The sequence below is a fragment of the Scyliorhinus torazame genome, chromosome 4 (genome assembly GCF_047496885.1).
Source record: "Scyliorhinus torazame isolate Kashiwa2021f chromosome 4, sScyTor2.1, whole genome shotgun sequence".
NCBI classification, from domain to species: domain Eukaryota; kingdom Metazoa; phylum Chordata; class Chondrichthyes; order Carcharhiniformes; family Scyliorhinidae; genus Scyliorhinus; species Scyliorhinus torazame.
The window spans coordinates 165,411,759-165,700,116 of record NC_092710.1 but is presented as its reverse complement, the minus strand read 5'-3'; the positions used below and the strand labels follow the sequence as shown (position 1 = coordinate 165,700,116).

The following is a 288,358-nucleotide window of genomic DNA, read 5'->3' as shown; positions in this document are numbered from 1 at the left end:
TGGAGTTTAGTGTATTAAATTGATACACCATCAATAACACACAACGAGTGATGAACGTAACTGAGGCTTTAATACACTAAACAGCAAGCCTCCTGCCTCTGGACCCGAACTGGGTCGGAGGCGGAGACTTGCCAGCTTTATACATAAGCCCGAGGGGAGGAGCCACAGGCAGAGCCAGCCTGGACAAACCCAGGCATGCGCAATACAACACAATGCCATACAATGCAATACCGTGGTTTACCACAGCTACCAAGGGTGGTGAGGCCTTGCCTGGAGAATTTGCCCTTCTTTTGAGGGGTTGTTTCTCTTGGGCCACTCGTGAGCCCCTGCTCCCGTTGTATTATATATTTCCCCTGTGTTTTGGATGCTGTCTCCTTCCGGCCCCGTGCTCTCTCTCTTCCCCCCCCCCCCCTCTGGTTTCCCGTTCCCGGCAGCCCCCTCCCCCCACTCCCGCTGAGTTGCTGGTCACAAACAGGTTCTCGAAGAGGCTGGTCACTTGCCTCCATGTGTAATGGGCCCCTGATGACAAATTTTATTTTCTCCAGTTTCAGGAATTCCGCTAGGTCAGACAGCCAGTCTGCGGCCTTCAGTGGCGCTGCCACTCTCCATCCGTGATGTGGAGATGCCGCCGTTGGACTGGGGTGAGCACAGTAAGAATTCTTACAACACCAGGTTAAAGTCCAACAGGTTTGTATCAAACACTAGCTTTCGGAGCACTGCTCCTTCCTCAGGTGAATGAAGAGGTAGGTTCCAGAAACAAATATATAGACAACGTAAAAGATGCAAGACAATGCTTAGAATGTGAGAATTTGCAGGTAATTAAGTCTTTACAGATCCAGAGATAGGGGTAACCCCAAGGCAGGACAGTTGGTAGGATTTCGCAAGCCCAGGCCAGATGCTGGGGGATGAATGTAATGCGACATGAATCCAATTAATTAAGCAGCGCCAGTGTGGACCACAGAGAGGAAAATCTGCCGTTGGGTGAAGAGGGAGTGGGTAGCTGCCTACAGTCATCAAAATCCCAGGGAAATCTTCGAGAACCTGTTTGTAACCAGCAACTCAGCGGCAGTGGGGGGAGGGGGCTGCCAGGAACGGGAAACCAGAGGGTGGGGGGGAAAGAAAGGATGCGGCCTTGGGTTCCCCTTTGTTTATGGCTCATCCAAGATGGCCACCATTGCCTACCCCTCTACAACCGTCTCCACGTTTGACTTGTTGCAACCGGGATTCAACCTCCCCCTCCCCTATTTATGCCCCTCCCCCACCCCCGAGTTCATCTGCCCGTGCATTTCCCCCCCTTCCCTTTCGGCGTTCCCTGTTGCGCTCCCCGCCCCCCTCCCTGTGCAACAGCGTGCTCACTAGTGTGGTGGCTCCGCCCTGGAAATGGATATTTTTGTACCCGACCTGTCTGGTTCTACCTCTGCCTCCCCCCACCCCCCACCCCCATGTTCCCAAGTATAGCTGCACCCTCCCCCACTAAGATCATGTAATTCCACATAGTTCTTAATTATCCCTCACTGTTTCTCCCCAAGTCCATTATTTTGTATGAATTTGTTCGCCCCCTCCGCCATATTGAAATAAAAGTCTTAATCTTTGTATGTAACCCATGGCTGCCGGGTTAACATGGCAATTGGATCTTGCTTTTAAACAGTGCGGTTTGGCCTGATTAAACTCGGGCCAGTGCATAGCCATGTTCGCTCCAATGTCCCGGTATATGCAGACGATGTGGCCTTCCCACTTACACGGCGGCATGTTCCATCCGGTTCTCTGCATCCTATGATTCAAAGGTTCTGTCAACGGGTTGGTTTTCCCGGTCATCCACCTTCCTCTTTTGTACCTTCAGGGCCATCACCAACCTTGCAGGCGAGGTGATGCAGTCGTCCTGATCGGTGGCCGATTTCTCCAGGTCCTGCACCATCACCTCTTGTGCCTCCAGTCTCCGATCCACTCTGTCCATTGCTCCCTTTATGGGGGCCAACACGGCCTTTATTGCTGACTTCATAGCCGACATGAGGGCGACAGTACAAGACACAGTGACTGAGGGGGGCTCAGTGAATAGGCCCAGTAATACTAAAAGGAATAAACGAGACGTAAAAACATAAATGGAAAGCGATGTGACAGGTTGTTACATGAAGATATGGGTTCAACGACAAGGAAAATTAGGAGAAAAGTTAAGAAAAATAACTTAGGAGAGGTTACTGATCAAGGTGTTTGTCAAAATATACATCTATGTATACAATGGAGTGCAGACAGGCAGTGATTGACACCAATCCACCAATGGCTCATGCCAAACTCTTTACGAAGCTGGACGCCTCCAAGCGGTTCTGGCAAATACAGCTGGATGCATCCAGTCGCAAGCTGTGCACATTCAACACCCAGTTCGGTCGCTCCTGCTCCAACCGGATGCCTTTTGGCATCATCTCTGCCTCAGAGGTATTTCACCGCATCATGGAACAGATGATGGAGGGTATCGAGGGGGTGCGCGTGTATGTTGACGATGTCATAATCTGGTCCACAACTCCTCAAGAACACATCGATCGCCTCAAGCAGGTATTCCACAGAATCCATGAGCATGGCCTCCGACTCAATAGAGCCAAGTGCTCGTTCGGTCAATCAGAAATCAAATTCCTTGGTGACCACATCTCGCAGCAAGGCGTGCGGCCAGATGCTGACAAGTTCTCGGCGATCAACGCCATGAAGGCCCCAGAGGACAAGAAGGCGGCCCTCCGCTTTCTAGGAATGGTGAAGTTCCTCGGGAAGTTCATTCCCAACATGGCAGCACACACCACCATCTCGTCAAAAAGTCCACAGAATTCCAGTGACTGCCCGCCCATGAGAACGAATGGCGTGAGCTCAGGGCAAAACTCACCACAGCCCCAGTTCTGGCGTTCTTTGACCCTACCAAAGAGACTAATATATCCACTGACGCGAGCCAGGACGGTATTGGGGCAGTGCTCCTCCAGAGCCATGACGCCCACTGAGCAACGGTACACTCAGATCGAGAAGGAATGCCTGGGCCTCCTAACGGGAATCGACAAATTTCACGACTATGTGTATGGCCTCCCAAAATTCACGGTTGACACGGACCACATTCCACTAGTCCACATAATCCAGAAGGATTTGAATGACATGACGCCTCGGTTACAACGAATCCTTCTCAAGCTACGCCGCTATGACGTTGACGCTTGATTACACGCCAGGCGAAGAACTCATTGTGGCAGATGCCCGTTCCAGATCTATCACCACACCGTGTGAACAAACTGACTTTGTCTGCCAAATCGATGCGCTGGTGCAATTGTGTGCCTCCAACCTTCTGGCCACTGATGAGGGGGTCATCCAAATTCGTGAGGAAACGGCCAAGGATTCTCTGCTACAGCGTGTGATGCAGCACCTCGTGAATGGCTGGCAGAAGGGACAGTGTCCCCAGTTTTACAACGTCAAGGACGACCCGACGGTGGTGGACGGCATCCTCATGAAGCTGGATAGGATTGTGATTCCACAGAGCATGCGAGCTATGGTGCTCGGCCAACTCCATGAGGGTCACCTGGGGGTCGAGAAATGCCGACGCAAAGCTCGAGAGCCAGTCTATTGGCCGGGCATCAGCCAGGATGTTGCCAACACGGTCCTCAACTGCCCTACATGTCAGAAATCTCAGCCAGCTCAACCCAAAGAAACTCTGCAGCAACATGAGATAGTGACCTCGCCATGGTCCAAAGTCAGTGTCGACCTTTTCTACGCCAAGGGGCATGACTATGTCCTCCTGGTCGACTACTTCTCCAATTACCCTGACGTGGTGAAACTGTCTGACCTCACGTCGAAGGCGGTGATTAAAGCATGCAAAGAAACGTTTGCCAGGCATGGGATACTGCTCACGGTGATGAGTGACAACGGTCCCTGTTTTTACAGCCAGGAATGGTCTGATTTTGCCCGCCTATACAACTTTCGTCATGTAACCTCCAGCTCCCACTACCCGCAGTCAAATGGGAAGGCCGAAAAAGAGGTCCATATCGTCAAGAGATTACTATGCAAAGCTGCAGACTCAGACTTCAACCTGGCGCTGCTGTCATACAGAGCATTCCCGCTGTCCACTGGGTTGTCACCTGCGCAGATGCTCATGAATCGCAATCTGCGAACCACGGTTCCAGCCATCCACATTCCAGACCTTGACCACCTCACGGTCACACAAAAGATGCAGCAGTCTCGGGTCCAACAGAAATCAGCATACGATGCTCATGCCACGGATCTCCCCAAGCTGGTCCCAACTGATCGTGTTCGTGTGCAGTTGCCTGATGGTGGCTGGTCCGCCACAGCTGTGGTGGTCAAGCAAGTGGCCCCGAGATCGTTCCTCGTCCGCATGGCTGATGGCTCCTTCCTACGACGCAACAGACGGGCGCTGCGCAGAGTTCCACGCCCGCCACCTAACCATGATGTCCCGCCTCACACAATGCTTCCTCCGGATGTGCCCTACTACGAGGCCACCGATCTTCCAGCAATCCTGCCGACCTCTGCGACCACCGCATTGGCGGCAATCCCGCCTATCCAAGTGCAGGCGGCCCCTGATCCACCCTTGAGGCGGTCAACCAGAATTTGTCGCCCGCCGCAGAGACTAAACCTATAGACTGAACTTTTGCACAACTGTGTTACCTTATCGTTTTGACCTCTGTAAATATCGCTGTTACTGTTTCATCTGCCCTATATCTGCACTAGCGACACCTTCCTGTGTACATAAGGTCATTTTAGCACATTCTGTATATAGTCACGCACATATACACATCCACACGCACATGCACCTTAATATTTATGATCTCAACACACACAATATAGAAAAAAAAAGGGGGGGAGATGTCATAATATACATCTATGTATACAATGGAGTGCAGACAGGCAGTGATTGACTCACAGGATGACCAGTAAGCACACAGAGCAGAGCAGCCAATCACCAGACAGGACACGACCAATATAAAGCCAGAGGGCACCAGTTTTCCCTCTCTCTCGGGACCCAGCCTCTGAGACAGTCAGAGCTCGTGAACTAGCCAGTGCCTACACCATGTGGTAGCTAAGTTAGTCTGGTCAGGCTAGTGTCAGGTCTCCAGTCAAGTCAGCATAGTGTTGACCCACAGTTGAACATGTATAATAGTTTGGATGTTGAATAAAATCGTGTTGCATTTTATCAAGTGTTGGAGGTCTGTCTCTCGCTACACTGCATCAAGTGCAGTTCACCTCGACCCAGCCTACCCAACACATCAGTGTTAAGATTCGAAACAGAGGTATAAAAGCCAAGTGTACTTTACCTGAATGCTCGTAGTATTCGGAATAAGGTAAATGAGTTGATGGCTCAAATCATCATGAATGACTATTACTGAAACATGGTTAAAGGATGGTCACGACTGGGAGTTAAATATCCAAGGGTATCAAACTATTTGGAAGGACAGGGTGGATGGTAAGGGAGGTGGTGTAGCTCTGTTATTTAAGGATGACATCCGGGCAATAGTAAGGGATGACATCAGTGCTATGGAGGATAACGTTGAATCCATTTGGGTGGAAATCAGGAATAGTAAGGCGAAAAAGTCACTGTTAGGAATAGTCTATAGGCCGCCAAATAGTAACATTATGGTGGGATAGGCAATAAACAAATAAATAACTGATGCATGTAGAAATGGTACTGCAGTTATCATGGGAGATTTTAATCTACATGTCGATTGGTTTAACCAGGTTGGTCAAGGCAGCCTTGAGGAGTTTATAGAATCTATCCACGATAGTTTCCGAGAACAGTATGTAATGGAACCTACGAGGGAACAAGTGGTCCTAGATCTGATCCTGTGTAATGAGACAGGATTGATTAATGATCTCATAGTTAGGGATCCTCTCGGAAGGAGCGATCACAAAATGGTGGAATTTAAAATACAGATCGAGAGTGAGAAGTAAAATCAAACACTAGTGTTTTGTGCTTACACAGAGGAGATTATAATGCGATGAGAGAAGAGCAGGTAGACTAGGAGCAAAGACTTTATGGTGAAACAGTTGAGGACCAGTGGAGAACCTTCCAAGCGATTTTTCACAGTGCTCAGCAAAGGTTTATACCAATAAAAAGGAAGGACGGTAGAAAGAGGGAAAATCGACTGTGGATATCTAAGGAAATAAGGGAGAGTATCAAATTGAAGGAAAAAGCATACAAAGTGGCAAAGATTAGTGGGAGACTAGAGGACAAGGGAAATCTTTAGGGGGCAACAGAAAGCTACTAAAAAAGCTATAAAGAAGAGTAAGATAGATTATGAGAGTAAACATGCTCAGAATATAAAAACAGACAGTAAAAGTTTCTACAAATATATAAAACAAAAAAGAGTGGCTAAGGTAAATATTGTTCCTTTAGAGGACGAGAAGGTTATCCATTTTGGTAGGAATAACAGCAAAAGGGATTATTATTTAAATGATAAAATATTAAAACATGCTGCTGTGCAGAGAGACCTGGGTGTGCTCGTGCATGAGTCGCAAAAAGTTGGTATACAGGTGCAACAGGTGATTAAGAAGGCCAATGGAGGTTTGTCCTTCATTGCTAGAGGGATGGAGTTTAAAACTAGGGAGGTTATGCTGCAATTGTATAAGGTGTTAGTGAGGCCACACCTGGAGTATTGTGTTCAGTTTTGGTCTCCTTACCTGAGAAAGGACGTACTGGCGCTGGAGGGTATGCAGAGGAGATTCACTAATCCCAGAGCTGAAGGAGTTGGATTACGAAGGGAGGTTGGGACTGTACTTGTTGGAATTTAGAAGGATGCAAGGGGATCTTATAGAAACATATAAAATTCTGAAGGGAATAGATAGGATAGATGCGGGCAGGTTCTTTCCACTGGCAGGTGAAAGCAGAACAAGGGGCATAGCCTCAAAATAAAGGGAAGAAGATTTAGGACTGAGTTTAGGATGAACTTCTTCACCCAAAGGGTTGTGAATCTATGGAATTCCTTACCCAGTGAAGCAGTAGAGGCTCCTTCATTAAATGTTTTTAAGATAAAGATAGATAGTTTTTTGAAGAATAAAGGGATTAAGGGTTATGGTGTTCGGGCCGGAAAGTGGAGCTGAGTCCACAAAAGATCAGCCATGATCTCATTGAATGGCAGAGCAGGCTCGAGGGGCCAGATGGCCTACTCCTGCTCCTAGTTCTTATGAGTCCTCTTTTATCGTCTCTCTGTGTTACTGGAGTTCTGCGGAGATAAATCCCATCAGTTTCTCCATTAACCGGTTGGCTGGCGCTGGCGACCGTGTTGGGGTCTCCATGCTCAAGTCTGGGTCACCACGTGTGTTCCCTTGTTCTGGGGTTGGGGGTCTTCCTTTCTTTGCTCTTGCTGAACTTACGGCTTGGCTTCTGGCTCGTCGGCATCTCAGTCAGTTCGGTAGTAAGTGGGAGTTAAGTTGAGGAACTTTGTCATACATTTGGTGCCCGTTTGGTGGGTTAAAAAGGTCTAGTGAGAAGTTCCTAGGAGAGAGCCACTTTTCGTGCATGGGAGGCCTGGTCAGCATGTGGGTGGTCATCAGGAAGAGTAGGAAGAAGCAGGAAGTGAAGGACTTTTTTGATTGACAAGGGAGTCAAAGGGTATGGGTGTAGGAAGGAAAGTGGAGTTGAGACCACAATCAGATCAGCCATGATCTTATTGAATGACGGAGCAGACTCGAGGTGCCGAATGGCTTACTCCTGCACCCAATTCACATGTTCGTAGAAAAAGATTATTGGGTCTTCGGGGTGTGTGTCACTCTCAGACAGGTAGAGGCTGCTGGGAGTGATGATACCCTGAAGGAATGCATCCCACACCATGGCAAATGAGCAAAGGACTGTACAGGAGGGAAATGCAAAGAATAGTAATGCAGTTATTATTGGAGTTTCTGTAGTTAGGAGGACAGACAGGCATTTCTGTAGCTGTCATCATGTTGCTTCCTTGGTGCCAGAATAAGGGACATCATGGAGAGGGTGCAGAATATTCTGAAGGGGGGATTGAGCCAAAAGTCGTGGTATACATTGAAACAAAGCACATAGAGAGGACAGGAATTGAGGTCCTAAGGTCAGATACTCAGGAGCTAGGGACGATCCTCATGTGCCAGAGGACCTTGAGGGTAGCTAACAATCTCTGGATTCCCCCCCCCCCCCCCACCGCTCCCCGGCTAGCCTGATGGGAGGATCAAAGTGTGCTTTGAAGCAGGACGCAAGAAGAAGTACTTCAGATTTTGGGGACAATTGGACCACTTTTGGAACAGAAGGCACTATTCAAAAAGGTTTGGTGCCTTTTAATACTATTGGGACCCAGGTTCTTGCGAGGTGGAGGGGGGTGGGGGTGGGAGCTCACTAATATGATTGGGGAGGGTTTAAACTAAATTGGCAAGAGGATAGAAAAAAGGAATAAGGCAGATAAACTGATAGTATTGGACAATACGAGAGAAGGAAGTAGTACCAAATTAGATAGGAATGGACTAAGAAGGACTACGAGGAATACAAAGACAGGATTCTAATACAAGTCTGTAAATGCACAAAATGCAGTGAATAATATGAAAGCTTCAAGCACAGTAACAGAATGGGAATATGTAATGGAAATGGAGGAACTGTAACTTAAAAATGATGAGGACTACATAGTTAATATATATAAAGATATATAGTGTTCAGAAAAGATAGGTAAGGAAAAAAGGGAGGTGGGCTGGCAGTACTGATTCGAGCGGGGAAGGATGGAGTTCCATTTGGTTAGTGTTAAGAAACAAAACTCTAAGATCAGGCTACTTGGGGTATTCTGTAGGCCTCCAAATAGTGAGGGAGAGAGATAGAAAAATAAATCTGCTGGGAAATTACAGCGAAATGCAAGAACTATAGAATGGTGTTAATAGGGGACTTTAATTATCCAAGCATCAATTGGGATGTTAGAGTAAAGGGTAAGGATGGAGAGAAATTTCTGAAATAAGTCCAGGAGAACCTCCTTGATCAGTATGCTCCCAGCGCAACGAGAAAGGTGATGTTGCTGGATCTGGTGCTTCCAAAAGATGTGAGCCAAGTGGACAGAGTGTCTGGGTTACATCTGGGTAAGAGTGTTCATTGTATCATAGATATGCAATGGAGAAGACTAAGGAACAATCCAAAGTAGAATTTCTAAATTGTAAGAAGGCTAATTTTAGTATGATGAGCCAGGATAAAATGGCACCAGAGAATGACAAGGAAAACTATTACAGAACAATGGGTGATATTGAAGAAAGATCCTTCAGATACAGGATAGATACATTCTCCAACGGTGAAAGATAAGGGACACAAAAACAAGGTTCCTTCAATGAGGAGGGAGACAGAGATTATGGTGAAACAAAAAGGAGGGTGGATGATGATGATGTATGTCAGGTGAATTCTTCAGGTGAGAACAAGGTCAAATAAGATGGACTGAGAAGGGAGGTGAAGAGGAAATAAGACCAGCAACAAGGCAGCATGAATATGATAGAGTATCAACATCCTGAATATAAGGTTTGCCTATTTCAGTCTTCCTGAGATATGGGGAAGGACCCTGAAGATTGCAGAGTGACAAATTCAAGAAAGGGTACAAGAACAGTCCTAGCAACTACAGGCCAGTTGGTTTAACATCCGTGGTGGATAAGGTTTTAGAATCCATTATCAGGGAAAAATCAACAGGGGATTGGAGAGATTGGAGTTAAGGATAGCCAGACTAGATTTGTAAAAAGGTATCATGCATGACTAATCTGATTGAATTTATTTGTGAAGTAACAGTGAAGGTTGATGAAGGTATTGCGATGGAGATTATCTTTTATATTATGCATATTTTTCTGGACCAAGTCCGCTCAATTGGCACTCCATTTTACACCCATACATTCTCTCCCTTCAACACTGACACACAGTGATAGCACTGTATTTCATCCTCAAGCAGCAATGCAGCAACTCACCAAGGCTTCTTTGACAGCACGTTCCAAATTCACAACCTCTACCACTTATAAGGACAAGGGCAGCAGATGGATGGGAACACCGTCATCTGAGAAGTCCCCTCCAAATCAAACACCATTCTGACTTGGAACTATATCGCCCTTTCCTTCACTATCACCGAATCAAAATCCCGGAGTTCCCTATAACAGCACTGTGGGTACATCTATACCACATGGATGGCAATGGTTCAAGATGTCACCTCGCTACCACCTTCTCAAGGGGATTTAGAAATGGTTGATAAATGCTGACTTGTCCATTGACACCTAATTCCTAAGGTTGACCTCTATCAGTCTGCCCCTATGCTAGGGGCAGCACGGTAGCATCGTGGATAGCACAAATGCTTCACAGCTCCAGGGTCCCAGGTTCAATTCCGGCTTGGGTCACTGTCTGTGCGGAGTCTGCACATCCTCCCTGTGCGTGCGTGGGTTTCCTCCGGGTGCTCCGGTTTCCTCCCACAGTCCAATGATGTGCGGGTTAGGTGGATTGGCCATGCTAAATTGCCCAGTGTCCAAAATTGCCCTTAGTGTTGGGTGGGGTTGCTGGGTTGTGGGGATAGGGTGGAGGTGTGGACCTTGGGTGGGGTGCTCTTTCCAAGAGCCGGTGCGGACTCGATGGGCCGAGTGGCCTCCTTCTGCACTGTAAATTCTATGAAAAAAAGTAGTGGAGCAGTGGATATTTCACTGAGCACCTTACTTGACTATGATGGACATGTATGGCTTCATTCTTCACAACTGTCAGGTGACTGACAATGGTATGATGAATGCAATCTTCAGTGACATTGACAAGCATTTGCTTGTTTACATGCTTATTTTATTCACCACTGAGCAAGTGTAGACCAATTCATCCATATTTTAAATTAAACAGTGTATTTTACAATGAGAAAGTTATATATTTTTTTAAAATTTAGAGTACCCAATTCATTTTTTCCAATTAAGGGGCAATTTAGCGTGGCCAATCCACCTACCTTGCACATCTTTGTGTTGTGTATCCCAGTTTTCCTGCCCAAGTCCTTTTTACAAAGGGTCAAGCGGCTTTTTCTGGCTTTATTTGGGTTGGTAAGGCCCTGAGGATTCGGAGGGGTGCCCTTCAAAGGAGGGCAGGCAGAGGGTCTAGTGTTGCCAAACTTGCAATTTTATTACTGAGCAGCCAATGCAGAGATGGTGTTGGCATGGTGCAGGGATCTGGGGGCTCTTCGAGTTCAGATGGAGTCATGTAGAGGGACAAGCTTGAGGGCATTGGTAACAGTGCCAACAAGTACTTGGAGAACCTAGTGGTAGTGTCCACATTAAAATTATGGTGCAGCTCCGCCAGTATTTTAAGTTGGGAGCAGCCTGAAGTTCCCATTTGTGCCAACCACCTGTTTGAGCTGGCAAGGCTGGATGCCACATTTGGTGCATGGAAATAGAAAGGGCTGGAGAGAGGGACGGTTTGCCAGCCTGGAAGAATTGAAGGAGAAATTTGGGCTGCCAGACTTGCACATGTTAAGGTACCTCCAGGTACGGAGCTTTGTTAGGAGGACATTCTCGGTGTTCGTGGTGATGCTGCCATCATCTGTGTTGGAGAGGATTCTCTCCTGTTCAGGATCGGAGGAGGACAGTACATCTGGCATTCGTGAAAGGATCGTAGAGGAAGAGTTGAGTTCGGTGGAAGGGGTAAAGTTTAATTGAGTGGAGGAATTGGGGCCAATACTGGAGGAGGAGGTATTGAGTGAGGCACTGTGGAGGGTGAACGCCATGTCGTTGTGTGCAAGACTGAGCCCGAGCGCTGTTTGAGAGGGCCTGCACACCACACACACATGTTCTGGTTCTGTTCTAAGCTGGTGGGGTTTTCGAGGTACTTTTTTAACACCATGTCGGTGATCCTAAATATTGAGCTAGAGCCCTGTCCTTTGGTGGATGTCTTTGGGGTTTCAGATGTGCCGCAGCTGCAGATGGGGGCAGGGCTGATGCCATTGTTGGTGGTGCAGAGGCAGATCCTGTTGGGCTGGAGGCTGCCAACACCGCCGAATTCTTAGGCATGGCTAGGGGATTTAATTAGGTTTTTGCACCTCGAGAAGGTCAAATACACCGTGGGGGGGTCAATTGAAGGATTCTACTGGAGGTGGCGGCCATTTATATTCGGCAGGATTCTATGTTTCTGAGACTAAATATTGACGCCAACTTGAAATTTGTGGACTTTCACGACAGCAAACCCGCTGCCGCATCTGGACCGATTCTGCTACTGTTAAGGGGCTAGCACCGGCGCCGCGTGGAACACAATTGATTCCAGTGAAAAATGCTGCGGGATTCCCTGGGTCCATGATTGACACTCGGGAGGCTGTGAAGCTGCAGCCGCATTTACACATTACACTCCCCACACACACTCATCCCAGCCAACAAGATGGCACTGGTTGTGCTGGGGCGTGTCCATAGAGTTTATGGGTCGGCTGGAGCCAGAGGGCACCCAGGGGCTGCCCTGTGGGGACAACGATATGATCCGTGGCACTAAGTTCACATTGGCAGTCAGCGGCAATGGTGTTCCACGTCCGTCCACCCTGGCCCCACAGCCCATCTCCTGGCCATCCCCACTACTCCCCCTGGCAGAACTGTCAACAAACTATGGCAATATTGGACACATTCCGTAGTCCCCCTCTCCCTGAGCAGCCACCATGCGGTTTCAAGCTTTTTAAAAGCACACGTGAACTGCGCCATCGAGAACTTGGCCCATTGGAGGAGGAGAATCGTGGAGGCTCCGGAGAATCAGGTGAGGCGCGCTAATGATCTGCAAACAGTGTTTACTGTACATGTGTTCCGGAACGCAGTGGCGCCGCTGTCGAGGTGGCGGAGAATCGCGATTTGGCATCAAATCGACGCCTGCCTCGATTCCAGCGTCAGAACCAATTCTCCACCCAATCGCATTTCGCAATTTCGGCGTTGGCCAATGGAGAATCCCGCCCATTATATTTCAGAGAGTTGGTCACTGTTAGAGGGAGATGGGGGGCAGTGAGTGAGTAATGGGGGGCTTTTGTTTTTTGAATTAAAGGGTCTTTTTAGGGTTAGCATTTGGTTAGGGGTTTTTGTTTGTATTTTTTGTCATTTTGTATAAAATGCTCAAACTTTCATAAAAACATTAAAAAAAGAATGTGAGATTTCACACCACATGTGAACCCATCAGTGATCAAAATGTCATGGCGCCTTTTGAACTCAAACACTCCGATTTGGTGTTCCTAATGTTGCCTTGGAGGTGGAGGCAGCCTACTTACTTCTCCATCTGTAAGGCATTATGGCCTACCTTTTCATTAAAATACACAAGACCTGAAATCTGCAGCAGCAGCCATGGTCAGTGGAACACATACCACAGATGAGGGTTCTGGAGGAGGGTTGGGGAAGCTGTCAGGAACAGCTCACAGCAGACTCATTCTTCTCTGCAAGCTCCTCAGCCCTGGGTTGGCTTTCTGGAGGGTTGAATGCCGTGGGTTGCTGCGGAGCTGCAATATCCATTCCAAAATCTGTCGTGCCACAAGTGAGAATGTCCTGGTAAGGTTACGCAGCTACGAATTCCAGTGCTCAAATTCTGTATGAACTGTTTCTTTAAGGCTACCGAGTGAGCCTTGTTTCTTTTGCAGGAACTTTGTCAGATGTCCATACAAAGCTCTAAAGATAAACCTGATATTAAGAGTTTCTGCAGGTGACTTCCGGGTGCGGCTATGCAGAGCTAGGTCGCATATTCGGTAGCTCCCGCTTGGAACGGACTTTTGGGCTCTTTTACAGGGCCCCCACGGCATTTGTTTGACATTTCCCAGTGTGGCAAGAAGACTGCAACATTCCCCTGACAGTATCCCCCAGGAATGTTATGTCTTTTGGCTACCAGACCAGGCAGAAACAGTAAAAGATTTGGCTGCAACAGGATAAACAGGGCCTCTTCCCGCATACAGGCGGGGGAAGGGCAAGCTTAAAGCTGCAAACTGACCTGAGGGCCTTTATCAAAAGTGAATTAACAGCAGAGGGAACAACTGTGAAAAGATCTCACCAAGGCCACTGAAGAAGCGGGGGCGAGGCTTCTGGTGGCGGCCATGGAGTAGGTCGCGCATTCGGCAGCTCCCATCTGGAACGGACTCTTAGACCTTTTTCAGGAGTTTCCACAGACATTTTGGGGCAGATTGGTGAAGCGAACACTGCCAAAAGGATTCCCTCTCGAGACTTCCGGTTGCGGCTATGCGGAGTTAAGTCGCACATTCGGCTGCTACCGCAAAAACGGACTTTTGGGCTCTTTTCAGGGCCCCCAAGGGCACTTTTCGACGTTTCCATGTGTGGGAAGGAGTTAATAATAGCCCCCCGTCAGGACATGGCTTTAACTAGGAGCGGGGTGACAAAAAAGGTGGTGGTGGACCAGAAGAAGGGAGGGAAGGACAAAATGGCGGCAGGCGGAGACCAGGCAGCGTGGAGGCAGTGGGCGGAGGAGCAACAGGAGGGTATCCAGCGCTGCCTCAGAGAGATTAAAACGGACCTGCTAGAGCCGATGAAGGCTTCTATTGATAAGCTGCTGGAGACACAGACGGCCCAGGGGGTGGCGATCCGAGAGGCTCAACAAAAGATCTCTGACAATGAGGACGAGATCTTAGTCCTGGCGGTAAAGGTGGAGGCGCACGAGGCGCTCCACAAGAAATGGCAGGAGCGGTTCGAGGAGATGGAAAATCGGTCGAGGCGGAAGAATCTGCGGATTCTGGGCCTCCCGGAGGGGCCGAACGTTGGGGCCTATGTGGTCACCATGTTAAACTCGCTGATGGGAGCGGGGTCCTTCCAGGGGCCCCTGGAGCTGGAAGGGGCCCATAGAGTGTTGGCGAGGAGGCCCAAGGCTAACGGGCCTCCGTGGGTGGTGCTGGTGCGGTTCCATCGGTTCGTCGATCGGGACTGTGTGCTCAGGTGGGCCAAGAAGGAGAGGAGCAGCAGGTGGGAGAACGCGGAGGTTCGGATATATCAGGACTGGAGTGCGGAGGTGGCGAAGAGGAGGGCCGGGTACAATCGAGCGAAGGCGGTGCTGCACAGGGAGGGGGTGAAGTTTGGCATGTTGCAGCCGGCGCGTCTGTGGGTTACCTACAAGGACCGGCACCATTATTTTGAGTCTCCGGAGGAGGCGTGGGCCTTTGTTCAGGCCGAGAAGCTGGACACAGAGTGAGGGTCGGGATGGGCGATTGGGGACTGCGGTGGATATGTTATGCCTATTTTTGGTTCGGGGGTGGGGGCCTTTGCATTGTTTTCGGTTTCTTTTTCTCTGTGTTTTTCTCTTTTGGGTTGGGGAGGGTGGATGGGGCGGGTTGGGCACTGTCTTGGTTGGTGGCGGGGCCTGGTAGGTGGAGAGCACGGGATATTTTCCCGCGCCGAAGACTGGGGGGGGGCGGGACCGGGGCGGGGAAGCGAGGATTGTTTCCCACTCTTAGAACAGAGGGGGAGAGCCTGTGAATAAAGAACAAAGAAATGTACAGCACAGGAACAGGCCCTTCGGCCCTCCAAGCCCGTGCCGACCATGCTGCCCGACTAAACTTCAATCTTCTACACTTCCTGGGTCCGTATCCCTCCATTCCCATCCTATTCATGTATTTGTCAAGATGCCCCTTAAATGTCACTATCGTCCCTGCTTCCACCACCTCCTCCTGTAGCGAATTCCAGGCACCCACTACACTCTGTGTAAAAAACTTGCCTCGTACATCTACTCTAAACCTTGCCCCTCTCACCTTAAACCTTTGCCCCCTAGTAATTGACCCCTCTACCCTGGGGAAAAGCCTCTGACTATCCACTCTGTCTATGCCCCTCATAATTTTGTAGACCTCTATCAGGTCTCCCCTCAACCTCCTTTGTTCCAGTGAGAACAAACCGAGTTTATTCAACCGCTCCTCATAGCTAATGCCCTCCATACCAGGCAACATTCTGGTAAATCTCTTCTGCATCCTCTCTAAAGCCTCCACATCATTCTGGTAGTGTGGCGACCAGAATTGAACACTATACTCCAAGTGTGGCCTAACTAATGTTCTATACAGCTGCAACATGACTTGCCAATTCTTATACTCAATGCCCCGGCCAATGAAGGCAAGTATGCCGTATGCCTTCTTGACTACCTTCTCCACCTGTGTTGCCCCTTTCAATGACCTGTGGACCTGTACTCCTAGATCTCTTTGACTATCAATACTCTTGAGGGTTGTACCATTCACTGTATATTCCCTACGTGCAGTAGACCTTCCCAAATGCATTACCCCACATTTGTCCGGATTAAACTCCATCTGCCATCTCTCCGCCCAAGTCTCCAAACAATCTAAATCCTGCTGTATCCTCTGACAGTCCTCATCACTATCCGCAATTCCACCAACCTTTGTGTCGTCTGCAAACTTACTAATCAGACCAGTTATATTTTCCTCCAAATCATTTATATACACTATAAACAGCAAAGGTCCCAGCACTGATCCCTGTGGAACACCACTGGTCACAGCCCTCCAATTAGAAAAGCATCCTTCCATTGCTACTCTCTGCCTTCTATGACCTAGCCAGTTCTGTATCCACCTTGCCAGCTCACCCCTGATCCCGTGTGACTTCACCTTTTGTACTAGTCTACCATGAGGGACCTTGTCAAAGGCCTTACTGAAGTCCATATAGACAACATCCACTGTCCTACCTGCATCAATCATCTTAGTGACCTCCTCGAAAAACTCTATCAAGTTAGTGAGACACGACCTCCCCTTCACAAAACCATGCTGCCTCTCACTAATACGTCCATTTGCTTCCAAATGGGAGTAGATCTGTCTCGAAGAATTCTCTCCAGTAATTTCCCTACCACTGAAGTAAGGCTCACCGGCCTGTAGTTCCCTGGATTATCCTTGCTACCCTTCTTAAACAGAGGAACAACATTGGCTATTCTCCAGTCCTCCGGGACATCCCCTGAAGACAGTGAGGATCCAAAGATTTCTGTCAAGGCCTCAGCAATTTCCTCTCCAGCCTCCTTCAGTATTCTGGGGTAGATCCCATCAGGCCCTGGGGACTTATCTACCTTAATATTTCTTAAGACACCCAACACCTCATCTTTTTGGATCTCAATGTGACCCAGGCTATCTACACACCCTTCTCCAGACTCAACACCTACCAATTTCTTCTCTTTGGTGAATACTGATGCAAAGTATTCATTTAGTACCTCGCCCATTTCCTCTGGCTCCACACATAGATTCCCTTGCCTATCCTTCAGTGGGCCAACCCTTTCCCTGGCTACCCTCTTGCTTTTTATGTACGTGTAAAAAGCCTTGGGATTTTCCTTGACCCTATTTGCCAATGACTTTTCGTGACCCCTTCTAGCCCTCCTGACTCCTTGCTTAAGTTCCTTCCTACTTTCCTTATATTCCACGCAGACTTCGTCTGTTCCCAATCTTTTAGCCCTGACAAATGCCTCCTTTTCCTTTTTGACGAGGCCTACAATATCTCTTGTTATCCAAGGTTCCCGAAAATTGCCGTATTTATCCTTCTTCCTCACAGGAACATGCCGGTCCTGAATTCCTTTCAACTGACACTTGAAAGCCTCCCACATGTCAGATGTTGATTTGCCCTCAAACATCCGCCCCCAATCTATGTTCTTCAGTTCCCGCCTAATATTGTTATAATTAGCCTTCCCCCAATTTAGCACATTCATCCTAGGACCACTCTTATCCTTGTCCACCAGTACTTTAAAACTTACTGAATTGTGGTCACTGTTACCGAAATGCTCCCCTACTGAAACATCTACCACCAGGCCGGGCTCATTCCCCAATACCAGGTCCAGTACCGCCCCTTCCCTAGTTGGACTGTCTACATATTGTTTTAAGAAGCCCTCCTGGATGCCCCTTACAAACTCCACCCCGTCTAAGCCCCTGGCACTAAGTGAGTCCCAGTCAATATTGGGGAAGTTGAAGTCTCCCATCACCACAACCCTGTTGTTTTTACTCTTTTCCAAAATCTGTCTACCTATCTGCTCCTCTATCTCCCGCTGGCTGTTGGGAGGCCTGTAGTAAACCCCCAACATTGTGACTGCACCCTTCTTATTCCTGATCTCTACCCATATAGCCTCACTGCCCTCTGAGGTGTCCTCCCGCAGTACAGCTGTGATATTCTCCCGAACCAGTAGCGCAACTCCGCCTCCCCTTTTACATCCCCCTCTATCCCGCCTGAAACATCTAAATCCTGGAACGTTTAGCTGCCAATTCTGCCCTTCCCTCAACCAGGTCTCTGTAATGGCAACAACATCATAGTTCCAAGTACTAATCCAAGCTCTAAGTTCATCTGCCTTACCTGTAATACTTCTTGCATTAAAACATATGCACTTCAGGCCACCAGACCCGCTGTGTTCAGCAACTTCTCCCTGTCTGCTCTGCCTCAGAGCCCCACTGTCCCTATTCCCTAGTTCTCCCTCAATGCTCTCACCTTCTGACCTATTGTTCCCGTGCCCACCCCCCTGCCATACTAGTTTAAACCCTCCCGTGTGACACTAGCAAACCTCGCGGCCAGGATATTTATGCCTCTCCGGTTTAGATGCAACCCGTCCTTCTTATATTAGGTTACACCTGCCCCGGAAGAGCTCCCAGTGGTCCAGATAACGGAAACCCTCCCTCCAACACCAGCTGTTTAGCCACGTGTTTAGCTGCTCTATCTTCCTATTTCTAGCCTCACTGGCACGTAGCACAGGGAGTAATCCCGAGATTACAACCCTAGAGGTCCTGTCTTTTAACTTTCTGCCTAGCTCCCTGAACTCCTGCTGCAGGACCTCATGCCCCTTCCTGCCTATGTCGTTAGTACCAATATGTACAACGACCTCTGCCTGTTTGCCCTCCCCCTTCAGGATGCCCTCTACCCGTTCGGAGACATCCTGGACCCTGGCACCAGGGAGGCAACATACCATCCTGGAGTCTCTTTCATGTCCACAGAAGCGCCTATCTGTGCCCCTGACTATAGAGTCCCCTATTACTATTGCTCTTCTGCGCTTTGACCCTCCCTTCTGAACATCAGAGCCAGCCGTGGTGCCACTGCTCTGGCTGCTGCTGTTTTCCCCTGATCGGCTATCCCCCCCGACAGTATCTAAAGGGGTATATCTGTTCGAGAGGGGGACATCCACAGGGGGTTCCTGCACTGACTGCCTGCCCTTTCTGGTGGTCACCCATTTCTCTGCCTGCACCTTGGGTGTGACCACATTTACATAACTGCGATCTATGACACTTTCCGCCACCTGCATGCTCCTAAGTGCATCCAATTGCTGCTCCAACCGAACCATGCGGTCTGTGAGGAGCTCCAGTTGGGTGCACTTTCTGCAAGTGAAGCCATCAGGGACGCTGGAAGCCTCCCGGACCTGCCACACCTCACAGTCAGAGCACTGCACCCCTCTAACTGACATTGCGTCAATTAATTAAAATTAAAATTAAAAAATTTTTAAAAAATATATATATTTTTTTAAATTTCAAAGTTACTGTTAACTATCTGTTTCCTAGCACTAGATTTCTAATAGAAATGCGAAAGCTAAATATAGTACTCTCCGATCTCAGGCTTAGATACCCCTCTAAATTATAATTAATTAATTATGTTTAATTAGTTACCAATGCTTAATTTTTAAAATTTAGTGTAGATTCCCAACCAGCCACTCAGGCCACAGCTTTTCTGTGATGTCACTTCAGTTTCCCCCCGACACACACAATTTGAAAAAGGTATAAAAGTAAAAATGAGTAAAAATCACTTACTTACCTTCTGAGTGTCTTAGATGTTCTCAGGTTCTCTCCCTGACAGAGACTGCTCCTCCACCTCCGAACCTTGACCTGCACAATGCTAATGATATAATATAATAATAATATAATATGGCACTTACCTCACACCAATGGGTCTTATTATTAGGTTAGAGGAGGAGGGCGGGTGGGAGACACTACACGTGTAGTGTCTCGGGTTTCCTCTCCACCAGAATTTATTGGTTGGGGGTGGGGGGGGGGGGGGGGGAGGGGGGTCTTCCCAGAAGTCCGCGGGTCGAAAAAAATAAAACAGAAAAGAAGTGTTTTTTTAAAAGGATAAACTTACCTCCCAGAAATCACTTGCGCACCGCTCCCGCTGAAATCGACTGGCCTGTTCCTGTGAAGGTAAGTGTTTTTAAAGGATAAGCTTACCTCCCAGAAATCACTTGCGCACCGCTCCCGCTGAAATCGACTGGCCTGTTCCTGTGAAGGTAAGTGTTTTTAAAGGATAAGCTTACCTCCCAGAAATCACTTGCGCACCGCTCCCGCTGAAATCGACTGGCCTGTTCCTGTGAAGGTAAGTGTTTTTAAAGGATAAACTTACCTCCCAGAAATCACTTGCGCACCGCTCCCGCTGAAATCGACTGGCCTGTTCCTATGAAGGTAAGTGTTTTAAAAGGATAAACTTACCTCCCAGAAATCACTTGCGCACCGCTCCCGCTGAAATCGACTGGCCTGTTCCTGTGAAGGTAAGTGTTTTTAAAGGATAAACTTACCTCCCAGAAATCACTTGCGCACCGCTCCCGCTGAAATCGACTGGCCTGTTCCTATGAAGGTAAGTGTTTTAAAAGGATAAACTTACCTCCCAGAAATCACTTGCGCACCGCTCCCGCTGAAATCGACTGGCCTGTTCCTATGAAGGTAAGTGTTTTAAAAGGATAAACTTACCTCCCAGAAATCACTTGTGCACCGCTCCCGCTGAAATCGACTGGCCTGTACCTGTGAAGGTAAGTGTTTTAAAAGGATAAACTTACCTCCCAGAAATCACTTGCGCACCGCTCCCGCTGAAATCGAATGGGGAGCAGGAGGGGAGGGTGTGCCACATAATGGGAGGAGTCGAAGGGGAGGCGGGAGTGGCCGGGGTCAGCTGACTTGCGGAAGTGCAATGGGGGGAGTAAACCAGCTAGGATGGGTCCTAGCTGGGGGATGGGGGTGGGGGGGGGGGGGAATCGAGTTGCTGCTGCTAAGATCAAGGAGGAGCTGGAGTGAGTGGGGTGGGTCGAGACGGGGGTATGCCGCTGTGGGGAATGGGCCGGGTGTGGGGTGCGGGCGCGTGGCTGACCGAGGAGGGGTCATGGCTAGTCGGCGGGGGAGGGTGGCGGGTAGCCCCCTGATCCGGCTGATAACCTGGAATGTAAAGGGACTGAATGGGCCGGTTAAGCGGGCCCGCGTGTTCGCGCACCTGAAGGGGCTCAAGGCGGATGTGGTTATGCTCCAGGAGACACACCTGAAGGTGGCAGACCAGGTAAGACTGAGGAAAGGGTGGGTAGGCCAGGTGTTTCACTCGGGGCTAGATGCCAAAAATCGAGGGGTGGCGATCTTGGTGGGAAAGAAGGTGTTATTCAAGGTGTCGAGCATTGTGGCAGATAATGGCGGGAGGTACATAATGGTAAGTGGTAAGTTGCAGGGAGAGAGGGTGGTATTGGTCAATGTGTATGCTCCGAACTGGGACGATGCGGCTTTTATGCAGCGTATGTTGGGTCGGATCCCAGACTTGGAAGTGGGGGGCCTGATAATGGGGGGAGACTTTAACACGGTGTTGGATCCTGCACTGGATCGCTCCAGGTCTAGGATGGGTAGGAAGCCGGCGGCGGCTAGAGTGTTGAGGGGATTTATGGACCAAATGGGAGGGGTGGACCCTTGGAGATTTGCAAGGCCGGGGGCTAGGGAATTTTCATTCTTCTCACATGTCCATAAGGCTTATTCTCGAATCGACTTTTTCATTTTGAGTAGGGCGCTGATAGCGAGAGTAGAGGATACCGAGTATTCGGCAATAGCCGTTTCGGACCACGCCCCGCATTGGGTGGACTTGGAGATGGGGGAGGAGAGGGACCAGCGCCCGCTGTGGCAATTGGAGGTGGGGCTGTTGGCGGACGAGGAGGTGAACGAGCGGGTCCGAGGAAGTATAGAGAGGTACTTGGAGACCAACGACAACGGGGAGGTCCGAGTGGGGATGGTATGGGAGGCACTGAAGGCGGTGGTGAGGGGAGAGCTGATCTCCATTAGGGCCCTCAAGGAGCGGAGGGAGCGGGGGGAGAGGGAGAGGCTGGTGGGGGAGATGGTGAGGGTAGACAGGAGGTATGTGGAAGAACCTGAGGAAGGATTGTTGAGGAAGAGGCGCAGCCTCCAGGCCGAATTCGACCTGGTGACCACCAGGAAGGCGGAGGTGCAGTGGAGGAAGGCCCAGGGGACGGTCTACGAGTATGGGGAAAAGGCAAGCCGGATGCTGGCGCATCAGCTTCGGAAGTGGGACGCAGCTAGGGAGATCGGGGGAGTTAAGGACAGGGGAGGGAGCGTGGTGCGGAGTTGGGTTGGCATCAATGGGGTCTTCGGGGACTTCTACGAGGAATTGTACCGATCCGAGCCCCCACGGGAGGAGGGAGGGATGGGCCGTTTCCTGGACCAATTGAGGTTTCCAAAGGTGGAAGAGGGACTGGTGGCGGGACTGGGGGCCCCGATTGGGCTGGAGGAGCTGATCAAAGGGATAGGAAGCATGCAGGCGGGGAAGGCACCGGGGCCAGACGGATTCCCGGTCGAGTTCTATAAAAAATATATGGACCTGTTGGGCCCGCTGTTAGTTAGGACCTTCAATGAGGCAAGGGAGTGGGGGGCTTTACCCCCGACGATGTCCCGGGCACTGATCTCCTGGATCCTGAAGCGGGACAAGGATCCCCTGCAATGTGGGTCTTACAGACCGATTTCCTTGCTAAATGTAGATGCCAAGGTGCTGGCGAAGGTCTTAGCCACGAGGATTGAGGATTGTGTGCCGCAGATCATCCATGAAGACCAGACGGGGTTTGTGAAGGGGAGACAGTTGAACGCGAATGTGCGGAGGCTTTTGAACGTTATCATGATGCCGGTGAGGGAGGGGGAGGCGGAGATAGTGGTGGCGATGGACGCTGAGAAAGCCTTCGATAGGGTAGAGTGGGGGTACCTGTGGGAGGTGCTGAAGAGGTTCGGGTTTGGGGAGGGGTTTGTCAGGTGGGTTAGGCTGTTGTATGAGGTGCCGATGGCGAGTGTGGCCACAAATAGGAGGAGGTCCGAGTACTTTCGGTTGCACCGAGGGACGAGACAGGGGTGTCCCCTGTCCCCCCTGCTCTTCGCACTGGCGATTGAACCCCTGGCTATGGCACTGAGAGAGTCGAGGAACTGGAGGGGGTTGGTGCGGGGTGGGGAGGAGCATAGGGTGTCGCTTTATGCGGACGACCTGCTGCTGTATGTGGCAGTCCCGGTGGGAGGAATGCCAGAGGTAATGAGGATCCTTAGGGAATTTGGGGTACAAGCTCAATATGGGGAAGAGCGAGCTGTTCGTAGTTCAGCTAGGGGACCAGGAGAGGGGGATTGGCAAGCTCCCACTAAAAAGGGCGGAGATGAGTTTCAGATATTTGGGGGTCCAGGTGGCCAGGAGCTGGGGGGCCCTGCATCGGCTTAACTTTACAAGGCTGGTGGAGCAAATGGAGGAGGAGTTCAAGAGGTGGGACGCGTTGCCGCTGTCCCTGGCTGGTAGGGTGCAGTCAATCAAAATGACGGCGCTCCCAAGGTTTTTGTTTCTGTTCCAGTGCCTCCCAGTGTTTATCCCGAAGGCTTTTTTCAGGCGGGTTAACAGGAGTATAATGGGGTTTGTGTGGGCGCGAGGGACTCCGAGGGTGAGAAGGGTGTTCTTGGAGAGGAGTAGAGATAGGGGGGGGCTGGCGCTGCCCAACCTCTGTGGGTACTACTGGGCCGCCAATGCGACAATGGTGCGCAAGTGGGTGATGGAGGGGGAGGGGGCTGCATGGAAGAGGCTGGAGACAGCCGGTTCGCCCCAGGAAGAACAGGTGGAGGGTTTTCGGGGTGGCACAGGGCAGGCATACGAAAGTTGGGGGACCTGTTTGTGGACGGGAAGTTTGCGAGCTTGGGTGAGCTGGAGGAGAAGTACGGGCTCCCCCTGGGGAACACCTTCAGGTACTTACAGGTAAGGGCGTTTGCCAGACGGCAGGTGGTGGAATTCCCACGGCTACTGCCGCACACAGTACAGGACAGGGTGCTCTCGGGGGGGGGGGGAGTGGGGAAGATCTCGGAAACTTACCAGGTGATGCAGGAGGAGGAGGAGACCTCGGTGGTGGAGTTGAAAGGTAAGTGGGAGGAGGAGTTGGGAGGGGAGATCGAAGAGGGGACGTGGGCAGATGCCCTAGGGAGGGTGAACTCTTCCTCTTCATGCGCGAGGCTCAGTCTCATACAGTTTCAGGTGCTGCACAGGGCACACATCACTGGGACAATGATGAGCAGGTTCTTTGGGGGTGAGGACAGGTGTGTTAGGTGCTCAGGGAGCCCAGCAAATCACACCCATATGTTCTGGGCATGCCCAGCGCTGGAGGAATTTTGGAAGGGCGTAGCAAGGACGGAGTCGAGGATGGTAGGATCAGGGTCAAACCGGGCTGGGGGCTCGCAATATTTGGGGTGGCAGAGGAGCCGGGAGTGCAGGAGGCGAAAGAGGCCGGAATTCTGGCCTTTGCATCCCTGGTAGCCCGGCGAAGGATTCTCCTTCATTGGAAATATACGAGGCCCCCCAAGCGTGGAATCCTGGATCAGCGATATGGCAGGGTTCATTAAATTGGAGAGGGTGAAATTCGCCTTGAGAGGGTCGGTACAAGGGTTCTTTAGGCGGTGGCAACCGTTCTTAGACTTTCTGGCAGAACGATAGACATTGGTCAATGGCAGCAGCAGCTCGGGGGGTGGGGGGGGTTACTTTATTTTTGTTTATGTTATTTACACTGGAAGGGTCTGAGGGGGTGTATACACCTGTTGTCTTAAGTCGGGGTGTTAATGTTAATTTATTATTTAGGTACAGGGGGGGGGGGGGGGAGGGGTTTGGGGGGTTGCTTTTTTAGATTGTTGTACTTAACCCTGTTGGGTTCTTTTTTCTTTCTCATTTTGTTATTGATATTTTATGAAAACCTTTAATAAAAATTATTTTTTAAAAAAAGAGTTTCTGCAGGTATTTAAAAAGGAAAATAGTAAATAAAGTAATAATTGGTCCTCTTGAGAGTGAAAATGGGGAATTAATAATTGAGAAAAAGGAAACGGCAGGTGAATTGAACTGATATTTTGCATCAGTCTTCACTGTAGAGGATACAAATAATATCCCAGAAATAATTGTGAATCAGGAGGTGATAGGGAGGAAGTCAAATCAATTACAGTTGCCAGGGGAAGGGTATTGAGAAAATGATTAAAGATAAAAGCTGATAGCTCCCCATGTCCTGATGGATTTCATCCTAGGGCCTTTAAAGATGTGGACCGGAATTCTCCTGCCGTTGGGATTCTCTTTTCCCACTGACAGTACGCACTGCTCATGGGTTTCCCGGCGGATTGGGGCTGCTTCAATGAAAAATCCCATTGATAAGAGGCGGGAAGAGGGAATCCCACCGCCAGCGAACGGTGTGCTGCCGAGAAACGCGCGGCTGGGGGAACCGGAGAATCCCACCTGTGGCTGCGGAGATAACAAATGCATTGGTCTTAATTTTCCAAAATTCCCCAGATTCTGGTAAGCTCCGATCAGATTGGAAAATACCAAATGTAACTCCTCTATTCAAGAAAGGAAGGAGACAAAAAGCAGGAAACTGCAGGCTTGTTAGCTTAACATCAGCCGTAGAAACAAATGCTGGAATCTAATATTAAGAAAGAGTGGGGCACCTGGAAAATCTCAATGCAATCAAGCAGAGGCAACATGGTTTTGTGAAAGGAAATCATGTTTGGCGAATTTATTGGAATTCTTTGAAGAATATGCAACATAGATAAAGGAGAACAGTGGATTGGTTGTGATTAGATTTTCAGAAGGCATTTGGCAAGGTGCCATATCAAATGTTATTGCACAGAATAAGAGTTCATGGTGTAGGGGTAACATATTAGCAAGGATTGAGGATTGGTAAGCAAACAGGAGAGTAGGATATATGGGTCTTTTTTGGGTTTCAAGATGTGACGAGAGTGCCACAAGGGTAGTGCTGGGACTTAAACAATTTACTCTTTATATTAATGACTTGGATGAAGGGGTCAAATATATGTTTGCGAAATTTGCTGATGTCACAAGGATAGGTAGCAAAGTAAGTTGTGGGATGACATTAATAGTCTGCAAAAGGATAGATTAAGTGAATGGGCAAAAATTTGGCAGGTGGAGTATGATGTGGGAAAATGTGAATTTCAGCAGGGCAGCACGGTAGCCTTGTGGGCAGCACGGTAGCCTTGTGGATAGCACAATTGCTTCACAGCTCCAGGGTCCCAGGTTCGATTCTGGCTTGGGTCACTGTCTGTGCGGAGTCTGCACATCCTCCCCGTGTGTGCGTGGGTTTCCTCCGGGTGCTCCGGTTTCCTCCCACAGTCCAAAGATGTGCGGGTTAGGTGGATTGGCCATGATAAATTGCCCTTACTGTCCGAAATTGCCCTTAGTGTTGGGTGGGGTTACTGGTTATGGGGATAGGGTGGCGGTGTTGACCTTGGGTAGGGTGCTCTTTCCAAGAGCCGGTGCAGACTCGATGGGCCGAATGGCCTCCTTCTGCTCTGTAAATTCTATGAAAGTCTATGAAAGAATAGGAAAGCAGCATATTGCTTAATGGATAGAGAATGCATCACCTCCTGATTCACAATAATAATAATCTTTATTGTCACAAGTAGGCTTACATTAACACTGCAATGAAGTTACCGTGAAAATCCCCTAGTCACCACACTCCGCTGCCTGTTCAGGTACACAGAGGGAGAATTCAGAATGTCCAAATTAACTAACAGCATGTCTTTCGAGACCTGTGGGAGGAAACTGGAGCACCTGGAGGAATATGGGGAGAACATGCAGACTCCACACAAACAGTGACCCAAGTACAGAGGGACCTAGGTGTCCTGGTACACGATTCAGGAAAAGTTAGAATGCAGGTAAAGCAAACAATTAGGAAGGTAAAATGGCATGTTTTCTTTCAAGGGGATTGGAGTACAAGGATAAGGAACCTTTGCTACAATTGTGCAAGACGTTGGTGAAACTACACCTGGAACACTGTGCACAGTTGTGGTCTCCACATCTAAGGAAGGGTATGCTTGCATTAGAGGTGGTACAACAAAGGTTTGACTGGTACCTGCGATGACAGAGCTGTCTAATAATGAGAGGCTGAGTAAATTGGGCTTAGGGCTCTCTAGAGTTAAGAATGAGAGGTGACCTAATCAGAACATACAGGCTTCTCAAGGAGTTTGGCAGAGATTGTTTCCTCTGGCTGGGGAATCTAGAACATGGGGCAGAGCCTCATTTACTGAGATGAGGAGAAACCTCTTCACACAGAAGTTCATGAATGTTTGACATTCGCTACCTCAGATGGTTGTGGATGCTCCATCATTAGTATTTTCCGGGCTGAGATAGACAGGTTATTGGCCTCTTGAGGAATAAAGAGATATGCGCCGGGTTCTCTGTCCCACCAGCCCCGCTTTCCGGCATGGTGTGCTCCCACTGGCAACAGGATTCTCCATTCCTGCAGCCGGCCAATGGGGTTTCCAATTCTGGCCACCCTCACGCCGTCAGGAAACCGGCGGGTGTGGGTGCCCTGCTGGCGAAGTGGAAGATCCCGCTGATGGAGAATCCCGCAGATGGAACAGAGACTGGAAAGTGGAGTTAAGACAGAAGATCCGCCATCGCCTTGTTGAATAGTGGAACAGTGTTGAGGGGCATTATGGCCTCCTCCTGCTCCAATCTCTTGAGTCATTTTGTGACAATTTCCAAGCTATCCGGTAATCTATGTAATAATCAGATCCTTTTACATATTCATTAAATGCTAATTACTCTGATAATAACATGCTTGATGAAAATTAAATGCTATGTAATTACAAAGGTAGCTGTAACAGTTGTATTGGTAATAACCATACTAAATTATTAATGTTCATCACAGCGTTATTAATGAAACAAAAACAAAATGTCACTGCTAATATGCATAGACGTTTTATTGTCTGAAACAGGGAGAAGATGGGGAATGGACTAGGCCATTGTTCATTTGGAAGAACCATCACTGACACGATGGGTTAAATGGCCTTCTTCAATGCTGTAACAATTCTGTGATTCTGTGTTAATTTATCAAATAGCACTGGGTTTAATTGCATTTACTTCACTACTTTGGTTCCATGCAGCACAGCAATTCTCACACAGGAAATATCACCAAGTTTGCTTGGTGATAAATGCGCTAACCCTTACAGAGGGTGGGGGAACTTTTACAGGCAAAGAGGCAGATCCAGTTGCATGCTGGGCGTTATATCCCTGAAGGTGATATCTGCTGGGGATCCCGGAATCATCCACCCATTTCTATATTTCACCAGGCTAGGTTTGCAGCCAACAAGCTGTTGGATAAGTAATTAAAATATTAAAATAATTCACAAACAGGTGTTTTAACCAATCATTTTGGCTTTAAGAGAAAGCAACCCTATTTTGCAAGGTAGCAACAATTCTGGGTCGACCAGGCAAGTGCACAGCAGGGGCCCTTCTTCAGCAAAATTGGCGTGCTGGGAATAATCAAAAGGAAAATTTGCATAGCCACGAGGCATCTCAAACTGCTTTACATCCAATAAAGTACTTTTGAAATGTAGTCACCATTGGAATGTAGGAATCATGACAGCCAACTTGCACTAACAGGAATGTGCTAATAATCAGATAATTTGTTTTTGTGATGTTGATTGAGGAATGGATATTGGTCAAATGGCTACATATAACTCTCCTGCTCTTCTTTGAAATAGTTAGAATTTATATCCACCAAGGAGGCAAATGGGGCGTCATTTTGACAATTCATCCAAAACACAGCACGTCTTAACAGTGCAGCACTCTTTCAGTGAGCCTTGAGTTTTGCTCAAGCCCTGGAGTAGGACTTGAACCCAGAACCTTATGACTAAGAGGTGAGAGAGGTAACAATGGAGCCATAGGTGATGCACTGGAAGTGAAACTGAAGGCCTCCAGTAATGACAAGATGAGAGGCTGCTGCTCACATCACTTCTCCTGAGAGTCTGCTTTTACTGCTTGTAGCTGATTACCCACTTCTTGTAAGATAGATCATTCACTTTAAGCTGCACTCCCCCGTTACCAGCCTATACCATGTTTAGAGACCAGTTAATGAATCTCTACCTTGAGTAGCAGAAACCCCACAAGAAAAGCACCACAAGCAGGAGAAACATCAGCACGAGCTCCAGCTCCTCCTCATTACATACCACAAGACACCAAGAGCCAGCTGGAAGGAGGTGAGACTCCCAATACAAGGTCTACTGGTACAGGATCTCCTGACATGCCTGGGCACCATGCAGTGTCTCAGGAACGTCAGACTTGAATGGCAGGTCGCTGCTGATACCTGCACACTTGCTCTTTCCCAGTGGGTCAAATGGATACATGTTGCAGGTGACTGACAAAGTGGCTGCCATTGGAAGACCATGCACACCCTGCCCCCAATTTCCACATCTTTCTGGAGCTATGTGCTCTCTAACTCCTCCGAACAAAAAACGCATAACGGTGTGAGTTTTAGAAATGCTTGTGTAGACAGGAGGGAAAGACAATGGTCGCGATTTAATGAAAAAGGTTCAGAATGTAATTTTGGCGCAGTTTCCTGGGTGTTTCCCGACGGCCAGGCTGAAGAAATCGTCGCCTGTATCTAACGACACTTAGTGCCGAAAATGAGCCCCCACGAGCTTCACGCAGATACTGGCTGTACCACCAGCTGATTCGTTAGACTCGCGCCCGGCAGCTCCCCGATAACAAAAGGGAGGTGCTTTCAAACACTCCCTCACAACTAACTTCCAGTCAGCACACATGCATGGCACCATGCAAACCTGCTCCATGCTTCAGGGATGCCTACCTGGCCAGGCTTCTGGACGCTATGGAGGTGAGATGGGTATCCTGTTTCCCCAAGGGTGTCGGAGAATCAGCAGCAGGGCCACCAATGCCGCCTGGGGCAGTGGCAGCGGCCGTCAGTTATAGAAGCGTGACCAGGAGGACTGCCGCAAAGTGCAGGAAGGTCAGCAGGCAGAACAGGGTGGCACGGCGATGACAGTGGCACCATTATGTTGGCCGGCTCCAAGACGTCCTTAAAGGGCATCAAAGGCCACAGGGTGCAAAAAGCAGCAGGTTGTCTCCTCCTGATGCGCATCCTGGGCACATATCTTGATGTTGCGGTAGAGCACAGGTCCTTCAACGACACCCGTTCGCTTTGGGCCACCGCCAGTGTCCCCCTGGGCCTGATGGGCGACGGGGTCTGCAGAGTGTGCGGCGGCCCCCTGCACATTGGCGTACCGCCTCCAGCCTGCGTCGACGTTGCTGCCTTCTATGGCATCTGGCCGCCTGGGCTGCCACCAGCACTACGAGGACTGCAGCTGTGGAGTCAACAACATCATTCATTTTATTATCTGTGAGGAATTGGAGGAGAGAGACCGACAATCAGTTAAGGCTTCCACCCCGGGACTCTCAAATCTCCCAAGCCTCCCCCACACTCTCTCAGAAAGCCACCCATCAAACCAGATGTGCTAGCAAACCTCGCTCTGCACACTCACCTTCAGCCACAGCAGGAGCCCCTTGATCCAGACTACAGACCTCTGCCGGGAACATTAGGGAGACCATGCTCAGGTGTCCTCCCCTGGCCCACATTTATCACGGGGATATCCTCTGTGCTGAAGCTCAGCTCCTGGGAGTCTGACTGTTGGCCGCTGCCTCTGTGGTGCTGATGCCTCCAGAGTACAGGTAAGTGTCTAGGTCTCACAATTTGATTGGAATGCTAGGCAATAACACTGGGTTGAGACATGGCATGCATACCCATGAGAATGTACTTGGGAATATTTTGTTTATTACAAAAGGATAAAAACAAACAACTTAACAGTCCATGAGTCACATTAACCATGAACTGACAAGGAAAAGGCACCGTGCCACACACATGGGCACCTGTTCACTCTAAAATATCAGTATAAATTCAAACAACAACAGTAGACCTATACAAAGAAAACCTGATACATATGAAATAGGGAACAGTCAACAGTGTAATGAAGTGACCAACATCCGAATCAGTGTGATTTTCTGGTGTATTGTTGCACTACCCACAAGCATTCTCCCCCTCCTAGCAGCAGGCTCACGCCAGTGGAACAATACACCAGTATATCACACTGATGCAGAACATGGCGGGAGAGCGAGAGTGCATCCCTTTCCGGATTCCAGACCGCAGACAAAAGGCGCTGCAGCAGGTGAACACACAGCCTCCAGACAGTAAATAACAAACAGCCAACAAAGTTACCAGCATTCAAATCAGTCCGCCGCTCCCCCCCACCCCAACATCTCCCAGCAGCAGACTCACATCAGTGGAAAGTCACTTGGGGTAATGCAACAATTCACCGAAAAGTCACATTGACACAGAGCATGGCAGAAGAGCGGGGAAGCACCCCAGCCCGGGATCCAGGCCTCAGAACAAAGGTATACAGCAAGCCTCAGAACAAAGGGGCTGCAGCAGACAAACACACGGTCTCCAGACATGAAACAGTAAACAGGCAACAGTAAAAACTCCCGCAGTTCCAGCAGTAGTCCCACATCATAATATAATCTTTATTGTCACAAGTAGGCTTTCATTAACACTGCAATGAAGTTACTGTGAAAATTCCCCAGTCACCACACTCCGGTGCCTGTTCGGGTACAATGAGGGAGAATTCAGAATGTCCAATTCACCTAACAAGCACATCTTTCGGGCCTTGTGGAAGGAAACTGGAGCACCCAGAGGAAACCCACACAGACAGTGACCCAAACCTGGGACCCTGGCACTGTGAAGCAACAGTGCTAACCACTGCGCTACCGTGCCGGCCATGGAAAAATTGTCTCAAGAGTGAGAATATCAATACACACAGAGCATGGCGGCAGATTGAGATAGCACCTTCCCTCATGTCAGCACTGGCAGTAGATTCCGGACTACAAGCCACGGAAGTAAATGGGGCTACAGCAGACAAATACACGGCATCCAAGCAGTAAACAGTAAGCATCAACAGTACCATAGCAAACACGCAACTTCTGGACATGAAACATAAAGAGACAACAGTACAAAAAGGAACGAGCAATTTGCATGGTCTCCAAACCTGAAAGAGTTAACAGTCATCAGGACAATAAAGCCACCAACAATCTTCCAAGACATTTCTTCATGACCTTCAAGTTGCTCAGTTGAAGCAAGCCGCCACCTTCCCCTCCTTTAGTACCGGAATCTGGTCACCTGTCTCCGCCCTGTCCTTGGTCCAGTTCACAAAAATAAAGAGACACTAGCAAGCAACCACATGGCTTCCAGGCATTGAACGTCAAACAGTGAGCTGTACAATAACAGCACCAGTAAGCTGCAAGAGCCGTGCACAATACCTTCAGTAGGTTGCTCAGTTGAATCGGGCCGCCACCATCAGCACTCGCAGTAGTTGCACCTCACCCCCTTCCTTTCCTCACTCTGGCGACAGAAGCTAAAGTGATGGCAGCAAGCAGACACACAGCTTCCAAGAAGCAGTAACAACATTTGGGCCACACCACCTCTCACTCCCCCTCTGGCAGCTCAAGCAGCAGATTCTCAAGGCACGGAACAATCATTATCTGAAGCCTATCTGAAGCCACACCAACACAGAGCATAGCAGACTCATCAGTCCGGTAGCAGACCAGCCAAATCCTCCTCTTACCTCACTCCAGGTCAAAGAAGCAGAAGGGGCAGCAGCAAACTAGACCTGCAGACAGTTTTGCAGCAAAAAGCAGGAGCACGCAGAAACCACCACCTTGCAGGCAATTTGGAGCTGTAAAGTGCTCACATAACTAACAAAGTCAATTCGGCTGCTCACAGTTAAAGGGAGTTAAAGTGACATTCAGCATATAGCCAAGAACAGGGCTTTATCCTGGAAGTGATTGGAAGGGCATATGGGCAGCAGCTTTAGTTGCCCGTTATGGATATACAAAATATTGGAGGATGGCTTGTGGGCCCCGCAGATGCCAAGTTCCTCACCCCCCAGCCCAGGGGTGACCCATGACCGATGATGCTGAGACCCCCAATCAGGCCCATCTTCCACTGGGGGAGAATTCCCTGGAGCACTGGGTCAGCAGCTTCAGAGTCCCTAGGCTGCAGGGAACGGAAATGGCTACTCACCTCCTTGGTCCCCCTCAGCAGCCATCGCGACAACATCCCGTTTTTAAAAAGGAGTATTAAACAAAGTCCGCGTGATCTCTCGCTGGAGAGCCGGTTAGTTCTGGGAGGCTGTTAGATTGGGCTTACATCTCACTAATGGGATGGAGATTGGTCTTAATTGGTGTCAATTATCTTCTTGCTGTATTTGGGCAGGATCTGGAACCCGCCACCGGAGCAGGGTGGTTAGATAGCGAACCGATTTGCACCTGACACAGATCCCGATATTGGACTCTCCCGCTATTTAATCAGCATGCCCAGATCTGTACTGTACACAACGCGTTAAATCACATCAACATCTGTGAAAGGTGTTTGTCAGACATGGGTGTGAAAGATCATAGAATGAGAGTGTGTGTGAGTGCTCAGTTGGGGATGTGAGGTACCTGCAGAAAAAGAAATGAGTGTTTACTGAGGGATTGCTGTGCAGGAGAATGTTGGGACTTGGCACCTGAAAGCGTTACACTTTGTGTAACTAACACTTTCAATCAGAATAAACCATGCCAGCATTCAAGATAAGGACATTGGACCCAGATGTGACTCTCTCAACATCGTTCTCAACACATGAAGCTCCCACAGTGCTGACTGGAACAAAGATAGCTCCTTAGTGTGCAGTGGGTTAGGATGCTGCCCTTAAAGTTTTTAATTCAAAGCAGAAATGCCATCCTTGTATCAACATCAACCATATTGCCTACCCAGAAAAAAAACACAGCTCATCAACTCAGTTGTACAGGGGTTCTCCAGCATTCCCACACACAGTGCAGGAGTAAAGTGGATAACACTGTATGATACCATTTACAATACTGCACTCTCAACATATGGGAAGCAAGAGCCTGAAAACACTGACTTATCTGAGGCTCATATCACTGGGATGAAGCTACTTATTGAAGTCAAGCGATCTGCTCTCATTAATTACAAGGGAGATCTAAGTGACTCTAAAGGCACTAAAAGAAGTAAAATCCAACACATTGCTAGGTGGTGCACCAATGACTGCTAGTTACAACTTTGCCAGAATATTCAAATGTCTTTCGACACAGGGAATGCTAGGGGCATGTTTGATGGGATCATCCTGCACCACATGCCAACACCCACATCGCCCGCAATGGCCGGTTGCCCTGTACACGCAGGCCACCAGCTGCCCACGCCCTGTGCTGCCCACGTCCGACTGCCTCACACTTTGCATTTTCTATCCCCCTCCCAGGAGCAGCCGGCGCACAACCACAGGGAGAGAGAGAAGGCTGAGAGGCGGGGGGGGGGGGGGGTGGCCTGCCAGACCTGCGGCCTCCTCACCATCGAGGAGCAGCGGGCATCGGACTGGTCGGTGGGTCCAGAGAACGGGCAGTCGCCTATGCGGAGGTCGGCATTGAAGAACCAAGTGAACCCCCATTGAGTTGTTGTGTCCCTGTGGCACGCATGGCACCACTCCCCACATGACCCAGCACCCTCCCACCCCAGCACCCTACCACCCTCTAACCCCAGCCCCCTACCACCTCCAACCCACCCCACCCCTCCACAACCCCAACCCGCAATCCAACCATGTTTCATGTCTTGTGTCTTGCAGGATCACCAGGCGATGATTGGCAGGGGAGGTGATCACTCACTGCAATAAACAGTTGCAGAGACGGGTGTAACACTACCTTAAGTTGTACTCTAGGGAAAACACTGTCATCAAAGAAGCATGATGGCACAGTGGTTAGCACTGGTGCCTCATGGTGCCAAGGACCCGGGTTCAATTCCAACCTTGGATGACTGTCTGCGTGGAGTTTGCATGTTCTCCCCGTGCCGGCGTGGGTTTCCTGCAGGTGCTCCGGTTTCCTCCCAAAGGCCAAAGTTGAGGAGGTTAGGTGGATTGGTCATTCGGAATTACCCCTTAGTGCCCAAAGATATGCAGGTCAGGTGGAGTCATAGGGGCGGAGTAGGACGGGAGTGGGCATAGGTGGGATGCTGTTTCGGAGAGTCGAATGCCCTCCTTCTGTACTGTAGGAATTCTATGGATTTCTCCCTGGAGAAATGTGGGGAATGTATTTGGCTGTGTTGCCCTTGTCAGAATGTAGATCCAGGCTGAATGAATCTACCCAAAATACCATTGTGAAGATCCACAATTGACAATATCTTCACAGGCGAACAGCTGCAGGAGAAATATCATGAACATTGTGCTCATCAAGGCACTCGGCCGTGTGAGCACAGCTAGTCTATTTAAGCTGCAGGAGAAAATTGGCTGTCCTCAGAAACTGCTCAATGTTGTCTTTCCATGACTACATGAGTAAGGTCAGCTGTGATGGTATAACATTGGAATCATTTGAGAGCACAGTGGGGTTTTGATATTGACACCCTTTGGCATATTTTCTCTTTTTCGCTGTCATATGCTTTCAGATCATCTATAGAGGGTGTTTCCTTACATGCCAGAACTGAGGGCAAGCTACTCAGTCTTGCCCGCTTGAGATGCAAGACAAAATGCACCAAGTTCTAATCAGAGAATTGCTTTACACTAACAATGTCACATTACCATTCTATACGAAGGAACACCTTCAGCGTCAAATGGACATAATTTCTCGCCGCTGTGGAGTGTTTGGTTAAACCATCGGCATCAGGAAGACCAATGTCCAGGATGTTGCCATGCCGCCATCTATCAGCATTAAGAATGCAACATTGGAGGTTGTTGATAGTTTCACAAATCTAGGCTCCACAATCACTAGCAATGTGTCCCTTGATGCTGAAATCAATGCATAACAAAATCTGCAGTTGTTATGTCCAAGTTGAGTAAGAGTGTGTGGAACTGCAACCTGACTGAGAACGTCAAACTGTGAGTCTACCAAATCTCAGTGGACTCCTTTGCAGTGGTGACATCTGAACATTATATATTAGGCAGAAGTTTCCAACTTCACTGTATCCACATCTTCCACATCTCTTGGCAGGACAAGGTCACCAACCCGGAGGTGCTGTAGATTGATAATTGCATCAGCATGCACCCATTAGTAAACCACGCACCTCTCTGATGGCTTGGCCATGTCCATTGAATGGTTGACAGCCATATACCCAAGGTATATGTATGGTGAACTTGCCATTGGGTCACGAACTGCTGGGCATTGATACCTCTGGTACAAGGACACCTGGAAGTGAGATATGTAAATGGTTGTGACAACTGGGAGTCTGTCATCGACAGCCATGACCTCTGGAGATTGACTACTTGCAAGGAGATTAGAAGAGGCGACCAGAAACTAAAAGAGCTCAGCTGTCCAAGAAAAAGGCCTAGAAAAATCAGAGGCCAATGCATCTTCCCAACCCATTGTCTTCCTCTGAAGCAAAGGCAGCAGAATGGGGCTCCTAAGTCACACCAGGCAACACTTAACACAGAACTGACCACCATGGCAAAAGGTTCAGTTAGGGCGCTCGAGAGTTACAAGTTAGTTGGAAGGACCTAAAGAGAGAGCTAAGAAGAGCCAGGAGGGGACATGAGAAGTCTTTGGCAGGTAGGATCAAGGATAACCCTAAAGCTTTCTATAGATATGTCAGGAATAAACGAATGATGAGGGTAAGAGTAGGGTCAGTCAAGGACAGTAGCGGGAAGTTGCGCTTGGAGTCCGACGAGATAGGAGAGGTGCTAAATGAATATTTTTCATCAGTATTCACCCAGGAAAAAGACAATGTTGTCGAGGAGAATACTGAGATTCAGGCTACTAGACTAGAAGGGCTTGAGGTTCATAAGGAGGAGGTGTTAGCAATTCTGGAAAGTGTGAAAATAGATAAGTCCCCAGGGCTGGATGGGATTTATCCTAGGATTCTCTGGGAAGCTAAGGAGGAGATTGCTGAGCCTTTGGTTTTGATCTTTAAGTCATCTTTGTCTACAGGAATAGTGCCAGAAGACTGGACGATAGCAAATGTTGTCCCCTTGTTCAAGAAGGGGAGTAGAGACAACCCCGGTAAATATAGACCAGTGAGCCTTACTTCTGTTGTGGGCAAAATCTTGGAAAGGTTTATAAGAGATAGGATGTATAATCATCTGGAAAGGAATAATTTGCTTAGAGATAGTCAACACGGTTTTGTGAAGGGTAGGTCGTGCCTCACAAACCTTATTGAGTTCTTTAAGAAGGTGACCAAACAGGTGGATGAGGGTAAAGCAGTTGATGTGGTGTATATGGATTTCAGTAAAGCGTTTGATAAGGTTCCCCACGGTAGGCTACTGCAGAAAATACGGAGGCATGGGATTCAGGGTGATTTAGCAGTTTGGATCAGAAATTGGCTAGCTGGAAGAAGACAAAGGGTGGTGATTGATGGGAAATGTTCAGACTGGAGTCCAGTTACTAGTGATGTACCACAAGCATCTGTTTTGGGGCCACTGCTGTTTGTCATTTTTATAAACGACCTGGAGGAGGGCGTAGAAGGATGGGTGAGTAAATTTGGAGATGACACTAAAGTCGGTGGAGTTGTGGACAGTGCGGAAGGATGTTAGTTACAGAGGGACATAGATAAGCTGCAGCGCTGGGCTGAGAGGTGGCAAATGGAGTTTAATGCAGAGAAGTGTGAGGTGATTCATTTTGGAAGGAATAACAGGAAGACAGAGTACTGGGCTAATGGTAAGATTCTTGGCAGTGTGGATGAGCAGAGAGATCTCGGTGTCCATGTACATAGATCCCTGAAAGTTGCCACCCAGGTTGAAAGGGTTGTTAAGAAGGCGTACGGTGTGTTAGCTTTTATTGGTAGAGGGATTGAGTTTCGGAGCCATGAGGTCATGTTGCAGCTGTACAAAACTCTGGTGTGGCCGCAATTGGAGTATTGCGTGCAATTCTGGTTGCCGAATTATAGGAAGGGTGTGGAAGCATTGGAAAGGGTGCAGAGGAGATTTACCAGAATGTTGCCTGGTGTGGAGGGAAGATCTTATGAGGAAAGGCTGAGGGACTTGAGGCTGTTTTCGTTAGAGAGAAGAAGGTTAAGAGGCGACTTAATTGAGGCATACAAGATGATCAGAGGATTGGATACGATGGACAGTGAGAGCCTTTTTCCTCGGATGGTGATGTCTAGTACGAGGGGACATAGCTTTAAATTGAGGGGAGATAGATACAAGACAGATGTCAGAGGTAGGTTCTTTACTCAGAGAGTAGTAAGGGTGTGGAATGCCCTGCCTGCAACAGTAGTGGACTCGCCAACACTAAGGGCATTCAAATGGTCATTGGATAGACATATGGACGATAAGGGAATAGTGTAGATGGGCTTGAGAGTTGATTCACAGGTCGGCGCAACATCGAGGACCGAAGGGCCTGTACTGCGCTGTAATGTTCTATTGCCTCATGAGACAGGAGGCTGCTAAGAAGAAATCACACGTCATACTTTCCTGAGGTCCTTGATTCTGTTGGTGCAGTCTCCATTTTCTAAGGACCACACTCCTGACATCTTTCCCTCATCCAATCACTCTGGATTGTTTGGAGAGGCTGTCCTCTCCCTCCTATCCTTGTGAAATATGAACTCAGTTCAGTCCCTCAGGTCCCACAGTAGGAACTCCAAGTAAGAGTGGGGAGGACATGTGTGGAGAATGGGATCGCACAGCCTTTCCATTTCTGTGATTGCTATAGGCTCAGGAATCCTAACTTATTTGGGTGCTTGTAACCCATGCTGGGGTTCCTTTACATAGAAATCCTTCCATTGACACAATCGTGTGACATCCTGCTCTCTCATTGACTGGAGGTGGAGGGAAAACTGGAGGTGGAAAATTAATGCCATTACTCAGTTAAAGAACCATGGCAAAGCCCAATGCAGTTGTTAATCGGTTCCCAACTCATTTCCGCTCCTGTGTTTTGACTAGAGCATTGTGAAAAGTCTGCCCTTGTACTCCCTCTTATGAGCATGATTTTGTGTTAGCGGGGTTCGGTTGGTAGCACTCCAGCCCAGTGATGGGCAACCTAGGCTAGTTACTGGGCCGCATGAGTGGCTCTCCTTCACCTCAATGGGCCGCAAGATTGAATTCAGGTTTGTTCACCAACCATGACCCTTGAATAAGATTAAAAACATTTAATACAAATATTTCATAAGTTATAGAAAATGCTGAATCATTCATATATTAATAGAACTGTCATCAATTTCAAGTGATAAAAACAAAATAAATACTTACATTGATTGGACACTTCAGTCATATCAGTATGAAAAATGCTATGTGGATGGAAACCAATTAAATGCGGTAACTCTGTGCGTGAGCAATAGTCAACAAAATGTCTCATGGTTTTCACTCAGAACCCTGATGGGCCTCATGTGGCTCCAGGGTTGCAGGTTACCCACCACCGCTCTAGCCTCTGAGTCAGAGGATATGGGTTCAAGTCACATTCCAGTTCTTGAACACAAAAATCAAAAGTGATGCTCCAGTGCACTGTTGAAGGTGCTTCTTTGGGAGATGTTATATGGTGGACCTGTCTGCTCCCTAAGGTGGACATAAAAGATCCCTGACACCACTTCAAAGACAAGCTGGGAAGTGATCTCTTGGCCAATATTTATTCTTTAATCAACACCACACAAGAAAAACATCACATTGCTATTTGTGGGAGCAAATTTTCCTTCAGTAAAACGGTGACTACACTATAAAAACTGTTATTTGACTCTAAAGCTCTTTGGGACATCATGAGGTTGTGAGAGGTGCTGTATAACATATTAATTTTCCTTTTTAAATCATTGAAATCTTCACAATGATGCTGAGCTGATTTACAATTTATTGGAGTGAAAGTAATTTGCAGGCAATCTTCTTTTATTTCGATCTAGACCAGCATGGATTCAGGTGACTACAAGTGTGAGCTCAGAAAATGCTGGATGTGTACAGAACATTGATCAGCACAAGTAACAATGGGTAACTGTTTATCAGAAGACAAAAAGAGTGGCCACTTAAAACTGAAAGTGATGGCAACTTTACAATTGCTGGTTTGGGGAATCAGTATCTCCTTTCATCTGTACTTATAAACTGTGCTTTTGGGGGTGTTACAGACTCAGTCAGTGGCAGATGTGGATTGGAAAATTAAATGTGCAACATTATCCATGTGACTGATGGGATGCTGCTTGATGCTTGCCCATAAAAAACTGACCATAGACAATTTCCAGGATTTGATTTGTTAAAGCAGGCTTTTTAAAGAAAGGGTGAAAGCTTATGATAAAGTTTTGTGTTGATTTTTCTTGCCTATCATGAACCCTTTGCTGCATTTTTCTCCATACGTTTTCATTTGTTGGGAAACTCAGCACTTGTTTTTTGCTAGTAAATAATTTTCTTCATTAATCTTGGTTACTGTTTGCCTTCCACAATATGGGCAGGATTCTCCGGCCGCACCCGCCCAGCGATCAGAGAATCCTGCCCGAGGTCAATAGACTCTATTGTCCGTCTCTCGCCCATGGCGATTTTGCGGCGGGCGGGGCGGAAGAATCCAGCCCATGGTTTCACACATCATATGGTCTTTGCTTCCAGCACTCTTTGTGGGGCTGTTTTAGCTCAGTTGGCTCAATTTCTGAACTAGCTGAGGTTATTCATGAAGATCTCGTCCTTCTCAACCTTGTCCCTTGCCTGAGGTGTGGTGATCCTCAGGTTAAATCACCACCAGTCAGCTCTCCCCCTCAAAGGGGAAAGCAGCTTATGATCATCTGGGACTATGGCGACTTTACCTTACCCTGTATATTATTATTCATTTCAGATTTTCTATTCTTGGTTTGTATTCCATGTCATATGAATTCTACTTGGTGACATGCCTTGGTGATCACAAGAGAGATTATATATTAAATATATTTGCTTAACTTTGGACAAGGACATCACGAATGATGTTTCCTTTTAAATCAGGCCACTTGGTTTAAAAAGCTTTTCTGATTCTGCAGTGAAGGAAAACCAGTGCTTGATGTGAGGCAAATTATTTGCTGCTGTGTGAGGCAGTGCATGCACTTAGTAGAGCCTTTCAAATCTCCTGTGCTTTTTATATCAGAATATAAGAAAGCCTGGTATGATATAGAGACTGATTGGAGAAACTCGCCTGCCTTTCCCACCAGTAACAATTACAAGAGAGAGCAGGGCTCTTGTGAAGCCTCAGTGGTAGCCTTCAGCCTGGATGAGAGATGATGATGATGAACTGAGATATTAGCCATTAATTAACCCTATTTTTCGAAATCATGAGGTTAGAAAATGTGCTCGTAATGATCACCATGTGTATTTTAATAAAAATTATTCCCACACTTACTTTGGAATTCATTCTAATTTCTTTAAGTTAAACGGTAAGCATTTGGCATGCCTTATACTAAGAATGTGTCAATTTTATAATTTATATTTGACGGAAGGGCTCGAGGAGTAGCGGTAATTGTCAGCAAGAGTACGTTTCTAGATGGAGAATGTGGTTGCAGATCAGGGGGGTAGATATGTGATTGTGACAGGGGTGCTGGAGGGGAGGTTAGCGGTGCTGGTAAGTGTATACGGTCCCAATTGGGACGATGTGGGATTCGTGAAGAAGGTGTTTGGGGCCATCTCCGACTTGGACACACACAAACTGAGAGTGGGGGGCGGACTGGAACTTGGTGCAGGAGCCAAGGATGGACAGGTCACGGCGCACTCGCTGGTCCCTTCAGGGGGGGTAAAGGCGTTGGCTGGGCTAATGGTGGAAATGAGAGGGGTGGACCCTTGGAGGTTTCTGCACCCGAGGGAGCGGGAGTACTTGTTTTTCTCGGCAGTCCATATGGTATACTCGCGGATCGACCTTTTCGTGATGGGGAAGGCTTTGCTGGCTGGGGTTAAGGGGTCGGCATACTCGGCAATTGTAGTATCAGATCATGCTCCGCATTGGGTGGATATGGTACTGGAGAAGGGGGTAGCGCAGAGGCCGGGATGGAAATTAGATGTGGGACTGTTGGGGGGACCAGGGGTTCTGTGACAAAATTGAAAAGGTAATTGAGAAATATGTAGGTTTCAACTGTACGGGTGAGGTGTCGAAGGCAGTTGTCTGGGAAGCTCTAAAGGCGATGGTGAGGGGTGAGGTGATCTCGTTTAAGGCCAGGATGAACAAAGAGGAGAGGTTGGAGCAGCATAGGGTAATAGATGAGATGTTGGAGGTAGATAGGAGTTATGCAGAAGATCGGGACACAGCGAAGTTGGAAAAGAGGAAGGAACTACTGGCGAGCTTTGACCAACCATCTATCAGGAAGGCGGAGCGCCAACTGAGACAAGCAAGAGGTGCAGTTTACGAACATGGAGATAAGAATATGTTAGCAGGTCACCTTCGGAGGGAGGCAGCCGTAAGAGAAACTGTTCAGGTGAGGGACAGGGCAGAGAAGTTGATGGTGGCTCCGGATCTGATTAACAAGGTCTTTGAGGAATTCTATGAGAGGTTGTACAGGTCAGAGCCACCTGGGGGAGACCGGGAGATGCAGGAATTTCTAGATGGGTTGGAGTACACGAGGTTAGGGGAGGGGGACAGGGCTACATTAGAAGGAGCGATAGTGGAGCAGGAGATAAAAGATGCGATTGGGAGTGCAGTCGGGGAAGGTGGCAGGGCCGGATGGGTTTCCGGTGGAATATTATAAAAATTCAAGATAAGCTGGCACCCCTGATGGTGGGGATGTTTGAAGAGGCGATAGGGAAGGGGGTGTTGCCACAAATGTTGGGGCAGTCATCAATTTCCCTGTTGCTTAAAAAAGATAAGGACCCGACGGAGTGTGGGTCGTATAGGCCCATATTACTTTTAAATGTGGACGCAAAAGTATTGGCGAAGGTACTGGCGGGTAGGCTGGAGGAGTGCCTCCCGAAGGTGATAGGTGAAGATCAGATGGGGTTCGTGAGAGGGAGGCAGCTCTTTTCAAACTTTAGAAGAGTATTGAACGTGGTTATGGCACCGTGGAGGGGAAGGAAACAGAGGTGGTTGTGGCATTGGATGCTGAGATGGTGTTTGACTGGGTAGAATGGGAGTACTTGATGGCAGTTCTGGAGCAGTTTGGGATTGGACCAAGATTTGTGGACTGGGTGACGAATGTGATATAAAATAGTTACTTTAGAGTTACTAGTTAATGTAATGTAGAAATAAGCCACTTTGATTCTTGCAGTTAGGGACAAAGGAATTTGAGACCGCATGGAAAAAGCAGGAAGAGGTGGGTCTATGAGAGTGATGCTGCATTGATAGGGGCCAGAGAAAGGGATTGGAAGTGAGCCAATCAGAATAGATCGAACAGGTCAGGAGGGACATAGGCTGACCTATGTCCGTCGAGTATGTGAAACTTGATACCATTTGAATTGATTTTGCAGAGATCCCTTTGTCTTTTAGTTCAGTCGTTTTCTGGGATGTAAGAAGCTGGATGTCTCTTACATTTCTGTAAGATGATTCAAGCTTGCAAGCTAAATAAATAACTTCTGTTTACGTGCGAATCCGTCTCAACTTTTATTGAGGCCAGACTGACAGAGAAAGAAATTTGGAGATCTACATTTGGTGCCGAAACCCGGGATTTCTCTGGGCGATCCTGATCCAACTGCGAAATCAGAATTAGACTGATTATGAACAGGAAGATGGGGAACAAAGGGCCCTCAATGTAGAACTGGAAAACGACCGCGCATTGATTGTTCCCCTCTTCTTATAGTCTGATTAGTCTGGTCACTCGCGGTTGGCACAGAAAGACCGCCTCGACGAAATCACAGGTCAGTCTGGGGATTAGCACTTTAATTGATGGGATTTCATATTGTTGTTTCGGCTTGGGTTAGGGTTTTGGGCTGATGGGACTTTAATAATGAAGGTTCAGTCTATTATCAGGGTTCAGAGGCTGATGGGACTTAAATAATGAAGGTTCAGTCTATTATCAGGGTTCAGAGGCTGATGGGACTTAAATAATGAAGGTTCAGTCTATTATCAGGGTTCAGAGGCTGATGGGACTTAATTAATGAAGGTTCAGTCCAGTATAACTGTTTTTAAATCTGAAGATGGTTCAACTCTATGTGTGAGTGTTTTAAATATATAGTTGATTAAGCTAAAATTGTCTCCTTGGACTGTAAAGTTCCGAGGTCTAGTTGAGATTGTGAGGAATGCTGCATATTGGTTGAAGCAGAAGTCTCTCAAAGGGTTAACAGCAGCAGGCGGAGTTGAAAACAGACAGTGCTTCTCACTCAGGCTTTGAGAGAACAGCAGCAGCCATAGTGTAATCGGATACCTTTCCTTTGAGTCAGTGAACACCAGCAAAGTTACGTTTTGAATTAATTAAAGGAAACCAGTGGGTTTCTCCACCTCTTTGATAAAAGTTATTATTTTCGAAAGCAATTGATTGAAATTGCCAGAATCTTAAATTTTACTTACTTGAAATAAGGTTTATCTCATTTTATCTGGAGATTAATAGAAACTTAAAGAAGATCATGGGCACCATTTTAAAAAGTGTCAATCTGGAGATGATAATTGATTTTGCTAATACTTATGATAGTTGATTTTGCTAATACTTATGTGTATGTAACAGAAAAAAAACTTGTTAAAAGAAAAATTGTTAAGATAAAGAAATAATTAAGTTGTAAATGTTATACAAGTTTGTGTTAAGCAAATTGTAAATTTAGTTCTGAGTTGAGATCAGAGCTAAGCTTGCAAGTTGCAGTAATTCAATTTGAATTTTCAAACATTTTTAAGTTTAAAAAAAAAGAGAGCAAATAGAGAAAAGAAGGACACAGATCTTGAATGCGTTGAATAGCACATTTCAAAGGCCCATAAATCTTTCTGTTATCTTAGACCTAAAACCTAGGAAGATTGACGAGCCATAGGAATTTCTGGGGCGTTTTAATGAAATCTACCGGGGGCAGTCAGGCGATTTGCTGTATCAAAATGGTCAGAATTCCCCTCAATACTGTGCTATGTTAATGCATTGCCTACCACCTTCTGTGGTTACTGCTGTGAGATGTAATAACATGAATTGGACAGAGAACGACCCTTCCCAGATGGCAAGGGCAGTCAGATTTTACTGGAAGGAGGGTGTAGGCCAAGAAGGAGGCTCAGTTACAAAGGTTAAGACTGAGTATGTAATGAAAAAGGATGATCTGCGATCCCAACAAGCGGCAGAAATGGTAGTTTACCAGCAGGAGCTCCAATATAGTGACTTTGGGTGGGTGGATCAGCGAAGAGGAGGATGAGACAACAGTGCTATATTTCTATCACCCCCCAGTGGTGGACGTTAGACATTGAACAGTCACTGCATCACGTTACCCTGGCCTATGACAGAACTGGACGAAACAGGGAGTTGGAGGACAAATACCGGCCATTACTTGAGACCGAATGGCCAGTCAAGGTTACAGCCACAGTCACGGGAAAAGAAGGTACAGCCGATTTTGTGACAATATCACCACATTTATGGCCACAGTCAGCTTCGGTAAGCCCTCATATTACACGTCAGGTCCATGACCAGTACCATGCCAGGGATATGGGGCGAATGGTCAGCATCTTACCGCAGCTCGTCAGAATAGGTATGAGATATACCTTTTGAACAATCCACGTCTGACATTTAAATACTGTACCACTATCAATCCAGCCTGTTTTCTTAGTGGTCCCCCTGTCCATGAAGACGCACCTGGCCACGACTGTTTAGCCTTGATTCAGGAAACTACCACAATAAGGGGCGATTTGAGTGACATTTCGTCAGAACAACCTGACATGATTATGTGTGGTCAAATATCCCACCGGGGTTTAGTTAATGACCTACTGCAGGCCCTCCTTCTGCCAGCGCAGATTTCCGTTATTAAATGCGCTGCCCACACGAATGGTACAACCCCAGTTGACGTTGGTAATGAACGAGCAGATTGTGCAGCGTGCACAGCCGCACAAATTCAGCAAGTGATGGTGCCTAAAATGTTAAGTCAGACTAAACGATCTACTATGAATGTGTCTGCTTCTGACAAGCCAATGCCAGACGTCATAAGGTTACAGGAGGACGCTCCTGAGAGTGATAAACAAATGTGGAAACGGTTAGGTTGTACATATGATTCTGTTTCCTCTTTATGGACCACGCCTGCACATCAGACTTGTATGTCTGATGTACTGGCTTTATGGGTCATCGAATGTGTACACTTTGCAACTCATTGTGGGGCTCGAGGGACTAGTGATTTGTTGCTGGACACTTGGTGGCACCCTAAAATGCAGGGGTTGGCCCAAAGTATCAGTTATCGGTGTTTGATTTGTCAGCAATATAACACCGGAAAAGGTATCCCTTGTGGGAAGGGGCAAACCCCGTTGCCCAGTGGTCCCTTTGAGACGCTCCAAATGGATTACATTGAGTTGGAAAGGTGTCAATGTTACAAATATGTTTTGGTCATTGTGGATGTGTTCAGCAGATGGGTCGAGGCGTATCCGACTATCTATAGTAAAGCTGCTACTGTGGTTAAAGTCTTGATGAGGGAAATCATTCCCCGGTACGGTATACCAGCTCAGTTAAGTTCTGATAATGGGCCTCATTTTATTGGACAAATTAACAAGGAGTTTTGCTCCCAGTTGGGCATACGCCAGCAGTTACACTGTGCTTACAGACCGCAGGCAGCCGGGGTGGTTGAGAGACGCAATCAGACCCTCAAAACTAAATTGGCTAAATTAAGAGCAGACACGGGACTGACATGGCTTAAGTTGCTCCCCGTTGCCCTCTTCCAGCTGCGGGTTACACCTGCGGGACCAGCCCGGCTCTCTCCCGCCGAGATTCTTTATGGCAGGCCTCTTAGAACTCCTTGGAGCCTGCAGGTTCCCAGACGGGTTCAGTTTCATCAGATGACTGAAGAAATGACCACCTATGTTCTAGCCCTTACGCAAGTGCTCAAGGAACTCCATGGCCCAGTCCGTGCGGCTCACCAGCCATTGCCCCAGTACCTAGCTCACTTTCAGTCCAGCCCGGTAGTTATGTCATGGTCAAAAATTGGACTAGGAAGGGGTCGGAGCCGCGATGGGACGGGCCCTTCCAAGTTCTCCTTACCACCCCCACAGCAGTTAAAGTGGAGGGGCGAAGTGCTTGGGTCCACCTACATCACTGTAAATTGAGTCCATCTCCACTACTGTAAAAGGTCGGATACTAACCTGCCTCCCTTCTCCAGTGCTATTTTACAGGTGTGGAGCATGATGGAGTGGCTACGCATCGTCTGTCTGATATTTGGCCTCACTTCGCTTGGCGTGTTATTGGCGATGGACATGGAAAAGGGGAATATTATGTATCTGTGTAGCCCCAACCAATCTACAAGGATACATCACCTATGCAAAGGTGATGTTCTTCACTGCCCCCATATACGAGGACATGGTATCGACTCATGGAAGGTCATCAAAGTTAAGGAGAATGCGGGAGTCATGAAGCAGCTGCACCGGTCCCGGCGATGGGAAGGGAACATTATATGGACATTGCCTTGTTTTTGGAATACATGTAAATTTGATTTTGGATGTGTTAAAAGTGGTACAATAAAGGTAACATCAGGCTGTCAGAAGAGTGTAGGAAGAGACCATGAGAAAGAGAAAGGGACTAGAGAGAGGACGGGGCGTGTGAGAAGGGAAGTACAGCTAGAACGTAGGTTACCGGGAGATGCACTTAAGTTAATTAAAGGCCAAACTGAGGAAAACCCGGGTAGTATGAATCTCTTCTACCAGATTTACCACCGTCTGTATGGCCAGGGACGGGTTGTCTGCTACCCAAACCCCGCAGCGGTGTCTAGGTTATTTTCTGTTTCACCGCTTTGGGGCACTCCCCAAACGGTGGTTCATTGTCAGCGTTCCGAGCCATTGCCCGAGCACGTCACTCTTCCTTACGATCCAGATTCAGCACCACCGGCTATTTGCCTTCCCCTTCCTCGGGATAATTCCCATTCACAGTACGATAGGCTGCGACGGTGGAGGGCGTACATACCTAGCCACTTCACTCCCAATAGGGATTCCCGGTCGTACGAGAATTGCTTCAGCAGTGAAGGATATGGCTGTTTGCTGGTAGAGGTGGACACAAATATAACATGTCTGTTTCCCACCTGTACGGACAGGAGGTGCCATATCACCCAGGCGTCTGGCCAATGCGTTTGTTATAACACCACTTGCGTTCCATTGAACGCTGGCCTCCAGCTCCTTTGTGGCTGGGCGAATGTCTCTCATATCACTGTTGGGAATAGGGCTTTCCGCATTGCTGGGCGGCCCGAATGGGCATTTCAAAATTGGATAAACTGGGCTACTGGGAGGTCCTTACGCAACCGACATGCTGATTGTGATGCTAGTCTCCACACGGGACAAGGATACTACTTTTTATTTAATGGTACGGCGACCAACGTTTTGTCACCCCATTTCCCCGCCGAATTGCTATAGGGACTCTAGTCCCTACCACAGTCCCCTGCCCTTCGGCGTGGAACCTGCATAATCAGTTAGCACGCCGGGCAGTCTCTGCTGAATTTTGCGAGAACTGGAAAAAACCTCAGGTTCTTGCACCCAACCGGGGCCACTCAGCCGGGTGGGGCATTCTGAGCGTATTGACACTGGGAGGTGTGGGGGGTTCCTTGGCTGTTAGTGATCGGAATTATTTTATTTGCGGCCTTACCATCTTGGGAAATGAAACCTTGGGAGCCCTCGGGGCAATAACTAAGGAGTTGTCTCAGCTACGGTTGTTTGCAATGCAGAACCGGTATGCTCTTGACTATCTTCTGGCCCGTGAGGGTGGGGTATGCGCCATAGTACAGGGCAAGTGTATCATGGGTGTTCAGGACTTGACCGCTAACATTACTACATTTATGGATCGCATACGGGATCACTTGGACGGGATGCAGGATCCTGACTCTTGGGGTAACTGGGGATCTGGAGGATGGAAGGACTGGTTGATAAATATGGCCATGTATCTAGTGGTAGCTATCGGCTGCATCTTTGTGGGCCTGGCCATCCTTAAATGTGTGATGGGTAGAATGCGGGGTGCACTAGATCAGATCACCGCCCCAATCACCGAGAAAAAAAATTTAACTGTTAAAATCCATGAGGGTGAGGCAGATGAAGGGGGGCTAAGACAGGAATTGGAAATGCAGCGACGGATCTTTTTAGATGAGGGACCGTAGCTATAGATTGGATAGTTCGGTTATCATGGAATGATAAAAGGAGGGAATGACGAATGTGATATAAAATAGTTACTTTAGAGTTACTAGTTAATGTAATGTAGAAATAAGCCACTTTGATTCTTGCAGTTAGGGACAAAGGAATTTGAGACCGCATGGAAAAAGCAGGAAGAGGTGGGTCTATGAGAGTGATGCTGCATTGATAGGGGCCAGAGAAAGGGATTGGAAGTGAGCCAATCAGAATAGATCGAACAGGTCAGGAGGGACATAGGCTGACCTATGTCCGTCGAGTATGTGAAACTTGATACCATTTGAATTGATTTGCAGAGATCCCTTTGTCTTTTAGTTCAGTCGTTTTCTGGGATGTAAGAAGCTGGATGTCTCTTACATTTCTGTAAGATGATTCAAGCTTGCAAGCTAAATAAATAACTTCTGTTTACGTGCGAATCCGACTCAACTTTTATTGAGGCCAGACTGACAGAGAAAGAAATTTGGAGATCTACATGGGTAAAGCTACTATATCAGGAGCCGGGGGCGAGTGTCCGCACAAATATCATCAGCTCGAGATACTTTTCTCTCCACTTTGGGACTAGGCAGGGATGTCCTATGTCCTCCCTGCTGTTTGCACTTGCGATTGAGCAATTGGCCATCGCATTACGAAATTTGGCGGTATGGAAAGGAATAGTGCGGGGAACAGAGCATGGGGTGTCCTTATATGACGATGACTTGCTGTTATACGTGTCGGAACCGAGTGTGTCAATAGGGGGAATATTGGAGCTGCTTCGGGTGTGTCGGTCTTTCTCGGGATACAAACTAAATCTAGACAAGGTTGAGTATTTTGTGGTGTCTCGGCTGGGGGTGGGGGCAGGGGTGGGGGGGGCTGCCATTCTGTAGGGCAGTGACTCACTTTAGATATCTGGGGATGCAGATTGCCCAGGGGTGGGGTGGGAGGGGGAGGGGGGCTCCGCAGGTACAACATTTCTAGTTTGGTGGGGAGAGTGAAAGCTGATCTGGCAAAGTGGGATGGTCTCCCTCTGTCACTGGCGGGTTGGGTACAGGCGGTTAAAATGAATGTGTTGCCGCGATTTCTGTTTATTTTCCAATGCCTGCCGATTTTCCTGCCAACGGCATTCTTCAGAGAGATTGAAGGAATGATTACCTCGCTCATATGGAGAGGGAAGGTGGCCAGAGTTAGAAAGGAGCTGGGTCAGAGGGATTAATTCCCAGTGGGTCAGAATGGAGGAGAGTTTGTGCAGGGGGTCGGGATTGAAGACACTAGCAAAAGCGCCGCTCCTGATGGCCCCGGGGAAATACTCAGGGAGTCCGGTAATAATAGCTTCATTGACAATTTGTAGGCAGTTTCGCCAACACTTCACGCGCAAATCACGTTCATATGTTTTGGTCCTGTCCAAAGCTGGAAGATTACTGGAAGGAGGTTTTTGGGGTCATCTCTAAAGTGTTGCACGTGAAACTGGGCCCGGACCCTCGGGAGGCCATATTCGGGGTATCGGACCAGCCGGGATTGGAAACTGGTGCGGAGGCAGATGTTGTAGCCTTCGCCTCGTTGATCGCCCGAAGGCAGATCCTGATGGGTTGGAGAGCAACCTCTCCACCCTGTGCCCTGGCATGCCGGGGGGAACCAGTTGCAATTCTTGACTCTTGAGAAGGTTACGTTTGGACTTCCGGTTGCGGCGATGCCTTGCTAGCCGCACGTTTCGGCGGCTCCAGCTCCGACGGACCTTCGGGCTCTTTTAAGAGCCCCAACGGGAAATTTTTGGGCGACGCAACCCGGTGTGGGGTGAATGAGTAGGGAGTCCCCCCCCCAACGAAGGAGGAAAACATCGGCGGCGGCGGCTGCAGCGTGAGGAATCGTCGACGAAAGGGACAGAAAGGGAGAAGACACAAGATGGCGGAGGAGAAAGCTCAGGCGACATGGGGGCCCGAGCAAGACAAATTTTTGAGACGGTGTGTGGAGCTACTAAAGAGGGAGGTGCTGACCTCAATGCTACAAGCAATTGAGGGGCTCAAGGAGGCACAAAGGACCCAGGAGACAGAGCTCCGCGTGGTGGAGCAGAAGGTGACGGATAATGAGGACGAGATCCTGGGCCTGGCGGTCAAAACACAGACGCACGAGGCACTCCATAAAAAGTGTATTGAAAGGATCGAGGCCCTAGAAAACAGAGCGCGAAGGAAGAACCTTCGGATACTGGGTCTCCCCGAGGGAGTGGAAGGAGCGGACTGTGGAGCTTATGTAAGTACGATGCTAAGCTCATTGATGGGTGCTGAGGCCCCTGCGGGCCCCTTGGAGGTGGAGTGGGCACATCGGATCCCGGCGAGAAGACCAAAAGCGGGAGAACCACCCAGGGCGACAATCGTGCGATTTCACCGCCTTAAAGATAGAGAGGAGGTCCTGAGATGGGCTAAAAAGGTGCGGAGTAGCAGATGGGAGAATGCAGTGGTACGGGTGTACCAGGATTGGAGTGCGGAGGTGGCGAGAAGGAGGGCGAGCTTTAACCGAGCCAAGGAGGTGTTACACAAAAAGGTGAAGTTCGGAATGCGGCAGCCGGCACGACTATGGGTCACGTACCAGGAGAGACACCATTATTTCGATACGGCGGAAGAAGCATGGACCTTTATTAAAGATGAGAAATTGGATCGGAACTGAGGGACTGATACTGTAGGGAATGTTATTGTTATGGTTGATGTAAATAGAGAAGTAAATTGGGATGGGGGAGACACTAGGAAATGTGGGCGCCGGTGAGGGGGGAAAGAAGGGACACAGGCGGAGAATGAGGAATGGGAGGGGGAGAGGAAAGGGAGCTGCGCCACAAGAGGCGGGTCAGATAAAGGGATGTTCCCGCGCCAGAAAGATTATGGCGGGAAGACAGGCGCAAGGGAGTTCCCCACACGGGGGGTCACGGAGTGAGCAGGAGTAGCCGGGGTCAGTTGATGTCAGCTGACTTGCGGAAGTAATATGGGGGGAGCAATCACGCTAGAAAGGGATCTAGCCGGGGGGGGTGGGGGTGGGGGGGGGGGGGGGTGGGGACGACAACTGGGTTGCTGCTGCGGAAATCAAAAAGGAAATGGCTAAAGAGTGGGTGGACGGGGATGGAATGCGACGCCTGGGGAGCGAGTGGGAGCGCGGAGGCGGGATATGGGACTGGCCTAGAGAAGGTGATGGCTAGTCGACACGGGAGGGGGGCAGGTAGCCCCCTAGTGAGGCTGATCACGTGGAACGTGAGAGGCCTGAACGGACCGAGTAAAAGGGCCCGAGTACTCGCGCATTTGAAAGGACTAAGGGCAAGGTGCTCAAGGGGTTTATGGACCAAATGGGGGGAGTGGATCCATGGCGATTTCTTAGACCGAGGGCCAGGGAGTTCTCCTTCTTCTCCCATGTCCATAAAGTGTACTCCCGGATAGATTTTTTTTGTTTTGGGAAGGTCGTTGATCTCAAGGGTGGAAGAAGCTGAGTATTCAGCCATAGCGGTTTCGGACCATGCCCCACACTGGGTGGACCTGGAACCTGGAGAGGAAAGGGAGCAGAGAGCACTCTGGCGATTAGATGTGGGATTGATGGCGGACGAGGGAGTGTGTGGAAGAGTGCGGGGGTGTATTGAGATACCTGGAGGTCAATGACGACGGGGAGGTCTGTGTGGGAGTGGTATGGGAAGCACTAAAAGCGGTGGTCAGAGGAGAGCTGATCTCCATTGGGGCCCACAAAGGGAAAACAGAGGCCAAGGAAAGGGAAAGATTACTGGGGGAGATTTTAAGGGTGGATAGGGAATTTACAGAGACCCCGGAGGAGGAACTGTACAGGGAGAGGAGACGACTCCAGACGGAGTTTGACCTCCTGACCACCAGAAAGGCGGAGGTGCTGTGAAGGAAGGCACAGGGGAGGAGGTATGAATATGGGGAAAAGGCTAGTCGCCTGCTGGCTCATCAGTTGCGAAAGAGGACAGCGGCGAGGGAGATAGGGGGAATTAGAGACGAAAAGGGAGCCACGGTGTGAAGAGCAGGGAAGATAAATGAGGTGTTCAAGACCTTTTATGAGGGACTGTATAGGTCCCAACCCCCAGAGGGAGAGGAGGGAATGCGGCAGTTCCTGGATCAATTGAGGTTCCCGAGGGTGGAGGAGCAGGAGGTGGAAGGCCTGGGGGCACCGATTGGGGTGGACGAGGTTATTAAGGGGCTGGGGAACATGCAAGCAGGGAAGGCTCCGGGACCAGACGGGTTCCCGGTGGAATTTTATAGAAAATATGTGGACTTGTTTGCCCCGTTGTTGGTGAGGACGTTCAATGAGGCCAGGGAAGGAGGGACTTTACCCCCGACAATGTCGGAGGCGACGATATCGCTAATTTTGAAGAGGGATAAAGATCCGTTGCAGTGCGGGTCCTATAGACCTATTTCATTATTGAATGTGGACGCCAAATTGCTGGCAAAGGTACTGGCATCGAGGATAGAGGACTGTGTCCCGGGGGTGGTGCACGAAGACCAGACAGGGTTCGTAAAAGGGAGACAACTGAATGTTAACGTGAGACGACTATTAGGGGTGATAATGATGCCCCCAGTGGAGGGGGAGGCAGAGATAGTGGCGGCAATGGATGCAGGGAAGGCATTTGATAGGGTGGAGTGGGAGTATTTATGGGAGGTGTTAAGGAGGTTTGGGTTCGGGAACGGGTTTATTAGCTGGGTCAAACTTCTTTATGGGGCCCCAACGGCAAGTGTAGTCACGGGTCGGCAAAGATCGGAGTATTTCCGATTATATAGGGGAACAAGACAGGGATGCCCGCTGTCTCCACTGTTGTTCGCGTTGGCAATTGAACCTCTGGCCATGGCGTTGAGAGACTCCAGGAAATGGAGAGGGGTGATTAGAGGGGGAGAAGAACACCGAGTCTCGCTATACGCGGATGACCTACTGTTGTATGTGTCGGACCCAGCGGGGGGGATGATAGAGGTTATGCGGATGTTGAGGGAGTTCGGAGATTTCTCGGGATATAGGCTCAACATGGGGAAGAGTGAACTATTTGTGATACACCCAGGGGACCAGAGTAGAGAGATAGAAGGCCTGCCTCTAAGGAAAGTGGAAAGAAACTTCCGATACCTGGGATTCAGATCGCTAGGAGCTGGGGAACCTTGCACAGACTTAATCTGACACGATTGGTAGAACAAATGGAGGAGGACTTCAAGAGGTGGGACATGCAGCCTCTGTCGTTGGCGGGCAGAGTGCAGGCAATTAAGATGATGGTCCTCCTGAGGTTCTTATTCGTATTTCAATGTCTCCCTATACTAATCACTAAGACCTTTTTCAAAAAAATAGACAGGAGCATCACGAGCTTCGTGTGGGCAGGGAAAGGCCCGAGGGTAAGGAGGGGGTTCCTACAACGTAGCAGGGACAGAGGAGGATTGGCGCTACCGAATTTGGGCGACTACTATTGGGCCGCCAATGTGGCGATGATTCGTAAATGGATGATGGAGGGAGAGGGAGTGGCGTGGAAAAGACTGGAGAGAAAGTCCTGTAAAGGGACGAACTTAGAGGCGCTGGTGACGGCGCCGCTACCGTTCTCACCAAAAAAGTTTACCACGAACCCGGTGGTGGCGGCAACATTAAATATCTGGGGACAATGGAGGCGACAGAGAGGTGTGCGGGGAGCCCTGGTGGGGTCCCCAAACAGGAACAACCATAGGTTTGCCCCAGGAAGAATGGATGGAGGATTTCAGAGCTGGCACCAGTTGGGAATTAGGAGGGTGGGAGATTTATTTATAGATGGGACGTTTGCGAGCTTGGGAGCATTGGAGGAAAAGTATAAGTTGCCCCGGGGAAACTTCCTTAGATATATGCAGGTGAGGGCGTTCACTAGACAACAGGTGAGGGAATTTCCGCTGCTCCCGACACAGGGGATTCAGGACAGAGTGCTTTCGGGGGTGTGGGTCGGAGAGGGCAAGGTGTCAGAGATATACCGAGAAATGAGGGAAGAGGGGGAGGAGTTGGTGGGCGAACTAAAAGGAAAGTGGGAAGAAGAGCTAGGGGAGGAGATAGAGGAGGGTATGTGGGCTGATGCCCTAAGCAGGGTAAATTCCTCTTCCTCATGTGCCAGGCTTAGCCTGATTCAATTCAAGGTGCTACATAGAGCACACATAACGGGAGCAAGACTGAGCAGGTTCTTTGGAGTTCTTTGGAGGACAAGTGTGGGAGGTGCGGCGGAAGCCCGGCAAACCACGCACATATGTTTTGGTCGTGCCCGGCACTGGAGGGGTATTGGAAGGGAGTGACGGGAGTGATTTCTAAGGTGGTGAAGGCCCGGGTCAAACCAGGCTGGGGGCTAGCTCTATTTGGAATTGCGGATGAGCCGGGAGTGCAGGAGGCGAAAGAGGCCGACGTTGTGGCCTTTGCGTCCCTCGTAGCCCGGCGTAGGATTCTACTCATGTGGAAGGAGGCGAAACCCCCCGGACTGGAGGCCTGGGTAAACAAAATGGCGGGGTTCATAAAACTGGAGCGGATAAAGTTTGCCCTGAGAGGATCGGCTCAAGGGTTCACCAGGCGGTGGCAGCCATTCCTCGACTACCTAGAGGAACGTTAGAGGGAAGACAGATGACCAGCAGCAGCAACCAAGGGGGGAGGGGGGGGGTGGGGGGGTGGAAGTTTTAGTTTATGTTAAATGATTAGATTACCATGTTGATTAGCCATTTGTTTATTGTTAAACTTTCTTTACTGTTATGTTTGTTCTGTAAGGGGAAAAAATTTTGATCGAAAAAATTTCAATAAAACATATTTTTAAAAAAAGAGAAGGTTAAGTTTGAACTGAGAGGAATGACAGAGGGGTTCTACAATTCATGGGCATTATTCATTCTGCACTTTCAAGAACTGGATAACATCGAACATTAGTTGGGGAGGTTGGTTGGGAGTGTTGGGGGGAGGGGGACTGTGTGTGTTAATGGCGACTATGGGTGATTCCTGATTCCTTTTTGTCATTTGTTTATGTGAACATGCATATGTTTGGGGTTTGGTGGGAGGATGGGATCATTGTTATTGATATGGGGATTGACATATTTGTTACTGATTATTGTTTATTGTTGGTGGGTGTAAATTTGGGAGAAAATTTGTTAAAAGGAGAACAAAAATATTTTACATTTTCTTTTTAAATTATAATTTATAAATTATTACCGCTCTAGATTTAAAAAATAATGTTTGTTAAGTTTAGGTATTCATTGTTTAACTCTCCACAGACCTAAAGCACAGACCTTTATCAAATAAGATCATTAAACGTTGGAGCAAAAGTAGGCCATTCGCCCCATCACATCTGCGCATCGCCAAACACCACAAACCCCAGTCTATTTCACCCCAACCCCATCTCCTACTTGATCCTCACCACTTGTGCCAAACCCTCCCCGCCCCCGCAACCACCCATATATATCCCCAATCCTACCCTCTCCCAACTCGTCCAGGAGTAGCAATTGCTCCAATAGGGTACACCCTGGCAAACCAGGAAGCTCTCTCCAGTCCTTTCTACCGAAGTCCCGCACTTGCTTGTATCTAAATTCACTCCCCATTGGCAATTCAAACCTGTCCCGCAACTTGTCCAATCCCTCAAACTGTCCTTCTGAGTACAAGTCCCTCACCCTCTCCACCCGCCTCCCTCCACTTCCCATAAATCCCATCCATCTCCCCCGGCTTAAACCTACGGTTCCCACACAGTGGCGTCAACACCGACATCCCCTCCAACTTAGAATCATAGAATCATAGAAGTTTACAGCATGGAAACAGGCCCTTCGGCCCAACCAGTCCATGCTGCCCAGTTTTTACCATTAAGCTAGTCCCAGTTGCCCGCACTTGGCCCATAACCCTCTATTCCCATCTTACCCATGTAACTATCTAAATGTTTTTTAAAAGACACAATTGTACCCGCCTCTACTACTACCTCTGGCAGCACATTCCAGAGACTCTGAGTGAAGAAATTGCCCCTCTGGGCCCTTCTGAATCTCTCCCCTCTCACCTTAAACCTTTGCCCTCTAGTTTTAGACTCCCCTACCTTTGGGAAAAGATGTTGACTATCTACCTTATCTATGCCCCTCATTATTTTGTAGACCTCTATAAGATCACCCCTAAGCCTCCTACGCTCCAGGGAAAAAAGTCCCAGTCTATCCAGCCTCTCCTTATAACTCGAACCATCAAGTCCCGGTAACATCCTAGATCTCTTTGTTCTATAACTCTCCCCAACGCCATACCATTAACTGAGTAGGTCCTGGCCTGATTCGATCTGCCAAAATGCATCACCTCACATTTATCTAAATTAAACTCCATCTGCCATTCGTCGGCCCACTGGCCTAATTGATCAAGATCCCTTAAAGTGCCTCCTCAGCTGGTTCTACACCTTGACAGTCAAATGTACCACCGGGCTCCCCGTATACTTCCCCGGAGTTAACGGCAGCAGAGCCGTCACATGGCCTTCGAACTGGATCCCCGACAGGGCTCATGCCCCATCCTAACCCACTCTGCCCCCTCCCTCTCACACCATTGCCTCACCTTCTCCACGTTCAATGCCCAATAAAAGGTAGCAGGTTCCAGGAGTGCCTTTCTGTCTCTGCATCTGTCGCAGGGCCCGCTTTACCCTTGGCCCCTTCCCCGTCCATACAAACTCTGAGATCACCATCTCCAATTTCCGAAAGAAGGCCTTCAGGAGAAAGATCGGGTCTGTAAAACAAAGAGGAACCTTGGCAGCACATTCATTTTCATGACCTGCACCCTCCCTTGCCAGGGTCAGGTGTAGTGTGTCCCATCCCTTAAATTCCCACCCAATCACCTCCGCCAACGTTGTCAAATTCCACTTTGGCATCGTAGTCCATTCCCTCGTCACCTGAAGCTTCAAATACTTGAAACTTTCCCCAGCTACCTTAAATGGCAACATCCCCAAATTGGCCTTCTGCCCCGCCACATTCATCGGAAACACCTCGCTCTTCCCTACGTAACTTATACCCAGAGAAGGCCCCAAACCTCGCCAACGTTCCCATGATCCTACCCATACTGTCCAGCGGGCCCAACACAAACAACAAATCGTCCACATGCAGCAACCCCTGGTGCTCCCTACTCCCCTTCACAATCCCCTGACCCCCTAAGGGCTCAATCGCTAGCGCAAACAACGGACACCCCTGTCTCATACCTCTGTGCAGTCCAAAACTCTGTGAACCCATCCCATTCGTAACTACACGTCATCGGAGCTACATATAAGCGAACCCACATCACGAACTTCAGGCCAAACCTAAACCTACCCAAGATTTCAAAAAGATACCTCCATTCCACCTGGTCAAAAGCCTTCTCTGCATCCATAGAGACAATAACCTCTGGCACCTGCCCCACCGACAGGGTAATTACTACATTTAACAGTCTCCAGAGATTACTTGCCCTTTACAAAACCCATTTAGTACTCCGCCACCACCCCTGGCACACATCCCTCCATCCTTACCTGCCACCAACTTAGCCAGCACCTTCAGTCTTCAGCAACGGAATGGGCCTGTATTACCCACACTCCAATGGATCCTTCCCTTCCTTGGGATTAGTGTGATCGATGCCTGCGTCAGTGTTTCTGGCAGCTGCCCCTTCTTCAATGCCTCACTAAATATCCTCAACAAATGCGGTGCCAATTCCATTGCAAACGCTTACAGAACTCCGCCAGAAAGCCATCCAGCCTGGAACCTTCCTCTACTTCAGCCTCCTAATGCTATTAATCACCTCCCTCAGCTCTTCCAATGCCTGCCTCCTCTCTTCCTCCAACCTTGGAAACTCCAAAACAGGAACCGTCCCATGTCCCCTTCCTCTCCACCTGGTTCTACCTTATATAGCTTCCCATAGTGCCCCCAGATACCTCATTTATCTCCCCCGGCATTGACACTAACTCCCCCCTCTCCGGTCTTAGCTTTAAAATTTCCGTGGATGCAGCCTGCCTCCTCAGCATATGGGCCAACATATGGCTTGCCTTCTCTCCATATTCATACTGAACCCCCCTCCCCCTCCTTAACTGTCCCATTGCCTTCCCCATTGTCAACCAATCAAACTGCCCCTGCAACCTCTTCCTCTCCGCCAACAACTCTTTGGTGGGAGCTGCCGCGTATCTCCTGTCCACCTCAACTATCTTGGTCATTCTCCTTCCTCCTCCTCCTGTGCCTGTGTGCCTTGAATGAGATAAGCTCCACCCGGCCCACTGCGTTCAACGCCTCCCAGAATGTGGTTGCCAACACCTCCCCTTTCTGATTAATTTCCACATACTACCCAATCAGTGACCTCACATTTTCCCAGAACCCTCAGCAAACCCGAATCCAGCCTCCATCCCGGCTTCTGCAGCTGCCCTTCATTGAGCCTCACCTCCAGCAAATGTGGCACATGATTAGATAGCACAATTTCTGCATTCTCTTCCCCACCCCCCCCACAACAACACCGCTGGCTCACCACAAAGAAATCAATTCTCCAGTACACCTTTTACACGTGTGAAACGGAGCTCTCTCCACCACCACCCCCCCGGATTCTTAAATCTCCATGGGTCAACCATTCCCACCTGCTCCATAAACCCTCCCAGCTCCATCACCGTCCTTATCTCCCCATTGACTTGGGGCTCGACCTTCGGTTCCATCATGCAATTAAAATCTCCCGCCATAATCAATTGGTGCATATCCAGATCCAGGATTGCTCCCAGCAACACCATCACAAATCCTAAATCCTAATTCAGCACATTAACTGGCACCACCGGGTTCCCCCTCAGCACCCCACTTACTATCACATACCTTCCCACGGGTCCCGTACTTCCTTGGTCCCCACAAACCCCGTTCTTTTGTTCAACAAAATGGCCACTCCCTGCGACTTTGAGTCAAACCTCAAGTGGAATACCTGTCCCACCTATCCCTTCCTCAACCTAACCTGATCCTTCACTCGGAGGAGTGTCTCCCGTAAGATCATCTCCCCCTTCAAATTCCTCCGGTGCACAACAACCTGGGACCTCTTAGCTGGCCTTAGATGTTCCATGTTACAATTCTTACTGGGAGCTTAGACTCCACTACCCTCAATCTACGCCATCATCCCCCTCCGGCTCTGCCTCCTCTAATACCACCCTAAATCAGCCCATCCAAATGGCCACCCTCTTCGTCCATGACCACGCTCAATCTCCAACTCTGCCACATCGCAATCCCCCCCCATCTCCCCCTCCCCCCACCTGGCCACCTTTCTCAGCCTCCTCCCCCACCTCGCCTCCATTCACCAGCATTACCTGCCAGCGTGGCAGCCCCCACTTGAAGACCCCCCTGCACCCTCCCCCCGCCCATGGCAGACAAGAAACAACCAGTCACAATCCACTCCCTCCCAAAAAAACATTACAGATGGCTGGGGCGGGGGCTACCCCCGTACAAACATACACATGTCTCCGTACAAACATACACATTCTGGCAGCCCCACAATCCATAGGTTCTGCTTCCTGAACTTGTTTTCTTGCTCCTCCACCTTCACCCTTAGTGACTTGCATAAGTCCCACAGAATCCCTCATCTCTGCCTCGAGGGACACCATCCGGACGGTCTGGTCAGACACCACTGTTCCAATCTCTAGTATCTTCACCCCTTATGCCTCAAGGCACTTCTCCACTCGGCCCATTGACTCTTGCAGAGGTGCTACTGCTCCCACGGTGGCCTTCGACCGGTCCCCATGCATCTCGTTCCTCTGCTGTCGAAATTCATCTTTGATGAAGGCCTTCAACTGCTCCATCTGGGCCTTTCAAACTGGTGCCGACCCTTCCCCATCCGCCATTTTCACAATTGTTGCTGCACCACAGGTCCCCTCCAATTCCTTAGTCAGGTCTTTGACTTTTTTTGCCAGGTCTGGCAGCCAGTAGACATACCAATCTTGGGGAGATAGATGATTTTAATTTAATCTTATTACTCATTTGTGGAACTACAGGATCATAAAAATATCAGGATTCCCCTGGCTAATTACGTAGAAATCACATACACGTATAGAATTGTGCTTTCCTTTTCCTGCATTTTTGATGGCGCTATGGGTGCACTGCCTACGGAGGGAAATCTTTCTGCCAGTCAGTAAAAATTCCACTTGCGAAAGTAATAAAGGAACCATTCACCTGATTTACATGGTGACGTTTAAATGACAGGGGATCCCCGTGAGACAAGTAAACAGTTCAGGGTTTAGCAGCATATTGTCATTGGATGTGAGATTTATTCAATACTGCTCCAATGTTATCTTCATAGGAGTGTCAATTTGCACCAATGTGCGGCAGTCAAACCTGTTTAAGAGTAAAAAAATAAAAGGCGTAAAAATGGCTGCTTAACGCAAAAATAAAACCGCGGTATTCTTTTATTGCAACATCATGATACGTCATAAAACACTCCAACGTCACAGAGATCTCGCGACAGGGTTTATACTCCGCCGCGCATGTGCGGAACCAGAACACGTGATGTTCTCAGGATCCCAGCGCAGCCCAACTGCAGGGAGGAGAGGGGGTAGTTCCGGTAATCAACGCATCCTCCAGCTGGTCTTCACAAAAGACTGACCAACCCACAGTTAATTAGTAATAATTTTCCTTGAAATTAGAATATGTAACAGCAGCGAAAATTAAATCTTAGTTTTAAATAAAATCGGTTAAACTCCCCCTCCATCTCCACGCAACCTACTCCATGTGAGCTGAGCCATCCGGCGCATGCGCATCGAGGGCCTCATAAAGCGAGGGGCGGGGCTAACGGAAACGTGTTCTGTCGCCACTTTTGAAAGAGCCGCTGGATTGTGGCCGCCATGATGGGGGATTCCAATCGAATTCAAACACTAACGGCCCCCGGCTCGTGAATGGAGCTGCCTGTTTGTGAAGAAAAACACTGGAAGGAGACGGCTGAAGGAGCCGTGCATCGCGGTCGCATCCCCATGTGCTCCACCGCCGGGCTGCCGCCCACGGGCGTCTGCCTCGCTTTCCGGGTGACCCGGGTGGACCCTCCCCGGCCCGGCTCCGTGCTGGTCAGACTGTGGGGCCGCTTCCAACAGCGGGAAAGGCAACCCGAGTACCAGAGGCTGCACAGCGACATACAGAGCTGGGCCAAGGCGGCCCGGCTGGTCGGCGGAGGAGCTGGGTGCAGCGTGCCGGCCCCTCCCCTGGAGACCAACGAGCGATGTCTGGTGGACATGGCCGGCGAGTGGCACCGGGCCCGGGTGCTGAGCCGTGTCGGCGACGATTACACCGTCTTCACCCTGGACGAAGGGCGGGCGCTGCCGGTCCGAGCCCGCAGCCTGGACCGAGGTAAGAAGGACTTTTTCCAGCTGCCGCCCGAGGTGGTCTGCTGCATCTTGGCCAACCTGGTGCCGGCGCCCGGAGCCGCCTGCGGCAACAGCAACGCCGCCGAGGAGGAGGAGGAGGAGCGGGAGGACGTGGAGCAAGAGAAGGTGCCGGAGGACGGCGAGGAAGGCGGCAAGCCGCGGGGCGGCGCGGCTTCCTGGGCGCCGGCGGCCATCTCTTTCTTCCGCGCCCTGCAGGGGCGCACCCTGGAGACGCTGGTGGAGGCCGTGCTGCCCAACCGCCTGGTGCTGGTGGAGGTAGCTCGGGTGTCGCGGCAGCTGTGCGAGCTGGGCCTGGCCAGGGCCATCGACCGGGGCGCCTTCCGGCTCATGGTGGAGATGGCCACCTCCCGGCCCTGCGGCGCCGCCGCCGCCGCCTGCGGCGCCTCCTTCAGGAAGGAGCGCGCCCCGCCGCCGCTGGTCGGGGGCGAAGCGGCCTCGAGCCTGGGATTGCCGCCACCGCCGCCCAGCGAGGCGGGCTACAGCCTCAACTACTTCTACCCTCTGCTGCAGGTGGACGAGACGGTGACGGTGCGGGTCACCCACGTGCGCTACCCGGATCGCTTCTTCTGCCAACTGCGGTGCCACTGCCCGGAGCTCGAGCGGCTGCACGACAGCATGCACCGTTACTATGACAACAGCCGCGCGGCCGAGGCTCCGCGCAGGCTGGGCTCGCCTTGCGCCGCCAAGAGCGCCGACGGCCGCTGGTACCGCGCGCTCATCCAGCAGACCCTGGCCGACGGCGTGCTCGAGGTCTTCTACGTCGACTACGGCGACCGCGAGGTGGTGCCGGCCCGCGTCGTCCGCAAGCTCAGCCCCGGCTACTTCAAGATGCCCGTCGTCACCTACCCCTTCGCACTGCGCGACGCCTCCGACTACGGCCGCGGCTGGTCGGCGCGCCACGTCGAGCTGCTCAAGTCGCTGATCCTGCGCCGGGTGCTGCAGGCCAAGGTGGAGTTCTACAACTCGGTGGAGAACGTCTACTACGTGACCCTGTACCAGGAGGACGGCTCTACCGTCAACTCGGCTTTCAGCGCCCAGACCGAGAGCCTGATGTCGGGTTACAGCGAGGAGATCCGACTGAGGGCGGACGGACAGAAGCTCAACGCACTTCAGTGCGGCGGCGACTACCTGATCGGGGACAGGCGGACCGAAGGGCTCGCCGTGAAACCCAAAGATCGCATCTCGCTGCTGAAGAACGCAAATCTGAAATTGAATGCATTTTATGATGTCCTCGTTGAATTTGTGAAAGATCCTTCAGAGTTTTGGATCCGAACTATGGAGACGGCTAGCGAGTTTGAAAAACTCATGAACAGCATTGCCAAAAAATATGGAAGCTTGAGTCGAAACGAAGGATTAGTAAAGAAACCCGAACCCGGATTGTTATGCTGTGCTAAATTCAAGGCTGATAACTTATTTTATAGAGCTGTTATTACTGAGATTCTTGATGGCCACTTCAGGGTATTTTTCATTGATTATGGAAACATGGAAGTAGTGGACTGGCATGATGTTAAGGCATTACTTCCAGAGTATAGAAAATTACCTGCCTTAGCAGTGAAATGCTGCCTTGCTGACCTTGCCCCCAAAGAAGGGACTTGGAATAGAGAAGCTGTTACCTATTTTGAAAAGGCAGTGTTTGAAAAACATCTTGTTGTTCACGTTTTAGAGAAGGAGATGGACAAATACTTGATCGAACTGCTAGATGTGGAAGATGAAGGAGAACCCAGTGTGAATAAGTTGATCTTGCTGGCAGGTTTTGCTGATCGCAAAGAATTTAAAGTCTCAAATTTCAATTCAAAGAATTTAGATTTATTGGGCAATTTACATATTTCACATTCATCTGAAGAAATTGTTCACTCGTATGGCAGAAGCAAAAAAGACAATCTGGAGCAAAGGCCAATGACTCCTGAAAAAAATCAACCATTTACAGAGTACTGTGGCACACCAACAGTGGGCTTAAGTGATTCTCTGACCACATTATTTTCTAGTCAAGGGGAATTTGAAGGTAATGATAAAGCAGAAATGCTGGAATCTGTAATTATGGAGTCTCCTTATAAGCAAGAGTATCTTAAAGTGGGAAGCACAGTGGATGTACAAGTTTCTTACATTGATGAACCTGGTGATTTTTGGTGTCAAATGACTAAAAATACACATGAATTGAAGATACTAATGAGTAAAATACAGGAATATTATAATATACATGAAGATAATTTTCAGCCTGGTCAATCTGCTTGCATTGTAAGGTACTCTGAAGATGGAAAGTGGTACAGAGCATTGATCCTTGGAAAAGTGAATGTGACGGAAGTGGATGTATTGTACATCGATTATGGAAATAGAGAGAGAGTGCCCATGAGTGAGTTACGTCTAATAAAACCAGAGTTTCTTCTTTTCAAAGGTCAGGCATTTAGGTGCAGTCTTTATAACATAATTCAGCCCATGGGTCCTGACCCATTTATGTGGAATGAAGATTCAATTGCTGCATTCCAGGAATTTATTGACAATGCCTTAAGTTTGTATATGGAACTAAAATGCACAGTATACGCATTAACTGTTGTAGAAGGCAAAGGTCTGTGTAATGTTGTGGATTTGAACACCCCCTTTCAGAGTGCTTGCCAGTTACTTATTGAGCGAGGATTAGCCAAATTTGTAGGATCACCTAGTATTCTTGCTCCATCAGTAAGCCTTTATACCTATTACTATTCGACTCATGATGTAAAAATTGGTAGTGAAGAAGAGATGTATGTGAGCCATGTTGCAAGCCCAACAAAATTCTACTGTCTGCTTGGTAGAAACTTGGGTATTCTAGATAAACTTGCAGACAAGGTTAATAAACTGTCTTCCAAGATGCAGGGCTATACTTTTTCACAGGGTGTAGATCCCATCTGTCTTGCAAAATATACTGATAACCGATGGTACCGTGCTTTGGCGTGGCCCATACAAGACCGAATTCGGGTCTCTTTTGTAGACTATGGCAATAAATTAGATATTGATAAAGATGACTTGCTTCCAATACCCAACAGTGCAAAAGATGTTAAATTTCTACCAATGCAAGCAATTAAATGTGGATTGTCTGATATACCAGTTGACTTATCCCTGGACATTATTATCTGGTTTAAAAAAGCTGTTATGGATAAGCCTTTAAAAGCTGTAGTCGTAGCAAAAGAGACCGATGGAAAGCTGATTGTTGAACTATATGATGGGAACATGCAAATAAATGCAAAGATTAAAGAACAGCTATGCTTACAGAATACCAGTGAAACAAAAACAAATGGAAGTGCGGGAAGGCAAAAAAACAAAAATGAGAAATCATGCACCCCTTATATGGCAAAGAGTGAACATGAGCCATTGCCTCTCAAAAGGCGTGTAGCTGAGGACCAAGGTGATATTCGTGAAGCTGAGAAGATAACGATATCTGCTTGCAAACAGGACAGGTGGAAGAATAGAACCGAGCTTATTTCACAGACTGAAGAGGCTGGGCTGAAGAAATTTGTTCACAGCAAAATATGTACAAAGAATACAAAAGAATCTTCAGATTTAAAATCCAGTATGGTAATTGTAGATCATAAATTGGATGACAATTGGGTTGAAAGCCCTAATGGAAAAAAAGTGAACTTCGCTACACCGTGGCCTAAGCTAACAGACCTCCCTCTGATGACATTGAATGGTGGATTTAAAAGTGGGGTATCTGTTTCACATGTTATAAATCCATCACACTTTTTTGTTCAGCTTCTTCAAAATGAAGATAACATAACTGTGATGGAAGAAAAATTGAATGCATGTAATACAAATGACAGAAAAGTTGGAAGCTTTGAGATAGGTGATGTTGTCTGTGCAGAATTTCCTGAAGATGGTTCTCGGTACAGAGCTGTTGTAACTCAAATTTGTGACAATTTGGTTTCTGTGGAATATATAGATTATGGTAATACTGCAACAGTGGATGCATCAAAAGTTTTTGCTCTTTCTAAAGATTTCTTAAAAGTCCACCGCCTTAGCATACCATGCTTTCTTGCAGGATTTCAGGATTCCAGTTTCAGAGAAAGCAGCGAGGAAGCTCTTTCTGAATTCATAAAGAGAACAAATAAAACCAGAATAACGTGTGAATTTATGCAACCGTGTGGACAACTGTGGGAGGTTCATCTTTATGATGACCATGGATCAATTGCCGATTTATTTAATAACTTTGAATTTAGAAGTGGCACTCCATATTCTCACCAATCAACTGAATATCCTGTAATTGATATAAGACCTTCTAAGTATAATGCATATGTCTTTGCAGTAAAGTCTCCTCAGCAGTTTTGGTGTCAGTTTAAAACTACAAGTGATGGCATTTTTATTGAATCACTTGATTTACAGTCCAAAGAAGATTTGAATCCCAAAGCTGGCAATCTGTGTATGGTGAAAAGAAAAGCCCATAATAACTGGGCTACATGTGAAATTGTGCAAAAAGTTTGTGATGGAGTTGTTGTGGTACATTTTTTGAGGGAAGACATTAAGGAAGAAGTAAACAGCATAGATATAAAAGATGTGACTCCTGCATTTGCATTAACTTATGAATGCAAGTTGCATGGCTTGTTTCCAATTGATGGAAATAGCTGGTCTAATGAAGCTATTGAGCTCTTTAAAACGTTGGTTTTGTACAAAACCGTAACTGTAAAAGTAATTAGTATTTCTGAGGATAATGTACTGGAAATAGCTCTATATGATTATTTGGATAACGTGAGAAACAGACTAATTGCTTCAGGATTCATCATTGAAAAACTGAACGTGTGTGTATCTGATGCACCCAGTTATGGACGATACATCAAGAAACTTCCTTTAGTGGGACAGACCATTGAAGGGTACATCACTGCAGCAGAAAGTCCTTGTTATTTCTGGTGTCAGTATTCGTCCCCAGAAGTTCAAATGCTTTCTAAAAGAATGCAAGAAGTTGGAGTACTTGGCGTTACCAACAGGGAATTATTATCTGACATTTCAGTTGGTGACAGTTGTTTTTGTAAATATTGTGAAGATGGGCAATGGTACAGAGCTGAAGTGAAAAAAGTAAATGGAGGCATACTTTCTCTTCAATATGTTGACTATGGGAATGAAGATGATGTTGGAATACAACAAGTTAAAAAGATGCCCAACGAGTTACTGAAGATTCCCACACAGTCTTTTCTATGTTGCCTTTCAGGATATGATTTGGCTAATGGTTCTTGGAAAGATGGTGCTGTGGATGCTCTCCTTAATCTTTCAGATCAGTTATTAAAAGTTACTGTAGTAGAAGATGAATGTAAAAACCGCAGTTTACCATCTTTATTGCATGTCCAAATTGAGTATGTTGATGGTATAATCAATGATATAGTGAGAAACTTTTGGAATCCGCATTCTGAAAAATATGATGAAAGCAGTGAGATATCTGATAAAAATTCAATAAGTACTGATCAATTAACTCCTGTAATGTCTAGCCCTGATGGCTTAAATCTAGAAGATAAACTATTGATGCAGGCTATAACGTCAAACATAACTTGTTCTGAAATACCGAATACCGAAAACTATGTCACTTCGTGTAAATTGCATGATGAGGAATGGATGCATCTTAAAAGTCCAGCTATAATTAGACCAGAAGAAAATACAGAAAGCACAATTAACCTTCCAAGTATTCAACAGTCTCCAGTAATGGATGTTATAGATAATGAAGTACATACACTAATTACTTCGAAGACCCTTGAATCTGCTGCATTGTCTTCAATTTCCACTGAAGACACGGTTGGAGTGGACAGTTTTGAAGGTGCTGTATCTTCAGGCTCAGATGAAGGAATGTCTACAACGCAAGCTTGTATGGATCAATACTCTTTAAGTGACCAGATCGAAGATGCAGGTCACAAAGAAGCTCAAGGGACACTGAAAACAAGTGAATTTTTACAGAGCTCTGTGCAAACTATTGATTTGTATGAAGAGATTTTTAAATGCCAACAGGATCAGCCTTTTACAGAGGAGATTGGTGATGGTGATGATTCCATGACCCGTATTCTTATCTCCCATGACGAGGATGATGACTACTATGAAGAGCAAAACTTCTCAGAAGCCCAGGTGAACAGCAGTGAAACAGAGGAACAGTTTGTGACAGGTGGGTAAGAACCTTGTGTTAAAATTATACCCATGCCAAGCTTACATAGATTTTAGAATCTTGACTTTTGAAATTAAGTAAGACTTGATTGCAAAGTAATATGACTTACCAACTGGATGTTGGTTTTCAAGTTCTACATTCTGTTGCTTTTACTATATGTAAACTGCAATAGCAAAAAATGTATTTTGTTGGTAAATATAAGGAAATTGGACTATTTAATTTTGACTGTGTTGAAATGTTTTGACTTCAAAGTTGAAATTCGCCCCCACCAATTTGTAACTGGTAACTTTTAAAATATTAAAGGGGACCAGCAACATACAACTCTTGATGACCTCAAAGGGTTAAAAGCTTCTTGGTATAATTTATGATTTGACTGTCGCTTGATCTGTGCAGCACATTAGTTGCATTGCTCTTGAAGACTGATTCCTGAATGTTCTCATGAGTTTGCGATTAATATGGGGGGGGAAAATGTTTGCACAGCCTGTTTGCTGCTGTATTTACCATGTACCAGGTTACAGACTGGTCTAAGCTTGAGATTATACAGCTGTTGAATAGTTCTAACTGGAGCACACCAAGTTTCAGCGGAAAAACATGATCAGTGAAATAGTTCATCTAATTTTTTTAATCTCGTGCATTGACTGCTCTAATCTGCTTTTGCCATGTGTGTTGTCTAATCCCTATACATTACTAATTGTAGCCTGTAATTTAATATCTCATGGTCCTTCAAAAATACTCAAAACAAGATTTCAATAATCTTGCCGATATCTAGTTAGACTCTACTTCAGCCATTATTGTTACGTTTTCATAACTCCATTTTGTCCCTTTATGCTTCTTTCTTCAGTGCTCTTCCCCTCCACCCCTTCTAATCTGCTAAAAGATCTTCAGCTATCTGTTGTACATTTGAATTACAGTTGGTAAATTCATTTGAATCCATACTGACCTTTGAAATTGCTTTCAGTTTGTTGATTGAAGCCCTTTTACTTTACTCGATTTGTCTGCCTTTTTTCTTTATCTTCCTCTCTCCCTCCATTCTTTATTTCCAATTCCTTCTTTCCTGATTCTTATCCATCTTTTTCCTTTTATTTAGCCATCATGCAAGTTGCGCAGTGCAAATTTTGGTCAATCATTTTACTAGTGGCAGATGACATTTGCGAATGTCATCTGTTAAGAAAACCCTGGAATAATACGACCACTATATAAATGAACTTTACATCCAGTTTGAAAGGGCGAAGAGTGGGTCTGAGACAAGTATTTTAAACTTCAATAAGGGAAACTGTGGGCATGAAAGCTGAGCTAGCTGAAGTGAACTGGAATACCAGCCAGAGGACAGACAAATTCATATGGAGGCAGTGGCAGGTTTTAAGGAGATATATCATAGAATTTATAGTGCAAAAGGAGGCCATTCAGCACATCGAGTCTGCACCCGGCCTTGGAAATAGCACCCCCCCCCTTAAGCCCACACCTGTAACCCAGCCTAATCTTTTTAGACTCTAAGGGCGATTTAGCATGGCCAATCCACCTAACCTGCACATCTTTGGGCTGTGGGAGGAACCGGAGCACCCGGTGGAAACCCAAGCGCCACGGGGAGAGCGTGCAGACTTCGCACAGACAAGTGACCCAAGCCAGGGGAAGCGAACCTCGGAGCTGTGAAGCAACTGTGCTACCATGCTGTATACAAATTCCTAGTAATTTAGGAGTTCGCATTAGGAACAGGTATTTATTAATCTGAAGGTAAACCATTCTTTTTTGGAAATTAATTGATAAAGATGGGAGTGAAGAATTCAACATTAGCAAATATGGTAAATATATCTGATGGATAGCGACTTAATCTAAAGGCTGAAAAATTGGGACCATAGGCAGATTGTCCATTGAAAAGAAATCTGTGCCCTTCTATGTGCCAGGAGTGAGAGAGGAGTAACAATCATCTTTTATTAATTGAATATCTCACCAGAAACCACAAAGAATGCTCTCTGTCACTCTGAAAAGTGGTGCATTTCACACTGTTGGAGCACTACATTTAGGCTAAAACTAATATTCGGATCTTTTTATTGCAAGAGATCTACAGAAGCAATAAGATACATAAGTTACTGATGGCGCAAATGTTTAGGAAACAAAGATAAAATTAACCCATAAAGCATCACTATATCCTTACTAGAATGTATTTCCTATACAGTTTTATAGGCGAAACAATTAAGATCTTCATTACTTGGTGATTATAAAAACTCCCACCATCAACAAGAGCAGTCCATTCGCTCAAATTAGCACTAGAAATAAGATAAATCTTCAGCACTTTTTCCAGTCCGGGAGCACCCGGAGGAAACCCGTGCAGACCATGACGAAAGCTGGGACTCTGAAGCTGGATATTTCTGAATACTTAGAATAAATACATTCATAATAAAAAGAAAATTCTTAAGCAGCGGATCCATCATCTGTGGTTGTCCAAAGAAGTTTGAAGTACCCAATTAATTTTTTGTTCCAATTTAAGGGGCAATTTAGCGTGGCCAATCCACCTACGCTGCACATCTTTGCGTTGTGGGGGCTAGACACACACAGTCACGGGGTTAATGTGCAAACTCCACATGGACAGTGACCTGGGGCCGGGATCGAACCCGAGTCCACGGTGTTGTGAGGCAGAATACTCACCACTGTGCCGCTGTTAACCAAATAAGTTAAGGAAAGTATCAAATTTGAGGAAAAAGCATATAACTGCACCAAGATGAATGGTAGGTCAGATGGTCAGAATATAACGTGAATGACTAAAAAAGTTAGTCCGGAGGAAGAAGTTGGAGTATGCGAGGAAGCTACCTAGAAATGTAGAAAACAATACTAAGTTTCTATGGTATTTAAAAAGGGAGAGTAAGTAAAGTTGGTGTTGGCCCTCGAGAGTGACAAAGGAGAGTTAGTAGTAGATAATAAGGAAATTATAGACATAAGTTTGCTTCTGTCTTCACTGGAAGATACAAAAAACATTTGAGTAATAATTGTAAATGAGGAGGCGGAAGGGACCGAGGAGCTCAGTGAAATTACAAGCATGAGGAAAGAGTAATGAGCAAATTATAGAGTTGTGAGCTGATCAGGTCCTGAAAGATTTCAGTAAAGTGTGCTTGTAGGTGGGTTGGTGTTAATTTTCCAAAATTTGCTAGATTGTGGAAAGATTGCATCAGACTGGAAAGTAGCAAACATGCCCCCTCTATTCAAGAAGTGATGATGTGGAGATACTGCTGCTGGACTGGGGTGGGCACAGTAAGAAGTCTCAGCACCAGGTTCAAGCCCAACAGGTTTGTTTGAAATCAAGCTTTTGGAGCGCTGCTCCTTCATCTGACTTCACCCGATGAAAGAGCAGCGCTTCAAAAGCTTGAGATTTCAATAAACCTGTTTCAAATAAACAAGAATTTATTTTGCATTTATTTGTGACATCGCCAGAAAAAAAGGGGAAGAAGGTATGAATACATAAGGAACATTAACAGATATGAGGTATATGAACATTGGGCTCTCAAAAGTCGGTTACCACAACTGTACTGTTTAACTATCACATGTTGCCCCATGGTATTAAAACATACTAGGGGCATGTTTAGGCCACCCAGGTGTACCCTGTTGTTGGCAGTGGCCGTGTCCCAGCGTTTTTCTTTCCCTAGGTCCCCTTGAGTTCCTCTGCCTTACTTCCCTTGCACTCTAGGTGGTTCCCCCACATCCCCCTTTTGTCTGTTTCAGTCCCCCCCTTTCTCCGGTGAATTTAATCTTTTCCAATTTTTGAGATTCTGCTAGGTCAGACAGCCAGTCTGTGGCCTTGGGTGGTGCTGCTGATCTCCAGCCGAGCAGAAGTCTCCAGCGGGTGATCAGGGAGTCTAGGTACCTGCTCCTCTCCCGTAAAGAGTTCTGGCTGTTGTGATAGCCTGAAGCCTGCCACTAGTGGGCATGGCTCCACCCTCACACCCACAACCTTGGACATGGCCTTGAAAAAGGTGGTCCAGTACTCAACAAGTCTGGAACAGAGTATGTGGGTGCATTTCACATTTGTCTTCCACTTCCTGCTCGTGCATGTTCTGGTCAAGTGCGTCCTGTACACTACCATTAATTTCGTTAGACTCAGCCCTGCAAGCGAGGAGGTGGAGTTCATCCTATGCAGTGCTTTGATCCAGACCCCTCCCTCATCTCCGTGCCCAGCTCCTTCTCCCACCTTTCCAGTGGGGCACTTATCGCCTCTAGCAGTCGTCTGTACATGTCCGTGCAGTTTTCGTCCAATGTTAGAAGTCTGTCCAGTAGGGTATGTCCAGGTAGCTGCGGAAACGTGGTCTCCTTGCAGAGGACGTTCCTTAGTTGCATGTGCCGGAGTTTGTTTTCTTTTGGGAGCTGGAGCGTGTTCGTTAGTTCCCCTGGGTTTGCTACTCTGCTGTTAAGTTTAGGTTCAACGTCAGTACCCCTTTGTCTCCCTTTTTAAGCATCCATTGTTGCAGTGGTACATTTATGGATTTGAAGGTGGGAGCCATAGCCAAAATTTCACCCAGATTGAAGTGGTGCCTGAGTTGGTTCCATGTCCACCGAGTGGCCACCACCACCGGCCTTCTTGAGTAGTTGGGGAAACGAGAGTGGGCCGTGGTAAATGCTTGGAGGGACGTCCCTGTGCAGGAGTTCTTCTCCGGCTCTTTGATCCACCCCTATCAACTGTTCCATCAATGGGTGGACTGGCATTTGCCTTGGTGAACTTGCTCGGTCTGCCTAGCCCTGCATGTACCACCCATTCTAAGGTTTGGGGGGGGGGGGGTCCTCGTCCAACTTTTACTAGTCTTCTGGCCCTGTGGATGGTTCAACGGCATTTTTTTGGTTGTCCAGTTTGGGGTGAGAGGGGAGGGTGGGGTTGTTGCCTTTTGAATCTGATTGACGGGTTAAAGGGCCCAAGTTGAAGTTTCCAAGAGAGGGCCAGCTTTCGTGCGACTGCTCAGCTCATAGCCGCCTACAAGATGCTAGAATTGATCATTTAAGGAGGTTATTTTGCCAAGGAGTCAAATTGTATTGTTTTTCAATTTGGTGAAATCATTGCTGTATTTAATACAACTTATTAGTTGAAAATTGTTCTTGTGTTAAAAATGGGAAGGTTCATTGGATTTAAATTAAAAAGTGTTGTCAAGTGAATTAAAACAATACCTCAGTCAATTGTACAGATGGAGAAAGATAATAACCCTCCACTGACTTCTGTACAATTTAATTCCAATTGGCATGCCCCTACAGAGGCTGGGACTCCAGGAAGGAGCACTTATAATTATTTTAGGAAATCCCATCCTTAAAGTTATAATGCTGATGTTCAGAGTGGACAGGGCAGACTCTTAATCCATCTCATTGCTTGCTGTAAAAAAACAATTCAAATTGAATCCAAATCAGTGCTATGAAACTTGAATCCTTTAATAGAACAAGTTTGGTAGTTAACCTGTTTTCTCTGAGGATAGATGCTGAAAATATAACAGGCAAGTTTCCATGAAATATATTGTCTATCCCTTGATTTCACATTGAGCCTATTTGATATAGACTCAAGATAAAATTCAGTTCCCAAGATCAGGATGACATTGTATTTCTATTCCGAGGCCTGTTATTACACACAGATTTTTTCAAGAAGTTTAATTCATTAGTGAAAGAATAACTCATGCTCCTGTATTGTTGCAATAAAAATATTGGGTGGGATTTACCACGCAACCTGCTGTGTTTCTGATATGCCATTGTCAATGGGGTTTCCTATTGAATGCACCCATCGCCCCTGGAGGACCTGTGCTGAGGGTGCGCCGCTGGCAGGACTAGAAAATCCCTCCAGCGGAAAGTTCCGGCCACCAAGTTGACTGCAAATGTTTTATGGGTCTCCCAAGTATAAAGTTATTGCTTGAAACTGTTTTCTTTTATCGATTTCTTCCTCCCCACGAAGATTAAATCATTTTAACTAAGGTCCACTAGCTTCACATAACCAGCCAGGCAGTTCTTGTGCGTTGTGGTCGTTTCTGACATTTGCTTCCTGCTGTACTTTAAACAGCAATTCTTCAACCTGGTTTAAAAGTTAGCCATGGTTGCTTCCAGTTTGCTTTTTCATCTAGCAGCTGTCCATGTTTTTTGAAAAAGAAAATTCTGGACAATGAATTATTAACTTGAAAGAATCCCTAGTTCAATTTAATTCTAACCAATATAGGTTGGTAGCATTCTGGTATTTTAGCACTTTGCGCTGTAGATTAATTATTCTGTACTCCATTTTAATTTTTAATCTGCATAAAACTTCAGTCACACTATTGTAATTTTTTTCACTTGCTTTATCCATAGTTACAAGTCCTACATTGAATATCTGCCCGGAAGAAGATGAAAATAAAATTCTTCCATGTGCTACAACTCTTAGTGGTGTTATGAATAAAGGTATATTGTTAATGTTATTCTTTGCATCCTCAACAAAATTATGGAAATAAACTTAATCTACTGATTTACATTCTGAAGTTACTTTACTTTGGGGCCTTTTAAGAGTAGGATCATTTTTTATTTCCTATTTGGTGTCTAAATTGATTTTGTTCTTCATGATCTTCAGTCCATGCATGATGTGTTAGGAGCCCTCAGCACTGTTTTGTTGCATAATATTATGTTGGCTTTTTAAAATCATGCAACTTTAATATTTTTTATTATCTAGCTTTGAATGACTCCATCTTGTTCCAACTGCAACAACCAGATTATGTTCAGACACACTGACATCTTGTGCTATAGACTGAAATCAGTTGATTGCAATGTTATAAAAGCAGAATACTGAAAATTTGAAAGAAAAAACGAAAATGCTGGAGATATTCAATGGTCAGGCAGCATTTGTGGAGAGAGAAGCACTGTTAATATTTCAGTTAACTTTTTTTGTCGTAACTGAAAAAAGTTAGAAATCTAATAGATTCAGAGCAAGTGGGGTGGGTGGCCAGTAGAATAAAAGGGAAAGATAGAGGGCAGGAGAGATTAAATGACAAATGGTTTCATGGTGTGAGGTCAAAGGGAATGGTAATGGGACAAGTAAAGAAACAAAATATTTGTCTAGAGGAGACTGGAATTGCAGGACAGCTGCCATCTAAATGCAAAGTAATTAAAGAAAAAAAGGGGGGGAAACAAATAATCAATAATAAAACAACCTCTGTCCCAATTTTACTCATTGTTCAACTCATTTGAGTCCAGAAGACTATAATAAAGATTTTAGTTGAAAGATTAAGTGCTGTTTCTTAAACTTGGATTGGGCTTCGTTGGAACACTAGCAAGCCAAGGAGTAAGTGGAGAGTTAAAATGGCTGGGAATTTAGTAATAGTTGCAGGCGGAACAAAGAGCAGCGAATATCATATACTGTAAGTTGAAAGAAATTGAAGTGATTTGCTTCTTCACTTGGAAGAGCTGTTTGTGACCTTGGGCAGGGAGGACATAAAAGGGTAGTGCATCTCTTGCGCTTGCATGGAAAGGTGGTAAAGTACTTGGGATGACAGGGGGGTAAACCAGTGTGTTGCAGAGGGAAACGGTCCCATTTGTAATTCTGAAAAGTGGGTGGGATGTGGCTGGTAGCATCAGACCAAAGATGGCAGAAAGTAGGCATGTTATCTTGCACTGCTTAAGGTTATTCCTCTTTTCCCTCTTCTCCCCCACCCCCAACCTCAAACACACTTTCCAAAACCTGACCATTTGTGTTGTCTGATTCTACTGGAAAAATCTTCTACAGACATTGAATATCTGCTGTTATTCTGGCAAAATGTGAAACTCCTATGTCCAGCTCTTCATGAAGTTGTATTTTTCTCTTGTGCACTTTGTAGTCCTTAATACAAATTGCTCTTGGTCCCAGCATAGACAATTGCTAAATTAGCATGGGTTCACCGTCCCAGCATAGACAATTGCTAAATTAGCATGGGTTCACATTTGATGTCAATCATTTCACACTCTAGAAGGGAAGTAATAATTTCTACCGCCATTGCTGTAGAACTCGATTAGAATTAAAATGAACAGAGGATTTACTGGCAACCCAAACCTTTTTTTAATCATAAGATAGCTGCTTTGTGGCTGAATTCTATACTTTTCATCACGGATTCTGCACCTGTAGCAAAATTACATTTGTTCCAAATGGCTGTGAGCAGGACCGCTTTGAGTTTACAGTTTAACTTTGGAAATAACGTTTGTGTAACAACAACACGAGGCTCATCAACTGCTCAGCCTCTGCCGTTCTCATTACTTTCTCAAATACAGCAGCAGCCCCTTTGCATTAACTGGGGACTTTGGAAAATACATCCATGTTTTGTCCAGACTCTCATGCGCAGTAGCTTCCTTCAATGCGTCGGCCCGGCGCAACATGGCGCAGGGCTACGGGCCGGCGTGGAAGAAAGGAGGCCGGGCCCGCCGATTGGTAGGCCACAACGGAGGCCCCCCCCTCCCGGCCGCTCCGGGCCCTTTCACGGCAAGGTCACTGGCTGAGAGCAGGTGTAGATGATGCCGGTGGGACTCGAGTTTTCTGCTACGGCAGCTCGGCCCATCTGGGCCAAGAGTTTGGGGGGGGGGGGGGTAAAGGTGTGGTCTCTCTGATATATAGGATCATGAGCAGCGAATGCAATATGCTGGAAATTAAAATAAGTAATTGCTGCTTCACGTGGAAGGACTGTTTGCATCCTTAGACGGGGAGGAGTTAAAAGGGCAGGTGTTGCATCTCCTATGCTTCCATCGAAACCTTCCATCATAATCATCTTGACTGTCACAAGTAGGCTTACATTAACACTGCAATGAAGTTACTGTGAAAAGCCCCTAATCGCCACATTCCAGTGCCTGTTCGGGTACACGGAGGGAGAATTCAGAATGTCCAATTCAGCTAACAAGCATGTCTTTCGGGATTTGTGGGAGGAAACCGGAGCACTCTTAGGAAACCCACACGGACCAAGTGACCAAGCTGGGAGTCGAACCTAGGACCCTGGCACTGTGAAGCAACAGTGCTAACCACTGCTGCATAGGAGAGGGAGAGGGCATTGGGGTGACTGAGGAATGAAATAGCTTGTTCGGAATTGTGTGTGTGTGTATATATATATCACACATGGCTAATAGTAAGCTTTCCACATAAGACATTTGACGTGAAAGTAATATTACAAATCAATCTGAAACTGGTTCCGTAGTTTAGCTATAATAGTATTTAAATATGACCAAGTGGTTATCATTCTTTACAGGCACAAGTCTACTTGTAAATGGATGAGTTAATGCGTGAAGAAAGCTAATCTAGTTTCATTTGTCCTTTTTCTCTTCTCTCCTCACACACACACAAATGGAGCACATTCTACAGTGTGATTATCAATAATTCAAAAGTAAATGATTAAAATTAAACAAGTTTTCAGTCCCGAAACATACACTCTGACGCAACTATATTTTTAGACAATTTTACCCAAATGGTTGAGAAATGGAAGTTCCACAACATGGTAGAGGTGTGGCCTCCCTGATAGGATCATGAGCAGCGAATGCAATATGCTGTAACTTGTTGCTTCACATGGAAGCACTGTTTGGAACCTTGGAGCTCAATATTTTGCAATGAGGTGCATTTTCAAGTCCCCCAACTTCTACAGAAAATTCATCGTTGGATCTTGAACCTCTTCAAGTTACTACAGCCTGAACATTTAAGAGAGTATCTGACCAGACTAAAAGGGCTACCTTTATTCTTAAGATCACTTGCTTGTAAGTTAGAAAAATTGTTACACCTTAAATGCAAATATTAACCCAAACATTTACTGTGAACTTGAATGATATTCAGGGTCTAATTCATTTGACCAATGGAAGACCGTATTAGTGAAAATAATTTTATTAATGTATTTCTGAAATTTTGTTACATTGAGACATCATCCGTTTGTTGGTCTTTTTTTTTAAATATCGAATTAATGGAGCAAATCAGGAGTTGTGTAAAGGACAGAGTCAGCTTCACCCCTCCACTGCCCAGATATAACATTTTCTAAACATTACCTCCTACTCTTGCACATTGCATCTGTGATCTTTGGGTACTCGATAGCTTAGATGTAATGAGTGGATGGTACTTTTAAATATTTTTTCCCTCAGAATTACAGATAGCTATAACTGAGAGAGATACTGAGCAAGAGGAAAACATTCCTTTGAAAGATACATTTGCTGGCATGGAAAAAGGTATGTAAAGTTTTCAAAATGTTCCTGCTGCTTTATACCAAACTGTATGTACAATTTTACAAAGCATCCTTGTTTTGTTAACAAATAGTATGATGTGTAATATTTTCTTGAACCTATGTAGCCTCAACATTAAAATACATTTTATTCATTGTGATTCTATTCTCCCTAGTCATAAACCTCTTCTACCGTTCAAATGTTATGATCCTTCAAAGGGGAAAGATTTTTAAATGTAGGATTCTGGTATTGTAAATCTTCAGAGCCTCTACATCCTTTGTATAATATGGTGACCTAGAACTGTAGTTGAGCATAACTTCCTAGTTCTCAATTCTATCCCTCTAGAAATAAACCCGAGTGCTTTGTTTGCATATTTTCTGGCCATGTTAACGTGTTATGCAACCTTTACTGATTGATTGATTATATTTGCACTCTTAAGGTCTCTTTGTTTCTCTACCCCACCTAAACTTGCACTTTACAAGTAATAAGTAACATTTTTGTATTTGTTCATGCAATGCAGGTCTCACTGGGCCAACATTTATTTCCCATCCCTAATTGCCCTTGAGAAAGTGGTGGTGAGTTGCCTTTTTGAACCATTGCAGTCCATGTGTTGTAGGAATAAGCACAGTTATAAGGACAGGAATGCCAGGATTTTGACCCAGCGAAAGTGAAGGAAAGGCAATATAATTCCAAATAAGAATGGTGTGTGACTTGGAGAGAATTTGGTGGTGGTGTTTGCATCTACCTGCAGCCTTTGTCCTCGTTGATAGAGGTCATGAGTTTGGAAAGGTGCCATCGAAGGAGCCTTGGTCAGTTGCTGCAGTGTTTCTGGTATGTGATGCACACTGCTTCCACAATGCGTCAGTGATGGAGGGTGTAATTTTTTGAAGGTGATGGATGGGGAGCCAGTCAAAGTGACCTGTTTTGTCCTGGATGGTGTCAAGCTTATTGAGTGTTACAGCTGCACTCAATCCAGGCAAGTGGAGAGTATTCTATCACCGCCTGATTCGTGCCTTGTAGATGATGGGCAAGCTTTGGGGAGTTGGGATGTGAGTTAGTCGCCACAAAATTCCCAGCCACTGACTTGCTCATGCAGCCACAAAGCTTTTTTTGATAGCCCCCCCACAAAAGAAGTTAGTGTGCAAAATTAAAACAAGTGGGTTGGGGGTTAATATATAGGCATAGCTTGAGAATTGGTTAGCAGACAGGAAACAGTAGAAATAGATGGGTCATTTTCAAAATAGGCAATGACGAGTGGGACCCGCAGGGATCAATGCTTGGGATCCAGCTATTCCCAATATACATCAGTGATTTGGATGAGAGAACTAAAAGTAATCTTTCAAAGTTTGCGAGCGACACAAAACTTGGTGGAAATGAGTTATAGGGATGTTAAGAGGCTTCAAGATGATTTAAACAAGTTGAGTGAATGGGCAAATACGTGACAGATGCAGCACAATGTGGATAAATGTGAAGTTATTCACTTCGGACCGAGAAACCGAATAGCAGAGTATTATTTAAATAGTGTAATTGGGAAATGTCGATGTATACAAGGGACCTGAACACAAGCATGCATGTACAGCAAGCAGTTAGAAAGGCTAATAGTATGTTGGCTTTCATTTCAAGAGCACTTGAGTACAGGAGCAAGGATGTCTTAATGCAGCTGGAAGGGGAGTATTGTGTGCAGTTTTGGTCTCCGTGGGCGGGATTCTGCCGGGCCGGGGAATCTCTGCAACTGGGCTACGCCGGCACGCGATTGTCCGCGGGTCAGGGCCATTCTCGTGGCGCTGGCCGCGGGCTGCTATACGCGCTGATTCTCGGCCTGGGTTGGGCCGAGCGGCCACTCTAATAAGGCAGAGTCCAGCCGGTGCCGTCCACGCCTGGTCGCAGCCGGCGGGAACTCTGCGCGCAGGGTCGGTGCCGTCCACACCGGGTCGGCGCCACTGCGCGGATCCTGCGGCGCGCAGGAATGGGAGCCTGGAGCGCCTGTAGGGGCCAGAATCGGTACTCCCAGCGGCCCGTTCACGCCGTCTCATTTCCGACGGCGTGGACACTCTGCTGCCGAATGGGAGAATCCCGCCCCTTATCTTAAGACTCCTGATGAAAGCTAGTGATTCAAAACAAACCTGTTGAACTTTAACCTGGTGCTGTAAGACTTCTTACTGTGCCCACCCCAGTCCAACACTGGCATCTCCACCTCGTATCTAAGAAAAGATATACTTGCCATTGAGGAAGTCCAGCAAAGGCTCATCAGGTTGATTTCTGGAATGACGGGATGAGGGAAAGCTTAGTCAACTGGGCCTGTATTCACTGGAATTTAGAAGCATGAGAGGGGATCTAATTGAAATGTATGAAATTCTGTCAGCTGGACAGACTGGATGCAGGGATGTTGTTTTCTATGGGTGGGGGGGGAGGTTTAGAACAAGGGTCACATGTTACGGGGTAGGTCATTTAGGACTGGGCTGAGGAGAAACCGCTTAGCTGAGGGTGATAAATCTGGAATTCTCTGACACAAGGCTGTGGAGACCAAGTCTAAATATATTTAAGAAGGAACAGGATAGATTTCTAGACTTAAAATTGTCGAGGGGTATGGAGAAAGTGTGGAGTATGGTGTTGGGGTAAAGGATCAGCCATGATCATTGAATGGTAGAGCAGGTCGAAGGGCTGAATGACGTGCTTCTCATATCTTCTATATTTCTACTTGGCTGGTATAGTTCAGTTTCTGTTCGGTAGTAACCATCAGATGTCAATAGTAGGGACAGGTGGGTATCTTCTATTGGAAGTGGTCATTACTCGGCACTTGTGTGGCACAAATTTTATTTGTCACTTATCAGCCCAAGATTGTGCAGGGCTTGCTGTATATGAGAATGAACTGCTTCAGTATCTGATTTAGTCATAAATGGTGTAGAATATTGTGCAATCATCTGCGGACATCTCTGATCTTGTGGATGGAAAGTCATTGATGAAGCAGCTGAAGATGGTTGAAGCCATGCCCTGGGCATGAGATGATTGACCTCCAACAACACAATCTTCTTTCATTGTGCTAGGTAGGACTCCAGCCAGTGGAAAATTTTCCTTTTAATTTTTATTGACATCAGTTTTTCTAGGCTTTAATGGCACACTCGTTCGAATATGTCCTTGATATTGAAAGCAGTCACCCTAACACCCCTCGAGTTCAACCCCTTGATCGATGTTTAGACCAAGGCTGTAATGTGGTCAAGAGCCTAGTGGCCTTACTGGAACTCAAATTTGAGTGTTCGTGAACAGGTTATTGTTGTATAAGTGCCGCTTGGTAGCACTGTTGATCACCGCTTCTTCACTTTGCTGCTGATGGAGAGTAAGGGGCAGTAATTTGCCAGGATGGATTTGTTGTGTTTTTGTGGCCAGGGCATGTTTAATTTGTCTTCCAGTATAAGCACGAGAGAGAAAACAAACCTGGATGAAATGGAAACCAGAACTATTGGTGGAGCAATGAATTCTACACATTGTGATTTTTCTGACCTGTCAGCATCTTTTAACTTCAGGAAATCTGGTTTACTTAGAAATTGCACCTAGGTTTAACGTTAAGACTGTCCTGTTTTTGAAGTGGCTTTGACATGAATTGCTGTTGGTGCTTGTAATCTACAATTGCGACTTTTGTCGCAGTAGATATGGTGAAAGCCCTTGAATGTTTATCCCTTCCATGGCAGTTTAAACAATGTTTCAGGAGAGTTTTGCCACCTTGGAAAAGGTTTGGAATTCTTGACCATTGAATCTCCGCTCAAATCTCTACCGTGGATATTTGAATTAGGTGCCTGCATACAACTCTATTTCTTGTCCACTGACTATTCTGGGAATACTGAAATCTCGAAGACTGGATAACAGCAGAGTATCGTCATCCTGTTGCTGTTGGGGACCTTGTGGCTTCTGTTTGAATCTGTAATATCATACAGCAGGTCTATATCCCAGTTCTGCAAATCAAATCTATGTTGAAATTTTTCAACAGCACCGTTGAAACCCACAATCTCTTGTCAAGGGCAGCATATGCATGGGAACATTGTAAGTTCCCCTCCAAGCCACACACCATCCTGACTTGGAACTATATCACAGTTCCTTCACTGTTGCTGAAAAGAAAGCAAGTCACCACCTCAAGGTCAATTACGAGTGGGCAACAAAAATATCGGTCTAGCCAGTGATGCCTACATGCTGTGAAATAATTTTTTTAAAAACCTAAAATGTAGTTTGAGAAGCAGTACAATTGAGAATTTCCTTCTCTCCAACTCCTTCACCTATGCTGATGTAACTTGCCCTTACTGCCAGATGGGATGCTTTTATCGAGCATGACTGATCTATTGTATGCTAGCAGAATCCATGTGGTATGTCAACAGACCTGAATTTCGTCTGAGCGTATCAATTGCCACTAACATGCAGAAGTCAGCAAGTTTTGTTGGGCATCAGTATGTTTAAAAACAGATTAATAAAACTAGTTGTCTCTCAAGTTAACTTTTGGCTGAGCATAATTAATTTGGGGAAATTACTAACAGGCAATGGGTTATTTTAGTATCTAAGTAAATGCTACAGCAACATTACCACTTATTGCCACCTGCATGAAGCAGGAACACTGGAGTCTCACAGGTAGATGTAGAATTGTGTGAAACTAAGAATTCTGGGTGGAAACTAAGAATCCGTTGGCCAACGCTGAAATCGGGAAAGGCGATTCGGCTCCAGCATCTCGACAGCGGAGTCAATGCGTTCTGGAACACATTTACAGTGGACACAGTTTGTGTATTATTAGCGGGCCCGACCCAGTATTCTTCGGGGCTCCGCGATTCTCTGCCTCCAATGGGCCGAGTTCCCGATGGCATGGTTCACTTTTGCATTTAAAAATTGTGAAACTGGCGTGGCGGCTGCTGAGGGAGGGGGTACGGAAAGTGTCCAACATCGCCAGAGTGTGCTGATAAAATGGCTGAGGGGAGTAGCAGGAGGTGGGCTGTGGGGTCAAGGTGGACGGGCACGGAACGCCATTGCTGCAACTGGCGCAGGTGCGCACACCGCTAACAGCCCACCGTTAAACTTAGTGCCACGGATCGTATAGGTTTCCCCACAGGGCACCCCACTTGGTGCCCTCTGGCCCCAGCCGACCCAACAGCTGTTTGGGCGCGCTCCAGCACAACCAGTGTCGTCATGTTGGCTGGGATGAGTGTGTGTGGGGGGATTGTAATGTGTATGTCAGCCTCCTGAGTGTCAATCAAGAACCTGGCAAATCCCGCACCGTTTTTCAGGAATCAATTGTGTTCCGCACGCCGGTGCTAGCCCTTTAATAGTAGCGGAATCGGTCTAGGTATGGTGTCAGTTTTTCTGTCTAAGTCCACGAATTGTGTTGGCTTCAACACGTCTCAGAAACCGAGAATCCCACCCTTTATATTTGGATTTGACTGAATTGACAAAACATTGAGTAGAGCTAAGGTAGCTCCTGTAAAATCGATCGTTTCGGTAATGTTTCTTCAATGTTGGGCTCAGATTAACTCTCATAAAGAAAGCCTTTAGTTAACTTCGTTCATCCATTCCTAACCCAGCCAACAAGATGACACTGGTCTAGTAAAGAATTTAACCTGTTATTTAATTTATTCTAGTGAATTTATGTTGCACCATCTCCAAAGTAATAATCTTTCATGAAATGGTTTCATGAAAACCCTGTATAATTGTAGTCCGAGGTCTTCACCCTTCTTTCAATAAAGGCTAAAAACCAACTCGCACAGCATGAGTTATCAGGAGGGTGCAAAGATGCTTCAAGGGAATTTGTAGAGGGAATTTAGCAAGTGGGAACAGATTTGGCAGATGTGGAAAAATGTGGTGGGAAGCATTGAATTCAAAGAGACCTAGGTGCCCTTGTTCATGAGTCACTGAAAGCTAGCATACAGGTACAGCAAGCAATTGAGAAGGGAAATGGTACATTGGCCTTTATTACAAGAGGATTGAGTATAAGAGTAAAGGTGTCTTACTGCAATTAAATAAAGCTTTGGTGAGACCACACCTGAAGTATTGTGATAAGTTTTGGTCCCCTTTCCTAAGGAAATATATACGTGCCATACAGAGTGGAACAAAGCTTCACTAAATCAATTCTGGGATTATCCCATGAGGAAATATGAAATAATAATTAATAATATTTATTGTCACAAGTAGGTTGATGTTTGGTGCTGAAGTCAAAAATCAGCCTGATCCCAGAGTGAGCTTGAAGGGCTAAATGGGCAACTCCTGCTCCTATTTTGTATGCTCTTACTGGCCTACATAATTGCTTGCTGTATACTTGTGATTTGTTTATAAGGACACCCAAATCCTTTGGAATACCAACATATACTAGTTTCAGTTTAAAAAAAAAAAAAAACACATTCTATAGGTGGGATATGCACCCGCTGTCATTGGTGGGGGTGGTACAGATTGTGAAGATGACAGTCCTCCCGAGATTGCGGTTTGTGTTTCAGTCTCTTCCAATCTTCATCCCGGCGCACTTTTTAGGAAGATGTACGCGGCGATCTCGGGTTTTCTATGGGCTGGGAAAGCCCATAGGTGAAGGAAGGTCCTTCTTGAGCGTGAATACACTGGGAGAGAGGAAATATACTGGGGAGGGGAGAATCTCTGAAATCTATAAGGAATGGATGGAGTGGGAAGGGGTCCCAATCGGGGAGGTGAAGAGGAAGTGGGAGGACAAGTTGGGAGGGGAGTTGGAAGTTGGGCTATGGGAGAAGGCCCCGAGGAGAGTCAACACATCCTAGTCATGTGCCAGGCTTAGCCTGGTCCAGTTCAAGGTGGTCCACAGGGCTCATATGACTGGCCCGGATGAGTAGAGTTTTTGAGGCGGTGGAGGGCAGATGTGGGAGGAATCCGGCAAATCATGTACATTTGTTTTGGACGTGTCTGAAGCTGAGGGGATTTTGGCAGGGATTCTCAGATGTCATGTCAGAGGTCCTGGAATGGAGGGAGTCCATTGTTGGCAATATTTGGAATGTCTCAAGGTCCGGGGGGGGGGAGAGAGGCTGACGTTTTGGCTTTGCCTCCCTGGTGGCCCGGAGACGGATTTTGCTGGGATGGAGAGACTCGGAGCCTCCAAGGTCGGGGGTGTGGGTCAGTGACATGGTAGGGTTTCTCAGTTCGCCTTAAGGGATTCAATACAGGAGTTCACTCGGAGGTGGCAGCCGTTCATAGACTTCTTTAAGGAAAACTGCCTGTCAGCAGTGGGGGGGGGGAGCGGCAGTAAAGGGAGGCAAGGAAGTGAAGAATAAGGGCAGGGAATCTAATATATGGATAGCTAGGAGTTAGGGCGGGGGAAAGTTGGATATGTTATTGTGGGTTTTTTTTGCATGTGTCAGACCACCCTGTTTAGAATGTTAAAATTATAAATGCCTCAATAAAATGTTTTCTAAAAAAAATATTCGACCAAGCTTTTACTGATCCTTTTTAATTGTCTTTTGCTCAGCACCTGTTTTCTCCTGGTTACATCTCTGTTAAGTACATTGGAAATATTTTGAATGAGGCTCTATAAATGCACATTATTTTAAACCGATCCGTATCTTTTAAAATTATTTGATACTTTGTTTTGCAATAGAAAATCCTTGGTCATAACAATGAAAGACCTTTTTAATTATCTGAACTGGATACCATGATCTGTATACCACCATGCATTCCCCTTTAAAAAGAGCACTAATCAGATGAGTCTGGTGCAGTGAGGCCAAATATAAACCCAGATTTATGTATACAGTCCATGAACAAATAATGATTTTAATGAATTAATTATAGCTTTATTTCTCCCAACAGAGAATAACATAGCATGCTACATTGCCTCCTCACAAATATAACTTGCTGACAAGTGATTTCTCTGAACTTGATCGACTTTTTCACAAGGAGAGTAATAATTCTTGCATCTCTTGCCAGATGTTCTTCAATGAGCAAAACCGTTTGTAATTAATTGGGTAGGAGCCAAGAGTGTAACCTCTGATACTTTCCTAATTCCTTCCTAAGGAAAAGTTAAATAAACTGCCCTCCCTTTCCTTTCTAAAATGAATAATCTATCCTAAGATAGGTACAGAAGTTCACAGGAGTCTCTGTCTCAGTTTGAGGTTTAGGAGAAGCACCATTTCATTAAATCATTTAGATGTAGTTCTCACTCTGCAACACAACTGCTTTTGAAAATTCTAATGTGAACAAAATTTCATTTTACATTTTAATACTGCACCAAAATCTTTCTGCAGTTGAGGATCCTGTAATACAAACTTGAGGTTTCTGGATACCGGAACCATTTTCTGCAAAAATGTGATTTTTTCAAAACTGCCTTGTTGAAGGATACTTTAGTTCATGTTCGATTGTGAATCATAACACATTTAGTTAGGTGACCTGGTGAGAGATTATTGAGTACATTCGTACCTATGGATTCAAATTTCTTATCCTTTTGAGCATTATATGGGACTCATTATTAAGACCTATGTCATCCAGGTAGATTTCAGCCCATGATCCTGAAAAGAAAAGACCATAAAAAATTCTGTCCAGGTTCAAGAGTGTTTTGGAGACTGAAAGGGTGGTCAGTATTTTAATAAAACGGGCAGTGTTGGGCAGCACGGTGGTGCAGTGATTAGCACTGCTGCCTCACGGCTCCGAGGTCCCAGGTTCGATCCCGGCTCTGGACCACTGTCCGTGGGGTGTTTGCACATTCTTCCCTTGTTTGCGTGGGTTTCACCCCCACAACCCAAAGATATGCAGGGTAGGTGAATTGGCCATGCTAAATTGCCCCTTTATTGGAAAAATGAATTGGGTACTCTAAATTTATTAAAAGAAATTAAAAAAGAAAAAAAAACGGGCTGAGAGATAGAAGGTGAAAATGTTGGAAGATTTGCCGAAACAAACTGGTCTTAAGTCAAGTAGGACCAGTACAGGCAGGAGAAAACGTGTGGTCCATCTAGTCCACCTATTCTTGCTACGTTTTATAGTAACTCTGAATCCTAGTTAAGAACATAACAACATAGCAGCAACATAAGTAGATGTAAACCATATGACTCTGAGCTTGCGCCATCATTGAGTATGATGATCGGGGCTGATCTTCCTCGAATCATTTTTTTTCCACCTGCTCTCCATATCCCTTAATTTCCTGAGATCTCCAAAATCAAATTATGGCATCGGCTCTCTGGGTAAATGGCCTACTCCTGCTCCTATTTCTTATGTCAATATGTTTGTTTCCCCGCCAGGGGAAACGCCCTCTGTATTTAGCCTGACAAACCTTTTACAGTCCTGTATGTTTCAAGGAGGTCACCCAAGGGAGCACAGTGGTTAGCACTGTTGCCTCACAGCCCTGGGGACATGGATTCAATTCTGGTCTTGGGTGACTGTGGAATTTACACGTTCTCCCTATGTCTGCGTGGGTTTCCTCCGGGTGCTCCGACTTCCTCCACAGTCCAAAGTAGAATCGTTGAAAATTTACAGCGCAGAAGGAGGCCATTCAACCCAAGGGCACCCAGGTGCCCTTTCTAATCCCACCTTCCTGCACCAATTCCATAGCCTGTAGCTTAGCGTTCTTAAGGTGCAGATCCAGGTACCTTTTAAAAAGTGTTTAGGACCACCACCACCATCTTGGGCAGCGAATTCAAGACTTCCACTACCTTCTGCACAAAAGTGTTTCCTCATGTCCCCTCTACACCTTCTTCCACATATCTTGAATGCCATGTCCCCTGGTTCTAGAATTCTCCACCAGGGGAACAATTTTATCCTGTCCACACTATCTCTTCCCCTCCGAATGGTGTACACCTCAGGTAAGTCACCCCTCTGCTTTCTTTGTTCCAAGGAAAATAATCCCAATCTCTCCAAGCCACACTTCTCTAGCTCTGGCAACATTCTTCTAAACTTCCTCTGCACTTTCTCCAGAGCAATAACGTCCTTCCTGTACAGTAACAAGTCTTACAACACCAGGTTAAAGTCCCAACAGGTTTGTTTCAATATCACTAGCTTTCGGAGCGCTGCTCCTTCCTCAGGTGAATGAAGAGGTATGTTCCAGAAACATATATATATAGACAGATTCAAAGATGCCAGACAATGCTTGGAATGCTAGCATTAGCAGGTGATTAAATCTTTACAGATCCAGAGATGGGGTAACCCCAGGTTAAAGAGGTGTGAATTGTGTCATAGATTATCATAGAATTTACAGTGCAGAAGGAGGCCATTCGGCCCATCAAGTCTGCACCGGCCCTTGGAAAGAGCACCCTACCCAAGGTAGACACCTCCACCCTATCCCCATAACCCAGTAACCCCACCCAACACTAAGGGCAATTTTGGACACCAAGGGCAATTTATCATGGCCAATCCACCTAACCTGCACATCTTTGGACTGTGGGAGGAAACCGGAGCACCCGGAGGAAACCCACGCACACACTGGGAGGATGTGCAGACTCTGCACAGACGGTGACCCAAGCCGGAATCGAACCTGGGACCCTGGAGCGGTGAAGCAATTGTGCTAGCCACAATGCTACCGTGCTGCCCGTCAAGCCAGGACAGTTGGTAGGATTTCGCAGGCCAGATGGTGGGGGATGAATGTAATGTGACATGAATCCCAGGTCCCGGTTGAGGCCGCACTCGTGTGCGGAACTTGGCTTTAAGTTTATGCTCGGCGATTCTGCGTTGTCGCACGTCCTGAAGGCTGCCTTGGAGAACGCTTACCCGGAGATCAGATGCTGAATGCCCTTGACTGCTGAAGTGTTCCCTGACTGGAAGGGAACATTCCTGCCTGGTGATTGTCGCACGATGTCCGTTCATTCGTTGTCGCAGCATCTGCATGGTCTCCCCAATGTACCACGCTTCGGGACATCCTTTCCTGCAGCGTATGAGGTAGGCAATGTTGGCCGAGTCGCACGAGTATGTACCGCATACCTGATGGGTAGTGTTCTCGCGTGTAATGCTGGTATCCATGTCGATCTGGCACGTCTTGCAGAGATTGCCATGGCAGGGTTGTGTGGTGTCGTGGTCACTGTTCTGAAGGCTGGGTAGTTTGCTGAAAACAATGGTTTGTTTGAGGTTGCGCGGTTGTTTGAAGGCGAGAAGTGGGGATGACCGTGGCAAGATGTTCATCTTCATCGATGACGTGTTGAAGGCTGTGAAGAAGATGTCGTAGTTTCTCCGCTCCGGGAAAGTACTGGACGACTAAGGGTATTCTGTCGGTTATGTCCCATGTTTTCCTTCTGAGGAGGTCGGTGCGGTTTTTTGCTGTGGCGCGTTGGAACTGTCGATCGATGAGTCGAGCGCCATATCCCGTTCGTACGAGGGCATCTTTCAACGTCTGTAGATGTCTGTTACGCGCCTCCTTGTCTGAGCAGATTGTGTATACGGAGCGCTTGTCCATAGGGGATGGCTTCTTTAATGTGTTTAGGGTGGAAGCTGGAGAAGTGGAACATCGTGAGGTTATCCGTGGGCTTGCGGTAAAGCGAAGTGCTGAGGTGACCGTCCTTGATGGAGATGTGTGTCCAAGAATGCAACTGATTTTGGAGAGTAGTCCATGGTGAGTCTGATGGTTGGATGGAACTTATTGATGTCCTCGTGTAGTCGTTTCAGTAATTCTTCGCTGTGGGTCCAAAGGAAAAAAATGTCATCGATGTATCTGGTGTATACCGTCGGTTGAAGGTCCTGTGCGGTGAGTAAGTCTTGTTCAAACTTGTGCATGAAAATGTTGGCGTATTGGGGTGCGAATTTGGTCCCCATGGCTGTTCCGTGCGTCTGAATGAAGAACTTGTTGTCGAAGGTGAAGACGTTGTGATCCAGAATGAAGCGGATGAGTTGCAGAACTGCGTCTGGAGATTGGCAGTTGTCGGTGTTGAGTACTGAGGCTGTTGCAGCAATGCCGGCGTCATGGGGGAACTCAACACCCACGGACCAGTTGAACCAGGAACATTCCTTGTCACAATGGACGTCTCGGCACTACACCAGCATCCCCCATGCCAAGGTCATCCCCACACCCCCACTACTTGCCTTCAAACAACCGCGCAACCTCAAACAAGCCACTGTTTGCAGCAAACTACTCAGCCTTCAGAACAGTGACCACGACACCACACAACCCTGCCATGGCAATCTCTGCAAGACGTGCCAGATCATCGACATGGATACCACCATTACACGGGAGAACACCACCCACCAGGTACGCGGTACATACTTGTGCGACTCGGCCAACGTTGCCTACCTCATACGCTGCAGGAAAGGATGTCCCGAAGCGTGGTACATTGGGGAGACCATGCAGATGCTGCGACAACGAATGAATGGACATCGAGCGACAATCACCAGGCAGGAAATGTTCCCTTCCAGTCGGTGAACACTTCAGCAGTCAAGGGCATTCAGCCTCTGATCTCTGGGTAAGCGTTCTCCAAGGCAGCCTTCAGGACGCGCAACAACGCAGAATCGCCGAGCAGAAACATGTAGCCAAGTTCCGCACACGAGTGCGGCCTCAACCGGGACCTGGGATTCATGTCTCATTACATTCATCCCCCACCATCTGGCCTGCAAAATCCTACCAACTGTCCTGGCTTGACACAATTCACACCTCTTTAACCTGGGGTTACCCCAACTCTGGATTTGTAAAGATTTAATCACCTGCTAATGCTCGCATTCCAAGCATTGTCTGGCATCTTTGAATTGTCTATATATACCTCTTCATTCACCTGAGGAAGGAGCAGCGCTCCGAAAGCTAGTGATATCGAAAGAAACCTGTTGGACTTTAACCTGGTGTTGTAAGACTTCTTACTGTGCTCACCCCAGTCCAACGCCGGCATCTCCACATCAGTCCTTCCTGTAATGTGGCGACCAGAACTGCACACAGTATTCCAGTTGTGGTCTCACCGGTGTTTTATACAATTCTAACATATCCTTACTATCCCTCTGCCAATGAAGTAGAGCATTCCATATGCTTTCTTAACAACTGCTGCCTTTAGGGACCTGTGTACCTGTACGCCAAGGTCTCTCACTTCATCTACCCTTCTTAGTATATTCCCATTTATTTTGTACTCCCTAAAATTGTTTGACCCCTCTAAATGCATGACCTCACACTTTGTTAAATTCCATCTGCCACTTTATCGCCCAAATATTGTTTTGAAGATTATGACTGTCTTCTACACTGTCCACCACTCGGCCAATAATTTTTTCATCTGCAAATTTTCCAATCGTTCTCCACGTTCATGTCCAAATCATTAATATATAACACAAACAGCAAGGGTCCCAATACCCAGCCCTGTGGAAAACCACTTGAAACAACTTTCCAATTGCAAGGGCAGCCATCGACCATTATCCTTTGTTTCTTGTACTAAGCCAACTTTTTATCCAGTTTGCCACGTTGCTCTGTATCCCATGGGCTTTCACTTTCTTGACCAATCTGCTATGTTGGACTTTGTCAAACGCTTGCTAAAATCCATGTACACCATCACCATATCCCTTGCACTACCTTCATCAACCCTTGTCACTTCCTCAGTTCAGTCAAATTTTCTATCTCCATTTCACAATTTGGGGGTCTATAATATACTCCCAGTGGTGTGACTGTTCAACCGTATATGTAAGTTCAACCCATAACTCTTCACTTCTGACCCCTTTAGTATATCATCCCTTCTCACAACTGGAATGGATTCCTTAACCATTAGTGCTACTCCACCTTTTTTTTTTTATCTCTCCCTCTGTCCTGCCTGAAAACTCTATATCCAAGGATATTGAGCTGCCAATTTGCCTCCTTTAGCCAGGTTTCCATCATAGCAATGACATCCTGCTGTCCTGTGTCTATATGTGCTCTTAACCTGTCTACCTTGTTTGTAATACTCCTTGCATTGAAGTACAAACAGTTTAACCCCACCATTTTCCCTTGCTGGACACTAAAATGTTGCTTCTCCTGTAATTCCAAGTCTATCGTTGCATCTTCTACAGTACCAGCTAAAGTTCTACCTCCATTTTACTGATCTGAGTTTGGCCTATCTGATCCTACTCCTGGGATCCCACCCCCTTGCCACACTAGTTTAAATACTCCCCATCAGAACTAGCAAAAGCCCCCGTGAGGATATTGGTCCCAGCTCTGCCTGGGTGAAGCCCGTCCCTTTGTACAGGTTCCACCTCCCCAGAATCGGTCCGAATATGCCTCAACAATCTGAATCCGTCCTGGCTACACCATCTCTCCAGCCACACGTTCATCCAATATATCCTCCTATTCCTGCTCTTCCTAGTGCGTGGAACTGGGGGTAATCCTGAGATTACTGCATTTGAGATCCTCCATTTTTGTTTACCTTCTAACTTCCTGTACTTGGCTTGCAGGTCATCATCCTTTAGTTTACCTATGTTGTTGGTACCAATGTGTACCACGACCACTGGCTATTCACCTTCCCTCCCCAGAATGCCCTGCAGCTGCTCAGTGATATCCCAGACCTGGCACCAGGGAGGCAACATGCCATCCTTGATTCATGTTTGCGGCTACAGAAACGTCTGTCTATGCCCCTAACTATTAAATCCACTATCGCTATAGCCCTGTCACTTGGTTTTCTCCCACCATCTGAGCAGCAGAGCCACCTATCGTGCTGTGGATTTGGCTGCTGCTGTTCCCCTGAGGCCATCTTCCTCCTCTCCCCCCCCCCCCCCCAACAGTATCCAAAGGGGTATATTGGTTTGAGAGGGGGGTGACCACGGGACTGCTGCACTGCCTTCTTGAGCCTTTTACTGTTCTTGGACCCATTCCCTTTCTGCCTGTGTAATTCTAACCTGCAGTGTGACCACCTCTTTAAACGTGCTATCTACGACTTCCTCAACATTCTGGATGCCTCACAGTGAGTTCACCCACAGCTCTGAAATCCGGTTAACTAGAAGCTGCATTTGGACGCACGCACGTGTGGTCACCAGGGAAGCTGGGAGTAATAATAGTGTCCCTAATTTCCCACATTGTGCTTGAGTTTATCACGGGATGGTTAGGTGGATTGGCCATGTTAAATTGCCCCCAAGTGTCAAAGGATGTGCAGATTAGGTGGGAATAGGGCAATGGGCCTGGGAAGGGTGCTCTTGGAGGTTGGCTCAGACTCAATGGGACGAATAGCCTTCTGCACTGTAGAGATTCATGGTGTAGAAGGAGGCCATTCGGTCTATTGAGCCTGCCCTGAGCTTCCAAAAGAGCATTCTACCAAAGTCCACCTGCCCTATCCCTGCAAACCGACCCAACCATTGGACACTAAGGGGCAATTTAGAATGGCTAATCAAACTGACCTGCACATTGACCTGCACATCTTTGGACTGTGGGAGGAAACCGGAGCACCCGGAGAAAATCCATGTAGACACAGGGAGAGTGCAAACTTCACACAGTCGCCCAAGGCCGGAATTGAACCCGAGTGCCTGGTGCTGTGAGGTAGTAGTGCTGACCACTGCCACCGTGCCGCTCCGACATTCAGTGATAAAATATATTTACTTCTTGAAATTCGTCGGATTTTTTTTCACGGTGAAAATAATCCTTTCATGTACTTGCTGCTCTTTGGTATCTTAATTTCCTTTTTACTTCACGCCCTGATGATCTTGTGTTGTAATCCTATACGTGACATGGGAAATTGTGCTCGTTGGATCCACTTTGTCCATTTCTGCAAGTTGTACCAATCCATAGTTACAAAGTTGTAACTATGGTCTGTATGTTCATATTACTGTGGAGTAAAGCAACTTACTCTCCTTGTTTTAACTGTCCACCGATTGAAAAGTTGGGCGGCACGATAGCACAGTGGTTAGCATTATTGCGTCACAGTGCCAGGGTCCCAGTTTTGATTCCGGCTTGGGTCACTGTCTGTGCGGAGTCTGCACGTTCTCCCTGTGTCTGCGTGGGTTTCCTCTGGGTGCTCCGGTTTGCTCCCACATGTCCCGAAAGATGTGCTGTTGGATAATTTGGACATTCTGAATTCTACCTCGGTGAACCCAAACAGGCGCGGAATGTGGCCACTTGGAATTTTTCACAGTAACTTCATTGCAATGTTAATGTAAGCCTACTTGTGACAATAAAGATTATTATTATATTATAAATGCACATGCAAAAACAAACAGCTGGTTCAGGTGTCGAGCAAGTGTTGTATTTCCACAATCAAAAGGTAATGTGGACCAGCTGTATGAAGGCTAATGTCATTTAGCAGTTATAGCCATAAATTATTGGCGTTTTTAGTGGACTAGTTCTGTACAAAATTAAAGTCCTAACTGGTAAACCTCACTGTATTCTACTATAGTTTCAAATTGCTTTTTTAAACTGGCAGTTTACCAGAAAATTAGTCATGTTATTTTTCTTTAATTCTGTTTTTTTAAAATACATTTTTACGGGATATGGGTACCGATGATTAGGCCAGCATTTATCGCCCATCTCTAGTTGCCCTTCAGAAGTGAGTAGTCGTCTTGAACCACTGCAGTCCCTGAGGTGTAGGTACACTCACAATAAAGACCACAAACTCTGAAATGGATAACAATACAGCTCAGGACACCGGTCACAGTGCTGTTAGGGAGGTAGTTTCAGGAAAAAGGAACTGGAAATTAAATTGTATCTGATAGTTGTACTGAGATTTACTTCCTGGATAGAACTAGGGGTTATTTTACAGGTTTTTTTTTTAAGCTAACCCGGGCCAAGGGTTTTACAGTTCTTGAATGACCCCCACTCTCGAGTTATATAGATTCCAATCAGGCAGCACCCTTGGGAAGGAAGTGACATTTTGTTTGTAGCTTCCATTTGTTCTTTTTTACATAATGCGTCACTAAGAAAATGTTGATGGTTGTAGGGTGATGGCGACATAGATTAAGCACTCTTCGGGAAAGAAGCTGCAATTCGGTTGTGACTTGGAAAGATATAAATGAGCTGAATTGATGCCCTGGAATTTTATTGTTGGAAGTTTTCCCTTTGAAATTACTCCAACTTTCAACTATCCACTTACACAATTGCTTGCAGAGGAAATGTAAAGGTGCATTCGAAAAAATGGTCCCGATGGACGAATTGTTTGCTTTTCAGTGTTTACTCTTATGCAATAAAGCCAGATGCACTGTTTTGTGATTTGGACCAGATATTTGTGTCTTTTGCACATGTATTTCTTCAATTTCTCCAAAGGCACACTTGAACAAACACTTGGTGAGTCGAGATTTGAAAGGAAATAAACCAGTATAATGAATATATGAGGTGGGTATACGGGAAAGTTATAAAAGTCATTTATTTCCTATCAAAACTTGTATAATTTAATAATGTATAATAAAGATTAATGGCTATTCCACTTAAGTGGGAATTTAGCTTTACTTTAAACTAATATCCTAACTCCTCTGTCTGGTACCCTACCTGTATGCGTAGTGTCAAGATAAAGGCTGCATTGCGTTTTAAGAGAAAGATTGGTAGCACTGGAATGGAGACTTGCTTTTTCTAACTATTTGCACTGGACAGTTCAACACAAATGAGGAGGCAGTTACTGATAACTGAGGTTATCCTAACAAATGGCTTATTTGCAGTATGAAGAAACATCAAAATTAGTTTAAAATTGATATGACTTGAACACAGTTTTAGAAGAGATCACACAAATAGAACCATGCCAATCATAATTGCAGCAGTAGTCTCTTGTTCACATTTTCAGGGCCTGAAATGTACCTCACTGTGGATATGCAATCCATAGCCCAGCCAAGCCCACTCAGCCTGGATCTGCCTGAGCAAAGAAGGGAAGAGTGGAGGAGCTATATGCATAGAAAATTACTTTTGTTCCTATTGGATGGCTACCTTTTTTGTCTGTATGAAATAACAAATGCGCCACGTGAATTAATCCCAATTTAAACACCTTAAGTGCTCCTTTGCCCTACTTTGGTCTCTACTTTATTGGATTGAGATTGGCTGTCTCAGTCTCGAGCAGCAGCTTTATTTTTTCCTGCCTCCCTGCAGGCTTTCATTTTATTTTGAATGCAGAGCAGAAGCAGTAATCGGGAATCATCTTCATGGTTCCCAAAACGCTTTCTGCATTCTGGCCTGTTAGGTAAGATTAAGTAAAGCCTTATTTTGAGATTTGATTAAATATGTTAGAAACTTCTATTGCAAGCTTAACTACAGGTTCTTCTGTGCTGTTAACTTTGCCTTTTCTCAGTAAACACACAACCTGTTCTCTCAACTGACCCTTCCAAGTTGTCACCACTGTTCAGGTAACTGCAGGGTGTAAGTAATCTCCCAGACTTTGATGTGGTGTAGTATCATAAGCCACCATATTAAAATACCATAATATATATCATTGCTATATTACTACATTGTAACTTCCTTCAGGCCATAAGTCACTACAGAGTGCAAAGCTACATTGAAGATTTAAGTTGACCTAATTGTGGGAATTGGGTCTGCTAGTAATCTAAATATACATTTCACTACAAACTTGGAACTGTAACTAGGTTTTAGAGCATTATTTATCATTGTATTTTGAATATGGTTGGTTGCTAAATTTATTACTCTATATATTTGACTTGTCCAGCATGCTTTTAGCTTGCCTGGTTGTACTTGAGTAATTTGGGGGCAGAGGGTTGAACAATTCAAACTGGGATTTCACCAAGAAAGCTGTATTGTTATCCATTTCAGAGTTTGGTCTTTATTGGTGTCATAACTTTTTCACAGCTCTGTGGCTGTGCATGCATCCTGGGTCTTGTATAGAAAAGCAAAGCTCTCTTTCCAATACCATGTGCTGTTTATATTTTTTCTTTTACTAGGATCACCTTTATTGAAACTTCAGGCTAATTATGATATAAATTGTGTGGAAGTTCGAAACGAAAATGAACACCAGAGCAGTGGGTCAAACTATCCAAATCTCAGTACTGATGTCTCCCTGAAAGAAATCGTTGGTTCTGAAGTTCACTGTGAGAACGAAGATGGGCAGATGCTGCATTCACACGTGGCAAAAAAGGCTGTTGATAGTGTTGCATTAGATAAAGAACAATTGATCCATGGTGCTAGTATCAAGGTTTCTGATGGTTTGCTACCTTCTACCAAATCAGAAGTTGCATTTCTTAACCATTTAATGGTTCAAAATCCAAAACACCACCAACTGATGTCTTTTGCTGCACTTTCGGCATCAGAAAAATTAAACAAATTTGAAAATTTGTCAAACATAAATGTAGAAACCAATAGCTGCATCACTGTAGAAGGCACATCTACTGCAGAATCAGTGGATTCCCTCCAGTAGTGTCATCAGAGGTTAAGGAGGATTTATAAAGACATACTGATTATTCCTGCTCCTGAAGATTTTTGTTAAAATACTATGACTACAAATACTGGAAAGTGAACATTTCATTTATCCCCTTGCATTGTCCAACTGATTTTAAAAAGAATGCTTTGTCTCTGGAATCAATCCCCAAGCTCTAAAATACAGAAACTACTCTAGTATGTTTATGATTGGTCAGGTGCCTAGAAGAGAGAGATACAATCATTTTTTTTTTTAATTTTGGGATGTTGTGGTATTTCAGTCTAAGGGTGGTTTTAAGTTTAGAATTCAAACTTGCATTCAATTGACTTAGCAAACCCCAGTCTTTTCTTAGTCCATGAAAATGCCTAAATATCATTGTGGGATGGGTGGGGTGGGGGATGCAGTAGAAAGAATTATTAACAGGTATGTGGCCTGTTAGATAGAATTTGAATCTAAAGATTACTGCTGGTACCAGTCAGTTAGAAAATTACCATGTTTCATCTATAATGGTGAACTGAACAGATACTTTGAATTTGTAAAAATTTGATAAACCTATTAAGCAAACATTGTAGTGAATCTTGCTGAAAACTGATCAGTATGCAAGAATGCCAATGCCTTAGAATTGTTTCTGTATGTATGTTACAGCCAAAAATGTAATCACCCATGGTTCCTGGAAAAAGTCCTCTCTCAAACTGAATTATGGATTGTAATGTAAGTCAACTATAACTGTCCTAGAACCAAACAGGATGTTTCCAAAAGTAGTAGTCATCAAAATACTTCTATGTACACTGCAACCTGTTTAAAAATGTGTTCAATTGAAATGACAAATAAAAACTTGTTTATGCAGACATTTTTGTGAGGGCTCATTAAATTTTAAAAGTTGACCATATGGTCTGCCTCTGCTTCCATTTCTTGTGTGTTTTTTATGTTAAGTTGCCTTATCTTGTATCTTAATCTGATGTGCAATAATTAATGTAATGGAGACCAAATTACTGGTCACTTGTATTCTCCATTTTCACGATGACCTATTTGATATCGAAGACCAGGCTATGAAGTAATTTGTTTTTCTAGTTATGTACAAGTTTTTCTGTCACCACCATACAAACCTTTTTCTACTTAGTTGTCAATGATGTCAAAAGTTCTTAATGATTTCTAAACATGTTTTCCTTTTGTGATTAAAATTTTTATTTAGTACATTATGTAGTGCTGATTTTGAGCATTGGGTCAAATTCATTTTTTTCAGTTTGAATTTCTTTGGCAGTGACTACTGATGAGAAGCATGAACAGTTAAAAAATCAATCTCTGCAGAAGGCTGTGTGTTTTTTTTAGCTAGGACGTCTTGAGTTTAGTGCTCTGCTGTTAACAACTATCAAGAATGAAGGGAGATTAACAACACTAAAAGCAACAGGATGATTGCTTGTGACTTGCAAGTAATAGCTACTGAATGTTTTTTTCCCTCCCATCTCTTTTCCTTCAGCCCTGCCATTATAGGTGGTGAGGCCTTCATGGTGATAACATGAGTAAAGTTCTAGTAAGCTGAAATATATTTCACCTGAAGTGTAAGTGTAGGTACACAGTAAGATACCATGGTTATGAGGCTACATGATAAATCAAGTGTATTTAGTAATTCTCAACAGCGTGTAAGTCAGGTTTGCTTATGAATTCCATCCTTTGTTTAAAAAAAAAAAGTACCCAATTCATTTTTTCCAATTGGGCAATTTAGCATGACCAATCCGCCTACCCTGCACATCTTTGGGTTGTGGGGGTGAAACCCACGCAAAAACAGGGAGAATGTGCAAACTCCATACGGACAGTGACCCAGGGCCGGGATCGAACCTTGGTGCTGTGAGGCAGCGGTGCTAACCACTACGCTACCTGCATGAAATCCGTCCTTGTGTTGTATGTATAAATACCACCGGTTATGTATAGGAAAAAGGTGAAACTGCCTCAAGCAAACGGCAATGCATGGGTCAAGTGTGTTCGACAGCCCTTTGAATTTTCTTTCCTTGGCATAAGGGATTCAAGGCAGAGATGACAATATTCACTGGCCTAGTAATGCAGAGACCCTTGTTAACTTGGGAGAGGAAATGGGTTCAAACCCCACCATGGAATCCCAAGTCGAGCAATAGATTTTAAAAGTCTGGAAATGAAAGTTTCATGCAGATTACTGAGATTAGCTATGATTGTAAAAACCCATATGGTTCTCGAGGGGGGGGGGGGAATATTTGCTGTCATATCTTTGAGCACAGTAAGAAGTCTTACAACACCAGGTTAAAGTCCAACAGGTTTGTTTCAAACACTAGCTTTCGGAGCACTGCTTCCTCAGGTGAATGTGCTCCAAAAGCTAGTGTTTGAAACAAACCTGTTGGACCTTAACCTGGTGTTGTAAGACTTCTTACTGTGCTCAGCCCAGTCCAACGCCGGCATCTCCACATCATAAATATCTTTGAGTAACAAATGCTGGCCGGCATGTCCATCGAAATGTGACAATTTGCCACTATAGACTAGAATGAATTGCAGCAATTTGTGTTCATGACGTTCAAAACATATTATGCAGTCTAATTCTGCCTTCCAGATCTTTAACTGTAGACCTGTGGGTGACCTGCAGTGCATATCCAACTGTTTGAGGATTTCTGCCTCATCCTTTCGGCCTAAGTTCCAAACACTTAGTGAAATAATGTTCTCACCTCTCCACTATTCCTACCACTAACTTTAAATCTCTCCTAATCCTTCTCTTCCACATGCAACCTATCCCACCTTTCCACTTTTGGCAACATACTCAAATCTCATTGTGCTGCAATGTGATAGCTGGTGTGGGTAGCAAAGCTTTTGAATTGGGAATGACATGGGGAGAATGTGCAAACTTCATATGCTCACCAAAGGCCGGAATTGCACCTGGGTCCCTGGCATTGAAGCATGGTAGTATAGTGGTTAGCACTATGGCTTCACAGCACCAGGGTCCCAGTTTCGATTCCCAGCTTGAGTCGCTATCTGGGTGGAGTCTGCACGTTCTCCCCATGTCTGCGTGGGTTGCCGCTGGGTGCTCCAATTTCCCCCACAAATTCCAAAAGACTGGGTAATTTGGACATTTTGAATTCTCCCTCCGTGTACCTGAACAGGTGCTGGAATGTGGCGACTAGGGGTGTTTTACAATGTTAACGTAAGCCTACTTGTGACAAAGATTGTCACCCCAGTGTACCTGTCTCACTTGCAGTCTCTGCATTCTCACACTCCCAACACAAATCAGACCGTGCCCACCTGAGTGAGCATCAAGAGAGTGAGCCAGATTAACAAGACTGCACAGGCTAAAAATTGTCTATTGGGTTTGGTGTCAACTTTTAGATTAGACATAAGACTGTTGATAGTGAATAGTCTCAACATGGTTACCTTGCATCATATATACTAACAAGTTGGCACAATGGTTCGCATTGTTGCTTCACAGCACCAAGGACCTGGGTTCAATTTCGACCTTGGGTGACTGGAGTATGTACACTCGCTGGGTGGATTTCCCCTACAGTCCAAAGATGTGCAGATTATTTGATTTGTATAACGGAGCCAGTGATTTTGTTTGCCAGGTGGATTAGTTGAAGTTGCCAGTGGTAATAAATTTTCAATATTGTTGCTCACTCATGGGGCTTGATGGTTACTGATCAAATCTTGATGCAATAAATAGATAGTCCAACTACGGAAGAGGCAGTACTGGACCTGGGCAGGTGATTGAGGTTTCAGTACGGTGAACATTTTTGGAATAGTGACCATAATTCTGTAAGTTAGGGTACTTTGGATAGGGATGAGGTTAGCCCTCGTGTTAAAGTGCTAAACTGGGGAAAGGCAAATTACAATAACATTAGACAGGAATTTAAGAATTTGGATTGGATGCGGCTGTTGGATAGTAAATCAACATCAAAACATATGGGAGTCTTTCAAGCGAAAGTCACGTTCCTGAGAGAAAAGTATGGTAAGTTTAAGGAGCCTTGGGTAACGAGGGATACTCGTCAAAATCAAAAGGGAGGCTTTTGTATGGTCCAGAAGGGTAGGGACAGTTGAAGCCGTTGAGAAGTATAAAGAAAGTAGGAGGGGTCATTTCTAAGCCCTTGAGAAATAGGATTAAGGCGAATCCCAAAGCTTTTTATTTATATGTAAAAAGCAAGAGGGTGGCCAGGGAAAGGATTGGACTACTTAAGGACTGTGGTGGGATCTATGTGTTGAGCCAGAGGAAATGGGCAAGGTACTAAATGAGTACTTTGCATCAGTGTTCGCCAAAGAAAGGGAGTTTGTGGAAGATGATTCTTTCTTGGGTAGGGTGTGTGGACAATCTGGGTCACGTTGAGATCGAAAAGGGAGTGGTATTGTGTGTATTAAAAGACATTAAGGTAGATAAGTCTGTGCTGAATGGGATTTACACTAGAATACTGAGGGAAGTAAGGGAGATAATTCCCAGGGGCTTAACTGGCATCTTTGTATCCTCATTGGACAGTAGCTAATGTGGTACCACTGTTTAAGAAAGGTAGCAGGGATAATCCAGGAAACTAGGCCGGTGAGCCTCACGTCAGTAGGTAAATTATTGGAGAGAATTTTCAGGACAGGATTTATACCCATTTGGGAACAAATGGACTCATTAGTGATACACAGGATGGTTTTGTGAAGGGGAGATTGTGCCTCACTAACTTGATCGTGTTTTTTGAGGAGGTGACGAAGATGATTGATATGGGGAGGGCAGTGGATGGTGTTTTCATAGACTTCAGTAAAGCCTTTGAAAAGGTGCCACTGATACAAAAGGTGAAGTCACACGGGATCAGAGGTGAGGTAGCAAAATAGATACAGAACTGGCTCGTAGGTCACATAAGGCAAAGGGTAGCAGTAGAAGGGTATTTTTTTGAATGGAAGGTTGTGACTAGTGTTCAACAGGGATCGGTACTGGGGCCTCTAGTATACATAAATGGTTTGGAGGAAAATGTAGCTGGTCTGATTATTAAGTTTGCAGATGACACCAAGGTTGGTGGAGTGGCAGATCGTGCTGAGGATTGTCAGGATACAGCAGGACATAGGTTGGAAACTTAGAAAGAGAAATGGAGTTTAATCCAGACAAATGTGAGGTAATGCATTTTGGTAGATCTAACATCCAGGGGAAATATACCGCAAATGGCAAAATTCTTAGGAATGTAGAAAGTCAGAGAGATCTGGGCATGCAGGCCCACAGATCTTTGAAAGTGGCAACACAAGGTAATCGAAGCATACGGAATTCTTACCTTCATTGGATGGCGCATCGAGTATAAAAACTGGCAAGTCATGCTACAGTTGTATAAAACATTGGCAAGGCCGCACATTGGAATATTGCACACAATTCGGGTCGCCACACTACCAGAAGGATGTGGAGGCTTTGGAGAGGGTGCAGAGGAGGTTTACCAGGATGTTGCCTAGTCTGGAAGGTGTTAGCAATGCGGAGACGCTAAATAGACTCAAGACTGTCTTAGAACAACAGGTTGAGGGGTGACCTGATAGAGGTCTACAAGTTTATATGGGGCATGGATAGAGTGAATGGGCAGGCACTCTTTCCCAGGGTGGAGGGGTCAGTCACCAGGGGGCATAAGGTCTGTGGGGCAAAGTTTAGAGGAGATGTGTGAGGCAATTTAAAAAAATATATATACACAGAGGGCGGGGAGTGCGTTGCCAGGGGAGGTTGTGGAAGCTGATACATTAACAGTGTTCAAAAGGCATCTCGACAAATAAATGGATAGGATGGGTATAGTAGGTGGTATGACTGGTACAGGCTTGGAGCATTGAAGAGCCTGTTCCTGTGGTTTATTCTTTTTTGTTCTTTGTTGATGGTTACATAGCCCCACTCTCATGTTTCCCTGTTGGCCCTCTGCCTGGCTGCTACCTATCCTTGCATTTATGTTTACTCCCAGACCTGTAAAAAGATATAATTGCATAGCATCTCTGGTATTGCTGGTGCCTGAAGGGTGGCAGTAGTGACCAGTCCTTACTGGGTTCCATAATAAAGTCCCAGGAAGGTATTTACCCTCTAACTCTCTACCCCACAGTTCCACTGCCTACATATACAAAATAGAGGAGAGACAGTGGCATTGTGGTAATGTCATTGGATTAGTAATACAGAGGTCCAGATGCAAATCCTGCCACGGCAGCTGGTGGAATTTAAGTTTGATTAATTATGAATCTGGAATTGAAAGATTGCCTCAGTACTGGTGACTGTGAAACCAGCATCAATTGTCTTTAAATATGGTTCGCATAATGTCCTTTAGGGAAGAAACATGTAATCCTTACTTGGTGTAGGCTATATGTGACTTCAGATCCACAGCAATATGATTGATTCTTAACTTGCCTGGGCAAACCACTCAGTTCAAGGGCAATTAGGGAGGGCAATAAAGGCTGACATTGCCGATGATGCTCATATCCCATGAAAGAGTTAAAAAAATAGCTAAATGGTACTGGTTCATCAACCACGGCTGTTCTCTCCGGCAATAACTAACCTCAACAACATGCATACTGGAATTGGCTTCTACTCCATGTAAGACCCCACCAGCACATAACTCCTACTGCCTTTTTGATATCAATTCTGCATCTGTGATCAACATTATCCCCATCATTGATGATCGAGCTCTCAGCTCCATTATCATCATTGGCCTCTGGCCCTGTTCTATGGTTTGTAATTATGGGAACCTTTTTTACATTCTTGTTCAATCTGTCATTGTGAGCTAGATGAAGCCCAATAGAGTTTGCCCAACATCTTCATCAAGGTGAGGCCTTTTAACTGGTTGAGTCAAATAATAAAATCTCACACATTGTCTCGGCATCACACTGAGCATTACAGTAAGATTAGACATCACAAGAAGTTTGAAAACTGGATAAATTTGAGGATGCACAGCCAGTTTCAGATGCAGAAATTGAGGGTTAGAACTAGTGCCTATGGAGGTAAAAACTGGAAAATGCTTGCGAGAATTCAATTGTCCAAGTCCAGAAGTGATTAAATCTTATGCCTTTAATATAAAGCTGGCACCAGTTACATTACAAAGAACCAAACAGGTGAAACAGTTTTGCACATAGTCTGCATTGTGTTTATGGGTTAAATAGTTTTACAAAAGAGGGGAGGGATAAAATACCTGCAGAACTTGTAATCCAGTACAAGAGGAGCAGCTGCAGCATCACGAGCAAAATCAACAGCTCTTATAATAATCCAGTAATCTGTCCTCCAGCAGTTTGCAGAAGTGTCACCCTGGAGGAGTGGCTCCATGGTGCAAGAATCTGCTATATTCCCACTGCTGCCACTTTGCTAGTGGCTCTGTTAATACCTCTCAGCTCACCAGCCCAGACTGCTGCTGTGCTGAGTGATGCAATAAAAGCTAGGTCCTCAAGGCTCAGAGCTTTTTATAGCTATGCTGCAAGATGGCATGTGTGCATCCTATTTTGGAGAATTATGGAAACCTTCAGTTTTGACTGCTTTTTGTGGGTGTATTTATTGCAATCTCCTGCCTGCTCGTTGGGACAATAGGGAATTTTGTCTTTTGTAGATCATTGTTCAATCATTCTCTATAAAATGTATCAGAGGATGACATTTTCAGGTAAGTTATTCCATCTTTGTAAAGAAGGTCCATGATGTGGTATTTAAAAAAAAATATATAGTCCCTAGTGTTTGCTATTCTTCAATGGCATGGATGACCAGGAAGGTTTCTCCACAGTTGACACTATTGTTGAGTCAGACATTGGGTGTCCTGATGCGGTGCATGTGTTCCCTTCTCTCGGACCTTTCCTGAACCATCAGCCCATAAGAAGGTCAGCAAAGGGAAAACTAATGTTTCTACCCACGTGATGCCTAGTTGTTGCTCTTCCCGCACCTAGCGCACAGAGCAAAATTTAATCTGTTCCCACAGCGAGGCTTTTCCTGGAACAGGTTGCTCGCCTGTTGCCAGAGACTTGTAGCTGGAGGGGTTCCACTCCAAATCAAGCATAGCTGACCAGGAGTCTCTGCTGCTCTTAAAGCCAGCCATTGGCACGTAGGAAGGATTTGCCAGTTGATACTCAATCCGCTTGGCTGTGTTAACACACCTTCCTTGGCCATCAGGTCCAGGGGTGAGAGTCGAACCCGGAGCTTCTGGTTCAGAGACAGAGACCCTACCTACTGTGCCACAAGATCTCCTTGAAATCTAATAATTCCACCTATTTGAAGTAGCACAGAAACATTTGCATTTGATTGTGAAAAGTGCTATAATTTTCTGACCCCCTCATGCTGCAGTAACTTTGTGCTATAATGTGTAGTGTTATTTGTCACCAAAAGGTTTCAGACCTTTTGACTTTGGCGACCAACTTTCAGACCTTTTCGTCTTTGGCCATTCATTCCTGTTAATTATACATTGTCATGAATTGGAAGTTTCAATAACTTAAAGAAACATGGCAACTTGAAAGATAGGAGTTTAATTAAACAAGGTAGGAAAATGATTACATTTCAAATCCTAAGTATTAGTATTTAAAGAAATTGCATTTCATAACATTATGTGGCCTCAGTTTGCCCCAGAGCACATTTAACTGTCAAATCTATGACCTAGATTTGTTAAACATGATATTGATGAACCTATTTTAAATGAAAGAGTTATCAGCACTATAATTAAAGAACCAAGATTTGCACATTGAAACTGTTAAAATTAGTGTCAAAACAATAACTTTTCATCAGTTGAAGAAAACATTCTCCAGCCAAAAGGCAATTACTGCTTGTACTTGTGTAACACTTGTAACATAGTCAAAAAAGCGCTTCACAGAAGAGTTCTTTAAAAAAAAAAACTCGCATAAGGAAATATTAGCACAGGTAAGCAAAGGTTTGGTCAAAGAAGGGAAGAGAGGTAGAGTGGTTTAGGGAGGGAGGGAATTCCAGAGATTAAGGCTGAAGGAAAAGCCACTAATGGAGTAGTAGTTAAAGTTGGGATGGTCATCGGATCACAAATGTTGGAGCACAGGTTTGCGTTGGAGGGCTACAGATTAGAAATAGGGGTGGGGCCATGGAAAGAGTAAAAAGATGAGAATTTTAAAATCATAACATTGCTTAACTGGAAGTCAGCAAGCAGAGGATTCTGGGTTAAAGAGTGCATGTTGGGACACAGAATTTCATAGAATCCTTACACCGCAGAAGGCCATTCGGCCCTTCGAAAGTGCACTGTAACCTCACCTAATATTTTGGACACTAAAGGAAAATTTAGCATGGTCAATTAACCTAACCATCTTAGGGTTAGATGGTGCAGTGGTTAGCACTGCTGCCTATGATGCCAAGGACCCGGATCAATCCCAGCCCCGGATCACTGTGTGGAGTTTGCACATTCTCTCAATGTCTGCGTGGGTCTTACACCCACAACCCAAAGATGTGCAGATTAGGTTGATTGGCCACGATAAATTGTCCCTAAGTAAAAGCAATAATTGGGTACTCTAAATTTATTTTTTAAAAACGAACCATCTTTGGACTTTAGGAGGAAACCGGAGCACCCAGAAGAAACCTATACAGACACGGGAGAATGTGCAAACTCCACACAGTCACCCAAGGTCGGAATCAAACCTGGGTCCCTGGCGCAATCATTGTGTCACCCTACATGGGCAGCAGGATTTTGGATAACAAATTTTCAGAGGGTAGAATATGGGAGGCTGGTCAGGTGCAATGGAATATTCAAGCCCAGAGATGGAACAAAGGCATGGTTTCAGCAGCAGATCAACCAAGGAACAGAGTTTGGCCAGAATTTTATGTCCCCTCCTATCTGTCAGGATATTATGGTGTGGCCGAACTGAACAGAGATTTCAATGGCTCGCCACATCTGCTGGGGAGAGAGAGAGAGAGAGAGAGACACGTCATGGCAGAGGAGTAAAATCTTGGCCATAGTCAAATAATGTCACAGAGGCAGAAATATGTAGTTCTGAGTGAAGGTGCAGATATATGGTTGGAAGCTCACCGCGAGCTCAAATATGACTCCAAGGTTGAGAACAGTTTAGTTCAGCTGCTGTGTTGCCTGGGGCAGGGACTAGGTAACAGTTTGAGGTGGCGATCTAACAAGAAAATTCCCACTATTTGGTGGGTGGTGGAAAAATTTGCTCATTGATTACTAGATGTCAGAAAATCAGTCTGGCAGTTTGGAGACAGTGCAGGGAACGAGATAGATGGTGGTGAGGTCAAGCTAGTGTCATCGGTGTACAGGTGGTAACTTGCTGGTGTTTGGGTGACGTATTTGGTTATTTGGCAACAATTGGATAAATAATAAAAGCAGCTGAGTGCGTCCTACCTAGTTGGACAATGGCAACAAAGTGAATGATCATGTGGCTAACTGTGTCAAAGGCTACAAACAAGACAAAGGGATCATTTATCTTTCCTAGTCGTTGTTTCAATAATGTGGCAGGGCAGAAACCACCTGTTTAGAGGGATTTAAACATGAAGGTCCGGGAAATTGGGAGTGGATTTGGGAGAAAACAACACACCCAAGGACATGAGAAAGAAAATGGGAGGTTGGAGTTGGGGTGGTAGTTTTTAAGGGTTAAGGGCGAGTTAGAGGAAAAGCATAACAAAAGCTTTGAAGGAGAGGGTACCTGAGAGAGAACCGTTAAGATATCAGGTACCCTGGGAGCCAAGGGAGGATGGGTGGTCAGCAGTTTAATGGGAAGAGAGAGCAAGAGGTGGGTTCCACAGACAAAATGAGCCCAGAAAGGGCATGACGGGAGATAAAGAAACTAAAGAAAGATGCAAGTCCAGGTATAGGGAAGGGTAACCTTAGGATTTGGTAGACTAGGTAAAAGGATGGAAGCTGCCAAAGCAGCTGATCAACCTTGGTGACAATAGTCCATGAGATCTTTGCATTTGTTGGAGGTAAGGGGAGACTGCAGTAGAAAAGGCCAGGCTTGCCAAAACTAAAATGCAAAGATAAACAAGAGCAAGACTTGATGATGCTTCCAATTATATCTGCCCAATAACAGTTAAACCCGTTTTCTGCCACCTCATTTCATTTACATCTCTTGGGGACCAAAGGGGTTTGACATAAAGGTTGTATGGGAAAATGGCCATGAGAAACTTAAGGGTTTAATAAGGACTAGAACAAAAGTTGAGATGAGGGTGAGGTTGAGCAAATCAGTAGCTGCAGAAATTTCAATGGAGAGCCAAAGGCAAGAGAGTTGGGATTTTAAAACTGAAGTACACGAATGAGATTATTTGCTGGGGAAGACATATCAAGGGAAATGGGTGTAGAGCGACACAAAAGGTGACTGGAGATGGTCTTTTCTGGCACAATGGAAAGAGCAAGGCCATAGGAGATGGTAATAGCATGGGGGTGACTGTGAATATGGGTTGGAGAGTTTACATGGAGGGAGAAATTAAGGGAAAAATAGGTGGTCAGTGAACTCAGGAGAGAACGTAATGAATAGAGATGGAGTTTGAAATTATAAAGGATGAGAAGTGCTGAGAGGAATCAATGAAGATATATTACTGAGAACATTTGTACAGTATTTCAATAGGCAATAGAGAATGAGGATTTTAAATGAGGCAAGAGAGGTGGAAAAAGGTGAGATGCTTAACAAAAAGAAGTAAGTGCCAAAGGACCAGGGAGAAGACACCAAGATGTAAACTGGAGATGAGAGGTGTACCGCGTGGTGGTCCTCAGATTAAATCACTACCAGTCAGCAGCCTATGGTCATCAGGGACTATGGCAACTTTACTTTTTACTGCTCCTTGTCGGTCTACACAGGGCCAGATGGGCATGTTTCATTTACAGGACAGGTGTCATTACCACTCAGCCAGGTTTCAGTTCAGGTCATAATAATTCATCCATAATAAGCTCATGGATGGCAAGGGTCTTGTTCATAAGTGTGCCTACATTCTGGAGTATGGCGTCAGGCAATGATCTGTTGGCAGAATCCACAAGGACAACACTGGAAAGGGCAAGTTGGTCACAAGATGAGATTGGTAAAATTAGCAACCAGCAAAGCAGCAGAGAAGAAAGGTTGGCTCGTGAAATGGACGGAGCAATTGTAGTATTGTTGTAAAGAGGCATGCCATTATATTTCATAACTTGTGGCGTTTGATGGAAGAAATGCAACCTCCCACTTCACCACCACTCCACCATCACAAAAAAGCATTAGCATCCTTTACAGTATTTTCGCAGGGTTTCTTTGGCTGAAGTTGTGGTCTGATGACCGGGAAGAACAGGATGGAAATTCTACAGTCGGTATTTTCGGTCTCGTTTATGGCAGACAGGAATGGCGGTGGGAGCAGATAATCGAGGGGGAGACCCAAAGCAGCTTTTATGCTGATGGGGTTTACCTGCTTCATTGTCCCCAATCCCTGCCAGTGACATAATGTGGTTCCAATCATGCAATAATGGGAACCCTATTTCAATTAATTTAAATATAATTAGCGGGCCTCCCTACCGGTAAATCTCTCCATGTACGAATATCCCACCGGAGTCCCAGACAGGCTTTTACATACAGGGTTGTGGTGAGGTTCCCATGTCCATGGAGGGAGGGTTGGGGAGATCTCTTTACATCAGGGTGCCCAGGAGCAGGGGGAGAACGCCCCGCCAACATGATATCATGTACCGCCTCCAGAATATTTCCCCCCCGCCCAGAGTGTTTAAAAATGTGGCTGGAATTGCCAGCAGCGCAGCCAACGGGCTACACACTACTTTCCCCATCCGAGTTGACACTGAAAAGAAATTGAGGAACCTCTGCCTCACAACTCCATAATGAACTCACTACAGTTTCATGCTGCTTGGATCATCAATCTGGGGGAATGGATTGAGTGACTGTTATAGTACGTATCAAATTTTCATTCTGTTCAAATCAGTGGAATGAGATTGAAGGGCGATTGGCCTATTAGATGGTGAAGGCGAAATCTACCTTTGTATTACGAGACAAGGTGAGGTTTTTAGTCTATTTTAGAATAGAAATCCCTGTTTTTCTTGCTTTCATACACTTGAACAAGAACAAAAAGTGTACTTTCACATTATTTTTGGTCCAGTACACCATCTGTAGCTGATGCATTATCTTTACTCAGTGAGTGAAAGACAGGCACTAGGACACACATATTGCTCTAATGTTTTTGACAGACATAAAATGTTGATGGATCTGCCCTTCACTTAAATATTTACTTTAGTATTGCTCGCTCTCACAGACCTGGAAGAGGAGAGTATTAATGAGTTTAGAGAAATTAGATTGAAATTCAAAAAATATTGATTTTTTTTTAGGTTATCCTTTTTGTCTCTATATTAAACTATCGTGGCATAGCAAGTACATTTACAGCTTGTACGGCACTTCAGGAGCAGGATTTCAACCTGTTTAGGCTGTTAGGGACACGTTTTGCAGTAGTAAGGTAGAAAGGGTGCTGGGTTATTCACCTCTCAATATCAACTGCAAAGAGCTACTAGTGTGCTTGGAAGGAACTGGTTCTTGACCAAAAATGTAATTGGCAGCAGATAATAGGATACAACTGTGTAAATGCAATGGCCATCTCCAGCAAGAGAGAATATAACCATCCAATGACCTGAAACTGAACTGGATCAGCCATATAAATGCCGTGGTTACAGCAGCAGGTCAAAGGCCAGGAATCCTGCTGCGAGTAACTCACTTCCAGACTCTCAAAGCCTATCCACCACCTACAAAACACAAGTGAGGAGTGTGATTGGAATAGGTTCCTTTGACGAGTGCAGTTCCGATAAAAATCAAACAGCTTGACAGCATCCAGGACAAAGCAGCCGCCTGATTTTCACCACATCCGCCACTTTCAACATTAACTTCCTCCACCACCAATCCACAGCAACAGCAGTGTGTACCATCTACAAAATGACCTACAGCAGCTCATCAAGGCTCCTTCAACAACACCGTCCAAACCCGCAACATCTCCCAACTATAAGAGCAGTGGTTACATGGGAACACGATCACGTGAAAGTTCCCCTCCAAGACAGACCATCCTGACTTAGAAATATATCGCCACTCTTTCATCGTGGCTGGGTCAAAATACAAGAATTCCCTTCCTAACAGCACGTTGGGTGTGCCTACACTACTCAGATGGCAACAGTTCAAGAAGGCTGTTCATGATCACCTTCTCAAGGGCAATTAGGGATGGGTAATGCTGGTCTAGCCAGTGACACCCACATCCCATGAACAAATTAAAAATAAAAATAAAAAAAAAATCACTGAATTTTATAAAAGCAATTCAGGAAAAAGCTGTGCAAAAATAATCACTGATGTTTTAAGTTATACATTTCTGGTTTTAAGAATCTTTTCTTAATAAAGAAATTCCAACAATGGGTGAACTTTTGGCTTCACTAGAACAGTGGGACTAGTAAAAGAAACATGCAAGACTGATCAATGCTGCATTATAGCTTTAAACAGTTGAATATAATGTCCAAATGCTGAATGTAACATTTTAAAATTGGTTGTATCATTTTAAAATTGAACTGTTCATACCCTTAAAAGCTCAGAATAATACAGTTCAATTTTAAAATGATACAACCATTCAGGTTACCCCACTGTTTTATAGCATTGGAAGAATATTAGACCCGTAACTTGAACATTGTAGTATATATCCAAAAGATTCATGGATCTACATACAAGCAACAGAAATAGTTATGGAGGTAAATTGTATTATATGGCTGATGGCATTTAAAAAATTCAACTTGTAATAGGCTCAGAAGGCAAATGTTCTGCACAATGGCGAGTGTTCACTGCAGATAAATCTGTTCATACTAATTTCACATTTATTTTTATTTTACTGTAATACATCCGATAAAGGCAAATGAATGTTTGTGCCTGGTATAATGTGTTCTCCTTTCCCATCAACAAGAGGGTCCCACTGATCAAAGTCTTTCTCAAGACCTGGAAAGTAAAATTTGATATCCAAATTAATCCTAAAACAATTGAAACAACTTCAAGTAATAGTTAAGCTGTCTTCCTATTAGAGTTGGTAATGTCTGTTCCACACTACAGCTACAGGCTCACTTCTAAAATGTTGTTTTAACACTTAAGAGAGTGGGAAGCCTTCTTTTCAGAGGTGCTCCTCCTAATTTCTGAGGTACATACTCATTACAGACACTATAAAATGTAATTGGATTTATGGTACAGAATTAAAAGAGGTCTTATCATTACACATTCTGCATCTTTAAGAAAACTTTCTGATAGAAACGCCAATGTATTTCAAACTTTTAAAAAGCTTGGAAGTGCAATTTCATGCAAGAACAATCTACTACAACTACATAACCGAAACTCAACCCATATTGTCCAGTGTTCTAGCATTGCATTAAGCTGACCATCAATGTTGTATTGTTCCCCACTACATAAAATGATTTGCCAGTATTTAGAAATTAGAAAATGTTTTATTATTGAAACATGTAACTGATAATTAATATATTTTACTTACCCAAGTGTCTTTGCAGGAATGCTAAAGAAGCTTTGTTGCTAATATCAATAGCTATATGGGGATCTATTATTCCTTTTAATTGAAATAGCCTTCCAAGGAAAGTGCCAGTCAAAAATGTGAAATCAGGGAAGCTCTGATGAACTGTTCCCCTATAAAGAAATATAAAGGAAAATAATCTCAAGGCAGGGAGTTATGTTCAAAATTCAATTCTTCTCTGATCCTCCTCTCATATAAATTAAGGTACCTTTAAGAAAATAGCTAAGTTTGCAAATCACTTGATTATGATTACCAAATTTGAGTTCAAAATGTACAAATACAAACATTTTATTACATCCGGGCACACCATTCTCAAACATTTTATTTAAAAATCAAATATGGTCATGCAAGTGACTTGAGATGGTGAGATTTGAACATGAATACAGCCATTTACGAACATCAGCTGACCCAATGATGATACTTGCCCCTTTCTATCGTGAAGGCCTTAATACTCTACAATAGGGCTTTTCAAAGTGCAGGTCGTGACCCTGGTGGGTGTCGGGAGAGATGCGCGTTCCCATGGTGGTCCCAATCGTGGGAGAAGCACCCAACGACTGCTGGCGGCATGGCGGCTGCTGCTGCCTTTTAAATGAGAAGAAATAAGGCCGTGTGCAGACTTCTGGCCAGAAGTGGCAGCAGTGAGCAGGTCATGTGCCATGTACTTACACTTGACGTCAAGCGTCCTCTATGTACCTGCTTTTGGCACCAAATCACAGAGGACAGCTTCTTCCATTTTCTAGCTGCTAGCAAGCAAGGCAAGAGGACTGTGAAGATGAATTGTTTTCTTACAAGAGATAGGCAGAGACACAAATAGGCAGTGTACATACTAGACAGGCTCTCACAACAGAATTCGCTGGAGAGAGCTGCTCTCTCCAAGGCAGGGCAGAGCAATTGCTAGTGTTAAGCTCTGTACAGAGCTCCAGGGCCTCTGGTTAACGGCCTACAAACAAGAAACTTTACTCAGGAACAAAGCAGTATAAAGATGATTTCTTGAGGGATGGTTTTGTCACAAAAACAGAAAATACTGGATAATCTCAGCAGGTCTGACAGCACCTAGAGAGAGAGAGAGAAGGGAGCGAACATTTAGAGTCTGGATGACTTTTTTGTCAAAGCTGGGGTGAACTGGAAATAGGGTCGGATTTATACTGTTTTGAGGGGGCATGGAGCAGTTGGGCTGGATCAGGTGCCAGTGATAGGTGGGGATAGACAAAGATGTCATGGACAGAATGACAAAGGGAATGTAAATGGGGGTGATTAAGGCCAAGAAGAGTGTTGACAGTGGCACATAAAGAGATTAGAATGTGTGAATGGCAGAACAAAGGGGAGCAGTGTGTCAAAGGGCAACTAGGAACAGATGACGCAAATGGGATGAAGGTGGAGGAGAGAGTTCACTGTCTGAAGTTGTTGAACTCAAATGTTAAGTTCAGAAGGCCGTAACATGCCTAATTAGAAGATCGAAGAATTTACACTGCAGGAGACCATTTGGCCCATCAAGTCTGTACCGGCTCTTTTAAACGAGCACCCTACCTAAGCCCACGCCTCTACCCTATCCCCATAACCCCACCTAACCTTTTGGCAACTAAGGGGCAATTTAGCATGACCAATCCACCTACACATCTTTGGATTGTGGGAGGAAACCAGAGCACCCGGAGGAAACCCACACAGACACGGGGAGAATGTGCAGACTCCGCACAGACAGTGACCCAAGCTGGGAATCGAACCTGGGACCCTGGCGCTGTGAAGCAACTGTGCTAACCACAATGCTACCGTGCTGCCCTTGGCAACTTGTGACAAGAAAGATTATTATTATAAGAGCAACGGGGAGAGTGGGCATCCCTGCCTCGTCCCACGATGCAGCCTGAAATACCCCAAACTCACCTGGTTTGTCCTTACATTCACTGCCGGCCCCGATACATCAACTGGACCCAATCCACAAATCCCTGCCCGAATCACCCTAGTACCATCCACAAATATTCCCATTCTACCTGATCAAAGGCTTTCTCGGTGTCCATAGCGACCGCCACCGCCACATTCTGTCCCTCTGACGGCATCATTATAACGTTCAACAAACACCTAAATTTAGCCGATAGATGCTTCCCCTTTACAAACCCCGTCTGGTCTTTCCCCGTCACCCACAGTACAGAGTCCTCAATCCGCGAGGCCAAGATCTTTACCAGCAACTTGTTGTCTATTTTCAGCAGTGAAATTGGACGGTAGGATCCACACTGCTCCGGGTCCTTATCCTTCTTCAAAATTAAGGAAATTCAGGCCTGCGATAATGTTGGGGGGGGGGGGGGGGGGGGTGCTCCCCTTTTCCTTCACCTCATTAAATGTTCTTACCAGCAGAGACCCCAGGTCTCCCCAAAAAAAAATTATAAAACTTTACCGGGAAGCCTTCCCTGCTTGCATTGGCCCCATACCCTCATCATCTCCATCAGTCAAATGGGTGCTCCCAACCCCTCTACCAGGTCCTCCTTCATCTTGGGGAACTCCAACCCATTTTTAAAAATGCCTCATATTAATTGTCATTAAAAGCCATCTGGTTCACTAATGTCCTTTAGAGTAGGAAATCTGCTGTCCATACCTGATCTGGCTTACATGAGATTCCAGACCCGCAGCAATATAGTTAACTCTTTGAAATGGCCTAGCAACCATATAGTTGTACTAAGCTGGTACAAAAAGTGTAACTGGATGAACCACCCAATATCAGCTGAGGCACAGAAAATGACAGGGACACACCCAGCCCTGTTAACACTGCAAAGTTCTCCTTACTTACATCTGGCTCATCCCAAAATCGGGAAAACAAAATTAATTCCACAGACTCATCAAGCGACAGCCGGACAGTCATACTCACAAATCGATTCAGAATTTAGTGCCCCAGACATCAATGTAACCGTCCCTTGGCATGTCCGGTCTCAAAATATTAGGTCAAACATGGGCAAGCAAACCTCCTGCCGATTAATTTGGGGGGCAGGGGGGGTATAGTAAATAACCAAATTGAAGCTAATGGAGTAGGAGGGTCAATGTCAGCTCAGGATTTTAAGAAAATGATTTAAGGAGAGAAAACAGGACTTCCGGTGGCAGCCATGGAGTGAGTGGCCACACATAAGGTGGCTCCTGCCTGAGGACTGGTTCTTTGGCCTTGTCTGCCCGTTTTACAGGGATGGTGCAGGTGGAAAAGTGGTTATGTTGGAGAATTCGGATTTCTCCTCCGGTATGTGATGTCGAAGAGCTACCAGATGAGGAGTGTGGCAAGCAAGGGGCATCCTTTGGACCTGGAGGATACGCATGGCACAGGAGGAGAAAAGATGGCAGAGGGACCTGTGGTGTTGTTGCCCATACAGTGGTCGACAGAGCAGTTGGTGGAGTTCCGTTCGGCCAAATTTAAGAAGCAAAGGCTGGCAGCAATGACTGAGGATTTGGTGCGAGTGGCAGAGGCAATTTGGGCTGCCCTGGAGACGGTGGAACAGAGGCTGGAGACACAATGCATCGATTCAGAAAGTGGAGGAGCCCTTTGCCGTCCACAAGGATCAGATTGCTTCTTTTGGAAGCAGAAATGTTGATGATGTCGAAGGGGCAAAATAAGCTGAAGGCCGTTCAAGGAGGCAGAACTTGAGGATTGTGGGGCTGCCCAAAGGCATTAAGGGGATGAGAACTACAAAGCACGTGGCCAAGATGTTCAAGCAGTTGGTGGGGCGAGGGTCTTATGACCGCCCTCCTGAAGTGGACCGGGCCCCTGAACTGTTTTTACAGATGCCAGGCATGATTCTTGTTAACACGCCCTCCCCCTTGCCAGTATGAAAACCCAACTGATAAGATACCATCTCCTGAGTTGGGTATTAATCCCATTAATGAATAAATAAAAAAATTTTTAATATGGAAACCAGTTCACGCAAAGAATGGAGTTCAATGACGAGTTAGGCAGGTTCACTAATTTTGGATTTGTTGGCTAGGTTGGCCTGGCAAAACCAGGTTTTAGCACGTGGGACTGCACTTATCTTGGCCAATTTTTATTCATCTAATTATAGTCAGAGTATCACTTGCAATGGCCTCACTTGCCTCTCCATTTCCACTGGTCCCCTGCTTTTTCGCCTCATCTCATTACATCATCTACATGCCTTGAGCCTCCTGGTGACATCATCTGAAAACACAGCTTTATTTTTCACATATATGCTAATGACACCCAGCTCTACTTTTACCACAATCTCTTGTAACTCTTACACTGTTACTAAATTATCAGAAGCCTTGGTTACTACTGCAAACTCTGCTCCTCAGCTACTGATGCTATCCCTCGCCCCGCCAGCTGTCAGAGGCTGAACCAGGCCATTCACAACCTTGGGTGACCGATTTGCCCTCAAAATGAATTTCTGATCACATTTCCACACCATCACTAAGACTGCCTATTTTGATCTCTGTAACTGTCCCTGCTTTAACTCATCTACTTCCAAAGCCCTCCTCCATGCCTTTGTTTCCTCTTGCTTCCAACCTTGGCTGGCATTATACCCTCCATAAACTGGAGGTTATTCAATTCTCTGCTGCCTGTATCCTAACTTGTACCAAGTCATTTCACCCACGACCTATGCTCACTGACCAATGCGGACTTCGAATCATGGAACGCCTCAATTTTAAGATTCTTATCCATGTTTTCATGTCCCTCCATGGTTTTGCCCCCTCCCTATCTTTGTAATCTCATCCAGCTCCAAACCCTCTAAGATATCGGTCATCCTCTAATTTTGGCTTCTTGGCTCCTGAATTTGTAATAGCCATGCCTTCAGCTATCTAGGACTTTAAGCTTGGAAGTTCTCTCCCTAAACCTCTCTATTTCTCTTTTCCCCTTTACATCATTTGTAAAGTAATTGAAAAACACAGAACATAGGAGGGCCTTTGCCCCCCCCCCTTCTTCTCTTTTTCCTTTTTTATAGAACAAAACACGGTGGAAGGGGCACCGGGGTGGTGCACCATGATATTATTTGCATTTCTTGGTCGGTTCTGCATCTCTGTACAGTTGCATCAGCAAAGTCCATTGGTCCTTCCTTCTGCCCGCCCTTTCTTTCTCTCTTTTGCCTTACTGTGCTTGTTGTGGTCGTTATCCTTCCCTGCGCTCTCCCGCCAGTTTGTGTTCCCTCCCGTTCTCCCTTCTAGCTTCTCTCTACTGTTCGCCCACCCTTCTATCTGCCCCGTGCCCACCCCTTCCCTCCCAACCTCCCCTTAGTCTCTGCTACCCCCTTTTTTCCTCCCGCTGGGTTTGGCAACTCCTTCTTGCTCCCCCCCACACACTCCAAGTCCTCCCCCACTCCCCTCTCCTCTAACAGGTCTTGGCTGCTTTTCCCTGGCTCCTCATTTATTTATTTTTGTGTTTGTTTGTTTGTTGGCCGCAAACAGGTCTCGAAACAGTTGCCTCCAATGTTTTGTTGAAGCATCTTCCGACTTCCAGATGGCGAATTTGATTTTCTCTATTTGGAGAAATTCCGATAGGTCAGACAGCCAGTCTGCAGCTTTAGGTGCAGGACTCTACTGCGTACGATCAGGGAGGCAAAGGCAAGGGCGTCCGCCCTTCTCCCCATGAAGAGATCTGATACCCCGATGACCGCCAATGTCGGGCATGGCTCTACCGTCATCCCCACCACTTTGGACATTGACTTGATGAAGGCAAGCTATCCAGTACTCAGCAAGTCTGGGGGTCAGCAGTGAACAACAGGATGTGCAGCCAGAGAGTGAGCACAGGAGCTGATTGGACACTTTCTGGTGTTATGCCTTGAACAAACTGTGATCAAACACAGACTCCTTTGTGTCATGCTCCCGAGAGAATTATGACCCCCCGAGTAAGTCACGACTCTTGAGCATTTGTGACTAGAAGGGGCAGTGATTAATTAGTGCTATCCTGTGAGTATGTCACTGGAAGCATGAGCAAGATCTGTATACAAAAAGAGACTACTGAAACGATAACCTGCAGGAATAGCCATCGTAAGAAGCCGTGAGATGCTATCCGGATCCACAGAGAGCCTGATCACCTCATTGCTTAATGAGTGGTATTTAGGACCAAGTCATGCATTTTGATACCTTTGCAGAAGAGATTTGATACGGTGTGTAACAGAGCTTCTGATACTCTTTATAGTGGTATTTCAATACTTTGGGGGTAATGTGGTACAGTACAATAAAGTAGATTGCTAATTTTAGAGTTTGTGTATTTGTCCATAACACTAGTTGACTCAAGTCTGACATGTAACACATTCCTTAAAATGTATCTGACCAAGTTTTTCACCATCAGCCCCAACATGGTTTCATGTGGTTCGATACCAAATTGTTTTTTATTCATTTAAGAAATTTAGACTTCACTGTCTAGGCCAGTATTTATTGCCCATTCCTAATTGCCCTCTGAGGTGGTGGTGAGCTGCCTTATTGAACCACTGCAGTCCATGTGATGCAAGTACACTCACAGTGCAGTTAGTAGGGAGGGAGTTCCAGGATTTTGATCCAATGACAAATAAGGAGTGGCAATATATTTTTAAGTCAGGCTGGTAAGTGGCTTGGAGGGGAACTTTGAGGTGTTGCTGTTCCCATGTCCTTCTTGATGGTAGTGGCCATGGATTTGGAGCCTTGGTTAGTTCCCGCAGTGTATCTTGTAGATGGTACACACTGCTGCTACTGTGTTGGTGGTGGAGGGAGTAAACGTTTGTAAATGGAGTGCAAGTCAAGCGGGCTGCTTTGTCCTGGATGGTGTCGAGCTTCTTCAGTATTACTGAAGCTGCACTCATCCAGTCAAGGGAAGAATATTCCATCACACTCCGGACTTGTGCCTTGTAGATTATAGATTGTGGACAGGCTTTTGGGAGTCAGGGGTTGGGTTACTTACCGCATGATTCCTAGCTCTGACCTGCTCTTGTAGCCACAGTATTTATATAATAAAAATAATTATAATCTTTATTGTCACATGTAGGCTTTCATGAACACTGCAATGAAGTTACTGTGAAAATCCCCTAGCCGCCACACTCCGGCACCTGTTCGGGTACATTGAGGAAGAATTCAGAATATCCAAATTACTTAACAGCACAGGACTATGGCTAGTCCAGTTCAGTTTCTGGTCAATGGTAACCCTCAGGGTGTTAATGGGATTGAGCGATGGTAGTGCCAGTGAATGTCAAGGGATGGTGATTAGATTCTCTCTTGTTAGAGATAGACATTGCCTGGGACTTGTGTATCGCAAATGTTATTTGCCACTTGTCAGCCCAAGCCTAGATATTGTCCAGATCTTGCTGCATTTGGAAATGGACTGCTTCAGTATCTGAAGAGTTGTGAATGGTGCTGAATATGGTGCTGAATATTGTGCAATCATCCCCTCTTCTCATCGAAGGAAGGTCATTGATGAAGCAGCTGAAGATGCTTGTGCCTACGATACTCCTCTGAGGAACTTCTGCAGTGATGTCCTGAAGCTGAGATGATTGACCTCCCAACAACCATAATCATTTTCCTTTATCCCAGGAATGACTCCAATTTTGTTTTTGAAGACTTCAATGAAGTGTATTGGAATGGTTTATCCTTGGGATGTTTTACATTAAATACACATTATAGATCAACCTGTTTTATCAGTAATAGGTTTCAACATTTCCTTGAAAAGTACAGCACCCGTTGGCAATGCAGCACTGCTTTGGTTCTGTACGGAGGGGTCATCTCCAATTGTGGCATGACATTGGCAGTATAAGGGTAAGGCTATCAGCATTTAACATTTTTATTGAGTAAATCAGACAGCAGCTTCTGGCATTCATACATGTGCAGTTGAAAACAGAAATCAGGTAGTTTCTGTTCAAGTTGCCTCAATCCTCCGCAAGCCTTGGTTTACTGATACCTTGCTGACACTCAACATTCAAACACATAAAAAGCATGAATATGCGTAACATGCCCACGAGAGAGACAGTAAAAATGTCACAAAAAGTGTGGACTTGTCTATCAAAGTGTAAGTGAACTTTTAAAGTGTTAAGCCTTAATGACTGAATCTCACTGGCACTGTAAATTGACTTTTACAAGTATAGAATCTCAGTTACATCAAATTTTAATTTCTAGATTTATTTTGCATCTTTCTGTCTCTTTACTCTCCGTCAATGTCAACTCCATTCTTCTTTCTCTATTTTGCTTTCTGTATGCAATTTTATGAATTAAATATTCTAATTTACACTTCCTGGACTCTGCATTTCTCAGTGAGGATTATTCAGTTTGCTGGGTTGAGGAGTCACACTGTTACTAGTTTGATTGCCTGTAGAGGACACCATGGGTGCGATTCTCCACTCCCACGCCGGTTGGGAGAATCGCCTGGGCCGCCAAAATTTCCGGGGATGCCGGTCCGACGCCCTCCCGCGATTCTCTCAAGCGGCGGGAACGGGCCGGTCGAGTTTCGCGGGCCGCAGGCCGGAGAATCGCCTGAGATACCTAAAATGGCGATTCGGAGGCCTGGATGGGCCGAGCGGCCAGGCCAAAACGCGGGTTCCCCCCGGTGCCGTCCACACCTGGTCGCTGCAGTCGTGGGCGGTGCGTGAATGCTGGGGGGGCAGTCTGTGGGGGGACGAGGGGGGGATCCTGCACCGGGCTTCACCTTGAATGTGGGGTGGCCGCGATCGGTGCCCACCGATCATCGGGCCGTCCTCTCTGAAGGAGGACCTCCTTCTTTCCGCGGCCCCGCAAGATCCTTCCCCCATCTTCTTGCAGGGCGGATTTGGACAGGACGGCAACCACGCAAGCGCGGGTTGGCGCCGGCCAACCCATGCATGCGCGGATGACGTCCGTTATGCGGCACCGGCCGCGTCATCTATGCGGCGTCGCTTTTACACGGGCGACAAGGCCTGGCACGGGTAGATGACGCGGCCCCGATACTGGCCCATTGTCAGGGCCTGAATCGGTCGGGACCGGGGCCGTTCCGCGCCGTCGTGAACCTCGACGGCGTTCACGACGGCGCGGCCACTTCGGCGTGGGGGTGGAGAATCCCGCCCCATGTGTTTCAACTGCCAATGACCATAAGTTGCTGCTCAAAAGCCCAGAAAAGGTACATGGGCGGGTGGAAGCCTAATGAATGGTGAATATCATTTATTTCCCACTGACCGTAAAGGAGACTGTGCATTCATGTTCTTGGAGTGGGACTTTAACTCACGATCTTTTGACTCAGAAATGGACTACTAAAAGCCAGTATAAACATTCTACTCTTGCACCCAGAATCCATGATTTGTGGTGTGGCGACAAGGGGGCGAAATAAACATGCATGTGGATACCAGGGAACTGGGAATTCTCTTTATTGGTTTGAGATTAACTTTAATTCCATTTGATCAATATATTATCTGGATTATTTGCACAGCATAGATGCATAGCAGATGCCATAAAAGGCCAGAATACTGCTCAAGGTCTTTAAAATCACAATAATGAAAGTTAGATTTGAATATTGCAAAATTGCTAAAATTAGACGATGGTGTTCTGCGCCACAGTACAATCAGATTCATTCTCACAATATTTTGCCAACAGCGTCACAGATTTCTACCAGTTAGCAAAATTTGCTTCTGAAAGCCAGAAAGAATATTTAGTCTTAAAAGGTTAGGGAATTTGGGGATTTTGTTTCCCCATCCAAAACCTTCCAATTACAATTACAAACGTTGTTTTTTGTTTTAGCAGATGCTATTAAACTAGCTAATTTGATTCAGTGTTTTTATTTTAAGTTAACCATTACTTACACGTTTACTCACATGATTGTAATCATCTTTCGCTGTATTGTGTCAAGCCTTTTCATTTTCAGGACATTTGCAACCCATTGGAATTTTTCTGAGTTGATAAAGAGTATTGGCTTCTGTACCTTTGCATATACCTCATCCTCCAGTGGGAACATCCATGCATCTAATGCCACTCCACAGCTATAGGAACAAATGTAGTGCAGAATAGTTAATAATCCTTGCAAATAGTGTCATTAAAATATTCAGTAGGTGCTTGCCCAGCCACAGGTGATGGATTGGATTGATAGGTTAGCATTAGCATCAAGTATTGGTTAAAAACATTTCAATATTAAAAATCTGGGATGGGTGAGTAAAAGCCATTTACCCAATAAAGCGCATCCTCTAATAAAACATCTAATTGTATTTTGAATGTTTTTTTTACACTTCTTTTTTAAAAAAAAAAAAAATTATGAAAATTTTTCAAACAAAATTTTTTCCGTTTTTACAACTCAACAAGGGATTATACATTAACTGGTAAATAACATTATTTAAATAATATAGTGAACTAACAACAACAACTAAAAAAAATAAAAAATAGCAAAAACACAAAATAGTGCTCCCCCCCTCCCCTCCCCCCTGGGTTGCTGCTGCGGTCATTTCTATCTTTTCATTATCGTTCCGCGAGATAGTCAAGGAACGGTTGCCACCGCCTGGAGAACCCCTGAGTCGATCCTCAATGCAAATTTTATTCGTTCCAATCTTATGAACCCTGCCATGTCGTTTATCCAGGCCTTCACGCCTGGGGGTTTCGCTTCCTTCCACACGGGTAGAATCCTACGCCGGGCTACTAGGGACGCAAAGGCCAAAATATCGGCCTCTTTCGCCTCCTGCACTCCCGGCTCTTCCACAACCCCAAATATAGCTAACCCCCAGCCTGGCTTGACCCGGACCTTCACCATTCACCACCTTTGAAATTACCCTTGCCATGCCCCCCCCAGAACTCATGCAGTGCCGGACACGATCAGAACATGTGTGTGTGGTTCGCCAAGCTTCCCGAGCACCTCCCACACCGGTCCTCCACCCAGAAAAACCTGCTGAGTCTTGCTCCCGTCATATGTGCTCTATGTAGAACCTTAAATTGAATCAGGCTAAGCCTGGCACACGAGGACGAGGAATTTACCCTACTTAGGGCATCAGCCCATAGCCCCTCCTCAATCTCTTCCCCCAGCTCTTCTTCCCATTTTCCCTTCAGCTCCTCTATCATCGCCTCCCCCTCGTCCCTCATCTCCCGGTATATTTCGGACACTTTGCCCTCTCCGACCCATACCCCAGAAATCACTATCTTGGATCCCCTGAGTCGGGAGCTGCGGAAATTCCCTCACCTGTTGCCTCGCAAATGCCCTCACTTGCATATACCGGAAGGCATTCCCCGGGGGAACTTATATTTTTCTTCTAGCGCTCCCAGACTTGCAAACGTCCCGTCTATAAACAGGTCCCTCAGCTTCCTAATTCCTGCTCGTTGCCAACACTGGAACCCCCCATCCATCCTCCCTGGGACAAATCTGTGGTTATTCCTTATCGGGGACCACACCGAGGCACCCGTCACTCCCCTGTGTCGCCTCCACTGCCCCCAGATCCTCAAGGTTGCCCCCACCACTGAGTTTGTGGTGTACCTTTTTGGGGAGAGCGGCAGCAGCGCCGTCACCAGTGCTTTTAGGCTCATTCCCTTACAGGACGCCATCTCCAGCTTCTTCTACGCTGCTCTCTCTTCCTCCCTTATCCACTTACAGACCATCGACACATTGGCGGCCCAGTAGTAGTCGCTCAAACTCAGCAGCGCCAGTCCCCCTCTGTCCCTACTACGCTGCAGGAACCCCCTCTTTACTCTTGGGGTCTTTGCTGCCCACACAAAGCTCGTAATGCTCCTGTCTATTTTTTTTTTAAAAAGGCCTTTGTGATCAGAATGGGGAGGCACTGAAACACGAAAAGAAACCTCGGGAGGACCACTATTTTAACTGCCTGCACTCTGCCCGCCAGCGATAGCGGCACCATATCTCACCTCTTAAAGTCCTCCTCCATCTGCTCCACCAGTCGCGTCAGGTTAAGTCTATGCAGGGTTCCCCAGTTCCTGGCCACCTGGATCCCCAGGTATCAGAAGTTCCTTTCCACTCTCCTCAGCGGCAGAGCATCTATTCCCCTTCCCTGTTCCCCGGGGTGCATTACAAAAAGCTCGCTCTTCCCCATATTTAGTTTGTATCCCGAGAACTCTCCAAACTCCCTAAGTATCTGCATTACTTCTGGCATCCCCTCTACCGGGTCCGCAACGTATAGCAGTAGATCATCTGCGTAGAGCGACACTCGGTGCTCCTCTCCCCCTCTAAGCACCCCCCTCCACTTCTTAGAATCCCTCAGCGCTATGGCCAGTGGTTCAATTGCCAACGCGAACAGTAACGTGGACAGGGGACACCCTTGTCTTGTACCCCTATGTAGCCGAAAATACCCCGATCTTTGCCGGTTTGTGACTACGCTTGCCACCGGGGTCCCATATAAGAGTCTGACCCATCTAATAAACCCCTCACCGAACCCAAACCTCTTCAGCACCTCCCACAGATAGTCCCACTCCACCCTATCGAATGCCTTCTCTGCATCCATCGCTGCCACCATCTCTGCCTCCCCCTCCAGTGGGGGCGTCATCATCACCCCAACAACCTTCGTACATTAACATTCAGTTGTCTCCCCTTTACAAACCCTGTCTGGTCGTCATGCACCACCCCTGGGACGCAATCCTCTATCCTTGTCACCATCACTTTTGCCAGCAGTTTGGCATCATTTAGGAGTGAGATAGGCCTGTATGACCCGCATTGCAGCGGGTCTTTATCTCGTTTCAGGATTAGTGATATCGTCGCCTCCGACATTGTCGGGGGTAGCATCCCCCTTTCCTTAGCCTCATTAAAGGTTCTCGCCAAGAGCGGGGCCAACAGATCCATATACTTCCTGTAGAATTCCACCGGAAACCCGTCTGGTCCCGGGGCCTTCCCTGCCTGCATGTTCCCCAGTCCTTTAATCACCTCATCCACCTCGATTGGCGCCCCCAGACCTGCCACCTCCTGCCCCTTCACCTTCGGGAACCTTAGCTGGTCCAAAAAGTGTGACATTCCTTCTTTTCCCCCCGGGGGTTGGGACTTATATAGCCTCTCATAAAAGGTCTTGAACACCTCGTTCACTTTGCCTGCTCCATCTTTCCCGTTTCGTCCCTAACTCCCCCGATTTCTCTTGCCGCCATCCTCTTCCAAAGTTGGTGGGCCAACTGCCGGCTCGCCTTTTCCCCATACTCATATTGCATCCCCTGTGCCTTCCTCCACTGTGCCTCTGCCTTTCCCGTGGTCAGCAGGTCAAACCCCGTCTGTAGTCTTCGTCTTGCTCTGTATAGCCCTTCGTCTAGGGCCTCAGTATATTTTTTATCCACCCTCAAAATTTCCCCCACGAATCTCTCTTTCTTTGCCCTTGTTTCCCCTTGTGGGCTCTGATGGAGATCAGCTCTCCTCTAACCACCACCTTCAGCGCTTCCCATACTACTCCCACCTGAACCTTCCCATCGTCGCTGACCTCCAGGTATCGCTCAATACACCCCCTCACCCTTCCGCAGACCCCCTCGTCCGCCAGTAGTCCCATATCTAGTCACCAGAGTGGGCGCTGCTCCCTTTCCTCTCCTAGTTCCAAATCCACCCAATGCGGGGAGTGGTCTGAAACGGCTATGGCCGAGTGCTCCGTTCCTGCCACTTTCGGGATCAGTGCCCTTCCCAAAACGAAAAAGTCTATCCGGGAGTATACCTTATGGACGTGGGAGAAGAAAGAGAACTCTTTAGCCATCGGCCTGGCGAATCTCCACGGATCCACTCCCCCAATTTGTTCCATAAATCCCTTAAGCACCTTGGCCGCTGCCGGCCTTCTCCCGGTCCTGGATCTGGACCGATCTAGCCCTGGATCCAGCACGGTGTTAAAATCCCCCCCCATTACCAAGCTTACCACCTCCAGGTCTGGGATACGTCCCAGCATTCGCTTCATGAATCCCACATCATCCCAGTTCGGGGCATATACATTCACCAGCACAACCGCCTCTCCCTGCAATCTGCCACTCACCATCACATATCTGCCCCCACTGTCCACCACTATATTCTTAGCCTCGAATGATACACGATTCCCCACCAATATTGCCACCCCTCTGTTTTTCGCGTCCAACCCTGAGTGGAATACCTGTCCCACCCATCCTTTTCTTAATCTAACCTGATCCGCCACCTTCAGGTGCGTCTCCTGGAGCATGACTACGTCCGCCTTCAGTCTCTTTAAGTGCGCAAACAGCCGTGCCCTCTTAATCGGCTCATTTAAGCCTCTCACATTCCACATGATCAGCCATATTGGGGGGCCATTCACCCCCCCCCCGTCGACTAACCATCCCCTTTTTTAGGCCATCTCCCCATCCAGGTCCCGCGCACCCGTCCGTCCCCCAGGCAGCGCCTTCCCGCCCCGGTCACCTCATCTCTTACCAGTTCCACCTTGCCCTCAGCAGCAGCAACCCAGTTAATCCACCCCCCCCCCGCTAGATCCCCCTCTAGCTTGGTTACTCCCCCCATATTGCTTCCGGAAGTCAGCTAACTCTGGCTGACCTCGGCTTCCCCAGTTCACTCTTCGACCTCCCTGCGTGTGGGGCTCCCTTCCTTCCTGCACCCGTTTTCCCACTATAATTTCCATAGCGCGGGAAAATACCCGCGCTTTCCTCTCGGCCCCGCCCCCTATGGCGCAGTTCCCTCATTCCCCTTCCCCGTCCCTTTTTCCACCAGCGCCCACATTTCTTCGTGCCCCCCCCCCCATCGGGGGGAGAGAAATTCCCCGTCCAACATTGCTGTACAATAGCCCTCCCCTTTCCCCACTTTACATTCCTGTATCACCACCTCGCTGCTTCTCTCCCAACATCAAACTCTCAAATCTAGTCCAGTTTCTCTTCTTGGATGAATGTCCATGCCTCATCCGCCATCTCAAAGTAGTGGTGCTTGCCCTGATGCGTGACCCACAATCGCGCCGGCTGCAGCATCCCCAATTTTATTTTCTTCCTATGGAGCACCGCCTTGGCCCGGTTAAAGCTCGCCCTCCTTCTCGCCACCTCCGCACTCCAGTCCTGATACACCCGTATTACCGCATTCTCCCACCCGTATTACCGCATTCTCCCATTTGCTACTCCGTGCCTTCTTGGCCCAGCTCAGGACCATCTCTCTGTCCATGTAGCGATGGAACTTCACCACTATTGCTCTTGGTGTTTCACCTGCCTTTGGTCTTCTCACGAGGACCCGGTACGCTCCCTCGACTTCCAGGGGGCCCGTTGGGATCCTTCGCAATCTGGCCACTACCGCCGCTCCTTTCCATACACACCCGGGGGGACTCCTTCCTTCGTCACCCCACACTGGGTTTGGTCGAAAAAAAATTCCGTTGGGGCTCCCGATAAGAGCCCAAAAGTCCGTTAGAACGGGAGCTGCCGAAACGTGCGGCTTAGCAGTGCATCACCGCAACCGGAAGTCTTTTTTACACTTCTTACCTTGGTAGATTATTACAGTAATTTATCGCCCTTTATATAGGTTTCTCCTAATAGGTTTTAATTATTTTTCATTGATATTTATAGTGCAAGATTCAATGAAAATATTTCGAAGCGTGGTAGCGAGGGAACTGCGCGAGCTTCCTGGCACTCGGCCCAGCAAAACCCTCACTGCAATCCAAACTTAATTACTTCTCTCTCCGACTCTCTCCCCCTCTCTCCGACTCTCTCCCTCCCCTCTCCGACTCTCTCCCTCCCCTCTCTGACTCTCTCCCCCCCCTCTCTGACTCTCTCTCCCCCCCCTCTCTGACTCTCTCCCTCCCCTCTCCGACACTCTTCCCCCCCCCTCTCCGACTCTCTCACCCGCCCCTCTCCGACTCTCTTCCCTCCCCCCCTCCCCCCCCCCGACTTGGCATAATATCCATTCATGTATATAATGAGATGCAGACAGGCAGTGATTGACATACAGGATGACCAGTAAGCACACAACACAGTGCAGCCAATCACCAGGCAGGACACTCCCACTATAAAGCCAGAGGGTACTAGGTTTCCCGCTCTCTCAGGACCCAGCCATTGAGACAGTCAGAGTCCACAAGCTAGCAAGTGCAAACACCATGCGGTAGCTAGTAAGTCTGTTCAGGCTACTACAAGGTCTCCAGTCATTTCAGTATTGTGTCGACCCACAGCTGAATATGTATTTCAGTTCTATCGTTGAATAAAACAGTGTTGGATCTTCTCCAGTGTTAGACATCTGTTTCTAGCTTCCCTGCATCGAGTGCAGTCCACATCGAACCTACCTCCCTAACACATCATGACTCTCTCCGACCCTCTCCGATTATCCTGCACCCGTAGCCTCTAGGACTCTTCCAATCGGCTATGGACTTGCTGGATTGTCGCTGACACCCCCCCCCCTCTTATTTTGGTTGCACCCTACCGTCAGCATCAGCTTCGGGTAAACCTGGTCCAGAGGCTCAGTTACGGATTCCAGCTGGGCCATGGGATCCAGCAGACCTGTGACTGCTGTTTCGCCTGGGCGTACATCAGCAACTGTCTGGTCATTAGCCAGGTCCCCAAAAGCCAACCGGCCATCCTGGATTGGTCTTCGAAGAGGCCAGGGATGTCTTCCTGTCCCAGGATATAACTGTCGTGCACACTTCCTGGGACAAATGCACACACACATGCATGATCTTCAGGTGGTGGTCACATATGAGCTGGATCTTCAGGAAGTGGAACCCTTCCAGTTGACTTCGGGCACTCCCGATGGCCCTGTGTGCGCAAGGCAACATGCGTGCAATCTATTTTAGCCCCTGAACCTGGAGCATCCTGATGGCGGAGAATCCTGCTGCCTGGGCATCCTGTAGGGCTTGGTCCATGTCAAACTTTATATAGCTGGCTGCGCGAGCAAACGGGTCATCTGTGAACTCTTAGATGCACCGGTGGGCTATTGCTTACGAAATGCCATACAAGTCCCCGCTCGAGTCCTGGAATGATCCCGAGGTGTAGAAGTTCAGCGCTGTCGTGACGTTGACGGCTACCGGGCACGGATGCCCTCCTCCACCATGTGGTGCCAAGTCCATGAGGACATGGCACAGGTGCCACGCCATCTGCTTGTGGAGGCAGAGCCTCCTGTGGCATGTCTGTCCATCATCTGCCCGAAAGACCAGTGATGCCTGTACACACTGGGCCATCGCGGGCCTCCCTCTCTGGGTCTCATCATGGCCTGTTGAGCGGCCTGGTCCCCAGGGTGTAGGGCGGGGTCCTACACATGGGCAGCCACCTCGAGCCTCTGTCGATGTTGCTGCTTCTGGCGCCTTCTGCCTGCCAGCAGCATCACCAGGGCAAGTTCCGTGGGGTCCTGAATATTGTCCATACCGTACGATATCTGTATGGAATTAGGAGGGTGCGAGACTGACAAACAGCTATGCCTTCCACCCCGGGGCCCCCCTGTCGCCCCATTGCTCTCCTCCAATGCCCCCTCTCCCCCCGCAACCCAGCAGGCCCTTCCCATTCACACCTGGCTGCAGCTCACACTGCTCACCAGAATCCAGACCCTGCACCCCAGACACCCGCACATAACGGTACCCGGAGTAGGCGCAAGTCCCCTTCCCATTGCACTCACCGACTCTCCAGCTGTGGACATGTCCCCGGTGCTGGGGTCCATCCCATGAATGTTGGCTGCTGTATCCAGGCATCACGGTCTTATTGGGATGCTAGGCAATAACCCCCAAATGCTATATGGCACGCCCACCCACGGGAATCCACTTGGGATATTTAAAGTGCTCACATAACTACGATCGCCAATTCCCTATTAGCCTTCAGCCACAATCGCCAGAGGCCTCTGCAGTCAGTGGGAGTTATGGGTGGTCGGTGGGGTGGACAGGCAGGGGCTCGGGTTGCCTCCGGAAGGGGTGCACACGATCCAGGGGTTAGCATGGCGGATCCATGCATGGTTGTCCCCCCCCCCCCCCCCCCCGGCTCCGATAACTCCCAACCCCCATGGCAGCCCCTCCCAACTGAGACTTGATCCCCCCCGGGTTTCCTCCCCTCCGAGCACAGGGGCAGAAAACCTGGTGCCTCTAGGCACTTTGCCTGTGAGCGAAGATGGCTACTCACCTCCTTGGGTCCCTGCAGCAGCCTCTCCGTCAATTTCAAGTTTTTAAGAAGGTGTACTAATCGGCGCCCTCGTGACCACTTGCTGGGGTCGTGTTTAGATTATGGGAGACCGTGGGATAGGGTTGGCTCCCATTAATTGTATGGAAATTGGGCTTAAGTGGTGATTACTGGTTTCTCGCTGGGATCCTGATTCGCCCACGGGAGGGGGCCGGTTGGATCACAAACAGATTGTCGCCTGGCATGGTTTTCGTTTTTGGATTCGCGCTCAAGCGCAACGCAGCCACTAAATTCCACTCATACACTTTTCAAACTTCTACTAAACTCTTTTAATCCTCCTCTCTTTCTGTACAGTAATTAAATGGGTTTCAGTTGATCATAGTGAAGTCACATAGCCATTTTGCTTTCTGAAGTTTTTTCTGATTTTTCCACATAGTTTACTTGCTTTTCTGTGGATCAGTCTCTCTAACCTTTCAGTACGCTTTTATAGTACAAAGTTTTACGTTGGTGACAATTTTTCAACTGCAGACAATGTTTGAGCTGTTGTACATTCTCTATGAATGTTAGTCAGCTCAATTTGTGCATTAGGAGTCTCCCGGTTTCTATCAGCCATATTGCGCCGCGGCACGCTGCTTTTCGGTGCAGTGCAGCCATTCGATCGTGCCCTTTCTAAGCAGAAAAGGATGGTTAAACATCTGCTTGCTCCTCACACCTTAAAATTAAAAATTGCAACCTGGGACCGGGAGCAGAAATCCTGCAATTGGGTCCTCTATGCCATTTTAAAGGTTGGTCCAACTCTGTGAAAATCCAGGTTAATATCTCAGATGAGTGACCTATAATCAGTTCCGATTTGGATCAATAATGATTGTCTGATATTTTCTTTTTCTTTCCATTTTATCTTCTGTTTTGCACAACGTAGGGGGTTGTAAACACAGTAATAAGTTGTGTGCCTCCCTGAAATAGGACTTGCAGCTCTGGGCCTTTAAAGCAAATTCCAATTCCATTGTGATAGCGCTGTCCCAGTGTTATTTCAAACAGTTAATTTCTCGTTAATTGAGAACTCACAACTGGTTAAAATGACAAGTGTTTTAAGGGCAGCATGTGTCACAGTGGTTAGCACTGGGACTACGGCGCTGAGGACCCGGGTTCGAATCCCGGGTCACTGTCTGTGTGGAGTTTGCACATTCTCCCTCTGTCAGCGCAGGTTTCACCCCCACAACCCAAAGATGTGCAGGTTAGGTGGATTGGCCTCGCTAAATTGCCCCTTATTGGGAAAAAAAAAATTGGGTATTCTAAATTTCTAATTGTGGTCCAATTAATGCATTGCACTATTTTACCATAACTTCCCTACACTATTGTATTTTACTGTCTTGACTTTAGAATATGTCAGTTCAGCCCACGAACTAGACATTGAAAGTGGCATGTCTTAATACTAAAGTGCCTTCCCAAGCTCCCTACTGATTTATCCAATTTAATTCATTGTATTTATGCCAGACATTAGACTTTCAACAAGTGTTTCATTTATGCAATTAAGCAGCGCATAACTGATTTAATCTTCTTGCGGATCTGCTGCTGCAAACTATTTCTACTACTCTTATTATTTTGTGGTCAGGAATGTGACCAAATTACAATCAACTTTGCTGTCCAGGTATTTTATCTGGATGACATACACGAGACGAAGCACCTACCTGATGTGTTGGGTGTTCTGGATCACATACAGGTCACCAACACTTGAAGTAGTGCAACACTATTTTATTAAAAGGTTAACTATTTAAAATTCTTGAACTGTGGGTAAATACGATACCAGCTTTAACTAAAGACCTTTGCCTTGTCCTAACCAGTTGATGCACTCAGCACATGGTGAATGTCGGTGTTGCAGGCTGTGAGCTCTGTGCTCCTAGCTAGCTGCTACTCGAATGAGCAGGAACTCGGATGCCCCCTGTCTTTATAGTGCATGTGCTCTCACTGGTGATTGGCTGTGGTGTTGTGTATGTTGATTGGTCCCACGGTGTGTCCATCAGTGTGTGTCTGCACCATGATATACTGGTGTATATTATGACCCCCCCCCCCTATTATATTAAAAAATGTGCCTGCGTGACAATAAATAGTGTGTGGTGAGTGTTCCTGACTACGTGTGTGCGAAATATTTACAGGACTATGTACATAAAACTAAGCTATTTACATGGCTAGGTGCCTGGTGCAGAAAAAAGTGTGACACACAAATAACGAGATGAACACTATATACAAACCACTTGAACGATTAAACGGAAAAACAGAACAGACCAGAGAGTCCATTAGTGCACATTGTTCACAAATTAAGTCTCTGAGGTGGGCGACGAATTCTGGTTGACCGCCTCAAGGGTGGGTCAGGAGCCACCGGCTGAGGAGCGGGCTGGACTGCGTCAGAGTGAGGAGGATGCAGAGTAACCGCAATCTCTGCATAGTCCAAGTCAGGGACAACAGGAGGGTGTGGCACTGGCGGAGGATCACGTAGCAAGCGCGGAACAGGAAGAAGGGCACGTCGATTACGGCGCAAAATGGAACCATCCGGTAGACGAACCAGGAACGAGGGGGGAGCCACCTGCCAAAGAACCACCGCAGTTGCAGACCAGCCACCATCTGGAAGATGGATGCGGAAGTTGTCATCTGGAGCCAGAGCAGGGAGATCAGCTGCACGGGAGTCATGAGCCGCCTTGTGCTGTGCACGAGACAGTTGCATTCGTTGAAGGACCGAAACGTGGTCGAGGTCTGGGACGTGAATGGACGGCACCGTCGTCCTCAGGGTGCGACCCATGAGCAGCTGGGCTGGCGACAGGCCAGTGGACAGTGGGGCCGAGCGATAGGCCAGCAGGACGAGGTAGAAGGCGGATCCTGCATCGGCATCCTTTCAGAGGAGCCGTTTGACTATGTGGACGCCCTTCTCCGCTTTGCCATTGGATTGGGGGTACAGGGGACTGGATGTCACATGCACAAAGTTGTACCCCTGGCAAAGTTGGACCATTCCTGGCTTGCGAAGCAGGGGCCATTGTCCGACATCACAGTGAGTGGGATGCCATGTCCAGCAAAGGTATCCTTACAGGCATGGATGACTGCAGGCAATGTGATGTTGTGCAAACGTACCACCTACGGGTAGTTTGAAAAATAGTCTACAATCAGAACATAGTCCCTGCACAGCACGTGGAACAGGTCGATGCTGACCTTGGACAAGGGGACGTGACCAACTCATGGGGCTGTAGGGTCTCACGTGGTTGTGCCGGCTGGAATCACTGACGGGTGGCGCAGTTGAGCACGGTGTTGGCGATGTCGTCATTGATGCTGGGCCAGTACACTGCCTCTCGGGCCCGTCGGCGGCACTTCTCCACGCCAAGATGGCCCTTGTGTAGCTGTTCCAAGACAAGCTGGCGCATGCTGTGCGGGATAACAATGCGGTCCCGCTTCAGGAGGACACCATCGACTACCGCCAGATCATCTCGGATATTGTAGAACTGCGGGCATTGGCCCTTGAGCCACCCATCTGTTAGGTGCCACATGACATGCTGTAGCAGGGGGTCAGCCGCAGTCTCGCGGCGAATTTGGACGAGGCGTTCATCCGTGGCCGGTAGATTGGAGGCCACGAAGGCCACATGGGCGTAAACCTGGCAGACGAATCCCGCTGGGTCACATGGGGTGTTGACTGCCCTGGACAGAGCGTCGGTTATGATCAGGTCTTTGCCCGGGGTGTATACGAGCTGGAAGTCATATCGCCGGAGTTTGAGCAGAATGCGCTAGAGGCGAGGCGTCATGTCGTTCAAGTCTTTTTGTATTATATTGACCAGCGGGCGATGGTTGGTCTAGATGGTGAATTGGGGAAAGCTGTACACATAATCATGAAACTTGACGACACCAGTCAAAAGCCCCAGGCACTCCTTTTCTATCTACGCGTAGCGCTGTTCCGTGGGGGTCATGGCGCGTGACGCATATGCAACGGGGGCCCATGATGAGGCCTCATCGCGTTGCAGGAGCACTGCCCCAATGCCAGATTGGCTGGCGTCAGTCGAAATTTTGTCTCTTTCGCTGGATCAAAAAAGGCCAATACCGGGGCCGTGGTAAGTTTGGTTTGAAGTTCTCTCCATTCGCGCTCGTGGGCAAGAAGCCATTGGAAGTCTGTCGTCTTCCTGACCAGGTTCCCGAGAGCTGTGGTATGAGAGGCGAGGTTAGGGATGAACTTCCCTAGGAAGGTGACCATGCCCAGAAATCGGAGGACCGCCTTCTTGTCCTCTGGCTTTTTCATGGCTGTGATGGCAGCCACCTTGTCCGCATCCGGCCGCACACCCAACTGGGAGATGTGGTCCCCTAGGAACTTAGTTCCGTCTGGCCGAAAGAGCTTTTGGCTCTGTTGAGGCATAGGCCCTGCTCCCGTATGCGTTTGAACACGCGCTGGAGGCGACTGATATGCTCCTGCGAGGTGGTGGACCAAATGATCATATCGTTGACATAGAGGCGAACACCTTTAATGCCTTCCATCATTTGTTCCATGATCCTGTGGAACACTTCTGACGCCGATAGGATCCCAAACGGCATCATGTTGTAACAATATTTGCCAAAAGGGGTGTTAAAGGTACACAGTTTCCTGCTGGATCTGTCTAGTTGAATTTGCCAGAATCCTTTAGAGGCGTCAAGTTTGGTGAAGAGCTTGGCGCGAGCCATCTCGCATGTGATCTCTTGGTGCTTAAGGATTGGGTAATGCTCCCTCATTATGTTGCGATTCAGATCCTTTGGATCAATGCAGATACTGAGCTCGCCGGAAGGCTTTTTTACGCATACCATGGAACTGACCCAGTCGGTTGGTTCCGTAACTCTGGAGATCACTCCTTGGTCTTGGAGGCCCTGCAGCTGCTGCTTGAGGCGGTCCTTGAGGGGTGCTGGGACTCTGCGAGGTGCATGCACCACAGGCGTGGCGTTCTGTTTGAGTAAGATCTTGTAAGTATATGGGAGTGTGCCCATGCCTTCGAAGACGTCGCGATGCTGGTCGATGATGGCGTTGAGTTGCGCCCTGAGGTCAGCATCCTGGAAGGCAGACGTGTCATCAGGAGAGAGAGAGCAAACTCTTTGAACGAGGTTTAGCAGCTTGCACGCCTGTGCGCCAAGCAGAGTGTCCTTCGAGGAGCCCACGATCTCGAACGGAAGGATGGCTTTTCGTGACTTGTGCGTCACTTCGAGTTGGCATGAGCCGGTAGCAGGAATGATGTTGCCATTGTAGTCTAATAGCTGGCAGGCCGATGGAAGAATGGTTGGTTTGACACAAAAGCTTTGGAAAGCAGACACGCCATGAGATAGGCGGAGGCACCAGTGTGCAGGCGGAATCGTATTTGGGACCGGTTGACCGTCATGATGGCAGACCACTCATCGTCTGGATCGATGCTGCATACCAACAGCGGCTGGTGTCTTTGCTTCGGGGACAGCCTGTTTTTCGTTATGACACCGACTCGAAAAAGGCGCCTTCGAGTCTTCGGTGTCACTGCTGTGTGGGAGGTCGGAATCGGACTCGGTGACCATGAGTTGAATTGCCCGAACATTCCAGCGAGGCTGGCTGATGCGATATGAATTGGAAGGCTGAGCTGCTCGACAGCAGGCAGCATAGTGGCCAAGTCTTCCACATCGTAGGCAGTGTCGAGAATTTGCGGGGCATTACCACTTTAAATGGACGGAGCCACAGTTGCCGCATGTCGTGACATCAGCGCGTTCGCTGCGCCACCGCGCATGCGCGGTGCGGTCATGCATGGTGCGCACCACGTTCCTCCACGTCGCCGTCCCCTCATTTGGTGCGTACAAGTGCGGGAGTCCGTGAAAAGCACGCAAAATGGCCGCCCTCATCCAGGCTGAGGCCCTGGATGTGCTCAATCACTTGGACCCGTTCCACCTCGTGGGGACCTTCCCGCGCCGTTTCAGCCGCTTGTATATGGGAGTACCGGCTGGTGGCATTTTCATGTAGGACACAGGTCTCGATGGCGGTCGCTAGGGTGAGTTGCTTTACTTTGAGCAGCTGCTGACTTAGGGGATCCGACTGAACACTGAAAACGATCTGGTTGCGTATCATGGAGTCGGAGGTGGGGCCGTAGCTGCAAGATTGCGCAAGGATGCGGAGGTGCGTTAAAAAGGATTGGAAAGGTTCGTCCTTACCCTGCAAACGCTGCTGGAACACGTAGCGTTCAAAACTTTCATTCACCTCTACACTCAGTGAGTGTCAAATTTGAGGAGAACCGTCTTGAACTTAGTCTTGTCTTCATCATCTGCAAAGGTGAGAGAGTTGAAAATGTGGATGGCATGGTCCCCGGCCGTGGGGAGGAGAAGAGCAATCTTTCTGGTGTCCGAGGCGCCCTCCCTGTCCGTGGCTTCGAGGAAGAGCTGGAAGCGCTGTTTGAAAATCATCCAGTTGGCCCCAAGGCTGCCGGCGTTTCGGATCGGCGGCGGCGGGCTGATATTGTCAATGTTGCAGGATGACGGAACGCTGGCGGAAGGCAGATCACTTGCAGGTAGGTCTAAGAAGTGCTAGTATGCAACCACTCCTGGTATCATGATGTGTTGGGTGTTCTGGATCACATACAGGTCACCAACACTTGATGTAGTGCAACACAATTTTATTAAAAGGTTAACTATTTAAACATACTTGAACTGTGGGTAAATACGATACTAGCTTTAACTAAAGACCTTTGCCTTGTCCTAACCAGTTGATGCACTCAGCACATGGTGAATATCTGTGTTGCAGGCTGTGAGCTCTGTGCTCCTAGCTCGCTGCTACTCGAATGAGCGGGAACTCTGATGCCTCCTGTCTTTATAGTGAGTGTGCTCTCACTGGTGATTGGCTGCGGTGTTGTGTATGTTGATTGGTCCCACTGTGTGTCCATCAGTGTGTGTGTCTGCACCATCATGTACTGGTGCATATTATGACACCACCCTTCTGAGGATTCACTGAACATTCTAACATTGCTCTCCTCCCTCAAGTGCTCCCTGTCCTATAGCGATACTGCACAATTGTACAACTAGGTGAGGGTAATAGCATGAAATACCTACAGAGGAAAAAAGGAGGTAGAGGCTCAGAAACAAGAGACGTTTGTTCAAAGTGGTTAAAATTGATAGAAATGCAGAGACCCTGAACAGATGAGCAGTATTGAGGATTTTAAGCATTTCACTAAAAAGTTCTGATATCTATTCAGTATTAACAATGTTGACTAGATAGCACAATTTGAACTGACCCCCATGCATTTTTGAAGGACCAGTATTTCAATATTATACCAGTTACACCTTGAGGTGGTGTTTTAAATGGCTTTTTTTGATTATAAATTTGTCATGATCTTAGCTTTAAAAGCCAAGTAATTTTACTGAATGATCCTGAATTTTTGACATTTGCCACTAGATGTCTCATTAACAGCAGCACAACCTTGCCTGTGCCTACACACGCAAAGTAAGCCCAGTTGAACTTTGCCTTCTCTCCCCATTTATGCCAACCTGATTCTTTTGGATCAATTCCAAATTCCCTCTCTTGAAATTCTTCTCTTGTTTAAAATCATTATTTTTTTTAGTATCCGAGGTATTTCTGTGACAGCAGTTTAAAACATTGAGGGCGCAATTTAACAAAAAAAAAGTCCATCTGAATGGGATTCGAGGATCCGTTAGCGCTGTGAAAAATGCCGCTATCTAACGGCACTCCTTTTTTTGCCCCACTGAGGTCGCACTTAGCCGAATATCCTGCACTGAGGAGCTCCGACGAGCGTTAGATCTCGCGAGGCAATAACTGTCAGGAATCCCGGGAGAGGCCTCTCCCAGGATCTACCAGATGTGTCCCATCCGGATTCCTGCGGGGCATGGCTGGTAAATCGCGCCCTGTGTTCCCGAAGGTGGTCCCATTTTGTTTACAGGATCCTTCATGCTTTACCCGCTCTACTCTTTCATTATTCCATGATCTGTGACCAATATTCATATGCTCACATAATCCTGCTTGACTTAAATACATGTATTATGGGAGAATAGCTAAGATATTAAAAACAAGAATGCAGTTAGAATCCCAAAAGAACTTCCGGGTGCGGCGATGACCAGCTGAGTCGCACGTTTCGGCAGCTCCCTGTGAAACGGACTTTTGGGCTCTTGATAGGAGCCCCAACGGCAATTTTAACGGCTGAAAACACCGTGCGGTAAACCAGAAGGGTGTTCCCCCTGGACACGGATGGAAAAAGGAGGGGAAAGTGGCCGGATTGCAGCGGATCCTTTGGAACAACGGCAAGGAAGGCAAGCAGAAACCAAGATGGCGTCGGAAGGTGGCAGTTTCATATGGGGCCCTGAACAACAAGAGTTTTTGAAACGCTGCGTGGAGGAGATTAAAAAGGAAATGAAGAAAGAGTTGTTGGCCCCGATATTACAGGCGATTGAAGGGCTGAAAGAGGAACAAAAGACCCAGGAGCAGGAGCTTCGGGTCGTGAAGGCGAAAGCAGCAGAGAATGAAAACGACATACAGGGCCTGGTGGTGAAGTCGGAGATACAGGAGGCACACCAGAAACGATCTGTGGAGAGGTTGGAGGCACTGGAAAATAACGCAAGGAGGAACAACTTGAGGATTCTTGGCCTTCCTGAAGGTGTGGAGGGGGCGGACGTCGGGGCATATGTGAGCACGATGCTGCACTCGTTAATGGGAGTGGAGGCCCCGACGGGTCCGTTGGAGGTGGAGGGAGCATACCGAGTTATGGTGCGAGGACCGAGAGCAGGAGAAGCTCCCAGAGCTATAGTGGTGAGATTTCTCCGCTTTAAGGATAGAGAAATGGTCCTTAGATGGGCGAAGAAAACTCGGTGTAGTAAATGGGAGAACGCGATGATCCACGTCTATCAAGATTGGAGTGCGGAGGTGGCGAGAAGGAGGGCGAGCTTTAATCGGGCCAAAGCGGTACTTCACAAAAAAAAGATAAAGTTTGGAATGCTGCAACCGGCAAGACTGTGGGTCACATATCAAGGGAGGCACCACTACTTTGAGACGGCGGATGAAGCGTGGACTTTTATTGTAGAAGAAAAATTGGAATGATTGGACTACGAAAATGAACGTTTGGACAAAGTGGTGGGACGAGTGGGGGGGGGGGGGCGAAGAGGGATTGTATGATTAATCCTGCGGTATGGTAACTTTTCTTTCTCCCACAGGTGGTGATGGGGGGAGGTGGGGAGGGAGAGGGGATGGGGCGTTGGCCATGGGAGGCGGGGCCGAGGGAGAGGCGCGGGCTTGGTTCCCGCGCTATGATAATTATGGCGGGAATAGAGAAGCAGGAAGGAGGGGGCGCCGCACGGGGCGAGCCGTGATCACGGGGGGAAGCCGAGGTCAGCCAGAGTTTGCTGACTTCTGGGAGCAACATGGGGGGAGTAATTACGCTAGCGGGGGGTCTAGCGGGGGGGGGGGGGGGGGGGGGGGAGGGGGGAATTACTGGGTTGCTGCTGCTGGGGAAAGGGGGGAGTGGGTGCGGGAAAGGATGGGCGGGGGGGCACCGTCTGGGAGAAATACAGCCGCGTGGGAACTGGGCGAGAAGCTGGAAAAAGATGATGGCTAACCGGCAAGGGGGGGGGGGGGTGGGAAGCCCCCCAACTCGGCTGATCACGTGGAACGTGAGGGGGCTTAACGGGCCGATAAAGAGGGCACGAGTACTCGCACACCTTAAGAAACTTAAAGCAGATGTGGTCATGGTACAGGAAACGCACCTGAAACTGATAGATCAGGTTAGGTTGCGCAAAGGATGGGTAGGGCAGGTGTTCCATTCGGGGCTGGATGCGAAAAACAGGGGGGTGGCTATATTAGTGGGGAAGCGGGTAATGTTCGAGGCAAAGACTATAGTGGCGGATAACGGGGGCAGATACGTGATGGTGAGTGGCAAATTACAGGGAGAGATGGTGGTGTTGGTAAACGTGTATGCCCCGAATTGGGACGATGCCAATTTTATGAGGCGAATGCTAGGACGCATCCCAGACCTAGAGACCGGAAAGCTGATAATGGGGGGAGACTTTAACACGGTGTTGGAACCAAGGCTGGATAGGTCGAAGTCCAGGACTGGTAGGAGGCCGGCAGCAGCCAAGGTGCTTAAGGATTTTATGGAGCAGATGGGAGGGGTGGACCCGTGGAGATTCAGTAGACCTAGGAGTAAGGAGTTCTCGTTTTTCTCCTATGTCCATAAAGTCTATTCACGCATAGACTTTTTTGTGTTGGGTAGGGCATTGATCCCGAGGGTGAGGGGAATGGAATATACGGCTATAGCCATTTCGGATCATGCCCCACACTGGGTAGACTTGGAGATAGGGGAGGAAACAAGAGGGCGTCCACCCTGGAGAATGGATATGGGACTAATGGCGGATGAGGGGGTGTGCTTAAGGGTGAGGGGATGCATTGAAAAGTACTTGGAACTCAATGACAATGGGGAGGTTCAGGTGGGAGTGGTCTGGGAGGCGTTGAAGGCGGTGGTTAGGGGGGAGCTGATATCAATAAGGACACATAAAGGGAAGCAGGAGAGTAAGGAACGGGAGCGGTTGTTGCAAGAACTTTTGAGGGTGGACAGACAGTATGCGGAAGCACCAGAGGAGGGACTGTATAGGGAAAGGCAAAGGCTGCATGTGGAATTTGACTTGCTGACCACAGGCACTGCAGAGGCACAATGGAGGAAGTCGCAGGGTGTACAGTATGAATATGGAGAGAAGGCGAGCAGATTGCTGGCACACCAATTGAGGAAAAGGGGAGCAGCGAGGGAAATAGGGGGGGTGAGAGACGAAGATGGAGAGACGGAGCGGGGAGCGGAGAGAGTGAATGAAGTGTTTAAGACATTTTATAAAAAATTGTATGAAGCTCAACCCCCGGATGGGAGGGAGAGAATGATGGAGTTTTTGGATCGGCTGGAAATTCCCAAGGTGGAAGAGCAGGAAAGGATGGGATTGGGAGCACAGATCACGGTAGAAGAAGTGGTGAAAGGAATTAGGAACATGCAGACGGGAAAGGCCCCGGGACCGGACGGATTCCCAGTTGAATTTTACAGAAAATATTTGGACTTGCTCGCCCCGCTACTGACGAGGACCTTCAACGAGGCAAAGGAAAGGGGACAACTGCCCCCGACTATGTCAGAAGCAACGATATCGCTTCTTTTAAAGAAGGAAAAGGATCCGCTACAATGCGGGTCCTACAGACCAATCTCCCTCCTCAATGTAGATGCCAAGGTCTTGGCCAAGGTAATGGCAATGAGAATAGAGGAATGTGTCCCGGGGGTGGTTCATGAGGACCAAACTGGGTTTGTGAAGGGGAGACAGCTGAACACGAACATACGGAGGTTGTTAGGGGTAATGATGATGGCCCCACCAGAGGGTGAAACGGAGATAGTAGTGGCGATGGATGCCGAGAAAGCATTTGATAGAGTGGAGTGGGATTATCTGTGGGAGGTGTTGAGGAGATTTGGGTTCGGAGAGGGGTATGTTAGATGGGTGCAGCTGTTGTATAGGGCCCCAGTGGCGAGTGTGGTCACGAATGGACGGGGATCGGCATATTTTCGGCTCCATAGAGGGACAAGGCAGGGATGTCCTCTGTCCCCATTACTGTTTGCACTGGCGATTGAGCCCCTGGCGATAGCGCTGAGAGGTTCCAAGGGATGGAGGGGAATACTTAGGGGAGGAGAAGAACACCGGGTATCTTTATATGCGGATGATCTGCTACTATATGTGGCGGATCCAGCGGAGGGGATGGCAGAAATAATGCGGATACTTGGGGAGTTTGGGGATTTTTCAGGGTATAAATTGAACATGGGAAAGAGTGAGCTGTTTGTGGTGCATCCAGGGGAGCAGAGTAGAGAAATAGAAGACCTACCGTTGAGGAAGGTAACAAGAGACTTTCGTTACCTGGGGATCCAGATAGCTAAGAATTGGGGCACATTGCACAGGCTAAATTTGACGCGGTTGGTGGAACAGATGGAGGAAGATTTCAAGAGATGGGACATGGTAGCATTGTCAATGGCAGGGAGGGTGCAGGCAGTTAAGATGGTGGTCCTCCCGAGATTCCTTTTTGTGTTTCAGTGTCTCCCGGTGGTGATCACGAAGGCTTTTTTCAAAAGGATAGAAAAGAGTATTATGGGTTTTGTTTGGGCCGGGAAGACTCCGAGAGTGAGGAAGGGATTCTTACAGCGTAGTAGGGATAGGGGGGGGCTGGCACTACCGAGCCTAAGTGAGTATTATTGGGCCGCTAATATTTCAATGGTGAGTAAGTGGATGGGAGAGGAGGAAGGAGCGGCGTGGAAGAGATTAAAGAGGGCGTCCTGTAGGGGGACCAGCCTGCAGGCTATGGTGACAGCCCCATTGCCGTTCTCACCAAGGAACTATACCACAAGTCCGGTGGTGGTAGCTACACTGAAGATTTGGGGACAGTGGAGACGACATAGGGGAAAGACCGGAGCACTGGGGGGGTCCCCGATAAGAAACAACCATAGGTTTGCCCCGGGGGGAATGGATGGGGGATATGGAATGTGGCAAAGAGCAGGTATAACGCAATTGAAAGATCTATTTGTGGATGGGAAGTTTGCGAGTCTGGGAGCGCTGACCGAGAAATATGGGTTGCCCCAAGGGAATGCATTCAGGTATATGCAATTGAGGGCTTTTGCGAGGCAGCAGGTGAGGGAATTCCCGCAGCTCCCGACACAAGAGGTGCAGGACAGAGTCATCTCAAAGAAATGGGTGGGGGACGGTAAGGTGTCGGATATATATAGGGAAATGAGAGACGAAGGGGAGACTATGATGGACGAACTAAAAGGGAAATGGGAAGAAGAGCTAGGGGAGGAGATTGAGGAGGGGATGTGGGCAGAGGCCCTAAACAGGGTAAACTCGTCGTCCTCGTGCGCCAGGCTAAGCCTGATTCAGTTTAAGGTATTACACAGGGCACATATGACTGGAACACGGCTCAGTAAATTTTTTGGGGTGGAGGATAGGTGTGTGAGGTGCTCGAGAAGCCCAGCGAATCATACCCATATGTTTTGGTCATGCCCGGCACTACAGGGGTTTTGGATGGGGGTGACAAAGGTGCTTTCGAAAGTAGTAGGAGTCCGGGTCGAACCAAGCTGGGGGTTGGCTATATTTGGGGTTGCACAAGAGCCGGGAGTGCAGGAGGCGAAAGAGGCCGATGTTTTGGCCTTTGCGTCCCTAGTAGCCCGGCGCAGAATATTGCTAATGTGGAAAGAAGCCAAGCCCCCGGGGGTGGAGACCTGGATAAATGATATGGCGGGGTTCATAAAGTTAGAGCGGATTAAGTTCGTCCTAAGGGGGTCGGCTCAAGGGTTTACTAGGCGGTGGCAACCGTTCGTCGAATATCTTGCGGAAAGATAGATAGGGGAGAACAAAGAAGGCAGCAGCAGCAGCCCAGGGCTTGGGGGGTGGGGGGTGGGGGGGGGTGGCCTGAGACAAGGCAATTGCCAATTAGGGCTAGTTTTTATTTTATTTTTTTGTTATTTAATATTTATTTATTTGTTGTTGTTTTCTTTTGTTCTTGTTTAAATAAAAAAGGTCATTATTATCTGTATTGTTATAATGTTGTGTAAAGGATGCACAATGTACTGTGTTGGTTGACCAAAAATTTTCAATAAAATATTATTTAAAAAAAAAGAATCCCAAAAGAAATGGACTTGGAATAAAACTGTTAAAAAATTAAATGAACATATTTTTCTGGAAGTATTTACTAACTTACAGCATTTCTGTATTGACATAAATCCTTTGAGCTTAGATGACATATTGGATAGAAGATTGATGTAATTCTATCCAGAAACGTATGATTTTTTAAAAAGTTAAATTTCAGGGTAAACAAGGCCAATAGCACTTGGGAAGGGGACTCAAAGATCCCCCCCCCCCCCCCCCCCACCATTTCATGGAAAATATTTCCAAATTCAATTTAGAACGAGGGAGAGCCTCTGCAGAAGAAACAAGCTTAACCAAATTACAGCCTTCTAGTTTCAAATACATTAACGCATGATGTAAGACCTATTGTTGACATCAATTTATAGATCACTAAAAATAATCCCTTTTTAAGGTAACTGGTGGCCACTGTTCTCATTTAACTTCACTGAAGTCATCTCCTCTCAGATGGTTTCAGGAAAGGAAGTTTATACCCCAAAGTGATCATCCTGTATTGCACACTGTGGAACAATTTCCATATAGCACATTTCAGAAGTTTCTGATGAACACCTTTGGCCCGAAACAGTACCCTACCTTCTCATCACAAATGTGACCTAAGCTTTTGCAGCGTTTTTGTTTTTATTTAAGATATAAAGCATTTGCAATCTTTTGATTTTTACAAGTGTTAGTGTTATCGTGCACCTTCTTACTTAAATCCTTTACTGATGTCATCAGTAAGTGCTGTGACATCATTAGTTGTTGTTGTTACCCGTGTATATCCGTATTTAACTGTCGTTTGTTCTAATTCTGTTGTTACTGTTATTTCAATGTTTCGCTTGTTGCCCCCATTTTGGAGTCCATACTGTATTTTAAACTTTGTTATTTTTATATATTAAAGATTAAATTTCACCACATCTTTTGACTACCTTTTTGTGGTCAAGTTACCACAGTATGTTTCTCAGTTATACAGATCCACACATTGCGTGAAAAGACTGCATGGGTTGGTAGAGGGGTTCAGTCGTAAACCGACCAAAGACAAAACGGTCCACCCCACAGCAATAATAGATTGTGGGTGACAACAACTAGGCAAGTGTGGGACTTGTGCTTCTCCCTACAAGGAAGCACAACCCTCCAGAACTGCCAGCCAATGTAATTGGCCAGCAGCTCTTGCAGTCCCAGAGTTCAGTAGTGGCCGTTGTCGGGACTGCAAACAGGCTGCCAAACAGACAGCCAAACTTCCCTGTATTCCATGCCCCCTGACTTTCTGAATGAGCCTACTATGGGGAACCTTATCAAATGCCTTGCTGAAATCCATATACACCACATCCACTGCCCGACCTTCATCAATGTGTCTCGTCACATCCTCAAAGAATTCAATGAGGCTTGTGAGGCATGACCTGCCCCTCACAAAGCCATGCTGACTATTTTAATCAAACTATGTTTTTCTAAATAATCATAAATCCTATCTCTCAGAATCCTTTCCAGTATTTTGCTCACCACAGACACAAGACTGACTGGTCTGTAATTCCCAGGGATTTCCCTATTCCCTTTCTTGAACAGGGGAACAACATTCGCCTCCCTCCAATCATCCGGTATTACTGTCTTCAGGTGATGTCCCGGAGGACTGGAGAATAGCCAATGTTGTTCCTCTGTTTAAGAAGGGTAGCAAGGATAATCCGGGGAACTACAGGCCAGTGAGCCTTACTTCAGTGGTAGGGAAATTACTGGAGAGAATTCTTCGAGACAGGATCTACTCCCATTTGGAAGCAAATGGACGTATTAGTGAGAGGCAGCATGGTCTTGTGAAGGGGAGGTCGTGTCTCACTAACTTGATAGAGATTTTCGAGGAGGTCACTAAGATGATTGATGCAGGTAGGGCAGTGGATGTTGTCTATATGGACTTCAGTAAGGCCTTTGACAAGGTCCCTCATGGTAGACGAGTACAAAAGGTGAAGTCACACGGGATCAGGGGTGAGCTGGCAAGGTGGATACAGAACTGGCTAGGTCATAGAAGGCAGAGAGTAGCAATGGAAGGATGCTTTTCCAATTGGAGGTCTGTGACCAGTGGTGTTCCGCAGGGATCAGTGCTGGGACCTTTGCTGTTTGTAGTATATGTAAATGATTTGGAGGAAAATGTAACTGGTCTGATTAGTAAGTTTGCAGATGACACAAAGGTTGGTGGAATTGCAGATAGCGATGAGGACTGTCAGAGGATACAGCAGGATTTAGATTGTTTGGAGACTTGGGCGGAGAGATGGCAGATGGAGCTTAATCCGGAAAAATGTGAGGTAATGCATTTTGGAAGGTCTAATGCAGGTAGGGAATATACAGTGAATGGTAGAACCCTCAAGAGTATTGAAAGTCAGAGAGATCTAGGAGTACAGGTCGACAGGTCACTGAAAGGGGTAACACAGGTGGTGAAGGTAGTCAAGAAGGCATACGGCATGCTTGCCTTCATTGGCCGGGGCATTGAGTATAAGAATTGGCAAGTCATGTTGCAGCTGTATAGAATCTTAGTTAGGCCACACTTGGAGTATAGTGTTCAATTCTGGTCGCCACACTACCAGAAGGATGTGGAGGCTTTAGAGAGGGTGCAGAAGAGATTTACCAGAATGTTGCCTGGTATGGAGGGCATTAGCTATGAGGAGCGGTTGAATAAACTCGGTTTGTTCTCACTGGAACGACGGAGGTTGAGGGGCGACCTGATAGAGGTCTACAAAGTTATGAGGGGCATAGACAGAGTGGATAGTCAGAGGCTTTTCCCCTGGGTAGAGGGGTCAATTACTAGGGGGCATAAGTTTAAGGTGAGAGGGGCAAGGTTTAGAGTAGATGTACGAGGCAAGTTTTTTTTACACAGAGGGTAGTGGGTGCCTGGAACTCGCTACCGGAGGTGGTGGTGGAAGCAGGGACGATAGTGACATTTAAGGGGCATCTTGACAAATACATGAATATGATGGGAATAGAGGGATACGGACCCAGGAAGTGAAGAAGATTGTAGTTTAGTCGGGCAGCATGGTCGGCACGGGCTTGGAGGGCCGAAGGGCCTGTTCCTGTGCTGTCCATTTCTTTGTTCTTTGTACTCCAGTGGAGAGCGAGGACACAAAGATCATCGCAAATGGCGCAGTAATCTCCTTCCTCGCTTCCCGCAGTAACCTTGGGTATATCCAGTCTGGCTCAGGGGACTTATCTATACTGATGGTTTTCTAAATTTCCAGCACATCCTCCTTCTTAATATTCAAGCCTACTAACCTGGTTCATGCTGTTCTCACGAGCAACAAGGTCCCTCTCTCTAGTGAATACTGAAGCAAAATATTAATTTCAGGCCTCCCCAATGTCCTCAGACTGTAGGCACAAGTTCCCTCCACTATCCCTGATCGGCCCTACTTTCACTCTGATCATCCTCTTATTTCTCACACAAGTATAGAATGCCTTGGGGTTTTCCCTAATCCTTCCCGCCAGGGCTTTTTCATGCCTCCTTCTAGCTTGCCTAAGTCCATTGAGTTCCTTCCTGGCTATCTTGTAACCCTCTAGAGCCATGCAAGATCCTCATCTCCTCAACCTTCCGTAAGCTTCCTTCTTCCTCTTGACTAAAAGCTCCACTTCTCTGGTCATCCAAGGCTCCTCCACCTTACCATTCCTTCCTCGTCTCAGTGGGACAAAACTATCCAGCACTTGCAGCAAGTGTTTCTTAAACAACCCCCACATTACTGCTGTGCATTTCCCGGAGAACATCTGTTCCCAAATTATGCTCCTCAGCTCCGGTCTAATAGCAGTATAATTTCCCCTCCCTCAATTAAATACTTTCCCATACTGTCTGTTCCTATCCCTCTCCATGACTATGATAAAGGTCAAGGAGTTGTGGTCACTATCATCGAAATGCTCTCCCACCGAGCATCTGACACCTGGCCTGATTCATTGCCCAGCACCAAATCCAATATGGTTTCCCCCCTAGTCGGCCTATCTACATATTGAGTCAGGAAACCTTCCTGGACACACCTGACAAAATCTGCTCCATCTAAACGATTTGCACTAAGGAGGTTCCAGTCAATACGAGAGAAGCTGAAGTCACCCATGACAACAACTCTGTTACTTCTGCACCTTTCAAGATCTGGGGAGTCATTCTCCGACCCCCTGCCGGGGGGGCTGCCGTGAATCCCACCCCCGCCGGTTGCCGAAGTCTCCGGCACCGGATATTCGGCGGGGGCGGGAATCGGGCCGCGCCGGTTGGCGGGCCCCCCCGCGCAATTCTCCGGCCCGGATGGGCCAAAGTCCTGACGATAAATTGCCTGTCCCGCTGGCGTGGATTAAACCACCTTTTGAACGGCGGGACAAGACGGCGTGGGCGGGCTCCGGGGTCCTGGGGGGGGCGCGGGGCAATCTTGCCCCGGGGGGGTGCCCCCACGGTGGCCTGGCCCGCGATCGGGGCCCACCGATCCGCGGGCGGGCCTGTGTCGTGGGGGCACTCTTTCCCTTCCGCCTCTGCCACGGTCTCCACCATGGCGGAGGCGGAAGAGACTCCCTCCACTGCGCATGCGTGGGAAACTGTCAGCTGTCGCTGACGCTCCCGCGCATGCGCCGCCCCGAGATGTCATTTCCGCGCCAGCTGGCGGGGCAACAAAGGCCGTTTACCGCCAGCTGGCGGGGCGGAAATTCCTCCGACGTCGGCCTAGCCCCTCAATGTTGGGGCTCAGCCCCCAAAGATGCGGAGCATTCCGGACCTTTGGGGCGGCGCGATGCCCATCTGATTGGCGCAGTCTTGGGCACCAGTCGGCGGACATCGCGCCGTTTCGGGAGAATTTCGCCCCTGATGTCCAATCTGTTCCTCCATCTCTCTGCTGCTACCATCTATCTGTTTAAATCTATCTTGTAAATAATATGATTGAATAATCATAGAATGGGAAAGTTTGTCATTTTTAAGCATTCATGCAGTTTGGAAAGATTATGTCCGACACACACAAGCTCATTAAATTATTTAAAATAAAAACAGAAAATGCTGAAAAGTTTTGATGAAGAGGCATTGACCTGAAACATTAACTCTGTTACTCGCTCTACAGATGCTGCCCGACTTTGAATATTTCCAGCTTTTCTTTTTCTGTTTTCAGTTCAGATTTCCAGCATGTGCAGTACTTTCTTTTGTCTCATGAGTCAAGGTCAGTTTTGTTGAGAGGTATTTATAACACACAACTGATATTCTCTATTTACACCATTTACAAACTTCAACCAATTTTTCAAGCTAAACTTTAATGAAGTTATACACACACTTGACATTTGGCAATATTATTGAGATAATGGCATAATGAAATACAGCTTAAAACACATTTATTGAAGTCTAAATGATCTATTAGCAGGCAGAATGTTATAGGATATCCATGTCAGCTTGGAATACTCGAGACCTTTTCTACCAATAAATGTCACTGTATATTCTACCAGATTTAATATAACTTACCCAAACTGATGCTCTTTGCTGAGTGAATCAATAACTGTAGCTCCACCAAATGAGTGGCCCATAATAGCTACCTTATGCAGATCAAGACAATCCTACAAAAAAAGTGGCTTTTTAAAGTTTGAACAATACTATTTTATAATTTTCAAATGTGCAGTAGCATTGCCTTTGAATTATCTTATTTTGAATCTGCTGTGTATAATCTATGGTTAGTACATTTTGTTAAGGGGTTTCACTGTTTTATAGGTGAAAAACATTGGATCTACCCAAGTTATACAACATCCAACTAAAAACTGGGTTTCTAGCCAGCTCAAGGTCATGGCCTTCTTATGTTCTTATGTTTTCAATGAACAGTGGAACCACTTTCCCTCCGTGTCATCACGAGAGCGATCTAGCCGAGCAGAGTTTCTGGGACCTGACGAATCTTGTACAGCCCACAAAATTCAATCAAGGTACTTTGAACAAAAAGTACCTTCCTTATGTTACTTCCCATTCATAGTTACTAATCAGCCAATCTCTGAACATGTAACTAGTGTTATTGTACTCGACTACATTCACTGTAAATACAGCCATTTAAAAAGCATGCGCAATTTTTGATATTGGTTTATTGCCAACATTACTCAGTGCTTGATTGTTTTGTAAACTTACAGGAGTACTGCTTGCCAGAATAGATGGTTTGCATGACTCAATTTATTTAGAATTAATGTGGAGATGCCGGCGTTGGACTGGGGTGAGCACAGTACGAAGTCTTACAACACCAGGTTAAAGTCCAACAGGTTTGTTTCGATGTCACTAGCTTTCGGAGCGCTGCTCCTTCCTCAGGTGAATGAAGAGGTCTCTTCATTCACCTGAGGAAGGAGCTGCGCTCCGAAAGCTAGTGACATCGAAACAAACCTGTTGGACTTTAACCTGGTGTTGTAAGACTTCGTACTGTATTTAGAATTAAACTGTGAAACTTTGGCTGCAAAGTAAACCACTGCTAGGCCTAATGAATATGAAAACACGTTATTCAGTTGTCTACTGATAACCACTGTATGTTTTCTATGAAAAACTTTCAATACTTTCCCCGTTTAATGCTGGTCCTTGAATGTCCTTGTTTATAAACGTAATTTGAGAATGTAAGTGTGCCAGGCCAGATGTGGAAAAGGGGCTCTTAGAGTCAGAGGTTTACAGCATGAAAACAATCCCTTCGGCCAAACTTGTCCATGCCGCCCAGTTTTTAAACCACAAAGCTAGTCCCAATTGCCCTGCATTTGGCCCATATCCCTCTATACCCATCTTTTCCATATAACTGTCTAAATGCTTTTTAAAAGACAAAATTGTACCTGCCTCTGACCACTCGTTCCAGACACTCACCACCCTCTGTGAAAAGATTGCCCCGCTGGATCCTTTTGTATCCCCCCACCCCAACCTCCTCACGTTAAACCTATGCCCTTTAATTTTAGACTCCCCTACTTTTGGGGAAAGATGTTGACTATCTGCCTTATCTATGCCCCTCATTATTTCATAGACCTCTATAAGATCACCCCTAAGCCTCCTACGCTCCAGAGAAAAAAGTCCCAGTCTATCCAGCCTCTCCTTATAACTCAAACCATCAAGTCCCAGTAGCATCCTAGTAAATCTTTTCTGCACTCTTTCTAGTTTAATAATATCCTTTCTATAATAGGGTGACCAGAACGATACACAGTATTCCAAGTATGGCTTTATAATGTCTTGTACAACTTCAGCAAGACATCCCAAGTCCTGTATTCAATGTTCTGACCAATGAAGTCAAGCATGCCGGATGCCTTCTTCACCACCCTGTCCAACTGAGACTCTACCTTCAAGGAGTTATGAACCTGAACTCCTAGATCTCTTTGATCTGTAACTCTCCCCAACTCCCTACCATTAACGGAGTTGGTCCTGCCCCAATTCAATTTACCAAAATGCATCACCTCACATTTATCTAAATTAAACTCCATCTGCCATCCATCAGCCCACTGACCCAATTGATCAAGATCCCATTGCAAACCTAGATAACCTTCTACATTGTCCACTATACAACCAATCTTGGTGTCAGCTGCAAACTTATTTACTATGCCTCCTAAATTCTCTTCCAAATCATTAATATCTATAACAAATATCAGTGGATCCAGCACTGATCCCGGAGGACACCGCTGGTCACAGGCCTCCAGTTTGAAAGTCTTCTGTCGCCAAGCCACTTTTGTATCCAATTGGCTACCTCACCCTGGATCCCATGAGATTTAACCTTATGCAACAACCTACCACGCGATACCTTGTCAAAGGCCTTGCTAAAGTCCATGCAGACCACATCGACTGCACTGCCCTCATCTACCTTCTTGGTTACCCCTTCAAAAACTCAATCAAATTCTTGAGACATAATTTTCCGCTCACAAAGCCATGTTGACTGTTCCTAACCAGTCCTTGCCTCTCTAAATGCTTGTAGAACCTGTCTCTCAGTATACCTTCTAACAATTTACACATCACAGACGTTAGGCTCACCGATCAGTAGTTCCTAGGCTTTTCCCTGCGGCCCTTCTTAAACAAAGGCACAACATTTGCTACCCTCCAATCTTCGGGCACTTCACCTGCGGCTGTTGACGATTCAAATATCTCTGCTGGGGGACCCGCAATTTCCTCCCTAGCCTGCCACAATGTCTTGGGATACATTTCATCTACGTTGATGCGTTTATCTACCTTGATGTGCTTTTAAGACTTCCAGCACCTACTTTTCTGAAATATGTATACTTCTCAAAACATGACTATTTCTTTCCCCAAGTTCCCTACCATCCATGCCTTTCTCAACAGTAAATACCGATGAGAAATAATAATTTAGAATCTCACCATATCTTGTGGATCCACTCCTGATGACCTTGTAGATCCTCAAGAGGCCCACTCTCTCCCTCGTTATTCTTTTGCCCTTTATGTATTTGTAGAAGCTCTTTGGATTCTCTTTGCCTTATCTGCCAAAGCAATCTCATGACCCCTTTTGGCCCACCTGATTTCTCTCTTAACTCTACTCTGACAACTCTATACTTTTCAAGGGATCCATTTGATCTCAGCTGCCTATGCATGTCTCATGCCTCCTCCTTTTTGACCAGGGCCTCAATATACCGAGTCATCCAGGGTTCCCTACTTCTACCAGCCTTGCCCTTCACTCTTAAAGGAATGTGCTTACACTGAATGCTGGTTAACACACTTTTGAAAGCGTCCTACATACCAGCCATCCCTTTGCCTGCCAACAGACTCCCCAATCAACTTTTGAAAGTTCCTGTCTAATACCATCAAAATTGTCCTTGCCCCAATTTAGAATTTTAACTTTTGGCCAGACCTATCATTCTCCGTAGCCATCTTAAAACTAATGGAATTATGGTCACTGGTCCCAAAGTGATCCCTCACTAACACTTCTGTCACTTGCCCTTCCTTATTTCCCAAGAGGAGGTCAAGTTTTGCCCCCTTTCTAGTCGGGCCATCCACATACTGAATGAGAAATTCCTCCTGAATACAATCAACAAATTTCTCTCCATCCAAACCCCTAATGCTATGGCTGTCCCAGTCAATGTTAGGAAAGTTGAAGTCCCCAACTATTACCGCCCTTGCAGATTTCTGTAATCCCCTTAACACATTTGCTCCTCAATTTCCCGCCGACTATTTGGGAGCCTGGAGTACAATCGTATCAAAGTGATCTCTCCCATCTTATTTTTCAGTTCTACCCATGTAGACTCAGTGGGCGAACCCTCGGATCTATCCCTGCCCAATACTGCCGTGATAGTCTCCCTAATCAAAAACGCAAGTCCCCCTCCTCTCTTAACTCCTGTTCGATCTTTCCTATAGCATCTGCACCCTGGAACATTGAGCTGCCAGTCCTGCCTCTCCCTTAGTCATGTTTCAGTAATAGCTATAATATCCCAGTCCCATGTACCTATCCATGCCCTGAGTTCATCTGCCTTGCATTTAAATAAATGCAGTTTAATTCTAGACTTCCCATGCTCTTTGCCCTGCATTCTCAGACTATCTGTTCGGTCATGTTTTGTACACACTCCCGGTGTTTAATTTCTTAGCCTTACTGGACCCATTCACGGAGTTCTCCACAGTCTCTGTTCTCTGTATTGTGACTCTTTTTGACTTTGGTTTCTCTGCCTTTCACTGTTCCCCATACTGCCTTATGTTTCTGTCCTCACTTTAATGCCCTCTGTCATCCTGCATCGGTTCCCACCCCCCTACCACATTAGTTTAAACCCTCCCCAACAGCACTAGCACTCCCCATAGGACATTAGTTCCAGTCCTTTCCAGGTGCAGACCGTCCAGTTTATACTGTCCCCACCTCCCCCAGAACCGGTTCCAATGTGCCAGGAATTTGAATCCCTCCTCATTGCACTCTCAAGCCATGAATTAATCTTTATCATCCTGACATTCCTACTCTGACTAGCACGTGGCACTGGTAGCAATCCTGAGATTATTAGCTTTGAGGGCCTACTTTTTAGTTTAACTCCTAACTCCCTAAATTTAGCTTGTAGGACCATATCACATTTGTTTTTGACCTATATGCACCATGATAGCTGGCTGCTTACCCTCCCCCTCCAGAGTGTTCTGTAGCCGCTCTGAGACATCCTTGACTCTTGCACCAGCGAGGCAACATACCATCCTGGAGTATCTTTTGCATCCGCAGAAACACCTGTCTATTCCCCTTACCATTGAGTCCCCTATCACCATCGCTCTGCCACTCTTTTTCCTGCCCTTCTGTGCAGCAGAGCCAGCGACGGTGCCATGAACCTAACTTCTGCCACTTTCCCCTGGTGAGCCATCTCCCCCAACAGTATCCAAAAGGGTCTAACTGTTTTGGAGGGAGATGACCGCAGGGAACCCCTGCACTGCCTTCCTACTCTTCATCTGGTGGTCACCCATTTCCTATCTCCCTCAGTAATTTTTAACTGCAATATGACAAACTCACTGAACGTTCTATCCACAACTTCCTCAGCATCATGGATGTTCCAAAGTGATTCCATCTGCAAGCTCCAGAGCCATCAAGTGATTACCAGGAGCTGCAGTTGGACACACTTCTCACACGTGAAGGTGCCAGGGACACCAACAGAGAGGCGTCTGCCCCCTCCTGCCTAAGCCATGTATGTAACCTGCTGGATGTCCCCTTGAGTCTGACCTCTTCCCACCAACATCATTAATTGAGGCCAGGCGGGAAACTGCCCCTAAGTAGCATTGGGGAGTGGAGCTCTGGCCATCCAAGGAATCTTATGAGTATACACTGGTAGGGGACGGTAAAATCTTGTCACAACATGTGAGATACGTGTTAAAAAGAACTCACAGAGCATGCACATGAAAGAGCATGAGAGAATGTGTGCAAAAAAAGAAAGCCCGTGAAAACAATAGAATGAGAAATGAAAAACATCAGGGAGGAGGAGATCGAAGATAGAGAAAGCTTTTTGTGGCTTTTGAGGGGAGGGGAGGTTGTAGTATTTGAAGAGGCTTGGATAAAATAAAGATTAAAGAATTGGATGAAAAGGATAAGGTTCAGCTGCTCTGAAGGGATATTGATATACAAATTAGCTTAGCAGCAAGGTAAACAGAAATTTACTTAAGTGAAGTGGAGAACAATAGAGTACAGAATCAGGTGTTAAAACTATAGAAGGTGGGAGTTCAGAGTGGAGACATAAGAATGCATGTCGCTCTTGCATACTAAAAGCATGACATCCAAGAGGAGTTGTTTGGATAGGATAAGATGAAAAGGGATAAACGAAATATCAGTGGCAGGATTAGTTCCGTACTGCAGAGAGATGCAAAACTGATGAGCAAGTAAGATTGTAGCCATGCCCAGGTGGAAACAGATGTGTTCCCTAAAGCAGGCTTCTCGGCTGAGAAAACTGCTGTTTTGAAATCTATGCTGAACCAGAAGGTGGCTTCTTAAAATGATACAAATTTTGTGTGGTAACTATTTGCTGGATTTAGCTCGTAAAATAAATATTGATGGGATGTTGTTTTAGGTAAAGGATATTCTTGGAGCTGTGGACAGTAGATAGATGTGGAAAGGGGTTAATTTAAGTATATTGTGTATGGAGGCGTTACTGTAGTTAATTGTATTTTGTACAATTCTTTATACAAACACTTTTACTGTGTTTTACAGCTTAATAAACATTCTTCTCTTTGAATGATTACAAGACAAGGTCTAACGACCACGATGCACCGGAAAAGCAGCTTGCTGCGGTGTAGCATGTCCATTGAAAGCCGGGAGCCCCCGCTCCCGGGATTTACCCAGCTTGCAATGCTTCACGAGATTCAACGCAATCTCACGAGATGTTGCGGTCAATCCCGCCCATAATGGCTGCAATCGCTTTTTAGTAAATCTGCATATTAAAGCAATGATGTGCAGAATCCCGAGGTTCCTGAGGATTTGGAATTCATCTCCTTCATCTCGGAGACCTCCACCGAGCGACGTTCAGCACTGGTTCCCACAAACTGGGATCAGACAGAATGGCACTCGTGGGGGCTTCCTAGTAAGGTTTTTCTGTGAATTCCTGATTGGATTTATTGGTTGCAAAACAACTCCTGGTTTTGATCTCCCACACAAGTAAACATCTTCTGCACATCTACCTTTTCAAACACCTTCGCAATTATAAGTACCTTATTAGATCATCACTCAGTCTGCTTTCTGGAGGAAAGAGGTGCAAGCTTGTTCAGCCTTTCCGGATAGCCGTTTTATTTTTGTAATGTCTTAGGGCAACCCGTCTGCATGACCTTTGGGCAAGGTGATGACCTGACACTGCTGGTGCTACCTGGGTACCTTTGCAGTGCCACCTAGGTGTTAGCCTGGCACTGTAAAGGTGTCAGGCTGGCATTTTATGTACATGATCGGGTCAGGGGTGCCTCTTCGTAGGTAATAGGGGGGGGGGGGGGGGGGTTGCGGTGCCGGGGACCTTCCTATACTGCATTAGGGCTGCTGGGGAGGTCGGGATTATTTCTGGGGCCTCGGAGATCGGGAAGCCATTTAAAAATGGCTTCCCGATCTCTCTCCCCACTGTACAAAACGGGTCTATGTGCAGCCTCGGCCGTGCGTTCCTGATCATGTCTATTATTAATAGCCGTGTGTTTCTCAGCACTGCGAGTGCCAGGAAACACGCCACTAAACTTGCTCACGAGGGGACTTTGTTCCTTTTGGGATAATGCATCCTAGATTTTCCCTCACTGGTTTGCATCTATACCAAATTGCAAAATAACCAATGAAGAACTGGCATTCGCGGCTACCCTTCTGGGTTTTGTGGTGCCCTCACATCCAACGTCAGCGGGGTTCTGAACAAGTGCAGTTGTTTGGCAAGACCATTTACTGGATGTTATTGGCACGTTTAACAGAAAAACACAGAAAATATTGAGCAGAATAGTTCTAAATCTGCCTGTGCCAAAAATATTCAAAAATTCCAACAACGGAACACATACGATGTTCTGGCCAAGAGGAAATGTATCTGTTTGCTCCCTCATGAATATAATATATTTGACTAAAAGCAGAACCTATAAAAATCATCTGATGTGGGTATTGCTGCAGAGATTGGATATGATTTGTCATTCCTGGTTTCCCCAAGACATTACAAAAATAAAACCGCTATCGGGAAAGGCTGAACAGGCTTGCACCTCTTTCCTCCAGAAAGCAGACTGAGTGTTGATGTAATAAGGTTCTTAAAATTGTGAAGGTGTTTGAAAAGGTAGATGTGCAGAAGATGTTTACATTTGTGTGGGAGATCAAAACTAGGAGTTGTCTTGCCACCAAGAAATCCAATCAGGAATTCACGGAAAAACCTTACTCGGAGTGGTGAGATAGGTCTGGACACCTTTAGGCCTGACCAGCTGTGAGGGCTGGTTTAGCTCAGTTGGTTGGACAGCTGGTTCGTGATACAGGGAGAGGCCAACAGTACGGGTTCAATTCCCATATTGGCTAAAGTTATTCATGAAGGCCCTGCTCTCTTAACCTTGACCCAGGTGTGGTGATTCTCAGGTTAAACCACCACCAGTCAGCTCTCCCCCTCAAAGGAGAAAGCAGTCTATGGTCATCTTGGACTATGGCGATTTTACTGGCCGAGGAGAGCGAGTTTTCTTCCCCAAGAGGACATTAGTGAATCAGATAGGCCTGTAGCAAGATTTGTCCCTTTCGTTAGCGGTCTGAAAAAAAATAATTCAATATTCAAACTACCATGACACATTTGACCAAGTGCTCTCATTGTCAAGTCTGAGAACACGCACAAACAGACTCAAAAACAGCTTCTTTCCCGCTGTTACCTGACTCCTAAACGACCCTCTTATGGACTGACCTCATTAACACTACACCCCTGAATGCTTCACCCGATGCCAGTGTTATGTAGTTCCATTGTGTACCTTGTGTTGCGCTATTATGTATTTTCTTTTATTTCCTTTTCCTGTACTTAGAAAAAATACTTTTCACTGTACCTTGGTACATGTGACACTAAACAAAATCCAATCCAATCATTGTTATTAACCCATGCTAAAAGATGTCCATACCTTCATTTTGGTGAAATCAAATGTTAGTGGAAATACGTTGTGGACTGGTTTGCCCAAGTTTATATCCGTGAGCAGTTTCAAGGCCCTGATGCACTCTTCTGCTCTCTGATGGACCTGCAAAATTAAATTACAGCAACAAACTAATTAGAGAACATTAGCTACTTTTAAATGGTTTCAGAAAACTAAATATAATCAAGTAATATTTTTTCCACTTATAGAAAACCATGCCTAGATTTGGTGCAGTGATTGTTAAAAGGAATTGGTTAAATCTATTAATGAGAGGCAGTCACAGCTTTAATTTGAATGATTGCACCAGATGTGTTGTGTACACACATCTGCAACTACAGAGAGAAATGTAAATACCTTGCTTTTGCGGAAGATTTGAGAGATGCAAAATCTGATGATATAACTACTGCTGGTTGTTTTCCAGAATAACTCCAATTTCAGTAATAATATTGCATTAAAAAAGGAATGCTGGGGTGATGAATAGCCAGCATAGCCTAATTAGTTAGTTGCATTTTGGCAGGCATACCCAGATCTCCAAGCATGGGGCAGCACAGTTGCCAGCACTGTTGCTTCACAGCGCCAGGGACCAGAGTTCAATTCCCGGCTTGGGTCACTGTCTGTGTGGAGTCTGCACGTTCTCCCAGTGTCTCCGGATGCTCTGGTTTCCTCCCACAAGTCCCGAAAGACATGCTGTTATGTGAATTGGACATTCTGAATTCTCCCTCCATGTACCCGAACAGGCGCCGGAGTGTGGCGATTAGGGGATTTTCACAGTAACTTTATTGCAGTGTGATGTAAGCATACTTGTGATGCTAATAAAGATTATATTATGATTATTATTACTTCTTAGCCTACTTCTCTGCAATATGCACGAGTTTGGAATTTTTATAGGTGCAAGGATTTTTGTCATTGGTCCCACTTCACTCCCTTCCCCTAAATCTGGCAATTCCCTTGAACCGCCCGCATACTTTTAAATTTCACCGACACCAATGTTTTTAATCTCACCAGTATTGTGCATCCTGCATACAGCCAAACAGTCGACATTTTAACAATCAACTGACTGTGGAAAATTGTGTTTAGGTGTGCTTTGTAACACTTAACTATTCAGCAAAAATTGCATTGGTATTGGAAAATTTACCCTCATATCCATATTACATGATTGGGATTTTGTTTGCCTGGTAAATCTGATACAATATGATGTCAGACAAACATAGGGTTTTATTGTTGTCACATGATTACATGATGTTTACCTACAGAAACCAGTGTTAAGGCTTTGAGGCTACAAAACTTCATCCCTGTATTTTGAGGATGCTGAGATTATTAATATTTGTCCAGATCAAGCATTTTTTTCCCTTTTCAAAAAAATTAAAAAACAATATCATGGTGTGATCGAACCCCAAAAAATATCTCGAGTCTGTTCTGGGCGGCATTACGGCCATCTCCAACAGCACTCGGTTGCTATTTCAGTCCCCGGTAGGGAATGCTCCTCCCCCGAACCGCAGAGTCATTTCCTGCACTGAGGAACAGCGATCTTCTGTGCAGAAGGTGGTCGAGAAGCCATTATAAAATGGTGCCCCAATCTCTCTACCCGTCGATCCAACCCCCAGAACTCTCCAACTCCACTAAAAGGGGGTCCACAGGCTCCCGCACCTCACCTCACCTGGGTAGGGAACCCCCGGGCCCAATCTCCAGCATGGACAAAATGTCAGCCTGGCATCTTGGCACTGCCAGCCTGGTAGTGCCCCTGCCAGTGCTACCTTGGCACCCTGGCAGTGCCAGGCTGGTATCCTGGTAGCACTGTCAGGGTAACTGTGCCAAGGTGGCACCAGAAGTGCCAGGATGCTATCCTGCCCAGAGGCCAACAATCGGGGACCTCAGATCATCTGGAGACCTCTCCCTACCCCCTCAAGTGCTCTTCTGCTAAATGGCGCCTGTGGGGGGGGGGGGGGTCTCTTCAGCAAGGCAGGCAGATGCAGGGTGGCATCTGAACTCACTTAACCGTGCAAGATCTGGTTACATATTGCGACCTCGCAAGGCATAACGGCTGTTGGGAATCTCGGGGAGGCCTCTCCCGGATCTACCGGCCGCGTCCTACACCGATTCTGGTGGGCCGCAGCTGGTCAATTGCGCCCCAGATCTATGGTTCTTTAGCCATTTCTATTGGTTGTTCAGACTAAAGAGATGCATGGATACTCAGCTTTCATACTGCAGATGAAAGTCCAAACCTGAAGCATTTGGCAAAATACTATTTCACTCCCAGAGTCAGCACTAAGTCAGTGAGATATTTTGCAATGTATGTTTTTTAAAAATACTTGTTCATCCTTCTGGATATTATTTATATGTAAATGAATCAAATTAGTTATTTGAGTTTGTCCTATTCTGGTTTGGCATGTATTAGTTTCCACCATCTGGTAGATTTAAGGCCAGATAGAATGGTTCATAAATTCCAGTATACAGATTACCAGAATTAAGGTTAATTGTAATCCCTAGACTTCCGGTTGCGGCTATGCGGAGCTAAGTCGCACGTTCGGCAGCTCCCGACAGAAACAGACTTTTGGGCTCTTTTTAGGGCCCCCAGCGGCATTTGTTCGACGGTTCCCAGTGTGGGAAGGTGATAGTAACATTTCCCCGGCACTGTATAGATTGGACCAGGAGTGGAGCGGTGAAAAAAGTAGTTTTGGAGCAGCGAAAAGTGCGAGGGAGGAAAACCAAGATGGCGGCGGGTGGAGACCAGGCAGCGTGGGCGCAGGAACAGCAGGAGTTTCTCCAGCGCTGCTTCAGGGAATTGAAGTCAGAGCTGTTGGAGCCGATGAAGGCTTCGATAGACAAGCTGCTCGAGACCCAGTAGGCCCAAGGGGCGGCGATCCGGGAGGTGCGGCAAAAGGCCTCGGAGAACGAGGAAGAGATCTTGGGTCTGGCGGTGAAGGTAGAGGCGCACGAGGCAATGCACAAGAAATGGCAGGAGAAGTTCAAGGACATGGCAAACCGGTCGAGGATTCTGGGTCTCCTGGAGGAAGTGGAAGGGTCGGATGTTGGAGCATACGTGGTCACGATGCTGAACACGTTGATGGGCGCGGGGGCCTTCCCAGGGCCCCTGGAGCTGGAGGGGGCCCACCGAGTCCTGGCGAGGAGGCCCAAGCCCAATGAGCCGCCGCGGGCGGTGCTGGTGCGGTACCACCGCTTCGTGGATAGGGAGTGTGTCCTAAGGTGGGCAAAGAAGGAGCGGAGCAGCAGGTGGGAGAATGCAGAGATCCGGATATACCAGGACTGGAGCGCAGAGGTGGCCAAGAAGAGGGCCGGGTACAATCGGGCTAAGGCAGCTCTGCATCGGAAGGGGGTGAAATTTGGAATGTTGCAGCTGGTGCGACTGTGGGTCACTTTCAAGGACTGGCACCATTACTTTGAGATGCCGGAGGAGGCGTGGACCTTTATCCAGGCCGAAAGGTTGGACTTGGATTGACGGTCTGTTGCGAGGGGATGTTGAAAGGGGATTGATGTGATTGTTGTGTTTTGGCCGGCGGGGGGGGGGGGGGGGGGGGGGGGTGTTCTGTTCTTTTGGGGGGGGGTTTGGGTGCTGGGTGGGGTTGGGTGAATTGGTTCGTAGTGGGGGTTTGGTGAGAGTGTGGGCATCGGTGGTTGGAAGAGGGGGCCCCATTGGGGGCGGGAGGGGGGGGGGGGGGGGGAAAGAGGGGTGGGGGAGCTGGGGTCAGGCCGCGAAAGGGAGCTGCGCCTGAGGGGGTGGGGCCGGCTGGTGGAAAGCACATTTTTTCCCCCCCGCGCTAGGAAAGGAAGGGGGCGGGGTCAGAGGGGAAGGGTGGTGCTGGAGAGGAGCGCCCGCTGATGGACAGGAGGGGGGGGGGTCGATGGAGTGGCGGGAGCGGCCGGGGTCAGCTGACTTACGGGAGTGCTATGGGGGGAGCAATGCAGCTTGGGGGGGGGGGGGGGGGGGGGGGGAACAGGGTTGCTGCGGCATTATCAAAGGGGAGCTGGAGCCTGAAGAGAGAGTCGGGGCGGGGGTCTGCCGCTGGGGGGAACGGAGAGTGCGGGAGGCGTGGGCACGCGGCTGGCCTAGAAAGGGAGATGGCTAATCGGCAGGAGGGGGTGCGGTCGGGTAGCCCCCTGATCCGGCTGATAACTTGCAATGTGAGAGGCCTGAACGGGCCGGTCAAGATGGCCCGTTTGTTTGCACACCTGAAGGGACTGAAGGCAGATGTGGTCATGCTCCAGGAGACGCATTTGAGGGTAGCAGACCAGGTTAGGCTGAGAAATGGGTGGGTAGGGCAGGTTTTCCACTCGGGGTTTGATGCAAAGAATCGAGGGGTGGTGATTTTGGTGGGGAAGCGGGTGTAGTTTGAGGCGCTGAACATCGTGGCAGACAATGGAGGTAGGTATGTGATGGTGAGCGGTAAGCTGCAGGGGGGTGCGGGTGGTCTTGGTGATGTGTATGCCCCGAATTGGGACGATGCCGGATTTATGCGGCGCATGTTGGGCCGGATTCCGGACCTGGAGGCAGGGAGCTTGATAATAAGCGGGGGGGGGGGGGGGGGAAAGAGAACACTTCAATACGGTATTGGATCCAGCATTGAACCACTCTAGATCCAGGACGGGTAAGAGGCCGCTGGCGGCCAAGTGTTGAGGGGGTTTATGGACCAGATGGGAGGAGTGGACCCATGGAGGTTTGTTAGGCTGGGAGACAGGGAATTCTCTATCTTCTCCCACGTCCATAAAGCCTACTGCCGGATTTACTTTTTCGTTTTGAGCAGGGCGCTGATCCCGAGGATGGAGGACACGGAGTATTCGGCCATAGCCATCTCAAACCAAGCCCTACATTGGGTGGAGCTCGAGCTAGGGGAGGAGAGGGACCAGCGCCAGCTGTGGCGCCTGGAGGTGGGTTTGCTGGCGGATGAGGAGGTGAGCGGGCGGATCCGGGGGTGCATTGAAAGATACCTAGAGGTGAACGATAATGGGGAGGTGCAGGTAGGGGTGGTCTGGGAGGCGCTGAAGGCGGTGATTAGGGGAGAGCTAATCTCCACGAGGGCCCACAAGGAGGGGAAGGAGCGGAGAGAGAGGGAGAGGTTGGTGGAGGAGATTTTAAGGGTAGATAGAAGGTATGCAGAGGTCCCCAAGGAGGGACTACTCAAGGAGCGACGAAGCCTCCAGGCCGAGTTTGACCTGTTGACTACCAAGGCAGCGGAGGTGCAGTGGAGGAAGGCGCAAGGGGCGGTGTATGAATACGGGGAGAAGGCTAGCCGGATGCTGGCACACCAGCTGCGGAAGCGGCAGGCGGTGAAGGAGATTGGGGGAGTTAGGGATAAAGGGGGGAACACGGTGCGGAGTGCGATGGGAATAAATGGGGTATTTAGAGACTTCTATGAGGAGCTGTATAGGTCTGAGCCCCCGACGGAGGAGGGGGAGATGCGTCGTTTTCTGGACCGGCTGAGGTTCCAGAGGGTAGAGGAGGGGCAGGTGGCGGGGCTTGGGGCACTGGTAGGGCTGGAGGAGCTGACTAAGGGGCTGGGGAGTATGCAGGCGGGGAAGGCACCGGGGCCAGATGGGTCCCGGTGGAATTTTACAGGAAGTATATGGACCTGTTGGGCCCACTACTAGTGAGGACTTTCAATGAGGCGAGGGGGGGGGGGGCCTTCCCCCGACGATGTCCAGGGCGCTTTACAGTGTGGGTCGTATAGGCCAATCTCTCTCCTCAACGTGGACGCGAAACTGTTAGCGAAGGTGTTGGCTACCAGAATAGAGGACTGTGTTCCGGGGGTGATCCACGAGGGCCAGACGGGTTTCATGAAGGGAAGGCAGCTAAACACCAATCTGCGGAGGCTCCTAAATGTAATCATGATGCCTGCAGTGGAGGGGGAAGTGGAGATAGTGGCGGCTATGGATGCGGAGAAGGCCTTCGATAGTGGAGTGGGGGTACCTGTGGGAAGTGTTGCAGAGGTTCGGGTTCGGGGTTCGTTAGTTGGGTTAGGTTACTGTACGAAGCCCCGGTGGAGTGTGTGGCCACAAATCGGAGGAGGTCGGAATACTTTCGGCTGTACCGGGGGACGAGGCAGGGGTGTCCCCTATCCCCCCTGCTATTTGCGTTGGCAATTGAACCTTTGGCGATGGCTTTGAGGGAGTCCAGGAACTGGCGGGGGCTGGTGCGGGGGGGGGGGGGGGGGGAGAAAGAGGAGGAACACCGGGTATCACTGTATGCAGACGACCTGTTACTGTATGTGGCGGACCCGGTGGGGGGGGGGGGGGGGGGGGGGGATGCCGGAGGTGATGCGAATCCTCAGGGAGTTTGGAGACTTTTCCAGGTACAAGCTCAACTCGGGGAAGAGTGAGCTATTTGTGGTACACCCAGGGGACCAGGGAAGGGGGACAGACGAGCTTCCACTGAAGAGGGCGGAAAGGAGTTTTCGGTACCTAGGGATCCAGGTGGCCAGGAGCTGGGGGGCCCTACACGAGCCCAACTTGACAAGGCTGGTGGAGTAGATGGAGGAGGAGTTTAAAAGGTGGGATATGCTGCCCCTCTCCCTGGCGGGTAGGGTACAGTTGGTGAAGATGACAGTGCTTCCGAGGTTCCTTTTTATATTCCAGTGCCTCCCCATCCTGATCCCCAAGACCTTTTTTAAGCGGGTCAGCAGGAGCATCAGAGGGTTTGTATGGGCGAAAAAGACCCCGAGGGTGAGAAGGGTGTTTCTGGAACAGAGCAGGGACAGAGGAGGGTTAGCGTTGCCTAATCTGTATGGGTACTACTGGGTTGCCAATGTGGCGATGATACGCAAGTGGGTAATGGAGGGGGAGGGCCGGCATGGAAGAGGCTGGAGATGGCGTCCTGTGTGGGCACGGGCCTGAGCACCGGTGACGGCACCGCTGCCGCTCCCGCCTACAAGGTACACCACAAGTCCAGTGGTGGCGGCGACCCTCAAGATTTGGGGGCAGTGGAGACGCCACATGGGGGAGGCAGAGGCTTCGGTGTGGTCCCCGATCCGAGAGAACCATCGGTTTGTCCCGGGGAGAATGGATGGGGGGTTCCTGAGTTGGCACAGGGCAGGTATTAGAAGGATGGGGGACCTGTTTATAGATGGGACGTTTGAGGAAAAATTTGGGCTCCCCCCTGGAAATGCCTTCAGGTACATGCAGGTAAGGGCGTTTGTAAGACGGCAGGTGAGGGAATTTCCGCTGCTGCCAGCACGTAGGATCCAGGATAGGGTGCTCTCGGGGGTGTGGGTTGGAGAAGGCAAGGTCTCGGCGATCTACCAGGAGATGCAGGAGGAGGAGGAGGCCTCGGTGGAGGAGCTGAAAGGTAAATGGGAGGGGGAGCTGGGGGAGGAGATAGACGAGGGTACGTGCGCAGACGTCCTGGGTAGGGCAAATTCTTCCTCCTCTTGCGCCAGGCTTAGCCTGATACAATTTAAGGTTCTGCACAGGGCGCACATGACGGGGGCAAGGCTGAGTCGGTTTTTTGGAGTGGAGAACAGGTGTGTGAGGTGTTCGGGCAGCCCAGCAAACCATGCCCACATGTTCTGGGCATGCCTAGCGCTGGATGGGTTCTGGAGGGGTGTTGCGAGGACGGTGTCTAAGGTGGTAAACACCCGGGTTAAGCCGAGTTGCGGGCTCGCACTATTTGGGGTATCGGACGAGCCAAGAGTGCAGGAGGCAAAAGAGGCCGGTATTCTGGCCTTTGTGTCCCTGGTAGCCCGGCGGAGGATTCTGCTACAGTGGAAGGATGCGAGGCCCCCAAGCGTGGAAGCCTGGATCAGCGACATGGCAGGGTTCATTAAATTGGAGAGGGTAATATTTGCCTTAAGAGGATCTGTGCAAGAGTTCTTCAGGCGGTGGCAACCGTTCCTAGACTTTCTAACGGAGCATTAGGAGGTGGTCAGCAGCAGCAGCAACCCAGGGAGTATGGGGGGGGGGTACTTTGTGTTTACTACTGTGTTTATCATAGTTTAATGGGGTGCTTGTATATTGGGGGAATATGTGACATAGCTATTAGATGTTTATTTAGGTGTTCTTTGTTTTTTCTTATTTCTGTAAGGGGGGGGGTTTGTTCAAAATATGTAAAAAATTTTAATGAATATATTTTTTTTTTAGAAATTGTAATCCCTAGTCTAAATTCTCTCTCAAAGGGCACAAAGCAAACAGAATATATTTTAAGGGATGGTTAGAGGTCTGAATTAAAATGTTTCAAAATTATTGAGTTTAAACACCCATGAAGTGGAAACCTTTATTTAAAAATAATAAGTTGTAGTGCTTTGGGTCTCCATGTTATTGTGTATTATTAGGTGGATTTTATGGAGCCCACAAGAGTGGGAAATGTGAGGCGTGACTTAATTAAGCGGGATGCAAAATTTCAATTTTCTGATGACAGGTTGACATGCAAAGATGCAGCGCATCGAGCATTACCCGGCCTGTGGTGGGTTCATATTTGTAGTACATTTTCAGGCCATGCATGCTCATTAGTTACAACTTAAAAAATGATACCCTATGTTCAAAGTGGACAAGAATCATGAGACATTCAGTTCACGGTTATTTGAAAGTGAAGTGCACAAGTCAGCTTTGTTCAATTGAGGGTAAGGTCAGCGGTTTTCCAGTTTTAGCTCTGTGGCATAAGGGAGGAGAGTTGAAAATGGACCCTTGCATTGAGGCTCGGGACCAGCAAAGGGGAGTCAGTGGTGAGGATATGGTTTCTGGAATGGGGTGGGAAGAAGTGAGAAAGCCCTCGCATTCTGGTAATGGCAGAAACAGTCTGTCAAGGTAATAAAATGAGGGGCTTAAAGGGTGGCATCAGGACTGTCCAAATGTGTGTCCATTTCAGGGTGTTGGTTGGCCAAGTCCTTACATGGCATTGAGTTGACCTACAACATTTCAAGTAACCACACTAACAGTGCACTCAAGTCTCATGTTAATATCAATGTTGGGCAGTAAAATTGTTGCTATGGTGGCAGAGCTGTCCGGCCTTTCATCGGCTGTCTTTAGTTGTACTATTGTCAGCTGATGGCGATTTCACCAATGGAAAGCTCTCCCACCGCTAAATCGAACATATTTTGCATGCATGTCTCCGCCACTTGGAATTTTAATTATAATTGGGTGGGAAAAGAGGGTAAACAGAAGTGGTGCATAGTTACGGTTACGATGCTAGGAATAAAATCCCAGCCGCTGTCCCCACAACAGAAGTAATTTACTCCAGTAAGCAGGAACAAATTCATATTGCCTTACCTGCACATTCCGGAATGGGAATTCTTGTTCTCCCTCTTTATGTGGTTTATAGTAAAGCCATTTCTGCTGCAACTGATCGAAAGGGAGTGCTGGGCTGGTGCATTTTCCTACTTCATTGACGGTTTTAGTTTTTTCTTCAAAGTAGTAGGTTGCTGAAGCTGATCCATCCCTGAAAATGAACAAAAGATAATGGTTTAAGAAATTTGATTCTTAATTTGATTTCATATATTCAAATTGAATTTTTGATTCAGTCGATGAAAAGTTCAGCCTTGATCTTATTTGAACCGCGGAATAGGCTTGAAAGCCTACATGGCCTAATTCTTTCGCTCTTACGATATCCCAATTTGGCCTTGAGTTTCTAAAACTTAATGACTCAGCTTCCCATAGTAACTTTCACAGACTATTAGACTCCCAAGTCCCAGTTTTATAACCAGCTATATAAACAGTGGGTACAAGGTCCATCGATTCACATTGCCATGGAGATAGGCTTTGATCCAGGCGTTTAAATAATAATTTAGAGAATGAGCATCACTGGTTAAGCCAGCATTTCTTGCCCATCCCTAGTTTCAGAAGGTGCTGGTGAGTTGCCTTCTTAAACCGCTGCATTCCTTGAGGTGTAGGTACACCCAGATGGCTGTTAGGGAGGGAGTTCCAGGATTAAGTTCCGGGATTGTGACGCAGCGACAGTGAAGCAATGCCGATATATTGCGAAGTTGGGATGGTGAGCAACTTGAGGGGGCACCTCCAGGTGGTGGTGTTCCCAGGTAACTACTGCTCTTGTCCTTTTAGATGGTAGTAGTCGTGGATTTGGAAGGTGCTGTCTAAGGAACCTTGGTGAGTTCCTGCAGTGCATCTTGTAGATGGTACACACGGCTGCCACTGTTTGTCAGAGGTGGAGGGATTGAATGTTTGTGGAAGGGGGAGCAATCAAACGGGCTTTGTCCTGGACGGTGTTGAGCTTTGAGTGTTGTTGGAGCTGCACTCATCCAGGTAAGTGGAGAGTATTCCATTCCACTCCTGACTTGTGCCTTGTACAAGAGTCAATAGGAAGGAAGCCTTTGCAGGATTGGCTTGCACACTTTCCTAAAATGTCACTGAACCTCACAGATGTGGTCACTTTGTGAGAATGAGAGAGACACGGAAAAGAGGCAGATAAGAAAATGCAGGCCATGTCAATTGCCACATGAAAAGCAGATGGAATCTTGCACATTGAAGAGACTGACCTCAAGTAAACTGGAAAAAAAAATCACCTAGTTACGTTAGAGGGAAGAATCTTTAATTTGTCCCACACTGTGAAAGTCAGTTCTGGGATTAGGAGCTGGAAAAGGAAAAGAAAGGAAGCAAGCCAGTGAAAGTTAGTCACTTTGGACTTATTTCTGGAAAATGAAGTGTCCACTCAAAGACCATGGGGCGGGATTCTCCGACCCTCCGCGCCAAAATCGCACTCAGCCTGGGGGTGGAGAATTACCTAAAATAGGCTCCAACGCCGGCACTTGATTCTCGGGCGACCGGAGAATTACCGCAACGCCGGTTGGGGGCCGTTGAAAGCGATTCTCCGCACTCGACAGGCCGAGTGTTCTGGCTGCGGTGGGGAGTCCTGGTGGGGAGGCGGGGGGGTTCCAACTCCGGGGAGGGCCTCCACGGTGGCCAGGCCCACGATCGGTGGCTACTGATCGGTGGGCGCGTTCATTCCGGGGGGGGGGGGCTATGTTCCTCCGCACCAGGCCCCTGTAGGGCTCTGCCATGTTGCGCGGGGTGTGACACAAAGACGGCTGCCACGCGCGCGCGGACCCGCGGCCGGCTGCCATACGCATGCATGGCTGCAACTGCAGGGCCCCGCCGGCAGCGGAGCTGAAGACGGAGAATCACCCCGGACTTTCTAGGAAAAAGTCAGGAGTGATTCCAGCCCGTTTTCCGGCGGGTGTCAGGACTTAGTCCCCAGAAGGGAGAATCCCAGCCCAAGACAGTGTAAAGTATAAATGTTGTTATAACCTGCCTGCTTACCACTGGCTGGGGACTAATGGCAATCCCACAATCCTTTGGGAGTATGAGCTTCCCCAATGAGGGGGGCGGAGAAATCATAAGCAGATTCCCTGCATAAATAAAGCTGGCCAGTTTGGAACCGGCTAGAGGAGAATGAGCAGCAAGGAGTTGCTGCTGCTATGTTATTGTAAATAAATGTTATTTCGTTCCATCCTTCAACTCGGCTGGATTCTTTGTGGCCCTCACAAAACTGGCGACGAGGGTTAAAGTGAATAGCTGTCTACACTGCTGAAGCCACCTCCCTGGATTTTTGTTGGATACAGGTTGGAAGTTGTTTTCTATTACACCATGCCTCTGTATGAATGTTTGGATCTTTTTGACGCTGCGCTGGAAAGCTGGAACCAGTACGCACAACAGTTACTATTTCCGGGCAAACAACATCACCAAAAAAGTGTATGGCTGCCACTTCACTATCATGACTGATCATAAGCCTCTGCTGGAACTTTTCCGAGAGGATAAACCAATACCGCCCATTGCTTCCGCACGGATACAGCGCTGGGCTTTGTTGCTCGCTGCCTGCGAATAGTCTCTGGAGCACAAACCAGAAACCCAGATAGCAAATGCCGACGCACTGAGCCGGTTGCCTTTATCGACTGGCCCCATGTCGACCCCCATGACCGGTGAGGTGGTTGCAACCCTAAATTTTATGGACACCTTGCCTGTCATGGCATCACAGATCCGTGAGTGGACCCAGACGGAGCCAGTCCTGTCAAAGGTTCGGCACATAGTCCTGTATGGTGGGCAGCATAGACAGCTCCCAGGCGAGTTGCGGGCATTTTCCTCCAAGCTGTCAGAATTTAGCGTGGAAGATGGCATCCTCTTGTGGGGGATGCGTGTGATTGTCCCGGAAAAAGGACAGGAGCTGATACTAAGAGACTTGCACAACGGGATCTAGGTGTGATCAAAATGAAAATGTTGGCCCGGAGTTACGTCTGGTGGCCAGGCCTCGACACCGACATTGAGAAGGTGGCCCAAAACTGCTCCATTTGCCAGGGGCATCAGAAGCTTCCACTGGCTGCGCCCCTACATCACTGGAAATGGCCAGGGCGGCCTTGGGTGCACTTGCATGCAGATTTGCCGGCCCTTTTCAAGGATCCATGTTCCTTCTATTAATCGATGCCCAGTCTAAATGTTTAGAGGTGCATAAGATGGTAGGCACAACGTCCTGTGCAACAATCGAGAAGATGCGTTTGTCTTTCAGTACGCATGGCCTCCCCGAGGTGCTGGTCACGGACAACTGCACTCCGTTCACAAGTGAGGAGTTTGCGAGGTTCATGAAGATGAACGGCATACGCCATATCCGCACTGCCCCATACCACCGGGCTTCAAATGGGTTGGCGGAGCGCGCAGTGCAGACATTCAAACGATGGACATGAGACTGGCTCGTTTTTTGTTTTGATATAGGACCACCCCACATGCAGTGACTGGGGTAGCTCCCGCGGAACTCCTAATGGGCCGGAGACTTCGCATCCGCCTTAGCATGGTTTTCACGGACATTGGCACAAACGTGCGCCGCATACAAGAACGGCATGGTCTTTCTCGGCATTGGTCGATTCGGCAGTTTGCGCCCAGTGACCCAGTGTTCGTTCGGAATTTTGCTGGTGATGCCCAGTGCGTCCCTGGCATAATCTTTCACAAAATCTCTTACCAGGTGCAAGCCCAGGGTCATCTCCAGCGCAAGCATGTAGACCACGTTCGGTCCAGAAGACCATCCCTTCCAAAGATTCCCCGCCCCCGGAGCTCATTTCTACAGCCACAGAGACCAGACACAGTGGAAAGTATTCCTCACAATCTTCCTCTGGTGCCTCACGCGAAGCCTGCGCAGGTCGTTGCAGAACCGCGTGGAAATAGAGACGCCGAGATGATATGGCAGCGGACTCCAACTGCGAGATGGAGACACAGGAGCCTCAGAGGGGTAATCCTCGGGCCCACGGGCCGTGGATGTACAACCGTTACACTGTTCATCACGGAAGCGCCGTTCTCCGTCTCGTTACGTGCCGCCAATCCAGCGCCTCGTGCAAATGGTGTCCGGCCTGCGGCAAAATGAGTCCGACGCCCTCCTTCGCCAGGGTCTTCGGTGGATTCCTTGGATTTTGGGGGATTGGGGGGGGGGGGGGGGGAGGGGGGAGGATGAGGATGTTATAACCTGCCTGTTTACCACTGGCTGGGGACTAATGGCAATCCCACAATCCTTTGGGAGTATGAGCTTCCCCAATGAGGGGGGGCGGAGAAATCATTAGCAGATTCCCTGCAAAAATAAAGCTGGCCAGTTTGGAACCGGCTAGAGGAGAGTGAGCAGCAAGGAGTTGCTGCTGCTGTTGTATATTTATGTTATTGTAAATAAATGTTATTTCTTTCTATCCTTCAACTCGTGCTGGATTCTTCGTGGCCCTCACAACAAATGTGGAGGCAGATTTGTTTTTGTAAATTCAAGAAATAAATGGGGGATATTTTCTGTCGTTTCGAGTATAGGTTGTCTACTGAATTGTGTTCAAGCTGACTACTGAATGGTATTTAGATAATGTTACTTTCAGTTGTTTAATGACAGTAAAAGTCTTAGACTCAAAATGGGAGAATTCTGCCTAAGGGCATGATCTACCAGCCATTACTCTACACAAGTCACGCAAGGCTTCAGGATCAGGAACCAGCTCCCAATAGGTGGGATCAAGCCTACTTACCTGGTATTCAACTGCCTCAGGAGTCCGCGAGGACCACAGCTGGGCCTTGTTCAGTACTGTTCCACAGAAACATGGACAAGTAGAATGGCACTGGGGGGAGGGGGGGGGCGGTGCAGGGTGGCCCCATGATGCTCTACCTGGAACATGGTCACCTTGGCACTGCCTGGCTGGCACCTTGGCAGTACAAGGGTGCCTGGGTTGTCAGGATGGCACTGCCATGGGTCAGGGCCCGAGGGGGTCATGTCCATGAAAGAGGGTGGAGTTTGGGGGGGGGGGGGGTTGATTGTAAAAGGTGGGGGGGGGGGGGGGGATGCAGGGCAGGTACGGAGTGGCTTCCAGGAGGTTGAGACAGGGGTGATGGGTGGGCCTCCCCCCAGGAACTTCATAACAGGGTGACCTCACTTGGGGAGGTGTGGGGGACTTCCCTTTGAGATTGGGGCACCGTTTCAAAATGGTGGCCCGATCTCAGAGTTCAGCACCTGTGTGATGAAAAGTGACTAGTGTTGTTTCATAGCGGCAGAACCGTGGGAAACTCCCAACAAAACCTGCCACAAATGACACTTGGAAACGGTTCCACAAAACCGTGCCCAAAATGTGGTGGCAGGTTGCTCCAGCAGTGCCTGATCTCCCAATTCTGTGAATGGAACCTTATTCATTTATGCAGAGGAGAGTTCCCCTCTGACTCTTCTGGTGAACCAGCAGCTGATTCGTCCACCTACCCTCCGCTGATGGGGTCAAAGGTCCCGGTGTCAGATTTAAATACCATTCCAGGACATTATCACTCTCTCCAGCCCACCTGTCTTCACCAGACCACGCAGGGTGTCAGCAATCCAGAGGCAAAAGGCTAGCAGCCTCAAGAATAAATCAGTTCCTTTAATCAACCACCCTCCCCCTGGAGCCCAAGCCCCACTTGGACTTCACCGCATCAGGAGTCTTCATCCATCTCCTTTGTTTGTGAGCTTTACATGCCATCTAGTCAGGGTCCAACTTCCCTCCCCCAAGTCGTCCTTCTGCCTTCCATTGTTTGTCTTCTTTATCCACCTACTTGCCCCTCTGCCTGAGCCCTCACACTTGCGTCATCCCCCCTCCACATTGTTGCACACCCGCTCTTCTTTCTCCCCTCCCCCCCCACCTACCCACACACACACACAATGTCTTAGTTAGGTTACAACCACAGCCTCACCTCTTGACTCCAACCCCCAGTTGAACTTCACACACATTTGTTGCGGTTGCCGCATGTGTCCCACAGAATAGTCCTGTCCAGATAAACATAGCTGTGAGCCACTAGGGAGCAAAGAAAACCCTACACTCCCCAACCACAGGCGCAGTACTGGTTGGAGACAGTGACACAGGAGGATCCAAGGGCCCAACAGCACGGTGCTGGCCATGAAGACCAGCTCGGCATGGGGATGGGGCAGGAGGTCTGCCCCGGCAGTGTGTTGCACAGTGCATCAGGAGCAATGCAGCACTTTGGCAGGAAGTTGTCGCACCCAACCCAAAGTCTTTGGCGAATGGATTACGATCTTGTGCATGCCACTCATTAGCAATCGGGTTTGATGCCAACGTATGTGCCTGCTGGCGCGATGCAAAACTGAAATGCCCAACAGGATGCTGGCACGCAGCTGTTTTAATGAGCAATCATGAGATGTAAATGGGGTTTGCGCCACCTGCCAGCGGGAGAATTGCAATGTGATTTTATGTCAGTGGGTTTCTGACATTTTGGCGTCCGCTGTGGGTAGGTTAGCAGGATTGCACCTGTAAAATCTTGTTATGTCACCCTTCCAGTCAGCCACCGAGAATTTGAATTTCTTACTAAAGTTATTGGTCTTTATGAGGATTATAAATAAAGGCAACAAACAAATCACTAAGTACAAATACACATCGCTTCATAAAATACCTTGATGAATTGAGAATAAGAAAAATTAAGCTAAAATTAAGCTCGAGTTAACATCAGTTGGTTAGTTAATATTATCAGATTCATCATAGTGACAGTATTCGGAAAAGTTGGTAGAAAGTTACCTGTGCCTTGCTGAGCATTTGCTTATGGTAATAAAAAAACCCTACATGCATCTAGTGATGGAATATTGCAGCTCTTTTTTGGAAGGGGGTAAGAAAAGTATTTTTTGCTCCTGGTCTCATGACAAACAAGTAGAATTGATCAGAGCAAAACTATGAAGGTATTAAATAAGCAGCAAGGTTCTGATCAAAGGTATAGGCCAATTTATAATGCTTTAAATCAAACGTTTAAATTCATTCAAGGAACATGAGCTGGGATTTTCCAGCCGCCTGTGGTATGACTTCCAGAGGTGGAGGCAGCTTGCAAATGCCGGCAGGATCGTCTGGTCCTGCTGAAGTCTATGGCGATTTGTATGGCTCGCCCGCCCTGCCGCTGTTGGAACCCGCCGCAGCGGCTGCGTTCAGTGGGACCAGAAGATCCTGCCAGCGGGAAGGACTAGAAAATCCCACGCAACGGGTTGCTGCTCTAATTTAAAATGAATGAAACATCTGAGGAAGTTTTACACAAGGCTTCTACTGCCTTCGGATTCCTCCCCTTGACTGTTGTTATCTGGAGCTATGCAGAAATCCAAATGCACTCACTAAAGCGGATATGCTGAAATATGCATTAACTTATCAGCAATTGTTTATTATTTTTCGGTTATTGATCACGGACTTCAACAATTTCAGTTAATAACCTCCGATTTTTGGGAAAAAGTACAGTATATACATTTTTTTAAAACAAAGAAAAATCTGTATGCAGGAAATCTGAAATAACATCAGAAAATGTTGGAAATACTCAATAAGTCTGTTAGCATCTGTGGAGAGGAAAACAATTAATGTTTCAGGTCGATAACATTTAATCAGTATGAATAAAAGGTGGAGACCTGCCCCTTTCTCATTGATACTGAAAGAGCATGTTTTTAACAGCCATTTTTTTTTTTCAGATGCTCCCTTTCCTACTACTGCAACTGTCTTTCATTTAGTTTCCAACAACCTACCTGAATGTCCCACTTTTTTCAATGGAAACACTTAGGCCTCCACCCTTAGCACCTTCCTTTTTGATCAGAGATGAAATTTCCTTACCATTCCCAACTGTTTCATCTCTTGCTTGACTATTTATATCATCTCTTGCTTGACTATTTATTTTCCTTTCTCCTTCCTGCTTTCCATCCTTCTCATGTTTAAAAGGACGATGGAAAAAAAGTTTGGTTCTATGGACCAGTTTGTAATCATCAGCTAACACTGTTGCCTGCCTAGCAGTTTTAACCGTTTGTTTCTCACCCTGTGTCCTCTGAACCAAAGGAAGTGAATCTTTAAATTCTTCTAAAGCAGTCACTTCTCGAAGCGCTTCATATGTTCGATCTTTAACACCCATATCCAATGATCAAAACTATTTTGTTTCACTCTCAAATTCAATACAAGTTTGTCCCGGCTGTTTTCTGGTGTTTCAAATATCTGTTTGTACGCCTCAGGAACTAACTTATACACATTAAGGATTGCTTTCTTTAATATATCATAATCTACAGGTACCTCTTCAGATGATGATGCATACACACCACTAGTTCTACTTACCAGTCCACATTGTAAAAGTAATTTCTTTTGGCTATTTCATTTGTTTACCGACCTTTTTAAAAGAAAGAATGCCTCCACATCCTTCTCAAATTTTGGAAGGGATTGTATAAATTTAAACATCTCCCCACTAGGTTCTTTTCTAGAACTACTTCCTTCCTCAACCTATCTAGTGTCTCGGATTTAACATCCAGCATTTTAAGTTGAAATCTTCTCTCTCTCCATTTTCTTTTGATCCCTTGCCAATCTTTCAATTTTCACAACATTTTCTCATTTCAATTTCTTTTTGAAAAGCTCTCTTTTTCCTCTCTTTCCCAGCATCTCTAGTTCAAGTTTATTTAAATTTCTATTTCTTTTTCATTTTCTAATGGTTTCATTAGTAATTCAATTTTAGCTAATTCAATTGCCTCACTGATCGAAAAACTTGGTCCCCCAGAGAAGCTTCCCTAAGCAGCGTGCAGACCAAAATCCAGACCTGGTCTTCCAAAGCTTTAAACAAAGCTTCTGCCCCACGTTTTACAGTGAATCTAGTCCAGAACTGTACAGCAACCCCATTAGGATTTCTTTATTTTCCGAGTTCCAGCCATCAATTTCCATTGTTATTTCAACTCATATTCCACAGGCTGCAGTAAAATCTCAAACCTGAAAATGACTTCAGATATCTTTCTGGTATCTCAGCCTTCTTCTCAGCTCTGTCTGTATTCACTGAACAGTGTTCTGTTTGAGTTCCTTCAACCTTAGACTTCTTGGAAACTTTGCTTCAGTTTCCTAGTTTCCTTAATTAGCTGTTCTTCAGGTCCCTGGGCTTGTTTTCTTTTTTTTTTTAAATATATTTTATTCAAAGTTTTTGGCCAACCATAACAGTACATTGTGTATCCTTTACACAGTAATATAACAATATAAATAATAATGGCCAGTTTTTTTTAAAACAAGAAATAAATAATATATAAACAACATCAAAATTAAAAAACAAAACTAAATGGCAACTGCCTTGTCCCAAATAAATACTCTCCAAAAATACAATTCAGCAGTCCAGTATACAATTACCTATAACAACAACCTATACATATTATACTTATACACTAACATCCCTGAGAGTCCTTCTGGTTCCTCCCCCCCCCCCCCCCGGGTTGCTGCTGCGGTCTTCTTCTTTTCCATTCCCTCTATCTTTCTGTGAGGTATTCGACGAACGGTTGCCACCGCCTGGTGAACCCTTGAGCCGATCCCCTTAGGACGAACTTAATCCGTTCCAGCTTTATAAACCCTGCCATGTCATTTATCCATGTCTCCACACCCGGGGGCTTGGCTTCCTTCCACATCAACAGTATCCTGCGCCGGGCTACTAGGGACGCAAAGGCCAAAACATCAGCCTCTTTCGCCTCCTGCACTCCCGGCTCTCCTGTAACCCCGAATATAGCCAACCCCCAGCTTGGTTCGACCTGGACCCCCACCACCTTCGAAAGCACCTTTGTCACCCCCACCCAAAACCCCTGAAGTGCCGGACATGACCAGAACATGTGGGTGTGATTCGCTGGGCTTCTCGAGCATCTCGCACACCTTTCCGCTACTCCAAAAAATTTACTGAGCCGTGCTCCAGTCATATGCGCCCTGTGTAACACCTTAAATTGTATCAGGCTTAGCCTGGCACACGAGGACGATGAGTTTACCCTACTTAGGGCATCAGCCCACAGCCCCTCCTCAATCTCCTCCCCCAGCTCTTCTTCCCATTTCCCTTTCAGCTCATCTACCATGATCTCCCCCTCGTCCCTCATTTCCCAGTATATGTCCGACACCCTACCATCCCCCACCCATGTCTCTGAGATCACTCTATCCTGCACCTCCTGCGTCGGGAGCTGCGTGAATTCCCTCACCTGTTGCCTCGCAAAAGCCCTCAGTTGCATATACCGGAATGCATTCCCTTGGGGCAACCCATATTTTTCGGTCAGCGCTCCCAGACTTGCAAACGTCCCATCTACAAACAGATCTCTCAATTGTGTTACTCCTGCTCTTTGCCATGTTCCAAATCCCCCATCCATTCTCCCCGGAGCAAACCTATGGTTATTGATTATCGGGGACCACACCGAGGCTCCATTTTTTCCCCTATGCCGTCTCCACTGCCCCCAAATTTTCAGAGTAGCCATCACCACCGGGCTTGTGGTGTATTTCTTCGGTGAGAACGGCAACGGCGCCGTCACCATAGCTTGTAGGCTAGTCCCCCTGCAGGACGCCCTCTCCAATCTCTTCCACGCCGCTCCCTCCTCTTCTCCCATCCACTTACATACCATTGAGATATTGGCGGCCCAGTAGTACTCACTTAGGCTCGGTAGTGCCAGCCCCCCCTATCCCTACTACGCTGCAAAAATCCCTTCCTCACTCTCGGGGTCTTCCCGGCCCACACAAAACTCATGATACTCTTCTCAATCCTTTTGAAAAAAGCCTTCGTGATCACCACCGGGAGGCACTGAAACACAAAGAGGAATCTCGGGAGGACCACCATTTTAACCGCCTGCACCCTCCCTGCCAGTGACAGGGATACCATGTCCCATCTCTTGAAGTCCTCCTCCATCTGTTCCACCAACCGCGTTAAATTTAACCTATGCAATGTACCCCAATTCTTGGCTATCTGGATCCCCAAGTAGCGAAAGTCCCTGGTTACCTTCCTCAGCGGTAAGTCCTCTATTTCTCTGCTCTGCTCCCCTGGATGCACCACAAACAACTCACTTTTCCCCATGTTCAGTTTATATTATATCCTGAAAATTCTCCAAACTCCCCAAGTATCCGCATTATCTCTGGCATCCCCTCCGCCGGGTCCGCCACATACAACAACAAATCGTCCGCATACAGAGATACCTGGTGTTCGTCTCCTCCCCTGAGTACTCCCCTCCATCCCTTGGAACCCCTCAATGCTATTGCCAGGGGCTCAATCGCCAGTGCAAACAATAATGGGGACAGAGGACATCCCTGCCTCGTCCCTCTATGGAGCCGAAAATACGCAGACCCCCGTCCATTCGTGACCACGCTCGCCATCGGGGCCCTATACAGCAGCTGTACCCATCTAATATACTCATCTCCAAAGCCAAATCTCCTCAACACCTCCCACAAATAATCCCACTCCACTCTATCAAATGCTTTCTCGGCATCCATCGCCACCACTATCTCCGCTTCCCCCTCTGGTGGGGGCATCATCATTACCCCTAGCAGCCTCCGTATATTCGTATTCAGCTGTCTCCCCTTCACAAACCCAGTTTGGTCCTTATGGACCACCCCCGGGACACAATCCTCTATCCTCATTGCCATTACCTTGGCCAGAATCTTAGCGTCTACGTTCAGGAGAGAAATAGGCCTATAGGACCCGCATTGCAGCGGGTCTTTTTCCTTCTTTAGGAGAAGCGATATCGTTGCCTCTGACATAGTCGGGGGCAGCTGTCCCCTTTTCCCTCGCCTCATTAAAGGTTTTCATCAGTAGCGGGGCGAGCAAGTCCACATATTTCCTGTAAAATTCAACTGGGAATCCATCCGGTCCCGGGGCCTTCCCCGCCTGCATGCTCCTAATTCCTTTCACTACTTCCTCCATTTCGATCTGTGCTCCCAGTCCCACCCTCTCCTGCTCCTCCACCTTAGGAAATTCCAGCTGGTCCAGAAAACACATCATTCTCTCCTTCCCATCCGGGGGCTGAGCTTCATATAATCTTTCATAGAATGCCTTGAACACTCCATTCACTCTCTCCGCTCCCCGCTCCATCTCTCCCTCCTCATCCCTCACTCCCCCTATTTCCCTCGCTGCTCCCCTTTTCCTCAATTGGTGGGTCAGCAACCTGCTCGCCTTCTCCCCATATTCGTACTGTACACCCTGTGCCTTCCTCCACTGTGCCTCTGCAGTACCCGTTGTCAGCAAATCAAATTCTACGTGTAGCCTTTGCCTTTCCCTGTACAGTCCCTCGACTGGTGCCTCTGCATATTGCCTGTCCACCCTCAGAAGTTCTTGCAGCAACCGCTCCCGTTCCCTACTCTCCTGCTTTCCTTTATGTGCCCTGATTGATATCAGCTCCCCTCTAACCACTGCCTTCAGCGCCTCCCAGACCACTCCCACCTGGACCTCCCCATTATCATTGAGTTCCAAGTACTTTTCAAGACACCCCCTCACCCTTAGACACACCCCCTCATCCGCCATTAGTCCCATGTCCATTCTCCAGGGTGGACGCCGATCTTTTTCCTCCCCTATCTCCAAGTCCACCCAGTGTGGAGCGTGATCCGAAATAGCTATAGCCGTATACTCCGTCCCCCTCACCTTCGGGATCAACGCCCTTCCCAAAACAAAAAAGTCTATTCACGAATAAACTTTGTGGACATAAGAGAAAAACGAAAACTCCTTACTCCGAGGTCTGCTAAATCTCCATGGGTCTACTCCTCCCATCTGCTCCATAAAGTCTTTTAGCACCTTGGCTGCTGCCGGCCTCCTTACAGTCCTGGACCTCGATCTGTCCAGCCCTGGTTCCAGCACAGTGTTAAAATCTCCACCCATTACCAACTTTCCCACCTCTAGGTCCGGGATACGTCCTAACATGCGCCTCATAAAGTTGGCGTCATCCCAGTTCGGGGCATATACGTTCACTAAGACCACCGCCTCCCCCTGTAATTTGCCACTCACCATCACGTATCTGCCCCCACTATCCGCCACTATAGTCTTTGCCTCAAACATTACCCGCTTCCCCACTAGTATAGCCACCCCCCTGTTTTTCGCATCTAGCCCCGAATGAAACACCTGCCCCACCCATCCTTTGCGTAGTCTAGCCTGGTCTATCAGTTTCAAATGAGTCTCCTGTAACATAACCACATCTGCCTTAAGTTTCTTAAGGTGTGAGAGTACCCGTGCCCTCTTTATCGGCCCGTTCAGCCCCCTCACATTCCACGTGATCAGCCGGGTTGGGGGGCTCTTTACCCCCCCCTTGTCGATTAGCCATCCCCTTTTATCCAGCTCCTCACCCGGTTCCCACGCAGCTGTGTCCCCCACAGGCGGTGCCTTCCCGCCCCGCCCCATACCAGCTCCCCCTTCTCCCCAGCAGCAGCAACCCAGTAAATCCCCCCTCCCACCCCCCCCCCCCCCCAGCGTAGTTACACCCCCCATGTTGCTCCCAGAAGTCCGCAAACTCTGGCCGACCTCGGCTTCCCCCCGTGACCTCGGCTCGCACCGTGCGACGCCCCCTCCTTCCTGCTTCCCTATTCCCGCCATAATTATCATAGCACAGGAACAGAGCCCGCGCTTCCCTTTTGGCCCCGCCCCCAATGTCCAACGCCCCCAGCTCCTCCACCTCCCTTCCTCCCCCACAACCTGTGGAAGAGAGAAAAGTTACCGGGTCGCAGGATTAACAACATAAAAATCATCTCTCCCCCCTCTTCGCCCCCCATATTCGCCCCACCACTTTGTCTCAAACGTTCTTTTTTAATAACCCGCTTATTCCAATTTCTCTTCAACAATAAATGTCCACGCCTCATCCGCCGTTTCAAAGTAGTGGTGCTTCCCTTGATATGTGACCCACAGTCTTGCCGGCTGCAGCATTCCAAATTTAATCTTCTTTTTATGAAGCACAGCCTTGGCCCGATTAAAGCTCGCCCTCCTTCTCGCCACCTCCGCACTCCAGTCTTGATAAACGCGGATCACCGCGTTCTCCCACCTACTGCTCAGAGTTTTCTTTGCCCATCTGAGGACCATCTCTCTGTCCTTAAAACGGAGGAATCTCACCACTATGGCTCTGGGAATTTCTCCTGCTCTCGGTCCTCGCGCCATCACTCGGTATGCTCCCTCCACCTCCAACGGACCCGTCGGGGCCTCCGCTCCCATTAACGAGTGCAGCATCGTGCTCACATATGCCCCGACGTCCGCCCCTTCAGGAAGACCAAGAATCCTTAAATTCTTCCTCCTCGCATTATTCTCCAGCACCTCCAGCCTTTCCACACATCGTTTATGGTGTGCCTCATGCATCTCCGTCTTCACCACCAGGCCCTGTATATCGTCCTTGTTCTCGGCAGCCTTTGCCTTCACGACCCGAAGCTCCCGCTCCTGGGTCTTTTGCTCATCTTTTAGCCCTTCAATCGCCTGTAATATCGGGGCCAACAGCTCCCTCTTCATCTCCTTTTTAAGCTCTTCCACGCAGCGTTTCAAAACCTCGTGTTGTTCAGGGCCCCATATTAAACTGCCACCTTCCGACGCCATCTTGGTTTTTGCTTGCCTTCCTTGCCGCTGCTCTAAAGGATCCACCGCAATCCGGCCACTTTCCTCTCCTTTTTCCATCCGTATCCAGGGGGATTCCCTTCTGGTTTACCGCACAGTGCTTTTAGCCGTTAAAATTGTCGTTGGGGCTCTTATTAAGAGCCCAAAAGTCCGTTCCACCGGGAGCTGCCGAAATATGCGACTTAGCTGGTCATCGCCGCACCCGGAAGTGAGGGCTTGTTTTCTTGACCATTTCTCCATGGCATGGCTTTTCTTCTGGAAAGGCTGAGAAACATGTTGGAATATAATCACAAAATCTCTAAAGTACAGAAGGAAACCATTTTGCCCATTGCGTCTGCATGGACTCTTTTGAAAGAGCACACTATCTAGGCACCCAACCTATTCCCATAACCAAGTACCGACCTAACCGGTTGCTTTCTCGCTGACTACCTATCTCCAAACGCAATCAGGGCAGACAGGGTGGCACAGTAGTTAGCACTGATGCTTCACAGTGCCAGGGACACAGTTCGATTCCCGGCTTGGATCTGTGCGGAGTCTGCACATTCTCCCAGTGTCTGCGTGGGTTTCCACTGAGCTCCGGTTTCCTCCCGCCAGTCCTGAAAGGCGTGCTTGTTAGGTGAATTGGACATTCTGAATTCTCCCTCAGTGTACCCGAACAGTGCCGGTGTGTGGCAACTGGGGGGGGGGGGGGGGGGGGGGGGCTTTCACAGTAACTTAATTGCAGTGTTACTGTAAGGCTACTTGTGATACTAATAAAGATTATTATAAAACCTTAAAACTCAAAAGCGTCTCTACCTTGCAAGGCCCTGGTTGCTAAGCAACACCCACATGCACATGCCTTTTATTGTATTCTTCACATCGTAGTTCTCTCTAAGCACAACAGGAACACAATTGGAACTTTTAACCAAACCCCATATCTTTGTCCAGCATGAATCGAACTATAGGGTTTACCCTTTCAGGCATACAAACATTAAGTTAAACCCACTTAAATCTGTACTATATTTCTAATGTTTAACAATACAAATATGAATCCTTTAAAACTACTTTTATTTTCCTAACTATATGGTTAGTTATGGTTTCCTAACTATATGGTTAGTTTGTCTTAGTTGTCCAAACAAAACATGGACATAGTTTTCAGCTTAGTTCTATTATAAAGCTCATGCATGTTACAATTATGTTAACACTTAAATATGCAAAATGTATGGCCACAATAGATGCTAATTCCATGCGGCATGGTGACACAATGACCAGAACTGCTGCCTCACAGCGCCAGGAACCCGGGTGCAATTCCGGCCTTGAGCGATTGTGTGGGTTTGAATGTTCTCCCTGTATCTGCATGTGTTTCCTCGGTGGTTCAGTTTCCTCCCACAGTCCATGATGTGCAGGTTAGGTGGATTGGCCATGATCAATGAGTGGGTTTACGAGGATATGGTGGGGGAGTGGGTTTAGGTAGAGTGCTTCTTCGGATCGTCGGAGCACACCAAGGGCTGAATGGCCTCCTTCTACATTGTAGGGATTCTATGAACAAGCTAGCATTTGTTGACAGGATGCAAATCTGTTTTGACACTAAGATTTTGTTCAGAAAATAATTTTGGGGTACAGTAGAGGAGTGAGAATGGCCAGATACAATGCCTCTGTCTTGGTGAAAATCCCAGAAATGGCTGGGAATTCGAAGTCCCGTATCCAACCATGGCATTTCCCAAGGCAAGACTGGAGTAAGGGTGGGGTTCATGTATGCATGATTTATAGAAGCAGCTGCCCATTTAAATCACCAGCTGCCTCTACTGTAATGGATTTTCGTATCCCAGATGTGAGAATCCCAAAGTATGCAGATACCAACAGCTCTGAACTTGGTGGATTAATTTGAATAGTCAGCATACCCTTTGGGTATGTTCCCTGGACATCTTTGGGAGAGGTAAGGCACCCTTTGGGAATGTTGAGAGTAAACATTGTGCATGGAAGTGCATTAACATTTTGGAAACTGCCAAAGAATACAAGGTGAGTTGGCATGGAGACAGCAAGAGCAAAGGGTGGGGATATTAAGGGCATGGGTTGGTATCGGGGCTATGACGGGGCATTCAGTGTGTGGGGGTGGTGAGCTGCGAGGGCTGCTTTTTGCTGGTCTTTCTTCAAGTCAACAAACTGCCGAAGCAATTTCTCTTTCTGTAAATAATTAGACTCCAATTCACTCTATTTTCCTCTCCAATGTTTGCTCCATTTCTTTCTCTATCTTTAAAATGTATTGGTTTAGGAGATAAGCAATTGGCTACAATGTTCATGAGATATCAGATGTGATGTTGACATTGCTGTGCCATTATCAGTTCATGATTTGTGACGAAAATATGTTATTTGAAGGGAGAGGTTAAAAGATCAAGATCAGGTTGCTCGCTGCTAGATGTGCCACTCCAGCAATTTCTAGAACATCTTCAAGGCTAATAAAAAGTTGCAATATCAGACCTCTTAGGAACATACACATTAGAAACATAGCACAGGGCCACAAAATACCACTGTGGTCTATCTGGCTTAACCCAGCTACAGCAACATTAAAATATGCGGACTGCATTTTCTTGGAGATTCTCTTGCCCACAGTAACATTAGCAGAAGGGCCATGAATACCATTCTCCCAGATTCTCCATGTTTGCAACATAACTAAAAATTTATATTTACAGAAGTGAAGTAGCACCTGACACCAAACAGAGGGAAAAACTCAAAACATGTCGTCATTGTCAGTACACAGCAAGGAATAGCAACGCTGAGAAATCACAGTCAAATCGTAGAATTTACAGAGAGAAAGAGGCCATTCGGCCCATCGAGTCTGCACCGGCCCTTGGAAAGAACACCCTACTTAAGCTCACGCCTCCACCCTATCCCCGTAACCCCACCTAACCTTTTTGGACACCAGGGGCAATTTAGCATGGCCAATCCACCGAACTTGCACATCTTTGGACTGTGGGAGGAAACCGGAGCACGCGGAAGAAACCCACAGACACGGGGAGAACGTGCAGACTCCGCACATTCCCGTACCAGCCTCCCCGAACAGGTGGCGAATTGTGGCGACTAGAGGCTTTTCACAGTAACTTCATTTGAAGCCTACTTGTGACAATAAGCGATTCTCATTTCATTTTCATTCATTAATTAATTAAGTGCATAATATTCTTTAGGAAACAGCCAGGCAAAGAAAACTAAATATAATATACACCTAAGGGACCAAAACTGTCCCCAAGTGGAGGAAACTATTAATTGAATTTACTTTACAAAGTATCTGCTATACGTACAGTCATGTTCCAGGATATTGTGGACTTCAGTCAATAATTCATATCTTAAAGGTGGTGACTCAAAGGCTATGTAACTTCTTTTGTGGATTGAAACGCTATCTCAAGAGAGAACAAAAGAGACATTCCAGACTGATGTTGAGTCAATGCCTTTCCTGAAACTAATTCAAAAGGGTAATTTCAAAATTGAATGGGTTATTCAAACACAAAAGACACTGGCTATCTCGAACTCTAAAGATAACCAATAACAACACAGGAAAATTGGAATGAAACAAAAAGAACTTTGAACTTGTAGAGGTCACATGATGAGAACCATTTTTTAAAAAAAAAACAGACAAAGCTACGTACAGACAGAGAGAATGGCCAAGGCAGGAGATTGCGGAGGCCTGATGGAGATATTTAAATTTTCGCTAGCCACAGGTGAAGTGCCAGATGACTGTAGGATAGCTCATGTGGTACCTCAATTCAAGAAAGGCAGCAAGGATAAGCCAGGTAATTAGGGGCCAGTTAGTCTAATGTCACTGGACAGGAAATTATTGTAAACAATTCTGAGGAACAGGGTTAATCAACACTTGGAAAGGCAGGGATTGATCAGGAATCGTTGGTACGGATTCGTTGGTGGGAGATCCTGTCTAACTAATTTAATTGTGTTCTTTGACAAGATAACCAAATATATTGAGGAGGGTAGCGCAGTTGATGTGGTTTACATGGACTTCAGTAAGGCCTTTGACAAGGTCCCACATGGAAGGCTGGTGCAAAAGGTTAGAGTCCATGGGATCCAAGGCGTTGCCAAATTGGATCCAAAATCAGCTTGCTGATAGGAGGCAAAGGGTGACGGTGAAGTGTTTCTTTTGTGATTGGAAGCTTATGACTACAGGGATTGGTGCTGGGACCCTTGCTATTCCTTATATACATTAACGACTTGGATGTGAATGTAGGTGATATAATTAGTGAGTTTGAAGATGGCATGAAAATAGTATTGTTGTTGATAGTAAGGAAGATAGTCTTACATACTGTCAGCTGGTAAACTGGGCCGAACAATAACAGATGGAATTTAATCCTGATAAGTGGGAGGTGATACACATTTTGCGAGGTCTAATGAGGGTAGGATATACACAATGAACAGTAGGTCCCTAGGGAGTATTGAGGAACAAAGGGACCTTGGTGTACACATCCATGGATCCCTGAAGGTGGTAGTACAGGTAGATAGGGTGGTGAAGAAGGCATATGGAATGCTTTCCTTCAATAGCCCTGCATAGAATTTAGAGCAGGGAGGTCTTGGTACAACTTTATAAGACATTGGTTAGGCCTCTGAGGAAATATTGCAGTTCTGGTCACCATACCATCGGAAAGATGTGAAGCACTGGAGGGGGTGCAGAGGAGATTCACTATGATGTTGCCTGGGATGGAAAGCTTCAGCTAGGAGAGACTGGATAGGCTGGGTTTGTTTTCCCTGGAGCAGAGGAGGCCGAGGGGAGAATCTGATAGTGATAAACAAAATTCTGAGAGGCATAGGTAGGGTAGATCATAAGAATCCTTTCCCCATGGCAGAGGTGTCTAAGACTATGATGTTCATTGATTTCTAAGTGAGGATGGCTGCGAAGGGTAGTGTCTCACAAAGAATATCAAACAATGTATTGAATAAAGCCGATTTATTTACACTTCAATTAAATAGATTGAACTTGCTTCCTAAGATATAAAAGATAACAGATTGACTAAAACTATGATTCTAACTATAGAGCTCTTGATAACACGACGATTCACCATCTCGTCTAACAACCTACTCCCTGAATCAAGAGTGTCACGTGATCCACTTGTATGCGCTTGATCGCCATCTAGTGGTTGGATGTAGTTACAGTAAATTGTTAACCCTTACAATACATATATTGTCACAAAGACCAGAGGGAATAAGGTTTAAGGTGGAGTAAATGATTCAGAGGCAACCTGAAGAAACATTTTTTCCACCCAGAGGGTGGTGGAAATATGGAACGAGCTGCCTGAGAGGGTGGCAGAGCAGGTACTCTCGTAAATTTCAAGAAGTATCTGGACCAGCAATTTAATCACCAAGGCCATGGCCCAAATGCTGGATCATTTGGTGTTTGATGGTCTGCATGGACATGGTGGGCCGAAGGGCCAGTTTCAGTGCTGAATGGCTCCATAAAAGTGATCAAACCAGCTGCAAGTCATCCAGGCAGAAGGTAATAAACACCAATACCTTGAAAGTAGAAGCACACCCCCACACATTAAGTTCAGCCAAGAACCAATCTGCTGGATTTTAGACTCTGTGCAATTTACTGAGAATCTTTTGTTTTACCAAACAAACAACTTTAAACCCTCACCTCCATCCAAGAAATTATAGCTTGCCATGAATAAAGACCGAGATAATTATAAGTTGTAACCATATTGTTTTCTGCATGTAATCTTCCTGTCTGTGAGACGTCACATTTTAAAATCCGGGCCAAGTGTTCTGTAATAAATAACCTCCTGTATTTTTAAGCTGATGAAAAGTTTGCTACACAAACTATTTAACACTGGAGGTAAGAAAATGCACCTCCCTTACAAAAAGGTACTGATCTTGGGCAGTGAAAGGAAATGTAAATCTGGCCTGTGAGAATACAATCAGCAATTACTAATTAATTTCAAATTTAACTATTACATCAGGTAATTCATATCAGGGGGTGATTTTCAGCCCACACTCTCCACGAGTGGGCAACTCAGCCCAGGCTCAAAATCCATGTCGAAAAACGTAATTCTCTCAGCACAATTGGATTTTGGAATTTTCACCCCCTCACCAGTGGGGTAGCGCAAATCACTCCTTAGGAACATGGCAATACCATTTTAATACATTAGCATGTCATTCGTGAACACTCTTGCCAGACCTTCCGTGCCCCCATGGAATATCCACCGAGTGCCAGCATGGCTTCACACCTGCGTCGTTTACAATAGGCCGACAAAAGCGTGAACCCGGCAGCCTGACCTCTTGAGGGGGAATATAATAACAATAATAATTTTTATCACAAGTAGGCTTACATTAACACTGTAATGAGGTTACTGTGAAAATCCCCTAGTCGCCACATTCCGGCGCCTGTTCGGGTCACAGAGGGTGAATTCAGAATGTCCAATTCACCTAACAGCATGTCTTTCAGGACTTGGGGGAGGAAACCGAAGCACCCGGAAGAAACCCACCCAGACTCCGCACAGTGACCCAAGCCAGGAATCAAACCCAGATCCTGGTGCGGTGAAGCAACAGTGCTAACCACTGTGCTACCGTGCACAGGAATTGGAGATGAGTGTTCAAGCTCATCACTGCTCAGCGTGCATTGGATAGGACATGAGGGACAGAGATATGTTCAACTCGGGCCTGGGGTTCAGTCTTTCAATCTTGGGGGTGGAGTCGCTAACAGGCCTTGCCTTCACCTTCTCTTGCTTAAGGGGGTCTGAAGGCTGGCATGCAGGCATCACTTACTCATTGATGGATTTGTGGCCATATCACTGCTGAGGGAGTGCCCGTCCTTAGTGGGAGCTGGAAAATGGGCGGGAGAAGGTGAATAGGGCAGGTCTGCACTAGAGGCGACTGTGAGGCTACCGAGTGGGGTACCATGACTGCAAGGGCGCAGTCGGCGCTTCATCCCTGTTGAGTATGAGATTAACAGCACTACATCTCTCCCATCTCCCCTACTGATGACACAGTAAAGACTGCCCCCTCTAAGCCTTCCCACCCCACCATGCATGACGGTAACACCTCCCCCCACCGCCACAACATCAACACTCATGCCTCTCATTTCAACCATTCTTCCAAAGTGATGAGGATTCCAAGGGCTGACAAAGTGTTGAGAGGCTGCCCACCTTGCACACAAGGTAGAGAAAAACCTTGACCCCTGACCTCAGAGGGGGTGTCGCAGCTGAGATTTGCCATCCGGCATCTCTGAACCGATCAATGATAAGCTTGTTCATTGGCAGGACGGGGTCCACTCTCTGTCAGGCAGGAGTCAGAAATATTGTAGAGGATGAGAGGAGCATCGTTTTGTCCTCAGTGCTCTATCCATCATCATTCTCTGTAAGAGTGTAGCTTTATGACCCTGCTGTTATGGGCCAGAGTTTAGAGAACCCCAAAGTGTATCATGGAGTTCACCTGACCCACCACTTTTAATAGATTGTGGTATGGGGAGCACACGGCCCACTCTACAGGTGCGGTACAGCAGAAATCAAAAAGTAATTTTTAAAAGCAAAACAATGTTTATCGATGAACTCAAGTTAACCTTTTTAAAACATAGTGAACATCTTAGCAACCATCAATTCAAATACAACCCCCAAAGATTACAACACTAAGTAATCCTTAATAACTTCCCAAATAACATCCAGAGGACAAAAGAAACACCTTTTAACAGAAGCACATCAGGTTTACATTCACTACTGAAAACATTTATAATTCTGAATTCACCAAATGATTAAGAGATAGTCTTTTCATGGCAGAGAGATCAACAGTACACCTGTTTTGTCTGGCTTCAGCTCCAACACTGAAAATGAAACTAAAAGACACCCTGCAGCAAATAGCCTAAAAAGAAAGTAAAACGCTGACAGACTGCCCAGCTCCACCCACACTCTGACATCATTGCAGTAACATGAGCAGACAGACATTTCTTAAAGTGACATTCTCATGACACCATCCCCCAAGAAAAAAAAAATAAACCATCAACTTCAAGATGGTTTCATTTTTCACCTTCTCACTATCCTTTAAGAAATGCACACAGTAAATATACTTTCTCGTTTCAAAAAACAATACACACAAACAGGAATAATAATATAGTCCATTTTTGTTTTTGTTCTTCTTCCTCCAACTGCAATTCTTTTTGATTGACAGTCTCTTTGAACAAAAAAGGTCTCTGCACGATCCGTCCATTTCTCTACGCCTCAGCATTTCTCTTTAAAGTCAGATACTTTAGTTCAATCTGATCACAGAGTCCCTTGTAATTCTCCAACACAGGAGCATTGGTCATCACAGCTTTCAGGCAGTCAAATGCCTGTTGAAACTCCGCTGTCCATTGAAATATTCGACATTTCTTCAGCAGGTCCATCAGTGGAGTGATTACGCTGCAAAACCTTTGCACAAATCTTTGATCAAATCCACTCATGCCAAGAAATTGCATTATTTCTCTTCATCTTGAGGGTATCGGAAACTCCTCAACAACTGTTGGTTTCACATCCCGTGTGACCATTCGACCCTGTCCGATTGTATGGCCAAGGAAAGTGACTTGGGCTTTTCCAAATTCACTTTTGGCTAGGTTTATCACCAAACCCACCTCCTGCAGTCGATCAAATAACTCCATCAGATGTTTCAAATGTTCTGTCCATGTCTGGCTGAAAATTATCAGATCGTTGATGTATACCGCACAATTTGGTACTCCTGAAACAACTTTGTTAGTTCACCGTTGAAATGTGGCTGGGGTGTTTTTCATGCAAAATGGCATAACTTTGAATTGGCATATACCATCTGGAGTCACAAAAGCTGAAATCTCCTTCGCCCTTTCGGATAAAGGTACCTGCCAGTAACCGTTAAGTAAATCCAGTTTGGAAATAAAAGCTGATTCTCCCACTTTCTCAATGCAATCCTCCAAACATGGGATAGGATAAGAGTCCGTTCTTATAACTGCATTAACCTTTCTATAGTCCACACACAACCATTGGGTACTGTCTGGTTTAGGTACCATCATGATGGGTGAGCTCCATTGGCTGCAACCCACTTCAATTATGCCATTTTTAAGCATACTCTCAATCTCTTTGTTAACATGTGCCAATTTTATAGGGTTAAGTCTATATGGATGTTGTTTGATTGGAACAGCATTTCCCACATCTACATCATGTATAGCCATTTTAGTACTTCCCAATTTATCTCGACAAACTTGCCCATGTGATATCAATAACTCTTTCTGGTCAGTCTGTTTTTCCTCTGGAAGGTAACTCAACAATTGATCCCATTTTTTAAAGAACATCCTCGTTTTCCAATTTAATTTGAGGTATGCCAAATTCACAGTCATCTGGTTTTGGTTCGTCACCGAGTTAGAATCATTAAAACCTCCTTTTTCTCTCCTTCCCTTTCAAAGTACCCTTTAAGCATATTCACATGACACACTCGGTGAGTCTTCCTTCTATCTGGTGTTTGTACCACATAATTCACCTCACTTAATTTCCTTTCAATCTGATAAGGTCCACAAAACCTAGCTTTTAAAGGTTCACCTACTACTAACAATACTAAAACTTTATCTCCACTGGCAAAACTACAAAACTTTGGATTTCTTGTCCGCTACCCGTTTCATCACATTTTGTGCAACTTTTAAATGTTGTCTAGCCAATTCACCTGCTCGATTTAATTGTTCCCTAAAATTTGACACGTAATCCAATAATGTAAGATCAGATTTCTCAATCACCAATTTTTCCTTAATCAATTTAAGTGGTCCTCTTACGTCATGACCAAAAATTAGTTCAAAAGGACTAAATTTGATTGACTCATGAGATGCATCCCGAATTGCAAACAGTACAAATGGAATTCCTTTATCCCAATCCTTTGGATAATCATGACAATAAGCCCTCAACATTGTCTTTAATGTCTGATGCCACCTTTCTAATGCTCCCTGCAATTCTGGATGGTACACAGTTGATTTAAATTGTTTCTATTCCTAAGCTATCCATAACATCAATATCCTGGAGGTAAAATGTGATCCTTGATCTGATTGTATTTCTGTGGGTAGTCCATATCGAGTAAAGAATTTAAGTAACTCCTCCACAATCTTTTTAGCTGTAATATTAGGTACCGGAATGGCCTCTGGAAACCTAGTAGACACATCCATTATAGTCAAAAAATATTGATTCCCACTTTTTGTTTTAGGAAGCGGTCCTACACAATCAATTAGGACCCTTGTAAAAGGTTCCTCAAATGCTGGAATGGGTATTAAGGGCACTGGTTTTATCACTGCTCGAGGTTTCCCTATCACTTGATATGTGTGATATGATTGACAAAATGTAACTACATCTTTATGTAGTCCAGGCCAATAAAAATGTTTTTGTATTTTAGCTCGAGTTTTCCTTATTCCCAAATGACCTCCCACTAGTACCTCATGTGCAACTCACAACACCTTTCTATACCCTACCGGCAATACTACTTGATGAACTTCTGCCCACTTTTCATCCGCCTGCATATGTAAAGGTGTCCATTTTCTCATCAAGACACTACTTTTACAGTAATAACACTCTGGTATGCACTCAGATTCCTCTTCCGTGTATGCTTTCTGATACATCAGTTTTATTTCTATATCTTTTTGTTGCAACTCTGCCAATTTTCCTTAACTAAAAATAACCACCTCATCCTCCACCTGTTCTTGTTCTTTTTCAACCATCTGATCAAAAATCATTTCTGACAATTGCACTTTCACTTCATCTTCACTCTTTGATTTCTCCTCTTGTCTGAACCTGTGACTTTGTGACCTTGTCACTACACAATCCAGAAAAATCCCAGGATATTCGTCCTTCAACACTTCAGTTGTCTGATTTTCCACTGGCTTATCAACCACAGTAGGCATCACTCCCACCTGCGATCCAGCTATATCATTACCCAAGATGAACTGTATTCTTGGACAAGATAGTTTCTCTATTATTCCTACTACCACTTCACCACTCTTCACTGGACTTTCCACCCTTACCTTATATAATGGAACACTACTCCTCTCACCCTGAATTCCACATATCACCACCTTTCCTGGCAACATTCTTCCCAAGCTACATAACTCCTCATCTCTTACCATTAAAGATTGACTAGCTCCCGTAACTTTTAAAATTGTGACTTCTTTACCTGCTCCTCCTGATACATGAGTAAACTTTACCCACACAAGTAAATTCTTCAAAGAGATCTGGCACCTTCTTAGCAATCACCTCTTGATCAGGCTGTATAATCTTTTGCACCTCCTTCGCTTCACTTGGGCTTTCCTTTTTCTTTAGTAAAAAAAATTTTTTTTTTACAGTACCCAATTCATGTTTTCCAATTAAGGGGCAATTTAGCGTGGCCAATCCACCTACCCTACACATCTTTGGGTTGTGGGGGCGAAACCCACGCAATCAAGGGGAGAACGTGCAAACGCCACACAGACGGGATCGAACCTGGGACCTCGGCTGAGGCTGCAGGGCTAACCCACTGCGCCACAGTGCTGCCCTAACTTGGGCTTTCCTTTACAACTTTAACAAACCCCACTGTCTTATCCTGTTTTACCACATCAGCCTTCCCAGTGCTTTTCTTCCACCACCAACACTGACTTTACATGGCCCAGTTTATTACAGTGAAAACATTTGACATTTTTCATTTCTTTTCCACCCTCCTGGATTTCTTTTTTAATCTGAGGTCCACTCTCCTTATTATCTCCCATCAGATCAGCTTTACCTTTACCACTTGAGTATTTCTCATGTCCCCAGTTTCTATCCCTCACAGGCTGAAACTGATGTCGGAAACCAAGCTTTGATTTATGAACTAATTCATAATCATCTGCCATTTCTGCTGCTAACCTCGCAGTTTTAACCCTCTGCTCTTCCACACGAGTTCTCACTACATCAGGAATTGAATTTTTAAACTCCTCCAAAAGTATAATTTCTGAGAGCTTTATACGTTTGGTCAATTTTAAAGCCCTTATCCACCTATCAAAATTACTCTGTTTGAGCCTTTCAAAATCCATCTATGTTTGACCAAGTTCTTTTCTTAAATTTACAAACCTTTGTCTGTAGGCTTCAGGCACTAGTTCATATGCACCCAAGATGGATTTTTTCACCTCCTCATACATCCCAGATACCTCCTCCGGTAATGATGCAAACACTTCACTAGCCCTACCTACCAGCTTTGTTTGAATCAGTAATACCCACATGTCCTGTGCCCATTTCATTTGTTTCGACCTTCTCAAATGAAATGAAAAAGGCTTCTATCTCCTTCTCATCAAACCTTGGCAATGCTTGGACATATTTGGATAGATTCCCACCAAGCCTTCGACTTTGACGCTCTTTCCTCACTGTCCTCATCACGATCCTCAAACTGTACATTTCCCTTTATGTCTGCCAATTTTAACTCTTTTTCTTTTTCCCCCTCTCTCTCTCTCTCTCTCTTTTCTTTTCCCTCGCTCTCACTCTTTATTTTTCCCTCTCTCTCTCTTTCTTTTACCCCCTCTCTCTCCCCCTCACTCTTTTTTCCCCTCTCTCTCTTTCTTTTCCCCTCTCTTTTTCCCTCGCTCTCTCTTTTTCCTTTTCCCTCTCTCTCTCGTTTTCTTTCCCCCCCTCTCTTTTTCTCTCTTTCTTTTCCCCCCTCTCTCTCTCTTTTTCCCTCTCTCCCCCTTTCTTTTTCTTTTCCCTCTCCTTTTCTTTTCCCTCTCTCCCCCTTTCTTTTTCTTTTCCCTCTCCCCCTTTCTTTTTCCTCTCCCTTTCTTTTTCCTCTCCCTCTCTGCCTTTCTTTTTCCTCTCTTCCTTTTTCCTTTCTCTTCTTTTCCTCTCTTCCTTTTTCTTTTTCCTCTTTCTTTTTCCTCTCTATCTCTTTCGTTTTCCGCGCTCTTTCTCTTGCCGCTCTCTCTTTCTGTTTCCACTCTTTCGTATTCAAGCTGCTTTAATTCTTTCTCATGTTCCATTTGTTTAATTTGTAACTGAATTTTTGCCATTTCCAATGAGTCAAACTGTATCGCATGCAATTTTAAATGCTTAGCCACCGTCATTATTACCTCACCTTTTCGCATTTTGTCAGGTAATGTTAACTGCAATGTTTTTGCCAAATCTATCAGTCTCTGTCCGTAAGGTAGTGTGTGTGACCGTCTCCACCCCCAAAAACTTCAGAGTCTCTGAAAGAGCCATTGTCCACAACACACTCCCCACTTAAACTAGAATACCACACCTGATAAGCAACCACAATATGCTCACCCCTCACTGTCTTTAAGTTCACTAAGCCAATCCAATAGGTAGACTTTTATCTCCCTCGAGCCCCAATTTGTTATGGGCCAACATTTAGAGAACCCCAAAGTGTATCATGGAGTTCACCTGACCCACCACTTTTAATAGATTGTGGTATGGGGAGCACACGGCCCACTCTACAGGTGTGGTACTTCAGAAATGGAAAAGTTATTTTTTTAAAGCAAAACAATGTTTATTCTATGAACTCAAGTTAACCTTTTTAAAACATAGTTAACATCTTAGCAACCATCAATTCAAATACTACCCCCAAAGAATACAACACTAAGTAATCCTTAATAACTTCCCATACAACATCCAGAAGACAAAATAAACCCCTTTTGACAGAAACACATCAGGTTTACATTTACTACTGAAAACATTTGAAATTAAATGAAAATGAAAATCGCTTATTGTCGCAAGTAGGCTTCAAATGAAGTTACTGTGAAAAGCCTCTAGTCGCCACATTCCGGCGCCTGTTCAGGGAGGCTGGTACGGGAATTTATAATTCCGAATTCACCAAATGATCAAGAGATAGTTTTTTCATGGCAGAGAGATCAACAGTACACCTGCTTTGTCTGGCTTCAGCTCCAAATCTGAAAACAAAACTAAAACACACCCTGCAGCAAACAGCCTAAAACAAAAGTAAAAAGCTGACAGACAGCCCAGCTCCACCCACACTCTGACATCACTGCAGTAACATGAGCAGACAGACATTTCTTAAAGTGACATTCTCATGACACTGCACATGAATGTTAGAAATCTCACGATGACTTCTTGCAGGCACCTCAGTTGTTAATTGATGTCAATCCCACTGCTTGGAGAACTTTTCACTCCCTAGCACTGGTAACCCCCAAACCAAGATGCCATGAGGGGGTCCCTTGACCTTCAGCCCATGCGGGTCCTGGCCATTACCAGTGTTGCTTCTGCCTCCTTCTCCTCTGCGTTTTTATCCTTGCTGCTCTCCTCATCCGAGGAGATGTCACGCTCCTACAGGTCCAGCTGCTCTCCCCACTGCAGTGACTGAATTAGAGCACTCCCATCTCCCCTTCAACTGGTCCAATTGCCTGCTTGACCAGCACGTGCCTCATTGTAATGAGTCTCAGTGGGTGTTTATGGCCCCTGCACTGGCATCATCAGCCGCCTCCTGAGGAGATACTCTTTGTCCCTGAAGAGCCATCCCTCCGGCTGTTGCTCTCCCCAATAATAGTTGTGTTCTGTGATCTGCATCGTGTCATCACAGATGAGCTGGACATTGAGGATGTGGTATAATTTGTGGTCCATAAATGGTGCCCCATGCCGCCATGGCGACAGCAGAGCCACGCGGGTGCAGTCGATGACACCCTGGTACATGGGGCGTGCCTGCTCTGTGGGCGAAGTCCATAACCCTGACATCCTGGCGAGGGACGGGAAGGTATCTGTGGTCTACAAGGAGCAATGGATTGGGAGGGGATACAAATTGGAGGAGGAGCTGGGTGGGGAAGTGGAGGCTTGGACGCGGGAGGAGGCTCTGCGGAGGTTGAATGCATCCTCGTGCGAGACTCAGCCTTATTCAGTATAAAGTAGTCCGCAGGGCGCATATAACGGCTGGGTGGATGAGCAGGTTCTTTGAGGGAGTAGAAGATAGGTGGGGCGGTGTGCAGGGAGGCCTGCGAATCACATCCACATGTTTTGGGCATGTCCGAAGCTGAAAGGGTTCTCGCAGGGGTTTGCGGACGTATGTTCGAGGTGTTGGGGGTAAGGGTGGCCCCGAGCCCAGAGGTAGCGATATTTGGGATGTCGGAAGACCCGGGAGCCCAAGCGGTAAGAGAGGTCGATGTTTTGGTCTTTGCCTCCCCGATAGCCCGGACACTAATCTTACTTGGAGGGACCCAGGGCCACTGAAAGTGGGTGTGTGGGTGAGCGACCTGGCAAAATTCCTGAGGCTGGAGCAGGTCAAGTTCGTCCTGAGGGGGTGGCTTGATGGGTTCTCTCGGAGGTGGAAGCCGTTCATTAACTCTTTGAGGAGGATTGAGGTGTCAGCAGAAGGGCAAGTTGGAGGGGGAGGGCAGGGCTAGGGGGGCTAAAATGGTGAAGGCAGGATGGGAGGAGGGGCTATGGGTGTTGATTATTTATTACGTTGTATAATTTTACTTCGGCTTTCATCGGTTTCGTTTATCCAAATTCTTGTAGAAAATATTTTTTTTTTAAAATAAAATAAGTTAACTGCATTGAATAATATTTGTGGGAGATTTCAACTGCCCAAATAAATTGGCACGAGATACAGGAAGGGGAAAAGGGGATGGAGTTTGTTCAGGATTTCTTTCTTACCCCATTTGTAGGGAGCCAAATCGAGAGCTACCACTGCTGGATCTAATGATGAGAAATAAACCAGAGCAGATAAGAAAAGTGCAGGGAATATCTCAGCAAGTGATCATAAGAAGGTTTAAAATAATGATCGAGAAAGGAATAAATTAGACAAAGGCCAAAGTTATAGATGGCAATTGGGGGAATGAGAATTGAACGAGGGAAGGTAAACTGTAGAACCCCATCTGGTTCTCTATTGTCCTTTAGGGGGAGGAAAGCTGCCATCCTTACCTGGTCTTACTCCAGATTTGCAGCAATGGTTGACTCCTAAATGACCCAGCAAGCCACTCCGTTCACTCAGGGAATTAGGGAAGGGCAATAAATGCTAGCTCAGCCAGCGATGCCCAGATCTCATGACGTATTAAAAAAAAAAACACATGCAAGATAGAAATGAAAGCGATGATATTTGATAAATTAAATTGAGAAAGTTTAAAACCTCTGGTCCGGATGGATTGTATCCATGCATTTGAAAAGGTGGGGAAGAAATTACAGATAGAATTACAAAAATCCAATAGGAAAGGGTAGAGGATTGATGTACAAAGTTATAATGATGTTTTTCCTGTTTTGTTAATAAGGCAAATAGAAAAGGTCATGCAAGAAGGGTAATGATAGCCAAGCAGCACAAATATTGAAGTTACTGTATTAGTTTCCCTGATAAGTACGGAATCAGATTTTGATATTCAGAAATATATTTTGATTTTCAAAAGACATTCGATAAGGTTTTGCATAATAGATTAATGACAAAGTTCAAAGCATGTGGAAAGATAACAAAATGACTGAAAAACAGTAGGGGTTAAGGCAGCTACCGGAAACTGACAAAAGATAGGACATGCACAGATCGATATTGGACCATCGTGTTCATAATTTATATCAATAATTTGGATTCTGGAGCAGGAAGTATAATTTCAAAATCTGCAGATGACACCAAATTGGGTGTAGTTAATAGAAAGGAAGAATGCAACAAAATACAGAAAGACATTAGAAGCTTGCAGCATGGGCATGTAATTGGCAAGTAACTTCAAAATGGATTTAATATTAGGTGGTGTATTTTGGTAGGAAGAATGAGTAGCCACTTATTGCTCAGATAAAGTCTGCACGGAACAGAGGAGTAAAAGGAATCAAAGAGTACAAAAATCACTGAAACAAAGTGACACGGTTCATTTAGAAACCCACTGAGATTCATCTCTAGACTGACAGAGCTGAAAGGCAGATAAATTATGCTAATCTTGTCTTGCAATCTGTCAGGAAAGATTGATCATACTAAAGCCCTTTTTCTCTAGAAAAGATGAGGCCAAGGGGTGACCTGACAGAGATGTTCAAGATAATGAAAGGGTTTAAATAGGCTAATGAAGAAGAAATGTTTCCAGTTGCTGGGGAGTCTGAGATCAGAAATACAATATAATTCTGAATAAATCCAATACAGAGTTCAGGAGAGTCTTCTTCCTACGGATAGAGTGGTAATAATGTGGTGTAGCAATTTGAAATGTACTGGGCTCCACGCACTTCCACATTCCCTCAGAATTGCCACAATTGCACAAATAGCAAATATTTAGCATGGATAATGATTACGTACATGGTTAATTTGACCTTTTATAATTTTCCCCAGGGAGGAACTTTTGGACAACTCATTTGTGAATCTGATATTTAGAGTGGGATTTCTAACTCCCACTCCCCCCTCCCACAAAGGGCCAGGTAAGCCCGTAGACTTTAATGGGACTTGAAGATCCTGCCGCCAGCCAATGCCTCGTGGAAAATCCTGGCCTTCTGTATTTTCAATTGGTATTAAATATATTTGAAGGTAACAATGTTTTGATGAGCTTGAAATGAGTGAATTTACATGGAGAAATATGAATTTATAAGCATTTCTTCCATCATTGGAAGCTCTAAATACTGCCTTTACACTCTCGTGAACCTCTATAATACTCCATTTTCACACTTCTACTTTTACCACTTGGGTTTAGTGAAAATCTTTAAACATGCATTGCAGTTCAGTATTTTTTTTTGCATATAAAACATTACCTTAACAAAAATCTAATCAGATGTGTTTTTAAAAATAGAAATTCAGCAGTAACCATCAAAGAGCTCCCATTCACGTTGTGTTTTGCAAAATGAGGTCAAATGCTGATCTTCCATTTAGTGTGTGGCTCTATTCCACTGATTTCACAACAGCTACAAGACTCTGAAAATCGCAGACATAATGGGAGAATTCGCCCGGAATGGCGTAGCAGCAGATGGCTCCAGCGGCACCTTTCCTGCTTGCCAGAATGGACCACTTGGAACCTCATTATTTATGCCCAGGAGAGTTCTTCAGAGTTACCGGATTCATCTGCCTGCCATTGGCAGGCAGGTTCAAAAGTCCCAGCGCCATACTGAAATACCAGTCCAGCACACTCGTGTCACTCTCCCCAGCTCACCTTTCTTCACCAGACTGTGCAGGGTGTCAGCAACCCAGAATAAAAGTACTAGCAGCCTCAAGTGGTCTGTCCCTCCATGAGACCATCCTTCCCACCAAGCCCGTGCCCTACTTGGACCTCTACTCTCTGCATCTGGAGTCTTCATCTATCCCCTTCTGCTTTTCATGCAATCTTGTTGGGGATCCAGCTTCTATCTGCCTTCGATGGCTTGTCTTCACCCACCACCTTGACCTTCTGGCTGCCATCGTGAGCCCCATCCTCCACCCCCCCCCCCACCACTCCTCTATCACATCTTGCACAGCCCCTTTTCCACATTGCCTCCTCGTTTTCATCAGGCCAATCTCAGACTCACCTCGCACTCCAGTCAAACTTGGACCAATTATTATTATTACCATCTTTGTTGCAGTGGCTTGTTGCATTTGCAGTGAGGAAATAAGAACCTTACAAATGGATATAGAAAGGTTAGGAGAGTGGGCCAAAATATGGCAGATGGAGTTTAACGTGGATAAGTGTGAGGTCATCCATTCTGGTCGGAAGAATGAAAAGGCAACTTATTATCTAAATAGGGAGAGACTTTGGGGTGGTCCAGTGCAGAGGGATCTGGGTGTCATCGTGCATGAGTCACAGAAAACGAGCATGCATGTGCAGTAGGTAACAGGAAAGCAAATGGAATGTTGTCATTTATAGTAAAAAGAATTGAGTAGAGGTGTAAGGAATGTTTCAACTATGCAAGGCATTGGTGAGACCACACCTGGAGTATAGTTCACAGTTTTGGTCCCCTTATTTGAGGACAGATGTAGTGGTATTGGAGACTGTTTAGAGGAGTTCAGCGAAACTCCAAGGCCCAGCAAAATGACTAAGTGTGGATGAATACCGGTTTGGATCTCACCCCAAAAGCTGGCTCCCCTCCAAACTCACCCAAAATGAAGTTGGAGAAATATTTTGGTTGAATCGCGCCCATTGAGACCAAGAAAATCTCTAAGAAACAAACATATAAAACTAGCAGTTATTGCAAAATGCTACACATTCCAGTCAGAGGCTAAATATAGGGCGCGATTCTCTTGCCGCGTTGTGTTCAAGCAAGAGCACAACGCGGCCAGAGAACCCTGGGAGAGGCCTCAGGACAGGTTCCGTGCCTCATGAGATTCACCGGAGTCCCGCGAGACGTTAAGAGATGGAACTCAGGCACTGAAGGCGGTGGTGAGGGGAGAGCTGATCTCCATCAGGGCCCACAAGGATCGGAGGGAGCGGGGGAGAGAGGCTGGTGGGGGAGATGGTGAGGGTAGACAGGAGGTATGTGGAAGAACCTGAAGAAGGATTGTTGAGGAAGAGGCGCAGCCTCCAGGCCGCATTCGACCTGGTGACCACCAGGAAGGCGGAGGTGCAGTGGAGGAAGGCCCAGGGGGCGGTCTAAGAGTATGGGGAAAAGGCAAGCCGGATGCTGGCGCATCAGCTTCGGAAGCGGGATGCAGCTAGGGAGATCGGGGGAGTTAAGGACAGGGGAGGGAGCGTGGTGCGGAGTTGGGTTGGCATCAATGGGGTCTTCAGGGACTTCTACAAGGAATTGTACTGATCCGAGCCCCCACGGGAGGAGGGAGGGATGGGCCGTTTCCTGGACCAATTGAGGTTTCCAAAGGTGGAAGAGGGACTGGGGGCGGGACTGGGGGCCCCGATTGGGCTGGAGGAGCTGATCAAAGGGATAGGAAGCATGCAGGCGGGGAAGGCACCGGGGCCGGACGATTTCCCGGTTGAGTTCTATAAAAAATATATGGACCTGTTGGGCCCGCTGTTAGTTAGGACCTTCAATGAGGCAAGGGAGTGGGGGGCTTTACCCCCGACGATGTCCCAGGCACTGATCTCCTGGATCCTGAAGCGGGACAAGGATCCCCTGCAATGTGGGTCTTACAGACCGATTTCCTTGCTAAATGTAGATGCCAACGTGCTGGCGAAGGTCTTAGCCACGAGGATTGAGGATTGTGTGCCGCAGGTCATCCATGAAGACCAGACGGGGTTTGTGAAGGGATGACAGTTGAACGCGGATGTGCGGAGGCGTTTGAACGTTATCATGATGCCGGCGAGGGAGGGGGAGGCAGAGATAGTGGTGGCGATAGACGCTGAGAAAGCCTTCGATAGGGTAGAGTGGGGGTACCTGTGGGAGGTGCTGAAGAGGTTCGGGTTTGGGGAGGGGTTTGTCAGTTGGGTTAGGCTGTTGTATGAGGTCCCGACGGCGAGTGTGGCCACAAATAGGAGGTCAGAGTACTTTCGGTTGCACCAAGGGACGAGACAGGGGTGTCCCCTGTCCCCCCTGCTCTTTGCACTGGCGATTGAACCCCTGGCTATGGCACTGAGAGAGTTGAGGAACTGGAGGGGGTTGGTGCAGGGTGGGGAGGAGTATAGGGTGTCGCTTTATGCGGACTACCTGCTGCTGTATTTGGCGGACCCGGTGGGAGGAATGCCAGAGGTAATGAGGATCCTTAGGGAATTCGGGGTACAAGCTCAATATGGGGAAGAGCGAGCTGTTCGTAGTTCAGCTACGGGACCAGGAGAGGGGGATTGGCGAGCTCCCACTAAAAAGGGCGGAGAGGAGCTTCAGATATTTGGGGGTCCAGGTGGCCAGGAGCTGGGGGGCCTTGCATAGGCTTAACTTTACAAGGCTGGTGGAGCATATGGAGGAGGAGTTCAAGAGGTGGGACACGCTGCCGCTGTCCCTGGCGGGTAGGGTGCAGTCAATCAAAATGACGGTGCTCCCAAGGTTTTTGTTCCTGTTCCAGTGCCTCCCCGTGTTTATCCCGAAGGCTTTTTTCAGGCGGGTTAACAGGAGTATAATGGGGTTTGTGTGGGCGCGAGGGACTCCGAGGGTGAGAAGGGTGTTCCTGGAGCGGAGTAGAGATAGGGGGGGCTGGCGCTGCCCAACCTCTGTGGGTACTACTGGGCCGCCAATGCGTCGATGGTGCGCAAGTGGGTGATGGAGGGGGAGGGGGCTGCATGGAAGAGGCTGCAGATGGCGTCCTGTGTGGGTACGAGTCTGGGGGCGCTGGCATTGGCGCCGCTGCCGCTCCCTCCAAGGAGGTATACCACGAGCCCGGTGGTGGTGGCGGCCCTCAAAATTTGGGGGCAGTGGAGGCGGCATAGGGGGGAAGTTAGGGCCTCGGCGTGGACCCCATTACGGGGGAACCACCGGTTCGCCCCAGGAAGAACAGGTGGAGGGTTTTTGGGGTGGCAAGGGCAGGGATATGAAAGTTGGGGGACCTGTTTGTGGACGGGAAGTTCGCGAGCTTGGGTGAGCTGGAGGAGAAGTACGGGCTCTCCCCGGGGAACACCTTCAGGTACTTACAGGTAAGGGTGTTTGCCAGACGGCAGGTGGTGGAATTCCCACGGCAACTGCCACACACAGTACAGGACAGGGTGCTCTCGGGGGGGGGGGGGGGGGGGGGGGGTGAGAGTGGGGAAGATTTCGGAAACTTACCAGGTGATGCAGGAGGAGGAGGAGGCCTCGGTGGTGGAGTTGAAAGGTAAGTGGGAGGAGGAGTTGGGAGAGGAGATCGAAGAGGGGACGTGGGCAGATGCCCTAGGGAGGGTGAACTCTTCCTCTTCGTGCGCGAGGCTCAGCCTCATACAGTTTAAGGTGCTGCACAGGGCACACATGACCAGGACAAGGATGAACCGGTTCTTTGGGAGTGAGGACAGGTGTGTTAGGTGCTCAGGGAGCCCAGCAAATCACACCCATATGTTCTGGGCATGCCCAGCGCTGGAGGAATTTTGGAAGGGCGTAGAGAGGACGGTGTCGAGGGTGGTAGGATCCAGGGTCTAACCGGGCTGGGGGCTCGCAATATTTGGGGTGGCAGAGGAGCCGGGAGTGCAGGAGGCGAAAGAGGCCGGAATTCTGGCCTTTGCGTCCCTGGTAGCCCGGCGAAGGATTCTCCTTCAGTGGAAAGATACGAGGCCCCCAAGCCTGGAATCCTGGATCAGCGATATGGCAGGGTTCATTAAATTGGAGGGTGAAATTCGCCTTGAGAGGGTCGGTACAAGGGTTCTTTAGGCGGTGGCAACCGTTCTTAGACTTTCTGGCAGAACGATAGACATTGGTCAATGGCAGCAGCAGCTCGGGGGGGTGGGGGTGGGGTTTACTTTATTTTTGTTTATGTTATTTACACTGGAAGGGTCTGAGGGGATGTATACACCTGTTGTCTTAAGTCGGGGTGTTAATGTTAATTTATTATTTAGGTACCGGGGCGGGGGGGGGGGGGGGGGTTTTGGGGGGTTGCTTTTTTAGATTGTGTTTTGTACTTAACCCTGTTGGGTTCTTTTTTCTTTCTCATTTTGTTATCGATATTTTATGAAAACCTTTAATAAAAATTATTTTAAGAAAAAAAAAGAGATGGAACTCCACGCAAAATGGGCGGGACCAAATGACGCTCACGGAAGTAGCTCATAAACCTACTTGCGATCTACCTGCCCGGGATTCACTGGTAGCCTCGATTCTCCAGCCTCCCCAGGAAGCTGCAGCCAGGCGCCGATGAGTTCTGTTCCTCAAACATGGAACAGGGGCGCCCTGGGGGTCTCCCGGGCCACCGAGGGGTCTCCCGGGCCATCGGAGACACCTGGGTAGTCAAGGCAAGTGCAGGGTGGCTCCGGGGTTGGCCTTATAGAACTCAGGCACCTTGGCACTGCCACCCTAGCTCTGCTAAGGTTTCCATGTGGCACAACGAAGCCAGTAGGGACACTGCATGAGTGCCAACGTGGCAGTGTAAGGGTGCCCGAGTGCCAATGTTTCACTGCCAATGTTCAGGTGCTGAGGGGGTGGCCATGCCCATGAAACAAGATTGGAGGGGGTCAAGCCGAGGACCACATAGCGAGGTGTCCTCACTTGGGGGGTGTGGGGTAGTGTATGTGCGTGGGGGCGTGGGGGGAGGGGATGACATTGCCCACGTGTGGGGGAGTGTGGGGACCCACAAGCTCACTTAGAGATCGGGGCACCCTTTCAAAAATGGTGGCCCGATCTCACAGTTCAGTTCCCTAGAGCTAAAATAAAATCTATATGTGGGCTAAACTGGTTAGAAACTCCCCAGGGCCCAAAAAAGTGACTAAGTGTCATTGAATAGTGGTGGGGAACTCACCAGCAGAGCTGGATGGAAACCCCCTGAAATACCCGCCACAAATTAACTTAGAAACGTTTTGGTAGAATTCATAGTTTGAACTAGTGTTCAATTCCACCACAAATTCAAATTGCTGACTTTGCAATTCTCCTGTTGCCTATATTGACTTGCTTCCATTATTCCTGAACTGACAGTGTAGACAAGACAACTAGCTTAAGCACTGTTGAAATTGAATGCCCTTTTCTAATTAGTTTAGCAGTGACCCGTGATATTTGGTTTGTCCCCTTAACAATAGAATACATCAGCATCAGCAAAATATTCCTGCTGAGAGGCATGAACCTTGGAATTACTTATTTTTGATGAAAAACAAGCAAGTAAAAAGTAAGAACCTTTGATTCCACTTAATTGCAGTGGTTAATCAGTCACAGGTTGGGAATTCATCTTTCACAACAGTAATGTCTGGCCAGACCAAGACTGCGATTTTCCACTCCCATTAGCATCAGGAGGGTTCACGACAGGAACAGAAAATATTGCAAGAATGCCAAAGTCGTGTTTTGGGTTTGCTGCGATCATCCCCTCCGACCCATCAGTAGTGGGCTGCATTTCAACATTGGGGAAACTCATTTCAATACCTTTGCATCTCATTATTGGGCCCATACACCATAATCATACCAGCCTGTCAAAAGATCCATCCACGGCGGCACGAATCATGACAGGCTTTAAACACATGTACCTGCCGAGCACTCCCCGGATGGGTGAGCATCGGAGGTGAACGGAGCACTCGCAGAACGGCTTCACGTATTAAGTTGGCTGACGTTGGGAAACAACTATTATTTTATTGTAATTTTAAAAAAAATAATTTTGATGCCCAATTTATTTTTTCCAATTAAGGGGCAATTTAGCGTGGCCAATCCACCTACCCTGCATATCTTTTGGGTTGCGGGGATGAAATCCACGCAAACACGGGGAGAATGTGCAACCTCCACATGGACAGTGACCCAGAGATGGATCAAACCTGGGACCTCAGTGCCGTGAGGCAGCAGTGCTAACCACTGCACCATTGTGCTGCCCGAAAAAACAACTCTGATTGGGGCAACGAGCCTTTGACTCTTGGGGGACCATGCTTGGACTGTGGGTAATCTTTTTTTTTTTTTTAACCGGATGTGGATGCCGCTGGCTAGGCCAGCATTTATTACCCATCCCTAGTTGCCCTTCAGAAGGTGGTGGTGAGCTGCCTTCTTGAACTGCTGCAGTCCCCGAGGTGTAGGTACACTCGCTGTGCTGTCAGGAAGGGAATTCCAGAATTTTGACTCAGTGACAGTGAAGGAGCAGTGATATATTTCCAAGTCATGATGGTGAGTGGCTTGGAGGGGAACCTCCAGGTGGTGGCGTTGCCAGGTATCTGCTGCTCTTTCCTTTCTAGATGGTAGCGGTCATGGGTTTGCAATGAGAGTCTTGGGGAGTTCCTGCAGTGCATTTTGTAGATGGTACACATAGCTGCCACAGTTCAGTGGTCGAGTGGGTGAATGTTTGTGGAAGGGGTGCAATCAAGCGGGCTGTTTTGTCCTGGATGGTGTCGAGCTTCGACTGTTGTTGGAGCTTCACTCATCCAGGCAAGTGGAGAGTATTCCATTACATTCCTGACTTGTGCCTTGTAGATGATGAGAGGCTTGGGGAGGGGTGTCAGGAAGTGAGTTACTCGACGCAGGATTTCTAGTCTTTGACTTGCTGTCACAGCCACAGTATTTATATGGCTAGTGCAGTTCAGTTTCTGTCAATGGATGTGGACAGTGGGAGATTCAGCGATAATAATGCCATTGAATGCCAAGGGGCGATGGTTAGATCCTCTCTTGTTGGAGATGGTCACTGCCTCGCAGTTGTTTGGCGTGAATGTTCTTTGCCACTCGTCAGCCCAAGCTTGGATATTGTCCACGTTTGCTGAAATTGGACATGAAGTGCTGCAGTATCGGAGGAGTTGCCAATGGTGCATAAAATCGTGTGCAGTCATCTGCGAACATCCCTACTACTGATCTTATGATGGAAGGAAGGACATTTGTGGATCAGCTGAAGATGTTTGGGCCTAGAATATCGACCCGAGAAACTCCTGCATTGATGTCCTGGAGCAGAGTCCAACCACCACAAGCATCTTCCTTTGTGCCTTTTGACTTGGGGGCAACCAGGTTCTGACTGGGGATTACCAGCCTTTGATTGGAGAGTGACCAGGCTGGTCTTGAAAGACCAGCGTAACACTGGAGCCAGTCCTGCATAACACTGAAAGGAGACTGGGGCCTGGTTGAAGGGTAAGACTCCAGAGTACCAGGGCCCTATTCAGAGCGAACAGGGTCTGGCGGGAGGGGGTGTTAGTTTTGACACCTCCATGCAACCTTTCAATCCGAGGAATGTACCAGACACACCTTCCTGTTTACCCCTAGGTTTGCCTTTGGAGCTCCAGCAACTAAGGTCTGACCACATCCAGAGATTTGTCATCTGATGGGACTCATCAGATTCCTGGCCTCCAGCAATCCTCCAAGTGCCGGCACCCTGGGATGTTCCTGCCTCCACCTGCTGTCGATCTGAAAGTGTGATGTGCTCACCAGATTGTGGCCCCAAGGTTACTCTAGAACTAGGTCCCACCAAGGTGCGTGTCTTGGCACTGGTGGAGTGTGGGTGAGCGCTGTGACAGTTCTTCAATATTAGGGTCTGTGAATCCCTCTCTCTGTGCTGATGTTGGGGCTGGAGTCAAGGACATGGCTGGCGAACTTCCTAGGCTGCTTCCCAAGCCAAATGGCCTAATTCTGCTCCTCTTTCTTGTGGTCTTTAGAAACAGGAGGCAGATTCACAGCATTGTTGTCTGATAGATGCTGCAGTGCTAAATCCTCATCACTGCCGATCTCATCATCTGCACAGCTTTGGTTGGCATCCTCCCCGGACAGCTGAATGGCTCTGTCCTCGATGTCGGCGAGAACCTAGAGTTCTGGATCCCTCCATCAATCTGGGATCTCTCCCACTTGTTGAGAGCCAGCTGGTCCTACACGAGAACAGATTGGGAGAGTTGTAAGCAGGATGCGTGTCAGGGCAGATGATAAGGATGCCTGATACGTGTGGATGGTGATTGGGACCAGCAAGGTGATGAGGACACGGCCCACAGGGGAGATGGAAGATGTGTGGTAGAGCAAGTGGTGATGTCTCTGGAGTTGTCAGTGAGTGAGATCCCCGTGGATGTGTGAATGGTGTGAGCTGGATGGTTTTCTTCCTGAGCGGGAGTAGAACGGGCCTCTGCAACATCCAGTATTCTCTCCAGGGAGGCATCCAAAAGTCTGGTCAGATTTCTTGGCAGCCAGTACTTCCTGGCGACCTGCAAAGTGTGGCTGCTGAGCGCTGGGGTGGACATTAAATGTGCCGCCCCAATGATTGCAGCGCTGAGATGATGGTGGGGCAGGCGAATCAGAGGCCACTTTGCTAGCGATACGGTGTGGAACCCATTGCTGCAGGTTTTCAGCACCAAGGTGTGAAAATTGCCATTTGCCATTGACGGGCTCAATGCCGCTTTTCCCGCCCGCCAACAGCCTTTGCCAAATTCCAGGAAAATCTCTCACCTAATCTATAAATACTGGAAATGAAGATTACAGGCTCTGTTATTATTTGGGACTTTTGTGGTTCTGTTCCATAATTGACAATTTATTTTAAACAAAAAATGCAAACTACAAACAAGTGTCTGTGTTGAAAATGATTCCATTTCAGTGAAGCTTTACTGACAACTTCTTTGTTTGGTGAGGAAGAGACAGAGCCAGTGTAATTTAGTCATGAGTACTTCAGGTACAAATGTTGCAGTACATTTGAACACAAATACCCTTCCAGCATGAGGTAGTTACTCCAAATCCTGGAGGATTATGCTTTGTTGGCAAGTTACTGATGTTGGAAGCTCCTGATTATCTTTTCTAGAAGAATCTCTGACATGCCACACAAACTGTGGAGCCGGGTGATAGCATTTCAGTGGCTGCAGAAACTAAATGAATGAAAATCAGCCTGGCCTAATTGATTGGTCAACAACTGTCAGATGTCTACATGATAAGTAATGAGTTATCCCAATATCTAAAGGATTAAAAAGGATTACTGCCTGGAGGAGGAAAATCTAGTTATTGTTGTGCACTTTCAGAAGTGGAAGATGACACTGACAATAGAAATGCAGAATCTGCCTCCGACCAAAACAGCTTCAATGTATTCATTAAAACAGGCATTTTGAAAGTGGGGGTCACGACCTGTGGGTGTGTTGCAGGTGGGTGTCGGTGCCATCCATCGCAGCTTTCCCTATCGTGGGAATTCACACGCAACGGCCGCAGCAGCCGGCTTATAAAAATGCTGGTTGCGAGTGGCTTTAAAAATGACAGCCGCGACCAGCTAAGAAAATGCAGGCGCACTGCGCATGCGTGCCCGCTTATCAGTGCGCAGAGCCCAGAGAGAAACAGCGCCTCCCAGTGCACATGCGCAGAGCCCAGAGAGAAACAGCGCCTCCTCCTGACGTCAGCACGCTGACCCAGGAGAAGACTTTTAAAAAAAATTCAGTGGAATCTTCCTGCCTGAAGCAAGGCAGAGAGCAGGTCACCCACCCCGAACGTAGTGCGCTTTGGGCGAGTGTGCGAATCCTCTATTTTGTCAGCAGCAAACAAGTAAAGGAGGACCAAGCAGGCTCGCCTCTTGCATTAAAGGTAAGAGAAAATGGTGGGCCGCGAAGATCGGCCGGAGTTGGCTGGCTGGTAAGAATGTGTCCCCGGAAAAAATGTTTGAAAAATACTGCATTAAAATATCACTGGTAAGTAATTTGTCCCCAGTGGGATTGAGGAGACGTTTGACTATTTGTGAAGATTGAATAAATGAGGAAGAATAGTTAATCGTGGGTTTCTGAATGCAGCTGTCTCCTTTGATGAATATTTATAACTTAGGACTCCAGATTTATTCCCTCATGCTGCAAACACAAACCCATATCTCCACATACACACACAACATCCCTTCACCTAGGAACATAGTAACAGCAGGCGGCCATTTAGCCCGTCAAGCTTGCTCCACCCTTTAATAAGATCATGGCTGATCAGACACTTCAATGCCTTTCACACCCACCATCCCCATACTCCTTTATGCTATTGTTAATCACAAATCTATCAATCTCTGCTTTAAACATACACAATAACTGAGCTTCCACAGCCCTCTGGGGTGGAGAATTCCAAAGATTCACAACCCTCAGTGTAAAGAAATGTCTCCTAATCTCGATCCTAGGTGACATCCCCCTTATTTTGAAATTGCTCCCCCAGGTTCTAGACACGTCATACCTGCATCTACCTTCTCTATTCCTTTAAGTATTTTGTAGGTTTCAACGAGATCATCTTTCGTTCTTTGAAACTCTAGAGAATACAGGCCCAGTTTGTTAATCTCTTCTTAAGATTGTCCCACCATCCCCGAAACAAGTCTGGTGCACCTTCAGTGAACCCTCTCTATAGCAATAATACCCTTTTTGAGGCAAGGGGCCCAAAACTTCACATTGTACTCCAGATGCGGTCTAACCAAGCTTCTATACAATTGAAGCAAGATCTCACTCCTGTACTCAAATCCTGTGGTGATAAAGGCTAACATTCCATTAGCCTTCCTAATAGCTTGCTGCACCTGCATGCTAGCCTTCAGTTACTTATGGACAAGGATAACCAGGTCCATTTGTACATCTACACGTTCTAATTTCTTACCATTACTCTGCAAATCTGTTCCTTCTACCAAAATGGTTAACATCACATCGTTCCACATTACATTCAATCTGCCATGTTCTGACCCATTCACCAAGTGTGTCCAAATCCTCCTATAGCCACTTTACATCTTCCTCACAATACACATTTCTGCCTCGCTTTGTACCATCCGCGAACTTGGAAATATTACATTTGATCTCCACATCCAAATCATTGATATATATTGTGAACAGCTGGGGCCCAAGTACTTATGGTACCCCTCTAGCCACAGCCTGCCAATGAGAGAATGACTAGTGCATTCCTACTCTCTGTTTTCTGCCTGTTAGCCAAGTCTCAATCCATGACAGCATGTTGTCTCTGATCCCATGTGTTCTGACTTTGCTCATCAGCCTCCTGCGAGGGACTTTAGCAAAGGCCTTTTGAAAATCCAAACAGATCAACTCTCATATCAATTTTTCAAAAAACTCCAACAAGTTCGTCAGACATGATTTCCATTCGTAAATTCAAGCTGACTATGCCCAATCAGACCATGACTGTCCAAGTGTCTGTTTACCACATCCTATATAATAAATTCACCTCCCATATGCAGAACAATGTTATTTCATAATATTGTCAGATATTTGCTGAAAAATACTCTTTCACAGCTTTCTCTGTGAAACTACTTCAGCCTCAAATCTGGGTTTCCATCCTACGACAGCGCGGAGACTGCTCTGGTCAAAATAATAAGTGACATCCTGGGTGATTTTGGCTAACTTTTATCAACATCCTTGCTCACTGCATGTATACTCTCAATCCATCCTCCTCCTAACAGTCCCAACTCCATGGTACGTTTCCTACTTCCACTCATAACTGCATTACAGACATTACATCTTCTTACATGGCAACGCCTCTTGTGCCTGCGTGATCACAGGGCTCTATCCTTTGCTATTAGCTCAAACCAGGCAATAAACTCTGGCGCGATGGCATTTTCCCTAGCTAAATCTCAGAAAAACTGATATCATTCTCTTTGGTCCCCATCAGCACCAATGTAACTCAGGTTTTGACCTTCAAATTCCCTGGTTTTCGTCACAGACCAAATTGTACTCAATGATCTCCTTGTTGGCTGAGACCAACTTCCGGTAACCCAGCATCTCAAGTTTAAAATGATCATGTGCGCATGTAAATCCTGTCATGGTCTCGCCCCTCCCTATTGTTTTAACCTCCTCCAGCCTCAGCCAAGCACCACAAGTTCTCCATTCTTCTGACATTCTTCCTAATATCTCAACTTTATGTCTGATCGCACCTCTGGCAGAGGCTATTTAAATGCAAACTATTGCATTTAAATGGTTCCTGTACTTGTCCCAGGTGAATTGATTTAAATATGTTCCTCATTACATGACTTCACCACACTTTAATCTGTGAACATCCAAGCATAGGACTCCTATGTTGCTTCAACAGAGGCTTATTATTCAATCTTTGCCTCACATGCTTGCATAAGAAAATATGATCTTTTGGATTTTGATGGGCAAAAGGAGACAATAAGGGCTGAATCCATGAGGCAAGTGTCGTCATTGCACTGCATATGGGTCACGTGCAGCAGGGATTTTTCTTCCAAGTCCAACAAGCCTCCATCCTCACCAATACCCCAACTCTTGGGATCGTAACATTTCCTGGCATCCCATCAGACAGATCGCCAATGTCTCAACTCACCATTGGGCATGAAACCTGCTGAAGGAAAACATAAAGACTTCCCACAGTTAATTTCTGCAGGACATCTGGAAAATCAATACTGCAGGATTTCCTCTCCCCAATTCAGAATACGTATCAAGGTTGAGTAGTTAGGCTCAGTTGTCTTACTTCGGAGTCATAGAATTCTGGCAAAATCAGAGAAAAGTTTATTTAAGTTGGCAACATGGCCTTTAGCACTGAAAAGATGCAAAGGCTAGGAGTAGAGTCTGGCTGTGAATTAGCTAACATACCCCTATAGAAGTGGGCAAGATGATTCAGAAGGTGGAAAGGTGGGATTAAAATGCAAGTGAAGGGCAGAGGCACAATTTGCTCTACAGTAGGAAGTTGATGACTGGTGAGGTGAGAGAGATGGTAGAAATGGAAGAGAGAGCAGCTGAGTGCAGCTCCAACAACATTCAAAAGCTCGTGCAATCACGGACACAGAAGCCCGTTAGATCAGCACTCCATCCACCACCTAAATCATTGACTCCCTCACTGATGCACAATGGGAGCACTGTGTACCATCAGACAACTTCTTCCAAACTCAGCACCTACTTTGTTTTATATATTATGTGGTGTTCCAGCTACAAAATCTGGCAAACTCCTAGTATATGCCACCAAGCAATTTGGACCATTAATCGCTGCTGGGGTTGGAATTTATTCATGTCAAGTTACCTAGTTAATTGAATAAAATTTCTCTGGCTGAACATTCTATGCTTTATTGTTTTTCTTAAGTTCACAATTAAAGATGTATAATTCAGATGTAATTTGCTCAAAGGATTTTGTTGATGGGAGTTCAATTTTCTTTCTCACCTGTGTTCCACAGCAGCGACGACAAATCCCTGTGATGCCAATTCAATGCATATCGCTGAATACAGAGTCCTATAAAGAAAAGTGCAGCTTATTTTCTGAGATGAAGCAAGAAGAATTTAACATCTTAGTAAGTGGCTTACCTGTTCTCCTGAGAGTTTCCACCCAATAACTTGTGTAAGCACTGGGTCCAGTGCAGAGACGTCTGACCAACTTGGAGGCAGTGGGACTTTAACATCAATAGCATTGGGATGTCTGTTTTTTGGCACAAAGATGATGCATCCAAAAATGTATATAGCACCTCGTCATGCCTCAAAAAGTACCAAGATACTTTATATTTAATGATTACTTTGAAGTGGTGACATTCAACATCATAAATCCATCCACCCCGTGGTTATGAAATCAAGATACAATTCTTGGTCTCCTTCCGCATTCCTCCCAATTTATTTTTGAAAAATCCAGAATTTCCCCACAATTGGATTACATAAACTTCCCTCTACCGGAATGTGCATGCACAGATATTGGATGAGGACAGGATAAGATAACTACCAGCTAAACGTATTCTCTCATATACTGCCCACCAATCCATAATGGCCCACCATCCTCAAGATGAAATAGTGCGATCAGATATTAGCCTCCAATGCGGAATACAAGACAAACGTTTGCCTACACACAGTTCTTAGTTAGTTATGTAAATATGGAGAGGCACATCAGTAGAAAGGGTGGTCTGCAGGTGCACACCTTTTATTAGCCAGTTATATAGCGACAAAGTCTAGTAGCAGATCTCAAATTTAGAATTTTAGTTCAGAATACAAGTGGCAAGGGAATTTGAAAAAGATTGCCAAAAGGCAGGGACAGGAGGAAATAATGAAGAGTTTTGCACAATAGCCTGTACTCTAGCTGGCAAATCTTCCTTCCATCTTCTTGCAGAATTCTTTATTTTGACCTTGAATCTACACCACCATATACACCAGAAAAATCCCAAATTTAATTGCTAAACTCTGTACAGCATCTGTACTCACCTAGGGCAGCAATTGACCACAGTGCACTAGGCAAAGGTAACAGAGAAACATTGAAAAGAGTAGGTCTTTTGGTTGATCCGCTTATCTCAATGCCAAACTCCCGTGAACTCCCCATACCCTTGACACATCAAGAGTCGAGAAATCTATCAATTTCCTTCTTAAATAGTGATTTGACCTCCACAGGCATCTGTGGTAGGGAATTCCACAGGTTCACCACCCTCCGAGTGAAGTAGTTTCTTCTCATCTTAGTCCTAGATGGTTTACCCCATATCCTGAGACTGTGATCCAATGTTCCTGGTTCAACTGGTCCATGGGTGAACCAATTGAACCAGTGGACCATGGACGGTCCATGGGTGGTCCATGACCAGTTGAACCAGGAACATTCCTCGTCACAATGGACGTCTCGGCACTCTACACCAGCATCCCCCATGACGACAGCATTGTTGCAACAGCCTCAGTACTCAACACCGACAACTGCCCATCTCCAGATGCAATTCTGCAACTCATCCGCTTCATTCTGGATCACAACGTCTTCACCTTAGACAACAAGTTCTTCATCCAGACGCACAGAACAGCCAAGGGGACCACATTCGCACCCCAAAACGCTAACATCTTCATGCACAAGTTTGAACAAGACCTGCTCACCGCACAGGACCTTCAACCGACATTATACATCAGATACATCAAGGACATTTTTTTCCTTTGGACCCACGGCGAAGAATCACTGAAATGACTACACGATGACATCAATAAGTTCCATCCAACCATCAGACTCACCATGGACTACTCTCCAAAATCAGTTGCCTTCTTGGACACACTCGTCTCCATCAAGGACGGTCACCTCAGCACTTTGCTTTACCGCAAGCCCATGGATAACCTCACGATGCTCCACTTCTCTAGCTTCCACCCTAAACACATTAAAGAAGCCATCCCCTACGGACAAGCTCTCTGTATACACAGGATCTGCTCAGACGAGGAGGAGCGTAACAGACATCTACAGACGTTGAAAGATGCCCTCGTACGAACGGGATATGGCACTCGACTCATCGATCGACAGTTCCAACGCGCCACAGCAAGAAAACGCACCGACCTCCTCAGAAGATAAACACGGGACACAACCGACAGAATACCCTTCGTCGTCCAGTACTTTCCCGGAGCGGAGAAACTACGACATCTTCTTCACAGCCTTCAACACGTCATTGATGATGATGAACATCTTGCCAAGGTCATCCCCACACCCCCACTACTTGCCTTCAAACAACCGCGCAACCTCAAACAAACCATTGTTTGCAGCAAACTACCCAGCCTTCAGAACAGTGACCACGACACCACACAACCCTGCCATGGCAATCTCTGCAAGACGTGCCAGATCATCGACATGGACACCACCATTACACGCGAGCACACCACCCACCAGGTACGCGGTACATACTCGTGCGACTCGGCCAACGTTGTCTACCTCATACGCTGCAGGAAAGGATGTCCAGAAGCGTGGTACATTGGCGAGACCATGCAGACGCTGCGTCAACGAATGAACGGACATCACGTGACAATCACCAGGCAGGAATGTTCCCTTCCAGTCGGGGAACACTTCAGCAGTCAAGGGCATTCAGCCTCTGATCTCCGGGTAAGCGTTCTCCAAGGCGGCCTTCAAGACGTGCGACAACGCAGAATCGCCGAGCAGAAACTTACAGCCAAGTTCTGCACACGAGTGCGGCCTCAACCGGGATCTGGGATTCATGTTGCATTACATTCATCCCCACCATCTGGCCTGCGAAATCCTACCAACTGTCCTGGCTTGACACAATTCACACCTCTTTAACCTGGGGTTACCCCATCTCTGGATATGTAACGATTTAGTCTCCTGCTAATGCTCGCATTCCAAGCATTGTCTGGCATCTTTGAATTTGTCTATGTATATGTTTCTGGAACATACCTCTTCATTCACCTGAGGAAGGAGCAGCGCTCCGAAAGCTAGTGATTTGAAACAAACCTGTTGGACTTTAACCTGGTGTTGTAAGACTTCTTACTATCTTCAAAAGAAAGGAATGATGAAACACAAAGTACATTCTTAAGAAAGTAGATAAAAAAGAAATTAATGGTTTTACTTTTTAACATCTAGACTGAGTGACTCTCGCATCCCAAGAACAAATATAGAGCCGGGTTCATCAGAGAAAATGAACAATGAGAAAGGCTATTTATCCGATAAAAGCTCACCACTCTCTCATAGTACAGCTCACTCATTATTCTGCTGATTTGAATGCTCTTTAATGAAAAGCTTTTCTAGATTGTTTAAAGTTTATTTTTGTAAATGTAAAAGCATTTTTTTGTTCTACTAGCCTAGCAAACTTTAAAATAATACTCAGTACATGATGTGCTTCAATCAGAGCACCCCTTTACAAACTTATGGAGTGGAATTTTACAGTCCCACATATCTCAATCTATTTCCTCGTTTACTTACTTCTCCATGGTGTCCTGACACTAAAGAGGTGATTTAAAAAAAAAACTTGCTGGAGCAGGTTGGTTTGGTCACTGTTGGGAGGGTAAAGGCACAGAAACTCAGTTGGGGCACTTGATAGTTACAAGGTAGCAAGGAAGGATCTAAAGAGAGAGCTAAGACGAGCAAGGGGGGGGACATGAGAAGTATTTGGCAGGTAGGATCATGGAAAACCCAAAAGCTTTCTATAGGTATGTCAGGAATAAAAGAATGACTAGGGTAAGAGTAGGGCCAGTCAAGGACAGGGATGGGAAGATGTGTGTGGAGTCTGAAGAGATAGGCGAGATACTAAATGAATATTTCTCGTCAGTATTCACTCAGGAAAAAGATAATGTTGTGGAGGAGAATGCTAAGACCCAGGCTATTAGAATAGATGGCATTGAGGTACGTAGGGAAGAGGTGTTGGCAATTCTGGACAGGCTGAAAATAGATAGGTCCCCGGGGCCTGATGGGATTTATCCTAGGATTCTCTGGGAAGTCAGGGAAGAGATTGCTGGGCCTTTGGCTTTGATTTTTATGTCATCATTGGCTACAGGAATAGTGCCAGAGGACTGGAGGATAGCAAATGTGGTCCCTTTGTTCAAGAAGGGGAGTAGAGACAACCCCGGCAACTATAGACCGGTGAGCCTCACGTCTGTTGTGGGTAAAGTCTTGGAGGGGATTATAAGAGACAAGATTTATAATCATCTAGATAGGAATAATATGATTAGGGATAGTCAGCATGGCTTTGTGAAGGGTAGGTCATGCCTCACAAACCTTATCGAGTTCTTTGAGAAGGTGACTGAACAGGTAGATGAGGGTAGAGCAGTTGATGTGGTGCATATGGATTTCAGTAAAGCGTTTGATAAGGTTCCCCACGGTAGGCTATTGCAGAAAATACGGAGGCTGGGGATTGAGGGTGATTTAGAGATGTGGATCAGAAATTGGCTAGCTGAAAGAAGACAGAGGGTGGTGGTTGATGGGAACTGTTCAGAATGGAGTTCAGTTACAAGTGGCATACCACAAGGATCTGTTCTGGGGCCGTTGCGGTTTGTCATTTTTATCAATGACCTAGAGGAGGGCGCAGAAGGGTGGGTGAGTAAATTTGCAGACGACACTAAAGTCGGTGGTGTTGTCGACAGTGCGGAAGGATGTAGCAGGTTACAGAGGGACATAGATAAGCTGCAGAGCTGGGCTGAGAGGTGGCAAATGGAGTTTAATGTAGAGAAGTGTGAGGTGATTCACTTTGGAAGGAAAAACAGGAATGCGGAATATTTGGCTAATGGAAGTGTGGATGAGCAGAGGGATCTAGGTGTCCATGTACATAGATCCCTGAAAGTTGCCACCCATGTTGATAGGGTTGTGAAGAAGGCCTACGGAGTGTTGGCCTTTATTGGTAGAGGGATTAAGTTCTGGAGTCATGGAGGTCATGTTGCAGCTGTACAAAACTCTGGTACGGCCGCATTTGGAGTATTGCGTACAGTTCTGGTCACCGCATTATAGGAAGGACGTGGAAGCTTTGGAGCGGGTGCAGAGGAGATTTACCAGGATGTTGCCTGGTATGGAGGGAAAATCTTATGAGGAAAGGCTGATGGACTTGAGGTTGTTTTCGTTAGAGAGAAGAAGGTTAAGAGGAGACTTAATAGAGGCATACAGAATGATCAGGGGGTTAGATAGGGTGGACAGAGAGCCTTCTCCCATGAATGGAAATGGCTAGCACGAGGGGACATAGCCTTAAACTGAGGGGTAATAGATATAGGACAGAGGTCAGAGGTAGGTTCTTTACGCAAAGAGTGGTGAGGCCGTGGAATGCCCTACCTGCAACAGTAGTGAACGCGCCAACATTGAGGGCATTTAAAAGTTTATTGCATAAGCATATGGATGAAATTGGCATAGTGTAGGTTAGATGGCTTTTGTTTTTTGACTTCCCATGTCGGTGCAACATTGTGGGCCGAAGGGCCTGTACTGCACTGTATCGTTCTATGTTCTAATTCCCAGGAGACATAGATTGAAGGTGACTGGCAGAAGGATTACAGAGGATATGAGGAAAACCATTTTCCCCCAGAGGGTGATGGACACCTGGAATTCACTGCCTAAGTTGATAGTTGAGGCTGAAACGCTCAACTCATTTAAAAGATACCTGAATCTGCATCTGAAGTGCTGTAACTTGCAATGTTATGGACTAGGTACTGGGATTAAAATGAGAGAGTAGTTTCTGTTTTTTCTGGCACAGACTTGATGGGCTGAATGGCCTCTTTCTGCACTGCAATTTTTCTATAGTTCTATGGTTCAAAGTGGAGGTTTATAAGCAGAACCAAGCCCTCAATCCACACAACCTTATTAAACTAATAGTACTAAACTACTTCCAAGTATACATTTTGTTACTTAAGCGATATCAATATTAGCCGATTCAAATCTTTGCCCACTAGTAATCCTTTGTAACCGCTCCAGTAACCAATTAATCTTTCTTTACAGAATTTCCATATGAGATATAGGCTATTTGGCCCTTTAAACCACATTCTGCTAACTTCCCGGAAGTCCTCCTCATATGCTGCTTCTCTCTGTCCTCTTTGTCACTGACCAGGTCAGTATATTTTGCCCATCCTTAATTGTCCTCGAGAACGTGACGGTGAACCACATTCTTGAACACATCTAAGTGGCTTGTTAGGCCATTTTAGAAGTCAGTTAAGAGTTACAGAATTGGTATGGTATAGAATGAGGCCATTTGCCTGTCAACCAAATAGTTGTTTGATCTGGAATCAAATGTGGGCCAGGTAAGGTAAGTAAGCAAATTTCCTCCCCCAAGGGACATTAATGAACCAGATGGGTTTGAATGACAAATCAAGTAGTTTCTTGATTACCATTACAGATACGAGCTTAAATTTGAATTTAATTTGAACACTACCATGGTGAAATTTGAACTCATGTTTTAAGAGCATTAGTCCGCTGTAATAGCAAATGCTCTCTGCTGTGGTTGTTTTCAATTGTAGAGTTCTCATTTTATTATTTGTTCATGGGATGTGGGCACCACTGATTCGGCAGCATTTATTGCCCATCCTGAATTACCCTCACCAGTTATGGTGAGCCACGTTCTCAAACCGCTGAAGCACATGAAGCGCAGGTACACCCACAGTGCAGTTAGGGAGAAGAGTTCCAGGATTTTGACCCAGTGACAATGAAGGAACAATGGTACATTTCCACATCAGAATGGCCTTGAGAAGACTCTGCAGATGGTGTTCTCATGCATTTACTGCACTTGTCCTTCTGGGTGGTAGAGGTCATAGGTTTGGAAGGTGCCATTGAAGCATCCTTGGTGAGTTGCTGTAGCATATCTTGTAGATGGTACAGTTGCTATGGGCTGCTTTGCGCTGAATGGTGTTGTTGGAACTGCACTCAATGCAGGCAATTGGCAAGAGTGTTCCATTAGTCTCCTGACTTGTACTTTGTAGAGATGGTCAACAGGCTTTGGGGAGTCAGGAGATGAGGTAATCACCACAGAACTCCCAGCTTTTGTGGCCCACTGTTTATATGGCTAGTTCAGTTTCTTTCTGGTCAATGGTAACCCCCGGGTGGGTGATTCAGCAATGGTAATGCCATTGAATGTCAAGGGGAGATGGTTAGATTCTCTCTTCTTGGAGATGGCATTGCCTGACACTTGCAATGGTATGAAATGTTACTTGACACTTATCGACCCAAGCCTAAATATTGTCCAGCCCTTGATGTATATGGACATGGACTGCTTCGGTATCTGAGAAGTTGCAAATAGTGCTGAACATTGTACAATCATCAGCGAATATCCTCACTTCTGACCTTATTATGGAGGGAAGGTCATTGATGAAGTAGCTGAAGATGATTGGGCCAAGGACACTCCCCTGAGGAACACCTGTAGTGATGCCTCAGAACTGAGATAATTGACCTTTACAGACACAACCATCTTCCTTTTTGCTGGGTACAACCCTAAGATTGGAGAATTATCCCCCTGATTCCCATTGACTCCAGTTTTGCTAGGGCTTCTTGATGCCGTACTCCGTCAAATGCTGCCTTGATGTCAAGGGCAGTCACTCTCACCTCACCTCTGGAATTCTGCTTTTTTTTCCATGTTTGGACCAAGGCTGTAACAAAATCAGGAGCTGGGTGACCCTGGTGGAACCGAAACTGAGCATTAGTGGGAAGGTATGAGTAAGTGCTGCTTCTTAGCACTGTTGGTACCATAACTTTGCTGATGATGAAGAGTAGACTGATGGGGCAGTAATATACCGGGTTTCATTTTCCCTGCTTTTTGTGGGTGGGACATGCCTTGGTATTTTTCCACCAGGTAGATGGCAGTGTTGTAGCTGTACTGAAAAAGCTTGGCTAGGGGCCCGGCCAGTTCTGGGGCACAAGTCTACAGCCAGCACGTTCTCTGCAATGAACAAAATCCATTAGCGAAAGGAAAAGACTGCGTTCAACCCGCTGGTCAATTCAAACTTTAAGTAATAATTCACAGGGAATATGCAGATTGTCCAGATGGGTGGCATCTGATTCGCCAGCCACTTTGTGACCTCAGCACTTCCCCACTCCAGGCAACTCTGCCCCTGCACTCTCTATCCAGTTTGGAGTTGGTTGCAGCAATGGTCAATGCAAACACTCTGCAGAAGATTTCAGTCACCCAGTGCAGGAAGAGGATGATTGATCTCCCTTCTGCCAGGGTCACTCAAACATCTCATCACTCTCAACTCACAGGTTACAAGCTGATCATAAGGATCTCACATGCTGCCAGCTCAAGATACATTCACACAACTCTTGTCCTCATCACCTCTGGAGCTTATGTTCTTATTCTGTCCAGAGCTCCACACGCCAGGCATCTTTATCACCTGCATCTTCATGCAGCTGGCTCACTATAAAGGAGGTCCCATACTGGGGGTAGAGTATCCAAGATTAAGGTCCTCATGGACTTCAAGAACTGAGCCCGAGCTGGCTAAAGAGAAGGTAGACTCTATCTGTGTTGATGGTGAGGTTGGTCAAGTGAGAAGCCTGCGCTAGAACTTCCATCAGACAACCATTCTTTCACAAGCACTTGTGGGAAGTTGCAAAGGGCATCCATGTGCCTGGCCCTCAACTCCAGCCTCAATAATACCTTGGATGAGGATCTGGGAGGCAGTACCTTTGATGACCCATCACAGCGCACACCCACACCCTCTACCAATGGTACCTCGATCTAGTGTAGCCTTTGGGGGGTCACAATCTGGTGAGCACAGTACACTATCCGCTCAACAGCAGGCAGAGGGGGGGACATCCGAGGTCACTAGCACTCGAAGACGGCTGAACGTCATGATTCTAATGAGTCCAAGTCAGATGCTTTTTAAAAATGATACGAGCCCATACTCTCTGCGCTTCCCTCAGCCAAACAGGTGTCCAATGTTCCCAATGTCAATCTGCTAAGCTCAACAAAACGTGAGAGCACTTTGCCACCTCAAGGTGATGAAACAATGCCAAATTTGTGTGCAGGTGCTGAAAAGTCCAACCTCAAGTGTTTCTCACCAAATAGTATTGCGGGGGGGGTTATGTCACAATGTTAGTAGACAGCGATATCTGTCCCATTGTCTTGACACTCCAGGTGATCTCTGGAAGCCAAAACAGCTTTCAGACTTGCTCTGGAATCACATCTCATTACTCCCCTCCATATTGTCAGAAGCAATGAGATGGGTGTAACTATGTGATGAAGCAGAACAGTGATCCTCATTAGCAATGACACATGCCTCTGAGGACTTTATGTTGTCTGATCATCTTGGACATCACAAGGGCCAGAGTTGGCCATGAGAACACACTAGTTATGTGTAAGAGGAAGCAGCTCAATATCAGGTAGCCAAGTGTCATGCTCAGATGTCCTGCCTCCATTGTAATGTTAGGAACCTTCACTTAACTGCCAGTTTCAGGGAGTGTTCCACAGCTGACTCCCACACATCTGATATGGTCAATCAGATTGCACAGTACCGGGTCTTCTCGACAGTGGACCTGAAATCTGCCTACCACCAGCTCCCCATTCGCAAGGCGGACCGCCCATACGCTGCGTTTGAAGTGGATGGCCGCCTTTAGCATTTCCTTAGGGTTCCCTTCGGCGTCACTAATGGGGTCTCGGTCTTCCAATGGGAGATGGACCGAATGGTTGACCGGTACGGACTATGGGCCACTTTCCCGTACCTGGATAACGTCACCATCTGCGGCCACGACCAGCAGGACCACGACGCTAACCTTTCCAAATTTCTCCACACCGCCAAACTCCTCAACCTAACCTACAACAAGGAGAAGTGGGTGTTCAGCAAGAACCGATTAGCTATGTGGTTCAGAACGGAGTTCTAGGGCCCGACCCCGATCACATGGCCCCCTCATGGATCTCCCCCCTTCCCCACTGCCCCAAGGCCCTCAAACGATGCCTGGGGTTCTCATCGTACTACGGCCAGTGGGTCCCTAACTATGCGGACAAGGCCCGCCCACTCATCCACTCCACTGGTTTCCCACTGATGGCCGAGGCTCACCAGGCGTTCAACCGTATCAAGGCCGACATCGGCAAGGCCGCGATACACGCGGTTGACGAGACGCTCCCCTTCCAAGTCGAGATCGATGCATCAGACGTCGATCTGGCCGCCACCCTCAACCAGGCAGGCAGGCCCGTGGCATTCTTTTCCCACACCCTCCATGCCTCCGAAATACGGCACTCCTCCGTCGAAAAGGAGGCCCAAGCTATCGTTGAAGCTGTGCGGCACTGGAGGCATTACCTGGCCGGCAGGAGATTCACTCTCCTCAAAGACCAACGGTCGGTTGCCTTCATGTTTAACACACAGCAGGTTAAGATCAAAAATGATAATATCTTGCGGTGGAGGATCGAGCTCTCCACCTTTAATTACGAGATTTTGTATCACCCCGGTAGCTCAACGAGCCCCCCAATGCCCTGTCCCGAGGTACATGTGCCAGCGCACAAGTGGACCGACTCTAGACCCTGCATGGCGATCTCGGTCACCCAGGGGTCACCCGCTTTTATCACTTCATTAAGGCCCGCGATCTGCCCTACTCCATCGAGGAAGTCAGGGCCGTCACCAGAGACTGCCAGGTCTGCACGGAGTGTAAACCGCACTTCTACCGGCCAGACCGTGCGCGCCTGGTGAAGGCCTCCCGCCCCTTTGAATGCCTCAGCGTGGACTTCAAAGAGCCCCTCTCCTCCACCGACCGCAACATGTATTTTCTCAATGTGGTCGACGAATATTCCAGATTCCCCTTCGCCGTCCCATGCCACCATCATCGCTCTGTTTGGTTTCCCCGCCTACGTCCACAGTGTTGCTAACTTTGCCTTAGTTTAATTGCTCTGTTTTATCACCTTTGCTCGAGTCGCCAGGTATCTTTATGATACGGCCACGTGGTTCAAGTCCGAGTAATAATCAATAATCCAATACACCGATTAGTAAGATTTAAATCAAAGCACATTTATTATACACAGTAATCACTACTCATGTACAAATTCTACGTCTAAGCTACTTCTGCAACTAACAGGCCTATACTTAACTTGGAACTGGCCCACCAGGTCAGGGAAGCAAATGGCCTTTCGTTCGGGTTCTGAGCCTGCGGGATTCGAAGTTGGTACAGATTGATAGCTAGGAGCGCCTATCTCATAGCGAGCGTTGAAGTAAGACTTACAGTTTTCGACCAGCTGCTGAAGAGTGAAGAGCTGGAGAAGCGGTGGAGAAGAGCTGGAAGAGAGCGATTTGAACTTGGGCTTAATTCTTATAATCCCCAGGGGCTTCCTGCCTTTCAGGGCGGACCCTGTACCTGGTTCCAAGTGATTGGACTTTGTCCCAAACACTTGGGTTCGATTTTCTCCAATGCTGGAGCGGTTCCCTGATTGATGGGCGGTCTTGAGGTGGTCGTTCACCTCCTTTTGTGTAGGCTTCTGCTGGCGCCCAAGAGTCTGGCTTTGCTTTGTGTGTCTAAATGTTGCTTATTGTTCCCGGGGATTGCTCATTAGTATGCAGATGGCTGGTGTTTGGTTATGCTGATGGTTGCTGGTATCGATCTTGTCCGGCTTTTCCAGAGGTAAATACCCAGCCAACCTGCAGCTGTTCATTTGTGTCTTGTTGGCCGACTTTCCCATCAGCCTTTGCCGTTCACCATTTTAAAAATCGGGAGTTGGCCATTTTAAGTGGTTACAACAGCGACCGGGGATCCTCATTTTTGAGCGATGAGCTGCACAAGTACCTGCTCAACAGGGGCATTGCCTCGAGCAGGACGACCAGCTACAACCCCCAGGGAAACGGGCAGGTGGAGCGGGAGAATGGAACGGTCTGGAGGGCTGTCCAGCTGGCCCTACAGTCCAGAAATCTCCCGGCCTCCCGCTGGCAGGAGGTCCTCCCCAATGCACTTCAGTCCCTTCGGTCGCTCCGGTGCACGGCGACTAACTAAATCCCCCATGAACGTCTCTTTGCCTTCCCCAGGAAGTCCACCTCCGGAGTTTCGCTCCCAACGTGGCTGGCAGCTCCAGGATCCGTTCTCCTCCGCAAGCACGTGCGGCTCCACAAGGCGGACCCATTGGTTGAGATGGTACAGCTACTCCACGCAAACCCACAGTATGCCTACGTAGTGTACCCCGACGGCCACCAAGACACAGTCTCCTTCAGGGACCTACCACCAGCTGGGTCCCCACATACCACCCCCCCCCCCAAACCCCGCCCCCTCTGCCAGGGCGCCACCCTCCCTTCTCTCAGCGCACCCCACCACAGCCCCCGGCTCCAGGACAATTCGTCCTCCCCTTGGTCCCACCCAGGGAAGAAGAGGATGTCGACATGCTCCCGGAGTCACCGACAACCGAGCCAATGCCTGAGCACTGCGGCACTCTCAATGACTGATCAAGGCGCCCGACCATCTAAATTTGTAACCTTCTTTGAAATTTTGGTGACAACTGCACGTAAATAGTTTTCCATCACCCCCGCTGGACTTTTTAAACAGGGGGTGAATGTGGTAGTCACCACTGTTGTATTATATTGTATATACTGCACTGCATGAGGGTATTACGGTAAGGCCCCCTGTACTACAGGTACGGGGGTAGATCCCCGTCTGCTGGCTCCACCCAATAGGCAGAGTATAAATATATGTGCTCTCCGAACGGCAGCCATTTCAGCAGCAGCTGTAGGAGGCCACACATCTCCGTGTAATAAAGCCTCGATTACTCTCCACTCTCATCTCGTTGTAATTGATAGTGCATCAAGAGTCACCAGCTGAACATTGTTTAAATCCTGTTGTGAAACACATCATTCTAATTGCAAGCCGATGTCAGCTCGTAATCCAGCATCGAGGGAGGATTCCAGCCAGCAGGCATCATAATTAGATGCTGATTTATGCTAATTACGACTACAACTTTTGGTGGTGGGAAACGTGGGCCACCGTTGATGGCTGGAGCGCACAATCGTTTCTTCATTTTATGTTGTTGTAAAACCAGCTTTCGCACACTTAGCTTTCAAGTCTGCCACGCCACCCAGCCCAAACAGGAGCAGAAAATTTCGGCCTTCAGTACTATTGCCTGAATGTTGTCTGGGGACATAGCTTTTGCAGTATCCAGTGGAGTGCATCAAATTGCTGAAGACTCCTGTGATGCCTGGGGACTTCAGGAGGAGGCCAAGAAAGATCATCCACCCAGCACATCTGGTTGAAGATGCTTGAGAAATTATTTTCTTAGTATTGCTAGTATTCAGGTAGAATATTACGTGGCTGGATTCACCGATTCTGAGGCTATGTCCTCCGGCCGGCGTGGGAACAGGCCAGAAAAAAAATGGTGTAAAATGGCCACCGGTACTCCATTTGGCTGGGGGCTTGCATGCCTGCAGCGTAGAGCACCCGGCTCCAGCTGCCGAAACCGGAGATTTGCAGCGCAGGTGCACAGCGGTGGCCTGCAGTGGCCGTGCCCGTGCTAAATGGCGGAGGCCACTCGCGCACCCATCCCGTGAAATAGTGCCCCCCCCCCTTTGGCCAGGTTGCGTGCCACGAAACCCCCCCCAGTGCCCCCAGCCTCTGATAAAGTCCTCCTCTGCCCATGGCAGTGCAGCCGCCATGCCGGGTTCCCGACGGATGAGACCCCACGCAACCGACGCAGTCGGGAACTTGGCCGGTCGGGGACGAAGCATTCGGGGTTCGGGCCTCAGGCAATATCCTGAGGCCATTGACACACTGCTTTGGAGGGGGCGGAGCATCGCAAAAGGGGCCCCCGATTGGGTCGGGAACTTTGATTCTCCGGCCGATCGCCAAACATGACATTCGGCATCGGTGACCGGAAAACCCAGCCCAAAATTTTTTTTAAGCCTTTTCCATTCTTATTCTTCCTAAATGCAGGGATGGATTCTGTGATCCTGAGGCTAAGTATTGACTCCATCTGTCGGATACACCATCGCGTTTCTAGATGGCGTCAACACGGCCTCAGGATCAGCAATTCTGACCCCTACAAGGGGCCAGCACGGCACTGGAGTGGACCACGCCATTCTAGCTGCTGATCCTGGTGTGAACTGAGCGGCACATGGGTTTGCGCATGCGCAGTGGTACCGGCACCAACACGCGCATGCGCAGTGGCTCTCATCAACGCGCTGGCCCCGATGCAACATAGTGTAGGGCAACAGGAACCGGCGCGGAAGAAAGGAGGCCACCAGCCAGAGAGGCCGGCCCGCCGATCGGTGGGCACTGATCGCAGGCCAGGCCACATCAGAGTCCGCCCTGGTGTTGGATCCCCCCCCCCCCCCCCCGACCCTTCCACGCGGAGTTTCCGCCGGCTGAGAGCAGTTGTGAACGGCGCCGGCGGGACTCTGTATTTTTACGACGGCTGCTCGGCCCAACCGGGGTGGAGATTTGCCGGGGGACCCAATAGAGCGGCCCCCGACCGGCACCACGCCAGCGGCACCGATTCTCCGCTCTGTGGCGTGGCGTGATTCACGCCGGTCGTGGGGATTCTCCGGCCCGGCCCCGGGCTGAGAGAATCCCGCCCGCATTTCCTGTAGTATCTTATTTTGTCCTTTCCCTATTAATTCCTGCAAAGTTCTGCTTATTCATAGTGACAGCCTGACCTCCTCCCTTTTTGATTAATGACTGCACTTTTTTTTCTTAAATTTGAAAAACTTGCTAGTAAATTAATAGTAACTTGTTAATACTTGTAAAAATAAGTAATTTTGAGTTGCTCTGATCAGTCAATTTTAAACTCTCCGTTGTAGCACGGACAAACAATGCACTCATTTGCTTGATCATTGTTTTCAGTGTAAAGTTCATTTTACAATATGGCCATTCCCTCACTGTACTATAACACAGACAGCTTTACCACAGCTCCAACCTCCAAGGGGTGGGGGGGGGGGGGGGGGGGGAGGTACTGGCTGTTTCTGCAGATAGAACAAACTGCTGGAGATAGTAATGGGTGTTCCTGCAGATATAACTTCTATTTCCAGCAGTTTGTTCGATCTGCAGGAACACCCATTACTATTTCCAGCAGTTTGTTCTATTTGCTGGACGGCATAATTTGACTAAACTGCCATCCATCCACATCAGCCAATTGCTGTGGTGATAAATTGTGAACAGGCCTGTTGACATGAAACATTCCTTTCCTGCTTGGATATGGGAATAATTACCACATGCCTAGGCAGTGAAGCAATAATTACAATGAAATCCCAAGGGTGGGATGTTAAAATGAACAAAACAGTTATTTGCAGCCAGACTTGCATTACACAAGCACTGACTTTTTTAAAAAAAAAATGTTTATTCAAAATTTTTCAACAAAAATTTTCAACTATTTAAACCCCCCCCCCCCCGTAACAAAAAGAGGAGAAGGAACAGAGCAAAACATAAACATATCAATCCAACATAATACAGAACTTGTACAATGGGTTCCGCCCGCACATATTGACTTTCCCATATGTTTATGTTTTTCTTTTTTCAAGTGCCCCTAGGGAAACCCCCTTCCCCGCCCACCCATCTATCGCCCCCCTCCCTGGGTTGCTGCGGCTGCTGACCGACCTCCATCTAACGCTCCGCGAGATAAGTCTAGGAACGGTTGCCACCGCCTGAAGAACCCCTGCGCAGACCCTCTCAAGGCAAACTTTATCCTCTCCAACTTGAGAAACCTTGCCATGTCATTTATCCAGGCTTCCACACTGGGGGGCTTTGCGTCTTTCCACAATAGCAAGATCCTCCACCGGGCTACCAGGGACGCAAAGGCCAGGATACCGGCATCTTTCGCCTCCTGCACTCACGGCTCATCCACCACCCCAAATAGTGCCAGACCCCAACTTGGCTTGACCTGGACTTCTCACCACCTTAGAGGGGTGTCCTTGCGACACCCCTCCAGAACCCATCAGTGCCGGGCACGACCAGAACATATGGGTCTGATTCGCCAGGCTTCCTGAGCACCTCCCACATCTGTCCTCCACCCCAAAGAACCTACTCAGCCTCTCCCCTGTCATATGCGCTCTGTGAATAACCTTAAACTGTATCAGGCTAAGCCTGGCACACGAGGAAGAGGAATTAGCCCTACTCAGGGCATCAGCCCACAGACCCTCTACAATCTCCTCCCCCAACTCCTCCTCCCATTTGCCCTTCAGCTCCTCTACTAAAGCCTCCTCCTCTTCTTTCATCTCCTGATATATCGCAGAAGCCTTTCCCTCTCCGACCCATACACCCAAAATCACTCGGTCCTGAATCCCCTGTGTCGGGAGCAACGGGAATTCCCTCACCTGCCGCCTCACAAACGCCCTCACCTGCATGTGCCTGAACGCATTTCCCGGGGGTATCCCAAACTTCCCCTCCAGCGCCACTAGGCTCGCAAACGTCCCATCTATAAACAGGTCCCCCATCCTCCTGATCCCTGCCCGATGCCAGCTCTGAAACCCCCCCGTCCATCCTTCCTGGGACAAACCGATGGTTATCTCTGATCGGGGACCACACCGAGGCTCCCATCGCACCCCTGTGTCGTCTCCACTGCCCCCAGATCTTTAGTGTTGCCGCCACCACCGGACTCGTGGTGTACTTTGTCGGCGAGAGCGGCAGCGGTGCCGTCACCAGCGCCCTCAGGCTCGTTCCTTTGTAGGACACCATCTCCAACCTCTTCCATGCCGCCCCCTCTCCCTCCATCACCCACTTACGGATCATCGCCACATTGGCTGCCCAATAGTAGCCACCCAGATTCGGCAACGCCAGCCCTCCTCTGTCCCTACTACGCTCCAGAAACCCCCTCCTTACCCTTGGGGTCTTGTTTGCCCACACAAAACCCACGATGCTCCTGCCTACCCTCTTAAAAAAGGCCTTGGTGATCATAATAGGAAGGCACTGGAACACAAAAAGAAATCTCGAGAGGGCCATCTTTTTAATCGACTGTACCCTGCCCGCTAGCGAGTGTCATGATATTCAAACACACATCATGATAGACACACCAACAGACAAATCAGAACACACAACACCACAACCAATGACAGAAAGATATAAAAGCACAGACACAACCCCTGGTGGTCAGGAAGAGCGGCAGAGGAGAACCAGGACACAGCTATAGCCGGGGACACTCAGGGAGACAGCACGTGCAGAGTATCCAGAACGAACTGTATTATAAGAGTTATAATAAAATAGAGTTGTACCACATACAACTGTGTTGGCTCATCTGTGCACCAGAGCACCCAACACCACAGCGAGAGTGGCACCACATCCCATCGTTTGAAGTCCTCCTCCATCTGCTCCACCAGCTGCGTCAAATTAAGTTTGTGCAGGGCCCCCCAACTCCTAGCTACCTGGATCCCAAAGTACCGAAAGCTCCTTTCTGCCCTCCTCAACGGTAGGTTGTCTATCCCTCTTCCCTGGTCTCCTGGATGCACCACGAAGAGCTCACTTTTCCCTACATTGAGCTTATAGCCCGAGAAGTCCCCAAACTCCCTTAGGATCTGCATGACCTCCACCATCCCCTCCACTGGATCTGCCACATACAGCAACAAGTCATCCGCATACAGTGACACCCGATGCTCCTCTCCCCCTCGGACCACCCCCCTCCATTTTCTGGACTCTCTTAATGCCATGGCCAAAGGCTCAATTGCCAATGCAAACAGGGGGGACAGGGGACACCCCTGCCTCGTCCCTCGATACAGCAGAAAATACTCCGACCTCCGCCGATTCAGAACCACACTCACCACCGGGGCTCTATATAGGAGCTTAACCCAACTGATAAACCCCTCCCCAAACCCAAACCTTCACAACACTTCCCAGAGATACTCCCACGCCACTCGGTCAAAGGCCTTCTCCACATCCATAGCTGCCACTATCTCCGCCTCTCCCTCCACCGATGGCATCATAATCACGTTTAGGAGCCTCCGCACATTGGTGTTTAGCTGCCTGCCCTTTACAAATCCAGTCTGGTCCTCGTGAATCACCCCCGGGACACATTCCTCGATCCTCGTAGCCAGCAACTTAGCGTCCACATTAAGGAGTGAAATCGGCCTATACGACCCACATTGTAGTGGGTCCTTGTCCCGCTTCAGGATCAAAGAAATCATCGCCCCGGACATGGTCGGGGGCAGGGTCCCCACTTCCCTTGCCTCATTGAAAGTCCTCACTAGCAACAGGGCTAACAGGTCCGCATACTTCCTGTAAAACTCACCCGGGAACCCACCTGGTCCCGGGGCCTTCCCCGCCTGCATGCTCCCCAGTCCTTTAATCAGCTCCTCCAACCCAATTGGCGCCCCCAAACCAGACACCTCCTGCTCCTCCACCCTCGGGAACCTCAGTAGATCCAGAAATCGTCACATCCCCTCTTCCCCCGCTGGGGGCTGAGATCTGTACAGCTCCTCATAAAAGGCCTTAAATGCCTCATTTACTCTCACCGCACCCCGCACCGTAGTTCCCCTGCCATCCTTGACTCCACCTATCTCCCTCACTGCCATCCTCTTACGGAGCTGATGTGCCAGCATCCGGCTCGCCTTCTCCCCATACTCATACGTCGCCCCCTGTGCTTTCCTCCACTGTGCCTCTGCCTTCCCTGTGGTCAACAGGTCGAATTCCGTCTGGAGACTTCGCCTCTCCCAAAGTAGTCCCTCTTCAGGGGCCTCTGCATATCTCCTGTCCACTCTTAAAATCTCCCCCACTAACCTCTCCCTTTCCTTGCCCTCTCTCTTTCCCTGCCCTATGAGCTCTGATGGAGATGAACTCTCCCCTAACCACCGCCTCCCATATTACCCTCAGCTGCACCTCCCCGTTGTCGTTGACCTCCAAATACCTTTCAATGCACCCCCGTACCCTCCCGCACACCTCCTCATCTGCCAGTAATCCCACATCCAAACGCCACAGCGGGCGTTGGTCTCTCTCCTCTCCCAACTCCAGTTCCACCCAGTGCGCGGCATGGTCTGAGATGGCTATGGCTGAATACTCCATTCCCTCCACTTTCGGGATCAGCGCCCTGCTCAGAACAAAAAAAATCTATCCGGGAGTAGGCTTTGCGACGTGGGAAAAAAAAAAAAAGAAAATTCCCTGGCCAGGGGCCTAGCAAATCTCCACGGATCCACTCCCCCCATCTGGTCCATAAACCCCCTAAGCACCTTGGCTGCAGCCGGCCTCATCCCCGTCCTAGATCTGGAACGATCTAATGCTGGGTCCAATGTTGAAATCCCCCCCCATTATCAAGCTTCCTACCACCAGGTCCGGAATGCGCCCCAACATACGCTTCATAAATCCAGCATCGTCCCAGTTCGGGGCGTATACGTTTACCAATACCACCCACGCCCCCTGCAGCCTACCGCTCACCATCACGTATCGACCTCCATTGTCCACTACTATATTCTTGGCCTCAAACGACACCCGCTTCCCCACCAGCATTGCCACCCCTCTATTCTTCACATCCAGCCCCGAATGGAATACCTGTCCTACCCATCCCTTTCTTAACCTGACCTGGTCTGCCACCTTCAAATGTGTCTCCTGAAGCATGACCACGTCCGCCTTCAGTCCCTTTAAGTGCGCGAACACTCGGGCCCTCTTAACCGGCCCATTCAGGCCCCTCACATTCCACATTATCAGCCAGATTGGGGGGCTTCCTACCCCCACCCCGGCCGACTAGCCATCTCCTTTTCTAGGCCAGTCCCGTGCCCGCGCCTCCCGCACCCTCCAGTCCCCCAGACGGGGGACCCCCGCCCCGACCGCTTCTCCTACTTCCAGTTCCCCCTCGGCCAATGCAGCAGCAACCCTATTTCCCCCCCCCCCCCCCGCTCGATCCATATCTAGCTCTTTTGCTCCCCCCCGTAAGTCAGCTGACATCTGCTGACCCCGGCTTCCCGTGTGGAAATCCCCCCTCCTCCTCCTGCCCAGCAATCGGTGTGCGCTCCTCCATCGCCCCCCCCCCCTCCATCCTTCCTAACGCAGAAAAAGCCCGCGCTTTCCTGAGCCAGCCCCGCCCCCTCTGGCGCAGCTCCTGTTGCGGCCTTATCCCAATTCCCCCATCCCCGGGCCTCCCCTCCCTGCAGCACCGGCGCCCACATTCCCTCACAGTCTCCCCATCAGATCTCTTCCCCCATTACACACACACACACACACACACACACAGTTTGAGTCCAACTTCAGTTTGTAGAAAGGTCCAAGCCTCTTCAGGTGTTTCAAAGTAGTGGTGTCGATCCTGAAATGTGACCCACAATCGCGCTGGCTGCAGCATTCCGAATCTCACCCCCTTCCTATGCAGAACCGCCTTGGCCCGATTAAAACCAGCTCTCTTTGCCACCTCCGTACTCCAGTCCTGATAGATTCGGATCACTGCATTCTCCCACCTGCTGCTCCGCTCTTTCTTGGCCCATCTCAGAACACGCACTCTGTCCACGAAACGATGAAATGATGAAACCTCACCACTACCGCCCTTGGCGGCTCGTTGGCCTTGGGTCTCCTCGCCAGGACCCGCTGAGCCCCATCTAGCTCCAGGGGACTCGGAGAGGCCTCCGCACCCATCAGCAAATGGAGCATCGTGCTCACATATGCCCCGGCATCGGCCTCCTCCACCCCTTCAGGGAGACCCAGAACCCGAAGATTCTTCCTCCTCGACCTGTTCTCCAGGTCCTCAAATCTTTCGGCCCACCTCTTGTGCAGCGCCTCGTGCGCCTCCATCTTCACCGCCAGGCCCAAGATCTCGTCCTCGTTCTTGGCGGCTTTTTCCCGCACCTCTCGGATCTCTACCCCATGGGCCTTCTGGGTCTCCTTTAGCCCCCCGATCGCCGTCAGCAGTGGCGCCAGCACCTCTTTCTTAAGCTCCTCCACGCAGCGCCTGAGAAACTCATGCTGCTCCGGCCCCCATGCCGCTCGATCTCCACCATCTTGTTTTTTCTCCATCGCTTCTTTCGCTGCTCCAAAACCGCTTTTTTGACTGCTCCACTTCTGGTCCACTCCATATACTATGGAAGGGGGAACTTGCTCTCACCTTCCCACACGGGAAGTCGTCGAAAAATTTCCGTTGAGGCTCCTCTGGAGAGCCCAAAAGTCCGTTCTAGCGGGAGCCGCCAAAATGTGCGGCTTAGCTCCGCATCGCCGCAACCGGAAGCCTCACACAAGCACGGACTTAAGCAACAAGTTGAATGAGCACTGACTTAAGCAACAAGTTAAATGTTTGCCTATTGCACACCAACTGGCTTTGCCATTGCCAGCTATTATTTCAACTGAAGGGGCTATTACCTGGAGTACTGGTGTAGGAGGAATGGAATTAGAAACATTGACAACTGCAGACCAATAACCTGGCTCACTGAATTACTGGAATCTCGGATGACCCTATGTTCCAAAAAAATGGCACTTATACTAAATTTTGTGGGACATCTGTTACATTGTGCACAATATATCAAGGGACAAACTATTCTATGACAGAAGAAGTATTTTAGAATTTTTTAAAAAGTCTTCACGTAGCTACTGCAATACAGTATTGTGCGCACAATAAAGCACAAATGGATATCAGTACTGGTGTGATGTAATGAAAGATAGGTGACAACATATGAAGGTTTGTGTGCTCAACTTTTTGTAACATAGAAATATACATGGAAAATAGAAGCAGGAGCAGGCCATTCGGCCCTTCGAGCCTGCTCTGCCATTCATTATGATCATGGCTGATCAAGTTCAATACCCTGAACCCACCTTACCTCTTCTCCACCCCCCCTCGTATCCCTTTAGCCCCAAGAGCTATATCTAATTCCTTCTTGAAATCACAGAATGTTTTCGCCTCAACTACTTTTCAAATGATAATCGTCTTTCTATTTTTTCTACCAAAGTGGATAATCCACATTTTACTGCATCTGCCATGCATATGTCCACTCACGCAACCTGTCCAAATCCCGCTGAAGCATCTCCGCATCCTCCTCACAGTTCGCCCTCCCTTACAACTTTGTATAATCCACAATTTGGAGATAATTCATTTAGTTCCCTTGTCCAAATCATTAATCTATAATGAGAATAGTTGGGGTCCTAGCACAGATCCCTGTGGTACCACACTAGTCACTGCCTGCCAATCGGTAAAAGATCCATTTGTTCTAACTTTTTGCTTCCTGTCTGATAACTAGTTTTCTATCCATCTCAAGGTACAACCGCCAATCCCATTAATTTTAACTTTACATAGTAATCTGCTATGTGAGACCTTATTGAAAACCTTCTGAAAGTCAAAATAAACCACATCCACTGGGTCTCCATGGTCAACTCTACTAGTTACATCTTCAATGAATTCCAGTAGATTTGTCAAGCATGATTTCCCTTTCGTAAATCCGTGCTGACTTTGTCTGATTATCCCACGGATTTCCAAATGCTGTGCTATGAAATCTTCTGGACTCTAGCAACTTCCCAATGACCTGACGTTAGGCTCACTGGTCTATAGGTTTCTACCTCCATTTTTGAATCACGGGGCTATATTAGCTACCCTCCAATCTGTACCAACCATTCCAGAGACCAAAAGAATTTTGGATCGACTATTTCTCGGGCTACTTCCTTAAGTACTCAGGGATGAAAATTATCATTCCCTGGAGATTTATCCACCTTCAACCCCATTAATTTCCCCCAAACCATTTCTCTACTAATACTAATTTCCTTCATTCTCAGAACTTCGGGTACATTATTCATGTGTATTTTGTGAAGACAGAAGCAAAGTATGAATTTCGTCCCTTAGCCATTTCTTTGTTCCCCATTATGACCTCCCCCATTTTCTGACTGTAAGGGGCCTATATTTGTTTTTAAATCAATCTTTTTCTCTTTACATACCTATAGAAACTTTTACAACCAATTTTTATGTTCCCCACTAGCTTACTTTCATATTGCATTTTCCCCTTCTTAACCAATCCCTTGTTCTGCCTTTACTGAATTTTAAACTATTCCCAATCCTCAGGTCTATTGCTTTTTCTTGCTAACTTGCATGCCTCTGAATCTAATACCATCTCTAATTTCCCTTGTAAGCCATGGTTTGGCCACAGTTCCCTTCCTACCCTTGCACCAAATAGGAATAAACAACTTTTGGAGTTCACCTATTCCTTGAATGCCTGCCTTTGCCTATCCACTGTCCGTCCTTTCTGTAATGTTTTCCAGTCCATCATAGCCAATTAATGCCTCATATCATTCTAGTTACCTTTATTGAGATTCAGGACCCTAGTCTTAGGATAAATTATGTCACTATTCGCCATGATAAAGAATTCTATATTATCGTCACTCATCCCCAAGGGTTCTCTTATAACTAGGTTGCCAACTAATCCTTTCTCATTGTACAACACCCAGTCCAAGATGGCTTGTTCCCTTGTTAGTTCCTCAATGTCCTTTGTCCAGAAAGCCATCCCTTACACAGGCCAAAAAATCCTCCTCTATTGTACTACACACACATGTAGGTGGGGAAAGAGGATTCCAACTAGAAGATGATAAAAATGTACAAATTATTTCATTACCATACTTCTCTCAGCCATCGATAAAACGGATATGCAAAATGCTTTATAGTTGTGTAGGTATTGGAAGCCATTACAAACATTCAAATTTATTAGTGGTACTTCTCAAAATTACTTCGAATATTTGTAACTTTCTCCCTCTTTCCTTCTGGCTCTCTACATCTGAAGTTGCTGCAAGATAAAGTCAAACATGGCATGAAGCACTGGTTGGGCTTTCATTCTTAGAATTCTTGCAGCCATTGGGCAACATGCTAACACATCACAAAGTGTAAAAGCAAAGCAAGAGTTGTTCATGTTCCCCAATGTGCAGGTACTGCAGTTGTTGGCCAAGGGGCAACAACAGAGAATGACAACCACAGTAAAATTGGTGGGTTGGAAAGTAGCAACAGGCAACAACAGGGAGCTGCAACCATAGTTAAATTGGTGGGTTGGAAAGTAGCAACTGCAGATTCATTTTGGGTTGAATGTAGCGAAGTAAACACAGAATAAGGTTCAGTCAGCAATCCACAACTTCTGTTCTGGACACTTCGTAACCCCATGATAGTCAAGTCATTCAGCAAAACTTCAGGGCATCAAGTTTTCCCAAGGGTAAGCAAGTGCTGGAGTACAATATGTTGCAATATATTGAAATATGTGAAAACATAGTACAATAGATTTTCACAAGTGCTCAATTTATTTCCTCATTTGTGTGATAAATTTGTATGCACTTGTGGTCCAGTGGGCACCTCTCAACCAGAAGCTCCAGGTTCAAGTCCCACTCTCGAGTTTAATAACCATGGAAGGTGCATTCATAATGTTGACAGACATTGATTCTCAACCTACAAATTCTCCCAACATGCCATGAGATACTCCTGGTCAGCCATACTTGGATGTGGATTGCTGACCCGCAAGCTACGGTATCTGGCTTCAGGATAATTACTTATTCCAGGAAAAACCTCTATAGCAAACAGCCGTGAGTATGTGCTTCACCAGTTTCATACATCTCTAGAATAAATTTTGTGGCATGTATAGTTGGTCAACTAGATGGCTGCAAAATAAATTTGAAAAAAAATTCTAAAAACAAACTTTTAATCTTTTTGATAAATTAATTTTGAGCGAAGGTTTGTGCCAGCTGTCTAGAAATTGCGTGAAGTAGGAAGGTACTGTGAACAATTTCCCCACTCCCTGCAGGGTACATATGAAGTTGTATACACGAGTAAATTTTGTTCAGTTTTGCTTGCATTGAGTTGTGAAACAGCAAGTGGGCAGCATGGTAGTACAGTGGTTAGCACTGTTGCTTCACATGTTCAATTCCCGGCTTGGGTCACTGTCTGTGCGGAGTCTGCACGTTTTCCCAGTGTCTCCGGGTACTCCTGTTTCCTCCCACAGTCCAAAGATGTGCAGGTTAGGTGGACTGGCCATGATAAATTGCCCTTAGTGTCCAAAAGAAAAGGTTAGGTGGGGTTACTGGGCTACGGGGATAGTGTTGAGGTGTGGGCTTAAGTAGGGTGCTCTTTCCAAGGGCCGGTACAGACTCGATGGACCGAATGGCCTCCTTCTGAACTGTAAGTTCTATGATTCTATGAAATATAGTTCGGCAAAATCCTTTAGCTTGGAAAAGATTTGCTGAATTTTTAGTGATTGCTGCTACATGAAAGGCTTAAGAGGTGTAAAGTTAAAGCAAACAAAATTAAAGCTAAAAAGTTATAAAAATTAATTCGCATTTTAAAATCACACAAAAGAGTTTAAATATAGCAAAACAGGATAACGTCTCCTACGTGATATTAAGTGAAAGTTAACCAGTGAGTAAAGATTAGAACACTACTGTTACATACAGATTGGGGTAGCAAATAATGATTACTGTGAAATTATTTTGTTCCCTACTGATCAATGGACAAAGCTTTTCAAAGAGGGAATGGTCTTATAATGCAAAAGGTTTACCTGAAAGCTCCAAGGCCGTGAGAGAAAATCACAAGAGGATATTTTCCAGCACTTTTAAATGGGGCATCCCATTCAGCAGGAACTCTGTACGACCCTGCCAAGAAAACAAATGATTCAACTCCACTGCTGGTGCTGCAATGTTTGGTCAACTTTTCTTGTTATGTTTAATGTAATTGAAAGCAAGCCCCATTCATTCAATCAATCATGAAAATTAACTTTTGCTTGAAAAGGTTCTCGGAGCATATCAACATTTTCCACATGAACAAACTAAACTGACTTGATTAATAAAGCTTGCAAAAATGCTAGCAATTTGGTGATTAGTGAAGAGTGAAACTTGTCCTTTCATAATCCACTTTCCAAATAACTTCACAATTTCTAAACCAGTTTGATACAAATTAGCTTGGATTTTGTATTATAACAGAAGTGACGCAAGGTACATTTTATAAATAACAGCTCACAGCTAACACCAAAACTTTGAGCATGAAGGTTAACAATTCCAGTCATTAATTTGGCCTGTGAAACAGATGAAATGAATCGATCCACACGGTCCCCAGTTTTGATATTTAAAGTGAAACTGGTGAAGGAGATTAGAAGAACGGAGCGGCAGGAGGTTATCTTTCATGGAGACTAGGGAAATGATTGACAGCACATTCTGTTAACGATTAGTTGATCAGAGGAAAAGCAACCAACAACAAAAACAAAGAAGAAAAATTCAACTCGATAGGGTCACCGAAATGGCAGCAGACCCAGCTTGGCAAAGTCAACTGGTAATGCACAGCTACAAGTCAGTAATAAAACTCATCCCAAATGCAAAGTATGCTATTGCCAAAAATAATTGTAGCACTAAATAATTGTGAGCTCCATCAGTCAAGAAAATTGAGGCTTGATGAACAAGAAAGGCAGAATCTGAGGATCGTGGGTTTTCCCACGGGGCTGGGGGGCTGGAAACCGATGGGAGTATTTTGCAGAGATGTTTGTTAAGTTGTTGGGGGTGGAGGAGGACCCCTCCCTCGATGAACTGCACTAGGCTCACTGGTTGCTCTGGTCAAAGCCGAAGGCGAATAAACCACCAAGAGCTGTGATAGTCTGCTTCCACAGCCTATCAGGTGAAGGAAAAGGTGCCGAGATGGGCGAAGCTGACTCGAGAGGAGAGTTTGAAAGGCAGTAGTATTCATATATACCAGCATCTCATGGCGGAGCTGGTAAGATGGCGGGTGGCCTTTGGTGGAGTGAAGGTGGCGTTGTAGAAGAGCAACATGGGGTTTGGGGTGGTCTACCCAGCGAAGCTGACGGTCACACACAACTTCAGGTACTACGACTTTGAGAAGGCAGAAGAGACGTTCATGAAGGCTGAAGGGCTGGGACTAAATTGAATTTGGACTATGCTGGGGTGTCTTTTCTTTCACGTTGTGCTTAGGAGGGGATGGTTTTGGGACATTGGGATCATTTGTTGGGAGTAGTTTCTTCTTTGTTTGGGGGACTATTTTGGTGGGGCATTTGGAAGGTCTGGATGTCAGGGGCCTTGATGTAGATTCTTTTTGGTATTGGGTATATGGGGGTGAAAAAAAAGGGGTTCTCACAAGGGCCACCTTCGCTAGCAAATGTAAGTTGTCTAGTGAATGGGAGCGAGGTGGGCGGTGGAACTGCAGCTGTCGGAACCCGTGTGATGAGCCTAGGAGGTGTGAATGGTGAGGGGTTGGGCGATACTGGGAGTGGTCGTTTTGAGAGAAAGTGACTGGAGTATTTCTGGGAAGGGCAGGGTAGTTCCCTGACGGTGACTGGGGGCAGAGCTGGCTCCCACTGGCTGGGCAGGTTAATGACTGGCGGGTGTGGCTGACAGGTGGGGTGGGGGTGGGGGGTAATGTGACACGCTCGGTCCGTATGGTAACGTGGAATGCATGTGAGTTGGGGGGGGGGGGGGGGGGGGGGGGAGGGGGGCGGTGAAGCGCGCAAGAGTTTTCCAGCATTTGAAGAGCTTGAAAGCTGACGTGGTGATGGTGCAAGAGGCCCGCCTGAGGGGGAAGGACCAGGCGAGGCTTCAGAAAGGCTGGGTAAGTCAGGTGTTCAACTCGGGTTTTGATAGTGGTCCTGGGGGGTTAGTGATACCCATGGGTAAGAGGGCGAGGTTCCAGATGGAGAAGGTGGTGGCTGATCAGGGGGGAGGGGAATAGGTACGTTTTAGTAACGGATGCTTTGGAGGGGAGGTTGGTGGTGTTGGTTAGCGTGTACGTCCTAAATTGAGATGACGTAGGGTTTATGAAGATGTTGGCTGCCATACTGAATTTGGATACACACCAGCTAATACTGGCAGAGGGCGAGGAAAGCGGAATTCTCGGCGATCGGTACTTCAGACCATTTTCCTCATTGGGTGGATGTGGTCCTGGCGAAGGGACTGGCACAGGGACCTGCGCGGACGTTGGATGCGGGGTTGTTGGTGGACCCAAAGTTTTATGCAAAGACGCGAAAGGTGGTTGAGGATTTTATGGAGTTTAATAGGAACGGGGAGGTTTCGCGGTCAGTGGTGTGGGAGGCATCGAAGGTGGTGGCAAGTGGCGAGATCGCCCCAGTGTTGACACCGGGGCAGGATTTGTAGACTTCCACAACAGGAAAACTGCTGCCGCACCTGGATCAATTCAGCGACTGTTATGGGGCTAGCACTGGCGCCACGTAAAAGAAAATAGATTCCAGGGAGAAACAGTACGGGATTCGGCGGGTAGGTGATTGACACTCAGGTGGCCGACAAGCTGCAGCCGCATATACACACACTGCTCACCCCACCAGTTTCCACGTCAGCGGAGTCAAAATCCGGGATTCAAGTGCCACTCCAGGACTTACCATGGACAAGGAGTTAATGGCCAAATAGGTTGATTAGCAGCCTGGAAATCCTACCCAATGTCAGGAAAAAGGAGAGTTTCCAGGTCAACCACACTGCAGAAGGCAACGACAAACCGCTGCAGTACTTGCCAAGCATAACCTTGGATCAATCCAGTAGAAATCCATGGTTGCCAACACGCTCAAAGACCATGGAACCTCAAGAACGAGGAGGAAGTTGCTATACATTTATGACCTGGCTATATGAAAGTAGGTGTCCATCATGTGGATATCTGCGTCCCAAGGGCCTGGTATCTACAGTCTGAATCCAGAGGTTAATGGCTGGTTGCCAGAGGTCTAATATAAAACTTACATTTAAGCTCGTTATTCCTCTCACTTCCCCTTCTCAATTTTCTCTCCTTAATTTCTTTATTCTCTCTAGTCATTTTCTTTGTAATTGTTTCAGCCTCTTTCCACTCTTTTTACTTCTATTTTTCCTCCCTCTCCTCCATAACCTTAAGGAGTATTTTGTTCCTCCACCCTATCTCAAAGTGCTTTTTTCTTTGATTCTTCCCACAGTGACTGTGTTGCAAAGTTGAAAGAGTAGCAGACTGTCATAGTAACCAGAGTGTGCGCCATTGAACATTTAGTGCGGTTTGCAGTGAGCACCTTCAAACAAAGAAGGTGCATAGTGAACTCCATACTCGAGAGACAGAAAGCTCAGCCAAACCTGCTGAGCTACATTGTGCAGGACAGTCGTTGATGAGCTACGGAGCAGGTTGCTGGTAGCGGCCTATAAATCAACAAAAAAACAACATGCAATTGGGCAGTTCAGCACAAATAAAATTACCCCCCCCCCACCCCGAAAAAAAAAACAGTAGTCTGGAGCCTTTCCAAGAAGCAGCTGCAATTTCGATGACATGTCCCCCCCCCCCCCCCCAAAACTGCGGCTTTCAAAAGGAAACTGGACAATTATCTGAAGTGAAAGGAATTGCAGCAGGATTGCAGGAAAAGGTAGGGGGCAGAGACAAGCTGAGCAGTTCTTACAGAGAACTGGCACAGATGTCTTTTTTCTCTGCTTGCTTAAACAATTGGGTACAGTTGAAGGAGTAGATTGACTCTCCACTTGAACAACTCACAGCACTGGTGTTATGGGCCAGGGTTTAGAGAACCCCAGAGTGTATCATGGAGTTCACCTGACCCACAACTTTTAATAGATTGTGGAATGGGGAGCACACGGCCCACTTTACAGGTGTGGTACAGCAGACATGGAAAAGTATTTTTTAAACCAAAACAACATTTATTCTATGAACTCAAGTTAACCTTTTAAAACAGTGAACATCTTAGCAACCATTAATTCAAATACAACCCCCAAAGAATACAACACTAAGTAATCCTTTAAGCTTTCCTTTTAACAACCATAAGACTTAAAACACCTTTTACCAAAAGCACATTAGGTTTACATTCACTACTGAGAACATTTATAATTCGGAATTCAACAAATGATCAAGAGAGAGTCTTTTCATGGCAGAGAGATCAACAATACACCTGCTCTGTCTGGCTTAAGCTCCAACACTGAAAATGAAACTAAAACACACCCTGCAGCAAACTACCTAAAACGAAAGTAAAAAGCGGACAGACAGCCCAGCTCCAACCACTCTGACATCACTGGTAAACACCCATTTCTTAAAGGTACTCTCACATGACACCTCCCCCCCCCCCCCCAAGAAAAAATAAATAAACCATCAACTTTAAAATGGTTTCATTTTTCACAATCCTTTAAGAAACGCACACAGTAAATATATTTTTGTTGTTTAAAAAAAGACAACACACGCAAAACAGGTACAATAATAGAGTCCATTTTTGATCTTCTTCCTCCAACTGAAATCCTTCCTGATTGACAGTCTCTTTGAACAAGAAGGTCTCTGCACGATCCGTCCATTTCTCTACGTCTCGGCATTTCTCTTTAAAGTCAGAAACTTTAGTTCAGTCTGATTGTAGAGTTTCTTGTAATTCTCTAACACGTGAGCATTGGCTATCACAGCTTTCAGGCAGTCAAATGCCTGTTGAAACTCCGCTGTCCATCAAAATTTTCAACGTTTCTTCAGCAAGTCCATCAGTGGAGCAATCACTCTACAAAACGTTTGCCCAAATGTTGGATCAAATCCACTCATGCCAAGAAATCGCTTTATTTCCCTTTGTCTCGAGGGTATTGGAAACTCCAAGGAAAGTGACTTGGGCTTTTTCAAATTCACTTTTGGCTAGGTTCATCACCAAAGCCGCCTCCTGAAGTCGATCGAATAACTCGATCAGATGTTTTAAATGTTCTTTCCATGTCTGGCTGAAAATTACCAGATCGTCGATGTATACCACACAATTGGGTAATCCTGAAACAACTTTGTTAGTTAACCGTTGAAATGTGGCTGGGGTGTTTTTCATGCAAAATGGCATAACTTTGAATTGGCATATACCATCTGGAGTCACAAAAGTTGAAATCTCCTTCGCCCTTTCGGATAAAGGTACCTGCCAGTGACCTTTAAGTAAATCCAGTTTGGAAATAAAAGCGGATTGTCCCACTTTCTCAATGCAATCCTCCAAACGTGGGATAGGATAAGAGTCCGTTCTTATAACTGCATTAACCTTTCTATAGTCCACACACAACCGTTGGGTACCGTCTGGTTTAGGGACCATCACTATGGGTGAGCTCCATTGGCTGCAACCCACTTCAATAATGCCATTTTTAAGCACACTCTCAATCTCTTTGTTAACATGTGCCAATTTTAAAGGGTTAAGTCTATATGGATGTTGTTTGATTGGAACAGCATTTCCCACATCTACATCATGTATAGCCATTTTAGTACTTCCCAATTTATCTCGACAAATTTGCCCATGTGATATCAACAACTCTTTCAGGTCAGTTCTTTTTCTTCTGGAAGGTAACTTAACAATTTATCCCAATTTTTAAGAACATCCTCATTTTGCAAACTAATTTGAGGTATGTCGAATTCACAGTCATCCGGATTTGGTTCGTCACGGAGTTAGAATCATTAAAACCTCCTCCTTTTTCAAAGTACCTTTTAAGCATATTCACATGACACACTCGGTGAGTCTTCCTTCTATCCGGCGTTTTTACCACATAATTCACCTCACTTAATTTCCTTTCAATCAGATAAGGTCCACAAAACCTAGCTTTTAAAGGTTCACCTACTACTGGTAAAAACACTAAAACTTTATCTCCACTGGCAAAACTAGAAACTTTGGATTTCTTGTCCGCGGCCAGTTTCATCACATTTTGTGCAACTTTCAAATGTTGTCTAGCCAATTCACCTGCTCTATTTAATCGTTCCCTAAAATGTGACACGTAATCCAATAATGTAATTTCTGATTTCTCACTCACCAATTTTTCCTTAATCAATTTAAGTGGTCCTCTTACCTCATGACCAAAAACTAGTTCAAAAGGACTGAATTTGGTTGACTCATTAAGTGCATCCCTAATTGCAAACAATACGAATAGAATTCCTTTATCCCAATCCTCTGGATAATCGTTACAATAAGCCCTCAACATTGTCTTTAATGTCTGATGCCACCTTTCTAACGTTCCGTGATTCTGGAAGGTACGCAGTTGATATAAATTGTTTTATTCCTAAGCTATCCATAACTTCTTTGAACAACCTAGAGGTAAAATTTGATCCTTGATCAAATCTTTTATCTGTAATATTATGTACTGGAATGGCCTCTGGAAACCTAGTAGACACATCCATTATCGTCAAAAGATATTGATTCCCACTTTGTTTTAGGAAGCGGTCCTACGCAATCACTTAGGACCCTTGTAAAAGGTTCCTGAAATGCTGGAATGGGTATGAAGGGTGCTGGTTTTATCACTGCTTGAGGTTTCCCTATCACTTGACATGTGTGACATGATTGACAAAATGGAACTACATCTTTATGTAGTCCAGGCCAATAAAAATGTTTCTGGATTTTAGCTTGAGTTTTCCTTATTCCCAAATGACCTCCCACTGGTACCTCATGTGCAACTCGCAACACCTCATTTCTATATCCTACCGGCAATACTATGAACTTCTGCCCACTTTTCATCACCTGCATATGTAAAGGTCTCCATTTTTCTCATCAAGACATCACTTTTACGGTAATAACACTGGTTATTCCTCTTCAGTGTATGCTTTCGGTTACATCCGTTTTATTTCTACATCTTTCTCTTGTAACTCTGCCAATTTTCCTGAACTAAAAATATCCGCCTCATTCTCCACCTGTTCTCGTTCTTTTTCAACCATCTGATCAAAAGTTGTTTCTGATAATTGCACTTCAACTTTATCTTCACTCTTTGATTTATCCTCTTGTTGAGACCTTGTTACTACACAATCCGGAAAAATCCCAGGATATTCGTCCTTCAACACTTCAGTTGTCTGATTTTCCACTGGCTTATCAACCACAGTAGGCATCACTCCCACCTGCGATCCAGTGATATCATTACCCAAGATAAACTGTATTCCTGGACAAGATAGTTTCTCTAGTACTCCTACTACCACTTCACCACTCTTCACTGGACTTTCCAACCTTACCTTGTATTACCTCTTACCCTAAATTCAACAGATTGCCACCTTTTCTGGCAACATTCTTCCCAAACTACATAACTCCTCATCTCTTACCATTAAAGATTGACTAGCTCCCGTATCTCCTAAAATTGTGACTTCTTTACCTGCTCCTCTTGATACACGAGTAAACTTTATCCACACAAGTAAATTCTTCAGAGATCTGGCACCTTCTTATCAATCACCTCTTGATCAGGCTGTACAATCTTTTGCACCTCCTTCGTTCGCTTGGGCTTTCCTTCACCACTTTAACAAACTCCACTGTCTTATCCGGTTTTACCACATCAGCCTTCCCAGTGCTTTTCTTCAACCACGAACACTGTGACTTTAGATGGCCTAGTTTATTACAGTGAAAACATTTGAAACTTTTCATTTCTTTTCCACCCCCCTGCATTTCATTTTTAATCTGAGGTACACTCTCCTTATCGTCTCCCATCAGATCAGCTTTACCTTTACCACTTGAGTATTTCTCATGTCCCCAGTTTCTATCCCTCACAGGCTGAAACTGATGTCGGAAACCAAACTTTGATTTATGAACTAATTCATAAGCATCTGCCATTTCTGCTGCTAATCTCAGCAGTTTTAACCCTCTGCTCTTCCACATGAATTCTCACTACATCAGGAATTGGATTTTTAAACTCCTCCAAAAATATAATTTCTCTGAGAGCTTCATATGTTTGGACTATTTTCAAAGCCCTTATCCACTTATCAATATTACTCGGTTTGATCCTTGCAAACTCCATGTATGTTTGACCAAATTCTTTCCTTAAATTTCTAAACCTTTGTCTGTAGGCTTCAGGCACCAGTTCAAATGCACCCAAGATGGATTTTTTCACCTCCTCATACATCCCAGATACCTCCTCCGGTAGTGATGCAAACATTTCCCTCCCCATCAGCTTTGTTTGAATCAGTAATACCCACATGTCCTGTGGCCATTTCATTTGTTTAGCTACCTTCTCAAATGAAATGAAAAAGGCTTCCACTTCCTTCTCGTCAAACCTTTGCAATGCTTGGACATATTTAAATAGATCCTCACCAAGCTTTCGACTTTGACGCTCTATCTCACTATCCTCATCCAACTGTAAGTTTCCTTTTATGCCTGCCAATTTTAACTGACTTGTCATGCTTCATGGCCATTTTCTGAAGTTCAAACTCTCTCTCTATCTTTTTCCCTGATCTGGAACTCCCTTTCTCTTTCTTTTTCCTCTCCATCTCTTTCGTATTCAAGCTGCTTTAATTGTCTCTCATGTTCCATTTGTTTAAGTTGGAACTGAATTTTTGCCATTTCCAAGGAGTCAAACTGTATCGCATGCAATTTTAAATGCTTAGCCACCGTCATTATTACCTCACCTTTTCGCATTTTGTCAGGTAATGTTAACTGCAATGATTTGTCAAATCTAACAGTCTGCTTTTAGTCTCTGTCCATAAAGTACTGCGTGTGACAGTCTCCACCCCAAAAAAACCTCAGCCTCTGAAAGAGCCATTGTCCACAACACACTCCCCACTTAAACTGAAATACCACACCTGATAAGCAACCACAATATGCTCACCCCTCACTGTCTTTAAGTTCACAACGCCAATCCAATAGATAGATATTTTCACAGATTACAGTGCAGAAGGAGGCCATTCGGCCCATCGAGTCTGCACCGGCTCTTGGAAAGAGCACCCTACCCAAGGTCAACACCTCCACCCTATCCCCATAACCCAGTAACCCCACCCAACACTAAGGGCAATTTTGGACAGTAAGGGCAATTTATCACGGCCAGTCCACCTAACCTGCACATCTTTGGACTGTGGGAGGAAACCGGAGCACCCGGAGGAAACCCACGCACACACAGGGAGGATGTGCAGACTCTGCACAGACAGTGACCCAAGCCGGAATCGAATCTGGGACCCCGGAGCTGTGAAGCAATTGTGCTATCCACAATGCTACCGGGCTTTTATCCCGGATGAGCCCCCAATTTGTTTTGGGCCAGGGTTTAGAGAACCCCAAAGTGTACCATGGAGTTCACCTGACCCACAATTTTTAATAGATTGTGGTATGGGGAGCACACGGCCTACTCTGCAGGTGTGGTACTTCAGAAATGGAAAAGTTCTTTTTTAAAGCAAAACAATGTTTATTCTATGAACTCAAGTTAACCTTTTAAAACATAATGAACATCTTAGCAACCATTAATTCAAATACAACCCCCAAAGAATACAACACTAAGTAAACCTTTAAGCTTTCCTTTTAAAATTCCTAAGACTTAAACACTTTTTACCAAAAGCACATTAGGTTTACACTATTGAGAACATTTATAATTCTGAATTCACCAAATGATCAAGAGATAATCTTTTCATGGCAGAGAGATCAGCAGTACAACTGCTCTTTCTAGCTTCAGCTCCAGCACTGAAAACGAAACTAAAACACATCCTGCAGCAAACAGCCTAAAACGAAAGTAAAAAGCTGACAGACAGCCCAGCTCCACCCACTCTGACATCATTGATAAACACCCATTTCTTAAAGGTACACTCACATGACACTGAGGTAGAACAAATGTATGTGCCACTGTATGGGATTGCACACTGATGAAACAGATTTCATGAATAAAAGTTGCATGTATACTTTTTCTCCCAAATGGTGAGCAAAACGACCACAATACGGTAAACATTGCACTCCCAGAAAATGGCGGTCCTCCCGAGATTCCTGTTTGTATTTCAATGTCGCCCCATCTTCATTCTGCGTTCCTTTTTTAAGTTGATCAATAAAGTTATAGCGGGCTTTTTATTGGGGGGGGGGGGGCGGGAAGTCCCTGCAAGTGAGGATGGTAATGCTGGAGCAGAGCCGGGGAGAGGGAGGGCTGCCGCTGCATAACTTTAGCAATTATTACTGGGCGGTTAACATAGCTATGATTAGGAAGTGGCTGGTGCGGGGGGGGGGGGGTGCGTATGGAGGCGGCTTCTTGCAAGGGCACAAGTTTGGGGGCACTGGTAACTGCGCCTCTGCCATTCCCGCTGGAGCCATCTGGGATTGCCACTTTCAGCATATAAAATGGACACTCGCAGAGCATACAAGGAAAAATGGACAATGCAAAGTAACAAGCAGGCTCAGAGCCTGACTGTGTATTTGGAAGGCAGACTGCAGACGGAACCGAAACTCTTGGCCGATTTGCACATTGATGGCCCATCTCCGATAAACAAAGGACTCATGCTCAGGTAGCCGATACCGTCCCAGACATTCCGGCGCCACGACCTCAGCAAGAAGATACAAACAAAGCAAGGCCAACGGCCACTTAGGACACGCCCAGCCATCAAGACACCTGCCCCTTTATTGGCTCAGATCAATGGCAGTGATCGAGAAGCTGCCCAATTGATTGGGACCAAGTGTAAGGCCCGCCTAAAAGCCCCCCCCCCCCCCCCCCCCCCGCCCCCAAGTAGAAGAAGGAACCCCGCCGTGTGTTCGCTCTCTTGGATTTGGCTCTCAACTGGAGAGACCCCTCCACCTGCATCACCAAAAGCAAGTTCAAGTTCAACACTTGCTACCAGACGGACGACCATAGCTACACTCCTACTGCCTCTTCAAACCCAACAGCCTCAGATCCGAACAACGGCCACTGTTCCTCTGACCCAAGCGGGTACCCGAAGTTAAGTATCAGTGTTAGTGATAGACATAGTTTAGCCTGTAGTGTTGTTGTGCATGAATAAACCATACTGTGTGTAAATAAAGTACCATTGACTTTGAATTAACTAACTGGTGTATTGGCTCTTTGATCGATATTCGGTTGAACCTTGTGGCGGTATCAAGCGATACCTGGCGACTCTGAAAAGCATATTCATAATTAAGATTAAGAAAGGCGACCTTATTAACCACCATATTTATAGCCACTAAAAGATAGCAACATCGCCGGCGCGGTACTGCACCAGCCCCGTGGTGGTGACGGCCTGGAGAGTCTGGGGGAAATGGAATATACCTGTGGGAGCATTGGTCTGGTCCCCAATCTGCGATAATCACCGGTTTGCCCTGGGGAGGATGGACAAGGAGTTCTGGTTATGGCGGAGAGCGGGGATTGAGAGGATGGGGGAGATTTATATAGAGGGGAGCTTTCAGAGTATGAGGGCGCTGGAGGAGGAGTTTGCATTGGCAGGGGGAAACAAATTTCGATATCCGTAGGTGCGGGACTTTCTGCGTATACCGGTACCAACCTTCCCACTCCTGCCGCTAAGGGGGATTCAGGACATGGCAGTTTCCAGAGGCTGGATTGGTAAGGGGAGCGTTTCTGACATTTATAAGGAACTTATGGGATCAGAGAAGACGCAGACAGAGGAGCTGAAGCGAAAGTGGGAGGAGGAGCTGGGGGGTGAGCCTTTGGGCGGACGCGTTGAGTAGAGTCAACACGACCACAACTGGTTCCAGACTCAGCCTGATTCAATTCCAGGTCGTTCCCTGGGCTCACATGACAGTGGCCCAGATGAGCAGATTCTTTGGGGTGGAAGGTAGGTGCGGGAGGACCAGCGAACCATGTCCACATGTTCTGGGCATGTCCAAAGCGGAGGGGATTTTTGCAGGGTTTGCTGACGTATTGTCCAGGGTATTAAAAACAAGGGTGGCATTGAGTCCCATGGTGGCGATTTTCGGAGTGTCGCAGGATCCGAAAATCCAGGAAGAGAAAGAGGCAGGAGAAAGAGGCAGACGTTCTGGCCTTTGCTTCCCTGGTAGCCCGGAGGCGGATATTACTAGCATGGAGGGACTCAAAGCCCCCGAAGTCGGAGACCTGGCTATCGGACATGGCTAGCTTTCTCTGTCTGGACAAAATTAAGTTTGCCATGAGGGGGTCACCTTTGGGGTTCGCCTGGAGGTGACAACCATTCATCGACTTTTTCGCGGAGAATTAATCGTCAGCAGGGAGGGGGGGGGGGGTTAGGTTAGCGTTGATTAGGGGGTTAATTAATGGTGGGATCTGTTGGGGAGGGAGATGGTATTTGCACTATGATTATATTTTCACGTACATTGTATATAAACAATGCCAAAAAAATGTTTATTAAAAAAGAAAAATTGCACACTCAGGACGCTGCAGGGTGGCCCCTGGCCCTTCTTCTGAAATATGGGCACTGCCACCATGGGATTGCCAAGGTGCCCATGTGGCACTGCAAATCCAGCAAGAGCACTGCCAGAGTGCAAGGCTAGCCGGTTCAGGGTGCCACTGCCAAAGGTCAGGGCCTGAGGGAGACCATTCCATGAAAAGAGGCTTCAGTGGAGTATGAAGGGGTAGGAAGGCCTGAAAGGGGGGCCCCCCACGGCGACCTCATACCGGGGTGTCATTAGTTGGGGGGGGGGGGACGACCCACATGCTCACTTAGAGATCAGGCCACCCTTTGAAAATGGCGGCCCGATCGCAGGGGATCTCAGTACCCGCTTGACATGCCAGGAGAGAGAGCAATGCAGGCGAGCACTCTGCATCCCCCGCTTCTCAGATGAATGCCTGTCATGGAGTCAGTGAATACCAGGCAGGGCATCCTGATACCAAGGGAAGGCAAGAGGAGTCTACCTCACCAAAAAAAGGCAGCCGAGCTCAGCAGGTATGATGTGGTGCAGCGCAGCTGGATTCAGTGCTGCAAAAGGTTCAATAATCTTGTGCTCAGCAAGCATGAGTAATGAGTTGGCATGGTACTGGTAGACAAGTTTTTGAAGGGTAGCTGTCCTTCGTGACTCTCAGGGTGTAAGATTCAGAGTAACACAAAGCACATATACCTACCGAGGCTGGGAGATCAAACCAGTTATCCTGAGTGCATACAAGGGTCAGGTGTGCAAATATGATGGAACTTCAACATGGTACGGGTGAACTCCACAAAGGTTGGGCCTGAGATCAAAGTCCTAAACTTGGGAAAGGTCGATTTTAATAAGATCAGGTATGATTTGGCAGAGTTGACTGGGAGCAGGCACTTCTCGGTAAATCTGTTACAGAACAATGGAATGCATTCAAGAAGGAAATAGGGAGAGTACAGGGCCAACATGTTCCATCAAGAAAAAGGATGGGACCAACAAATCCAGTGAACCTTGCATATCGAGGGATATACAGCATTGGATCAGGAGAAAAGGAGAAGCTTATGGCAGATATCAAGGGCTAAAAATATCAGAAGTCCTAGAAGTGGATAAAATGTGCAATAGGGAACTTAGAAAGGAAATTAGGAGAGCCAAAAAGTGGACATGAAAGGATCCAGGCAGGTTAAAAAAAAAAAAAGAGGAAAATCCCACGTTGTTTTACAAGTACATTAAAGGGTAAAAGGATAACTAGGAAAATAATGAGGCCCATTGCGACACTAAAACTCAGTAGAAATTGGAGTTAAACTTCTCGGATGCAAACAAGAATCTTTATTGCCTCTATTTGATTATAATTGAGAGAAACTTAAATCTATTCTCAACGAAGTCCGGCTAGCAAAAGGACTTAAAGAGAAGAAACTTATAAACAATTTAACTTTCAAAATAATACAGAAATGGTTTCTTGCTTATAGCAAAACAGCTTGCATTTACTTCAAGAGTTAGAGTGGAGACTTCCGGGTGCGGCGACGACCAGCTAAGTCGCACGTTTCGGCACCTCCCGTTTTAACGGACGTTTGGGCTCTTATCGGGAGCCCCAACGGCAATTTTCGAAGGCTAAACCCACTGTGAGGCGACATAGAAGGGAGTCCCCCCCGGATGTGAATGGACAGAAGAGATAATAGTGGCCAGATTGCGGAGGATCCTCTGTAGCAGCGGCAAAGGAGCAAGATGGCGGTGGAGGGAGGCCAGTTGGTATGGGGCCTGGAACAGCAGGAGTTCATCCGGCGATGTGTGGAGGAGCTCAAGAAAGAGGTGCTGGCGCTGATGCTGAAGGCGATTGAGGGGTTAAAGGAGGCGCAGAAGACCCACGAGATGGAGCTCCGTGGAGTGAAGGCAAAAGCTGCCGAAAATGAGGACGAGATACAGGGCTTGGTGGTGAAGACGGAGACGCACGAGGCACTGCATAAGAGGTGTATGGAGAGACTGGAAGCTCTGGAAAATAGCTCGAGGAGGAAGAACTTAAGAATCTTGGGTCTTCCCGAAGGGGCAGAGGGAGCCGACATAGGGGGCGTATGTGAGCACGATGCTTCGTACCCTAATGGGAGCTGAGGCCCCGACGGGCCCCCTGGAAGTGGAGGGAGCGTATCGAGTCCTCGTGAGAAGACCAAAGGCAGGAGAAATACCTCGAGCAATAGTGGTGAGGTTCCACCGCTACAAGGACAGGGAGGTGGTCCTGAGATGGGCGAAAAAGACACGGAGCAGCAGGTGGGAGAACGCGGTGATCCGCGTGTATCAGGATTGGAGTGCGGAGGTGGCGAGAAGGAGGGAGAGTTTCAATCGGGCCAAGGCGGTGCTCCACAAGAGGAAAGTGAAGTTCGGAATGTTGCAGCCGGCAAGACTGTGGGTTACATACCAGGGTAAACACCACTACTTCGAGACGGCAGAAGAGGCGTGGACATTTATTGAAGAGGAGAAGTTGGACTAGATTGGAGAGAGAGAAAGAGTGTTTAAAATGAAGTAGTGAGGTGGTGGTAAGGGACTGTGAATCAGATGGGGGAAAATTTTCTTTCCCCTCGAAGGGGGGGACACACGAAGAAATGTGGGCGCCGGCGGGGAAGGGGAGGGGGAGGAAGAGAGGGAGCTGCGCCATCAGGGGCGGGGCCGAGAGGGAAGCGCGGGCTTTGTTCACGCGCTATGGAAATTGTGGCAGGAAAAGGGGGCGCAGAAAGGAGGGGGCCTCACATAATGGGAGGCTAAGGATAAACGGGGGAAGCCGAGGTCAGCCAGAGTTTGCTGACTTCCGGAAGCAATATGGGGGGAGCAACTAAGCTAGAGAGGGAGGGATCAAGCGGGGGGGGTGGGGGTGTTAACTGGGTTGCTGCTGCTAAGGGGAAGGGGGAGCTGTTACGGGATGGGATGGGAGGGAGCCGTCGGGGGGATAAGCGGGTGCGTGGGAACCGGGTGAGGAGCTGGTCTAAAAAAGGGGATGGCTAGTCGACGAGTGGGGGGGGGGGTAAAGAGCCCCCCAACCCGGTTGATCACGTGGAACGTGAGAGGGCTGAATGGGCCGATTAAGAGGGCAAGGGTACTTGCGCACCTAAAGAAGCTAAAGGCAGACGTGGTCATGCTTCAGGAGACGCACCTGAAACTGGCGGATCAGGTCAGATTAAGAAAAGGATGGGTGAGACAGGTATTCCACTCGGGCTTGGGTGCGAAAAATAGAGGGGTGGCAATACTGGTGGGGAAACGGGTATTGTTTGAGGCGAAGACCATAGTGGCGGACAGTGGGGTAGATACGTGATGATGAGTGGCAGATTGCAAGGTGAGGCGGTGGTGCTGGTGAATGTATATGCCCCGAACTGGGATGACGTGAACTTTATGAAGCGTATGTTGTGGCGCATCCCGGACCTGGAGATGGGAAAGTTGGTAATGGGGGGGCGGGGGGGGGGGGTACTTCAACACTGTACTGGACCGGTCCAGATCTAGGACCGGGAGGAGGCCGGCAGCGGCCAAGGTGCTTAAGGGCTTTATGGAGCAGATGGGAGGAGTGGATCCCTCGAGATTTACTAGGCCAAGGAGTAAAGAGTTTTCCTTCTTCTCCCATGTCCACAAAGTGTACTCCCGGATAGACTTCTTTGTCCTGGGAAGGGCGCTGATCCCGAAGGTGGCAGGAACAGAGTATTCGGCTATAGCCATTTCAGATCATGCCCCACATTGGGTAGATCTGGAAGTAGGAGAGGAAAAGGAACAGCGCCCACTCTGGAGATTAGATATGGGACTGTTGGCGGACGAGGGGGTATGTGTAAGGGTGAGGGGATGTATTGAAAGGTACCTAGAGATTAGTGATGACGGAGAGGTCCAGGTGGGAGTGGTCTGGGAGGCGCTGAAGGCGGTGGTTAGAGGGGAGCTGATCTCCATAAGGGCCCATAAGGGGAAACAAGAGGGTAAACAAACAGAGATTGTGGAGGGAGATTTTGAGGGTGGATAGGCAATATACGGAGGCTCCAGATGAAGGGCTATACAGGGAAAGACGGAGATTGCACACGGACTTTGACTTGTTGACCACGGGGAAGGCGGAGGCACAATGGAGGAAGGCACAGGGAGTGCAGTATGAATATGGAGAGAAGGCGAGCCGGCTGCTGGCCCAACAACTTAGGAAGAGGGGGGCGCGAGAGAGATCGGAGGGGTTAGAGACGAGGAGGGAAAGATGGAACGGGGAGCGGAGAGGGTGAACAGGGTGTTTAAGGTATTTTACGAGAGGCTATATAAGGCTCAACCCCCGGAAGGGAAAGAGGGAATGATGCGTTTCCTAGACCAGCTGGAGTTCCCAAAGGTTGAGGAACAGGAGATGACAGGACTGGGAGCACAGATTGAGGTGGTAAAAGGAATTGGGAACATGCAGGCAGGGAAGGCCCCGGGACCGGATGGGACCCCGGTGGAGTTCTATAGGAAATACGTGGACCTGCTGGCTCCACTTCTGACGAGAACCTTTAATGAGGCTAGGGAAAGGGGGATACTACCCCCAACGATGTCGGAGGCGACGATATCGCTGATCCTGAAGAGACAAAGACCCGCTGCAGTGCGGGTCATACAGGCCTATTTCCCTCTTGAACGTAGATGCCAAGCATTTGGCCAAGGACGAGGATAGAGGACTGTGTCCCTGGGGTGGTGCATGATGATCAAACGGGGTTTGTTAAAGGGAGGCAATTGAATGCTAATATACGGAGGCTGCTGGGGGTGATGATGATGCCCCCACCGGAGGGGGAGGCGGAGATAGTGGTGGCGATGGATGCAGAGAAAGCATTTGATAGAGTCGAGTGGGACTACCTGTGGGAAGTACTGAGGAGATTTGGATTTGGAGAGGGGATCATTAGATGGGTTTAGCTCCTGTACAGGGCCCCGGTGGCAAGTGTGATTACAAATAGGCAACGATCTGACCACTTCCGACTATATTAGGGGTACAAGACAGGGATGTCCCCTGGCCCCGTTACTGTTTGCGTTGGCAATTGAGCCACTGGCCATAGCGCTGAGGGGCTCTAGGAAGTGGAGGGGGGTACTTAGAGGAGAAGAGCATCGGGTGTCATTATACGCGGATGATTTGTTGTTGTATGTCGCGGACCCAGTGGAGGGGATGCCTGAGATAATGCGGACACTCGGAGTTTGGAGAATTTTCAGGATATAAATTGAATATGGGGAAGAGTGAACGGTTTGTGATGCACCCCAGGGAACAGGGCAGGGGAATAGACGATTTACCGTTGAGGAGGGCAACAAGGGAGTTCCGGTATTTACGGATCCAGGTGGCCAGGAACTGGGGAACCTTGCATAAGCTTAACTTGGCACGACTGGTAGAGCAGATGGAAGAGGACTTTAGGAGGTGGGACATGGTGCCCCTGTCATTGGCGGGCAGGGTGCAGGCGGTTAAAATGGTGGTCCTTCCGAGGTTTCTTTTTGAGTTCCAGTGCCTCCCTGTACTGATTACAAAGGCCTTTTTTAAGAAGGTGGACAAGAGTATTATGAGCTGTGTGTGGGCTGGAAAGACCCCAAGACTAAAGAGGGGGTTTCTGCAGCGCAGTAGGGACAGAGGGGGACTGGCACTGCCAAGTCTAACTGATTATTATTGGGCCGCCAACGTGTCAATGATATGTAAGTGGATGAGGGAAGGGGAAGGAGCGGCGTAGAAAAGACTGGAGATGGCGTCCTGTAGGGCAACTAGTCTAAAAGCACTGGCGACGGCGCCGTTACCGTTCTCCCCGAAAAAATACACCTCAAACCCAGTGGTGGTGGCAACTCTGAAATTTGGGGGCAGTGGAGACGACATAAGGGAGCGACGGGTGCCTCAGTGTGGTCCCCGATAAGGAACAACCATAGGTTCGTCCCGGGAAGGATAGATGGGGGATTTAAATCTTGGCAGCGAGCAGGAATTGCGAATTGAAGGACTTGTTCTTAGACGGGACGTTCGCGAGTCTGGGAGCACTGACAGAAAAATATGGGTTGCCACCTGGGAATGCATTTCGCTATATGCAAGTGAGGGCATTTATGAGGCAACAGGTGAGGGAATTTCCACAGCTCCCGGCGCAAGAGATCCAGGACTGAGTGATTTTGGGGGCATGGGTGGGTGATGGTAGGGTGTCAAATATATATAGGGAAATGAGACACGAGGGGGAGACGATGGTAGAGGAGCTGAAGGGAAAATGGGAGGAGGAGCTGGGGGAAGAGATTGAGGAGTGGCTGTGGGCAGATGCCCCAAGTAGGGTAAACTCTTCGTCCTCGTGTGCCAGGCTCAGCCTGATACAATTCGAGGTTCTACACAGGGCGCATATGACTGGAGCAAGGCTGAGTAGATTTTTTGGAGTGGAGGATAGGTGCGGGAGATGGGCGGGAAGCCCGGCGAACCACACCCACATGTTTTGGTCCTGTCTGGTATTGCATGGGTTCTGGGTGGGTGTGGCAAAAGTGATTTCAAAGGTGGTGGGGGTCCGGGTCAAAGCAGGCTGGGGGTTGGCTACATTTGGGTTGCAGACGAGCCGGGAGTGCAGGAGGCGAGAGAGGCCGATGTTTTGGCCTTTGCGTCCCTAGTAGCCCGGCGAAGGATTCTACTTATGTGGAAAGAAGCTAAGCCCCCGGGTGTGGAGGCCTGGATCAATGACATGGCAGGGTTCAGAAAATTGGAGCGGATAAAGTACGCACTAAGAGGTTCGGCTCAAGGGTTCACCAGGCGGTGGCAACCGTTCCTCGACTATCTCGGAGAGCGATAAGGGAAAATAGGAAAGGTAGCAGCAGCAACCCAGGGGGGAGGGCTCATTTGGGTCCTCGGGGGTTTTGTGTGTGTTTATATATATATATATATATATATTAGTTATTTATATTAGATGTTACGAAGTTACTATTTCTGTTTTTTCTTATTTTGTTGTTGGCAGTTGACGTTAGTTAGTATATTATTATTTTTTTTTTTTTTTTTTTTAAACGATCAATGTATATATTATTACAAAGTTGTAAAATGGGAAATTTTTGTTTGATCGAAAAACTTTAATAAAATATATTTATTTTTAAAAAGAGTTAGAGTGGAAAAGTGAAAATATGAAAATATGGATAGCGAGTAGTTAGATCAAAGTATAGGATGATCCTGGATAAAGATGGCCATACGGACCATCCTGTTTAAAGAGAATTTTATCAGTTTGTAGCCATCTGTCTACACCCCTATGTCGTCCTAATTGGTTTGGGTGAGAATCAAATACATTTGATTCGATCATTAACTGTCAATCCTTAATGTGCAACATAAGTTCTGAATGATTCATGTTTGAATATTTGTGTATGTTATGGAATGCAATTCTGTGCTTTTATCAAGACTGGTTTCTACTGGTTTTCTGCTGACTTTGCTTTTATCCACATTCTGGACAATGGTGCCTTCATGTTGCTATGGTGCTTACTTGGCCTTGATCTGATTACTGGTCCAGCTCATTTCTTAATGTCAAACTGTCTTTGAAATTAAGTTTATTAGAACAATAGCTTTTTCATCTTGCTTAGTGAAAATGTTGTTTTTAAATCTCCAATTAGTTTATGCATGTGTCAGGCATTTTGTGTCTCTGTTGAAGCTGTGTTTTGTCATGACCTGAGGTTATGAGTGCTGAAATCCTCATTTTAAAATGGGTATTAAAACTGGGTCTTAATATTTACATTAAAATAGCCTTTTTACCTATTAGATCTATCAGGAAATAGTTGAGTCTATCACCGGTCTACTCATCAGATCCTTCAGTAGAGTCTTCCTGTGGAACTGCCTCCCTATCCCCTTTTCAGTGCCAGATTGTTGTCTGCTGCCCATGCACAATAATAAGTGACATGTGCTTTGGAGGATATTGCTGTGCTCCCCTGATCAGTCCAGGCAACAGAACCTCAGCTTCAGCCAGTCCAATGGTTCTCTCAGCCACCACCATCATGGAGGCATGAGTCCTATTGTACCTCTCTTCTACTTGTGTGCCTGAATGGCATCATGAGTCACCTTTTTAGTCTCCCAGCAACCAACCATTCAACCAAGCTGGAGCTATTAACAGCCTTGGCACCTAGAAGTGCTGCAGGATATATGTATCATTGGAGCTTCTGGGATACAATGCAGAGACTTGCAGAATCTGGCTTTTGGGGTTGCATATTTTCTGCACGTTCACATGAGGTAACACTCTCTATTCACGAAGGTATCCGGCCGACGTACCTTGATGGACACATGGGGTCTCTGGCATCCTGGATGCAGGGGAACCCTGCAAAACCTCTGGCTCGTGCCACCTTTGTCCATGTAGTAATGAATGATGTCCTGACCAGTCTGAACAGAGCATAGGTGACGATCTAGATGCAACAGTGGGCAGATGATTGAAACACTCTACACATATCTCCTATTAACTCCTGGAAAAATCTGGATGCAAAAAATATTGAAGGTTACAGTGACCTTCAGAGCCACTGGCATTGGATGACGACCCACACAGTTAAAGGTCTGGCCCAATCATCTGGCATAATGATTTCATGGTGTCACTGAAGAGGCCTCTGGCCCAATCATCTGGCATAATGATTTCATGGTGTCACTAGAGAGGCAGAGTCTCCTGTAGTACTGGGCCTAAGACACGTTGAGGTAGCTGGGTCGCTGCCTGCACACTCTGGCTGCAGCGTAGTGGCAACTCCTGCAGTCCGTTCTGCCTTGCTTGCTCTGCTTCCCCTGCAATCCTAGTGCCCGTGCCTCGCCCCACAAAAGTCTGTCCCTGCTACGCTTCCTGTAAACACCTTCCCCCTCCTGCCTCGCTCTTCCTTCTCAGAGGAGGTCCCCGCAGCAGAGTATACAATCCCCATCTGCTGAAGTGCAGATGGCACTGTCCCAAGCACTGAAGGCGGTGTATGACAGGAATGCTTCACGAGAGTTGACAAAACGAAAAAGTCCTCAAAACAAAAGTAACAAAACAAATACTTCAGATGAAACAGTAAAAAAGCAGCAGCAAACTCTCACCTGAACTCCTAACAACTTATACAGCCAACGTTCCGGTCACCTTTCATCCCACTCTTGCATGAGAAAGGTGTAAAAATGTGATGGTTCCTGCCCATGTTGCCTGTGCAATAACTGCTAAATCGCACATAAAACTGCCTTCAATTAATTTTATTTCCTCAAGTGGCTGATTAATTGTCAGCAGGCGCACTTATATAAATAATCTTTATTGTCACAAGTAGGCTTACATGATGCTGCAATGAAGTTACTGTGAAAATCCCCGAGTCGCCACATTCCGACACCTGTTCGGATACACGGAGGGAGAATTCAGAATGTCCAATTAACCCAACAAGCACGTCTTTTGGGACTTGTGGGAAGAAACCGGAGCACCCGGAGGAAACCCTCGCAGACACAGGGAGAACGTGCAGACTCCGCACAGACAGTGACCCAAGCCGGGAATTGAAACTGGGACCCTGGAGCTGTGAAGCATTAGTGCTAACCACTGAGCTACCGTGCTGCTTGCAACTCCCGTGCACGCACGCCAACCGCAGTGCTACACGAGTGTGATGATAGTCAAGATGCGAGCCTGATATCTTCTCGCGAGATTTTACACTCTACCGGCTCGGGCGTGCACCCGCTACTACCACATAAAATTCTGGCCCAAGTTTTTAGTAAAATAGCTCACACCTCTGAGCAATTTATTTCAGATACAATGTAGTCATGTTCCTGATACAATGTGTTCAGAAATTAAGAGCGCGATTTTGAAGTGTCATTTCTGGCACGATTGGCAGGGTGTTTCTCAACAGCCACGTTGGAGAGATCTTAAAGGCACTAAGTGCTACAAATGATCCCCCATGAGCCTTTTGCCATTACTTGGCTGTCTTATTCGCCAAACCCGTGCCTCAGTATCTCGCCGCTAACAACAGGGAGCTGCTTTTAAACGCTCCCTCACAACGCATTCCAATTAACACACAAGCATCATAGCGCATAGACCTGCTCCTCACTTTGGGGATGCCCATTTGGCCTTCCTTTTCAATAATGTGGATGCAAGACAGGACATCCTGTTCGCCCAGGGGATCAGAGGACCAGCTGCAGGGTCGCCAACATCACCTGTGAGGCAGTGGGCGACAGTGCAGGCAGAATGACCAGGAGGAGCAGCGTCCAATGTTGGAAGAATATCAACAAGCTGTAAGGTAATTTACCATCTCTTTCCTGCCATCCTTTCCACCTCTCAAATTCCCAAACCCGCCCCCACAAATCATTGCCTCACACCCTCCCCACATCCGATCGTCGTGCTTGTTCCTCAGCACCCCTTGGCACCCACCAACACAACCCCTTCAGGTACAGTTGCGGTGCCCACACATGCCACCTGCCATAGACCCCCCAACGTGCGGCTCACAATACCCTCTCTTTGTCCCCGCAGGAGAAGATAGCTCATAAGAAACAGGAAAGGCCAAGACAGGGGAAGCAGTGTACCAGTGATCAGAGTCCTCGCCCCCTTGGAGGTTCGGGCCCTGGAGATTGTGGTTGGCCGAGTAGAGAGCAGTTGCCATCAGCGATGGCCTGTGCTGCAGGAGGAGAGGATCCACTGTCAGACAAAATGATCCTGCCCTCTCACAGATCACTATCCATTCTCTCGCAGGATCCCAATCGGACGAGGCTGGGCCATCCCGAGGCATTACCCCCTGCCACCCAAGAGACCACGTTGGAGGAATGATCCACGAAGACCATCATCGAGATACCGCTTCCACTCGCATAGAGCCACACACCTGTGTGTGCGACATTAGTGGACAGGTTTCTAGGGCACAATCAGGTGAGCACCACACAGTTTCTGATGCACATCAGGTAGAGGCAGGAACATCCAAGGGAGTCAGCAGTCAGAGGTCTGCTGGATCCCAGGACTCTGCTGTGTCCCAGTCAGATGCCGAGCCTCTGGACATGGTTATCCCCAAGTTGGTGCAGTTGCAAGGATACGGCTGTGAGATTAAGGAGTGATGTCAGCGACATTCCAGCGGGAGCATAGCCGAATGGAGGAGTCTCAAAGGTTGCAGGTGCAGGAGAGAATGCCACCAATGGTACGAAGGCTAGGGTGGCGACCACAGTAGAAATCCTGTAGCATGACATTTGCGTCTTGAGTGGTGGTGCCCAAGGCATGGCCCAGTCTGTGACTACTATGGCGGATGGTCTTGACATCATGTCCCACTTACTGAGGGTCATGTCCCATATGCAGATGGACATTGCCGAGGCACTGCACAGCATGGCCCAGTCACTGAAGAACATCGCTGAGGATGTCTACACCATTGTGCAGACAATGGGGAGGCGCCAAGACTAGCAGAACCAGATGACAGAGGCCTCTGGAGCTCATTCCAGCTGCCCGTCCATCCCAAGGAGACCATAAGGGCACTATCAGGGAGGAGGAAGCACTGGAGGTGAAGTCAGTTCCTACCGCCAAGGAGACGATGGGGATTTCTTCTGAATCCCCCCTCCTGACACCGGCGCATCTCAAAGGCAGCAGGCAGAACAAGTTGGCACAGCATCACCTGTTACACTGGTAAGTTGGTCAGTGCCCTCCAGCTCCAGGCCCTCCAAAGGACATTTGCCAAGGGCATCAAAGGCCACAGGCTGCCTCCACCTCGGAGGTGCAATCTGGGGTCACACCTAGATGTAGCAGTAGACCACGAAAGATCAAGAGGAGAGGGGAAAATAGCCACTCCTGAAACACGTGAAGCCTCTGCCATGTTAATCCTAACAGCAGGCCTGCCTACTCCTTCACCCCCCAGGCACAGTGGTCCAAGATGAAACGCCTCCGAGACAGACCCTGTTCAGGGGATGGGTGCGAGCATGCTACTAGCAGAAATACAGGAGTCAGACTTTGGCATAAATTGAGGAGCACCAGTGCATGCAAGGCGACATGTGTACCATCTATTACCCACTGGATCTGAGACATCCCGGCAATGGCCGTGAATCTTGCTGTCTTGGTGGGCTTGGTCCACCACAAAGTTGGCATAGTCTGCTGCTTGGGCATAGAGGGCATCCATGGATGCACTTGTGGGCTGTAACTTGTAATATGCCGCTCAAGACCCCGCTTGAGCCCTGGAATTAACCAGCTGCATAAAAGGTTCAAGCTGCAGTGAACCTTCATGGCCACCAGGAGCGGGTGTCCTCCTCTTCCCCGGGGATGTGACACAGGTGCTGCGCTGTCTCTTTGTTGAGAAGGAATTTCCTGTGGCACATGCGGTCTGTCATCTCCTTGAAGGACCAATGACACCTGTACACCTTGGGCATCCCTCGCTGGGTTCCTTCTCAGCCTGATGGGCGGCTGGGTCTTCAGGGTATGGGGTGGCTCTCTGCACATGGGGTGCTGCCTCCAACCTGTGTCGGTGCTGCTGCTGCCTGGGCTTCCACCAGCACTGCGAGAGGAGCCTCTACGATACTGACATAATCAGCCATATTGTTATATCTGTAAGGAATTGAAGGAGAGAGATTGACAATCCCCCAAACATCCCTAATCCTCGTGTCCGGCCTTCTCTCACAGTGCCATCCAGCGAGAACCTCTCTCTGAACGCTCAAACCAGGCCACAGCAAGAGCCCCCAGACCTACCGGGAACATTAGGGAGACCATGCTGATAGAACCATAGAATTTACAGTGCAGAAGGAGAATTTACATTGTAGAAGGAGAATTTACAGTGCAGGAGGAGGTCATTTGGTCCATCGAGTCTGTACCGGCCATTGGAAAGAGCACCCTACTCAAGCCCACCCCTCCACCCTATCCCCGTAACCCCACTTAACCTTTTTGGACACCAAGGGCAATTTAGCATGGCCAATCCACCTAACCTGCACATTTTTGGACTGTGGGAGGAAACCAGAGCACCCGGAGGAAATCCATGCAGACACGGGGAGGGTGTGCAGACTCCGCACACACACTGATCCAAGCCGGGAATGGAACCTGGGACCCTGGAGCTGTGAAGCAACTGTGCTATCCACTGTGCTACCGTGCCTCCCATGCTCAGATGCCCTCCCCTGTTTTACACACTTATCCCCAGTGCTGAAGCCCAGCTCTTGAGTGTTTGATTATTGGCTGCTGCCTCTATGATGCTGACATTTAGTTCAGACAAAGTGTTCAGGCTTCAAAGTTTGAACAAAATGCATCATCGTCTGAGACATTGTACGTATACCCACAAAAAACGCTTGAGAATATTTTGTTTATTAAATGGTCAACAGTACCCTTATACAAAAAGGTGACAAACAAGCGACTAAACAGCTCATGCATCATGCTAACCAGTAACCAACAAGGAAAAGGCACCATGCCATATCCACACGAGCACCAAAATCGGTACAAACAAAGCTACAACAGTGCACTTATACAAAGAAAAATACTTTTTAAACAATCAACAGTACAATAAAGTCGCCAGCAATTTGCAAAAGCATTTCTTCAACACCTTCATCAAGTTGTTCATTCAGATCAATCCACCTCTCACTCCCCCTCTCGCAGCTCCCAGCAGAAGACTCTCAACAATGGAAAGTCACATTGATGCATGATACTCCAGAAGAGAGAAAGAGCCCCCCCTCTCCAGTGCTGGTAGCAGGTCACCTGGCATCCTCCCTTTTCTTTCTCCAGGCCACAGAACAAAAGAGGCAGCAGCAAACAAACACAGCCTCCAGGCATTAAACAGTCAACAATACAATGAAGTCACCAGCAATCTGCAAAAGCATTCCTTCAACACCTTCATCAAGTTGCTCATTTGGACCAATCTACTTCTCTCTCCCCCTCCCTGAAATCTCAGCAGTAGACATTCAACAATGGAAAGTCACACTGATGCAGAGCATGCCAGAAGAGAGAGAAAGAGCACCCCTTCCTCTTTGCCAGCACTGGTAGAAGATCATACATGCTCCTTTCCCTCACTTCAGCTCGCAGAAGCAAAAGAGGTGACAGCGAACAAACATAGCCTCCAGGCAGCTGCATTCAGATCAGTCCACCTCTCTCTCTTCCTCCCCCTCTCTTCCCCCCGCCCCCGCAGCTCTCAGGAGACTCTCAACATTGGAAAGTTACTCCAGAAAGTCACTCCGATGTAGAGCATGCCAGGAGAGAGAAAAAGCACCCTTCCCCTTCTCCATTGTTGGCAGGTCATCTTAAATCTTCGCTTTCCTTACTCCAGGCCACAGAGGCAGAAGAGGTGGCAGCAAACAAAAACACCCCTTCAGGCATTTGCTGGCACCAGCAGGAGAGTGTGGCAAACACAACCTGCAGCCAATTGAGCATTTTTAAAATTAAAACAGTCAACAGTAACAAAGATTTGAAACTCAACTATGTAACATTTCACATATCACACTGATGCACGATCAATGACCACTAAAACGAGGTTGTAGTCCAACTGAAGGCTTTAATAAGCTAGATGTTTCCCCCAGCAGCTCAGGTACAGAATGAAGGCTGCTGGGGTGGCACGGGCTCTTATACCCCGCCTAGCATGGCGGAGCTACAATACAGCTTGACCAATGGGAAACATACAATATCTACCAATGGTGTTCCAGCATTACCAGGTACCATAATACCTCTACACAGACTACCACACACACTAACCATTAAACAACAAAGAAACACCACCATTCTATATTGGTACCAATACAGAGCTTATTTTCACAAAAAAAACACACCAAACACCCAGTATTACCCCTCACAGGTTCCTCAACAGAAATGGAGGAACGTGTCATCATGCCCAGAACTTTGTCATAGAAATTAACTGTCCCATCAATACCTTTTTCCACCATCAGTGCCATTATCCGTCCAGGAGCTGCAGCTGTGCAAGCCCACCCACACGGCCCAATCTCACTGGAGCCAGATCCTGGCATCCACTGGTGCTCAAAGTGCAATTGAACATCCTTAACTTCAAGCATGTTTAACCCGTGGTGTCATGCCAGTTACATGCACTCACACCAGAAACAAAAGCATCAGCAATCTGCAAAAGTATTTTTTCAATGGCGTCATCAGGTGGCCCATTTAGAACAATATCACACACCAGAACCTGCAGCATTCTTCATGCCTTTAAACCGGATTGCCTTCTGGACTCATTAACCCACCCTGAGCCCGGTGTTCCAGGAGCCAGGTATCTTAGAAAAAATTGTCCTTCTTTCTGGCTACAGAAAAGGAAGGAAACAGCAACCTCCAGGCATCTGTAGCAGTCAGCAGGAGCAAACAGCAAACACAATCTGCAGCCACTCGAGAACTGTGAAGTCACACAACTAACAAGGCCAATTCCTTTTTAAGCAGTAGCCTTGAAGCTTGAGGCTGCTCACAGTCAAAGGGAGTTAAAGTGACCATCATATAAGCAAAAACAAGGCTCTGTCCTAGAGGTTTTTGTAGGACAGACAGGCAGCAGCTGTAGTTGCTCCTGTTATGGGTATCCACAATATTTAAAGGTGGCTTGAAGGCTTCACAGACTAAAAGTCCTTCAATCCACCCCCTGGCCTAAGGGCGACCTCTGACCTGAAACGTTTTAGCCCCCTGCTCCCAGGAGGCAGTTACATTCAACACCAATGTCGCTAATGAGATGGAATTTATGCAAATTGGAGTTAATGATATGCTCGCCGTATTCAAGATCTGGAACTCACCATCCAGGAGCGGGCTGGTTAGGTGACAAATTGATTCACTCCATTTTGGCCTTCCCGGCTATTTAACTAGCACATCCAGATCAGTGTTAGGCACAACGCGGTGGGTAAATCGCGCCCTCAATTTTGCAACCGGAACAAAAAGGTGCGTAAAAAAACCATTCAAAGACTGGCTGTTTTCAGTTAATTCAAACCAGTCACCAAACGTATTCATCCTAAATTTATGTCCACAGTTTGTCTGTTTTCATCTTATGTTATGGAATGCCAACTAATTGTAAAGTTTTATATGCAATGCCATCTTGTCTGTTTTTAAAAATGTCAAATCAAGGAGGAAAACATTTCTTACCATACAAATGGTTTAAAGTACGGTCAACAAGTGTTCGGTTATATTTAAGAAAATCAGCAAGCCCATAGTAATATTCATGTCTGGGAATCCATAGTGGCTGTTGTTGCTTCCCACTTTGCTCACAAGGATAATACAAGCGTAAGAAACTTCCCTGTGGGGAAAAAAAAGGCATAGCATAAAAATATTCCAGCTTTGGATTCTGAAAATAAACTAAATAATTAAACATCAATTAAATATTTTCAACAGCATGTAAAGGACATTTTAACAGGTCGATTCATAATGCAGTATCTATACTGATTTTTGAGGGAATTTTACCTTTTTTCATTTCAAACCATCAATGTGGTATTAGGGTGGATGGTTCACCACCTATATTATAATGACCTGGGGATCATTAATGTGTCTGTTTTCCTATTACCCTGTGTGTCTATTACATATTTAGTGCTGCTCTGAGCTTTATGATAATTAGTGATGTTGAGGAAGGAGTCCAAATAAAGCACCCCATTCATTAAAGTGTTTATACAAATCACCATAGCCCATTACAAAGGATGACATTAAAAAAGGAAGCAAGAGACGGCAGCACGGTGGCACATTGGGTTAGCACTGCGGCCTCACGGCGCTGAGGCCCCAGGTTCAATCCCAGCTCTAGGTCACTGTGTGGAGCTTGCACATTCTCCCCGTGTTTGCGTGGGTTTCGCCCCACAACCCAAAAGATGTGCAGGATAGGTGGATTGGCAACGTTAAATTGCCCCTGAATTGGAAAAAAATGAATTGGGTATTTCAAATTTATTTTTTTTAAAAGGAAGCAAGTTATGGGCTACCTTTTTTCACTTTTAATAGAGTATTTCCAGTTGGATTGCGTTTCATAAATTTTGACTGACCACTTCTCTGAATACTGTATGACTTAATAATTCAGGAATATTTAGGTAGAGACAAAGAAGAATTCCTTGAGGTGTGTCAAGATGTTTTGGTAGATGCGGGCTGTAACTTAGTCATCAGTGATCTGAATGTGTAAGACCTCATGAGCAACTGTTGGCTGAACAGTAGTTTCTCTTCCATCTCAATTGTCGGTTACAACAAACTGATTGCTCTGTCCAAACCAACTCCGGTTTAAATGCTTGTGCATTGCTTTATCTGACAACTTTGGTTTTCAATGTTTTGAATAATAGATATCCATTCTCAGGGTGCAGGTCTCATTGTCAAAGCCAGCAATTTTCACCTATCCTGGTCTCCCCGAGAAGGGAGTTGTGAGCCTCTGATTGAGCCAACCTCACTAATAATTTCATTTTATAAAAGATCGTGGCGCCAATTTAAAAATCGCCCCAATACAAAAAAGTGAAAACTGACTCCTCCATGCAACCATCCCCTTACGGCACTGTGTGTCAGAGAAATTTCCCAGGGGCAGTGCCCGGGCATGGCCTCTTTCTCGAGTGATACACACACACCAGGTGAACGCTGTTGTAATTGGATAATGTAACTGGGGAATTATCAGGCGTACAGATGCTAATTTATTGTAATGGGGATCCTGACATTGAAAATAGGGGATCCCATTAAGTAACTGGCAGGAGGCGGGGGACAATCGGTGTTACATCAGCGGGAAACGTGATTTGGGCCTCCTGCAGAATTTTCCACTCCTCTCGCCAATCCCACCCGATGAAAGCAGGAGTGGAAAATTCCCTTTCATCCCATCTTAAATAGTTTTCTCTCATTTGCAACTTTTATATCAACCCTAATCCTGCTATGGTTGCTCTTTCAGAGTTACTCAACTGGTCTCATATCACCTAATCCCTCACTTCATTTCCTCAAACAAGATCTTGCTGAGCTAAAAACAATACTGATCCAGTTGCATGTTTTGGATAATTAAAATCACGCATTATTGCCGACCATGGCAGGGTATTCCCACGCTGCCGTGACAGAACCTGCAGTGGCCTAGCCAAAAGTCCACAGACTTTCGGTGGGAACTGACACTCCCAGCTTGGGGGGGGGGGGGGGGGGGGTGAAATCCCACCCCGGGGGGGGGAAAGAGCTGGAAAATCCCACCCCATGTATTTTTCTCCAATTAGTATACGGATCTATTCCCCATCTTTCTATTATTCAATGGTTTAATGCTAACCATATAATTTCAGCTGTCCCACTTTCCCTTTAGAATCCATATCTTCTGGTGCTGTAATGGCATCCTTTAGTTAATTAAGACAGTTCAAGTGCATTTTACGAGAAGGAGACAGTTTTAGATTAGACATCGATGGGGCATAGAATCGACTGAGGTGTAACCCAGTTGTCCAACATGAAGCCTCCCTGCCATTGGCAGGCGGGTTAGGTTACAATTAGAGCTAATTATTTTATTTGGTGCCTTACTTGTGGTCTGGGTTGAACTGATGATGGGTTGGTTGTCTACATAGTCTGATTGTCTGTGTGTGTGTTTTATTCTTTCATGCGATATGGGCATTGTTGGCAAAGCCAATACCATCCCTAATTGGCCTTGACAAGATGTTGAGAAGCCACCTTGAATTGCTGCAGTCTCACAAGATGCACTTGAACTGTCTAAACAATTTAGATTACGGAGCTGTCATTTTTAAATTAATTAAACTACATTAAAGACAGAATAAATAAAATATAAGGTGAATAAAAGAGGTTTAATACTTTATCTAAACTTGTTCATTTATTTTGTACATATTTACATACATATTTATATATCCTCTTCAGCAACTGGGAAAGCTTACATATTTGTGGCTGCTGTTAATCGTAATTCTCACAACTGTTACCAGCTGATTTACATCATGTCTTATAGTACCTTACCTGAATTGTGTGATCATCCATTAAATCAACACACCCAACGACGTTTGGTCCCTTCCCACCAGGAATCCCAAGATGATGACTGCCACTGCTCCCCATATTCCGCTTGACTATATATCTGTAAAAAAAAAAAAAAAAATTAAATTGAGTCAACTGTTTTATCAATGCCCTACCTGTGAAGCAATCGTCTTCTGACCCATCACTTTTGCACAAACTTTTGTTGGAATTAGTTTGCTGAGGTAATTCTCCCCACAAGGTCTCTTCACACATCTTCTCTACGGAGTAGTACGACACTCCTGTATGCTTCACCCCATGCCTGTGTCTATGTATTTACATTGTATATTTATGTTTGCCCTATGTATTTTTCTCATGTATGGACTGTACCCAGAACAAAACGTTTCACTGTACCTCTGGTGGCCAAACGGCCACCGAAGATGGCGTCCTGCATAGGGTGCTGGGAGAATTGGCCAAGTAAAGGACAAGCAGGCTGCAGTTTAAATAAACACTGAGGAGCAAGTTGCAGCCTAGATTTTACAATACACAGGAAAAAGGCCATCCACGGAACAATAGAACTATCCCGTCAATCACACTTGTCTATCAGACACTGGCACCTAAACTCCTTATTTGAAAGCTCCTACCTGTCCCAACACTTGCAGACATGGCCACTGAGTGCCCACCCCAAAATCGAAGCGGCAGCCCCTGATTGGACTTGATCAATCAGGATCATCGAACCCTGATCAATTGATTGAAATGACACAGAGAATGCCCAGAAAGGGCACAAAATCCAAGCAGGTTAAAAGGTGCTGGACCACCTTAGAATCGCTCTCTGTACAGCAGCAACGATACAACGGTGACCTTCATTGGTCAACACGAGGAGGACAACACGAGGAGGACCATCACACTACCAACAAAAGGAAGACCAGGGTCAGGAACAGACCAGACCAAGGACTACAGGATTCAGCACACAGATAAAGGTCAATATCTGTCTGGTACTTGCTAGTCACTCCGAAGGTCTCGTATGAACTTGTACTTTGTAGAATAACTTATGTTGATGGTGTGATTGTTTAACTATAACATTGTATGAATGAGAATAAACACTGTTTAATTTAAACAAGTAGACTTGCAGTCATTTGTCCACCTCATACGGATTAAAGACACACTGTGATAGCAACACTCGGTACACATGACAATAAACAAATCCAAATCTTATCTCCTACTTAGAAAGCCATTTTCTAATTAAGTATGAAATTTAGCTTCCCTACGTAGTATGTAAAGTTTTAAACAATGACTATTGACTTGAGAAACTTAATGATTTTAAAAGGAAAAAAAAGACTGATGCCAGAAATCAAACAAGCATGCTTGAAATATTTAGCATAGGATAACAATCAACCCTAGGGAGAGAAAGACTAACAATAACAGTATAGTTGCTTAGACTGCACCGGGGGACAAGACAGGGATGCCCCCACTCCCCACTGCTGTTTGCGCTGGCTATAGAGACGACTGGGGGAACTGCTGTTCAGAGTGGTAGGGGACAGTTTCAGGTACCTAGGTATCCAAGTGGCGATTGGGACAGGCTACATAAATTGAACTTGGCCCGGTTGGTGGATCAGATGAAGGAGGATTTCCGGAGATGGGATGCTCTCCCGTATCTCTGGCGGGCAGAGTTCATATAGTAAAAATGACGGTCCTCCCGCATTCCTATTCATTTTCCAATGTCTCCCCATCTTCATCCCGCAGTCCATTTTTAAGCGGGTCAATAAAGTTATTGCGGGCTTTGTGTGGGGGGGGGGGGGGGCAAGTCCCCGCGAGTGAAGAGGGAAATGCTCGAGCGGAGTCGGGGTAAAGGTGGGCTGGCGCTGCCGAATATCAGCAATTATTACTGGGCGGCTAATATAGCCATGGTTTGGAGGTGGCTGGTTTGGGGGGGGGGGGGGGGGGGGGGGGGGGGGAGTTGGCATGGGTGTGTATGGAGGCAGCTTCTTGTAAGGGCACAATCTGGGGGTACTGGTAACAGCACCTCTGCTGTTCTCGCCAGCTCGGTACTTCACCAGTACAGTGATGGTGGCGGCCCTGAGAGCCTGGGGGCAGTGGAGGAGACATGTGGGAGCAGAAGGGGCATCGGTCTGGTCCCCAATCAGCGATAATCACCGGTTTGCCCCGGGGAGGATGGACGGGGGGGATACCGAATTTGGCAGAGAGGGGGATTGAGAAGATGGGGGACTTGTTTATAGAAGGGAGCTTTCAGAGTAGGAGGGCGCTGGAGGAGAAGTTTACACTGGCGGGGGGAAATGGATTTCGATATCTGCAGGTGCGGGACTTTCTGGGGAGGCAGGTACCAACCTTCCCACTCCTGCCGCTAAGGGGGATTCAGGACAGGGTGATTTCTAGAGGATGGATAGGAGAAAGGAGCGTCTCGGACATATATAAAGTGCTTATGGGATCGGAGGAGACGCAGACCGAGGAGCTGAAGCAAAAGTGGGAGGAGGAGGAGCTGGGTGGAGGGATAGAGGATGGCCTCTGGGCAGACGCGTTGTGTAGGGTCAACACGTCTGCAACATGTGCCAGGCTCAGCCTGATCCAATTTAAGATCGTGCTTACATGACAGTTGCCCGGGTGAGCAGATTGTTTGGGGTGGAAGGTAGGTGTGCAAAATGTGCAGGGGAGCCAGCGAACCATGTCCACATGTTCTGGGCATGTCCAAAGTGGAGGGAATTTTGGCAGGGGTTTGCCAACGTCATGTCCAAGGTATTAAAAACAAGGATGGCATTGAGTCCCTAGTATCCGGAGGCTGATATTGCTGGCATGGAGGGACTCAAAGCCCCAAAATCGGAGACCTGGCTATCGGACATTGCTGGCTTCCTCTGCCTGGAAAAAATTAAGTTCGCCATGAGAGGGTCTCTGTTAGGGTTTGCCCGGTGGTGGTAACCATTCATCGACTTCTTCCCAGAGAATTAATCACCAGCAGAGGGAGGGGTTTTGGCTAGTGTAGATTAGGGGGTAAAGTAATGGTGGGACCTCTGGGAGAGGGAGGCGGTATTTGCACGATGTTAATATTAAAAATATACATTGTTTATCTTGCTGCTGTTACAATGCCAAAGAAATACCTCAATAAAATGTTTATTTTTTAAAAAATGACAGTACAGTTGCCAAGGGACAACTATCACAGGACATGCTTGATTAAGAATTCCACGGTCCACGTAGTTCTCTTTCTACCATGCTGGCTACGTAGTTTCCTGATTCAATGATAATGGAGTCATTAACTGGTCATGACAAGCAATCACCAACAATTACTCCTCAGCAGATCCAGATAACGCAAAAACACAGTCATGGAGAACATTTGGAACCAGAAATAGCCCAGAAATTCAGGTGAATGAAGCAAGGAGCTGTGCTCTGAAAGCTAGTGATTCGAAACAAACCTATCGGACTTTAACCGGTGTTGTAAGACTTCTTACTATATTTTATCGGATTACACTTTGCAGCAATGTGGACCTACAGCACACAAACTGCAGTATTAAAGATGGTAGCTCACCATCACCTTCTCAAGAGCAATTATGGATGGGCAATAAATGCTGGCCTTGCCAGGTGATACCAACATCCCATTAATGAATTACAAAAGCTGCTGTGAAGCACCTCAAGGTGTTTCACTAGTTAATGGTACTATATTTTTGCAACCTCATGATGAATCATTGAGTTTTAGCTGTCTCCACTTTAGATCTGGAATTATTTTCGTTTTGCAATATCATTTAATGGGAATACAAATCGCAATATCATATTCCTCGAATATTCCAATTGAAGTATGGCATTAAAGTGGTAACTGGATCAATTTGCATTAAATTTTGCTACTTAATAAATTTCCATCATCATGTATCCAAATTGGGAGTAAATTATGTAGATTATGTCAATTGCGTATTCATGGTTTTAATTGTGCAGGTGGTGGGCATTGACTGGACATCCACTTGAGGTCCCTGTAAATCCAGGCTAAAACTGTGGTTGTTGGGTTAGGAGATGTATGCTTGTAAAGTGTAATTGTGTAAATAGAAATGGAGATGTATAAAGAATGGCTCCAGTTCTATCTTTTACTACCTGGCTTTTGGGAACACAACAGCAAGTTATGCAATGGAATTTTGACAAACTAAGTGAGTGGGCAAAACTATAGCAGATGAATTCCAATATAGAGAAATGCAAGGTTTGCATTCTAGAGCTGAGAACAAAAAGTTACTTTGTTTATGGTACGAGTCCAGGAGCTGTGAAAGACCAAATGGATGTAGGTGTCCAGGTAGGCAAGTCACTAAAGCTTAATACACAGGTACAGAAATCAACCCAAAAAATGAATGCAAAGTTGGCCTTCCCGAAGGAGATTAGAACACAAAATTGAGGAAATTATGCTTCAACTGTACAGAGCCTGGTTCAGATCATATCTGGTGTACTGTATAGTTTTGGTCACCAAACCTAACCTTAGAAGGGTTACTGTGTAGATTCACTAGAAAGGCTCAATAAATCAATAAATTAAATTATGAAAGACAGACTGCATTGACTTGGTGTGCTTTCTGTAAATTCAGACATCCGAGGAATTTTTTTTTTTTTAAATTCATTTACAGATGTCGCTAGTTAGGCCAGCATTTATTGTCCATCCCCAATTGCCCTTCAGAAAGTGGTGGTGAATTGCCTTCTTAACCGCTGCGGTCCTTGAGATATAGGTACACCCACTGTGCTGTTAGGGAGGGAGTTCCAGGATGTTGCCCCAGCGGCAGTGAAGGACCAGCGAAGGGTAGCACAGTGACAGAGTAGTTAGCACTGCTGCCTCATGGCACCGAGGACCCGGGTCCAATCCCGGCCCCGAGTCACTGTCCGTGTGGAGTTTGCACATTGTCTCCTAAAATTGCCCCTTAATTGGAAAAAAAAAAGAATTGGATACTCTAAATTTATGGGGGAAAAAAGTGAAGGAACGGTGATATATTTCCAATTCAGGGTGGTGAGTGACTTAATATGGTAGACACAGAAGAATTACTCTCCCTGGTGGTAAAATTCTGAACAAGGGGGGCATAATCTCAAAATTAGAGCTAGGGCATATAGGAGTGATCACAGACCCTTTTTATACAAAGAGAAGCTAAAATTTGGAACTCGCCCCACTAAACGTTTGTGGGGTACTGGGCCAACTGAAATATTCAAAAGTGGGATTCATAGATATTTGTTAGGCAATGGTAATACCAAAGGCAAGTCGTGGAGTTCAGATATACATTCAACATGTAATTCAATGTCTGTGTTGAGTAGCTCAATGGTTAACTACTATTCCTACCATCCTCCATCTGATTGCTTCCAGGATAGATGTTGCAAAACCCTCTGCTGCTTAGAGCCTCCACATGTAAACAATAAGCTTACAGATGTTTGGCAGGGTTAGTGGAATAATTGAACACACACACACACACACGCACGCACACTTAAGAAATCAGCTGCATTGCTGACAGGGGAGGAACTGTTAGGGGACAAATGGGAGGATGGGACCTGCGGCGGCCCAAGTGGGGACTCAAGGAAGCAGAGGGCGCGAGCTCAAGGCTAGCCTAAAAAAGGGTGATGGCTTGTCGGCAGGGGGGGGGGGGGGGTTGGAAGCCCCCCCCCCCCCCGTCCAGGCTGATCACATGGAACGGGAGAGGACTGAATGGGCCGGTCAAGAGGGCTTGCATGTTCGCGCAACTGAGGGAACTGAAGGCGGACGTGGCAATGCTACAAGAGACACACCTAAAGGTTGAGGAAGATTGAGGAAGGGGTGGGTTAACCAAGTGTTCCACTCAGGACTGGATTCAAAGACCAGGGAGTTGGACGAAGAAGAAATCGCTTATTGTCACAAGTAGGCTTCAAATGATGTTACTGTGAAAAGCCCCTAGTCGCCACATTCCGGTGCCTGTTCGGGGTGGCTGGTATGGGAATTGAACCGTGCTGCTGTCCCGCCTTGGTCTGCTTTCAAAGCCAGCGATTAAGCCCTGTGCTAAACCAGTCCCTAGCGATCTTGATCACCAAACGAGTGGCATTCGAGGCAGGGAGAATCGTGTCAGACAAGGGGGTAGGTACATAATGGTGAGTGGGAAGCTGGAGGGGGTGCGAGTGGTACTTGTGAACATATATGCTCCGAATTGGGACGACGTGGAATTGATGAGTCGAGTGTTAGGTAAGATCACAGACTTAGAGTCACATAACCTGATCATGGGAGGGGACTTCAATACAGTCATTTATCCGGAAGTGGACCAGTCAAAATCCAGGACAGGGAGGAGGCCGGCTGTGGCAAAGGAATTGAAGGGTTTTACGGAACAGATGGGGGGAGTAGACCCGTGGAGGTTTGCACGGCCGAGGACGAAGGAGTTTTCCTTTTTTTCACATGTCCACAAGGTATACTCTCGCATCGACTTTTTTGTTCTGAGCAGGGCGCTAATACCGAAGGTGGTGGATACTGAGAACTCGGCAATTGCAGTGTCGGACCATGCCCCGCATTGGGTGGATCTACGGGTTAGTGTGGCGAGAGGGCAACGCCCACTGTGAAGACTGGATGTGAGGTTGCTAGCGGACGAAGCGATCTGCAGGCGGGTTAACAAGTCCATCCAGAATTACCCGGAAACAAATGATATGAGGGACGTCTCTGCAGCGACGGTCTGGGAAGCTTTGAAGGCAGTAGTCAGAGGGGAATTAATCTCGATACGGGCCCACAGAGAAAAGGTGGAACGGGCTGAGGGACAGGTTAGTTGAGGAGATACTCCAGGTGGACAGGAGATACTCAGAGGCCCCGGACGCAGGGTTACTGAGGGAGCGGCGGAGGCTACAGGCGGAGTTTGGGCTGTTGATCACAGGGAAAACGGTGGAACAGTTGAGGAAGGCAAGGGGGGGCGATCTATGAGTACGGGGAAAAGACAAGCAGAATGTTGGCGCTCCAGCTCAGGAAAAGAGAGGCGGCCAGGGAGATAAGTAAAGAGTAGAGACGGGAATACTGTCCTGGACCCAGCGGGGGTAAACGAGGTGTTGACTTTTATACTAAATAATATACGAGTCGGAGCCCCCCCAGCTGGGGTGGAGGGAATGAGGCAGTTTCTGGATCAGTTGAGGTTCCCGAGGGTGGAGGAGGACCTGGTGGAGGGGCTGGGAGCCCCAATTGAGATTGAGGAAATAATCAAGGGGCTGGAGGGCATGCAGTCGGGAAAGGCCCCGGGGCCTGACGGCTACCCGGTGGAATTCTATATGAAGTTTTCAGAGATATTGTGCCCACTGCTGGTGAGGACATTTAACGAAGCGAGAGAAGGGAGTCCTCCCCTCAACAATGTTGCAGGCCTCGATTCCATTGATCCTGAAACGGAAGAAGGATCCGGAGCAATGAGGGTCATACAGGCCGATTTCTCTACTGAATGTGGATGCCAAACTGCTGGCTAAGATACTGGCCTCAAGGATAGAGGACTGTGCCCCGGGGGGTGATAGGGGAAGACCAGACGGGATTTGTTAAGGGCAGGCAACTCAAGGCCAACATTCGAAGGCTTCTAAATGTTATTATGATGCCCTCAGATGGAGGGGAGGCGGAGGTGGTGGTAGCGATGGATGCGGAGAAGGCTTTTGATCAGTGGGGAGTGGAATTCCCTGTGGGAGGCGCTGGGAAGGTTTGGTGAAGGCTTTATTGACTGGGTGCGGTTGCTCTATCAGGCACCAGTAGCGCGTGTGCGCACAAACCGGCTGAGGTCGGGGTATTTTAAACTACACTGAGGGATGAGGGAAGGGTGCCCCCTCTCCCCGTTACTGTTTGCTCTGGCCATAGAGCCATTGATCATGGCGTTAAGAGCCTCTCGGAACTGGAAAGGGCTGGTTCGGAGAGGGGTGGAGCATCGGGTCTCGCTCTATGCAGATGACCTGCTTGGACCCGTTGGGGGGGGGATGGGGGAAGTAATGCGAATCTTGGGGGAATTTGGCAATTTTTCGGGGTATAAATTGAACATGGGGAAAAACGAGATGTTTGCGATCCAGGCAAGAGGGCAGGAGAGACTGGGAGAGCTGCCACTTAGAATGGTAGGGAAGAGCTTTCGAAATCTGGGAATCCAGGTGGCCCGGGAATGGGAGGCACTGCACAAGTTAAACCTATCCCGGTTGGTAGAACAAATGGAAGGGGACTTTAAGAGATGGGACATGCTCCCGCTATCACTGGCGAGGAGGGTACAGACCGTGAAAATGACGGTCCTCCCCAGATTTCTGTTTGTCTTTCAGTGCTTCCCCATCTTCATTCGCAAGGCCTTTTTCAAGCGGGTGAATAAGATTATTTCAGGCTGTGTGGGCGAGTAAAACCCCGCGAGTGAAGAAAGTGTTGCTGGAGCGCAGTCGGGGGGGGGGGGGGGGGGGGGTAGAAAGAGTGGGTTGGCGCTGCCGAACTTCTGCAATTACTACTGGGCGGCTAATATAGCCATGATTAGGAAGCGGGTAGTGGCGGAGTGGTCGGCATGGGAACGGATGGAGGCGGCGTCATGTAAAGACACCAGTTTGGGAGCACTGGTAACGGCAGCTCTGCCGTTCTTGCTGGCCCGATACTCCACAAGTCCGGTGGTAGTGGCTGCTCGGAGGATCTGGGGCAATGGAGGACATATAAGAAAGGGGAGGGAGCATCGATTTGGACCCGGATTTATAATAACCACAGGTTTGTTCCGGGTAGGCTAGATGGCGGGTTCCGGAGTTGGCAGAGGGCAGGAATTAGAAAGATGGGGGATCTATTTATAGACGGGAGCTTTCCCAGCTTGAAAGCTTTGGAGGATGAATTTAAACTGCCGCCAGGGAATGGTTTTAGGTATCAGCAGGTGCGAGACTTCCTGAGAAACAGGTGCCAGCCTTTCCACTGCTGCCATCATGGGGGATACAGGATAGAGAAGTTTCCAGTACCTGGGTGGGAGAGGGGAAGGTATCGGATATTTACCAGGAGCTTTCGGAGGGAACTTAAGGGCAAATGGGAGGACAAGCTAGGAGGAGAGATAGAGGCGGATGCCCTAAGCAGGGTTAATACCTCCTCATCATGCACCAGGCTTAGCCTGATACAATTTAAGGTAGTTCACCGGGCACACATGACAGCGGCTAGGATGAGTAAGTTCTTCGGGGTTGAGGATAGGTGTGCGAAGTACGCGGGAAGCCCAGCAAATCATGTCCACATGTTTTGGGCATGCCCAAAGCTTTTGGCAGGATTTTGCTCAGGCAATGTCCACAGTACTAAAAACACGGGTGGTGCAGAGTCCAGAGGTAGCGATCTTTGGAGTGTCGGACGATCCGGGAGTTCAGGGGGCAAAAGAGGCCGACATCTTGGCCTTTGCCTCCCTGGTAGCCCGGAGACGGATCTTGTTAATGTGGGGGGACTTGAAGCACCCTCCCCAGAGTGTTGAGACCTGGGTTAGTGACATGGCTGGGTTTCTCAGTCTCGAGAAAATAAAGTTTGTCTCAAGAGGGTCAACGTTAGGGTTCACCCAGAGGTGGCAGCTGTTTGTCGACTTTCTCAGGGAAAATTCAAATGTCAGTAGATGCAGTATTCCGGGGGGGTGGGGGGGTTGTTGTTGTATGGTTGAGGTGCCTGGAGATTGGGCTGGGGGAGGGGGAGGGTAATTTTTATTTTGCCATGTTGATGATTGTTTATGTTACTGTTATAAAACTTTTCAAATACCTCAATAAAATATTATTAAAACTATTAAGAAATCACCATCTCTGTTCCAATAATCATTCCAAACATGTAGTACAACACTGAATCACCTACATTCTTAAATGTCAATACAATTTAGCAGAAAACCACCAATTCATTCTAGCCACAGAATGTAAATACGGTATTAACCTTTCATTTGCAACTATGCTGTGTTTGCAAAACCACTTCCTGTTTAACCTTCCCACAGTTTGTGAATTGGTATAATACTCAGCACATGCTCACAATTACCAAGTAACAAGTGAAGATTTCTTCTTAAAAAGAGCTTTAAAAAAAATAAACAGACATGGGGGAATTATCTGGCCCACCCGCCACGGCCCTTTTCTCGCAGCAGGGAGGTAGGTGGTGTGCCGCTGTCAATGGAATTGATCCCACCTCTTACTGCCGAGAAACCCGCGGGTGTGCCGTCGGCAGGATAAGAGGATCCTGCTGGCATGAGCAGCCACCGTATTCCAGCCATTGTGGCCAATCCTGAAATGAAAATAAAGTACTGCGTGTGCTGGAAATCAGAAATAAAAAGAGAAAATGCTGGGAAACCTCAGGTCTGGCAGCATTTTGGGGAGGGAGAAACAGTTAACTTTGAGTCCCTGTGGCAGCACTGAAGCTCATCAGGGATTATTCACCTGCCCTGCTGTAAAAAATAGTCACCAAGGGATCTTTTACATCCACATGACAGGGTAGATGGAGCTTTGGTTTAATACCCCATCTAAAAGCCAGTCCATCTCACATAGTGCTTGCACAAAGTGTAAGCCTAGATGGTTGGTGCTCGGATTGGGTCTTGAACCCACAATAGTCTGACTCAGCATGAACAACTGAGCTACGCTGACAATTTCCTGACACCAGTTCTAAATTCGCCTCGTACAGTTTAAACTTTTTTTTCATGCGGGAGGTAGTGGATGTCTGAGTTGGTGGTGGAGGCAGAGACCATAAACTCTTCAAAAAGTACCTGGATCTGCACCTTAAGTGCTCTAAGCTAAGGGCTGTCAGCAGGTGCAGGAAGGTGAGGTCAGAAAGGGCTCCTGGGTGTCCTTGGGCTGGCATGGACAAGATGGGCCAAATTGCCTCCTTCTGTACTGTAACTTTTCTATGGATCTAATGTCATATTTAAGTTAAAATTATTTTTTTTGAGATTCATCCTTTCTATTCTCTTCACTCACTTATACAACTTCTAAGTTGCCTTTTAGGAATGTGGCGACTAGGGGCTTTTCACAGTAACTTCATTGAAGCCTACTTGTGACAATAAGAGATTATTATTATTAGTTACCTTCTTTCAAGGCCGCTTAGCTCTCATCTTGCCTCATGATGAACATCAAATAGTTAAGTTACGTGTTTTGCAGCCCCTAATGCATAACTCCAAAACTGGGAGGGGCAATCAAATAAGGCTATTAGGCAAGACTTGCTATGACTTGTACTGTGCACTGATTTGGTGAGATAACCAAGTGTTGACTATTGCCTTGTCTGAACATATTGAGTTTACTAACACCTCTAGATTTATTTCAACTTACTCTTCCAATATTTCAACAACATTCAAAGTTTCACTCATCAATTTTCCCCATTTACTCGTTTATACAAGTCTATATTGAATATCATACTGTCCATACAGAGGCTACTTCCTCGTGTAAAGGTTGTAGGTTCAACTTTTAATAATAATAATCTTTATTGTCACAAGTAGGCTTACATTAACACTGCAATGAAGTTACTGTGAAAAGCCCCTAGTCACCACATTCCAGCACCTGTTCGGTACACTGAGGGAGAATTCAGAATGTCCAATTCACAGCACGAGTTTCGGGACTTGTGGGAGGAAACCGGAGCACCCGGAGGGTTTTACTCTGCACAGATAGTGACCCAAGCCAGGAATCTAACCTGGGACCCTGGTGCTGTGAAGCAACAGTGCCAACCACTGTGCTACAGTGCTGCCTCCTCCTCTCTTGCCCCCTGCATAACATACCCAAACTGGACAAGTTTCTGTTGAACATTTAAAATCAGATTATTAAAGCTTCAAAAAATTAACATGTTGAGACGTAGACACAGATCCCCCAGGGAACCCCACCCACGCTTCAGTACCTTACAGAAAGCTCAGCCCCTTTAAAAATCGTCAGTACCACACTTGACAATAAGCATCTCCAACCTCTCTACCCTTCTAGTTATCCATTCCCTCGGCTTTTTAATATGCAGTTCTTTTAAGCATTGCCCCTTACTTATTAAACTGTATGTGTGTCACTAGGCAGTCCCAGGGGAATATTTACACATTGGAGTTTGAAGCCGTCTGCTGTGAAATGTTTCTCCTGCACAGAAGCTGCCGGGGAGGGTGCGGAGGGGCGAGCTGACTTCAGAAGGCGGTCTCCATGGCGGAGGCAGCGTCTCCAACCCCACCCCCCACATCTAACGCTATTGATTTCGGGATTGATTAAACATGGAAGCAGGAAACAGCCCTTTTAAGTGGCAAATCCCCAACTAGGGTACGGGCGGGCTTCCCGTCCGAGGCCCTGCCCGCCCCAAGCGTAAAATTGCTGCTTGGTAAGGGTTGGGCGAGCGGGGAGATCCCATTACAAAATCTGCGGGCGGAGGAATGGGGAATTTCTGCCCTTAAAGCCTGGTGGCTTTGACGGAGGGAATTCTTCATCTGCCTTTATCGTGACTCCCAGCCCAATTGTTCCCATTCGTCACCTTAAACGCTGCACGAATATCATCCCTTTGCTTCCGAGAATTCTTTCCGTTAACCGGCGATTTCCTATCTCCCATAGTGGGGATTTACGGATGAGTAACGTGTCTCACCGCTTTAAGCAGGGCGGTCTGATCCAGGGCTGACGTGAACAGCTTCCCAATGACCTTGCCGGCACTGCTCGTACACAGAATCCTCCCGCCCGGTCTGTCTTCCTTCTCCCAGGCTCAGTCAATCCGTGTGAACCTTTAAATCACACACGCTGCCGGTTTCACTTCACACACTGGTCTGGTCACACCTCAGGGAGGCAGGCGCGCACACACTCTGTCACATACCAATCAGCCTGGCCTCCTGCCCAGCACCAAGGCGCAGTAAATGTAACTCGCACACTTTCTGACTTCATACCATAAGATTGAAATTAAAAACCGGTGTGCCCCCTCCCTTTTAACAACGAATCCAAAAATGAAACGCGTGCTTGCCCCACCCCAATGTCCCCCAACAAAAAGCCGAAGGGAAGTGCCCTCCTCTTAAAGGGTCACCGCTAATGAAGAACGAACCCCCTCAAATCAAGACTTACGCACAGCCCTCTCTAAAAATACAATTGTCCCTGAGCAGTGCACACTCCGGCTCTTGCATTGGCCACTGACATCTGAAGGTGTCTGATTTTACAAAGCATTTTTTAAAAAGGGTTATGATAGGAGAGATGTTGAGAAAGTGTTTTCATTTGAGGGGTGTTCTGGAACGCTGCGGAAGCTTCCTGCCTGATAAGATGTTGGCTTACGCCATGGTCGACAAAAAAACCAAACTAGGGTCACCAGGACATGATAATTACTGATAAATCCAAGAAAATATTTGTGAGAAGCACCCAGAGAGTGGTTAGAATCTGGAACGTGTGCCACATTTGGCACTGCTCTAAATTCTATGTAATTTTATATGTAATTGGGATTTGAATGAATGACCTTTCCCAGGAGCAAATACAAAGAAACAGCTAATTCCACCCCCATCCCCTCTCCCCCGTGGGACCAATGTGTTATCTTCCACATGCATGTGTACACATTACTTTATTTTACATTCGGGTCACCGGCTTGTGTGCAGACCAGCTCGGTATTATATACATTGTTCGTTGTAAGCATTGTGATTGTTAAAGAGCCACTCTCTTTTGTCACATTTAGGTTTTAAAACAAAGGTGTGTGTGCAATGATGTGGTCAGTGATACAGTTATACAGTCATGTTACCCACGTCAGTTCAATCACGTTTTAAAAAGCAGAACTTCAAAAACAATTGTGTAAGGTTTAAGGGGAAATAACTGCTGTTGCATTGCAGACTTAACTTGATGGTCAAAAGCTTAAAGACCATTAAAATTGCTTACACGAATTTCCATGTCAAATTCCCACATTTTCCCAGGTAAGTGGATCAGTAAAATTGATTCTTCTAATCTTTGTAAAACAAAAAGATTATTGCAATGCTCCCATTTTTTCTTGCACGAAAGATCCCAATTTGCACAGGTAGCACATTCAGGGGGCTGGATCCTCCCAAAATGGGGCAATGTCCCCACCCCAGCGTAAAAACGCTGGCGTTGCACTTCCCAGTTTCCTGCAAAATATAAAAGACGATTCACTTACCTGCAGGGGACCAGCAGGCCGGGGAGCTTCACGCAGCTTTGGCTGCGGATAAGGGCTGTCACACTTCCAATTCCGAGTCCGTACAAGCGTGTGGTGGCGGCCGCGCCGAGCGCATGGCGGACTCAAACCGCAGACCAACACAGGCCCCCCTGGTCGCCCATGTGCCGCTGCATCGGAATGGCCTGATCGTTGCTCCGGCCACCCATAAGGCGGTGCTCGCAGCCGCCGTGCGAGAGTCCCGACCGGCCATACCACATTATGCCACATATAAACCACAGGCTGGTTTAGCACAGGGCTAAATCGCTGGCTTTGAAAGCAGACCAAGGCAGTCCAGCAGCACAGTTCAATTCCCATACCAGCCTCCCCGAACAGGCGCCGGAATGTGGCGGCTAGCGGCTTTTCACAGTAACTTCATTTGAAGCCTACTTGGTCTTCATTTGAAGCCTACAGTGACAATAAGCAATTTTCATTTTTTTTCATTTTCATTAGTTCCATGCCATCAGGAAATCGACAGGTCGGGAGCGGAGTATCGATGGGAGGGCCTCTGGTAATGGCCCCCCAGCCAAGCGGTGTAATTTGTGGACGAGCGATTCTCTGGGGACCGGAGAATTACCAGAGCACCGCCAGGCCCGATTCGGTCGCAAACTTCGATTCTCCGCTGCGGAGAATCCAGACCATGCTGTTGCATTGCATATTGGAGAATTATCTTATGCTGAATTCAGAGTCTGGGGGCGGGATTCTCCCTTTTCAGGACTAAGTCCCCAGGCCCGCCGGAAAACGGGTGAGAATCACTCCGGACTTTTTCCTCGAAATCCGGGGTGATTCTCGATTTTCCAGGGGGCTAACAGAGCCCCGGCATGTGTCCCCCAGCTCTGGCTGCTGGTGGGGCCCTGCTGTCCAGGCCGCGTGGCCGCGCATGCGCACGGCGGCCATAAGCAGGCCCGCGCATGTGCGCGGCGGCCCACCTTGGCACAGGCGCTGCCGATATGGCGGAGCCACACGACGGGCCTGCGTGGAGTAAGGTAGGTCCCCCACAGATCGCGATGGCCCGCTGATCGGTGGCCCCCAATCGGGGGCCTGGCCACCGCTAAGGCCCCCCCCAGAGTCAGATACTCCCCGCCCCCACCAGGACCGCCACTGGCGAGCGTGACTGGCGGGTGCGCGGAGAATCGCGGAAGCACTGTCGCGCCAGACAACCGGCATGAACGGTTATTCTCTGCCTCCACGTCGGGTGCGATTCTGGCGAGGAGGACCGGAGAATCCCGCCCCAGGTTCTGACTATTCTCTTCTACAACTTAGTCACTACCATCCATATTAATTCTCCCAAAACTTCATATTTTGATATGGACTTGGTACTTGAGTCCACAGGCAAACAAACAAGTTGAATTATTTTTGAAAATATTTTAATTAAACTTTTGTCATTTTATACCAGAAAATACAAAAAGTACAAAAAATTCAAACAACAACAATAAACTAAAAAAAACAATAATCTAGTAAACCAAATCTCTCCTCCCATTGATCCTCCTCCCCCCTCACCCCAGGCATCTAACAGCTAACAGTGACCAATTCCTTGAAATACAATATAAATGTTCGGCATCTCCGGTAAAATCCCTCACTTGGCCCCCTCACAATGTGACTTTCTTGAGGTACAAAAATGCCATTAACAAGTTTAATTATTAATTTAACAAATTGTTTTGCAACTTGTATTTTTAAAATCTATATTTATTCATGTTTGTTTACAAATACAAGGTACTACAAGTCATGTAACTTGTGATACCTAATCCAAAAGTCTATCAGATCTATTACTTCTTTAATCACCTTCAGAAAAATAATTCTCAGAATGTGGGCATGATTGACAATGGTGGCATTTGTTGTCAATCTCTGGTTGCCTTTGAAAAGGTAGCGTTCTTCTTGAATTGTTGCTGTCTATGTCCAGTTGTGACTCAGTGAGCAATATTCTCACCCGAGTCAAAGGGTGTGGGGTTCAAGTTCCACTCCAGAGACTTCAGCACAAAAATCGAGTCTGTGACTTCAGTGTAGTGCTGAGGGAAGGCTGCATAGTCAGAGATGCCATCTTTTGGTTGAGATATTAAACCCACTGCCCATTGATCTGCTCAGGTGAATGTAAAAGATCCATGCCATTTGGATACTCAGGAGTTTGATCTTGAAGGAGAACTGTTTGGATAAATGTTTCTATAACAGAAAAGCTTAATACATTGAGCCCTTGGTGTCGCTGGAGAAAGATGCAAAAGATCAAAGCATCCTGAAGTATTGCTCCAAAGGATTAGGATAAACTGGATTCACCGAAACCCAGACACTGATGTGGGCCAATATTTGGAGTAAATAAAGTCTTTGTGAGGGTGCAGAGGGATTTATCAGAATGGCTCCAGGGATGATGGATTCTAACTGTGTTATAACCCCAGCAGAGACCGCGGGGTCTGTAACCTCAGAGTCCCTGTGGTCTCACCGGAATACGATCTCCCTAGTTGAGGGGGCAGAGCCACCCCCTTAAGCCAGGGGCATCTGGGACATAAATACCCCAGCCCAAATGTGGGCCAGGCGCAGGAGACCCTTTGGGGAGTAAGAGGTGTAGCATAATAGGTAAAATAAATTTGAGTATTTCTTACAGCCATCGCTTCCATGTGGTTGCTTGGCTGGAACTTCACACTGGCGACGAGGATGGGATGGTCAGGCCGACCACAGTCCCACCTCCACCTGGATTCCGCGCGATCTTTTCAAGGAGCCATGTATCTAATTATCGTGGATGCCCATTCAAAGTGGATGGATGTCCACCGAATGGTCACGACAACATTGCGGGCCACTACTGAGTGGCTCAAACAAACCTTCAGTGTTCAGGAGCTTCCTGAAGTGTTAATATTGGACAATGGCACAGCTTTTACAAGTGCGGAATTCACACATTTTCTGAAGCAAAACAGGATCCGCCATTCACAGACTGCACCTTATCACCCATCATCCAACGGATTGGCTGAACGGGCAGTACAGACACTTAGCATGCGAAAGCAGACCCCCGGATACACGTCCAGCCCGTTTCCTTTTTTATTACCGGACCATACCACATGCCACATCGGACTGGGGCCCTCGGAATTGGTTTTTTAAATAAATATTTTGATTGAATTTTACATTTGTACACTATACAGGAGATGATCGAAACGATTATTATTTACAATTTACAAGGTTTTTCTTTTTTGGCACCCCCCCCCCCCCCCACCCCATTCCTTCCTTCCCCTTTTCTGCTGTTAAGGCTCTATCTTTGGCCCTTTCTTCCACTATAGATGTATTATATTGTTGCTATCTTTTGCCTTAGTTTAATTGCTCTGTTTTATCACCTTTGCCCTTGAGTCGCCAGGTATCTTTATGATACCGCCACGTGGTTCAAGTCCGGGTAATGATCAATAATCCAATACACCGCTTAGTAAGATTTAAATTAAAGCACATTTATTATACACAGCAATCACTACTCATGTATAAATTCTACGTCTAAGCTACTTCTACGACTAACAGGCCAATACTTAACTTGGAACTGGCCCACCAGGTCAGGGAAACAAATGGCCTTTCGTTCGGGTTCTGAGCCTGCGGGATTCGAAGTTGGTACAGATTGGTAGCTAGGAGCGCCGATCTCGTAGCGAGTGTTGAAGTAAGACTTACTGGATATCAGCGGCGGCTGGACCAGTCACTGTCAAGGGTTGGTTCGCGTTGCTGAGTGACCCAGTCCAGAGGAGAAGCAGAGGGGCCGAGAGAGCGATTTGAACTTGGGCTTGATTCTTATAGTCCCCAGGGGCTTCCCGCCTTTCGGGGCGGACCTTGTACCTGATTCGATTTTCTCCAATGCTGGAGCGCTTCCCTGATCGATGGGCGGTCTTGAGGTGGTCGTTTACCTCCCATTGTGTAGGCTTCTGCTGGCTGGTTTGGCTTGGTTTGGCTTTATGTTTCTAAATGTTGCTCATTGTTCCCGGGGATTGCTGGTGTTTTGTTATGCTGATGGTTGCCGGTATCGATCTTGTCTGGCCTTTCCAGAGGTAAATACATACTCAACCCGCAGCTGCTTGTTTGTGTCCTGTTGGCTGACTTTCCCATCAGCCTTTGCCATTCCGCCATTCTAAATTGGGAGTTAGCCATTTTAACTGGCTACAATATATCATTCATTTTGTTCTTATGGCTTTGTGAGGA

General features: G+C 47.1%; 2 protein-coding genes across 8 annotated transcripts; one reads left to right on the top strand and one right to left on the bottom strand.

Annotated features, from left to right (window-relative positions):
• The first annotated feature begins 61,792 nt into the window (after positions 1–61,792).
• LOC140410578 (tudor domain-containing protein 6-like) lies at positions 61,793–98,666 on the top strand. 4 transcript variants are annotated; one of them, XM_072498851.1, is made up of 5 exons: positions 61,793–68,486; positions 74,781–74,870; positions 78,540–78,623; positions 95,692–95,760; positions 97,305–97,436. In XM_072498851.1, the coding sequence occupies exons 1-4, from the start codon at positions 61,898–61,900 to the stop codon at positions 95,736–95,738; spliced, it is 6,810 nt and encodes a 2,269-aa protein (XP_072354952.1). In that variant the 5' UTR covers positions 61,793–61,897; the 3' UTR covers positions 95,739–95,760; positions 97,305–97,436. The 4 variants fall into 4 exon arrangements, with proteins under 4 accessions (XP_072354952.1, XP_072354953.1, XP_072354950.1 ...); XM_072498852.1 differs by lacking the exon at positions 95,692–95,760 and adding an exon at positions 79,138–79,192 and having other exon boundaries at positions 97,305–97,358; XM_072498849.1 differs by lacking the exon at positions 95,692–95,760 and having other exon boundaries at positions 61,794–68,486; positions 97,305–98,666.
• A 7,525-nt stretch (positions 98,667–106,191) lies between these two features.
• Positions 106,192–282,964, bottom strand: pla2g7 (phospholipase A2, group VII (platelet-activating factor acetylhydrolase, plasma)). Of its 4 annotated transcripts, none has more exons than XM_072498844.1 (11): positions 282,554–282,960; positions 270,199–270,313; positions 267,406–267,556; positions 239,060–239,153; positions 213,747–213,815; positions 167,893–168,061; positions 158,671–158,784; positions 150,157–150,248; positions 122,921–123,085; positions 113,166–113,314; positions 106,192–112,624 (listed from the first exon to the last, which is right to left on the bottom strand). In XM_072498844.1, the coding sequence occupies exons 1-11, from the start codon at positions 282,574–282,576 to the stop codon at positions 112,518–112,520; spliced, it is 1,248 nt and encodes a 415-aa protein (XP_072354945.1). In that variant the 5' UTR covers positions 282,577–282,960; the 3' UTR covers positions 106,192–112,517. The 4 variants fall into 4 exon arrangements, with proteins under 4 accessions (XP_072354945.1, XP_072354947.1, XP_072354948.1 ...); XM_072498846.1 differs by having other exon boundaries at positions 282,662–282,957; XM_072498847.1 differs by lacking the exon at positions 282,554–282,960 and adding an exon at positions 282,085–282,105.
• Between the last annotated feature and the right edge of the window lie 5,394 nt (positions 282,965–288,358).

What these genes read in the sequence shown, in the direction of transcription:
- LOC140410578 (XM_072498849.1), top strand. Translation starts at nt 61,898, where the DNA reads ATGGAGCTGCCTGTTTGTGAAGAAAAACACTGGAAGGAGACGGCTGAA. An exon ending in AGAGGAACAGTTTGTGACAG is followed by an intron (nt 68,487 to 74,780) that starts GTGGGTAAGAAC and finishes CTTTATCCATAG; the next exon opens with TTACAAGTCCTACATTGAAT. An exon ending in ATTTGCTGGCATGGAAAAAG is followed by an intron (nt 78,624 to 97,304) that starts GTATGTAAAGTT and finishes TTCTTTTACTAG; the next exon opens with GATCACCTTTATTGAAACTT.
- pla2g7 (XM_072498844.1), bottom strand. Translation starts at nt 282,576, where the DNA reads ATGATATTCGTGCAGCGTTTAAG. An exon ending in CACGGCCTTGGAGCTTTCAG is followed by an intron (nt 213,816 to 239,059) that starts GTAAACCTTTTG and finishes TTTTCTTTATAG; the next exon opens with GACTCTGTATTCAGCGATAT. An exon ending in ATTCCTGCAAAGACACTTGG is followed by an intron (nt 112,625 to 113,165) that starts GTAAGTAAAATA and finishes TTTACTTTCCAG; the next exon opens with GTCTTGAGAAAGACTTTGAT.